At 45.3% G+C, this 288,358-nt stretch overlaps 1 protein-coding gene and 1 long non-coding RNA gene across 5 annotated transcripts; one reads left to right on the top strand and one right to left on the bottom strand.

Annotated features, from left to right (window-relative positions):
* The first annotated feature begins 30,076 nt into the window (after positions 1 to 30,076).
* Positions 30,077 to 68,089, top strand: SDC4 (syndecan 4). The gene is made up of 5 exons (XM_069652207.1): positions 30,077 to 30,424; positions 62,089 to 62,251; positions 64,644 to 64,681; positions 65,625 to 65,817; positions 67,221 to 68,089. Exons 1-5 carry the CDS (start codon positions 30,371 to 30,373, stop codon positions 67,370 to 67,372), a joined length of 600 nt encoding a protein of 199 aa, XP_069508308.1. The 5' UTR covers positions 30,077 to 30,370; the 3' UTR covers positions 67,373 to 68,089.
* Positions 68,090 to 91,271: 23,182 nt separating this feature from the next.
* On the bottom strand, positions 91,272 to 229,123 carry LOC138581119 (uncharacterized). Of its 4 annotated transcripts, XR_011304447.1 has the most exons (4): positions 228,985 to 229,123; positions 228,180 to 228,630; positions 183,156 to 183,238; positions 112,464 to 118,379 (listed from the first exon to the last, which is right to left on the bottom strand). It is a non-coding gene; the product is annotated as an uncharacterized lncRNA (long non-coding RNA). The 4 variants fall into 4 exon arrangements; XR_011304445.1 differs by lacking the exon at positions 112,464 to 118,379 and adding an exon at positions 91,272 to 92,205 and having other exon boundaries at positions 228,180 to 229,123; XR_011304444.1 differs by having other exon boundaries at positions 228,180 to 229,123.
* Positions 229,124 to 288,358: the final 59,235 nt, after the last annotated feature.

Raw genomic sequence — 288,358 nt, 5'->3', positions numbered from 1 at the left:
CTTCCATTAACTGCTCTCTTAAAGAAAGGAGTACATTTTCACAGTAATGATTCTGCTCAAACTGCCTTTCTGGAACTAAAGGAACACTTTACCCGAGCACTGATTCTCAGACTTCCCGACCAAACACACCCATTGTATTTGGAGACTGTTGCATCCAATGCTGCAATCGGAGCTGTACTGAAGCAAAGATTTGAGGATCAGATCGAGGATCCCATTGCCTTCATGTCTAAAACCGTAAAACCCATCTGAACAGAACTATACCGTGTTGAAGAAGAAACTTTTGGCAATTAAGAAAGCCTGTATAGAATGGTGACACCTTTTGCTGGGGTCCAGACATCCTGTTACCATACGCACCGATCACTGCAACTTAAAGGTCCTACAACAACACGAGTGTCAAAACAGCAGGCAAGCTCGAAGGGTATATTTCTTTTCACTTTATGATTTACTATATACCTTCCTACCCGGAGCAGAAAACCACATGGCTGATGTCTTATCCAGAATTGACTCTGATAACGACACTCCCACATCCAAAGATTACCCAAGGCTTCCTTTTTGTTTGAGGTCTCTACCTTTCTTTCACGTGTACCACAAGCCACCCTTCTGAAGGATCAGCTGATACAATAAATCATGAAACAACATAAACTTCAAGAGGAGTATTGGTTACTGTCACGATTCCTGCCCCCAGTCCCCTGGCATATCAGGCTGGAGCCAGGTCACGGCCACCTAGTCGGCCCCTAAGGGCCTCTTCATCTCCCCAGACACCTACTTGGACTCAGACTTGGCGCCTTTGGCACCAAGCTCACACACAGTCCTGAGATCCACTTAGTATTGGACTTGCAATGTATTATGAGGCAATGGACGCCCCCATGTAATTCAGTTCCTTGAACTGGATGAGCTGTCTAGTCTTTTGGGTGTGGCTCAGCCCAGGGATACCTGGGATACTTACAGACTATTTAAACCACACCCGGCCTGAGAAACATGCTTTGCGTTTCTCTGCATCTGCAGCGTGACACTCACCGTGCTCGGATCTCTTGAAGAGGCCCACTTCTTTCTTCAGCGCCAGCGCACCTTCAAGAATAAGAACTTTGTTGCCAATACTCACCTCGAAGAGCATCCAACTTCTGTCCAGCTCTTCCCAGTCTTGCGGATTCCTACGGCAGAGTCATCTCCATCTCGGCACGCCGCGCCCTACCAAAGGGGAGAAGAATAGAAGAAAAGACGTTAGTAAGCATTCTGCAATACTTAGCTCTCTCGAATTTGCAAATAGAGGTTAATCCTTACCTGAACTCCCGTCGATCGGACAACTTCTGCTCCGGAGCATCCCGCCGATCTGAAAAAGGGGAAAAGACACATCAGGTTAGCGCAAAACATTTAAGAGGCGCCGCACATCGCGCTTTCTCACCGCAGCTCATCTCCTCAGCTCGCTTCCATGCTGGGTTACTGCAGCACCTAAAAGGACACAGAAAAGACGAACATTGGTTAGTGCTAAGGAAGCCAATAAGCATCACGCTACGCATTCCTACTTACTTCAGCAGCGCATCACCACCCTCAAGTCCTTCATCACCTAAGGAAAGAAAGACGCAGTATTAAAGGGACTAGAGCCATCAGAACTTTTGTAAGACTCATTCCAATTACCGGTCAGGCTGAAGCCGCAGCAAGCCCCGTCCGCCGGGCCCGTGCCAGTGAAGCAACTAGGCACCCTCCAGCCCGCATCACCCAACGCACCCCTGCATCGAAGGCAGGACGGAGAGCGCCCCACAGTAAAAAAAACAAGGTGAGGAGAGGTCCGGGGGAAGGTTGGGACCCAGGGAAGAAAAGGGGGGCCAGACAAGCAAGACCAATAGGGAATTGACCTCTGATAATACTGTGTTTCAGGCCCAGTGCTTGGTTGAGCAAGTCCAGGGAAGGGTTCGAAGTGGTCGGAAGTATGGACCGGCTGAGTGGCGTCCCTGTGGATATCAGGTGAGCGTTACAGTTACATTATCAAAACTAGGCTCTCTTTCTACCCTCCTCCAAACTTCAGCTGGAAGTCCTAAAGATGTGTCATGATCTCAAATCTGCAGGACACTGGCGTCAGAGTCATTCAGGAAAATCTCAAACAATACTTTTGGTGGCCAAATGTACTAGCGGACGTAGAGAAATGTGTCATAGCCTGTACTGTTTGTCAACGGAGTAAAACTCTGCGAAGACTTCCGTTGGGGTAGTTAACGCAACCTGCTCTGTCTACGCTACCCTGGGAACACATCAGCACAGAATTTATCGTGGATCTTCCTCTTTTGCAAGACCAAAGCACCATAATGGTAACAGTGGAGTCCATGACAAAGATGGCACATTTCATAGCCTTACCTAAGATCCCCACAGCACAAGTCATGGTTAAGGTTTTCCTTCACACCATTTTTCGGCTTCACGGTTTACCATCTACCATTCTTTCAGACAGAGGCCTACAATACACCTCCAATTACTCAAAACACCTATGTAAAATGTTGGGTATACAAAGAGCTTTAACCTCAGGATTTCACCTTGAATCCAATGGTCAGACAGTGTCACGATCCCAGTCAGTGGACATGATCCTCATTCAGGCTTTTAGGCTAGGCAGGGAACATTACATAAACCAGCAGGTCAAAGGTGGGTTTTAGCCTGGCAAACATGGCCTTTACATCATTCTCAGCATACACTTCCATAGACTTTTGTGATGTTTTACAAGAAGTTCCATACACTTAACATGACCGCCGCAAGATCCATTCATAAGTTGCAGAACGTTCTGTTCAAATTGCAGAGGGAGCTATTTAAGCCCCGCCTCCGCTGGAAATCCGCACTTCGCGTCTGATCCGCTGACAGTGGGTAACGCTACCGGCGTTTCTTCTCACAGAACCTGTAAAAGGAGATAATAGAGACCTTCGCTTTAAAGCAATTTACAGAGTTTAATAGTTAATAGAAAAGATTTACCTAACCAAGGTTATCTACGAAGCGATTATTTTCCATCAGAGGTTTTACTCTCAACCGTAGCATCTTCTGTCAGCAGTCTCCACTCGTAGTCGCAGCATCTTCCATCAGCAGTTTTCGTTCGTAGTCGCAGCATCTTCAGTCAGATGTTTCTTCCGCAGCCACTGGATCTTCCAATGGTATTTTTCCTAGGCTTTCCAAAAACCTGCAGACAAAACAAGAGGTATTTAATTAACAATAAACAAACTTAATAGTTAAAAGAAGAAGACGTTTAATAAGCATTAGGTGCCTGAAGGTTCTTTAAGTTTCCATCTCACAGTTGTTTCCGCGCTCACCCTGAAGGCTGCAGTTACTCCGTATAGGCGAACTCACGTTTTAAAAATGTTTTCTCTTTCTGGGTAACTCCGCAACCCTTCTCAGCCATAAGCCCTTTTCCTAAATTCTGAGAACCTGCATAAGAAAGAAAAAAAGAGCAAGTTATTGGAAAGAGAGATCTCTCCAATGCAGGAATATAATTTAAGCCCTAAATGATTACAGTATTTTCACCAGCTATTTACCCCAAGACTCATTCTTAAATGTAAAGACATTTTTTGACAAGAAGCTTTAGAATACAACAGCTATCCAAGTTACCATTGTTTCTTCACCCCAACGCGCCCCTGTAGAAAAGCAGATGGAGAGCTCCACAAAAAATAAACAGAGGTGAGAAGGGAGGGATTAAAGGAGCACACATGTCATGCAGTAGTATTTTAGTTAATAGATATTATATTGTTCTATTGTTGTTTAAACAGAAAGATAATCCAAAAGGTGTCAAGTACCAGGTCCACAGGTTGAGAAGGCATTACGCTCCCGAGCAATCCAGGTAAGCATTACAGACAGAACGCCTAAACCAGTACCTTGAACAATACTTGCAATGTTTTGCTTCTGCTTCCCAAGATAACGGGCCTCCCTACTGTCTTACGCTGCTTATAATAACTCACTTCATACAGCCATTGGGGTTAATCCTCTTTTCTGTTCTCATGGTTTTCATCCAGCTTGTTTCCGTTCGACTTCTCGAACCTCTGACAAGGTACTGTCTATGGACAAACTAATGCTCAAGGTACAAAAAGGTCACACTGATACCCTACAGGTGATACCCTACGGGTTTTGACTGACACTAGGATGGCAAGCAAAAGGAGAGCTGATTTGAGAAGACTTCCTATACCCGATCCCCAGAATGGTTCTCTGGTCTTTCGGCTCGTTACTTATCCAAGCATCTGGTTCCCTCAAAACTGTCTCCCCGCTTTTTTGGACCTTTCAAAATCCTGCAAACTGTAGAGCTGGTTGCCTTCAAACTTAGATTGCCTCCCTCCTGGTCCAGAATTCATCCCGTCTTTCATGTTTCTCAGTTAAAACCATACATCGAAGATCCCTTCAAGAGGCAAAACCAACGAATGCCACCTCCTATCGATACCCAGTCCGAACCCGAGTTTGAAGTTCAAGCAATTTGCGATTCATAATCGCCAGGTCAGTTACAGTACCTTTTGGACTGGAAGGGTGGGGGCATACTGTTAGGACTCATTGTCACAATGGGTTTACCCTATTTCTGGGCTTGGCCTGGTGATTACTCTCCTCCTAGATTTCTCAGTCGGGAGGCGAATGCTTACCAGGGCTTCGTCCTAAATCATTTTCCAGTGGACTCACAACTCGCCAGCTTCAGACCAGGTCAGTCTGTATTCTCAAAGTCTTCACAGAACCCCCCAAAATGTTTTGCTTTTGTTTCAGCATCCTGACCTGACTTTTGCCAGTGAAGCACAGCCCTCAGCTGCACGAAACTTGTCTTTTGCTCATCGTTACGGGGAAACTGACACGTCCTTCAGGCCGTCAGTACTGAGAAACTTTGTTTCTATTAGTCTTTCGACTTTGCTGCCACTTTTGGTAATATTTCAGCATTGGTCAAATTACATTACCGTACAGCGCAACAGGTTCCTTGTGCTTTTTGGCCTTAGTCATTCCACCAAAGATCTTTTGTTGACTGGACAATGTGGCTAGGAGTGGACTGGTGGCAGCAGAAGTTTTTTGTGTGAATGTATAACTTTTTACCAAACCATACCGTGCTGACCGTGTTTGGTTCATGACTGTGGCTAGTATCCATCATGGCCATGCCACAAGATCTTTTATCTACTCCTTTGGCCATTTTGTCCATTGGCCTTCCCCCTGGTCTTTGGGACCCAGAGATTCCTTATTTGGGCATGCAGTTTCAGCTCACGTGTGTGTACCCACGAAGTTGGCTGGGGCAGTCTGGTCCCAATCCACACTACTGGTGCCAGGATGACTGGTTTGCACCAGGGCACGAGAGCCACAGTGGTCCCTAATTGGACCACTGCTGGCGTGCATGAGTCGGGCAGGTCTCCTCATTGGCCGGCTGGGTGAGAGCACTCATCGGACTTGTGAATGTGAGGAGGGGGTCCTGAATGAGGAGCCCATGCAGGAATGTCGTGCATTGAGTTTTGCCTCAAAACTTTAGGGAATCCTAGCTTCCACTGCAAAGCATCTTTTCACTAAATATTGTCATCCCGGTTGTTTTGGGCCACTAGCGAGAAGTGTGTGCCAAATCCCGACAGTTGGGTTCTCCTGCATCACTGCGCGACAGTGATGGTCACTAAAGGTAGTTTTCCCACGTTCCTTCTTCTGCCCTGAGACCAGCTGCATCAGTGTTTTCTGTGTTGGTCAACCAAGATGAGAGATACAGCTCATATTGTAAACTGGATTGACATCTGCACCTGCAGCGCCTGTGCACTTTGAAGCCGAATCAAGGGTGGGAAATCGAACCTCTGGCGACCCTCTCCAGATTTGTTAAGTTTGGACCTAAACTGATATAAGGGTAGCAAATATTGAAACCACTTCCCAGTGGCCCCTTGTTCATCCATTGTATTTTACGCATGGAGTTTCCCTTGTGGTCCTCTCATTGGCTTGGGTAGCCTCTGCTTCCTAAAGTCCCCTGAAAGTTGGGAATAGCTTTGTTCCACGTAGCAGATCCTCCCCTGACTCTGACTCCTTCAGGCTCCTGCCTCTAATTTTGCCAGCTCCTTAGAAGTTGTACTTTGTGACTTTATGCATGACCAAGTGCTTTTACGCACGCATCGAATGGTAAGCACAAGGCTCCATTCATCATAGGGCTTGATTTATAAAGTTAGGGTTATCCATCTCGGAAGACTGTCTATGCTATAACGTTTGCCTGCCCTTTTCCCTTACAGGTTTTGCCGGTGTTTAGCACTTTACCACATTGGACAACAGTGACTGTGTATATTTTACAAAGTGTGTTGTTTGGTTGCTGCTTTTACTGTGCATTTCATTATTCACTTGTGTTCATTCTTGGGCCTAATAAATTGTATATTTTCATATACTACTGTCTAAGGGTAATTCTTGGTGTCTTACTGTGTCTGCTCATGAAAGTCTTCAGATCACTCCCCACAACTCCTGTGACTTATCCTTGACTGCTCTCCAAGCTACCATGAATTGGTCTGGCTATCTTCCAAGAAGTGTTCCTTGTTTCACTAACAAGGGTGGCCTCCTAAACTTCTGTTCACCAGAGCAGAGTTTAGAAATCCATTCTAACAAATACCACTACTCACCACCCCCACATCCTCACTCTTCTTGAACTCTCTGTCAGCTTTGGCACTGTGGATTATGCCTCCCTTCTCCAAACTGCAACAAAAGGAAACCAGTGGGCACCACCTTGTCCGTGGTAATAGGCTTCAATATAGTATCTATAGAGTTTTAGGAAAGTTTCCCTTTATGTGCAATTTTCCCCCCATGTGTGAACCCCCCAAACCTTTTTCTTTTTTTTTTGTTACCTAACCTGACTTTTACCAGTGGAGCACAGCCTTCAGCTGCACTCCTCTGGGCTTTCGCTCATTTGTTATGGGGAAACTGACATGTCCTTCAGGCTATCAGAACTGGGAAACTATGTTTCCATTTCTTGGTAACTTTTAATCTACGTGCCAAGTACCTTACTGTACCCCAGCTATTCCCGAACTCCGAAAGTCCGTCTATCTGCAACGGAAGACCCTCTTCTAGGAATAGGAACTTATTCTTCATCGCCTCAACTCCTTCCTAGGCAGCTACAGCCCCTTGAAGAGAACCCGCATTTTCGTGTACCCATGACCGCTCATTGTTAACGCACAACTGTACTTTGGGCACTATGCTCTTCTCTTCGTAGAGCTGGACTACATAAAATAAGGATTATCGATGAAGGACTACCCAAACTGATATGTGTGTTGATTTAACCCCTTTCTGTTACAGGTCATGGTTATTTTCTCCCCGCATCATCAGTACTAGGCTATTCACAGAATTGTATATATGTTAGATAGTGAATGATCGTGTGTGGTATTGTTTTTTCATAACTGTGGTTTCATTGTGTTTTGATTAGAAAGGCCTATAATAAATGTATTGTTAATATACATCTGTCTAAGAGTAATCTGTGGGGTTTTACTGTGTGTGCTCATTGTAGGCTTCCGATCACTCTCACCGCTCCTGGGATTTAGTCTTAACCACCTGCCAAGCTACCGGTTTGTCAAGAAGGTTCTCCTTTCTCGCTAAACTAGGGTGGCCTCCTAAACCTCTTTCCAGGAAGTCAGAGTTTAGAAATCCTTCTTAACAAATGTGTGTACAGTGGTGGGATAAAATTGGAATTACCCAGTGTTGCACATTGGCGAAATAACCAGGTTGCACTTACACAGAAAACACAGTGACCATAATCTAAATTAACTGTAAATCACCTGTCTCACTTATAACATGGGAGCAATTGCGAACATAACTTTGAGTGCTTCCAAATCAGATACTCTGAGAAAGATCTGTTCTGAAAGAAGCTTGTCAGCCTCTGGAACAAACGCTGCTAGAATTATCCACAAGATCATGGAGTGGCAGGAAAGCCAGATCTCAGCTTGTCCCTCCGATTACAGTGCAGAGGTGCTGGGGCTGATCCCAGTAACAGTGCTGACAGGACTTTTGGCTGCCTTCATCGAAGGGACAGATGATGATCAGGATGATTTAGAGTTCCATGCTTCTTTTGCTGGCTCTGAGGATAGTGCTATGCTGGAATGCAGAAGACAAGAGCTGCTGTTTAAGCAGAAGGATCTTGAATTCCGCATGGCTAAGCTAGAACTGGAAAAAGCAGAGAAACAGGACAGGGATTGCTAGGATACAATCTGCCAATGGCTCCTCAAGAGGATCTGGTAATGGGTCCTGCTCCTCCTCTCATCCAAGGTTCCCAAAGGATCTGCTCAGTATGTATGATGACAATAAGGACATCATAGATTGGTTGACTGCATTTGAGTATGCATGTGAAGTGCAAGAAGTTGTGGAAGCTGAAATAATTGCATGGTTGCTCAGTTGACTACCCCGTTCTGGCTGCACTGCTATTATGGAAATGTCTAAGGCTGATAGAAAAAACTTTGCCAAATTAAAGCAAACCCTGGTCTTAAAGTTTGGGAAGACTCCTGTCCAATACTTAAAAAGATTCAGGGATTACAAAAAGAAAGAGGGTAATACTTGGGTCTCATATGTGACTGAATCCTTGACAAACTTGACTAACTGGGTGGAAGGTTATAAGGTCACCACCTTTGAGGGTATGATTCTTTTTGTCATGCTTGAACATATTTTTGCTTCTTGATCCCCAGAGTTTAAGCAGCACTTGGCTGTTTCTAGGGAGATAGATCCTAAGAAATTAGCCAGTGCAGCAGATTCATAGGTGTCACACAGAGCATCCCATAAGGACAAGCCTGCTCTGGGTAAGCAGGAGGAGGGGAAAAAGCACAAAGATAAGGAGGGTGTGGGATCTGATAAAACTTCCTCCTCTAAGGGCCACAAAAAGCATAACAAGGGTAAGTCGCATGAAAATGTTCAGAGTAGTGAGAACCATCCTCCCAAGCATAATTCTGGTCACAGTAAGCCTCCCTATATCACAAGAGCCAGTGGATCGTGTGTGGCCTGTGGAGCAAGTGACCACGTGAAGGGGGACCCCAGATGCAAGGTCAAAACCTTGGGGGTACACTCACAGAGTCTGGACTTCCCCTCATATGAAGAGGAATACATTATAACAGGGGCATCCGTCTCTACAGAGTCCTTCCCCAGTGCAATAGAATCGGAAGTAGTCTTAGTATCCCTAGGTTCCTGGGAGCCTAGGGTCTCAGAGGCTTATGCAAGTATTCCGGATAATACCAAGCACTACTTTAGGGACAGTGTGCTGATCAATTCAGCAGACACTCCTGCCCTTAGGGATAGTGGGGCCAGCAGCACTGTGGTGGATTCCACATTGGTAAACCAAGAAGAGCTTGACAGAGCTCCCTTGATGCCCGCCAAGTTAGCTGATGGCCCCCCCCTCAAGTTCCCAGTAATGCCTGTATATCTAACTATCAATGGTACAGTAGTAAGGATAACTGTGAGTGTACAGAGGCAAGTCCCTGGAAAGGTTCTGCCGGGAAATTACCTCAGAAACTAAGGTCTTGTGGGGGACACAGCAGAACAACCATGCACAAGGTCACAAACAAAGGCTGCCCTGGCCAAGTCCAAGAAAGAAAACATTCCCAGTAACTCACCTACCACTGAGGTGGGGTAGTTGGCAAAACACCCCGAACCTGGCGGGGAAGAAGTGCTTCCTGAAATATTCATAACCCCCATGACCATCCTGAACTCCAAAGTTTATTGGTTGAAGGTGGTCCTGAGAGGGAAGAGTTTAGTAAGTGCCAGTGTGAGTGCCCTTCTTTATAAAGCTTTAGGTGAACCTCCGGGGAAGCAAAGGATTTATTGGGAAGGTGGGCTCCTGTACAATGAGCCCACAGAGTCTACTGAAGGTAACCATAGGAGGTTAGTAGTCCCCCTTCAGGTAAGACCCTTCCTCCTACAATTGGTGCATGAAGGTCCTCTAGCTGGTTACCTTGGGATCAAGAGAGCCAGGTAGAGGCTATACATGCATTTCTACTGGCCCAAGACGGGGGTCCAGGTGGAAGGCCATTGTAGGAGTTGTGCCACTTGCCAGATTTCTGGTTAAAGTGTTGCAACAATCCGGGTCCCATTGGTGCCACTCCCTGTGGTTGGGGTGCCATTTGAAAGGGTGGGGATTGACATTGTTGGTCCCCTTGACCCTCAGGCATCTTCTGGCAATAGGTTTATCTTGGTGCTGGTTGATCATGTCACCAGATATCCTGAAGCCATCCCATTGAAGACTGTGACTGCCAAGTCAGTTGCAAAATCACTGCTAGGCATTTTTACTAGGGTCAAACAAAGGAAGCTGCTGGACCCCACAGTCCCTCAGAAAAGTGTGGTCCACAGTTGAGTTAAGCCCTACTTCTCTATTGGAAAGGGGAAGTGGCGAAAATAAAAAAAGAACACAGATTCTGGTCTTCAGCGAATCACCAATCTGCAGGAAGTGAAAATATAAGAAAAATAGATTAACAATATTAATATTGTCTCCTAACAACCCACATGCCATCTCCCTTGAACTGATTATTGTACCGGTTATCCTCAGCAAGATGCAGAGAGGACTTGAGAATAGCTTAAGTACTTTGCTCGTAAATAACTGTTCGCAGCTAGGATAGGTTTCCTTGCTTTAGTTATTTCCTGAAATTATCCTGTCTGAATGCTTCTGTAAGCAGCAGATAGTTCCTGAAGAAATCTTGAGGAAAGTTAATCTGAAGTTTTGCAACCTGGACTTGAGTCTTTAAGTTGATGCTTCAAAATGAACTGACAAACTTTATAAGTTAGATGAAACTTTTCTTCCCTTAAGTCTTTAACCTCATTTTTAATAATGTCCAGAGATCAAATAAGGAAGAGAAACATTTATCTAATTGTCCGGGTTCAATGGACTCTGGATGTTCCCTTATTTGTTGAGGAAAACTGAGTTTAAGCACTTTTTCGTTCTTTGCGCATGCGCGCTTGTTGCTTTAACAAACTGTGTGAGATTTAGTATGAAACGCTATCCCGTGACCTTCGCGCATTCGCGCTTAGTTGCTTGTCAGGAAAACGTGGCAGGCAAGGCGAGAGTCAGATTAGTGACTCTGTCACCGTGCGTGCACACTTGGTTACTTGTCTTAACAGCAAGGACAGACAAGGCGCTAGCCAGTTCAGTGACTCCGTCTCACAGATGTGCAATAAACCTGGACAACACACTTTTAATATGACGCTTCCCGCTTGTCCGAACAGAAAGAAAAGTTCCTCACACTTTAGTTGCGATCCGATACTCAAGTCGGGTAATTTAAATTAAATCTGTTGCTGAGTAGAAGCGAACCCAAAACAAACAGAATTTAGCACATGCAATGCAGTTTAAGACTTGTTGGTGCAAGCTTCACTACAATAACTCATTTGCTTCCTTAACATACAGCGTTATACTCCAGAGCGCTGAACATGAATTTTCCTAACTCTAAATACCTAAACTAGTAATAACTTTCAAAACGGTCTCAGAATTTACATGAGTCACTTCAAAATGAACTCATCTCTTGCTTAATTTTCAACAGAATGGCTACGCTCCCACCAATTAACTCTGGATGTCTTGTCCCACGGAGGAAATTCTCACAATTCTTCTTCCTTTGAAACTTGGGGGTTGGATTCAGGTAACCAGGCCTAAATAAACTGGGGAGCACTCAAAACACAGTGAAAGACAGTGTTAGGCAGTTTGGAATGCCAACCATGTCATCAAGAGCCCACAAGAACCAATCAGTCCCCAGTCTCATCCCCTCCATGATGGATTGGTAAGCTCCCATTCTGAATCATGAGTAGTTAAGGACCCAAACATATTGTGCCTATTTTTTCCCAAAAACATTAAAGAAATATTGTATTCTCTGCAGGATAATCCTATAGATCAAAACAAAGATGAAACTAGCTAATTACAAACCTAACCCTGACAGGCAGCAACGTTATGTCTAAGTACATGTAAGCCATGTGGAAAGAGTGTGGGGTCACTTATATGTTTTCCTCAGCCTATCACCCACAAACTAATGGCTTAGTTGAGAGGTTTAATAGAACCCACAAGAGCATGATTGGGGCTCTAGAAGAACCCCAAAGGAGAAAATGGGATCTCCAGTTGCCATGCATATTTTTTGCCTACAGAGAGGTACCTCAGAAGGGTGTTGGTTTGAGCCCCTTTGAACTTCGTTTTGGTCACCCTGTTAGGGGACCACTGGCCATAGTCAAGGAAGGGTTGGAACTCCCTACGCCGCCAATCACTACCAATGTAGTGGACTATGTGTTGGGATTAAGAAAAATAATGATCCTTCTGATGGCTCAGGTCATTGATAAGTTGAAGGCACATCAGGCTCTTTTAAAACGTTGGTATGACCAGAAGGCTTTACTTATTTACTTTACCCTAGACCAAGTCCTGATTATGAATCCTATGAGGCCTAGAGCCCTACAGGACAAATGGTCCGGCCCTTACACAGTTGTGGAGCAACTGGGTGAGTTAAGCTATTTAGTGGACCTAAAGAGACCTGGTCAGGCCCCCAAAGTGTTCCACGTAAATAGGCTGAAAGCTTTCATCCCTAGGGTTGAAATAGCAGCACTGCTGTTGGCATCAGACAGAGAGGAAAGATAATCTGAACCTCTGCCTGACTTGTTCCAAAGGTAGCCCTTCAGATGGCTCCATTGAGGGTGTCTATGTGGCCCCTCACCTGACTCCTACGCAGCAAGAGGAAGAAAGAACTTTGCTTAGGCAGTTCTCGCCCTTGTTCTCTCCGACTCCTGGTTTGACACCTTGGTGCAAACATGAAATTGACACAAGAGACGGTGTACCTACCAAATGGAGGGGTACACAATGTGAGATAAGGTGAGATCTTACATCAAGACGGAGGTCAACAAGATGTTAGATCTTGGGGGGATTGAACCTCTAGTAGTCCATGGTCCAGTCCTATGGTTCTGGTGCCAAAGACAGGTACCTCCAAGCTGATGTTCTGTGTGGATTACAGGGCTCTGAATGCTGTCACCAGGACAGATGCTCCCCCCTTGTCTAGATCTGATGGGCTGGTGGATACTGTGGGTGCCTCCAAGTACCTCAGCACATTTCACCTCACTGCATGGTATTGGCAAATAGCCCTAGCAGAACATGCCAAGGAGAAGACAGCATTCTCAACCCCAGAGGGTCTTTACCAGTTCAGGGTAATGCCTTTTGGATTAAAGAATGCACCTGCTCCTTTTCAAGGCTTGTGAATCATGTCCTAAATGGGTTGGATGAATTCTGCTTAGGATATCCGGAAGATATAGCATTTTTCAGTGCCACCTGGGAAGAACATGTGAAACACCTGGGAATAGTATTGCAGGCCCCTCAGAAGGCCCACTTCACCATAAAGGCCAGCAAGTGCCAGATTGGACAAGGATATATGGTCTACCTTGGGCATGAATTAGGTGGAGGGGGGATTCGGCCTCTACTCAGTGAAGTACAAGCAGTACAAGACTGGCCTACCCCCACTACACAAACTCAGGTGAGGGCCTACTTAGGTCTCACTGGGTACCATCGACATTTGAATGCAGACTATGGCACCATAGCTGCCCTTCTGACTGCTCTCACCACTCTAAAGATACCCAAGAAGGTCTCTTGGTCGGAGGAGTGTGAGAAAGCCTTCAATGGCTTAAAAGGCTTCCTGTGCCAGGCCCCTGTCCTCAAGGCCGCTGACTACAAATGTCCTTTTATTGTGCAGACAGATGCCTCTGACACTGGTATAGGTGCTGTACTATCACAGGGTGGTGAGAAAAGCAAGGAACAACCGGTTGGATTTATTAGTCGCCAGCTTAAGGGCAGAGAGCTCAGATGGTCCACTGTAGGGAAAGAATGTTTCTCTGCCGTGTGGGCCCTAAGGAAGCTGAGGCCCTACCTCTATGGGACCCACTTCATTGTGCAACCTGACCCAAGCCCTTAAGCCCTTAAATTGGCTAATGAATATGATGGGAGAGAATACAAAGTTGCTCAGGTGGTCCATAAGCCTACAAGGGTTTGACTTCACCATTGCACACAGGCCAGGTGTCTAACAATTCCTATGGGTTGTCCAGAATGTTTAGTCGACCTCAACATGAGACTCATCCAGGGGTGGATTAAGTCCCCCTGTCCTTAGGTCTGGGAGGGGCGAGTGTTAGGAAAGATTTCCCTTTATGTGCAATTTTCCCTCCATGTGCGAACCCCCCAAAATGTTTGCTTTTGTTTGGCTTACCTAACCTGACTTTTACCAGTGGAGCACAGCCTTCAGCTGCACTGCTATGGGCGTTCACTCTTTTGTTATAGGGAAACTGACACGTCCTTCAGGCTGTCAGTACTATGAAGGCCAAACACGACTGAAGGCCAAACACGACTATGCTGCCATTTCTTGGTAACTTTTTATCTATGTGTCAAGTACCTTATGTACTGCGCATTGAGGTTGTTTTCTTTTATGGCCCTAGCCACCCTCTAACCCACCCTCTAAGAATGTTTTGGTGTTTGTACAAATGTGCTTAGAACGAACTGGTGGCAGCAGTTTACTTTTAAAGTATTTTTACTTCGTTTTTATAGACCATACCGCGTTTAGCGTGTTTGGCCGAAGACTGTGGCCAGCGCTGAAAATGGCTGTGCCGCTGAGTCTTTTGTTCTGTCTTTTGGCCATTTTGTTGCTTTGCCTTCCCCCAGGTTGAGAGACCCGAGTATTTCTTATTTGGCCATGCAGCCTGCCGCAAAAACCACGTCTTTCGTGGGCTCCTGCATATCAGGCGTGCTAGTGCCCAGGAAGAGGGTTGGGACTGTTTGGTCGCAATCCACAATACTGGTGCCAGTATTTCTGGTAGACATGAATGACTGGAACCACCATGGGTCATGACTGGCCCATGCCTGGCGTGCATGCAAGAGAGCAGATCTTCCGCTATCTGAGATTTGAGTTTTAAGCGGTTCTTGGATAAGAGAAGGGGCTGTGCATCATTCCAGGTCGATCTACTGAGTTTCACACCAAACCTCATAAGGAGCCAATTATCCTTAACAAGAAAGCAGGCTCAAGGATCCGCCGGTGATGTGCTAGGAAGGTTTGGCACCCTGACCCTACTGTTGTCTTGTCGGACCCCTGTTTTGTCATCGAACCAAGAAGGCCTACTGACCCTTGCAAAGAGCCTCTTCGGAAGTGTTCCTGGGCCATCCAGTGAACTGTCCAGCTGGAACCCAGGATATTGTGCAGGAACACCACCGTCCCGAGTTGAGACCCGAGACTTGGGGAATTGCTTGCTTGTGGTCCTGGGCCCTCTCCCACCAAATCTCATTATCCTAGCTCCTCTGGGTTGCGATTCACGAGAGTGCACCCTGCCACAAGCATTTGCGGTCCCTGTGTCGCCCCGCTTTGGTGACCATCGTTGAAAGTGCTGCAGTTCTTACCTACCATGTCGTGAGATGTGCTGCAGTGGAACTATCCTTCTCCTTCTTCCGAGGGCTGAGAAAAACCAAACATCCCATCACAGATGATCATCCTGTACCGCAGCCGCCGAGAGCCGGAGCATCCTGAAACTGCATGGTTAACTTCTACAGGTGAAGTGGGCTAGACTGCCAAAGTTTGGTCCAGACTGTGTCGAGGGTTGGTGAGTACTTTCCTAACTTATCGGTGGCCCCCTGGCACATCCATTCATTTTTACGCATGAGTGTCACTCAAAAGATATTCTCCTTGGCTGGGATAGCCTGCGCGCCCCAGCTATTCCCGAACTCCGAAAGTCACTCTATCTGCAAGGGTAGACCCTCTTCTAGGAATAGGAACGTATTCTTCTTCACCTCTAGCCCCTTCCTGAGCAGCTACAGCCCCTTGAAGAGAACCAGTTTTTTCGCTTACGCACGACTGCACGTTGTTAACACACAACTGTACTTTGAGCGCTAGGATGCTCTATTCATAGGGCTGGACTACATAATTATAGGGATTATTGATGAAGGACAGTCTAAACTGATGTATGTGTTGATGTAACTCCTTTCTGTTACAGGTCATTTTTGTATTTGTATTTATTTTATTTGTAAAGCGATCCTGGCCCTGGGGCAGCTGGGCGCATATGTATCCAGTTACACAGCATAAGAGAAAGATTTTACACCAAGTTACAACATTAAATGTGGACATAGAGTAGCATAGCATAGTAGGTTACATAGGCAAGTGTAAAGAGACAGAGTAATAAACAGTATACTCATTCAATAAAGTATTTAGCAGACGTATGAACACGGAGTATGTTGGAAAATTGCTTCAGAAGTCTCTCTAAGGACGTTAGGCAGACGCTGAGTCCAGGTCCTGAAGCCAGCGTTTCATATTACACTTGAAGAAATGGAAAGAAGGCTCTGATCTGAGGGAGGCAGGGAGCGTGTTCCATAACTTGGACGCAAGGACTAGGAAGCTAGCACCCCCCACCCCCCGAGTTATGCAGTTTAAATCTCAGTATGGCCATTGTGTGAGCTTGGGCCGCTCTATGTGACCTTGAGGACGTATGTGAAGTAAGTAGGTTGGTAAGATAGGCTGGAGCGAGGTTAGCCCTGGCTTTATGTGTGAGAGCAAGCGTTTTAAGTGATATTCTGTGCTCAACCGGAAGCCAGCGCAAGTTACGTCTGGTATCAGAAATATGAGACTTCTTTGGGATGTTGAGGGCTGCCCTGATGGCATTATTTTGAGTTACTCGTAGCTTGTTGATATTTGTGTGACTGGTCCCTAGGTAGAGGGCATTGCAATAATCTATTTTAGACAGATCTAATGTTCTAGCAAGTGTGATGCAGTTGGGTGTAGTGATGAACGGTCTGCAAGCAGTGATTAATTTGCAAGTGTATGCAGATGATGTTACTACCGCGCTGGTTTGTCTAGCGAAGGAAAAGGTGTCATCAAGGTAGATGCCGAGAGATTTAGTGTTGTTACAGACGGTGATGGTGTTACCATCTATCGTGAAGGATTTAAAGGCAGTGTTCAGTTTAGCATGTGTACCTAGGATTAGCAGCTCGGTTTTATCGTCATTTAGACAAAGTCTGTGTTGCGCCATCCAAGCTTGTATCACAGAATAGATTTCATTAAGGGTTTTGCTGTCAGTTGTATAGTCTCCAGTGATGGGAATGAGTATCTGGGTGTCGTCCGCATAATTAGTGTATGTAACACCCAGATAATCAAGGATGTCGAAGAGGGGCTTCGTAAAGATGTTGTAAAGCGTGGGGAAAACACATGAGCCTTGCAGGACCCCACAGGGTACCGGGGAGGGTTCAGCGGAATCAGTAGGAGAGAAGACCCTCATAGTTCTGTTAGCCAAGAAGGAGCTAATCCATGTAGTGGCTGAGTCAGAAAAATGTGCTGCTGATTTCAAATAGTGGCAGAGCGTTTGGTGATTGACCAAATCAAAAGCTGCTGACAGGTCAAGCAGTAGAAGGATGGCTAGTTTGCCATTATCTTTTAGGACTTGGATTTGTGTGGTGAGATCGATCAAGGCAGTTTCCGTGCTGTGTCTTGGTCGGAAACCAGATTGCCTAAGTCCTACTAAGTTGTTAGATTCAAGGTACACCTGAATTTGCAGGTAAGCAGCTCGATCCAATATTTTTAGTAAAAAAGGCACCGTCGTGATGGGCCTGTAGTTAGACGGGTTGGCTGGCCTGTAGTTAGACGGGTTGGCTGGGTCAAGAGTAGGTTTTTTGATTAGAGGGATGACCCAGCGTCTTTTAGGTTATCTGGCACTAGTCCAGTTTTGAATGAGGCGTTGATAAAGTTAGTGAGGAATGGCGCATGGTCACGTGCAGGTGCTTTGATGATAGGAGCAGGGCAGGAATCACCTTGGCAATTAGAAGGCTTGAGTTTCCTAATGATGTTTTCCACTTCCCAGGTTGACAGAGGTGAAAAACGAAATGGTTTACAAGCGAACTCAGGGGAGGAGGTCATAATAGGATTTTGTTTGTAATCCAGATCAGAAAGTAGCAAGAATTTTTTAGCATTAATTTTAGATTGTTGCAAAGCTATTTTATCCAGGAGAGCCTTCTGGATGTTAGTACACCATTGGGCATTTGTGATATATTTGTCAATGGGGGCGATGGGAGATTCCAATTCTTTTAGAATCTTAAACAGTTCTTTTGTATTTGATTCAGCTTGTGAGATACGTTTGTTGTAAGTGTCTTTTTTTAGCAAGTATAATGGCCTCTTTATAGCTGGAAGATGCTAAGGTCAGCTCACTCTTATTAGTTTCCGAGGGACACTTTTTCCAATGTGCTTCTACAGTTCTCTTAGTTTTGCGCAGCTCCCTTAAGTGCAGGGTGAATCAGGAATTTAGGCGACGGTGAGGTTTAGGTTTCCGCAATTTTAAAGGGGCGATGGTATTTAATGCTTTCAGTATGGACTGATTATATATGTCCACGAGGACTGTAGGGTCTGAGGTAGATGTATTGTTGAGGAAGGGAATTATTAAAGGGAGGAGTTTATCAGTAGGGATGTCTTTCTTATTCCTAGTGAAGGTGGCTGGGGCAATGATAGGTGTGGGACATATTGTGGTAGCTTTGATGGAAAAGGTTATTTTATGGTGATCAGACCAGATACACGGTACACTGGATAAAAGATCAATAGTGCAATTAAGGTTAGTGAGCCAGTCAAGAGTTCTTCCTTTGTTGTGTGTGGGCTCGTGAATGATATGAGTGTAACCAAGATCCGACAGCGTATTGGCCAAGTCAAGGGCATTATTATTCTTGGGGTCATTGAATCCTAGGTTAAAGTCCCCAAGTAGGATACTTTGCGAATTGGGTTTGGCATTCGTGGATAAGAGGGACACAATGTCCTCTGGAAATGTGGAAATAGGGCCTGGTGGCCGGTAGATATGATGCACTGTTGCTGTGTGGTTGGGTGATAAGGGTAATTTGATGGATAGAGATTCGGCAGAGGGGATTTGTAGGTCACGAATAACTCTGATGTCTATGGTGTTTTAAAATATGAAGGCAAGGCCACCTCCTTTCGCCTGGCTGGTATTTCTGTCACATCTAATGATAGCATAATTGTTAGGGATGGCTAAGGCCAAGGAAGTGCCAGAGGCAGCATTTAACCAGGTTTCTGTAACCGCAAGAAGGTCAATCTTTTCAGAGGTTATGAAATCGGCAATATCCAAAGCATGGGCTGGGAGAGATCTAGCGTTCACCAAGGCTGCCTTGATGAGAGTGTCGTTTGTGAGGGTTTTCTGTGAAGGTGGGTGAGCTTCAGGCAGAGTGTTAGAGACCAAGCTAATGTCTGCTACATTAGCCCGGTTAGCTAAGTTGTTAAGCTGATGCTCATGTTTGTGTATTTTATGTGGGTGTGGTTGAAGAGTTTTCGTGCGCAGTCTAGTTCCTAATCTTAGATTTCTGACTGAGGTGCTCAGGTGATAGGAACGTAGTGTAGTTTGAACAAGGTTTCTTGTGATATTATTGCAAGATGTTGGTATACTGTTATGTACCTTAGGGTATGAGCACCTCTCAGAATATGCTTGAATTTCCCTTTCACCCGCCTCCTCCTCCTCCTCACCTGAATGTTCGTTTTCGGATGATTTGTCAGAAGGAATGTCTCTTCTCTTTCTCCAAGCTGCAGCAGGCTTTTTATTGGGGAATTTAGGATGGGCTCTTCCGGAGGCCACCCTGCCTGATGCAATTGCTCGGCAGTGGGGACCTCCAGGGAGACCACCCCACAGGCAGGGAAAAGCTTTGCTGAAAAACCCTGTTTATGTAGAACGATGTTGGCAGAATCCGGAGGTTTTAACTGGATTCGGTGACGTAGAAAAGTGGTGGTCTTCTTTATGGAGGACTGCAAGGACCAGCATGCACCGGTGAGATCTTTATCCCGGTAAGGTGTAGAAGAGTAAGGCGATCCAACATAGAGTAGGGAGCTCCGACAGAAAGACGGAGCGAGGAAGGTTCCAGGCACGTCTGAGGGTCCGGAGCGGAACTGCCTTTGCTGCAAGGAATGACCGCGGGAAGTGCGGTAAGTGGATCGGAAACCCGAGAGGTAAAGTGAAACCAAACGGGAAAGGATACGTTCCGAGGAGCGGAACGTAGGGGAGGAAGGGAAACAGAGGAAGGCAGGAGAGGAGGGCAAGGAAGGAAAAGAGCACAAGAGTATGCAGAGTAGAACTTGACAGCGTGTAAACCCGAAAGCAATGAGGGTTGCAACGCGCTGTCGAAAGCTGCCGACGCGCATAAATACATGTCACTAACAGGAAGTGGAAACACTAGAATGCTGTATTTGCTTCTGCCATGAGATAATACGGCTCAACCCTTCCTCCATTGATTCCACAACTTCCATGGTCGGCGGATCATGACAGTATGGCCCCTCTTTAAAGACACCCCTCCCGGTTTTCTGGATTACGCCTATGGAATTGATGTAGGAGTCGAGGTGCCTTGAGGTTTCTTGCAGGCTCCCAGGATCTCTCAGACCAGGGAAATCCCTTCCAAAGGATGAGGTATTGGAGCACCCCGTTTCTGTACCTTGAGTCTAGTATGCGTGATACTTCGTACTCCTTATCTGGTTTCAGTACAAGGAAGTGTCCTTTTGATCCGTCTGTTGTAGGGGTCTGGTCTATATTCCTTCAAAAGGGAGGAATGGAATACAGGATGTATTCTTCTTAGGGACTGTGGTAGAGACAACTTGAATGCCACTGGGTTTATGCACTGATCAATGGAAAAAGGCCCTATGTATCTTGGAGCAAACTTCCCAGGGTGTACCCATCTGGGTAGGTACTTAGTCGATAACCAAACCTTTGTCCCTGCTTGCCACTCCGGATTCGGTCTTCTTTTCTTGTCAGCCCACTTCTTGTACTCTTGACGACTGGAAAGTAGGATTTCCTGGGCTTTCTTGTGACTGTCTTTTAAGGTGTTTAACACCTGATCGATTGTAGGTTGACTAGTGGGCTGAATAGGGGAAAAAGGTAGATGTCTAGGATTGTATCCATAAGTACATTGGAAAGGACTCATTCCAATCGCGGAGTGTGTTGTATTATTGTAGGTGAATTCTGCGATTGGCAAGAGACTGTTCCAATCATCTTGGGCTTGGTTGCAGAAACACCCAAGGTATTGTTCGAGAGTTGCGTTAAGGTGCTCGGTCTGTCCGTTACTCTCCGGGTGAAATCTGGATGACATAGCCCATTGTATTTGCAACTGTTTACAAAGTGAAGACCAGAACTTTGAGGTGAACTGAGATCCTCTGTCGGACACAACTGTGAGTGGTAGACGATGGAGACGTACGATATCCTTTAGAAACACCTCTGTGGTAACTGAAGCAGTGGGGGTACCGGTCAGACAGGAAAAGTGTGCCAGCTTGCTGAAGGAATCCACCACTACCATAATAGCAGTGTGACCTTGGGAGTTGGGCAGTTCCACTATGAAGTCCATTGACAAGTGTTGCCAAGGCCCGGCTGGAGGAGTGTCTTGCTGTAGGAGCCCCAGTGGTTTCGCTGTGCTATATTTACTCCAGGCACATGTAGAGCAGGAGGATACGTAGTCCTTTGTATCTTTGGTCATTGTTGGCCACCAAAAGTGGCGTTTAGTTAGCTCTAATGTGGCATTTTGTCCCTTGTGTCCTGCCGTTGGAAGATCATGACACCAAGACAAAGCTTCTAGTTGAAGTTTCTTAACCGGTAAGTACAGTTGGTCGTCATTGAACCAGTAATTCCCTTTCTTGAGTAAGGCGGGATCCTCGAAAGAAGCCGTTCTTTGTGCCTCTAATACTTCCTGTAGAAAGGAGTTGACCGCTCCTATGAATCTCTTCCCGGACAACATCAGCTCTTGCCCTGTGTACTTCCCTGGTTCTTCTCCTTGACTCCTAGAGAGGGCGTCTGCTAACTGATTCTCTTTTCCAGGTAGATAAGTGAGTTCAAAATCGAATTGAGAAAAGAAGTATGCCCATCTGGCATGACGTGAGTTACGGCATTCCATCTGTTGCAGGACACTGAGGTTTCTATGGTCTGTACGAACTGTGAAGGGATGCCTGGCCCCTTGTAGTAAATGTCTCCACTCTGTGCAAGCTTGCCGGATGGCCAGTAATTCCTTTTCAAGAACTGAATAGTTCTTTTCACTTGAGGTGAGAGTCCTGGAGTAATAGGCAATAGGGTGTTCCAGCAGGTCTTCCTTCCTTTATAAAAGCGCTGCCCCTACAGCCCCATAGGAGGCATCAGTTTCCACTATAAAGGCTAACAATTGGTCAGGTTGCCTCAGGATTGGTGCGGATATGAATGCCTCTTTTAGTTGCCTAAAAGCCTCTTCAGCCTTCTGGTCCCAGTCAAATTTTTTCTCTTTCTTAAGGAGAGTGGTAATGGGCAAAACTATATCTGAGAAATTCGTAATAAATTTACGGTAAAAATTGGCCAGCCCCGGGAATTTCTGAATATCTTTGACGGATTTGGGAGTAGGCCAATTTGTGATGGCTTCAGTTTTGCGTGGATCCATCTCCAGACGTCCTTCGGATAACAAGAAACCCAGATATGGAACGGTTGAGGCTTCAAAAAGGCATTTCTCCGGTTTAGCAAATAGCTGATGTTGACAAAGTCTTTGGAGTACTTCCTTTACATGCTCACGGTGTCTTTCAAGGGTGTCTGAGTATATCAAGATATCATCTAAGTTAACCACCACTGAATTGAAGAGCAGATCAGAAAAGACTTTATCCATAAATCTTTGGAACTGGGCAGGAGCGTTTACAAGCCCGAAGGGCATCACTCGGTACTCATAATGTCCTAGAGGAGTCCGGAACGCCGTTTTCCACTCGTCTCCTTTTTGAATCCGAAGCAGATGGTAAGCCCCTCTGAGGTTGAGTTTAGTGAACCATCTTGCTCCCTGTACAGCCTCCATGATGTCCTTCATAAGGGGCATAGGGTACCGGTCTCTAATCGTCTGACTCTTCAGTCCCCGGAACTCAATGCAGGGTCGGAGCTCGGTTGTTTCCTTTTTGGATATGAAGAACAATGAGGCCCCAGCTGGAGAGACCGATTCTTGGATAAGACCGTTCTTTAGATTGGTGGATAGATATTATCTTAGGGTTTCCTTTTCTGGGAGGGATAAAGGGAACATTCTCCCGAATGGAACTACAGCTCCTGGTATTAGTTCAATCTTGCAGTCTTCCAGTCTATGAGGCGGCAACGGTCGAGGTTGAACATCAGTGAACACATCCTCGAACTCTTGATATGCCTGAGGGATGGTGTTTATGCTGCTTATTTGTACAGCTTCACCGTGATGGGTTTGTTCCTCTTTAGGTCCTAAACATGACTGGAAACAATGTTTAGATCTGAATTCCACCTTGTTGGTCTCCCAGTCTATGTTTGGGTTATGTCTCCTGAGCCAAGGGATCCCTAATATTACAGGAAAGTGGGCCGCACGAATCAAATCAAATATAAGTTCTTCCTGGTGTATATCCATCTTCACCTTGATCTCTAGGGTTTCTTGTGTGATGAGACCTGAAGTTAGAGGCGTGCCATCTACGCCTTCTACAGGAATTGACAGACACTTCTTCCTTCTGGGAATAAGGTGCTTTTTAGCCCACCCGTCGTCCATGAAATTACCTGCCGCGCCACAATCCAACATGGCAAGACACTCCACTTCATGACCTGTTTCCCATTCCAATACCACTCTAAATACCATTAAATGATGAGAGATATCTTGTGGATTGGAGACACAGGGATTTATGGCTGAAACCCCTCCCTTGTCCCTGTTCAGGGTCGGGGTTGCTCGTTTTCCGATCTCCTGGGTGGTACTTCTGGACAATCCCGCAGGAGATGCTTCTCTGAGCCACAATACATGCAGAGATTCAAATCTTTCCTTTGTTTTCTTTCTGCTGGAGTCAAGGGACCTCTTGTCCTTCCTATATGCATAGGTTCATCGGTATGGAGTACTGGTGCGTTCTTTCCTGAAGACACAGGGAGATAAGGAGGTACCGGAGTGAAAGGAAGGGTCTTTCTCTTTTCAGCTCTCCTTTCCGACAACCTGAATTCAATCTGTAGAGCTAACGAGACCAAATCCTGGAAAGTAGTGGGTCTGGCAATTCTAGCCAACTCATCTTTTATATCATCATGGAGCCCTCTCCTGAAAATGGTCTGCTTAGCGGAATAAGGCCATCCTATCTCGAGGGCGATTCTTTGGAAAGTAGATACATAAGTCTGAACATCTGAAGAGCCCTGTCTGGTATCAAGGAGAGTCTCATAGGATGTGTACAACACTTCAGGTCTTTCAAACCTGGCTCGAAAACGTTGCACAAACAATCCGTAATCGTTGAGTACTGGGTCGGCATTAGTAACCAGCGGAGTAGCCCAAGCCAGTGCGTTTCCCGCTAGATTGGAAATGAGGAAACCGACTTTATTCCTGTCGAGCTCGTAAGTCTTTTGCCGGAAAGTGTAATAAATGGTGCAAGAGTCTAGGAACTCCTTTATTCGCTTGGGGTTACCATCGTACTTCCCGCAAGGCAAAGATAATGGAGGTAAGTCTCCTCGACCCTCGTCGCTCCGTTGTACTATTTGCCTTAAGTTGGTATTGTCTGCCTTCAGAGCGGCATTGTCGGTCTTCAATGATTGCACTTCTAGATTGATGCCTTGTATAGCATTGACAAGTTCTTGGTATTGTTCCAAGCTAGCCATCTTAGGGCGTTGCAATCTCTCAGAATATGCTTGAATTTCCCTTTCACCCGCCTCCTCCTCCTCCTCACTTGAATGTTCGTTTTCGGATGATTCGTCAGAAGGAATGTCTCTTCTCTCTCTCCAAGCTGCAGCAGGCTTTTATTTGGGAATTTAGGATGGGCTAATCCGGAGGCCACCCTGCCTGATTCAATTGCTCGGCAGTGGGGTCCTCCAGGGAGACCACCCCACAGGCAGGGAAAAGCTTTGCTGAAAAACCCTGTTTATGTAGAACGATGTTGGCAGAATCCAGAGGTTTTAACTGGATTCGGTGACGTAGAAAAGTGGTGGTCTTCTTTGTGGAGGACTGCAAGGACCAGCATGCACCGGTGAGATCTTTATCCCGGTAAGATGTAGAAGAGTAAGGCGATCCAACATAGATTAGGGAGCTCCGACAGAAAGACGGAGCGAGGAAGGTTCCAGGCACGTCTGAGGGTCCGGAGCGGAACTGCCTTTGCTGCAAGGAATGACCGCGGGAAGCGCGATAAGTGGATCGGAAACCCGAGAGGTAAAGTGAAACCAAACGGGAAAGGATACGTTCCGAGGAGCGGAACGTAGGGGAGGAAGGGAAACAGAGGTAGACAAGAGAGGAGGGCAAGGAAGGAAAAGAGCACAAGAGTATGCAGAGTAGAACTTGACAGCGTGTAAACCCGAAAGCAATGAGGGTTGAAACGCGCTGTCGAAAGCTGCCGACGCGCATAAATACACGTCACTAACAGGAAGTGGAAACACTAGAATGCTGCATTCGCTTCTGCCATGAGATAATACAGCTCAACCCTTCCTCCATTGATTCCACAACTTCCATGGTCGGCGGATCATGACAGCACCATTTTGATGGGGTGACTCAAGAACTCAATCTAAGGTTTCTGCTAGAGGTAGGGCAAGGTTGATTCGGTGTTGTCTGGTAGCAAAGTGAAGTATCCAAAGTGCAGGATCATCCAGATAAGGGTTAGCACAGACCATGGTGTTAATCCAGCAAGTGTGGGTGATGATTACATCAGATGTAATGGAGGATGTATGGTGACCAGTATGTATAAGTCAGACGTAACCAATGTGTCGTGGATGAGTGCAGTAAGTGAAGAAGAGTAATAAGGCACCAGTACATGGTGGTGTGAACTAGGTTATTTTCTCATAGTTATTTTCTCCCCCAATCATCAGTACTAGGCTATTCGCAGAATTGTATATATGTTAGATAGTGAATGATCGTGTGCGGTATTGTTTCTTCAGAACTGTGGTTTAATTGTGTTTTGATTAGAAAGGCCTATAATAAATGTATTGTTAATATACATCTGTCTAAGAGTAATCTATGGAGTTGTACTGTGTGTGCTCATTGTGGGCTTCCAATTACTCTCACCACTCCTGAGAACTAGTCTTGACCGCCTGCCAAGCTACCGTAGATTGGTCTGGGTTGTCCAGAAGGTTCCCCTGTTTCACTAAACTAGGGTGGCCTCCTAAACTTCTGCCCACCTGATCAAAGTTTAGAAATCCATCTCAACAAATAGAGCACTACGAAACATTGCTGATTGCAGCATTGCACCAACCAATTTGTCTTTCCATAAACGACCAAGGATCTCTTCCTTGTTACTGTTTGCTCACTAAATGGTACTCAGATCATGACAATACAATGAAAAGTTGATTTTTAACAATTATTCATCTACATGAAAAAATGTGAAACACAATCAGAATAAGGATTCCTTTATTTATGTGAGAAACATAACATCCGATGAAGAAACAGACTAAACATAGCCAATGCCTTTCGGACACATTTCCTTCATCATGGCAAAGTCTGTTTCTCCAACAGGGCAAAACTAAATCTTCAATGTAGAATAACCTCCGAAAGTGGCTGTGCCATGCGTGATAAATCTTAAAAAGATGTTCTTGCTGGTGAAAAGAAAGAAGCATCTCACCCAACAAGACTTGTTGCTAGATAATTTCAAGACCCAAGTATGATGTAAGTATGATGTTCCAATGGAGTCTCTCAGTTGGTACATCATACTTGGGTCTTGAAAACCAACCAGGTCTTGCATTATGTGAGAATACAGACATTGCCCTGATGTCGGACAAACGTCTGAAATTCATTCGCTATGTTTATTCTGTTTCCTCATTGCATACTATGTTTATCTCATTAAAGAACTGAATCATTACTCTGATTATATTTCAATTTTTCATGTATATGATTAATTGTTCTCAATCAACTTTTCATTGTATTGGCATAGTCTGAGTACCTTTTGGTATGCACACAGTACCAAGAAAGAGAACATTGGTAATGTATGGATAGTCCCTCCTCCAAACTCACCTTTCCTAGGCTTCAAGGACATTGTACTTGACTGGCTGGTTTCCTGTCTCTCAGAGTGCTCCTTATCATCTCATGGAATTCTAACACATCCTCCACCCTCTTTCTAGTGTGTGTCTCACAAGGTAAAGTCCTGGACCCACTCCTCTTCACTGTATATACCTCCTCCCTAGGATAAACTATTTCATCCTTTGGCTTTTCCTAACACCCAATTGCTGATGACACCCAAGATCATCTTCTCTTCCACCCCGTTTACCCTGACATCTTGGAGAACATCACAATCTGCATCTTCGCCATCTCTCTTTGAACTCCTCAAAGATGTAAGTGATAGTCCACCTGGCTTCAATGCCAATCTCACTCCCCCATCCCTGATCACCTTTCCACTGGACCCTCTCACTCCATCACCCAGGACTCACACCCTTGGGCTTCTCTTAAACTAAATTATTTAATTACTGCCATTGCCTCTATATATCAACTTCTAAACATCATGAAGATCTGCAGCACCTTACCGACCACACTGCCAAAACTCTAATCTACACCCTGCTTCTCAGCAAACTCAGTTACTGCTCCATCCTGATCCTATGCCTCTCTCTTTACAGTTTTGCTCTACTAAATAAAGTATTTAACTTTGACACACAGGCTGTCTACAACCTACGGTTATGGATAACCTGTTAAGTCATGCACCAACCCCAATCGTCTCCCCATGTAGGAACTAAACTGGACCTCTAATTAGGCAGAAGAGATTTCCCGTTGTTAAAAAGGTGGGAAGACAGAGTGCGGAAGGATCAAAAAAAGAATAAACAAGCATAGGATTAGCAAATGTACTGCTAACCCCAATAGGATCAGAACAGTGATGCAGATGACGTAAATTACTGGATTTTGGGTAAAAAAAGTGTCAGGAATAGAAAGGCAACAGAACAGGGTCAGAATAACCGACACGCCGGCATGAGGACATAAAACCAAAGAAAACGAAGGGACCTCACGGGTGGCACGAGGACGTGTTTAAAGGTGTAACAGGAGAAATCCAAAGTCTCGGGGGGAACAAATTCCAGTAGGTCTGAAGCAAAGTATATAGTAATAGGAATGACAGGGGAAACAGCAGAAAAGTCCAGAGGAATATTGCTGAGTTAGCACACATGTAGAACAATAGACAAAGGAGCATACAGGCAATCCACGGACACAGCAAGGGTTCAGTATACACCTGGAGCAAGATATACAAGAAGCAGGCAAAGCAGTACAAGGACACAGCAAGGGTTTGGTACACGAAGGAAAGGGGCAAGGACGGAAAAACAAGGAAGGCGAAACAATAGGTAGGACTCGTTGTTGTGTTATTGAGCGCAGCGTCCTCTTCCACTGCACCTTTCTACCTGCAGCTCGTCCTATCCAGCGTAACCTGCGATGCACGTTACGTTTCGTTTGGAAACGTGCTGTGGGTTTGCCATGGTGACAGTTGCCGGAAAGTGTTGTACGGGTGCTCAGAATCCATGCAAGGCATTACTTGTTCCACAGCCATCGCTTAGAGCTGATGAACCTAACCACTTTCACTCAAACTTTTCAGAACGATGCATCTAAGTTATCATTGGAGTACAAAAATGTTATTGTACTTGGAGACTTTAATCTGTGGGCCGAAATAGGATCAGGTCAAACACACAGTGCTCTTCTTCGAGTCTTGAAACAACTGCATTTTACACAACTTGTGGTGGGTCCCACTCATGTTAAAGGCCATACTTTGGACCTCATATTTGCTCCACCAGCTCTAGTAGAGGTGTACCATAAAGCTCTGAAAACAGCCAAATCGTTATTTTTTGAGAACTCAATTCAAGAAGCAGTAAATACTCCCCAAAAATTATTTGACATTGTAAAAAAAACAGACAAAACTGGATAGTAACATGCAGATGGTTACCTCAAAAGTTTTATGTGATGAGCTTTCCACCTTCTTCATTAGTAAAATGGAAGAGATTAGCAGTGGACTGCAGTGAAGGGAAACCCAAACGAGGTTAATAATGCGAGTGTCGAAAGTGGCAACTTAAAGCTGGTACCAGAAGAAAAGGCAGAGGTATGCTTCTCGGATTTCACCCTAACAAACATGGAGGAACTGATTTGATTGTAGCTAGGCTTAAATCGACGTCGCCCCTTGATCCCATCCCCTGAAGCCGTTTAAATCTGCACCTATATATTTTTATAATACATTGGCCACTGCAGTAAATTCATCCCTGAAGTGGGGACTGATCCCCTCTAAACTTAAAGCAGCTTTGGTCATACCACTATTGAAAAAGCCGACCTCTGAGACCTCCACTTTGGCAAATTATCGACCCATTTCATACTTATCTCACTCAAAAACTCAGACAACCATCTCTTGCACAACATGCCGCACGCACTTCACCACACTGCAACAACACATAAGCCGCACCAACAGCACATGCGGACAGACACCGATCCAATACTCGCACCAAAGCTCAGCACCAGGTGTCTACCGAGTTGAAGCTGCCAACAGAACACCACTCCTCTCACTATCCTACTCCCTCTTCACCTTGCTAACCCATCCCACCTTCTCGTTTTCTGATCTGCCAAACCGCCTGGGGACCAACTCCGTTGGGGACGGTGCTCGGTACAAATGCCTTTAACATTTACCCACACATTGGAAGAGCCAGATTCCCATAAAGGCAGGACTTTTTTTCCATGGTACCGCACAACAGTACAAAAGTTTTAAAAACAGTGCAATATGATCAAATTGTGTATTTGCTCAACATCTGACACCAAAGACCATCTAACCTTGACAAGCATTGGTGATAAAACTCTATTTAGACAGACCTAAGAACGATTATCTGAAACAAGGGTGTAAACAAAGTGTCAAAATAATACCACAGCTTATTCTTGGGGGGTGGGGGGCAGGATGGGGCGTGCTACTTAGTTCATCTTTGGGGAACCCGGACCTATCGAGAGACCTTTTGCGGTAGTGGAAACCAGTCATTGGGTATGCAATAAATAGCTGCTTCATTTGTTTCGAAACCACGTTTGCCAGACCAGCAATGTGTTTCAATGGGGTAACAAGTTAAAATGCACTTCACTGGCCTGCGTTTGTTCTGACATAATGGAAGCGATGCTGACTTCCTCTGTGGAGTGCCCCGGAGTCCGAAAACGAAAACGAGACCAGAGAATCTCCCTGCTTGAGTTGTTGTGAGGTGCTTTTTCGGCACTTCCTTTTCCTCAGAACTGGGAAATTCCTATGGGGGAGGAGGAGCAGTATAAAGACCTGCCTGAGAGCGCGGAGGAGGGACTCTACTCTCTATACCAGTAAGCCTGCAGCGTGGGGAGGAGGCGGTGTATAAAGAAGCCACGGGACGGGCCGAGCGGAGACAGCCAGAGACCGTGACAGGGAGCTTCGAATTTTTAACACAGTAGAAGCCGTAGAGTGTTTACGAGCCTTGCAGGAAACTGCCCGTGATACCCTCACGCCGGAGTTTAAAATCCCGCTGTAAAGCGACTGCAGATCCTGAAACCGCAGCCGACCCCTGTTTGGAAAACTACACTTTTCCTCCGCCTATTGGATTGCGCCAGCGTACCGGGATGTGGAGGCTACTGACCTTGTGCGCCCTCTTGGCCGCCGTGGGGGCGGAATCGGTAGGTGAAGGTGACCGGGACGCAGAAGGGGTGATTTAATCTTACTAATTGCTTTAGGGGTGCCCCTGCCCACCCGTGCGCCATCTGTCCATGGCCACGTTCTGAACAAGTCTGGGAGAGTCAACTTCCCGAAGCCCACTCCTGTGGCGGTAGTTCAAGGAAGTATTGAGCAGTACTTTCTTTAGTAGCTGTCTGCCGATTCTTTCCCATAACCTGTGGTATTTGATGCCACCCTATTGTGGCGTTCTCGCCTCTCAAGTTGGGGTAGGTTGGATTGCCTGCTCTTAGGATACTGGGCTTTGAATCCCAACTGTGTGTACTGTTCAGTTGCCCCAATAGATGCCTACGTGCAGTCTTGTCAGCTAATCCATTACTATTGTCGCACTGCTTTTCTAGTGACTTTTTCTATGGATACTTTGTTTTTTTTCTAGTGCCTCGGTGTCTTATTTCATTATGATTGTGGGTGAATTCCTAATGGGCGTTTATTGGCTTGTTGTGACTTATGCACGATGGCGGGAGGTTATCCTTGTCCCGGATCTTCCTTGCTACCCAGCCTGTATTTTGTTACGGTTGTGGACGTCGGTCATGCCCTCGGAATGTTCCAAGCTCTGTCAATGTTTCCTGGTACGTGCGTGGGTCTTGTTTGTGTAGTTTCAGCTTCTTCGTGCCAGGTTCGGATGTTAAGAGTGTGTGAAGTTTCTGTTTGCTCAGGGCCTTGAGCTGGCTGCCATATAATTGCTTGATCTTGGCCGCACCCCTTTTCGGGAACTCGCTTGATAAGCAGTACTTTATAGGCTTGTATATAGCCGGTATATTTTTCTCGAACGTGCACAATGACGGCTATAAACTATCTGTTTGGTTCTGCCATTAATATACTTCCCGGGTACTGTGGTCACGCATTAATAACGGCTGTGCCATAACTATAAATACTAGAATGCAAGGAAAAGGGGGACTACATTAGCCATGCTGTTTCTGTTGTGAGAAGCACCTTGGAGCTTAGATTTAGGGCGCCTAAAGAGACCGCTTGTAATTTGGTGTGAAACAGTGACATTTTGTTTTTGGGGCTATTTCAGAATCTCTCCCGTCATAGAAAGCAAGTAAACAGACATACATGCCAGTTGTATTATACGTTTTAAATATTCTTTAACGTTTAGAATTCGCAGAATGTAGGTTGCCGTCAGCTCAAGGGGCACTAACCCCTCCCCGCCCCCACTTAATGATGGCACTTGCGCAGTAGCCAAAACGTAGGTTGGTTCAAAATGGGTATATTCCTAGTTATGGGGCACACCTAAGAGACTAGAGCATCATGTGTATAAATGTCACAGGATTTAACTTTTTTAAACGTGGGCGAGACGGGGGATTTGATTGGTGATGTTTTCAACGGAGGTGTGAGCTACCTTCCATACACGCTCGGACACAAGAGGAAAGGGGACTTCTACCGCCCCCTTCCATGACGTAATTTCAGATCCCGATCCACGGACGTGAGTCATTGGTGCGTCAGCGCGTTTTGAAACGCACATGTTCACGAATTGCGTCAGCATTCTGCTATGCACGCTTCCATACATGGAACAAGGGGCAAACCGTCTGTGCTCCACTGTTTGAACTACACACGGGGCGTCACTTTACTTTCTCATGGAGATCCACGAATCTTAGGAATCGACCCTGATAATTATTGTATAGTAGATCTGCCAAAGGCTGGATAAAATATCGGTACAACATGGCAGTATTCTTGATATTTTGGGGTAAAGTGACTGGTTATCCCCCCCCTTAAAAGTATACGAGTTCGTGTATCCCATGCCCGTAACAAGATTAATCTACGCTCTAAAATGGCCGCCGGATTTCCCCTTTTTTTTTTGGTTGTTGAATTATGCCTCAGATGTTCTAGTTCACCGTACACCTGACCAAATACGGGCCTGCTTCCGTCTATCGAGTAAACATCACTTCTAACCGTGTGTTTGTGTTTTTTTATTTATTTATTTTTTTTAATTTTTTTTCAGTTGCATTGGAGTACATTGAGGGGGGGGCGTGAGGAAATGGCATACTATAGGGACACAATGCTTGTAGGCGTTTGGTTAGTTACCCACCCAATTGACCAGCCACGCTAATTCCTATGGCCATTCCCACACACTTTCTTCCTGTGAACTAGGTTTTTCAAACCCTCACATCAAACTTTGTGTTTGTCACTGTCGAGTTAATTACTCACACTCACTACTGTTTTTTTGCTTAGCCAGGTTGGCCTTATGCCAATGTTTTGCTGCACCTGGAAGGGAGATTTTCTCACAGAAAGCAGGAAAATGTTTTACCATTCGTTTGGAACTGTTTTATTGGGGGGTTGGTGGTGGGGGGAGGGGGGTTGGGGCGGCTTCAAAAAAATGTCTTGCCTAAAAATTGTGCGATTTGAAATGTGTGACTATGCACGTTCTTCCCTGATGGCAAAGCCAACCGTTTTGGCTTGTATTGAAGTACTAGGCATTTGCCAGACCCTGCTATGCTACCATCGAGTACCACTAAGTCGGTGCCTGGCAAATGCTTTTACCAGGCCTACACAATAGCTAAACTGTTGGTATTACCAATGCTTGTATTTAAACTGTGATCGCACTCGTGAAGGCAGTCCTAACGTTGTTTTACAAAGAAAATATTTCAGGAAAGTCGCACATGTCATAGCGCCACCTAGTTTCCATCACTAGACGCTTACCACTACTTTAGGGTTGGATAAGCAGGGCAATTTAATTCACTGCAAGCCTTTCCCTCCTGAGAATTAATTTGAGACGTTTACTCTTCCAACCATTGAGGGTTGGTGCATTTGGGGTAGGTTTATATTGGATCAACAAACATTTTTATGGTGGTTTTATAAAAGCTTGGACGGATGTGGATCTTTCTTGTCAAATGTAAACTAAGCCATTCTATGGATGATCCCTAATAAGGGTAAAATAGGCCTGAAGTTCTCTGCAACCTTGAGCTGTTTTTCTGCTGTTAAAAAAAAATGCCATGCATAAAATGGCACTGGTCTGTGAGACCATGCGTTTGGTCTAATTTGCCTACCCATTATGTATGGTGGTAAATGCGGCATGTGACATTGCTGAAGTAACTTAGTTTACCTTCATATTTCAGGTGGAGTGCGTGTTTTTTCCTTAAGCCTTTATAAACGCATTATAACTTTGCTGATGTGATCCGTTTATCAACAACCCTAACACCTCCCCCCCTGGAACTATCATCTGGGCACAATACCCGAAAACTGTTTTGCAGGATTCAGAAGTCCTGTTGGGTCATCTTCTGGATTCTGACCTCTATTGAGCTTGGTGGGTCTTGCAGCGCTGTTTCCTCTGGCTTGGAATTGAACGTAGGCACGGGAAAGCTACCGTCGGCCTGGTGAATGGGGCATCCGTAGAGTGGCTGTTTGGGAGTGCAAGAGGTGCCCAGGTTCCACAAGAAGTGGTCTTTGATTGCTCTCCCCAAGGTCTGCACTTGCTGTCACTGTGATTGGCCTCATGTGAGGTCACTCGTTGTGGCCTGCACCAAGTTTGTAATGTGTGGTGCAGGTGACCAATATTTTTGGTGTAGTCTCTCCCTCAGTTCCATGAACATATAGTGTGAAAGGTGGTGAGGCAGCCTACTCTGCAATTACATTGATTGTTGCAGAGCTACCAGGGATAAGCAGAATCGGCGCAACTTTCCTCTGGACTTAATTTCTTCTGGTAACTTTGCTGCATTAAAAGAATCGGCATCTCCGAATGCTCATTTGATCCTGTTCTTACTGCATTGTCTGATGTCTCCCTGTTGGGTTGGGTCAAGGCGCCCATAATCTAGAAGAGTGCCATCTAATGCATTGCCATGATCCAGGTGCTAAAAGAAATCTCCTTTGAGAATTTTAGGCTGAAGTGGCAGTTATTTGGAGAAGGGAGTGGATGGGAGCCCGCAATGAGTTGACTTATCCTGCGGGTGATGTGAGTTGATGGGTTACATTTTCGTGGCCATGGAGTATGCCCCTGTGGTAATTCCCTGGATTTCCCTTGGAGTGCAGTCCTTGAGTCAGACCCCATGCTTGCAAAATGCCCCTACTTGGATGGTTTTGGAAGGCAGAACAGCAACCGGGCACTCGCTTGATAATTGTAGAGGATCCCTTTCAGCCTATCTAATCTCTTGCCTGCGATTGGGGGTTGTGGGTGGCGGGTGCGGGTACCCTCTCCGTACAGCGCAGGGTCCTCTTTGCATTCCCGTCAATTGACCACACAAACTCCAGTGTGAGATTAGCTCATTCGGAGTTTGCTGGCGGCAGATTGCCAGGAGAACAGTACGGCCCCCAGTCATGGCTACCATGCACTGTCATCCCATCTGCATCCTGTTTACGATTCTTCCTATCTTTGCAAGAGGACCTAGGTGACTATTGCTTACCTTTGGATGCTAGATGAGTTTGTCATGGCCGCATTCTGCGTTTCCCCTACCCCCGCCCATTGTGGCTGGCTGTCAGAACTGCTAATGCTGATTCGCAGCAGGGCAGTAGTTGTAAATTGCTTACTCTGCACCCTGTTGTGTTCTGAATCTGGCAGCCGTACCTATAGGGTTGTGCCTGCACCTTGATTTGGTCTTGCAGATCGCATTTTTAAGTGTGTTTTTTTTTTTTTTTTTTTTTTTTTTTTTCTTGGAGGGCATATTTCCTGCATATGCTGTATTTCAGCCCACATTTGTCTTAAGTGGGTCGCAAGCATTACCAAGTGGCTACCAATCAAAGCTCATGTCCTCCGAACAATTGCTTTAGGGTGTAGGTGAGGTGTACCATTTTCTAGAAGCTTAAGTGGTTGTGTGATTTTTAGCATTTCTCAGATGCACATCGCCGTGGGAAGGATGTCTAGAGCACTAGCATTGGAGTCAGGGTTTTCTCCCTTTTTAGGTTTCTTTCCCTTCACTGTGTCGACTGCAGGTGTTGGGTAAGGAGGCTACTGGCAGAGTGATGCCGATTGGCTGACAATTCCTCTGTACACCTTTGACACTTTAACTGCTGCTATCGCTTTGTGTCTGTCATGGAATGTTTGTTCGTGAAGGTTTCTGGCATGTTGGGGAGTTAATCTCTGCCTAACAATGAGACCTTGCCCCGTCATTATCTAGAGCTGCATACTCTTCCTTCTGCAGCTGTTGGCGCTGCTTCTACTGTGCTCAGAATGTGATCAATAGGCTTCGTGGACAGGCGCGCCCTCTGCCACCTCACTCTGGCTTGGTTGCGGACAGTTCCTTGCCAGTTTATACATTTTTTTTTTTTTTTTGCCTTCTCGAGTGGTGATAGTTCCGTTTGCTAGCTCTGGGTCCTGTAGTGGCTTGTTTTTGGCTGCCGTGAATTGGTAGTGTGAAGGCAGCAGTTCTGGCTTTCTCGAACATAGTATGCAGATCGGCGCAATGGACCTAGTCCACCCTATCAACTACTGGTCGTATGGCTGCTTGACAATGCTCATGATGGATTTATCTGATGCCTTTTGCAGAGCAAGATGCACAAATTAGCCTGTGGACTGGCTCCCCTCTCGCAGGGAGGCAGGTGCCTGTTCACTTCTTTGACTTCAACCCTCTGACAGTCATTGGCTTGTTTTAGAAGGCTAGTATAGTTGCCTTTTTGACATCCGCAAGCCCATTATTGAATTTTTAACCCATTTAGTGGTGGGTTCAGTTCACAAATCCACCTGAAAAGCTTGGATCATGGAGTAGAGCTGGATATGCTTTCTTGCAGATGGGAGTGTTCCACGGATTTTAGGGTGGAAGCCTATATAAATAACCACTTGACCATTAGATGTAGTATTTGCATGAAATCCTTGCCTCTCTGCACTGTTGTATCATAACATTGGGGATACCATTAGGTAGTAATAGCTCCAGAAAATGCAGACTCGTATTAAATTAATTCTGCATTGAACCTCAAAACACACAATACAATTCATGTTTGCTTAACTATGTAATTGGCTAGGTTTTTGTGATTTCAACATTTTAAATATATACAGGAGAGATCAAATGGCCAGACCTTAAAGAAATAATGAAAGGTGTATTCTGTCACAATGCAGAAAGCTGCTGTATGGTAATGATTTCCATACAGTTTAGAATGTCACGTACATTTTACACTCTTGCAAAGGAGAAAAGTCATTTTTACTCTCTTAAAATTACATTTACACTCAGTTTAAAAACTGAGTAAAATACTCCCACCTCAAAATCTTATCTGGAGCCAGGTTTTGAGTATTTTGCAGAATGACCAGAGCGACGGGTCGATCCTGAGCTCTGGGAGCATGGCATAATGATTAGAGAAATTGCGAGCTTAGTTCACCTCCTGCCATAGTTTTTCTATTCTACAATGATGGTCCTGACATTGCCCCTTGGTTTTGTGCTGACTTTCCTGTTGGGTTTCGCTGGCCTTGAATACCTCATGGGGGCTCCTTGTCTGTTATGTTTGCCTTCCTCATTGCACTGTCAAGGGATTTGGCTTGTGATCTGATGGGTAGGGTTCCTTAAGTTTCTAACTTGGATTGTTGCCCCTTTTTATGTAGTGAGTTGGTCAGCCATCACCTGGTTTCCTTTCTGCCCTTTTGGAGTCTTTTTGTTCCTTCCTAGTATTGGCACACTCTGCAGTGTGGGGATTTCATCCAGTTTGGATGCAGCAATGTTCTTTAGTAGGTAGAAAGGAGGGGGAACTCCTGTGTCAAGTCAATTCGTTCAAACCAGTGCTTTGTTGCACCCCACCCCCACACTCAAAGAAAATGGGCAAATTGTTTCAGAGAATGCACTATGTATTTTGAGTGACATCCACACACCACTGAGTTGACGTTTACTTGCCTTTTTTGTTTTCAAATTTGAAAACAAAGGATCAATTTTATAGAAATATCTGGCGGGGGGGGGTAGATGGGCAGACTGGGGGACGACAACGTTTTAGCTAGATCAATGATAAACACCTTATCCCACGTCAAGGTTACTGGATATTTCCTTTGCCAGATCACAGCTCCTATTTAGCTAAAACCCTGTTGATGATGGTGGGAGAGTCCAGCAGCAACAGGTGCTCATGGTTTCACACCCAAAGCTGACAAATTCCGACTAGTCCGCCATGTGGTATGGGAGGGGAATCATTTAGGATGGACAGTGAATTGCTGACTTTGAATGGCAGAGACTTAGCTTAAGCTCTTCTCTGTATAGACCACGTTTACACCAGGGATGCAATTTTCAATTTTTCAGCTACTATCCAGTCATAAAGTCCCTCGCCCCCTTAAATTCTACCTACGTACAGGCCACACGATTTCTTACACTCCAAGGGTCAATTATCAGTAGCTAATAGCGAGTGCGAATTTTGGCGCTGGTTTTTGTGCATTAAGCTATTCTGCCTTTTTATCTCTTTTATAGAAAGGGTAAACGTACATTTCTTGAACTTTCTGGGTACTTCATATAGTTCAGAAGAGCCTGTATGTCTTCAGGAGCTAGCTGTTGTTGCAAATATACGGATTTACATGACATTAACTTTGGGGTTTGAAATGTATACAAAAGGAGACCTATACTGGGTTTTTCTGTGATTGTTGCAGCACAGATTGCTGATCATAAACTCAGAAATGGCATGTTCTAAGCTCTGAATGTAGGATGTTTTCTCATTGATAAGAGACTTCTGGTTTTCTCCACAATTGGGAACCATTTTTGCCAATGCTGTTATAAGGCTCAGTTGGCCTTTATTTATTGCTGGCTTACAACAAGGTACACCTTGGTTAACCGTGCTCTGTGAATAATATAAAGTGATGGACGGTAAGTTTTTTAAATTGGAGCCTAAGCACCGACTAGTTGCTCTGGACAGCCCTCCATTCCATCATTAGTTTTGGTTATTGGGCAGTGCCATAAAGATCAGAGAGATGGATGTGGAGAGGGACACACTATACTGCCCATGAGTGGTTGGTGTTTTATTCATCCATTGGCCATGCAAGGCCTTGTACATTCCATCTGCCTACCTTTCCTTGTCCAAAATTTACCCCCTGGGATCTGACTGTTTAAGGAAATATAATAGTTTCAGAAAGGTAATACCTTAATTGCAGGTGTAAACCACCAGTTCCGGTGTATTAAAATTGTCTTAACCAAGGAATCCTTCAGCCAATGAAAATCTGAGCAAATGTCCCCCTGAATCTATTGTGTGCACTATTTTCTTGTAAAAATAAGCATTGTTCAAGCCAACTTTATCGGCTCCTGCATTGAATGAGCATTTTCCAGGCACTGCCATAGTACATGTGCTGGGAAATGGTGGTACTAACACTGTGGCCATTTTATGGTCCGATAGTAGCATTGTGGTGGCAGTAAGTGGAAAATGCCTCTACAAAAGCCAAAACGGACGCCTACTTTCACACTGTCCAAATGTAAACCACCCAAGACTTGTTTCACCTAGTTAGGCTTCATCTGGAGGTCTAGCTTGATGGCCTACGTATAGGTTGGAGGTTGTCCGAGTCTGAATTGGCACAAGGACCAATCCTGCATACTGGTCGTAGAAGGTTATTCTTTTAGTAGAATAACCTGACCATGTGCCTGTACCTATTTATATGCAGACTCAGTGAATCGGTTCTGAGTGTTCCGATCGTGCCCATTGTGCTATTGTTCCAGGTTTTTCCTACTTTGTGCTTACCAGCCAATGTACTCCATAAATATGTTTTGAATGCATGACATTGTGTTGCCTTTTGGAACTTTATCTTTGCACACAGTTGGAAATTAATTATTAACATTAGCTCGATAAGGACTATAACATTGAGTCACAGTTCTTGTTTTGATAATTCCTTGACAAACCCAGTTTTAACATAACAAGGTAGCACGAGTGTAGTGACGCATGTACTCCATTGAGTAACATTGTAACAAGGTTTCTACCCCATCCTCTACCAGGTTGGGTCTGGATGTCCCCAAAGGCCTGCCCCAATCTGGATCTTTGTTCCCCGTCCCAAACCTTTCCCATGTCAGCCTTGTGGCGTCTCTTATGACAAAACAACTCCCTCCCCCCCGCCCCCTGCTTGTTTTCCATATACCCAGGGTGCGAAATTTGCAGTCTCCACTAGCCAGTTGACTCTTGCCCAGCAAAACATGGTGCGTGTTTATTTTTTTTTTTTTCTCCCCTTCACCTAGAAATGGAATTGCTACTATAATCCTTTGTCCTTTCGGGTAGGCAACCTGTGGATCTCCAGATATTTGTGCCTCTATGCACATGTGGATAGTAGGTCAAAGATCCGGGGAGCCAAGGATGCCTGTGCGTTGTTGTTCAAAACTATTTTGCTCTAATTGTGTGGGCCGACCTCCCCACGCCCCCTTCAGACAGGCTTGCACCTGGTCTGCCTTCACCTGTAACTTACTTTTTGTAGCTAGTGTCTGTTTGCAAATTTTCTTTGACCTCTTCATTTAGGAAAGTCCATTGGCTCACTTGGTGGCTTTAATGGAGGTGCTCAATTGGCCTTAATTATGTGTTCCAACTGCCAGCATAGTGGTCTTTCTTCCATTGCCTCTTTAACGTTGTGGAAACCCTACTTCTGCTTGGACTCTGAAGCTCAAGTAGTGGCAGTGCAAGAGAAAATGTATCCTTTGCCATCTTTGATTCTGTGGCTTTTATTTTCTCACAGAATATAGCTCTAGAAGATGAGCCAATACCTTATTTTGCTTATTTAAGAGCTTTCATTGAATGTTTCCACTTCCTCAGTCAAACCACAGCATTACATGTGTACTGGATTTGTAGTTTTGCTCTGAGAAGTATGTATTGTAATCAACCCCCCACACACTGCAATCTTAAAGGGGGGCACACGGGTGGGTTGTGTATAATTTGTAAACTTTTTTGTGTATTCCCTGATCTCCAGTATTACTGCCGCATTGTAAGCTGTAATTGTGACCTTTTTCAAAGGTGTATCTCTGCCTGAGGAAGTGAGACATTCACGAAAGCTCGCAAATGAGCAAAATAAACAACTTGATTAGCCTATAATCTACTAATTTTCTTTCTTTTCAACCCTTGTTTATACGGTACAAGCGAACTATGATATATACTGTTTGACGTATCGGAACGTGGCTATTAATAAACGAGCCGTTCCCACTAACACTTTTTGCATATCACTGTCATGAATTTTGCACATCACGGGAGTAACTTACTGTACAACTGTTTGGCTAAAGTTTGATCTACTTTTACGTTGATTCTTGCACAAGTATTCAATCTTCTTGTCAAACCTGCTTGACCTGCCCAGACAGTACTTATCCGTTGGCACGAGACCAGCGTTTACAGCCCTGTGAATTTATCCTTAATGCTGCTCTCTGGTTCAGGCTTTAGATTCATGTGTGTGAGCTAGAGCAGCATGTAGGAAAAACAAACCAGACCGAAGTATCTGCCAGGTTTAGTACTCGATCATTGTTTGAGATTCCAGCAGCAAAAGACAAAAATAGAACCAGAGCATTGCATGATTGTTGTTTTTTTGGGGGAAAGGGCCAATTGGTCTTACATTGGGGAAAAAAATGAAGTACTATATTTTTCTCGTGCTGCTATATTTGTGTCCGTCTTAGCTATGGTTTTAGATTCTCCCATTGCTTTCTCAGCCATGGGCAAAAGCTATTTATTTTTTATTTTGATACACAGGCTCTACATGGCACATAGGGTGGGACAATAGGACCTATTTGGTCCAGAATGGGACGGGAAGATCTAAAGCTGGTTTTCGCAGCATTGTGAAGGCTTTGCAGAGTTCATGGGTTGTGCAGAGTTCATAGGTTAATGTTATCAGTCATCGGGGTTTTCTTTGAATCTGTAATTCAGTAACAAAAGAATAAGTAATGAAGACCTCACCCTGCCACCCCCTCCAAATCCCAAATACAGTGACTGGCAAAAATGTTGAAAGATGAAAATGGGCGATGTTTGAGTGAACCAGTCACTTTAAAATCAGTATACCCCGCCCTCGGCCACCCCAAGACCGAATTCCTACTTCTGACCAACCAGTGAATACCATGGCATCCAGATCTTGTTTTCTGATCTGAACTTCGAGGGCTTCACACACCAGCTGACCACTCAAGTCCCTTGGTTTCACCATTGAGAAACCACTTTTGCTTGCGGCTCATGGCAACAATGCTTGGTGACAACTTTCTCATGTGGAAAATAGTATTATCCCAGAAAACATTTCAGGTCTCCTATCCAAGGCTTGGTGCTCACGCCAGGGCTCAATATTTAATTTATTTAAAGCGTTTAATGAGCAGGAGCTGAAACCAACTTCTGGGTGTCTGGCATCAACCAGTAGGTAGAAGCAAATACTTTGCATTCCTCAAACTTGCACATGAGATGCAACCTTAATTGTTTTCCCTTATGTATAACCCATAATACTTCAAATGTCTTAGAGGTGTTCTAATGCTTCGTATGTCACATGGCTATGTTTGTATGGCCCCAGCCTAACTTGGGAGCCAAAAGTAGCTGTTGGTGGCAAGCTAACCAGGCTTTCCGGGGCCAGAAGCAGGAGCTAAATGGCTCACAGCTCCCCTCAATTTGGAACCCTGATCATAATGGCAATGACCTTTTGGAAAGCCTTTCCATGAGGACCTAGCACCCCTGGGATGTGGCCATGCTGCACCATGACTCGTCAAAGGTCTGCAAATTCAACCACAGCACACTGACACTCCTCGAACACTGCTCTTGATGATCATATCTTAAGTTCTGCCTCTACAAGAACGTCACCCTGAAGTCCCCAAGCTACCTCACTGAGAAACTCTGCATCTCTGAAGGCCATGACACACTAGAAGTAATTACCTATTTAATCTCTGCCGGTTCAGGAAGGAAAAACAGAACCCCGGTATTCTGTCTACTTGCCCAGGCTCTGGAAACTCCTGCCTGTCCACAACAGACCCGCCTCACTTTTAAGTTTCAAGGAAGAAGCTGACCCTCCTCTTCAGGAATTGGCTCCTCCCTAACAAGTCCACATACCCTGCTCTCCCCACCTAACCTGATACTGGGTGATCAGCGCCCCCTGTTTCCTCCCCTGATTGCAAAATTGCCTGCACCATTGTTGGCTTCCCCCGTCCTGTGTATCCATTTCCCTGTGTCTTCGCTATGACTTATAAAGCGCTCTGTTGCCATCTGAAGCCAGTTGCGTGCTCAAATATCCTTATAATAATCGTAGCTATAAAAATCCCTGAGTAAGATATTACAAAATCCATTTTTTTTTTTTTGTGGGTGTGTTTTTTGGAAGCCGATTAGAATCAATTTCCTTATCCTGAATTTCTAATCCTGGGGAGAGGAAACCATCAGGAGACCAGTAGTGCTCACAGCATGAAGGAGTCATTGGATAATGGCAGAGGGCGGGGGTGGGAAGCTGGGCACTACCGCAACTATTTATGGAGTCTTCATTTGTCTTCAGAGCCACTATATCCAAAACAAGTCTCTGCATAAACCCTGCAGCTGCTCCAGTGTTGTCAATGGCACATTGCTGTGCCAGATGAAATAATATGCCCAGAAGCGGCAGGTGTTTTTATTTTCCCGCTATACCACCCGCTCCTAGGTGCAGCATTCGAATATGGAAATTCTCTTCCTTTTTCAAAGCCCCCTTTTCAGGGTGCAAAATGTACTCTCAACTAGCCACTGACCAGTGATAATGGACTCTTGAGTAGAAAAGTGTTGGTTGTATGTGTGTACAGAACTGACGTGATTGAGTTTTTCTTTATTTTTTAGTTGGGAGTAAAATTAATTTTGGGGAGTAAAAGTCCAGTTCCCAATTGGTGTGGTTATATGCGGGTAAACCTGTTTTAACTGAAATGTGTTCGTAATAATTATTTGCACCTATTTATTCATGCAGATAAAGATACAGGTTTACTACTTCCCATCAAGCATGGGAGAGCCGTTGGGCGGCTTGGAATGTGGGCTTGTACCAGCAGTTCAAACCTGCAATCCTAGCCACCTGATTGGCTGGCTCCCCCGCCAAGGGTGCTGATATGTGGTTACTCCTGTCTGAGCATCACTGTGGCTTGGAGTCTTCTTTGTCCCAGGCAGAAGCCCAGGAGGCGACTCGGAATGCTACCTCTATGCTCCGTATTGTACATCCAAGGGAGTCTCCCTTGTTTGATGATGGGATTTGCTTCCCTCTTTCCCTTCTGTACTCTGTTCCAAGCAGAGGTCCCAGTTAAGTCACTAGTAGGGCAGGTGTGAGACTCCATTGTGCATACAGACTATAAAAATTCCTTAATGCTGGTTTCTGTTCACATGTCAGAAAGGCAGGCTGTCCACGGATACATACACCAGTTCCCCGCAGTGAATGCTGCCCTGCCTCAGGGGAGGGTCTCCGGCCAAGGATCTTGGAGAAACCTTAGAGACTGACCATCTTATTTGCTGCTCGACTCTGCCCTCCTGTGGGTCCATTTATTTAGAAACCCTTTGTTATAGTTGTCCCATCATATCCTACCTGTGGGGGTGAAAAACTCTGCGCTTTCTTGAAGAGCATTAGTGCAGATGCTGGACTAAGGGCATGCCTTTCCAGAGCATTCAAAAAGCTGGTTTGCAGTTATTTTTTGCTTTGTGATGCCTTGGTTGCTCGTTGATGAGGTCTTCAATGTGGGCTGGTAAGGTAACCAAAGAAGGGCGAGTTTGAGTGACAGCGATTGAGATGTTGCATGCTTGACTTATTTGAGGTGGGATTGATTGGAATCAAGGAGAACTGGAAGCAAGTTTCTGGCGACTTAGTGTTTGAACTGTTGATCACAAATTGGATTGGGGGAGCGGGGGGTTGAGAACTTTTTTTTTTTTTTTGTGCTTGAAGGATTCGTTGCTCTGTGGATGTAGGTCACCACTCCCAGAATAGAAGTTAATTGTGGAGAACCAGGGGTGTGTCTGTATAGTGATAATTGAAATGCATATGTGTGGTAGCCACAAGCCACCAACCCGGGTGTAATGGCTCATGCATATGCTTGAGCAACACCAGGATTTTCAAAGGTGGAAGCAGGAGCTAAGTAGCTCTGTGAAGTTGAGCAGGTCTTTTGAGGTTCATGGTGTAAAGCATTCTAGTATCACTATTGCCAGTCTCGTGATCAGGGTTTTTTTTCCTAGTTTGCTGTTGGAGAAGACTAATTTGTATGCTACTTAACGTTGGCATGGCAAGCACTACACTACATTTAAAAAAAAAAAAAAAATCCTCAAACGGATCAATTTGTTTCTCAGAAGAATCACTTGTTGGTTGCAACACTGCTGCCTGGTCACCTGCTTTTGTTATCTGCGAGTAAAGAACCCTGTCTTTTCTCTAGCCCGTTGCTTTCACATGAACTGCAGAAGAGACTGAAGGCCCTGGACCGAGCTTATTTCCTTACTGTTATCAAGAGGAGCATGTTTCATGCAGTGTTCGCTTAGGAAATGTTAAAAAAAAATTAGGTGTAGGATGGGTTTTAGTGCGGACTTTGGGTTGGTGCTTAATAGTCTGCATTTATGCGAAATGCAAGTGCTCGCCCAAGCCTGCTCATGTTGTAGGGGGAAAATCGAGTTAACTGCAAGTCTGTTTGGCAGAGCCCGGAGCAGGATCGGATTGGATGTGAAAAACGAACCACTCCCGTGCAGCGTCACTTAATTCTAAGTTCATGCTCCATTGCGATTCATCACTAATCCATTAACGGAACCTGAACGTGGGCTTGGCACTTTGCTTGCCAGCCAGACACCGAATACATTTGACAAACGTTAAATCTATAGGGTCACATATGCTATTCAATTGACCATATTATGCAATGTTTGGCTTGATGGCGTTACCCCTAGTCGTCCAGGCTGACTTAACTCCTCGAAGAAATGTAAGCACTACATGAGGATATAATGTAATCCTTTAAGACTTCTCATGTTTATGGTCAGCTGAACGCACACTGGCTGTCTGTGTGATCTGCTTCTGACGCTGGAGGGGGAATTCTGTGTATCGCCAGACTCTGCAAATGTGAGCTTCAGGACCACCTTGAGGGAAGGGTTGGCATGGGCATCGGGGGCGTCACAGCGTTCAATCTCTCCACCCACAATCCTTTTGAATTAGCGCATTGTGCATAGCGATTGTGGGTGCCAGCAAGGGATGTTGTATTTTGCTGATGGCATGGTATTTTTAAATGGCTGCGTCTTAATCCAACTGGGCATCCACTGTTTTGGGCGACTGACACCGCTGTGTGCTCTTGTGGATTTGAACGTATGCTTCTTTGGAAATGACACAGCTTACATGGGCATGCCAGTTGCTGTAAACGAGGATAAGCTGTTCCAAGGTGAGATTCGACCAATGGATGCCTGTTTTGAAACTTGACAATGTCTGTATCCTTGGACGTTGGTTCGGTTCCGGGTGTCATTTGTGCCTTTGTCTTTGTTTCATATGATGGGTTAGAGGTTTCGAAGCACGGCCCCGGGGATCAAACCTGTGTTCTGGGTCGTCTTGCTTCCAAGGCGAGCACATTGCTCCTGAGCTGTCCTACGACTTTTTTTTTCCAGAATTTTTTAAATGTTTTTAATATAGGGGAGACTTTGGCGTAATTTCCTTGGGGGACACATCGTGGCGGTTCTACAGTTGCTTTCAAAGGTCTGGTGGGCACAAAGTCAAAGGAAGCAGACCTTCTGAAAGCTGTGAATGTGATACACAACATTACCAGCAGTAGCTCTGATACTCTCTCGTTCCCAGAGTTGGTAGTGAGGTGCTGAAGCCTGGGTCCTCCTCAAGGCTACTCCTTTGTGAACATAACTGCTTTGTGTTGCCTAAGCTTCACTGCAGTGCCTCTGACCCGACCAGTGGGGCAAAACTGTTTCACAATTAAAAAGTTTTCATGTGGGCTGTTCCTCTTTCATGTGCCCTGCTGTGCCTGGACAGGCTTTTCAATGGCTTGAATAAAGCCATGTGAGGTGGTGGAACCATGACTCCTTGCGAGGCACTGACTAATGAGAGAATGGCTCTAACCTTGTTGGGCTCTCTAGTGTGATCTGTTATGGATGAACGGTGGCGAGCGGGTTTAAAATGAAATGTTCTCTATGCCTCCTGCACGTATTTCAGAGTAATGGGGTGTGGTGCGTTCCTTCGTTGTGCTCGCTGGTAAATGAGAATGGGGTTTTTGTCCTTGACCATGCAGGTTTAGCCAGCATAAGTCCTTGCTAACTGTAAATCCGGATTCTCCTCTGTTCCCCCACCTTTGTTCTCCCAATCATTGGTTTAAAGATCTTTCGAAAACATTAAATGCCATGATTTGATAGACTGTAAGAAGTCCACTCTAATGCTTGGTTCAAAGGTGGGTCTAGGTGCCCGGATCCATGTATTCAGTAATCCAGTCACAAAAACAGTAAACTGCCTAGAAGGTCAATGCATTAATTTGCGGGGATCCATTGGGGACTCAATGTTTTGAGAGTTTACAATCCAGGACTGCTTTCAAGAGGCTTATCCCCAGGACTATTATGCTTTCAGAAGTTTGCCTGCAGGCCTCTGTTGCAGAGACAGTTTCTCCCTGGTCCGGGGATGTGAGCAACACACTTTTGTTTTCCGCTCTCCTCCTGTTGTGAATGGGGAGCTGCCCCTTTGCATCGTCCTATTACACCTCCTCTAACCCCACTCTTCTATCCCCACTTTCACCCTTCTCTTGTGTATGGGACACCCCTGTAAATTCACGGGGTCAGTGGCTGTCCTGAAATTCAAACGCCCACCCACATGTTTCATGTTTCAGATATGATTACCTTTTAGGATCTGGTGACAAATGAGTTTGCAAGACCTGAACTATTTAGGTCCTCGTTATAGCCAAGAGGAGCCTAGTTGGTGTTAAACTGAGAGCTACTTATGACTCCCCAGGCAAGTGGCACTATACAAACATACTATGTACTGTGTAGATATTGACACACCTAATGGATATTTATAGCATATTGGATAATATATAATGGACAAGTTAGTTTGCATTTTATGTAGCAATTGGCTTTTCTGTGCTAGTTCCTGGATCCCCAGGTGTAGCTCCTGCCTCACGGGGGGTGGGGTGGGTTGCCAGATACCCAGAAGCTGCGTTTTGCTCCTGTTCAACAAAACCTACTTTCTACCCCTGTGGTCGAAACAGCAAGCTTTGTCACTCTTAGTGTAGAAGCTTCATGGTTTTTTTTTTTTTTTCTTTTGAAGGTTTTTAGTTTGGCGGCCTACTTGAGCTAAGCGCTAGATCACCTAATTGGATGTTTAGTTACCACGCAAGTGCTTGGTGCCATACCACAATTATGGCTAATGTAGATTCGGTGTTAGTGTCCTCCTTTACGGCCACCCAATATCTGGGTTAGTATTTATTTTTGTACAAATAGTTATTTATTTTTTTTCCAGCCCTAAATCTTCAAGCAATGCAAGCCTGAGACCTGCCTAGCCTTACACCTGACATGCAACTGGAGGCCTCTTTGCAGGTCCTAACCTGGTCTTTATTCGTCACTGGCCGTTGGCCAAGTGCACATGTGCTTCTGACATTGAATGCCCACAACGTGCTCATGTGGTTGCTGCAATGCCGAAGACTCCCAGAAGGCAGCGGCAGCAAAGGAAAGCATAGTTGCCCTATAAAAAAGTAGTTGGCGTAGTTTCAGTACACACTTTTCATTCCCAGGCACTTCTTTGCCTGTTTTTGATGTGGAAACTGGTGGATGGACACTGGTAAACTGCCTTTTTAGGCCTTGCCATGCTGAAGTAATGGCAGCAGTCTCCGATTTAGGCTTTCATCCACCATAGGTGGGGGAGGTAACTGTAAATGCATGCTCTTATTCAGCTGCCAGTAAAAGATCTTCCAGTCGGCCTGAGTCTTTGAATCCAGAAATAATGTCTCTGAGTAATCGTGAGGTGGCGACTGACACGTAGGCGATTCAAGCAGCACTGACATGACCACTTCTCTTTAGACGTGTGTGTGTGTGTGTGTGCAGCCGTCGCAGATAAAAGCATTGCCTTTGCCCTAAAAATACTGATTCAGTGCTGTTCTCATGAGCGTCTCTTCCGTTTAGGGAATGGGTACGGTTCCGATGCAGTACTTGTATAATGGAACTGGGGTTAAAAAGTTAGGTCCCAAAACAAATAAATTATTCTTGGAAGTGGTTGCTCTGAGACATTCGGAGTTGTGCCTATCCGCCAATCCCTGCTGCATTATTTTCCCTGCACAGGTTTTGCATTTTCGAGTGCGACTACCAGTTTTAATCTGGCCAATTGGATATGTTTTGTGGCTACATTGATTTAATGCTACTTCATTTTGGGCTGCAGGCTATTGTGCTTGCAAGCCAGTCCACGTAGGTTGCGTGTTAACCCCTCACAGTTTAGGAGGCCTTTGTTTTTCCGAGACAGCCATTTTTGTAGCAGAAGTGTCCTTCTGCCCCTTGCACTAATGTCGGTGTCTGAGCTCTCAAATTGAATACAAGTTTGGGGTGTGCTAGTTGTGTTTGTGTCGAAGCTGTGCTTCTCAGTTGCTTAGGCAACAATTACTTTTGCGTGGGGTGGAGGGGATGTAGGCTCACTCCGAGGTATTAAAATATTGGTGACCACCGATTTCGACAGGGACAAATGCATGCGCTGCGTAAAAAGGACCCACTCCAATGTAACTTTGATTGTTCCCCTTTTTGAGAGGGGTGGGGGAGCTTTCTAAATTTCAGGACTTCTTCTTTTTTTTTTTTTTTTTTTTTAATGACTCCCTCTTCATTATGGATCTCCGAACGAATTCATAGCTACTAATATGTAGTCTGTAGAATAAAGCTTCGCAATAGCTGTTGCGAGATTACTCTGTATTGGGAAAACCTCCCATTTATGGTGCACATGTCTAATTTTGGATGTTGGTTTTTGCCGAGGTCCACCCTATTCTTGGGGTTGAGTAGAACATTGCTTTTTTTTTAGGCCATGCAACTTACCATTCATAGTAAGGTACAACAAATTGATCTGGGCTGTGGATTTTCAGAAAGGGAACTTCACAAGCGTAGTGCAGCTGAATGAACTATGGAGAATGGAGTGACATCTGCTCCTGCTGGCCAGGTGGACATATCGCACAGCGGCAAACTGTAAGTGCTACCTTGCGTGTTGGCTTCTTCTCTAGAAATGCAGGATGCCTTAGCCAGAAACTAACCGAGGTGTCAGAGCTGGCGGTTGTGATGTCCAGGAGGACCTCTTGGCTAGTCCTTTGACATACAACCCATTTGTTTTAAATTTTTAGATGTGTTTGCAGCATTCAATGACCTTGAGTACTTGTGTGCACCCGGTGGCGCCTTTTGCAAATTCACTGAGTGCGCTATAGTTGAGGGGGTGGGGGTCACTTTTGGTGAATATTGATTATGGAATCTTGTAGTGTTTGCCAAAGGGGGTCGGTTTGAGGGGGCCCATCGACTTCCCTTCTGCCTTTTCCCACCTTCCCGCTGTCTGTGTACCCAGGGTCGTCACTTTTTTTTATTTTTTTTGACAGAACCGTGTGGGTTTCTTTTTTACTTTTTACAGTAAAACGTAAACTTTGTGAAACCCTAATTTCATCAAATAGAATTTCTATGAATGAGACCCTCGGCTACACGATGCTCTCGCTTAGTGTTTTGCACGATTATATGTAGAAGTGCCCTCGAGGTTAGCTATCATGCTTGTCCCGGTATATAGCACAAGGTCACTTTCCTTTGCACTCTTTTTGGTCATCTGCCAGTAGAATGAGGTGCTGTCCAGCCCAGGAGCATGAACCTACGGAAGAGGCGGCTCTCAATGGGGCGGGGGCGGCATTAATAACCACTGACCTCATGACGCCATTGCTGCGTGCCTGGAATGTGACCCTTTATGATCTACAGTAATGCTGGCTGGCGTATTTATTCCTTTAGGTGCTGCCCGCAGAAAATGATTCCCTGCCCAAATCTTCACAACTAATTTACTCGCAGCAATGCCCCAAGGTGTTCAGAAACAAATGGCCCTTCTCAACGATTCGGCGCCTAACCGCGAAATTCTGCCGCACATGTAATGCCTGGTTTTTGACGCCCCCCCCCCACACCCTTTATTTAGTTTATGGGCAAAAGGTAGTATCAGATTGACGTATGCGACTTTAGCAGGGCATTGTTCCGGAAACAATCCGCAGGAAACGAGCTATTCATTGCAAAGGGGTTTCTTTCCTGTAACGATCCCTCTTTCCGCTGTCGTTCGTTTTTCGCCCTGAATTTTGAATGGCTGTTTTCTCAAGGATATTATCTTTCGATATTCACACCGCCCTTGGTGGGGTGTGCAGCAGGTACAGTTGCTCTCTGTGTGTGGCCTAAAAAAACAGCGACCACACCCAAGTCAGCTATGCACCGAGACATGCCAGAGTCTCGGTGAGAAGCAACAAGGCACAAAGGAAAGCGCACCTAAGAACCGCCCAGGGAAAATGGAGGTTCAAAAGGGGCTGTTTTTGTTACACGGAGAATGGAAGAGCAGGATACGGCTATAATATGAATGTAACCTGCTGCTCTGCTCTTCTGAATGGGACATGGAAGACAACTTAATGGGGCTTGTCATTTAAATGGTTCACTTGTGTTGTCTAGGTTTTGCACTTGATTGTGTTGACCGAGTGGAGAGCGCAAGGCTTCTTTCTTTTACAGCCCTAGCAGTGTAAATGGCATGGTCCTTTTTGCAGACTTTTCGTGGGTGTTATTCCATGTAAGCAGCGCTCACCCGTCGATCCCAGTGCCCGCCCGTGCAAGTCATTGTGCGCCCATTGGCCAAACACGTTTGAGAGCTATGAAAATGGTGATCCAGGCCTGGTACACTTGTTTCGTTTGGTGCGTCTAGGGTGAAGTAGTAGGATCTGGAATTCGTGCATAGCAAGTCTGCAGTAGAAGACCTGAGTCCCGACAAGTGCCCGTCCTAATTGCATTGTTTGTATGGGAGGCTCCCTCCAATGTCTGGTCCTTCATTACTTATGGGTTACAAATGTGTAGCCATCTGTGCTCAGATCATGCGACCGGGGTCTGCTGAATGAACCTCAGCAACCCCACCCCCCCACAACGCAATGCTTCTATTCACTAGCAATATTAGGACCTGCATTTGGGGGCAGGGTTTTGTAAGGCCTCAAATATACGTTGAGGGCAAGGGTCTACGTCTGGAATTCAAATGCCCCCGAAAAAAAAAGCAGAACTGGACATGGGTCAGCTGTAAAAGGGATGGTACTTCATCTTGCATAGGACTATTGGGCAGATTTCTGTCCTGCCACACAACCAACCAATGGCTTCATGTTCCCAGAGCCTGCTCCAGCCAACGTAAATAATAAATGCTGCTCTGCAATTCATTGGCCACGTTTGTTGGCCCTATGTTCTTGCGGTTGGTACAAATAGTATGCTGGGGGGGGGGGGGGGGGGGTTTGTTGTGTTGCTCATGTCGAGCCACTAGAGGTCCACCCCTCCCTCCCCCAACCCCCTAGGAGTTCACGCTTGTACTTACACTTTGTGCTGGCTTCTTATATGTGCACTCTGGTCCAGCAAGGAGTGAGTTCTTTGATCCTAGGGGTGAGCTTGTGTTTATGCCTGGGAAGGGCAGGTGAGGTATTCCATTTTCAGCTTGAAGAGGTTTGCCATCCAGGTGATGATTGTGGAGAGACCGCTTTTTAGGACGTGGCGGTTGGGATGAATGTCTTTTGTGTATCTGCATACTAGGGGCTGCAAAGGGTCTGTCCAAGGGATTGAAAATCTAGTTTGAAGAGGAGTGGGGATGGGGCAGACCTTTGTGAGACCCTGTACTTGACCGGGGTGAGGTTGGATGATAGGTTATTTATAACGCGCTTAATACCCATAGGTTTTTTTTTAGCGTGGACCCAGGGATCGAACCTGTGTTGCTCCATGTCATCTTGTTTCCAAGGCGAGCACGTTGCCCCCGAGTTATCCACCCGAGGATAAAAAAGGGGATCGGAGGTGGGGGGAGGGGGGGAATGAAGGCAGTGTCCTGTCAGTAAAGAGGTGCACCATTCCAGGGCTGTGCCTATAGTTGAATCCTTTGGGATAGGATGTTTGGGTCGAATGGTGGTGCTGGTGCTGAGGGCTGCAGAGAGTGTGTGTGTGGTGTACTTTGCAATTTTGTGTGTAGCGGTATCAGTGCTGCGGTATCGGTGCTATGTCCAGATCAAGCCAGATTGGAAGGGGCTCAGTCAGTGGTCTTTTGTTGCAGTTGGGTGATCAATTCTGGCAGGATTGGGAGCTCATTTTTGTGGAATATGGGGGGGACGGGAGATGCTCCCTTTGAGCAGCGGTGAGATTAGTGCAGAGGGGATAAACCATGTAAGAGCCATAGGGCATCATTAGAAGTTTGCCGGTCTGAGAACTACAGTACCGGTAAGCTTGCAGTTCCATAGTTCCCGGACCGGCAAACTACGAGTTGTGCGCAGCACCCGCGAGCACGAATGGTGCCGGTGCATGCGGCTTCCCCATACTCATTGAGCAAGTGTGCAGGTTTTGCTCTGGTATTAAAGGCGATGAGGGTGTCTGTGTTAATGGGGGTGGAAGGTGCCTCATGTGTTGGGGTGAGAGATTAGAGGAGACCTTGGCTGATGTGTATCTTTTGAAGTTGCAGTCATTCAAGGGAGAATTCCATACTGCAGTAAATGGTGGTTTTGGAGAAGGATTTGATAATGCTGAATACTGGAGTTCTTGGAGGTTATTGGCGACTTTGGGATTATGTATGGCTGTTTTTGTATTCGTTGTGGAAGTGTGAGTAGTTCTGTTGGTGGGGCATGGGTTCAAGCTTCAGAGCACTTGGTTACCAATGGTATACATTATCCACAATGTGATAGGTGTGCAAAATTTGCACTCGCCACTGTCTAGTGGTGATATTTGACTATTGATAAGTAAGATTGTGTGCTCCTCTGTATGTATAGAATTGAGGTGGCGTGTAACTTCGCTACCTGGGGAAGAAGATCAGAGGTGCCCTGATGGGGCTATTTAACCCATTCTTGTTTCCAAGTGGAGCAAGTTGTGATCCTACCAGATTATGTGAATCTCTGGGAAGTTTTGTGCGACAGGCATTTATTGTATTCTGGTTTTCTCAAACATTTATGAGTAATGCTGGCCTCAAATTGCACTGCCATTTTGGAGTGGGGATTAAGCAAGTGAGGTGTGCTGTAAGTGAAGAACTGAGGAGGGCAGGTGGCTTTTTTTTATGCCATGTTGGCAACTTGGCATGTTTATCAGTGAGTTTTAAAGTCTGGTTGCTCAGGTATACGTAGAATTGGTCACGTCTCTTTTATTTTTCATATATATTTTTAGGTTGATCTAGAAGGTCACTTGCGACACCTATAAGCCTAAACTATTGCAGTAGAGTACAGATGGGGAGGAATGGCATATGAGGCGGGACACTGTTTATAGGTGTTTGATTATGAGCCCACCCATTGAATCCCTATGGCTATGTCTGCCTCTCCCAAACCTCCATGGGAAATCCTTTCAGCTTGCTTAAATCAATCCTTGTCATCAGACTTTGCACTCTTAGTGCATGCCAGGGTTTTTTCAAAGTGGTCTTCTGAGAGTTAATGACTTAATTGAAGTTGTAAAGTTGCTCCAACCTCTTACCGGGACTGCTTTTAGCCAATCCAGTTGCGTGCCTTCACTGAAGTCCTGTTAAAAAGCCCACATTAACCAGGGCTTTACAAGAATTGGCTCTATGGAATGGAAGTTCAGCCTCAATCGTCCCCACCACCATGCTCCTGGCCATTCTTTCACGTGGTGCAAGAGGAGTGGGGCATCTGGCCCCATTACCTACAGCTATGAAAATATTCCTGTATATGTGCATAATAAAATGCAAAAGGGCAGTTGGAAAAAAAAAATGGAAAACCTGGTTTTGGGGGGCACAGTTTGTGTTGGGGGTGAGATGTGTGTTTTTTCTCCGGAGCACATATCTGTTCACAATCATTCATGTGTTGTAAGGAATGGAAAGAGTGAGTTCCGTGCAACCTCGGCAGGGAAGGCAGCTGTGGGGTGCATAGATTATATTGGGGGATCTTTCCTAATGCAACGTTGAAATGGGGATTTGCCATATTTTAGGGTGGTTAGATGGCTTGAGATAAATTCCCAGCATATTAGATGCCCCATTCCAGACTGCCAGCAGGGAAGCTTTAACCCCCCCCAATGAACAATTAACATAAAGCTATTAAGCTTTCTTGCCAAATTGAAAAGGGCGGGGGGGGGCACAGAGTATAGTCCCATTAACTAAATGGCTTGAAGGCCCTCTCTCTATGCATGATTCTTAATCTCGTAGTATTTGATTTCCAGAGTCCGTCAATTCATGATGCATGGACCCAGAATCCCTAGGCTTCTCCAGGTCCTAGTCTTACCCCCATTATCACCGGGTGAGTAACAGCACCAGGCTGGTTGCTTCGAAAATTAGCGTAACTGGTTTCTGGAAGTATTTGTAGTTTTTGGATTGCAGTAGTGGCTGGTGCAGTGGAGTTTCTAGTAAGGGCCAGGCAGGCAGGCACCTTCCATAAAGCACGCCCTCACCCATTATCCTTCCGGGCACTGAGCAACAGGAGGCTAGGCGCTGGGGACGTGCAGCACACCAGTTGCGTTGGTTACCGATTCTAGTCATTTTACTTGCGTTTTGGCTTTATTTCAGTGGCTAGAAGGCTACAGGTAGAGAGACGGGTTTATCCATTTAGAGCAGGCAGACTGGATGCTCCTCAAGAGCTTCTTATATAGAATCGGCTTTACTGTTCTATCTTTATGGCCCATCATTTTGGGCATGCCAAAATATTTCAATTTGATGCTACTGTGTTCTAGTTCCCTCATGCTGTGGTCATGTTATAATCGCATGTTTAGTGCTTCATGCTTGAACCTCCCGCGTTAAGTGCTATAATAACAGTGGACTTCATACCAAATGTAATAGGACTCAATTTATTAACCTTGAAGGGCTGATGGGAGCTGCCAGGATTTGAACGTGCAGGCAGGCACATGTCGGGCAAGTTTAACTTGTTGAATTGTACACTTGGGAGAGGGTGTGGGGGAAAATATGATCAAGGTTTCTTTTTAACTACACGGACACCTGCTCCCTGCATCATTTTTCAATACAAAATATAACCTATTGCATGCATAAGGAGTGTGCCATGGAACTGCTGCTTCTAAGCGGTGTACTGTGATATAGATGTTCAGTAATGTAATCCCCACAGTCCAAGCATTACAAAACGGTGTGGATATGCACGTGTAAGGAGAAATTTAAATGTAAGCATCAATAATTCCATACAAAGGCTCAGAATTATGTCCTAGTCTTAAATCAGTGACTGCTGTGATTCTATTGAACTTCAAACATGCCCCAACAAAATATCTTGTGCAGTTTCTTTGCTTCCTTGAGATATGTACTAATTTAATTAGTGTAGGCTATTGGATGGCACTTGCGCCACCTATACTCTTATGCAATAGTTTCAGATTATGATTAGGGAGAAATGCTTATAAGGGACACAGTGCTTGTAGGTGTCTGGTTATGTGCCCACCCATTTACTGTGAATGGCCATGCTAATCCCTATGGACATTCCCACGCAGTTCCCGCCCCTACAAAAACACTTCCTCCCCCTGGCACTTTTTGCTCACTTTATTCAAGCCTTACCATCAAACTTTGTAATTGAAGTGCCTGCCAGTGTTTTTCCAAATCAGTCTCCTGAGAGTTGACTTAATTGTGGCTGTAAATGAGCTAATGGTGTAATACAAATATCCTACCCTGGTCTGCCTTCAGTCGCTCTACTTGTAAGCACTATGCTTGTCTTTCATGACGTCCTGTTTAAAGCATTTGCAAAGCCAACCGTTTTAGCTTGTAAGTATTGGGCATTTGCCATGCACAGGCACTTGCAAGATACACCATGTTGCACCTGCTACCGTCGATGGCGAGTTAATGCCACCATGGCAGTGCCTGCAAGTGCCTTTCCCATGCCTACACAAAATGCCAATTTGTTGGCTTTTTCAGTGCTTGTGGAAAGCTGATTTTTGTTATGGTTGTATGCTGCAAACTAAAAGCAGTGACCTGCTTAAAAGTTTGAGTGGACAGGTTGTTCTCCACTTTTGGAAAAACCGAACATACTTCTTTGAATTGTAAAAATGCACTTTGGTGGACAAATAAACACAACTTTGCAAGGATTGCTTTAAAAGTGCGTTGTACTGTGCCGTGCTGGATCACTGCTCTTGGAATAGTACAGTACTGGTCTTGGAAACTGCAATATCTAAATCAAATTTTTTTGAGGGCCTGCTGGACAGATGTTTCACCACTGCTGAGCTGTGTGGAGCACTTGAAAGAGAAGACTCTTCCTCAGGACCTACAATAGTCCTGCCTGTGTCTGTCTTTTCAGCAGTGTTTCAATCCTTCATCGGCTTCTCCCTCTGGTCTGCGGCCACGCCGAAAGCACAGAGTAATGAGAATTTGCGGAGAGTTTGGAGTGCGAGAATTGGGTGGGAGATTGATCTTACGACTGGCAGAATGTGTGGTAATGTCTCCTTGTGTTCACTGAATCTGGGTGAGAGGTCTCGACAAATTAAGATTCTGAATCGAGTTTATTGGTGTCCTGATGCCCATGATTGATAATGATGACTGTTGGGGAATGCGTCCAGGAAGTTGGGTCGCTGGAACACATGCTATGGAGTTGTGTGCGTGTCAGATTTTTGGAATGAAGTCTGTGGTGTGTGACAGGGTTTCTGGTGGAGGTTCTGTCCTGGATTTTAGGACGGTAATCCTTGGTGATGATTCTGGGTTGATTGACGTCCGCTCCGCCCTTAAATGATTTTTAGGGCGTTCATTGTGGCCAAAAGATTGCTTCTCAGAGGATGGAAAGGTCGGGTCCCTCATTCCTTTGAGGAATGGATTCAAGAGCTGCACAATCTGTCTAGGACGGAAAAACTGCTTTACAAGTTGAAATGTAAATTGTCTTTGTATGAGAAGATCTGGAATGTGTTTAATGGTTTCTCTTAATTTTTTGTTGTATTGGTAATTTTTTGTGTTATTGGTATTCTCTTTTGTAGCTCTACTTTGTTGACTTGTTTTTCTGTATATATTGTAAATAAGTACAAAAATCAAAAAATAAAGCACAGCTCCGAGCATGTTGCAAGGGCGAGCAACACGCACGGCATGATGCGTCTTGTAGGTAGCGGCCCTGTCTTGGCATGCGAGGACGCTTCTGCTTTCCCAACCTCGAGAGCCCAGCCAAACATTATTGGTAAATTGAAGGTGTAGTTCTGGGTGGAAATGGATGGCCTTGGTGCTTGGAGCATCTGCAGGTCCTGTTAAAAATCCTAGCATCCGTTTTTCTTCAGTGGTCCTTCTGATGCCTGCTAAAAACAGGGGTGATGGCTGGAAGGTTCAGAATTTCTCTTAACCTCTGGCATTGCTCTAGGCAGCCCTCCAGACCATCATTCTTCGCCTGCCAAGCCATTACAGAAGGGGAAAGACCATATGCAAATCAGGCTTGGTCCCACACCAAAAGGGGCAGTCCAGCCCGAACTGCCAGGCCAAATCACTTCAGCACGTGACCACGAGCATCCCCAGACATGTATCCGGAGTCGGTTGGGTACCTATTCTTTTTATTAACTTTATTTATGATTTCATTGTCCAGATACCCTTCAGTTTGTTTACGCACATTTTAGGACCATTGTCTGGTGTACTGGTTCTGTGGATGCGCGAATGTGTGTTGCCAGTCCGTGTGGGGGAGAGGACACCCGACCATGTTGTCTTGCCATTGAAATTGTGCTATGAGCAAGAGTGTTCAGACTGCTGTGGTTTTGCAGGCTAGTTGGCATAGGTTGATTGGCCTCCATGGCTAGTTTGTGTGTTTTGCTGACATCAAAAGGTGAGCAGTTTGTGCCAAACTTCCACCCCCTCCCCTACCCTATGGTAGACCAGGAAATGTATGACGTAACTATTTTCAGTTCTTGGCCGAGTCTCTTGTTGTCCACTGCTTTTCATTTGATGGTTTTGCCCTCTAACGTTGTTGCCTGGTTAACCCGCGCGCGCCCCCGACCCCACTAACACTCCCACTCCCCCACCCCCCCAGAGCTTGGCTCGAAGCAACAGTGCAGTAAATCCATGCTATTCTTAATGCAACCCTTCACATTACAAAAGGTCGCTGCAAAATCCACGCCTGTGGTCCTCAGCAGGGATGCTGTTTAGTTTTCTACTTCCCAGCTGAAGGAATGCTGAGTGGCGGGGGGGGGGCGAACGGACGGGGGGGGGCGAACGGACGCTTGGCATGGCGCTTGCGAACTACTAAACTAGAAATTCTGCACACCCCATCCCTCCCCAAACCTCCAAGCTGGAGACCAGTTTTCATTTGGATCCTTGAAACAAGCTTGTGTTTTTAGTTCCTGATCTGCCACTAGTACGTTCATATTGTGTTTGTGGCCTGCTGCGTTGTGTGCAAGCGTAGTGTGGTCTAACACATGAGGAGGGGTGTGGGGGGGCATACAACCACGGGGAAGCATACAACCACGTTCCAATGCACACGCCTATGTCTATTTTGTCCTGCTCACAAAAGTATCTTTGGTACCACACCAATGGGAAACGTATGTTGTGGTGGAACCATGGTTCACTCTCACAGCTTGTTTAATTATTTTTTTTGTACTTTTGCTACTAACCTCGTCCTGTTTGGTTGGTGTGCAGGCTTCATAGTTTTTCTCTTTGCCATTTAGTGTAACTGCTCTAGTGCTCACATGGTTGTAGTTTGGCCAGTGTTCATTTTCAGTTTTTGGCTATTGAATGGCGCAGACTATTGCATTTGCAGGGAATCGTACCAATATGTCGCCCTCACAATTACGACGGCCTAAAATGGCGATTGTTATTTTGGACCCCCCCTACTAATATATATTGTGCAGGGGTCTTCCCCCCCCCAGGCATATATGTGATGTGAAGGAAGTTTTTAAAAAAAGTCAGCATTTTCGGCCGTCGCAATAATCGTAGATCCCATTGCAGCACAGCTATGGAGATCACCTGAGGGGCAGAACTTTTGGTTTTGGGTGGGCGTCTGGTTGTTTAACCACTGCTTGTATGCATACTAATTCCTTAAGACCCTCCCGTAATCTGAGCTAGCTTCCCAAAGTAACTTGGACTTTGGCCTGTTAAGTTTTCATAGCACCATTATGGTAGCACCTGCAATATCTCTATGCCAAAAACTGGCTGTGCCAGTGTTATGTCACTGTGCTGGTCTCCTCGGATTGTACGGATTCGGCCTGGCTTTTTGGTTTCCCCTCTTTCCTTAGTCACCTCTTGGCCTGTCTTCGGTAGTGGTGACATTAATGCTTGTGTTCAGCAGTTAGGCCTTCCACTATAGGTCTTGTGTGTCTTTCTTTTTGGGCTTTCGGTCATTGTGTGGGTCCTTGCAAACGTCCACCTTTACTGGCACTTGCTGGTAGCTTATTAAGCGTGTGCTTCTTTTGTACTTCGGAATAAGTTCCCCACCATTTGTTTTTTCTACGGTAAATATATTTACCTGTTGTGCCCCACCACAGGCCTTTTACGCACACTTGTATAATGGATGGCACCTTCATGTGACCCACCCAGCACTGCGTTAGAGAAGTCTGCGGGTTGAGGAGCATATGTTGGTCAAAGTGGTAACGGGAACGTTTTTAGCCTTTTCCTGAAATGAGGGAATTGCAGGCAAGTCGGAAATGAGGGCATTCCAGAAGCGTGGGATTGCAACAGAACTATCTTTGCTCGTTCTGGGTTTCTGTGCTCTTGGAATATTCAGCTATAGGGTCACCTTGCTTCTATTGAGGTGAGAGCAGACGTCAATCTGTGACGGGAGCCAAGTGGGGCGGCTGATAAAAGCAACACAGCCAACTCCCTTCCAGGGGCATAGTCTAACCCACTAGCTCTCTGTTAATGTTGATTGGTTGTTTGTCAACCGTGCTGTCTGGGTGAGAAGATGGGGAATAATGGGGTAGGTGTATCTGGGGCATTCCATCAGTCCCGCATCCTGCGGTGAATGCAGCGCACTTAACATTTGACTTAGGATGTAAACGCAATGGCCTGTATGACCACTCAATACAAGACCATTAGCCGGCCACCTCTGCCTGACCTAGGCGCTTTCCGCATTTGCTGGTTTTTAAAATTGCCACCTCAAAAGGAATTGGAGGCTGGTGGCACAAATTGTCCCCAGCCCGTCTGTTTTGTAGTGGTCTGTGATTGTCGCGCAGCCATTAAGGCCTTGGGTAAATCCTGATAGACTCTCGTGCCTTGCACAAATAGGTTTGACAGTACACGACGGTTGCTCAGGTTGCAATCGGTATCAAGAGGCCAGTAACGAAAACACACTGGCCAAAGTCTTCCCTGGGGGTTATCCAAATGTATCTGCAAATCTTTTAAGCATTGGCAAAGCCAATAGTTTTGGCATTCACTGCTGTTCTTTGCATTTCTGGGTGCAAGGAGGAGAATGCAATTTTTCAAAGGAGGATAGAGTAAGGGGCACGGGTGCGCAAGAGGGCGAGAAGGAAGGAGAATAGAGCAAGAAGGGAAACTGTTGAGAGAGGGTGCCATTGAGGAGCAAGAGGAAATGTGACTACGGTTGAGTGAGGGGGTAAGAAATGAGGGTGAGTGGAAGGATGAGCCAGGCTAGAGAGTGACGCGGGGTGAATTGGGGGGGTGGAGGTGGTGGGGAGCATGGAGGTCTGGTGGGAGGGGGTGAAGTGGTAGAGTGGGTGGTGGTGAGGGATAGGGGATTGGGTGAGTGGTTGTGGGTGATGATGGGGGAGGGGGGGTGTGAAGAAAGCAGCCTCGCTGTCAAAGTAGCCCAAACAAAAACCCAGCCAGCACACTTGGTGGGTGCATCTTTGAAGAAAGGCAGCCTCATGATGAGTACAGATTGGCGGTCAAGTAGCCCAATTGTCGCCGGAAAATAGCCTAATTTCAAAACCCTGCACCTCTGGGAAATGGAAAGCCCAACACCTGTCTTGCTTCTTACAAAGCTGCTGATTGGAGCAAATGGAGAACTTCTCATTGGGTAGTACAGTGGAGTTTTTTTTTTTTTAGTGATTTGGCAGTTCCATTTCATTGCTGTTGCTATGCCAACCAGACATTATCCGTTCAGAACCCCCATTCCCTCGCAGTTTGAACCCCCATTCCCTCTCTGTAACAATGGTTTCTGCGATTTTGTTCGCCAAAGACGGTTTAGTATTTGAAATAATTTTACAAGCTACCCTCCCCACTATTCAATTTCTCCCCCTCACCCCAACAACGTTTCCGCTACTGTGTTAAAAACTTAGAGGTCTGAACCATTTCTACAAAAGTGTGTAGTAAAATGCAGCCGCTGCTTAGGATACAAAGGCAATTTGCGTGCTCGTGGTTGGGTTACCATACCCCACGCTCTGCCTGCAATATAGATGGCACCGAGGGCCAACTGAAAATGCCATTGTTATCGCAGGCCGTTTCCTATGTTTGGCCTGTGACTGCTACGAACTTTATCAGAGTGCATTTACTTGGCCAGAAACGTGTTCATTTGATTTAAATTTACTTTTTGGGAGGGTGGGCCGGGCGGATGGAGGGGGCTGTGAGGAGGAGAGTGGGGGGAGGAAGATGACGACTTTTCCACTTCCTTTCAGTGTCCATTAGCCTCTCCTGGGTGGGTGCCCAACTGTTTCTGAACAATAGTCGTGCTGTGGTTTTGATTACGAAGATTTTTGTGTTGATTTCAAATTAAATAAGATGGTCGGTGATTATTCAATATTGGTTGCAAGATGTCGTGATTTCAGATTGTCACTATTTGTGTAAAACCGTTTTCTGGAAACCTTGCCTGAGTTTTGTTGCTCTTGTTTAAATTTTTAGGTAAGGGAGACTGCAATCATGAATTCTGCCGGAGATATATTTTCAGGCGCTCTACCGGATGACGAGGATCTGATCAGCCCAGGAAGTGAGCGGGGCATTGTTGTCGAGGAGTTTGATGGTGAAGACGACATTGAAGACCTGGATTACGCGTCTGGCTCTGGAGGTATGTGCAATGTATTAATGGAAGGTGCAGAAAAACTATTCTGATGGTGTGAAGTATTGTTTCCTGACCCTGGCCTTGCAGTGCTTACTTGTATGGATATCTCAGTCTGCAGTTGCCTAAGGGCCACTAGAACAATCGAAATCCATATTGAGGACATGTGCCCCAGGTCGACCTGCTGCCAAGTTAAGGGCCAGAGTGAAGTCGGGGGGTCCCATAACAAGGGTGGCAGTGCCGTTACAAACTGGGTTGGCCCGCTGCTGAGGGGCATAGCTACATTATCAGCCATCTAGTGCTCTACATGGGTGCTACTGGTGCCTTGTTTGAAAATGGCACTGAGGGAATTACAGATGCTAAGCGGGGAAGGGGGCGCTGGCTTCCCAGGTTGATCGGAACGCAGGCTTGTACCATGCAATAAAGCTGGCTTTCCTAGCATGCACATTGGCCAGAACCTCCTTTAAGGGTACTAATGTCTTTGGTCTGAGCGTTTCCTGCCCAACGTCTAGTTTTAGCTCCATGCAGAACCACCATTTTTCAACAATATTTGGTAAATGCCTCACTGTGAACCACCTTGCAGCTATTACTTGGCCAGTGTGGCCAGGAGTGGTAGTTGCGTGTGAGTATGGGGTTGCTGTTGGTACTCTTGTTCAGAAGTGAATTGCCATAGCATTTTGGTGCTGGACTGCCCATGTGGGTGGCACAAAGACTGATAAGCATGGGTATTTCCCTTCCATTAAGGTAGTGGGCTACAGTGCTCTTGAGCTGCGGGCTCTTGAGTGGGTACCTTCCAAAGAAGGGAGGGGGCACCTATGACTTAATTTTAGCTAGGAGTGTTTGTTTAATCCTCCCCCACTAGTAGTTCTAGTAATAGTAAGAAAGTAATGGGGAATTTTGCTAGCAGCAATTGTAGTACTGGTCTCACTCGAATGCATAGTAGTACCGAGTCCACCAATAATGGCTGCCTGTTGTACAGCTGCTGCCAACACCAGTAGTAGCGGCCATAGGTTTTATGGTTTTATGGGCGCCTCATAAACCATCCATCTTGCCAAGATGAGTTTTACAATCCCACATTGGCATGAGGATTGGGGATCAATCATGTTCTCTAGTCTGTTATTGAAAAGAGCTCCGACATGAGCCAAAAATGGAAAGGAGGGGTTCCTACTACAGATTCTAGGTGGACAGTGGGTAGGCCTGGGAGTATTTGGGGCATTCACTGTTTGTGAGCCCTTGATTTGAAGGAGCGTCAGCATGTCGCTACTTAGCATATCATCCTAAAGTCCTTGTCACTTAGGCCAACTGCTCCTTTTCTCTTTATATTCAGACAAAATAGGAACAAAAGCATGGCTTGAGATACTAATGCACCCAGACAAGATATTCCATTTAGAAAATGCAATACAATACTAAAGACATCAATTTAAAAAAGTTCTATTAATTAACCATTAGTCCAAGGAAGATTCAAAGTCAACCTAGGTCTTTAGAGACTTGTGTTGGCATGTTTCAGAAGCAGACTTTCTCATATCAACAGAATTCACCTCCTAAGCCTTGTCCGTGTAGTCTCCCATTGCTGGTTTTCTTCCTATCCATTTAGTTCACTGTGGATTACACTTTTATTTTTTATTTCGTTCTTGCGGATCTAGTTTAGTGTACGAATTTTGGGCTAAGCCAGGAAACAGCCGAGCTGCCGGCGTCTTGCTCCTAAACATTCTATCCGCATGGAGTGAAGTTTCTGATGCAGAAGGAGCTCACCTTGAAAATGTTCTTGTGTGGTTGTGATGTGAGGAATTGGTGAACTCCCATGTTTCGGGTTGGCCTTGCGTGTCCGAACAGCTTTATCCTCCACTTGTTTATGAACTTGATGTACTGTAAAATCTGCAGAACCGGTTCTGCTCTTGGCACAGAACGTGCTTTGACAGTTTTGATGGCTGTATATGCGCCCCAGTAGAGCGTTCGAGTGCAGGATTTTTTTAGTGTGCGTTTGTTAGGCGCTTATACAACACGAAAATAGTTTCAAAGCGCCCTATTATGCACTGGTTGGCCATTGCAGAACAAAATGGGGGCACCCTGCTTTCTAGAACGTTCCAAAGCAAATGGGTTCAGCTGTTTGTCACAATTGGTAGAGCACCATGTTGGTATTTTCGCCCCATTTAAATATAGCCGATCTAACTTTTCCCTTTCTAAATGTAATTTGTTTATTTGTCAAACAGTGAAAGCAATAAATGTGTGCGTTGCATAAAGTTTCTCCCATAAAGGTGTGTTAATGTTTACTTGATCTCAATCGCCAATGCCAACAGTTAAAATGTAGAGCACATACTCTTATCTGCGCATGCATTGCAGCTATGCTGAACTCTCTGCCTTTTAGAAAACATTTCAAACTTTTTATTTCTTTTTACCACAGAAATTTCCGATACAGATGAAACTACCGAAGTGCCAGAAGTAAGTGTTTCCTCCAAATTTCCAATGCAGCCTCTTTTAAATTCACACAAGTGATGTACTGGCCATGCAGTTTTTTTCAAACCCTTCTTAAGAGAAATCGGCACTCGTTTCCTCCATGCAACCCTTGCCTTCGTGTTTCTGCTTCACTAATCCACCCCATGCACACTTAGGACCCCCATGTTCGACGGCCATGGTTGCACGGTATTCAGTCATTTTATTGTGAACTAAACCGAGTGGTACGTAGCCATGTACACTGACACCGAAAAACGCTGAAAAGATTAACTATATAAAGGGCGGTGGGGGTAAGGGGTTAAAATTGGGTGGTATTAAACGGGTGGAAAGAGTGGTTGGGTGGGGGAGGCCCTGCCCCAAATAAAAAAAATATAATTTAATCAGTGTTTTTCGATGTTTTGTCCGCTCTGTTATGTACCACTCTGTTTTTGTTGTCGGCAAGATCACATATAACCGTTTTACACCTTCCACTTGGGTTCTTGTCAAGTTTTTGAAAGCTGAAGAGGGGGACATGGAACAAAATTGACATTCTGGCTACTCCCATCCCCGCGCACTGTCAAAACAAAGGCATTTCTGCCAGCGTACATGTATGCTGGTCAAAATGCAAATGAGCACCTGCTAAATGCTTGTGGGTTCCCTAGGAGTCCATGTGTATGGCAAGAGGCTTTTACAATTGTTTGTGCTATGAATTTGAGGCATGAACGAAAATACGACCAGACCGGATTTCATACATTGTTTGTACTACGAGGTACAAACCATGAAAATGGCAGAGCACTGACTGCTCGCACAGAAGAGTTAGTGGTTCTCTTTGGATGTTGCGATTCAGCATGAAGAATCGCTTCTTGTTCATTAGTATAACCTACGCTTGTGATTTTTGCATATGCTATCTTACCTTCCAGTATGAGGCAACATTTATTTTATTTCCTTTCAGTCTCCAATTGATAACCATATACCTGATGGGGGACCAGGGAAGACTAACAAGGGGACTGAAGATGAAGAACTGGTGCGCAGCAATGAAGTTGTCCCAGAGAGATCGGCTCCTCGGCCTGCTGCTGACTCAAATGAGATACCCATGGCAATTACCGGACCGGAAAACTTTTTCCAAAGGACTGACGTCGTTATTGGTAAGGGCTACATCGTGAAGGAGGAGGTGGCATCCGAGAATCTCTGCACAGGCTGTCGCACAAAACATTCCGCCAATTTGAAGATGTCCTGCTCCAAACGATGGTTCACATTAAGCAAGGGACACTATTGCTTGTGGGTGCCGCAGTTCTTCCCCGCAACACCTAAAACGAGGTGTAGGTGGCATGGTGCTTCTCTTCTGCAATTACCATTTAGGACTGTCACTCCGGTGGGGGAGTGAGTATGGGCTGTACAGGGCATAACTTTGTATGAACTAATATTGTAGAAGAGATCTCTGGATTTGGGGTAAACCACAAGGATCAGTTAGGCCATTCCTTCTGGGGTAGGACCAAACCTGATTTGCATATGACCTGAATATCAATGGTCTGGAGGGTTTGAATCATGCCAGTGGTGGTTATTCAGAATGGTCTATTCACGCTTCAGATCTGTATCAATTCCCTTAAAGACTGCAATATGATCCTCCCTATGGAATAGGAAACCTAATACAGATAGTGGCTGCACAAAAAGGGCCTTCATTTCAAGCAGAGCATACCTGTAGCTTGTTGGGGAAGTTGGAGGGTCGGTTGGTACAACTTTGTATGTTGTACCATAAGATTTTTTTGTAATTGCAATTGGTGGGAAGGGAAAATGTGCTATGTATCCCAATTGGATCAACCACTTATGCTTGATTTTTTTTTTTAATGTTTGTGAGCCAGATGGGAATTATGTATATGGCGATGGAGGCAGAGAAGGGGTACAGTAGATGGATTGGTCTATAAAATTCCTGTGCTTTATATATAATTCACAGGGAAGATGGCACATTGGGGAACCATCAAGCGGGCAGTATCTTCTGCTTGTTTTGTGACTCTGTTTTAAAAAACTGTGCATTGGCTAGTGAACTGAGACTGTTGGGCTGCATAGTAGGATTAGTGTTACTCTGTAGGGAAACCTTAAAGGGCCTTCAATCTTCACTATTGTCCTGTCTGTTGGCCACCGAGTTGTCAACCCAAAGAAGGAATGCCAGGGTCGCATCACAAGCACTCAAAGATCTGCTGGAGAGGAAGGATTTACCCCATGCAATCTTTAATTGGGGGTCAGCATGTTGCATATTACAGCACTTTGGGCGGCTCTAGAGTAAGTGGGTCGTCTGATAATCGACCAGCGGAGTAAATTTGTCAAACCACCTTGCTGGCAGTGCAGTCGCTAGACTAAACTCTGTCAGCGGGACAGTATAATGAAGGTCTGTGGTGGGGAGTGTGGTTCCGGTAGCTCTCCTGCCATCCAGTGTCTGGTTTGGGGCCCTTGTCTAATAGTAATGTTTGTAACATTCTGAAATCTGGGTTGGGGGATTCTCTTGCAGCGTCCACTGCGCTCATGTCCATTTTTTGTTTTCTTCCCTTTTTAGCTTTGGCTGCGGGTGGTGTCGTTGGACTGCTCTTCGCTGTGTTCCTTGTCCTTCTCCTTTATTTCCGTATGAAGAAAAAGGACGAAGGCACCTACGACCTGGGCAAGAAACCCATCTACAAGAAAGCGCCCACAAATGAGATCTATGCATAAACTTTATTCGTCCCTGGACAGACTTTTTGATGGCACTTGATGCCGAACTCTGGTGTACCTGCAGATGCCTTTCCATATCGCGATATCAGTTATTTTTAAAAAATCCTTCTGTACGACCCGGTTTTGTTTTTACTTTAAGATAAAAATGCCATGTACAGGAGGGTTGGTATTTTAAAACGATTAGACGTCTTGCCAAACTTTTAAGGGCGAGAGGTGCTGGGCAAGAAGAGCATGTAGAGATTACACCCAAGCGACAACTGTACCAGTATGTTGGCCGAACACTCAAGACGCTTAACTTGGTGTAATATTGTTGTGTTCATTTCAGAAAATGGCCCTGTTGAACAGCTTGGTTTGTGGGGCATCCATATAGACTATTAAAAATAATATATATATATATTGGGTTAGTAGCTTCTACACCTTTTTTTATTTTTTACAACACTAAATGTGGAATGTCTTCATTCCGATCTTCCCATCCACCAATGGATGAAATACTTCAGGGAGGGTGGGGGGGGGGGGGTTCATGATGCATTTGATCGTGGCTCTAGGAACTACTGTTTTCTAGGTCATTCACATCTCGAGAGCTGCTCAAAAAGGTACTCTTAAAGTTTTGATGACTATACTTTGTTTAGTGTTAAGCAGAATAAAATAGCATCATGTACATGAAATAATAACGCCTGTAGACATTGTTTCAGAATAAAATTCTACTTTTTTACTTAATTTAACTAGTATTCATGCATATTAGTATGGGCATTATGTTTTTTGTATTTTCTGATCAAAATTCAATGCATGTAAAATTCAGAAATGCTGGTAGGTACAATCTTTTTGCTGCATTTCTCCAGGACTACGGTTTGCGGTACATATTTATAACTGTGTAAAGATGGGTAGGGAGCCGAGTGTTTTTATAATACTTCACAGCGCTCCTTCTCATGTAATTATTTACTTCATATTTGACAAAACTAAGCTATTGTGAAATGTTGATTTTGGAGGCCATTTATTTAGCCGTCTTAAACGTTAGATTTAATATATTCTACACAATTGCAGGATATTTATTTTGCCTTCTTTTTTCACACGTTCTGTTACCTTTACTCCCTAGCTTTGTTGGCCTTCATTTTGACTCCTTTAACGCAAGAGCATCTGTTGGGACGCAGTTTAAAATCCGTACAAGTCTCTGCGCTACTGGTAGAAATAAAGGGATGGTCTTTTAGAGTCTAGGTGCTCATTTTGCTTCATGAGGAAAATGTGCCAGGTGCTGGTTTTCTCAATTCGGGTTATTCCAACAAGGGTCTTTCCATGCTGTGCTACTTCAGTGTCGCAGTATTTGGCTTTATTAAGATCATTTGTTTTTATTCTGATTTCGCGTAGGTTGTTTTTACAGTTCATCAAATGTTGGTGAATTGGATGTTAAGCCTTTTCTGTGTCTCAGTCAATGGTACCCCACGCCCGCCACTCACTATTTCCCCACCAGTGAACTCGAGATGCAACTGGTAGGTGAAGGTGTGTGTGCGCGCCCCATGCGCTACATGTATAGAATTGCTTGGGTCGTTGGCTAGAAGATCTGGATACTCCATAATTATCCTGATGGTGAGGTACAGGTTTGTGGTGGGTGAAATGACTTAGTTCACCTATTGATGGGTTGAAAAAGCACCGGTTTTTAAATTGCACAGATGCTTGGAACCCAAACATTTTTGTATCTTCACTTGACTTTGCTGAAATGTGCAGAAACCTGACGTTCTTCAATGGGGGGGGACTGTTCCAGTTTCTCTAGATTTCGGCCTTTCTTTTTTAAGCGTTTTCCAGTATGGCCTGACCTTCCAGTGCCCCTTGAAATAAATGACTGCTCTTTTCCCTGTGCAGTGATGTCTTTTTAAACTGCTCTTTCGGTTCAGGCTAAGATGGCTATTCTCGGGGGGGGGGGGGGGGGGGGGTGTGCGCGTGTCCCCAAAACATTGGCTAAAAACAAAGCCTCCATTTTGTCTTCCAAGATTTTTCTCTAGTCAAATCAGGCTATGCCTTTCACTTGGCAAGTTCCAAGGCTTCCCATCTTTGCAACTCTGGCTTACTCTGCTAAATTGTCCAGTGTTTTCAGCAGGGCAGAGTAACCACTTATGCTCTGAACAAAAGGGTAGGGCACCTGTCTTGTCTTGCAGGTTGCCGCAGAGGCTTCCAGAAAGCTTTGAGTTCACCCAAACCTGAAGCGGACTCTGAGTACAGATTACAGAGACAGGTTTTCTGCCACATCGAGTCAGAGCGTGGCCACACCCAGCTTACTCATCCGTGCTAGCATCAAAAATAAAAAAATGTATGCACACATAGTGATGTACATGCGCTTTGTCAGATCCCATGGTGCCAGTTTAATGACCCAAAGACACCTGGAAGTAGGCTGATCTGTAATGGCTCATAACATAGAAAATTGTCTCATAAACGCAGTCATGTTCACTTCCAACCGCGTGTAATCCTAATAAGGTTTCTTACTTTGATTATGCAACTTGTACTTTCTTCACAGCCTAGTTCCTTCAACAGTCTGAATTTTCAATGCGCACCTCTGCTGGTGTACTAGTATTGCAGTACTTGCTTACTTGTGTAAAGTAATGGGGTTGGGGATGCTGGCACTGGAGTAGGAATCCGACTGTAGTGGTGTAAATGATCCACTTTCGGCACAGGGTGCTATTGTTTCCAGTGCTCCCTTGTTTGTCGCTGTGTTTGCCTCGCTTGCTCCACGGTGTGGTTAGATCCTGTGTTCTTTTAAATCACACGTTGCACACAGTAGATGGTAAAGTACTACTGTTTTGACGAGACTCAAAAAATATAATAAGGCCCCCGGCTAGAATGGGGCACGCTCCTGCAAAAAATAGTCCAAATCGGAAATAAATTGTGGAACAGCAACACGTTCTTCCAGGATCTCAACGGCAGGTGCTTGCCCGATGTGATGTGGGTGCATGAACCAGCTTGTTGGCTGAGGCTGTACATCTTCTTGAAACGGCCATGCATAAGCTTGATTTACCCAGTCTCCATCTCACACGTGCACCGCTTCTCGATTGCATACATTACTTGAGGTGCAGTATCCAGGTGGTAGCAGAGTTTGCATTTGAACGAAAAAGATGCTGCACTTAAATTATCGTATGCACACACATTCTGGTGTGTAAAGTGCCCAACGACCACCGCAGTAGAACGGTGTACATGCAGCGTGAATAGAAATGTAGTCGACTCGTCTTTTTAAATTAAAATGGCATTACCAGAGGTTTGGTGGGATACCTTGCCCCGCCTTCTCTGAAGTTCCCTCAACCGTGCACTGTCTATTCCCACGCGCCACCCCATTGCGCTGTTCTGCGGTGACTTCACGCCCCTGCAGGCTGGTCACCCCTCAAGTCACTGCAGCCCTCCACCATGTCTCCCTCGCCTGCTTCCTCACTTACCCAAAGCATGGATCCATTTTGCAAAGGGCTCACGTACCCCCCCCATCTCCCCCTCTCCCCAGTCCATGTTTTATTTACATTCCCCAAACTCTTGTTATGATCCATTTGCAGGGACATTTCCTGATCTGCCGGATGCCTGAGGGCGCCAGGGGCCTCCCTCACCCATTCATCAGCCTGTCTCTAAAACGCAAACAAACTAGCAGGAGCTAAATGAGTGGGGGGTGGGGGGGGGGGCTACAAGCCTAGGTGGAACAAATGCATTCCGGGCTGGATTGGCTTGTTTTGTGGGTAGCCTTTGCTCATCTGTGGACCACATCTTGCATGGTTCAGGAATCGCAGTGAGGAGGAAATTCCATGGGGCTTAGCCATTGTCTAGCTACAAAGCCAGGTTGAGGCCCGGCAAGTCTTTCGCGAATTGCAAACCGTTTATTTAGTAGATTTCTGTCCCTGCCCTTGGTCATAATGAAGTAGGATCCACTATTGAGACTGGCATGGGGAGGGGGGAGATGAGATTACTGGATAGGCAAGTTCCCGTTGTGGATGTTGCACACCCTTTCGTTTCGGATAGCAGTTGGTGCCATTTTTGTTGTTGTTGCCTTTGTAGCCTGCAAAGGTATGAAGTTCCACCCTCTCCTCCAAATGAATCTAAGTACATCAGCACATGGTACGCTCTATAGCTCCATGGTGCCGTAGAAATTCGTGTTGACAATTTGCGAAATGTTGCAACATGGGGAAGTGGGCACGACTAGCGATTTGAACGTTGGGTAAAATGATGACCTTGTTGCCAACTTCCCCATTGTGTAGCAGTTACAAGCATTACATGACGAAAGAAGCCAGTTCAAGATTCGCCCGGAAGTTCTCACTGCCAGTATTTTGTGTTTGGCTTTTGGCTAATAATGCATTGGACCCGTGCACTTGCAGCTCGCTTCTTTTGTTGACCTCGATTGATTCTGTCATCACAAGCCCGGTGCTTTCCAGCTAGAGGCTGGTTTTATTTCTGAGTGCCATTTGAAATGTAAATCCACCTTTATGGGCTCACTTCTGGAGGAATGTGTGTGCTGGTCATGGTTTTTAAGGCACAGCGTGGGTGTTTTTCTTGTGCGAACAATGGGGGTGAAATGGCCTAGAGTGCCTTTGTCGCCTGTGAAAGAAGCGGATGGATCGCTTCGCCTAGTGCGCGTCTGTTGCATTGTGGAAACCCTTTGGAGTATTTTTGCAACTTGGAAGGCAAACGCTTTCTTTTCAATGTGATACGATTTCACAGGAAGTTTAAATTTTAGTCTGCCATGATCATACACTACTTTTTTTCCTAAATATAAACACTTTTGCATTTGGAAACCGTGTCCCTTATGTGCTGTCCTAAAATATTTTGCTACAAAAATGACTTTTTTAATGTAAATCTGTAAATACTTTTCGAAACTGCTAGGCAGGTTTTTTGACTGCCTTTTCGAATGTGTAATCTATCGTTTCTGTTCATATATTTGTACCTGTATGTCTGTTATTTCTGTCACTGACTTGATTTGAAATAAACTGGATTTCCCAACATGATCTGCTTATTTGCATTTGTATTTGCTTAACAGTTGTTGGCTAGTTGTAAATTCTTTTTCGGATCCAATGTTGCATTTCCCTGCAAAAGTACTTTTTATTTTTTTAGCAATGCAAAATAATGCTCAAACCGGTTTTGTCCAACATGTAGTTTTTCTTTTCTTCTGGAGTTGTGCTGGTGCCATGCTTGTATTAACTGAACAGTAAGTCGAAGCCTTCACTCACCCTCACCCCTGCATTTTCCCCACGAGAGGAAATGGACTGATTGCAGTGGAAACAGTTTAAGCACATGAGTGTCCCGGTACAGTGACTGGGTGCCCAACATTGAAAACGGATTTCTCAAAATCCTTTTTTGTTTAGGTCCATGTGGCCAAACTTTGACTTCTCTGCCTCGCTGGTTGCTGTGGTCAGTCTTGGCTTGTGGGGATTCTGGGGTGGAGGGGACTGGTCTTCCACAATTAGATTGTTTATGCCCCAACGTTTTCTTCTAGGTTCTTGTATGCCACCGAATACAGTGTATCATTGTCTGATCTTTGTTTCAAAGGCTTGGGGATTGGCCTCTGAGTTTTTCCCCTTCAATGTAGTGTTTCTCTGTAAACACTCCACAGCATGCTGGTTCAATGTGTCATCTGTAGGTGGAGGGAACGCTGGTTTGAGTGCAAGGTATTTGGAGTTGTCCTATTTCACTGGGCTCCCTATTGTCTGAGGTTTGACACGGTGGTCCCTGAATACACCCTGCCACTTGGTTTAGGGGTCTTGTTCTGAAGTTCTCGTCTGGCGTTGGGGTGCCTGTTGTGCTCTGCCTGTTTCACTGCACCTTTCTTGAGTCTTGTCACCCAGGAATCATCTGCTTCCACTGGCTCGGCTGTCTCCTTGGTCTCTTGGATTTACAAATCCTTGGTCTTTGCTTGTAGTCTCTTATCCCGGTTCACCCTCACAGGTTTCCCCTATGGCTCTATTGCCTTACAGTTCTGGAGTTTATTTATTATTTATATAGCGCGCAGGCAGCCGAGGGCCATTGTGGCGCTGTTACTTGTAGAGGCACGTAGTTACAATGGGTACAGTTTGTGCCTTGGGTTACAGTGAGGCAGGATCCTGTGTTCAGCGATAGGAGGTATCATACATCATACATGTTAGTGATGAGAGCTTGAACAAATGGTGTTGGTTAGGTGAACAAGGAAGTTTTCATGGCGTTGCGTTCAGTGAAGGTTCAGCTCGCAGAGGGGTGGGAAGGGTGTTCCAGTGTAAGGCAGCAAGGTAAGGGAAGCTGGCGCCCCATGCTCTAGCTATAGGTACAGAAAGCATATTGGCATATGGTGTCCTAGTGGGTCTCATGGGGCAGACCGGGTGGACTCTCTGGGACAGGTACACTGGGGCCAAGCGGTGAATGCATTTGTGGGTGATACTTAGCGCTTTGAATATGATCCTTTCCTTTATGGGGAGCCAATGGGATGCTTTTCTGGCGGCAGTGATGTGCTCTCTTGGCGATGCCTTGTGCAGCACGCAGGGCGCTGTTCTGGATTACTTGTAACTTCTTGAGGTTTTTGTTGGAGGTCCCTAGGAAAAGAACATTGCACTAGTCTAGCTGCGAGCCAGTTATGGCTCTGGCTATGTTGGTGTATGTGTCTTTTGACAGATAAGGTCTGATTGTGTTGAGGAGTTTAGCATGGTAAGCAGCAGAGGAGGCGATTTGCGTTTACTTTCCTGGTCATGGATAAGTTGGAGTCTAGATAGACGCCTAATGTTTTTACCATGTCTAGTACTGGAATTCTGATTGAGTCAATAGTAAAGTGGCTAAACTGGGCATCCAGTTTCTTGAGGGTGTCAGGGGATCCTACAAGTAGGAGCTCAGTTTTATCAGAGTTAAGACGGAGGCCGTTGATAGCCATCCACATTTGGATTGTGTTACATGCTGTTGAGAGTCGCACAGTCAGTGTCATAGTCGCCTGTTAATGTGAGAAGGATCTGAGTGTCGGTTTAAGAGATGCCTGTGGCGTCAAGGATGAGGCAGAGGGGGCGGGTAAGATGTTGTAGAGGGTGGGGGAGAGGCAGGAGCCTTGGGGCACCCCACATAGCATGATGGTGGGTGATGCAGTGGCTAGGTCAGAGAAGACCTGCATGGTCCTGCCTTGGAGGAAGGAGGTGATCCAGGTGGTGGCTTCTTGGGAGAAGTTGGCTGTGGAGGAGAGGTGGTGGCAGAGGATGTCGTGGTCTACAAGATCAAAAGCAGCAGAGAGATTGAGGAGAAGGAGCAGAACAGGTTTCCCTTGGTCCCTTGCGTCGTCCATTTGGTTTTTGAGGTAGAGTAGGACGGACTTTGTCCCGTGTCTAGGGCGAAAGCCGGATTGTCTCAGTACTAGGAGGTTGTGTTCTTCGAGGAAGTGCTGGACCTGCAGGTAGGCTGCTTCGTCTAGGATCTTGAGGAGGAAGGACTGTGGTGATGGGGCGGTAGTTATTGGGGGAGGTGGGATCAAGTGTGGAGAGGTCGGACCCAGGCTTCCTTGAGGCATGAGGGGACTCTACCTGTGGTGAAGGAGGCATTGACGAAGGCTGTTAAGAATGGAGCCAGGGTGTCTGCGCAGTCTTTGATGGAGGCGGGGCAGGGATCCCCTTTGCATTTGGAGGGTTTTGTTTTTCATGATGTTGATCATGTCTTTTTCCTGGATAGTTTTGAATGAGCGGGTAGGGGTGGGGGGGCTCTGTGGGTGAGGAGAGTGGGGGATTGGAGAGAGGGGTAAGGTGGGTGGGCAGCGTTAGTTTGGTGTTCAAAATTTTGGCTTGGAGAGAGCTAATCTGCTGTTTGGATGCCATCACACCATGCTTTATCTTTGAAGTTTGGCGGGTGGGTGTAGGGGTCTCGAGTTCTCTAAATATGGTGAACATTTCCTTGGTGTTCGATTTCTATCTTCAAATGATTTGGCTTTGACTTTGATGGCTTTCTTATATTCATTTGCGAGGGATTTGAAGATAAGTTTGTCTTTAACATCTTGAGATTTTTGCCATTGCGTTAGTTTGTCTGTGCACAGTTTGAGAAGGTCTTGGGTGTACCACGCATTGGTGCGGCTAGTGGGTTTGGTTTTGCATGGTTAAGTGGGGCGATAGCATTGAGTGCCGCAGTGATGGCAGTATCATAGTTTTTGGCAAGGGTTTCTGGGTTATCGGAGAAGGGCTGTCTGAAGGCAGGTCCCTGTAGGAAGGGTAGGAGTCTTTCTTTGGCGGGCGCTTCTTGTGAGGGCTGGTGGTAAGAGCTGAGTGGGGCGGGGATGCGGTTGTGGTGGGGATGTTAAAGGTGATGGTGTGGTGGTCGGACCACGGGGTGGGGGTATTGCCTGTGACTGAGGGGGCAATTGTGGTGGGCGATCCAGTCTAGTGATCTGCCTAGGGCGTGCGTGGGGCCTGTGATGGTGTTGGTGAATCCTAGAGTGGCTAAGGCTGTGTCAAGTGTTTTGGCAGCAGGGTCTTCGGTGTCATTCAGGCCAAGGTTGATGTCCCCAAGGAGAATGGCTTTGGATGACTTTTAGGTTGTCAGCCAGGAGGTGGGTGAGGGAGGCCTGGAAGTCTCCTAGGGGGCCTGGTGGCCGATAGATGAGGTGTAGGGTGATGGTGCAGTGGTGTGAGATGGTGAGTTTCAATTGAAGGTAGTCACTGTTGGTGTTGATGGTTTTGTCAACCGTTCTGCTGGTGATCGAATCTTTGGCTATGAGAGCGACACCGCCCCTTGTGGTCAGGCGATCTTGTCTAGTGATGGCATAGCCTGGTGGGAGTGCGAGGGACAAAGCGGGGCCTGAGGCTTCGTGTAGCCAGGTCTCGGTGACCATTAGCAGATCTAGATCTAGTGTGATGTTGAGGTCGTGGATGTCTAGGGCATGGACTACACCTCTGGTCCGCGCACCATCACCAACCAGTAACGGGCAATAGTAATCTCCTTTAGGGCAGCCTTTGTCTAACCATATTGAGGCTTCCATCGATCTACACTTGTATCTTTGTCATTCATTTTATCCATTCATCCGCATTCTTTGCATTCTTCTCACAACGCTGTCCTGGAACTGTGTAAATCTATATTATTTGATGTCATGCTAATGACTTTCTTATTCTGGCTTCTTGAGAGTATGTAATCTAGACGGATGGTATGTTCTTCCGATCTGTACTCCTCCCTTATGGGTAACCAGCTCAGCTCCTCATCCAGTGTTGTTCAGGCCCTCGTCCTCCCATTAGTACTGGAGCAGCATCTTGGTCCCTCGAGTCACCAGTGGTGCTGTCTGACATCGACTGTCTGGTTCTACTAGGCTCATCCTGGCCTCTGCTGCACACCGTCCAGCTTCCAGCATGGAGTGTCTCTGCATGACTGGTGGGTTGGCTTTGTCGCATGCTCCTCTTGGTCACTGTAGCCAAGGGGTTGTATTTCAGATCACCTGGTTGGAATAGTAAAGGTATTCACAGGGGATGACTACATCTGTGGCCATCTCTTGCTGCCGTATTTGGGAATGGTTGCATAATTTGCCACACACCCTACAGAATCTGTATATGCCAATCGTACACAATTCTTTACCTTGCTGAGATCAGCAACAACTTGAAGCGGCCAACCAAGTGAGCATTGCAGATTAATATTCTTCTCCCTGTTGGCTTCCTGTACTTTCCACCAGGCTGCTTAGTGGCTTTAGTTGTCTGTCATGTGACTTAGGCTTTAAGGTCTACATTTTGAATGTGACGAGTGTAGGCCTTCAGTAAATGGGACTGACATTCTGTAGCAGAACACCTGAAGGGCGCTTGCCACCATGGAATTCAATATCTTTGCAATTAAAGTTCAAGATTAGTCCCTCCCTTTTTATAGGCCTGTGGCCCCAGACTCGTCTTTCTACACGAGCTGTACCCCAAAATAAGAGGGGCATCCAAAACCGTCCCATTTTGTGTTGAAACATTCACTTCTAACCTTGTACAAGTAGACTTTCCTCAATGCCTTCTGGGAGTGCTGTGGCCAAGGTTTTTCTGCTGCGACCATGACCTAATGATACATTAAATGGTATTGTTAAATCTTCGTTTATTCCTCTTTTAAGGCCTCCTCTGGAAGTGGTGAATGCGATCAACTGAAACCCTGATGCAGGCATAATGTTAAAGCTCTGGGCAGCTGAAGACTTCTTGTGCAGAAATAGTGTCTGTTAGCGAGTTTTTCTAAAGTTCATTCTTGTTTGAACTTTATGAAACTGTCCCCTTGGTATACAGAGCTCCAACTTCTAGTCTGTACCACTCGGGCTTTGGTAGTATGGCAGAACAGCCAGGCTTAAATTGGGAGGGAGATGTGAGTTGAAGGTCCGTACAGAGAACTAGGATACATGGGCCCAAAAAAACACTTTCAAACTTCGTTATATCAAATATTGATTTATTTTATATACACAAGGCAACGATGCATCTTCAGATAGTACTATTTCAAAGCTTATAAACACAATTGAAAACAATACTGTAGTTTAGGTAAGTAAAACGTATGAATGCGATTCAAAGATAGTAAAAACACTGTTATCCATAACTCAAAATATTCTGTTGTAGGATAAACGGCAACAAAATCAGGTTACTACTTTTCAAAACTTTTTTCCCAGGCCTTGAGGCTCTAGCAGTCAATCCCTATCTAGGTATGAGTACATCAAAGTCAGATTGGAGGGAAAGGCACAGGTGTAAGTTCAGAGGATTCTTCAGTTATAGGTAAGTATCAAGCTTCTGTTTGTCAAGAAAGGGTTCAGGGACCTTGGGAAAAGGCTCCCTGTATGCGCACGGGTGTTAGGCCTGGGCGAACACCCAAACACTGCAACCAGTGCAAGGTGAGTCCCACAGTCCCTGAGGAGTGATGAGACCCGTTCTCTTGTTCCTTGGTCGTGGTGGCGAAAGGAGGCACTCGAAGGGATATCGCAGCAGCAGTCGAGAGGGGAATCCAACAAAGTATTTTTCGTACTCCAACGCAGATCTGTGGGTTTGGCTCCTTTTCATAGACACCAATGAACTGTTTTCGTCTGATCGATTCACCTCGCTTGCTTGGTCCTGCACTCTTGTGAGGGGAATCTTGCCTCTAAGTTTCGGGGGATTGGTTTGGGGCAAGACTATGCCTTTCAGAATGGTCACAGGTCCCAAGGTATTTGTGGCTTGCATCCCACAAAGGTCTCTGGTCATCGTGGGATGGCTCAAATTGCTGGTTGATATAGGACTGTGTATGCCCACCAGCACAAGGGAGGAAGTTGTCCTCTTCAGAGCTTCCCTGTCGATACGAAAACTGGGTCGGGACAGGAGCGGTCACTTCAGCAGGCTTCACTGGTTGCTGCAAGGTGCTGCAAGTGTCTCTGGTCGTCTTCGGTTCTTCAGTTTCAGTGGTCGACTTGTCTTGAGACTCTTGATCCTCGCCTTGTATTCAGGAACATAGCCAATCCACATTCAAACTTTAAGGGTGGGGGATTCTCGTTTCAGGATGTTGTCCTAGTTGGTTCGTTCAAGAGCATAAATTCATTTTTCTTTTAATGATATTTGACTTTTAAGGTCTCCAAATTACCAGCATCGTTGGCAACAAGTAAAATTGCGCTCCGATTCAGTGCGCTTTGTGTATAGAGCGATGGCATAGCAATCCACATCCTCTTACTTTTCTATTTATATTTTTTGTAGTTATTTATTTGAATTCTTGTAAAGTGCTACATGCCCGCAGGCCTCAGCACTACAAAGAAAACACTTGCGAACAAAACCTGCATAAATAACAGTACACAGGAGGGAAACCATGTCTGTGCTAAAACGTGTTGACTTGAAGTGGTGGATGGGCATTTGGGCATTGTGTCTGCGCCTTTGCAGCCACCAGGAGGTTTCAGGGTGGTGAGAATTTCCCTCGACAGATTAGGAATAACATCTTGTGCTGTAATCTCCTCCTTTTGCCATTTGCTTCTTTACAAAGGGAACTTCAAAAGTTGCCATGGTCTACACTGCATCCTCATCTTGAAGAGGGAAAATCTGAGTCCCTTCCCTCTCAATGGGACCCCCAACTGGAAGAAGCACACCGGCAAAATAATCGACCATACGAGATTGTCCTCGGTCCCAGCATAGCACACATCTCGAACGGTACCCAGCCACTCGACCATACAACCCTGCTGTGGTACGAACTCTATCCAGCCCAAGCAAAGGCAGCCATTAACGCTCCCACAAAGCCATGCTGCAGGTCGTTGGAGACTACATGACGACATAGCTGCATTAGACGGGAAGAACACGTGCAACCTGCACAGTCGGCACACTCGCACACAAATCCACATGAAGAACATAAGCAAACAGTTCTATGAGCTGGAGGACAGTGGTATGTACATACTGTCTGCACATTTGTATTTTCATTTGCTAAATAATGCAGCCGTTGGTGCAGCCATAACCTATTCTGCACTTTTAGGAGCACAGCATAGACTCCAGCCCACACTACCCCATCCTACGTCTGTACACATGATGCCCCTGCATGTTGCTGTCATTGTTTTGTGCCACGAGCTGTGTGGTCGCAGGAAGGGACTACTGAGCTGGAATAACCAAGACATGACTCCATCTCGGACACTTTAATTTAGATGCTTTCTTGATGTCTTAACGCTATACTTGGAGAACTTGGATTCCAAATGTAATGAAAGACCGACCTCGCCCCAGCAGCAACTGGTGCACAATATGGCCAGAGGTTGAGATTATTTATTTTTCCAGGAGTATGACTTCGCTCCCTTCTCTTTACCTTACCCATACAAAGTTTTACTCCTGGGATTTGCTCATTTTAAAATCTTCACTGATCTATGTGCGGCACAGGACTCTTGGTGTTTTTATACAGGGTACTAGCAAGGAACCCTCTGCTCCGCAGGGCTGCCCAAACATGCTTAGAAGACATGCCATGGTGACCAGGAGGCTGCCCACAGTTCTGACAAAAAGCATACTAAGCCACCGTCACCAATATTGTCTGACCCCAATCCACCTTCTATATTTTGGTGGTCAAAAATGTGGTCACCTGGGGGTGGTAGAGCAATAGAACCAATACTGTGACATGGACTAGGGGTAATCAACATTGATATTAGAGGGGCAAGTAATGATTTTTATTTGACAATGTGTGGACAAATTGTAACTGAATGCTTATGCAGCCCTACTTGTGATTCGGTGTTGGCAACAAACACTTTAGTTGTAAATTAACTTTTGTTCTTAATTTGCCGATTCAGAATTAATGAGATTTTAAGGAACGTATAACAATATTTTGTATTTTCTTTTTGCTTGTTTTGCTTTGATGGAGTCTTCCTCTGGACAAAACGTCTTTTTTTGTATTACATTATTATTTTGAATACAACAATAACACAAAGGCAAGATGTAGTATGCGATATGCATTTAATTAACACAACTCATTTAGTTAGTAGGTCCGACAACAACCATGCCCCATCCGGTTCACAACAAATAACGGAAGTGCATGGAGGAAGAGAGGAGAAAAGGGGGAAAAAATACACAGCATGCATTCTGAAAACAGTAAATATTTGATTTGAATTGGAGTTCTCCTAATAATCTGTAAGTAGTCATGTTAGTCACTAATGCTAGGATTTCCCTGTCTTCAAAGTGTGGTGATTTCTCTGGACATGCATGCTGCTGCAGTGTTCCTGAATTGATCATGTATTGAGCCAAACTGGTGCCTGGTGTTTGGTGAATGTTGCCAATGATGCAACTAACTGCTTCTGTAAGAAAAAGAGCGGCTCAGCTGAGGTGGAGCAGGACACCCCCAATCAGCTCACGCTGTCCTGTGACGGGCTTGGTGATGCCTGAGTTCTGGAGTGCCGGAGTCGAGCAGTGTCTCTCCAGCGGACACTATGAAATGTGCCAGCAGGTGCTATGCAAATGCAAGATAACGTTCGATAACACAATGGTAGGGACCTGGGATTCGTTTTATATGCCTTTTTATTCAACTTAAGTCTTCAAGAAAATCAAATACATTTCATCAATACATTAACATTTCATAAAAAGAAGCCAAGAAGAATAAGCTAGCTGACGGGCACTAGTAAAACTAAAAAAAAAGTTTGGTCATGGAACAAATGATCAATACCTACCATGCTGAACAGTGTTGATGCACTCTAAACATTATACTGTTAGATCAAGAATATCTAGAATTGGTAAACCTACCTGCACATGGTCAGAGTAAAGTAATCGTGCTTTCATGAAACCAATTACTTAAAACGGAATGTATAAATCTGGAAAATTGATTTAAAAACAAACTATTAAACCAGACCATCGATCCCTTAATGTGACCAAAACATAAATAATACATTCTAAGATTAATGCTACTAGAAAGAGGGTATCTGGAATCGTGAAACCATTTACACATCAACCTGGTATACTCATGGTTTCACGCATCTGGTTAATTGCATTAAAAGACCTGAAATTCACATCAGCTGCATCCAGTTTACCTAGAACATTAGGTCTTCAATCTCATTCACCTATGAGGTTTTATGCAACTGATTCCTTCTGATCCAAGCACGATGGATGCATTTGGCCACAACATATCCAACTTGGAATTGTGAGGCCAGATGCAGAATTTGTAGAGCCAGACACATGCATGATCGTGGGCTTTTTCCTCATTTGACATGTACTAACAAACGTTTCCCTTTGGTTGGCAGGTCCTAAGGCGCTCAGATTACAGAACAAAAACTATGAAGGCCTTCCTTCTGCATAACCTGCTGACTTGAGCACCCTCCCACTTCATTCATGCTAGCTTGGTCACAGAAATATGATTCTCCCTGCCTAGTTGCGCATCCAATGGAGTCTTCCTCTGGAAAAAACGTCTTTTTTTGTATTACATTATTATTTTGAATACAACAATAACACAAAGGCAAGATGTAGTATACAATATGCATATTCAGGCCTACATCAGACACCACCTCAATTGCACAGAAAAGCCTAGATGAAGGCTTGATTTAATTTACAAGGTGACATGGGTCTGCACCTAGTTCTTGTCCAGTATGGAGCGCCTTCTCTGTAATGTCCTGAACACACATGCCCATACATCTTCTCCCCATCTGAGCTACTTTCCTCTCCTCTAATGCAAAGCAACCTTCATCAAACCATGTATAGATCTCACTAGGACAGCATCCATCAAATATTTGAACAACCTCTTAGCAGAATTCAATCTATGAGCAACAACTACTAATTTCAAGGAACAACCCTGCAAAAGCCTCCATGAACTCTACATAAAGAGCATCAGCACTGAGCCAACTCGCACCAAAGGAAACCTACCTAACGAGTCTTTGCAACCGTTAGTCATCAAATATTTAATATACTTAACCATGGACTGGATTACCTCCCACACCATCCATCCTACTCCACCAAACAAACCCCAACCACGAACCCACACCAAACCCTCAAAACACTTTCCACTCCCTCCCATAAGCAACCCCATAAAGTCTGACCTGCACGTAGACCATCTAATGCTGGTTGTCCGTAATGTATGTCCACTCATTTATTGTCCCTGGTGGCTATTCCATTTACTCCCTCCGCAACCTGCTCAGAATGTCACCCAAACTTGCCTCCATTGTATGAGGGTCACTGCTTCCTGTCAAATCTGATATCTTATCGATTGCACGTTCTTGTGTGGTCATAAAAGCATTGTTCCTCCCTGTATATAAATACATACAAAATAAAAAAATAAATAGCATACAGTTCAAACCTGTTGGTACCTGTCTAAGCACATTTGGCATGCTAACAAACTGTCAACTGCAACTCGCCTCTGAAGATATGACAGTGAACCAAACCTTCTCCACATTGGTGATCCACAGAAAATACCGACGGCAAACAAGACCTCCGATGAGAGATAAAAAGCAAGTAAAACATAAAGAACCAGAAAACCATGCAACCCTGGAATCTGTCTGCAAAGCGAACAGGAACAATATTACCAATGCAAAAACAGAAAACTTCACGTCATAGCTGCACAAAGCCACCAACAAAGGAAAAACATCATTAATCCTCTACCCAGTCATACCTTGCCACAGTTCTCAGAACGCATGCAATAGGTTTAGCTTCCTTTTGCTCAACATTAACAAGATTACAGAACCCTTTGGTAACAGCAACCACTCCACTAACAAGCCTCTATTTTCTTCTCACAACATACTGGAATGGACAAACTTCAAGACTATTTAAATAGAATGTGTAACATCCTTAATTCTTTCTGAACCACCACAGGTAAACATGACATACAATCCATCCTCGTTATCATAAGAGGGGCAGTCATCCCTGTGGTGCATATTGTCAATGTCTCACCAAGGTATCTACCGTGCACTGCAACACACCTTAGCGTTGATCTCCTCCTTCAACCTTCACTAGACTGAGACAACCTGGCAAACTAACGACCCACCACACAACTGCCCTTCACGGGGAATGTCATCAAAAGAATGGTTGCAACTTTCTTTGAGAATTGCCTGACAAAATCATCTTCAGGACTACCCTTGAGATTTACATCTCAGGTTCAGGGCTGAAATAGCCCCTATTCTAGTCATTGACATATTTTTCAAATCCTCGTCAAATGAAATCCTTAGCCATTAATCCTGTCTATCAGCCGCATTTAACATAATCAACCACAGTACCCAACTCAGCATATTCACTGTTCACATGGGTTTTCACAAATCGGTAATACATGTGCTCTCCTATCATACCAGCTCCTCTAAATGGGCAACAATCTATGCTGTCTAGGTATTGTCATGTGCACCATAACTCAAGGATCCATTTTCTTAGCAATTGTTTTCGATCTCTAGATTACATGGAATCCCCAGGAGTGCCCTTCTCAAAACATTAACATCAAAACTAAACCATATTCTGATACTAATTGATACTTCTAGACTTTCACCATCAATAACATCAAGAGCCCTTCCCTGTACCGATAGATGCCAAGATCTGCTTTAAACTAAACCCAGACAAAAAATAAGTTTCCCCCCCCTCCTTGATACTCAACTAGTAGACCCATGGATATCAGAAATGCAAGTAGATGACTTTGGACCAATCCTCTCGTCTCATGGAAAGTCTTTGAGTTTCAACAATCTCTCATTGAAGGCCCCAATTACCTGGAACTCTTCGATAGCATAGTACCAGCTATTACTCCTTCACAAGGCCAAGTCTCTCTTAACCTCTGGACAAGTTAACAAAGCCCACAAGCACTGTTTCTCCCCCACATTGAAAGTGGCACCACAGTGGCTATGCCGGCCCCTCTGAAAATCACCAGCCACATGGCCACACTGCTTACCATTGGCTAGAAGAAATTCATTAACATCACACAGTTCTTTATATAACTTCACTGGTTTACCAGAAACCCTCAGAATCCTATTACCAGCACCAGTCAGAGAATTCTCTACAGGGTTCAATGTTCTCTTGCCTACAGTAATTACTTTGTGGTACCTTCAGATTTTTTAATCACATTTTCTTTTTCAATTCCCTCTTCGTTACTGTCCCTATGCCAAACCCCTCCCCATCCCCTTTTTGCCCCTTACCCCACAATTCCCTAAATCATTTGATACAAATTTGAAGTAATGACTTTGTGGTAAAGTACCACAACCTAATTATTGTCGGCAAAAGAATGCAGTACCCTCAAGTATCTTTCCACTATAAAATCACTGGCAACTGGAAGCTTTGCTCTCTGCCATTAGTAATGGGACTCCAGTCATAGCTGATGGCTGAAAAGAGGGCACTGATGTCAAAGCTAAAAAAGGAAGGCAAGGAATCTGTCCCGACATCTTTGTAGAAACTGCCAAGAGGAAAATGAACCTGATAGGACAAATATGCTAACCTGCTAGAGATTAACCCTAAATTAAGTTTGGGGTTAGACATAAATTGTATCACGGATCTTGTGGTGCACTTAACTAAGAACATGAACCTGTCTCTGTGCCAAAATGGGTCTACAAGGGTGATACGTGTTGATTTGCGGTGCACTGTGCACTACCACCTGGTTGTCTAGAGGCAGCTCCTGCCTACCAGTCGGTGCTTGATACACAGGGGCTAATTCAAATTCCTGCTCATCCAATCTTATCCTGTCTCAGACCAGAATTTCCCAATTCGGTAGGTCTTGGAACACATCAATCATTGCTCTAAGGTTGCGCGTGCACAATAGATGCGGTAGAGGTTTGTACCTGGGGGACATATGGTGGAGTCAAGCTTCAGAATGAATGCTCTTCACATTTTAATAATTTTTTGAATCAATACAGAAACCATTACAACAATAAATCAATGAAGTTTAACACATGTCTTTTTATTTTTGGTTACTTTTATGTACTATTTTGAGTTTTTTGTTTTTTAAAGGGGGGGGGAATCAACAGCCTCCATCTACAAAGTGAAATCTATTGCTACTTTCTCAGGAGGATAGCTCAGGGATGAGTGCTCGCCTTGGAAGCAAAACGACACAGAGCAGCACAGGTTTGATCTTCGGGTTCGCGCTTAGACCCCTCTGGGTATTAAGTGTTATAAATAACCTGTCATATAAGTTCCTCTTCTACCACTGCACCACCACCACATTCAAATGGGGAGCAGTGGCACTGGAACATATGTCGCGTGCCACAAGCCAGCCTCAGTTGCCCCTGCAGTCCTTTCAGCTAATGATGTTGCAACACACTAGGCAGATTTTGACTGCTTGGCATAGTTTTACTTGTCTGTGCCCTTCAGGACTCCCACACTGGCTTGCACAGACAAAAGAATATTTGCAGCCCAAGCTGGAATATAGCATAATTAGAGGAAGACTGGTGTGGGCAGGCACAATAAAGCACTTTAACTTGTACCTATACACTTTGACCTTAACCTGACCCTTACCTGTCTCCACGGTCCTCGCTCTTCTTGGTTTCCGAGAACGCCCCGGGTGTTCTGCTTTAGGAAAAGGGTAGGTCAGTGTGAGAAAGGGGTAAACGAGGGAAGCACGCAGTCCTTATAGAAAGAAACATGAGGTTACATATGTACAAGGCAACACAAGGATGGGCAGAAAACTATAAAGCTACTGTACGGCAGACTCAGGTGCGCCAGCAGTTTTCCTATTTTATGGAAAAAAGGAAAAGAATACAAACCAAGATTAATATGCACTGATATGGAAGCCTGTGCAGCTGCATAAAAATACCCCAAAAATGTAATCTGTCTATAGAATGCATTTTTATTTTTAAAACCATGTACAAAGTGTCCTTATTTGGCAGGCGGCCTGCCCAAGGCTGGCTGGACATCGCATTTTAACGGGACTGTGGTCTGCAATGCTCCTGTGCCTTGGCTCTGTTACCGTAGATTTCTTTGAATACCGTTTCACCTAATGAGATTTCACCGAAAATGGTAGGGGGAATGGTATCTGTGTAATGCATAAGTGGGGTGTGGGATAAGGGTAGAAGTCAGGGTAGGGAGGGGGTGAGGGGGGCTACAGGGGTTCTCCCCACATAAAGTAGAAAAAGTAAAGTAGATTTTGTTTTTGAGTGAAATCTCCAATAGGTGAAATATAGACATCACATATGTTCCCTATTCTCAACCTCTGGCCATGTGTGCTGTGTGGCCCAGAGCAGCAGTAGAGGAAGCGGCCCCAGAGTCCTAACCCAGGCTACGCAGGGATGGATTGGACCCTCGGCCTGTGGCCCGGCCGAAATCATCCCTGAGGATTGGGGGCTGGTTTCTGGCCTTGTCTGGGCCAGATTAGAAGGGGAAAAAAAATGGAACAAATATTTTTTCTTCACTTTTTTTTTTTCTTCAAAAAACCTCTCATCCTTTTTAGGTCGATTTAAATGAGTACCAACACAGTTTGGGTGATATTGTATGCATATTTGTTCTATAAAAAAAAAAGCTCAAGTGGAAGTGCTATACAATAACATATCATTTGGCCTTTGATGTCTGCTTGGATTCACAGTAATTTAGTTTACTTAGGAACAATGCTGTTTGATGCCACTTCCTGTTTTGTCAAGGGGTGAAAGGTCATGTTTCATCGCTTCCCAGGATGTCACTTTGGGGTGATGTCATCAGATGTCAAGGGTCATGAGGCCACTTTTTGAGGTGAGGGGTGGGCCACTTTTCTTAGGGTGACCGGGCCTATTTCTTGTCCCAGTCCGACCCTGGGGCTACGTGTCTGTCAGTGTCAGCCTGGGAGTGTCCTGATGGCGTGAGAGGCCCTTACACATTTACCTAAACCGGGTTGCGTATGCCAGAGGTGACTCGGTACCAGTGGTGGAACTGTACGAAAAGAAGTAGTGGAACTATGTTCCCTACTGGTGTGCACTGCTCCCCACAAACCCCATTGCCATGCACAGTACAAACCCCAATGTGCCTGCTGTTTAAGGGAACGTCCAGTGCAGTACACTGAAAGTTTTTAAAACGAAACCGTTCCGGAACGCTTTCTTTTTAAAATAAAAGTATAGGAAAGGTAAAACTTAAAAGAAGTAGAGGAGCACCGCTCCCGCCCACTTTGACCACTGCCCGGTACGTGCAGTAAGAGGAGCCACAAAGCAGTGAGTCCTAGTTCGGCAGTGTATGCTAGGATCAGCCCTGAAATTACAGCAGCAGCTCCGAGCGCTGTACATACGCAGTTATTCCCTTGTTCACATCTTAGTTTCCTGGCCTGCCTCACACCGCCTGTCTCTGAACGACTCACAGGATCTTGTGCCAAGGCTACCTCGACCAGTATTTATCCTTTCTTGGAATGACTCGCACTGGGGCTTTCTTGTAATTGTGCCTTAATATCGTTTTGGGAATATCTCTAATCTCTTGACTTCATTATTTTAGGAAAGGTTTGATTTCTTAATGCTATTGCTTTCATTACCCAGAATTTGATTAGTAGAATTTTCCAGCACAAAATGATAATGCCATTTAAAGTATGGGGCAGCTGTGCCGTTTAGTTTTTAAACCAAATGATGCGTGATGTGGCAGAGCAAATATTGAGGAAGAGGTCACTGATGATTAGTTTGTATACCCTTTAGGGGGCAGTGTGCTTGCATTATTACCAATGGACAACAAATACAAAACAAAGTTGATGACAATTTGAACTTTATAAAAACGAAAAGTTTAAACAAATATTCATCATAGGACGTTGGAAAGAGAAATGCCCTAAACAGGTGTGAAAGGGAATATTTTGCAGTAAGTAGGAGAATATATATATCTTTGTGTACTCGGTCTGTGACGGCCACTTTGTAGTATCGGAAGAGCAATTTTTGTTATGCTAATAAGGTAGGCCCCATTCCACGGATTTGCACAAAACATTTGAAAACATATTTATTCCACTCTGAAAAAGTTTGTCATCTTTCATTCACAGGCAGTTGGGGCGGCAGAGTTATAGGTGGGCCCCAAAAATGTCAACTCTCATCCAAACTCACATCGGAGCTCATTTTCATGTGTCCCGCAATTCAGCGCCGGGGACCTGTTCCGTGTACACTTCACGTAAGCTGGTCGCTGCTGCCGAATTTTGGTCATTTGCACGGCTGAGTGCAAAAGGCTGCATACAAGTGTGTAGACCGCCTTTTGCTCTGCCCTTTTGTGCTCTGCCGTGCATATGAAGTACATGCCGTCTGCCATGCACGCATGGCAGGCAGCATTTACAATGGATCCCTATGGACTCTGCCTGCTTTTTGCTGGTGCGAAAAGCTGGCGGGCTCCATTGGGAGTCCCAGAATTTGCACCTGCATGAAAATGCAAGCAGGCGCAAATGTTGGGGTATTGATATGGCTGAGAGGAAGGGATGAATGAAACTTGGACTTCCTCCGCCTCCCTTCCTCTCCACCATACAAATGTTCCATGGATTTTCATGCTGGCCCAAATGCTGGAGATTCCCATGGGAACTGCTTGCTTTATGCACCAGCATAAAGCAGGTGGACTCCAGAGATCCAGCATTTCAACCAATACCTGGCACCTCTCGCCCACTGCATTACCACTTTCTGCTCAAATTTCCAGTGCTACGCTGATGACACTCAACTCATTTTCAGGCTGCCCTCTGTCACCTCCTCTCCCATCTCCGATTGCCTAACTTCCATTCAAGATTGGTGTTCCGCCAATGATCCTTGTCTGAATGCCAGCAAGACGGAGATCCTCCTCATCGGCACACCTTCACCATCCTTTTCCCCCTCACTCTCTGGCCGGCCTCCCTTGGCCCTCCTCCTACCCCCACCTGCGAGGCTAAGAACCTCGGGGTCATCTTTGACTCCACCCTTTCCTTCCCCGCCCACATCTGAGGTCTCAAAGTCCAAATTTTCAACTGCACCTACTCAGAGGTACTCTGCCTTTCCTCTCCTTCCCCCAGAAGCTCATGGTATCCCAAGCTCTAGTTTTCTCTAGCTTTGACTGTTGCAACAGCCTCTTTCTAAATCTACCTGCCTCTACTCTCCACCCTCTGCAACTAATCCAGAACATGACTGCGAGACTTGTCCTTGGCCTCAAGCCCTGGGATCGTATCTCTCCAGCTCTGAAATCTCTCCATTGGCTCCCAGTGGATGCAAGGAGTACATTCAAAACCCTCTGCATTGTCCACAAGGCTTTCTGGGGCCTGGGTCCAAAATACCTTCAGCTATCCCCCCGCAAATACCTCCCCTCTCGAGCTCTTCGCTCCTCTACCTCCAACTTAGGGTCAGCCGTTTTTCAAAGAAACAAGCTGGGGGTAGAGCTGTCTTCGGCTGGGGCCTCCCTCTGGAACAGCCTCCCTGCCACTCTAAAACTTGAGAACCATCTCTGGTTCCGTAAGCACCTCAAGACCATCCTCTTTTCTTCTGCCTTCGCTCCCCCTCTCCCCTGCTGATCTGTTCTCTCTTGGCACTGTGCACCCGGCCACCCTCTGTCCTTTGGGGCCAGGTACCTGCTCCCCCTGCCACCCTCTCGCACTGCCTCTGGGCCACCCCTTGCACTGGGGTTTGTATCTGTACCCATACAGCCCCCCTTTTTCTTCCTGCACTTATCAGACCTACACTGTCTGCTGCCTTAAACCTAGCACTTGCAAATTGCTGGCTGCATTACCACTGTTTGTTGCCTTTATTATTTATTTATTGTTATTTATCTGTTTCTCCTCTGCTTCGCACTTTCCACTTCTCCCTCCTTCCATGTACTTTTCCCCTCCCCCTCTCCCATGCACTTGCGCGTTCTCAATGTCACTGGGCCTAGTAAGATCTATTCCCCTCCCTTGCCTTGTCGCGCTCTGAAACACTTGTGTACAAGCGCGATAGAAATAAAATATCAATCAAATCAATCTGCCGCGCTCACAAAGAAGCCAGGCAGCGTTTTCTCACTTTGCATGGTGCAGGGCAAAAAGCAGCGTTACGCACAAACTGTCTTTTGCCCTGAACATTAGCACTCCGCTGGGCAAACGAACATTTGATGGTGAGGAGCCGCCTATGGACCTGATTCATGGAAGTGTTTTATAATGGCGCAATGCCATAGGAAAATGTTCTGTGAATCAGGCCCTATGTGTACGTCAATGCATGAGTGTTCCACTGCCAAATTACTATTTTGTATAAAATGAACTCCTCAGACTGTTATTTCTTTTAGTTTGACATATTAGCTCACATGGCTTCTACACACATCTATTTCTATTAATGTACACTCAGTGAATGCTTGTTATATATAAAGGCAAAGCCTCTCATCACTAGAACACGGAAGGCGGTAACATGGAGAACTATTGCATGGACGTGTGAGGAGCAGATGTTGGCGAATCCCATAAACAGCCACGTTTACCTTATGCAACTCGGCACTCCCCCCTGAAATACTCTTCTTGAGATTCCTTGCTTCCCTACCTCAACTCCTGGGTGGCCTCCCTCACTACCCCTACTGCCCCCAAAGGCACCGTGGGCTGCCACTGGACCTGCCACCTTCACAGCTGCCGACTGTAATCACCCCATATTTCCCCTAACCTCCCTTGTCAACTCCTGCATCCCAAACCTGATGGCCTCGCAGGCTGCCTGCATGAACATCAGCAGCTGATGGTAGAATGGCACCGCCAAGGGGTGGCACCTGTGCCCCAGCGTCATTTGGCAGGTCGGTGGAAGCTGCTACTTCTGGGGTTGACGGGGTTACCACGGTTCGCTCAAAAGGGAGCAGCAGGTGCCGCCAGAACATATATGTCAGATGTCATTTCCTTGGGAAGCCCCTCTCCTGCAGGGATGGCATGTCCAACCGAGGTGTCCTGTGGTGCAGGAGGATGGGAACACTCCTAAGTGTCCGGCACTGGCACAACGTCCAGCACTTGCAGGTGAAGCTGGATCTAAGGCAGGTAACAGTGTGGCAGGTGGGTAGGTTGGAGGACCGCATGCACTTAGGAGGGTGCTACTCCTGCCCCTCCCCATGCTCGACTTACTCCCCTCCTTCTCCCGCACCTACACACTCCTTCACAGAGGCTTCCTGTGGACCTGTTTCAATTCAGGCACACTGTCAAGAAATGGCTAGGGCTGGCCATGAACCAAGTGAAGAAGGCCAATCCCCAGTACATAGTCCAATGACTACAAAAAGCGCCAAATGGTGCAATTAAACACACCTAAAGATCATTTCAAAATTAATTTATTGGTAGAAAAAGAACCTCAAATTCACCAAAATGTAAGCAATTTGTATTGGTGTGGATTCAACCTAAACACAAAAAATAACTGACACACTTTATCAATGAGGACATATATATCTACCATCAAAATAGCACACCCTAACACACTCACCCAAACCTTTCATACACTTCTATTCATCTGCACACATACCCAACATTTCTGCAGGAAAAACATTTCAGACCAAATGGGTCTGTATATTTACACAAATGATTACTTCCAGTAGCCTGAACCAATTGACAATTTTAGGAATAATGTTCAGGTCCTACTGGTGACACAAACTTCTTGTGACACTATATCATAGATCCAGTATATTTCAAATGTGATCTGTCCATGGTCATGGGCCATTGCATCTCTGGAGCCGAGCCTGAAAGAGACAAGTAAGGGACATATTAGTGAAGCCAGTTTAGCTCCCGGCATTCCACTCCCAGTAATGGTAGCCAAGAGTTCTAGCCATACGGGCAGATCCTTCAGCTCTAGCGCAGTGGAATTAGGTATGCACTCAGTAAATGAATGATTCCCCCCCGGATATACTGGGGAAAGCAACTTTCTGTAACATGAGGTCCAGATCAACTATCGATTATTTGTTGGTAGAAGCAGGAAATGGGCCTCAAGAGAAAGATTTTGAATTTAAATCTAGAACAGAGAGCGACCATGACCCACTGATCTTCACAATATGCACTGACAAAAAATCATTTAGGGAGTGGATCATTTAAATCATTTAGCGATCAGTCGCCGTTCGCAAAGGTACTGAAGTGGGAATTTGTTAATCATGACAGGAAGTCCTCAGATTTGATTTTATAATTTGAGAGAAATGGAATCAAATTTGATAACCTCACATGAAATATTATCTGCACTATTTTATTTGATGCGGTCTGCCACGTGTGCCTTTACAACTTGCAAGACGCTCAATGGTCACAGAGAAAAAAGGAGGCCTGTTTTAACAAAATCTGCAGGCAGTCAAAAAAGATCCTTCTGGTCTTTCAAAAAAAATATGAAAAGGGATAACTCACAGATGGTGAAGGCTGCATACAAGGGCCATCAAGGAGAGGAAAATTCAAAGGATGGTCCTCTTTGGAAATGGCAGCCCTATCGAATAATCCCAAAGAATTCTGACTGGTAATATCGAAGGGCTGAAAAAACCCAGAGGGCAATTTTGTATGCGTCAATGGGGAAGAAAGTTGGCTAGAACACTATTACTTTCACAGTTGCTTGTTTGGTGTTCAGGGCCCTTATGCATCCTCGGGGGCCTAACCTCCCACACTGAATCACCCCCAGCTTCTGTCTATCTTCAGCACTTGCCTCGGCTCACCCTCCACCCTGGAGGTACGCACTTACCTTACATTGCACTTCACCTGTTGCTCACCTATGAGCACCCCAGCACCTATGCCACCCCCATTCTGCACTTGCACGTTCTGAACACTCACATTCCCTACTCAGTTCGCCAACCCCCACCCCCAATGTATTTAATATTTTGTATGTATTTAAACTGTTTCTCATGCCCTTGTCCCCTCCCTGCTGCCATGTGGGCACTTTGAAACAGTATTTACTTCCTGTATAAGAGCCCAACAAGTGGACAAAAAATAAATAAATGCAATTACTACAAGGGCTCCTGGAAATGAGAAGGCTGCAGGTTTATGTATATACAGAGGCGAGCCCAGGGTGGTCCTTAATTCAGTAACAAGTCATGCATGGATGGGATGCAGAATAACTCTTACACCAAATAATCAGACTGACTCAGGAAGTTGGTAAAAGTCTTATCCAACTGTTTTATTATCAATTGTCTAAAACAGGGAGTTACAACGGACATCGACAGACGTTCGCTTGAGCTCTGAAACATTTTATATAAAAAACATCCTTGTATGCAATAACTACGTCAGACATGACATCATACTACGTGGCAAAAAAGAAACCTACGGGGTGTTGTGGTTGGATTAAGGGGAATATCTAAGTATACTTTATATAAGGGATCAGGTTGTGATTGGGTCTCTACAGTCAGGGGAACAAATTATGCCCACCCCTAGTGCAAGTCATCTTCATCAGTTATTAGATACACAGTATATCATTGGCTCTTCAAACTATAAGGCCCTTCATTATAGGGGCTTCTATAATTGGCTGGGGCAATCATGCTCTTCTGGAACATTTGACTCGCTAGCAGCATGTAAGCTAGTACCCAAAGGTGCCAGTGCGTGGCCTTGACCATATTTCCCCACCCAATTAGCTCAACATCGCTCATACCTTCTGCCATTCAAATTGTCTTTGAACCTGGCCTTGCAAAGTATCCTTGCTCCTGAGAATACATGGGAGTGTGAACACATGCTTATCTCAAGTTTGGTGCTGCAGGTCTACCTTCATGTCCACCTTCTATTTTCATCCTTGGCTCACATGACGGGAGACCATATTTCGGCATGTTTTGCAGCATTTAATTGTCTTGAATTACTAAACTTGGCACTCATGGTGTTCTTTCGTTGTACCTCAACAAGGGTTGATTCTGATTCTCACATTCTTTGTTCTTCAAGGATAGATAACCAGTTCTTGGCTGCTCCAACCTTTGATGTCAAGCCAGACAGCCTTCTTGATCCTGCCCCGATCTTCAGCTGCTTTTTTGCTGCGACGCAGCTTTCCGATCCTTCTTTCTCCGTGGGTCTGAGCTTACTAAAATTGTGACTATCGAATGTCCAGATTCTATATAATGGGGGCACCAACTGCAGTCTATTTGCTACGTATAGCTAGCCTTTAAGATTACCTAGTCTACTTGCGTTGCTGCATCTGTACAGTTATAAAATGACTTGCCTTTTCTGCAGTGTTCTTCACACTTGCAACCTTCATTCTGCATATGAAAGTTCACTCAATTCTTTATTTCGTCATCAGATTCCATAAAGTCTATATATCCTCTTCTTCAGCCACTCTTCTCTGTGCGTCACACTTGGTTCTTGTGAAATCACCAACTTCTCTTTTTCTCATCTTCATATTTCTTTGGGGATATCCTCCAAGAGATTATCCTCTCTACGGGGATACACCAGATAGGGTTTTCTCAATAGGTACCTTTTCTCAAAGACTCTTCATGGAATATGCATGATGACTGGTTGTGTGCATGTCGCAATCTCTGGCTTCCAACATATAGGAAGGATGGGGGCGGGACTTCTGCAGAGGCATTCAGCTGCTCCTCTACACAGGGAATTGACAAATCTGGTCCTCCTTTACTTAAGCACACGGCGGTGTGTGACTGTTGTTGACACGGGCCCAGGATGCGGTTTCTGCAGCCTAGGGAACGTGAAAGAAGAGTACCACAGTGTTCAGTGAAATCAACATCACATCTATTCAGGCCGAGAAAGTTCTTTAGATCGGGTGATTAAACCAAGGCAAAGAACATTTTAATATGATTGGAAACCAACTTCTTGTGGCTTTTATAACTTGTGAAAGAGGAAGCTACTAATTGTAAATGCATTTGTGACAGGCTATTGGTTGACGATCTACCCCACCTTTTGGTTGTTTTGCCTAAATTACGCCACTCTACGTAGGAGGTATTTATTTCCTCACTTCAGGAAATGGGGTACTAGTCCAGTCCAAGCAGATCTGGTTTTCATTTTTGTATTGCTGGATAATCAATCTACTTGGATGGCTTATAATGCTATAACCAGCAACCCCGAATCACAAGGGAATAGACATATAGCAGGTGTGACTATTTATATCTGTATTTTAGCTCTACATGTGACTTTGATTTTATTTTTGTATGGAAAAATTGCTTGTTATTTTGAAATGCGCAGTTTTAAAGTATATGAAATATCTACTTATGTAATGAAATGTTGTAATGTATGTATCTTTTATGGAATTGCCCTGATTTCCCAATAAAGGAACAAAAACAAAAAAGAAAAGGAATTCAGCCATTTTTGAGGTCACCGAACAGGCATGTTGATAAAAGATATTAATTGCACACTCCACTACCACAGAGACATAATGACATGTGTATCCTGGTGCAGGTAAAAATGAGTACCATCTGTCTACTTCCGACGCAGAAAGGGACACACATCCTGACACTGTAGGACATGCCACTTATGTCACTTTTCCACGGGTTGATTGGGTCTATGTAGAACACACAAGCAGTGTTGTGCGTCAATCGTGGGCACCCATGCCATTAAGCAACCTCTGAGGCGAGATGCCATTGCCGAGGCTTATAATAGCATTGGCCCTAAAAAAGCTATGTAGCCCATCTGCAGACCCAACAGGGGTATTGCACCCCCAAACGTGAGCTATGCGCGTGAGATGTCATCGGTGCACGGTACATGGCCTTGGATAGGGAACGCAACAAGTCGGTCTACAGGGTGGTTCTGAATCCTCAGATCAGTGGAATAAATGCAGGCAGCAAGCTGCTTGTGACTGTCACTTAGTAGCCCCCTCCCCACTCAGAGCCTTGGTTCTTGTGGGCCTGTTGCCCCAAATGCACACACGAGGGAGGATGGTATGGGCCAGAACTAGATGGATAGGAAGCTGTGACGTATGGCCACCCAGCCTACCCCAGCATGCCATTATGTTTCACTGACCCCAACTACACACATGTTCTCTCTTTCAGGGCCGTGTAATATACTACTGGGACTACAAGGACAGGCTTGATGTGAGAGCACAGATTACATGACATTTAAAGGGCAACCTCTAGGCAACCTGATCTTTGACATGTGGTCAAGTCATTGGACAACTATAACATGACAGTCGTTATGGCCTGAAAAAAGAGGCTGTGACAAGACCCTCCCATTGCATGTGATGTGGAAGCAGAAGTGTCTATCTTCAATCAGCAAAGCATAACCAGCTCTGCATAAGCCCTGGGTACTATGTACCCATGCACCATGACAACACCTTGCACCAAGCACTGATCCAGTGGACGCACAATGTGGATGAGCATAATGAGTTTGAAAGCAATGCAACATGACATGCCACACTGTACATTACTTACCCAGGCATATGCAGGGGTCTCGCCAAGTCATATACCCTCTGGTATTCCTCTGGGCTGATCTTATGGAGAACATGGCGCTCCACATGGCTGATGCAGGCCTCCAATTGCCATGCCATGGTCACTGGGGCTGCACCTAAAGTATCCTGCCTGACTTCAGTGCAGTGATGCACCTGAGGTCATCTCAGTGCTTTTTATCCTCCCTGGCATTATGCTGGAAAAACCCAAGTGCACTGATCTTCCATGCAAACTTCACCCAGGACCTGGTCCATGCGGCCACATCATTGTTGGCTGAACTGCGACTGCAGAGGTGCTCATAATTGCGGAGTACCTCTGGCCCCTGGAATTCCACCTCCTGGTGAGTGAAGTTGGGGTTCTTCGACCCAGGGGCTGGAGATGTGGGAGCATGACCACCAAGTGGTGGGGAAGCTTGGAGGGTGAGGTTGTTAGCTGGTCTCCTCGCCCTTGAACCTCCACTGTCCTACATGTGGGACGGGGATGTTGGGGTGGAGACGCAAGCACTCTGTACCTGTTGGGAGTCATTTTGCACCTCATGGCTCTGGTTCATGCTCCCACTGCTCTTCCTAGTCCTCTGCTTATCCTCCCTACTAGCATCAGACACCTGGGAGTTTGTCCAGGGGGAGGGCTAGTGTCCTTCAGCAGCCTGCACCTAGGCAGTGGTGGTGATTGTTGCTGGATAGCTCTCTCCTGGCATGTCCTCCCTTTGGGGCCTGGTAGTTGTGGATGTAGTGGCCGTCCCCTCAGCAGAAGCCCTGGGTCTTTTTGTTTAATATCTTCCTGGCCTTCTGGGGTGGCCTCTTCTCTTCCTCCTAAGTCCCCCCAGCCTCAACTTTGTCCCTACTGCCTTCCATGACGCTGTTGTAGAAAGTGTGGCGTTTGTGGCTATGGATGTTCCTTGGACTGGCACTCATTTCTGTCTCAGATGGCTGTGCACACCTTGTACATCAATGGCAGAGGTTACGCCATTGCTTGCCACAAGTACTAGCGGGGTTTGATCGCAGCTCCACTTTGCTGATATGTATTTTCTGCAGTCACCCAATTGGATGTAATACTTAAAGTCCCTTGCAAGGGATACACACAAGTCCTGCTTCCATGAAACTGGACTTTTTCTCACATGCATACACCGAGGCAGTCACTTAACAAACAAGAGTCATCATGTTCTCCTTAATCCAACGCAGGTAGCAGTGAGACTTGACTCACGCTTTGGTTTGCACTTTCTCTGCTTCCTTATATTGAAATCTGCGTTCCCCAATATGTGAAAATGCACGTGACAGCAGGACCCAGTGACTCGCAGATTAACCAAACATGAGAACATGTTATCAGCATATGTAATCTGTGAAAGGACAAGGCACTTACTTCGCCATGTGGCAGACCAACAAATACATACAGCATTACTAGTTCTATGAATGTGTCCATGGCTTCGGCAAGGACCATTTACCATGTGTTGTGACTTGAGTGATGTGCGCACAAATTGACTTGCTACATGGAGCATGTTGTCTTTATGTTGACAAATGTCAGACAGACATCTCTTTTCATGGCATACTCTGGGTAGGTTGCACTCTGTTCGAAGGGAACAAGGAAGGGAAACCGGAACACAACAGCGGGCAGCCCACGAAGCGGCAAGGAAAGATGGTGCCAACAGTAACCCAACTCCCTAATCAAAGTGGGAGCTACTGGATGGAAGCTGCTCACCAGCAATCAGTCTGGGAAAGTGAGCCGCGATGAGCACCGGCTACGTACTACCCTCTGCACACTAAATCACGGGCCCCCTCGCCAATCAGGGGATGGGGAGGGACGGAGCGAGGAAGGAAACCGGAAAACACAAGAGCAGGCAGGCCGCAAAGCGGCAAGGAAAGCTGGTGCCAACAGTAAACCAACTTCCTAATCAAAGTGGGAGCTACTGGATGGAAGCTGCTCACCAGCAATCAGTCTGGGAAAGTGAGCCGCGATGAGCACCGGCTACGTACTACCCTCTGCACACTAAATCACGGGCCCCCTCGCCAATCAGGGGATGGGGAGGGACGGAGCGAGGAAGGAAACCGGAAAACACAAGAGCAGGCAGGCCGCAAAGCGGCAAGGAAAGCTGGTGCCAACAGTAAACCAACTTCCTAATCAAAGTGGGAGCTACTGGATGGAAGCTGCTCACCAGCAATCAGTCTGGGAAAGTGAGCCGCGATGAGCACCGGCTACGTACTACCCTCTGCACACAAAATCACGGGCCCCCTCGCCAATCAGGGGATGGGGAGGGACGGAGCGAGGAAGGAAACCGGAAAACACAAGAGCAGGCAGGCCGCAAAGCGGCAAGGAAAGCTGGTGCCAACAGTAAACCAACTTCCTAATCAAAGCAGGAGCTACTGGATGGAAGATGCTCACCAGAAATCAATCTGGAAAAGTGTACTGCTAAACAATTGTTCAACAATAGGAACATTAAGGAAACAACAATATTGGATGATTGTCTAACAGAATTGAAACATTCTTTAAGAAGGTATTAGCTTTTTATGTTTTACTTTAAATATCACACATATACCTAGAGAATGAAGACTATTTAAATAAGGGGTTCTGCTCAACGAGGGCATATTTCCCTCTTATATTGATGCAGGTCTTCCAGTGGGATACACTTGGAATTCTGTATCTTTAATTGAAGACAATTCAAACAATCCAGCATAATATTTCATTAAATATAAATAGAATCATGAGGATTGATACTTTATATGAATTCATATCCATCAGCTTCTCTTGTGTCATTAAACAAAGCAAGTCCTGAAGAAGCTCCCTAATAAAGCCACACAATCCTATGTGGCTGATGAGTGAAACACCTGTAGGCACAGGCATATGACACAGGAGTATCAATGTGTATAAGTATAAGTTTATTTTGGAGAATATTTGACCACAATACATGGGTGATCTGAATATCCTATATAAATGAGATCATGTATTATGAAATCGGGAATTGGGATTTGATGAATTTATGTTGTCATACAAACTTATTGGGTCATCAATATATTGTTTTTTTTATAGTAAAATCATTGATTAACAAACAAGGAATCTCATTCTCTAGTTATTAAGGCGCTCTATAAATAAATCAATCAATCAATTAAGGAACGGAAGGAGGGCCCGTTGTTGTGGACCTGGTGGTATGCAAGACAGTAATGGTGTCCACATAGAATATGTATCGGTGCATTACAGGGTAGATTCAGTATATCAAGGTATTGTTGGTGACACATACAAGTTTTGTGTCAGTGTGTACGCCATGCAACCAATGATAAGCGAAAAGTACTGAAAAAGACTCATAGCATACACAAGTGCAATCAGGATCACCACAGAACCTCTACTGTTGTAGAATGATGCTGTTTCCCTGACAGGTGCTGCACATGTGTTTTCATGACACACATCTGTTTGCCTACAAGTACATGTCTCCCGGGCACCAGCCTGCATGCATAATGTCTGCTACATGAGCACATGTGGTGGTGGTGGCGGCGGCGGCATGCAGCGTAGTCATGACACGCAATGTTCCCTGGGCCATGCTCAATATTCCCTTTGGGGATGTGTGGCTGTCACTCCAACAGTCCTCAGATCAGGGCATGTCTTCATGGCCAGCTGTACTTGCGGCAAGCCTTAGACATGCCTTTTCAAATCAACGGTACTCTAGCCATGGACCACTCAACGGTACTCTAACCATGGACCACTCTAATGTTGGAGAACGGACTGCATGAAAGTCTGTATTATGTGCAGTGAATGAGTGGAATGAGTGCTCTCGGTGCAGCACAGTCCTGAGATCAATTTCATGGTTCTGGTACATGCTTGTGGAAAAGCTCTGGTGGTTGTTACCCACATAGGGGCATATCAGGGCACATGTCTGTATGTAACAGGCAAGTGAGGAGACAAGTGTGGACTATGGTTGTGGGTATGCCAGTGTCATGACATCCGGCCTGCATTCCTTTGAGGAACGGGCAGTTGGCATGTGTGTGCCTTCATTTGGGCCCTTTTGATGTGATTTGTGGGGACACGTGAGTGCAAGCCATGTTTGTTAATGGTTGGACAGTCATGAAGGGATCTCAAAAATGACACCGGGCCGAATGTGGGCGTGCACTCCAATGGGACCCTGCCTATGAGGGGCTGGTGTGGAATGTCACGGGAGGAGTCATCAATTGGCGATGTGAGAGTGGAAGTGTTTGAGGAAAGGTGCCGGGCATGAGGGTGTGGATATGTGGGTGCACTATGATGGGTGCGTGGTGATAGGGGTGAGGCATATGCACGGTTGTACACACAGCAGGTCAACTGATGCACGGCTTTGGGCATGCTGGCTTCAATCAGTGCATGCCTATCAGTGTGGTATACTCTTCACTGTACGGTCATGACAGAGAGGACATGACCAGCTCACCCATTGCTGAAGGAACCCATTCCTGTGGTTCCCTTGAACGATGTTGGCAGTTTCTGTGTGAGTGGAGGTTGTGAAGGGTTTGAGAAACGTCTGTCCCTTGTGCAGGTTCATAGCGATAGTTATGACGGTGAAGGTTCCTACATACAAAAGTTCCGACACAAAAGCACCGAAAAAAAAGTTTCCAATGCATTATTTTTTTTTTAATGGGTGGTTCCCCCCTAACCCCCCCCCCGTTTCCTTTGAAAAACAATATTCTATACGAAACTAAAATAAAACCTAAAACATGAAAAAAATGCATTAGAAACTTTTTAATTCGAAACTTTGTATTCGGAACTTTTGTATGTCAAAACTATTTTTTCGAAAGTATGACTGGAAATCCCTTGTACATAGGCTCTGCTATGCAGCTTTACCGTGCAGATGTCTATGCCAACTTGCTGCCGCCTTGATTGGACAGTTATGGGATGCCATTGAGCGGCTTCTACTTCTTTCATTATGTGCAAGAGAAAGCACCTTAAATGGTCCATGACTTACCTCCCTGGGTTGTAGGCGGTGAATCAGGTGGCTTCTACCTCTATTGGCAGCCTTTCACGTGTGTGGCTTGGGACTTGATGTGCATGCAACATGACATATGTGGACAGGCTGCTTGAACCACAAATTCCATCGTGGCCATTTCTTCCACAGTGGGTTAAGGTAATTGTGCACCTGTCTGCTTAGGCAGTGTGTCTGTGCTGTTGAACCCGTCACTGCTTTCAAAGGCCTTTCTGGTTTCAGAGACAGATTGTGTACTGAAATGGAATGGCACCTTTCCTGTGACCCATGGGTCTGAGCTGTTGGGGCCAGGCTGCCTAATGAGAAAATAATGCTGGGGTGTTCCGCTCGCGTTCCACTGAGCAGTGTAACCGCCTGGATGTCTGGGAAACAACACGAGGGTCCAAACTGTCGGGGCTATGTGGAGCGAGGGAGTTGGGTGGAAAATAGGACAGGGATGTGCCTGTATGAAATGGGAAGGGTGTGAGCCTATTTGTGAGACAGGACACTGGTGGCATAACCTCTCTGATTGCCAAAATGCAGAGGGTGCACCAGGTTTATGGTCCACACAGATATCAAGAAAATGATGGTGTGTGTGCGTGGGCACTCTGGACGTGCATGCAGCTGACTGTTATGCTGTGAGCGATTTGCTGCAGGCGTACAATGGCGTATTGTCTGCACTGAACATGTGCAATTCTCACCAACCTTGGACAGGATCCAATTCCTGTAAAACGGGGTTTCTGGCCCTATCAAAAACGTGCAATGGGCATCTCTCTGTGAGGACATGTAGTGGTAGTGTGTTTGGGTCAGGATGCTAGTGGGGTGTATGCAGTCACAAGTGTAACAAAGCTACTTTGAAAGTGATGAGACGGTTGGCCCTGTAAGGGAGCTGGGAATAACCAGCATAGTGAGTTGGCTACACAACCATTGTTTCTCTGCTGCAGGGGCATAACACAGAGTCGCCTGTTGTGACTTGGAGGCGCCTTTCCATGAAATAAGAATTGCAGGGCTGGAGTGCACTTTTTCCACAGGTTGGCGTGTGTCAGCATTAAAGGCGGAGGTCAAGTTTCAGTGAGGCATCCAATGGGTGGTGGGGAGAGATTACCTGCACAGAAGGTGATGTATGGACATGGTGATGGAGGGAACTGAGGGAGCGGCAGCTGGCATTTGGGATGATGGGTGAAAGGTCACAAGTTGCAAGATAGGAGTTCATTGTAACCGTGTCCTGTGTCCATCCGTACGTAATGTTATTCGGGGATGTGTGGGGTGCAGCACCTCTGTATATTTCTTTGCAGTGTGTTGCCCGTTGTACACCAGCTGAAGCCCTCAGACTCAGTGGTGGATAGGTTTCTAGTTGCTGTAGGTTCCTTTTTTGCACACACACGGGACCATGACCTGTGTGATGTAGTTGTTCTGGTGACTGTGTGCCTTCATGCAGTACATTGTGTCCGTGACCTTTGCATGCAGGCACCAGTTCTTTTGACAGACAGTTGTGGAGGGTGCAGAGATGTGTTGGCTATATAGCTCATGTTTTTTGCATGTCTACAGAGTGTGTATAACTGGACACTGGAGAAGGTGTACAACTGTTTGATAACTATATGTAAGGCTGATATTTTGGATGCCATTCTGACACCCTTCCCCTCTTCATCATGATTATCTTCCCCTTTTCTGTGTAGCCGAGGGTCATCATTTGTTTTTGTGGTAGGCATTCTGAAACAGGAGCATGTATACTGCAGCTGTTACACCCTGACACCCGCTCAGGGCTCCTTCTGCACACTTGTTGCAACATAATAATGGCAGGTCCACCAGGAGATATTTAGCACTTCGCCATGGTCTACGGCATGTTGCAGCGCCGTTTTTGTCTCACTGGCTGCTGCCCTGGAGAAAGCTGCAGTGTCTCACACTGCGAACTGCATCGCCCGTGGTTCCTTGCGCCCGTATGTAGTTCATGGAATACGGACGCGGGAGCCTCATATTTGCATAGCCACCCCTCCTCGTTGATTTATTCAATGGTAGTCCCTGGAACGCTGCTTCTGTTTATAGTTGCTAGTCGGCTTTCTCTTGACTTCCGTGTCAATTCCACTGCTGTTTACCTCACGTGTACCGACCCTTTTGGCCTCACCCGAATTGCCTGATTCTTTATCCTCTGACCCGTGACTGCTGATCTGTGTACCGAACTTCCTGCAAATTCCAACAGTCTGCCTCGGATTACGACTCTGTCATACCTTTGCCTTCCAGTGTACCGAACCTCTGCTAACGCTTAAGGACTGCCCAATCCTGCATACCATTGCCCTCGTGTGTAACGAACCTCTGCGAACGCTTACGGACTGCCTTGACATACTACTCCCCGCGGCTCTCTCTCTCTGGAAGCTCTGCTTACAGAAGCACTTCCTCCACTAGAGCGGTAAGTGAATTCCATACGTCACGTACCTCAGTCTGCTCTGGAACGTTTCTCTTCTGCTGTGCCTTTGGAAACAGAGTCCTCATCTCTACCACTCTTTCCCATCCTGTTTTCTGACTGTGTTGAATCCAATCCATTTCCTGGACTATACCCTTCTTAGTGCACACAGGGACGCTATGCTGGGAAGTGCACCAACCCGTCTCTAATGCGCTCCTCGTGCCGCCCGGGAATAAGTTACCTTACTATCCTTCCTGTTTATTATTTTATACTTTAGTGGTTTCCCATCCTGAATATCCAGTCACCCAAGTTCCTAAACAGTGGTAAGAACCGTGCATTTCCCTCTCATATCATTAAGGTCATCCTTAGGAAGAATAGTGTTTGATATCCTTCTGTGCTCCTAGGTGGTATCCATTGTCTGTTACATCAGGATAGATGGGAAATAATAAAGGTATCATTACTGGTAGTTGTTAGTCAAGGGTAGGAAACACTCATTTCTTTTTCGATACTTCTTGTCCTTTCTTTCAGCTGGGTCTGTGGCGATGCGTTCTCCCCGCTCTTTTATGTGATCGGTCCCTCTGTCCGGTGAGTAACAGCAGGAGCTCACAGTGATGGGAGCAATACGGGCTTACTTGTTGTCAAATATGTGCAGGGTCGATTTGTGTTGAATTCTGGGTTTCCTCCAAGGGCATCAACAATGCAACCCATGGTTTTCCTTCACCCTGCAACTCTTGTCCCCCCACTTCTTGACTTCCTCTACAGTGCGTAACTCCACTCCAAGGGCTTTGATACACTGTGTTGCCTTCTCCCAGAGTGAATCCATCTGGCTGAGGATGGAGTGGCAGCCCTGTGTCTCCATGACAATGTCCTTATGCCTGATGAGAAAGTCTTCAAGGACCTCCATCTCGAGCTTTGTAAAAGTACACTTTTCTCCAGGAGAGTTTTGGAGCATCCTTTGTGCTGCCCATCATGGACTCAGATGTGAATAGACATACCTGTGTGTACTGGCTTATATAGTGCCAATTTGAGGAGGTGGAAGTGTTTGTTGGTAATAGTGATGGATGGGCCTTTTTTGCCTGATCAGACACGTACCATTTTATAGATGTTGAAAATATTGTATTTGGCACATTGACATACAATCAACATGTTGTTTGAGTGCTTCACACATGTGGCTACCTTGTGGACTTGTGACCATGACATTAGCATAATGTGCAGGCGCTTGCACTTTTTGGACATTTATTGCAAGTGTTGTGTACCTAATGACTGCTTGTCATTTTGTTGATAGTATGATGTGTGATGTATGTGAAATATCTGTAGTGTGTTTGTTATTGACAGTTGTTGGTCTGAACCCTCTATGTATGTGACTATATGTATTTTATAATCATGGTGTGAGTAATGCCACCGTTTTGTGGAATTTCCACCACAGAACCTCAGTGAAGGGACAGATCTTTCATATGCTATAGGTGTAACCTCTGCACCATATGTACTGATTTTGGTCACATGAATTAGGCTGTGGATGTGTCATGTAGATCTTGGGTGTGTTAGTGAGTGTGTCCAGATTTTTGGTGGATGTCCCAAGGTGTGTGCTCAAATTGTGTGGGTGTGTCAGAGGGTGTGAGACACACATTTGGGGGGTGTATTCGTGTTGTGCATTTCAATGAACAGCACGCCCCCGAGCCCGAGGTGTAGGTTTAGTGGAAATTACTAAAAAGCTTGCCTGCTTCAGTGTCCGAAGCTACACCTATCAGGCGATGGTGTAAGTGTGGTCTATGAAATATGAAAGTGGTAACATGTATGCGGTGGGATGGATGAAGGAATTGTAGAAGTGAGTAGTAAAAATGTGTGAGTTGGAAAATAGTTTTGAAATGTTATTTTACTTCTGCATTTACTTCCAATGGCCTAATTTCTACCTCTGGAAATTAGACTGGCTGTTTTGTAGTGTATACTTGTACGTTTGTTTTCTTAGTGAATCTGGTGGATGTTTCGCTGGATTTTGTGCAAAGTGTGATTTCTGCGTGATTTCACTGTTTAGCTTCGTGGATATTGACATTTTGATAACTTACACCACATTTAGTCAAACATGTAAATGATGTAAGTTAAGCAAAAGAAAAAGTGCAGATAATGAATGTGTGTGTGTGTGAATATTTGTAACGATTCCTATTGTAATTTCATTGTCAATGAAATGTAAAAAAAATCAATATTGTGTTTTTGATTTATTATTACTGATTCATGCTTAATGGTTTATTTTGTAAACTCTAAACAACAATTGTTAATATTGTTACATTTATTCTATATTATTATATTTTTACTTGTCACCATTTTTTAAATATTTTCAATTCTTATTTTTTGTCACTGTTGTATTTATCTTGAATGGCTTCAATTTTCTTTTATTCGCCTTTAGTGTTATTATTTCTGATCAATAGTAATATTGTCGCTGTGGCATTTTCCATGAATTACTACACTTTTTATATTCACCTAGATTATTATTGTTCTGATCAATATAACTATTTTGTCACTATGATACTTTTGTGAATTATTACACTTGTTTTATTCACAGTGATTATTATTATTATACGTTTCTTGTCACTGTGGTTTTTTTTGAGAGTTACTACAGTTTGGCTTATTCACTGTGATTATTATATATGATGAAAGTAATATTTTTTTCAAAGTTATCCTTTTTGTGATATAATGCCATTTTTTATTCATCTTGATTATTATTTTACGTGATCAGCGTAAAGTTTTGGCCACTGTGGAAATTATTGTTTTTGTAAATGCAATGGCCGCACTTGTGGACTGCAGTGGCGTAGTAAATAATCCCAAGGGAGGACAGCGCCTGCATGGAAAATGGCACAAGATTGCTACATCAAAAGTGAAAAGGAAAAAATCAATCCTGAGAATGTGTCAATGTATGCAAAATTGTAAGCAGTGGACAGTGTACACACACTTGCACACTCATTAATTTGTCAACTTCAGCGTATTGCTCTATCCAGGTCCAGCATCTCAGTCAGATTCACAGGCATATTATGCAATACATTTATAAACAAATGTAATTACAATATGAATAATATATGTTCCATAATGTTTTGCATTTTTCCCACTAAACCTTCAATATAGCAAACAATATAGCAAATGCAAACAAGTGCATGCACAGTCATGCTTACATATTTTATTTATTTTCAATGAAGGTAGACCAAACAATGAATCAATAGATTTCCTTTCTTTGAAAGCTACCCTACCACAACATACCTCAGAAGAGGGAAGATGAAGCAAGCAAGACGGCGCCCACCACCTCCAAATGACAAGCAGCGTGGCTACGTTTGTGATTAATACAAGGGATGCCCCTCTAAAGAAATACAAGTGTGGCAAAGATGAAACAAGACACAAAGTCTAAAGATGCTATGGAGAGGAGTTCACTGAATTAACTGATGGCTATCAAAAACATATTTATTAATTTAGAAAAGCACACAAGCCCATAAGGAAAAACAAAAATCTAAATCATATGTTTAGAAAGGTATACATGCAAATATACATTGACAAATAAAAAAACTATATACACTCAACATAATAACAAAGCACAACATCAATCTGAAAGCAGTTATTTGAGAAAACGCTTTATCACTGGAGGGGACTGCTTCGGAGTCGCTTAGAAAACAATCACTGAGACACTGAGAGGAACTGCATGCTCAACAGGAAAAGAGCAAAAGTGCATTGACTGCTGAAGAGAAAGAAGATGATTCTGTCGAAGGAGCTGTCCAAGCATCTCAGGATGCGATCATGGCATCAAACCCCATACCCCCTGCAATCTCATCTTTGTGGCACTGTGATGCATTCCTGCTGCTTTGTGGCCTTCAATTACGGAACCAGGCACCTCTGCTCTCAATGTCTGCCAGCACTTTTTCACAGTTATTACAATTTCACTTTCATCTCCCAACAGTCACTAATGTTGAGTGATGAAGGTGAAGTTGTAATAGTGAGTAGTGGTGATGTCTTTTTGTAATTTGAGCATGGGTGGTATGAAATGATCCCAAATGCACCACAATGTACAATCCTGTACTCCAATGTGTAACTCTCTATTACTTATGCTGTATCATGTGCTTCCTGAATCAGCATGACTAAAAAGCTCTACAGTGAAGCTGCCTCTATGAGTCATCTCTGGGGGAAACTAAAATATACAACAATTATGTACCCAGGAACACACATTTTTCAACAATTGCAGTGCCTGGTCATCACAGAACACTTATCAATAAATGAAAAAGCACTGATGGAGTCCATGGTGCACACTATTCATGTGACAACAGACATGTAGACCAGTGGACCGGCAAGAGACTATGATTTGTGGCGTCAAATATAGCCCCTGAATCTCAGAAATAAAAGGCCAGGCCAGTGTTTAAAAGTGAAGATGACTGGTGCTACCCATTGGAAAATGCAGACGAGTCCCAAAACACTTCTGTTTCTGATTTAAGGCCTAGGACACGAACAGAAATGGGCCTCTTTCAACTTTACCAAACTGAACAGCTGCTCAAGTGAAGGAAAATGTGCCTGAAAACTTAAAATTGCTAGCTGTGCCCAATACATGGCAAAAGACATATGCGGCTAAAAATGCTGTTTTTGCAAAATATGAAAAGCTAAACTTGCACTCAAAGTGACGGATAGCAGCATGTTACACTGACTTCAATGCAGCACCATACTGTGATCCAGAAATCTAAAGTGTAGCCAAGCACTTTGCATTTGTCACAAATAAAAACACTTACTTGTCAACATTTAAATGACAGGAGGAGAGGCCTACTTCGAGCATTGCGATACTCTATGTTAGAAAGACATTACACACAGACATATTAAAAACTGGATGCAGGGGGGCATGTCCACTGAAAAGGAAACTGTGACCCATGACCTGTTGGTTTGGGCTCTCTAGGAGAAAGATGTCTGGTTTTCAATTTAAAGAGAAAATAAAATACATGGAAATGATGTAGGAGAGATTTCAACTACAGTGAATTGTTGATAACACAGTCAACAGACACAACCTTTAAGGTCAGGTGCTTCATCAAAAGTGTAATTAGTTCTGAACAAAGAGCCTTTGAAATCTGAACTTTTTGGAGCTGGACCTATGAAGAAAAATTTCTGGTTGTCAATTAGTTGCTGATAACATGTCCTGCAGATGTAACCTTGAGGTCAAGCTTCCCATAAAACTGTACATTAAACAATGAACAAGGCCTTTGAAGCCCAACAGAAGTACATGGTAAGATAAACACAGATAAACCAGAGGGCTGGTCACATGGTTTCAGGGAAATGGAAACCTACTCACTGGGGCCATGTTGTTCCCTGCTATTGATTAAACAGGGTATACAGTTTTTCCCAAATAAAAGGAGTATTTTGTGTCTGAGTGAGCCAACCCGGGTTCAAATTAAACAGAAGAAAAAGCCCATTGGGACCCTGTAAAAATGAAATGTATGTGATGTACATAGTTTAAGTTATGTGGAAAAGTATAATTTTTGCCATTTACATACACCTGAGCAATGGGAGAATTGGTCTGGTGGTGGATCGTGAAGATAAGGTCTAAATGGGGAACTGTCCCAATTTGAGCTATTACGGTGCAGCAGAAAACCATGAAAAAATGGTAACTCCACCCAGGAAGCGTGTGCTGACGTCCAATTAGCATCATCTGATTTGCCTTAAAATGTAGCTATTTAAAAATGTATGCACTTATGCAATTCTCTGAAAAATGAGGGCAGTTGCCATGTTGATAGATTTGCAGAGCTGAAAAAATTAACTTCTGTAATTTTGAAATGATATATCATTCTCCTCCCTGAGTTTACTTAATACACCCCTTTCAATTTCTAGTACTATCAGTAGTCAGTGGGCATCTTGGTGGGAGGTGAAGTGAACATGTTAGCCAATCCTGACCGTTGGAATTATGACAAGGTTGCTGTGTCACTAACCCTAGAAAAGGGCAGGTTGGCATCAGAACTAGGCGTTTTGTGAATTATTCTGGGAGAGAGCTGCTGCTGGACTCTTGCTAGGAACAGCTAGCAGGGAGGCCTCAACCATTGTACTGGTGACAGTGGCTGGGATATAGGGACGCTAGCAGTGACCGAAACCAGAGGAGCAAAAGGAGTCTGGGTGCAGGAGGAAGTCCTTGACTGAAAGCCCTTGACCAGGCCAGGGCTGTCCTCAGAGGAGCCCTGACCAAAGCCTCCCATGTAAGTAGATATCCCAAAGCCATCAATTGTCTGGGGAGTCACCTGCCTTTATACCTTTCCATTGGTGGGTCAAGGGGCCAGGGGGGTGAAACTGGATAGGCCCTTAGCACAATCTATTAAATCCATTCAAAGTACATTCCCCATAGAAAACGACCCTCTCTGTTGAAATTGCATTGTGTTGTGTTGTTATGATTTTCATTTTAGTTCCTTTGTTATGAACCTTGCCTTTGAAACAAGCACAAAACGATTTCTTTCATTGAATTCCTTTGCCAAACAGCGCCTTTTTAAATCTGCAGCAAAATGATTTTTCCATTGGGTCCTCACTCCCTGCATCTTGCTTTTCAATCAAAAGTTCATATTAAATTAAGGCCTGGAGGTTGGGGGTTGCTGGGGGAAAAGTATTGTTTCAAAGTAAGTCATTCCTGTGGACCCTGTATTAGATTGTGAATGTTTTCTGTTGGTTGAATTGAAATGAAATCCGTGTAACTTATTGCATGTCTCAAAATGTCACCTGTGTTGTTTTATCTAACCGAGCCATAGTTGTGATTTTGGCTGTTGCCACAGCATTGGTGGCTGATGTTAGTCTGTTTGTCAAATCCTGATGAAATAAATAAATAAACATATATTCTTACTACACACGGGCCTGGGTACTAGTCCATTGGTGACATAAGGTATTTGTTGGAGTTCGGTGCGAGACGCGTTGGAGGCCTCACCAAACTGAACTTGAATGAAAGTGCTTTATTGTGCGTCACCTTGCTTGGGGGGAAAGGCACTCCCTCAGTTGAATGTGACTGCATAATAAACAATGACAGTGTGCAGCAGGGCACAGTGGACTTCTTTTAAGAAATTCCTCACTGCCTGTTCAACCTCCACTACCTCAACTGCCATACCGCAACAACTTTGCCAGCAAGCATTTCTTTGAATGTTTTCCATGGTGAAGATACAATTGCGTGCTTTAATGGAGTGAACAGCAGCCGAGAGCGAGTCAACAGAAGTTCGCCGTGCAGTCAGCATTGTCAAGCAGCAGTTCTTTTCCTTCTCAGAGAAGCACAATACTGCACAGGTCATTAGTTCGACCCATCTCTACTAACGCATTTATTGCGCTGTCTTTTGGAAAAACAGAGCAGGCACCTGCAAGCTTTCACAACTTCAGCCTCTAATGATACCAAGCTTTCTACTAATAAGAAGTTCCATCGACCACACTCTTCAATAAATAAAGATTGGAGTGAGGCCACTGTCATATTCGAAAAGAGAGTAACCCTATGAGGGCTGAAGTACTGATTGAACCCAATGCTGAAAAGTACACGCTAGAAAAATCTGTTTTTTGTTGACACATATATCGTTCACTGAAAGAAGTCCCCTGAAGAATTTCCCTCCAAACGTTCAATAGAAATTGGGAATGAAACATGTCGGGATCAAGTTACTGTGGAATTGATTACACAGTGTAAATAGAGCATTAAAAGCTTTACACGACTAAGTGACATTAAGGAATCCTAAAAATGAATTAACGGATTCAATGCTACACATAAGATTGGTATATTTATCATATATGCTAGTAATGTAGATTGTGTCTTGAGAATTTTGCTATGGTGTATTTATGAATCAGTTTCTCTTTTCTTTCTGACTGATTGACATCTTCTTTTGCTTTTTTTCTTTCTCTTGTTCTTTCACATATATACATTTTCTTCACAAACTTTTCCCTCTATTAACTTTAGAGGTGTTGATTTTTTCTGTAATATGTGATTAAGTATCGATTGATTGTTTTCTTGATTGTTTTCTGATTGTTTTCTTTGTTTTTTATATACAAACATTTACACGCCCAGCCAGAGGGGGCAATTTACAGCAAATTCTATCTCGTAGAGAGATGTTTTGGGTACACAAATTGGACTCTCTTGAGCCTAGAGGTATGAACGAGGAGTATTGCCTGAATGTATTCTTGTGAAAAGAAAAGAAAAAAGCAATAATAATGATGTTAATGTTCCTTGTATAAATTGTCAACTGCCTTCATAATCTCTTTGATCTACTACTGTCACATTCATATAGTGATACACACTTGAGAAATTTCTGGAGTTGTTATTATAATGTATACCTGTCTCCCACTTACTAATGTGGAATGAGGAAAAGACAATCTACAGATAATGTCCTGGACTTTAAACATGGATCTAGCTGAGCCAAGAAATTAATATCGTATGGCACGTATAGGCACTTACAATTGACATTACCATTGGCATAAAACCTACTTGACCACATCACTATAAAATTAGCGTAGTGAGTTTCTCAATTTTTGAGAATAGTAGTACTATGACTACAACTCCTACAAGTTGACCTGGCATTGTTAAGTGGCCGTTTTTTACCTAAGAGTGGGGTGAAAGTCACATTCACTCGAGAGTGGGGCAAATAAAGATACATGAACTGCAGAACCCATTTGAACACTAAACACATCTTGTGTATTATCTAAATTGACACTACAACTCCCAGAAAACACTGGGGCTAGATTTAGCTCATTGACAATAAGGAAACACCTTATTTCAGTCTGGTAATCAGTGTAAAACGACACACACACAGATAAGCAATAGATTTCACAGGGTAATGACTATTAAAACTAAATACACACGGTCAGCATGCATTTGCGCATTATTTTGTGATTAACACTACGACTCCCAGAATGCTAATCCGATCACATGATCTATACAGACATACGACCTTAAGTCACATGACAATAAATAGGGAGAGAGGATCAAAAACAGGCGCGGCTCGGGCAGAGATTGCAGATCTTGTGTTGGAGTGAAGGAACATCACTAATAAGGTATGAAAGAAATGAGAGAGGTTACAACATCTATTAGTGACATGGGAAAAGTTACATACATTGACACAATGTTTTTCGCGTAGGTTACCTTTGAAAAGCTGGGGACGGGACCACGAGGGGCTCAGCACTACAACAAACACTACCAACAGGGCATTGAGGTATTTTTTTTTTAACTTAAGTTAAGGAATCAGATGAAAGCATAATGTGCAACTACATTCTGATAGAAATTATCAAATTATTATTTGTGACAGAACGAAGGCTGATTAGAAGCCACAGATGCCAGCCATTAACAGTGGTCATCTTTGAATTGAGAAACACACAGGATATGAACAAGAAACACAGGTAGGAATACCGTTTCCCACACAGGTTTATATTTATTTAATTCCCCGTTTAAATCACTAGCTAATATACATATTATTGTTATTTACAGCACATCATATTGCTACTTCACTAGATGACGTTTTCACCATTCCACAACAAGAAGGGATGCTTGAAGTTCTAAAGACATAGAGAAAAATGAAAGAAAAATGAAATGGACATACTTTGAATTTATTTGTTGACTGTGAATTAATAACAGGATAAGAAAACATTGTGTCCATACTGAAAAGTTATTGCTCCTGAAGAAGAGAGGCACACTCTCGAAACGCGTAGAGCTCTGAATTAGAAAGGCTTTCCCCTTTTTTCTTGAATTTTTTTGAATTACTGTATATTCTTTTTGAGTGAATTGAACTCGAACATTCTTTATTATCATGTATATGGTACTAAAATACTATCATGCCTTCATAAAGACTTTTTGAAATTTTTATGTATATTGAAACAAATCATTGCATGTTTTTATATGTAATATTTGTACAAAAGAGTGGCTTAATTGATACTTTGCAATACTAAAAATCAACAATAAGTGAACAAAAAAGTATATTTTGTTTGGATCTTGTTATCCAATACCCAGAGGTGTGCAGGGGACGGGAGTTCCCATTGTTAATGGGAACACCATTCTTTTCATTATATACAAAAGGTGTCAGGAAATGGAATTGGGGCAAGCTTCGGCGACCGTACCATAGGAATTAGCTGTGAAAGCTGAAGAAACTACATTTCCCAGTAGGCTGAGGGGGCTGGAGTAGTTCTTCCCTCCTCGCGCCATTCGCCAGCTGGGGATAATTGAGACAGCAGCTGGGGGTAACTGAGACAGCTATTAAACCGTTGGCCGCCCGTGCACTGGTGCTGATAATTGTTGATTAAGCAGCACGGGCGGCCACGACATGTCGGAGCAGCAGGAGAAAATACGGCATGCTGATCTTCTCGTGTACTCATTGAATAAGGAGAAAGCCACAATGCCGTTCAAACTCTCGATTATGAGTAACGAGAACATGGCATTCTGTTTCATGCCACGGCGGAGAGAGCATCCAGTTCACGGCGGCTGACTGCAGCATTTCATGTGTCCGGGTGCGCTTGTGAGCCGCCCGGACACACAGATAAGTGTTTTTCTTCTTATGGTTAAAGGACACGGGAGTATCTGTGATTTATTTAGCGGCCGGCTACATTGAAGCTGGTCTGTTATGTCCACGAGCAACGCTATTGATTTCCCTGGACATTTTTGTTAATATGTATTCCGCTATTTGTTCCGCAGTCCTTTCTTAGGAACTGAAACTCCTTGAAGTACAAGAGCACACTTTTCATTTACGTTCATTCAGTGTGGGCAGAGTTTTGTCACCCTCTCTGTAATGTTCATGTTGCCTGCATACAGAGGGCAGAGTCTTGTCACAGTCTCTGTGAAGTTCATGTGCCTGATCAACTAAGGGCAAGGTTAGTTTCACGTTTCTCTAATGCTTTGCTAGCCCAATGGGCCATGTGTTCACGTTTATTCATCGTGGAAGCAGCTTTCTTGTTTGTGTCATTCCGCTTGCTATTACTGTGGGGTCATGTCATTGTTATTTGTGTCCATCCTTCATGTTTGGTGTAATATGCAAAATCAGGTTTCAGGAGGAGGTTTAGGTATACTATGCATAATTCTGAAATAGGTGTAGGATCAGGAGTAGGTATTCAGATTTCATGGTATTAGTAGGTTGTTATGTGGAACAATTGTGAATTGTATGTTATGTCCCCTTCTTTCCTTTGTCTATCCACCCCCTTTCCCTAATTCCTTCTTCCCCCCATTGGCTGCCACGTGGTTCGCTGTGATATTATATTCAGACGCCCGTGCCAACCACGGTGGGAGGGTCGATTCATTCGGGTTCTGTGGTTCAGGAGAGGGGTGGTCGATCCCCTATTATCCCTTACGGTTTTTGTCAAAAGTTTTTTTTTAAATATTGCATATCTACATAAATTGGTATGTATTTTAGGGTTTTAAAAATGATATGTTGTAATAAAGTAATAATATTTTTTCTAAAGAAAACTTACGAGTGAGGTTTTGAATATTAACGCTCACTAGACGAAACAGCAATTTGGTTGTAATTGGTTTCCTCGATCTGGTTCATCAGTCCTCATGGTGTTTAATTGAGAGGTTTTTAACACCAAGGGAAAAAGTTTAGAGGTAACGGGGGCATGATCCTGTCCTCTGTTTGTGATTCACAAACAAAGAAACAGTCCTTTAAGCGTTTATTGGAAGATACACACAGCAGCATCATCGCAGTAGTCAAAGCCATCTTTTTTTTAGTGCCTGAAACCAAAAGGATTGGCTGTTGGTTTTGTTTCCAGAGACAATTGCAGTAAGATCATGCATGCAATGCCGAATTGGAACTATTACTAGGACCCCTGATTTGCACACTGCTTGGCCAACATAATGGCCAAATGATAAACACATGTGGCTACTTCAGCCGTTCTGTCAAACCCCAAAAGACGCTGAGCAGTATGCTAACTGCACATGGCCCTCCGCAGCTCAGCATCATATGGGCCATCTGATGGAATTCAACCATATAAAGGTTTCAGTGCCCTCCTCAACAGCTTAAAGCTATGAGTTTGTGAATTATCACAAATATGAAGCAGGAGTCTATGACTCCTTGGCTTCGGATTCTCTTGAAATATAACCACAACAATGCATAAAAAACGGGAAAAAAGGGGACAAGGGAAATCGGAAGATTTACATGGTTATTCCTGTTTAAGGCCCTGTCAAGCCTCTCTTCAAAACGATCAATCCTGGCTCTTGCATGGTCCAAACGGTTTTGTACTTCCTAGAACTTACCATATATTCTCTCCCACGGTCCTTGAAGGCTTTGGCGGCAGGCCTGGTTGCAGGTTGGTGCCAGTTTCACTTGAATGGTTAACTGCAGACTGCTGCGTTTTATAAGTTACAGTTCCCATGCCAGTTCCCATGCAAGCTCCCAGCTGCAGCTCCTGGCTTCCATTTAAGAAAAGGAAACCAGTGAATATACTATTCAGGATAAGGTGTATGATATGTTGGCGTTTACAGTTAGTTTGGTGGTGTTACAGAGGGTCTCAAGAACACAAAAAGTCCCAAAGCCAGTTCCAGGATATCTATTTGAATTTTTCAGGAGGGGCTACATAATGTCTGACCGCCCCAATCTCAGCTTGTTGTGAGATGCCTCCACCCTAACCCAGGCTTCCATAATCCCCAAGATGATGGTCACTAGAGATCGGTAACCCCTACTGCCTAGAATCTTCACTAGCTAACAGCAAGGGCCTAAAGGCATGAAGCTATCTCTCTGTCCAGCTATATATATATATATCTCTCTCTCTCTCTCTCTCTCTCTCTCTCTCTCTCTCTCTCTCTCCCCCCCCCCCATCCTGGAATATTCTAGTGGTGCCCTGAAATACTCCTTCCTCCGAATTTTAAGTACGAATGACGGGCTCAATAGTGCCAACATCAGTCATTCTGGTTCAGCGTAACCCACAGTCACTCAATTTCTCTCTTCATTCTTGATCTTACTCCCACTTCCATGCTTTCACACTCCCTCCAATAGTCTCCCCACTCTCACTCTATTGTCCCTCCGATATATATACACTTTATCTCTGCCTCTCTCCTCTATAGTCCCCTTTCTTCACCTCGCTACACATCCCTCTCCCCTCCTATCTACGTATCCTTCTCACCTCTCCATACACCCGTCTCCTCACCTCTCTACACACCTTTCTCCTCACCTGTCTATATGCCTTTCTCTGCACTTCTCTACTGCACGCAACCCACTCTCTATGCCTCTAGACCCTAATCTCACTGCACTCTATCTGCCTATCTCTTCCAACTACCTTCCTCCCTTTCTGCTTCACTCTGCCCTCACCATTACTCCCACTAATGCCTTGCACTCTCTGCAGACCCTCCTACCAGACACTCTCTCCATCACTCTTGCTCTCTCTCTAATCCCCCTACATTTCCCCTCTCTCTATATCTTTTTCTCTCAACCAAGCTCTGGACCATGCTCCCTCTCTCTGCGTTCTCTGGAGTCCCTCGAGTCCTTTCGGAAACATCTAAATATTTTTCTTTTTTTCTCAATCATAATCATTAGAACCGCCTGGGTAGTTGACATCAATTGATACGTATACGAGAATTCTAACTGCTGTTCCAGGGGCTCCCCGATGCAGTTAAGGCTGCCCGGTAAATAGCCACCTGTTCTGCAGATTAACATAATACTTTTACACCCCTATCTCACACTACACTGCATACAGCTGGTACGACTTTTTTCAGAACCAATACCTCACCTTCTATCTCTCTCTCTCTATACTCCAACAGCTTCTGCCACCTCCTTCTCCACCTGGTACACCTCCCCACCCCCTCGCTGGTCTCTTCGTCCATCTCCCAACTGCAACAAAACACCTTCTATTCGCCTCTGTGTTGGCGGGCTTTTATAGTCCAGGCTACCATCTTACAGCACTCTTCTGGGCTTCCATTGGTCCCCTGGTCACATGCTTCCCTTGGCGCCAATATTTGGCTAAGCTTTCCCCAGGGGTGGGGTTAAAACTGATGCAAAGATTAAAAAACCCTGTAAGCTCTCCCCCTTTGCCAGCATGGTTGTGTGAAGTCTCTGATGGTCACTCTTCTTGCTGTGGTTCTGGAAGTGTTTTTTTCTTGTTATTTTCTTCCTGTGCTGGTGAGTGTGGTGTTAAATTCGGTTTGGGGAGAATTTTCGTTGACTCTCCTGTTGCCAGGCAGTCTTTTTTCACTCCCAACTCGTTTTCTTTTGCCCTGCCATTCACCTGGCATACGTTTGGGTTTGGGAGGAAATTCCTTGTGAATTCTATGTCTGTCCTTGATTCCATTCTCTTGGCTCCAATCGGGTTTTCTTGCCTGCTCAAAGGTGCCTTCTGGCAGTTGTTGTCCTGAAATAAACAAGAGAAAAGATTGACCAGAACCAGTACTGGAAGACATTGTGTGACAGTGGGTGGTAGCATTGGTAGGATTCATGGAACGAGAGGGATTTTCTGGGACTAAGAACCCCCAACAGGGTCATGAGCCTAACTCTGTCACGGCAGTCAGTTTGTTTAGAATTTAGACAGAGTTTAGACAGTTAGATTTTAGGGTTTTACAGTTAGAGCTTAGTTTTTACAGTTCAGTTTTTAAAAAATGAGATAAAAGTTAAATGAGACATAGAGGTCACAATAAACTTGCTCTACCTTACCTCGCACCTTGAAACACTTGTGTATAGGCCCGTTATAAATGCCATATCATATCATTACCACCACATTATGAGCCTGCTGCGGGCATGGGTTTCACAGCCTCTCATACCTGCATGCACAAGCTCGTAAGCAGGTGTCTCCCACTGATGACAACCCTGTTTGGGTGTGCATTTTTGACCCCATTTCTCACCTTCATCTTGGGGCCCACCTTCTCCCATAATACCTTCGTTTTTGGCAGAGGGTTAGGGCATCTGGCCCCAGTCCAGCATGAGTGAAATGCAAGGTGGCACGCAGCGAGTTGGACTGCTCATCTCCACCTCTCTGCTTTCTTTTGCTCCTAGGGGGCCATCTTCCAGACCACAAACACACAGTGACAGTCACCAGGAAGAACCAGCAGCCAGGCTCATCCCAAAGTTGCGTGTGTTGTGTGCATGCATGCAATCTGCTTCTACATGTCTTTGGATTTCTGATAAATGCATGGTTAGCCAGTAATGATGTTTGTACATGGGGCTATACATGTTTATTATTTTCCAATGAAAGTACCTTAGCAAGTAATAAACTACACAAGTAGGGTCATGCTTCTCAATACTCAGCACAACAGTAATATTTAGAACTACTTCACGGACATTCATGTGTGCAATTCCTTTGAGCTGCAAACAAAATTTGTTAGAAATTTCAACTGATCAATAAAAACAACTTAGCTGCAGGCATAGTAAGAAAAAACCCGGCAAACTTCAACACTTTGTGTATTCGCGAACAATGACGTCAGCAGATAACACAAGTTTGCACACCCCTAGTAAAACCCCAGTACAGTTAGTGAGATGTTTTCAATTGGTCGAAAAAATGATCCTCACCACTCCTCTTTGTCTGAGTCATGGAACCCTTGCCAGGGAGAATTAGAAGTAGCCTGACAAAACAAGGGATACAAGTGCTACACAACGAATACTAATTATTATTATTTTTTTTTTACATTTATAAAGTGCACAGCAGCCCGAGGGCATCGTGGCGCTGATACAAGCAAACTTACTTAGTTACAAGGAAATAATCAACACGGGGAGGGGAACAGGGGAAACAAAAGAAATAGCCTGACTGTGCTTCGTGGTTACAGTGAACCTGCTAACAGTAGGTAACAGTTAGTGAGGGCAGCGACTAATAGGAAGAATGTAGTAGCAAGGGAGGATGAAGAGGGTCAATGTTGTGCGTGACTGGGGCGGAAGTTTGTTGTGAACCAGTGTAGGATTAGTTGAATAGCATAGTTTTGAGTGCTTTCCGGAAAGACGTGTGTGAGTTCTCTGCCCTGAGGGTGTTGGATAAGGCATTCCATTGCTTGGGAGCAAGGTGAAGGAAGCTGGTGCCCCCTGCTTTGATCCTTTTTATTGTGGGGATGCATAGTTGGTTGGTGTCATGAGCTCTCTTAGGCCTAGAGGATGTGGCTCGGACAAATCTCTCGGACACGTAAGGGGGGGCTGTGAGCGAAAGGCACTTGTGTGTAATGGCTAACGTTTTGAATGTGATCCTTCTTTGTGCATTTGATATAGTGATATATGTGAAAAACCCAACGCAAACAATCCCCAACATTACGAAAGATGCCACTTCCTGTAGGCAGTTTTCGGTTTTTTAAAATTAACCTGACAAAGGCAGTGTTTCTTCCTATAGATACAATTTGTACACATCAGAAGGCACTTCTGGGGGTATTACCCTTAAGGCAGAAAGGGAGATTAGATATCTGGGATAAATCTCACAATGTTTTGGACGTGCTATTCACAGTAAAAATTATACTGTATTTGATACCATTTTTAAAGTCACAGAAAGATGGAGTAAGCTGACAATGTCGCAGATAGCTCGACCAAATGTGATAAAGATTAATGTTCTACCAAGAATCTGCTTTTTTTTTCAAATTTTACCAAATCCGTTACCTACTGGTTTTCTAACGCAGATAAAGGATCGGCTGCTGTAATTTCTATGGGAGAAACATACCAAGGATAGCATATAAGGTTCTTGTACTGCCAAAGGAACAAGGAGGAGTACATTAACCGGATATAAACACGTATTACAGGGCAGCTCAACTTAGAGTCTTGGTGGAACATTTAAACCCACACTCTACTAAACAATCCGGGGTGCAAGAAAATGTGGTGATGGCACCAGTGTCGTTTGGAGTCTGGTCATGGGTTCCTAAGTACAAGATACCCAGGAGAGTCTTTAGACACTCAGTCCTACAAGTTCTTTGGGAAATGTGGAGCGTGAAAGGGAATACAGGATGGGCCTCAATACAGGTTGGGCGGTCCGGAATTAACAGTGGCGGTAATCCCACCGCCACTGTTAATTCCGAATCACCCGGTCCCGAGTCCTGCAGGCGGGAGGTGATCTTCCCCCCAGGTCTGACCTGGCGGGTTGAACACCTCCTGCCTGCAGGCGGACGTGGAAACACTGGCACCATCACAAGATGGTGCCGGTGTTTACACTTCCCCATTCCCATTGAGTCCTATGGGACTGAATGGGAATGGGAATTTACCGAATTCCGCCTCCGGAATTCCCGGGACACCAGGGCTGTAATGCCCTGGTAATTCCGGGAGTCACAGAGGCGGAATGGTAATACGAGTCTGGCGGTAGCCAGGCGGTTTTACCACCACGGTTACCGCCAGACTCGTAATGATGCCCGATGACTCTAAACACGGCGTTGCGTTTAAGTTGTATATGGGCCCTGCCCCATAAATAGACAAGGTGTTATAGATTCAAACAGGTTTCAGCTTTGGTAGGCAGCCAGGTTGGAGAAAGCGGGACAGATGTGGAGTAAAGGGAAATATATAACACAGGTGAGATCACAAGACTTCCTGTAGGTGGAGAACCTTTTGCCATTTATGCACCTAAAATTGAAGAGGGTTCTTACAGATGATACATGGGGAAATATCTTAAAAAAGGGAGTTACCCTTTGAAATGGCATCGATATCCCGTGGCAACGACGGGTATAATAGCTAGTATGTACAAGACTATCTCACTATCAGAACCACAGGAGGATTTAAGGGATTGAAAGCAATGGGAAGAGGACACATGGCATGAAGGAGATGAAGAGCTCCGGAAGCTGATGTGTCGATCAGTAGCAGGAGTGTCAATACCCTCCCAACACCGTTTGCATGCATCAACATTGCTCCACAGATGGCAATTTACACTATACAGGCTCTCTCTGATGTATAATAACGTAAGCGTAAAATGCCGAAGGGGCTGTGGGGAGGCAGAAACTAGTTGGCATATTTGGTAGTCCTGCAGGTATGCCCAGACTTACTGGAAGGTGGTCCTATCGTGGATCCATTAATCGGAAGAGCTAGAAACAACAGTGCATCCGATAATGATCCCCTTCCGCACACGATAGGTGGACATGGAATATCAAATACTGAATCACATTGTTCACTATCTGCTATTGGCAGCCAGACTGAATCTGGCAATGGCATGGAAAAACCCAAGTCTACCCTCCAAAAGGGAGTGGCTGTTTGACAGCAAAAGGAATCTATACCATCGAGTGTTTAACACACCTACCAAGAGAGTCTAAATGTAATATAGAAGAGGAATCGCTTCTGGTTATATCGAACTATTTAGTAAAGATGCTTAGCTTGAGCACATGTGGAGGAAAGGATTGACGTGGAAGTGTAGGAATTATTTTGGAAGTGAAGGGAAGAAATATGGGGGTGAGGATATGGTCATTGGTTGGTCATGAAGGAGTATCTAGGTTGGGGAAGCGAGGGGGGCTGTATATTATGCAATGTGACTACATTTTGGGACATTTTCTCTGGGCAATAATTAACAAAGCAATGGATGTTAGTGAACATATGGATATTGTAAGCGATATGATGATTAATATGTATGTGATGGTTACATTTTGTATGGACTCACTGAAATTTTATGCAAATAAATGTTTAAAAAAAGAAAATGATCCTTTTGACCATACGTCTTACCATTTGCATATGAACATTCCCTAGCAGCTGGGCACACAGATGTTCATGACTTGTTTACTATTGTATATTGAATATTGTGTTTAGGAGACAGGAATGTGCTTAACGAAATTGTACTTCTGTAATACATCCAAATTGTTTGACTTGACTTTAAAGAGGTGGTTATTGCAAGCCCCTGTCAATTGGCAACACATTTTCCTGTCACTTGAGCCGGCAAAAGATAAACATATTTAATCTGTTCAAAATAGTGACTCACGGGACAGTAAACTGATAGAAATACCCCCTAGCAAGGATATTTAGCAATTATTGAGGGAGGTCGAATATTTCTTCTAAGGGACATCGTACATAAACAATCACCTCCTGAGGTGCTTCCTTTACTCAAAGAGCTGAGGGTTGAAAGGTATCTAGCGACACCTTCATGACGTTCATTGTCATATCACATTCTGCCCACCTTGTGACTACTTTCACAAAATCCTACCAATGTCCAACTACTCACAGGCCTGCCATAGTAGTCAATAATCCTTTTAAAAAGTTGCCATGACCAAACTCAATACCCATACACAGTCCAACCACATCCTGGACAAAAGCCAATCTAGCTTCTTTCATTGCCGTGGAACTGAGCTAACACTGATATGTGTTGGAAGACCTAGTCTCAAGTGCCTAAAATGGGTCTTGTAGCATACTTATTCTACAGGACCCCTTCGACACCTTTCCCACAGTGGACTGTAACACTTTCCCCACATCATCTTCAAATTGTGACCACTGTCCCTGATCCCACACTATAATAGTTTCAGCCATTCTTATATGATCACAGCCTGTGCGTGAAACTGAGAGACCTCCTCTGCCCTTCTATCTCTTACAGTCAACCAAAGTGTTTTCCTGTGTCTCCCCTAATATTTAACATCAACATTAAATGCCGAATTAACCTATTCAACCCACATCACCTCTGCTTCGATATAACTTTGTTTTGCTAGCCAGCAAAAACAGTTATGCATTGTTGTCAAGGGCCTTGAGGCCCTTGGATCAGGCATGGCACAGAACCATCGCAAAGTAACTGAGAACAAAGGTGAGATCCAAGTCATAGGCTTAAAACACCCCTAAAAGAAATGTACACCCCTGCTGAGCTCCAACCTTCGTTTTTATGACAGTAGCAATCAAGGCCAAAGCTAGAAACCTGGAAGTGAAGTGAGCCGGTAACCTTATTTGAACTTTCATTTAGGAGCTATGGTCCACTCACCATTCTACCAATGGAATTCATCACCCCCTCGAAGGTGGTTGGTTCCCTGTTAAATCTTATTTTGACTATGCCAACGAATGACTCTATCTCTGCCGACATACCAAGTCAAAAAGTCCATTATTGCCAGCCTGCCTCTTCCTACCTCAGAGAGATACACGTGCACTGAGTGCAAGCCACACTTCTTTGCGTCACCTTTACATATCTGCCTCAGCCGCCATCTAGAGCCAGGAAAAGGTTAAGCAAGTCTATCCCAAATATTTTCTGTGCTTCTGACAAGGGAACCTGTTAAACCCAAAGCCAAGCGGGCAGGCATTAATGCTCTGATTATATACCAGTAATCTTCATTACTCCTAGTCCTACTATTCCTCATCACAGTACTTACCTCATGAGGCCCCTGCCTCCGACACAGGACCTTCTTTTATTTCTTTTACTTCCTATAACTCCTCCCCTTAACCCACGTCACCCAGTTTACATAACCAAGCCAGATCATGGGACCTTCCCCACAGGGAGGTAGAGGACGGTTGTCAGTACTGTGATGAGGAAGAGTGGGACTAGGAGTAATGAAGATTACCAGTAAGTAATCAGAGCATTACCTCCCCTTCCACTCCTCCTTGTCCCAGTAATTACCTCATGAGGCATACCATAGCAGCAACAGGGAAAAAGTCCCAATGAGACACAGAGCCAAAAGAGTGCAGAAAATAACACACCTTTAATTACTCCAAATTCACATCCCCACTGGCAAAACCCCAACCACGAAGGAACCATTCCCCAGGTGGGAGACATTCAGCTGATAGTGGTTGATGAAAGGGCTTTGATCTGTCCAGGTGGCAGCCCTACAAATCTCCTGCAGAGAAACCCCCCTTGCATCGGCCATGGAAGCCACCAAACCCCTGGCGGAACGCCCCTGAATGTGCGCAGGTACAGACAGACCAGCAGCCACATAGGCCATGGAGGCAATAACACGGATCCATCGGCTAATGGAAACCACTAAGGCCTTGCGACCTGCATCAGCAGGACAAAAAGTAATCAGTAGACTATCAGACTGTCGGAAAGGGGCAGTCCTAGCCAAATAGTCCAATACTGCCCACCGTACATCAATGGCATGCCGAGCCACCTCTTCCGGCGTTTGCGAATCCTGAAAAAAGGCTGGGAGAACAGATCATGAGATGTGTGAAACAGAGACACAACTTTAAGTAGGAACTTTGGATCACACCTCAATACCACCAAGTCCGGCAGTACCCTCAGGAAAGGGGGGTGACACAATAGAGCACCAATCTCCCCCAGCCTACGGGCAGAAGTGATAGTGATAAGAAAAGCTCTCTCTATAAGGCTGATGCCCCCATTAGGTTCTCTGGGAATTGTGGTACCACTCTCCGTTTTTCGGTTGAGGAGATAAAAGTTGCAGTAAATTAACAACTCCACAACCGAGCACCAGGCCCAGATGCTATCCCTGCGGATCTCTTTTGTGACGAGGTAGCTTTGTGGGCTCCCCTGCTGACTAACTGCTTTAATGCTTTTATGGAACTTGGGATATATCCAACCTCTTGGCGGCAAGCAATCATCTATCCAATATTTAAAAGGGGTGATCCAGGTAGTGCCCTATCCTATAGAACAATCTCTCTGTTGCTTACCTATTTTAAAATCTTTGGTCGGGCTGTACTGGTCCATTTGGAGCAATGGATCTCCGATTCTGGGGTGTTGGCAGATATCCAGTATGGCTTTCATCTAGGTAGGGGGACCCGAGATCCTGAACCTATATTTGGTGGGTGCCTCATCAATTTTTGTGAGGGGTGAACCACTCTACCTGGCTTTCATGGACCTGAGCACAGCGTTTGACAAAGTGGACAGAGCATTGCTCTGGGCTGTGCTCAGGTCCATGGGCTGTCCGGAGTTAAAGGTGCGCCAGTTGATTGACGGGCATACGTCGGCCTGTGTCAGATTTGGTGATCAGGGACAGTGCACAGCCTTCTTTGAAACCTTTCAGGGTGTCTGACAGGGGTTGTGTGGTGGCTCCAGTGTTATGTTATTCGCCCTTTACATTAATGGAGTGTACCAGGCATTGGTGGACACCAATGCGGATTTCATTAGGGTGGGTGGACTGCCGCTCTCAGTACTTGGCTATGCTGATGATATGGCCCTAATTGCACATACCCCCTTGGCCCTACAACGCTTGGTTGATGCCTACACATTGTTTATGTCCAATCTTAAATTGGTAGTAAACTCCAAGAAGTCAGCAGTGATGGCATGCAGAGGAACGGGAGGCAAACCACTCAAGATGCGTAGAATCTGGAGTGGGGGTGAACTCATTCCAAGGGTGAATACATTTTAATACCTTGGAGTCTCTTTCAACGAAAGATGGCGGGGGTCGGGCCAAATCAAAAACAGAGCCTGAGAATGAGGCAGGCCATTGCGGGTCTGCCTCGCTTTCACAATTGTTGCTCAGGGCAGCCCATTAGGTTAATTCTAGAGGTCTATAGAGCCCAAACCAAAGCCGCGACCAACTATGGGGCTGCACTATGACGTATGGAGAAGGTTGCTCATATAGAATCTATAAAGAACACCTTTTTCAAAAAACTGCTTGGCCTCCCTCAGTCGGCTCCGAATTATGCTACTCACTTGGAGCTTGGATGCTTCCATATTGGGGATGAATGGCAGCTGGCTCCTCTTTCCCATTGGCTGGCGGTATGGTCAAACCCCAGAGCCAAGCTAACGCATACGATTATACGAGCGTTGGCAGTAAGTCAAACCAAACACAAAATTCCTTGGCTTTCATACATTCACAAATGTATTTCTCAGTTAAACGCAGAGAGTCTGTTATGTCCCTAGTCCCTCCTCTCTCCTTGTACTGCAGGCAGTAAGTGTATAGTGAAATCCTTGTGGCCAACAGAGAAACATCTGCGCTGAGGGTGACCGCGAACAGAAGACATATCATTATAACAACTGCAGAGGGTATCCAGCCATACTTACTGCCTTCGGATCGGTGGGCACTGACAGGGCGCGTTTTGACTCCCTTTGGCTTGGGGCAAGAACCAAAAATTGGTCAAATGGTGAACAATCTACAGCCTGTCCATGCTGTGACTGGCCTGAGGAGGACCTATTACACTTCGTAATGTTATGCCCGGCTTACCGGGATCTGAGAAGTAAAACATTACTACCATTGCTAAGAAATGCTGATTTTTCTCAGGCCAGACCTGCTCTATTTTTTTTTATTAGCGGCAGCCACCACTCCTGTGGCTAGGATGCGTTGTCTACTTAAGAAGTGCATAGTACCGACGGAATACATTTGTTGTATCTTGATCATACATTAGTAAAATTGAGAATAAGATGTGATTATTTTGGTACTGGCGGAACTGTGCTTTTTGTAATTTGTATCAACTTTTGTATTTTATGTTTTTCTGGGCCCTTTTTTCAATTTTTTTATTTTATGATGCTTTTATATCAAATTTGGCATCCATTTGTCTTTTAAACGTTATGATGCAATGCATTACTATTGTATATTATATTGTTTGTAATTGTGGTTTATGGATATTTATTTCAGAATAAACTGAATGGACTGACTGATAAGAAAAGCAGTCTTCAGCGTAAGGTGTTTGATGTCAAACTCAGAAATGGGCTCAAAAGGTGGCCCCTGAAGGAACCTTAAGACACGAGGGAGATCCCAAGGGGGAAGCCCTTTATAAGCACAGACGGGAAGAAGAAACACCCCAGAGCAACTTCCCCACCAGCACCATCGGAGTCCCCCAAAAGGAATTTTATGGAGGCCCATTGAGAGCGAAGTGTGGAGATCGCTAGGCCTTTGTCAAAACCCTCCTGGAGCAATTGGAGAATAGCTCAGGGGAGGGATCCCAGACCGCCCAAACCAATCCCGGAAATGGCCCCAATGCCTTCCATACTCCTTCAGAGTAGAAGGTCTACAAGCATTCATGATAGACTCGAGCAAAGGACCTGAAAACCCTTGAGACATCAACCTAGACTGTGCAATAGCCATGCTGCCCATTGAAACCATCGGACCTCAAACCCCAGACCCCATGCAGGGGACAAGGCCACTTCGGAACCAGCCAAGGTTCCTGGGACTTAAGCTCCAACAGAGAAGAGAACCAGCTCCGGCGGGTCTAGAACAGAGCAACCAACAACACAGTTGACCCGGACTCTCTGATGTGCTGAACCACCCGGGGAAGAAGTGGAAGAGGAGAGAACCAGTAAAAGAGATCCTGAGGCCACTGCACAGTGAGGGAGTCCACTCCCCAAATCCCCTCGGCCTGAAACCGGGAGCAGAAGAGGGGACATTCACTGAGGCTGGAGAGGCAAAGAGATATAGAATGGGGGTCCTGAATCTGATACAGATCTCCACAAAGACCCTGGCGGTTGACATAACCCAAGGCCTTTTTTATTGCCCATCAGGACCAAAACTTCCCAGCCTTCCAGAAACACCCTGAAGTACACCAGAGCCCAGAGTATGGCACACAACTCTCTCTAATTGAATGATCGGCTCTCTTCCAGAGCCCAGAACCCCTGGGCCGAGAGGACCCCCAATGTAGCCCCTAACCCCTTCCGCTGGTGTCTGTAGTAAGAGGGGTCACAGGAGGATGGACCAGGGACACCCCTGCCCGGAGATTCAGAACCCCCAACCACCACAGTAGGGAGACCCTCAGAGCGGGAGACACCGGGATCAAAGCCTCGTCAGCTTGAGAGGTCGGGAGCCAGTGGGAGAGTAGATAAGACACCAGAGGACGTAAATGAAGACGCGGCCAAGGAACCAGAAACATGCTAGATGCCATGTGCCCCTGCAACTTGAGCGATAGGTGAGCCGAGACATACTGCCTCCTGAGAATCCTGCCTAGAACAGTCAGCAAGCAATTGACCCTCTCCTGGGACAGAACAACTCTCCCCATCCTGGTGCAAATATGAGCCCCGATGAAAACCAGATCCTGAGAGGGCTCCGTCTGAGACTTCTGCCAGTTCACCAGAAACCCCCAGTCCTGCAATGCCTGGCAGACCAGCTGGAGATGAGTCAAGACTGTCCACCGGAGGACCGCCTTGATCAACCAATCATCCAGGTAGGGAAAAATCTGAACTTCCCTCAGGTGCAGATGCGCCACCAGGGGAGCCGCCAGCTTGGTGAACACTCTGGGGCCTAGCGCAACCCAAATGCGAGTACTCAGAACTGAAAATGCTGGGGTCCCACTGCAAAACGGAAGAACTTCACAGGGGAACTGACAGGGGCGGAGAGACACGTGGTAATATGCATCCAGTTCCCCCCCCTGTAAAACATCCGGAGAATGTTCTGCAAAGTCTCCATTTTAAAATGTTCCTTCTGGACAAAGCAATTCAGAGCCTTGAGATCCAAAATTAGGCGATACTTCCCTGTAGGTTTGGGGACTAGGAACACCCGCGAGTAGAAACCCTGACCCTGAAGCGGGAAAGGAACGGGCATGATAGCCGCCTTCAGCAACAACTCAGAGAGAGAAGTTGCCATAGCAACTTCTTGGGCCGTGATCTGGGTACAACAGTCCGAACCATGCAATCCTGGACAGGGGAGACAGGAAGTTCATTTGATAACCCCTCTGAATAGTGTCCAGAATCCAGGAATCTGAGAGCACCACCTGTCCCATACCGGAAAAAAACAGCTGGAGATGCCCATCCACCGGCCTGTCCAAACCATCAAGACTTCTTTACCAGACCTGCATGTGAAGAGCATGGAGGACCCCGCGCCCCCCCTTGTTCTCCGAAAAGAGTGAGAGGAGGAGCCACTCCCTTGTGTATCCTCTCCTCAAGAAACCCACAGCTGATCCTTCCTGTCCGGCTATCACCCAATTTCCATCACCCCCTTTCTGGGAAAACTCCTGGAAAAGCTGGCCATCTCTCAGCTTAACCTTCATTCAGATTCTGTTGGAAGTCTCGATGACCACCAGTCTGGCTTCAGAGCGACCAGAAGCACGGAAACTGCTGTCCTGAACATCCGTGAAGATCTACTCTCCAACCTGGACTCTAACATTCCCTCTGTCCTCATCTGTTCTCGATCCCTCTTCTGCCTTCGACACGGTCAACCACACCATCCTGCTCAACCGTCTCTGTGATAGCCTGGGTATCACTGATCAGGCTCTGGCCTGGCTGACCTCTTTCCTCTCTGATTGACGCAGCCAGGTCCAACTGGGGTCCGTGCTATCATCTATCTTCCTCTCTACCTGTGGGTTTCCCCAGGCATCTAACCTCTCACCCTGGCTCTTCAACCAATACCTGGCAACTCTCGGCCACTGTATTGCCATTTTCTGCTCAAATTTCCAGTGCTACGCTGATGACACTCAACTTATTTTCGGGCTGTCTTGGCCACCTCCTCTCCCTCTCTCATCTCTGACTGCTTAACTGCCATTCAAGATAGGTGTGCCGCCAATGATCTTTGTCTGAATGCCAGAAAGACTGAGATCCTCCTCATTGGCACACCATGTCCATCCTTTTCCCTCACTCTCTGACCGGCCTCCCGTGGCCCTGCTCCTACCGCTATCTGGGAGGCTAAGAACCTCAGGGTCTCCACACTTCCCTTCTCTGCCCATATCTCTGAGGTCTCTAAAAAGTCAAACTTCCTACTGCACCTCCTCAGAGGTACTCTGCCTTTCCTCTCCTTCCCTGAGAAGCTCACTGTCTCCCAAGCTCTGGTTCTCTCTAGGTTAGACTATTTAAACAGCCTCGTTCTAAATCTACCTGCCTCTACTCTCCGCCCTCTGCAACTTATCCAGAACAGGATTGCAAGACTTGTCCTTGGCCTCAAGCCCTGGGATCGTATCTCTCCAGCTCTGAAATCTCTCCATTGGCTCCCAGTGGATGCAAGGATTAAATTCAAAACCTGCATTGTCCACAAGGCTTTCTAGGGCCTGGGTCCAAAATACCTTCAGCTATCCCTCCACAAATACCTCCCCTCTCTTCGCTCCTCTACCTCTAACTCCCTCCGGGTAGATCTCTATCTTCGGCTGGGGCCTCCCTCTGGAACAGCCTCCCTGCCACTTTAAAACTTTAGGAGAACCATCTCTGGTTCCGGAAGCACCTCAAGACCTTCCTCTTTTCCCAGACTTACCCAGTCTGCTGCCTTAAACACAGCACTTGGCACTTGCTGGCTGCACTACCACTGTTTATTGCATCCTTTAGCTATTTATTTTTTATTTATTATTATTTATCTTCTCTCCTCTGCTCTGCACTTTCCACTCTCCCCCTTCCCTGCACTTTTTCCCTTTTCCCTTTCCCATGCACTTGCGCGTCACTGGGCCTAGTACAATCGTTGTTGTGTTGTGTTCTCCCCTGTTCCCTTCCCTTGCCTAGTCGTGCTCTGAAACACTTGTGTACGAGCACAATATCGTATCATATATCATATCATATCAGGGAAAGACCGTCCAGTCCCTGCCCCCGCACCAGAGGAAGACTTCTTTGTTGAGGTAGACACTTTATGCACCTTATCCTCAAATGAATCACCAAAATGTTTGGACCCATCAAAAGGAGGTTTTAGGGCAGCCGCCTTCTGAGAACCTTCTGTTTTCCAGTCCTGCAGATTCATATGCCCCCGGGCCGACACACCAGCCCCCATGGCCGAGCCACGCACTCCATCAAATGCTAGATCGGACAAAAGTTCAACCTGTCTCTGCATCTCTGATAGCAAAGGGTCACAGTCAGAACCCCGTCCACTGCCTTTTTCAATTTCCTAAAACCACTTAGCCCAGTTTCCGCCATGTAGGAACCGTAGATATTTGCAAAGAGGGCCAGATGTGCACCAGCATGAACCTTCTTCAGGCTGGAATTAGCTCTACGGTCCACCAGGTCCTGGACTGCTGCCTCCTCGGCTGACATAGAGGAGCGACCCACCAGACTGGCGAGGATACCAAATTATTTATCCCCTTGGGAATGGGCCGTTAGACATAGTATCCTTCAATAGCTCACCTCCACTCCGGCAGTGGAGCCCACCCACCTCTGGAATGTACATCAAAGAGCCGATATGCTGTGCCGTAATGCTCGGCCACACCGGCAGGAGAAAAAGGCATTTCAGCATACATATAGCCCTTACCTCCTTACCGCACCCCCGGGCCCTGCAGCACCCGGTCCTTGATGCCTTCACGCCAGCATAGAGCGAGGCAAAAAACTGGGCAAGGCTTCCCGCTCAACCGGGGCCCAAGCCTCGCAGGGGGCCCGGGAGCACGCTGCACCTGAACAAGCCAAAGGCACAGCCACACAGCCCCACCAGGGCGCCAGCAATCGTTGCTCACTGGAGCGTCGCACCAGGAACAGTCCAACCTGCCAGAGGCAGGAAAAATTAAACTGGCTGATGTGGGTTAAGGGGAGGAGTTATAGGGAAGAAAAGAAACAAAAGAAGGTCCTGTGTCAGAGGCAGGGGCGTCATGAGGTAAGTACTGTGACGAGGAAGAGTGGACGTGGAGGTAATGGAAATGTAAAGTGAACATGAGTTTTTTCTTCTTATGAGGGTGTCTTCCAGGCTGTGATGCTCTCACATGTGATGCTCATTGTCTCTGACTTCCTCGAGCATTTGCTGTCCATATGGCCTCTTGCCGAATGCCTCATGATTACCAATTTCGATTTGAAATGCTGCCTCTCATTCAACTATGATCTTGTTTAACCATCTTGTGCCAACCTTACTATGCCAGATGATCACTATAACTTTGGTTATAATGGTCATTGATGCTGTCTGCATCTCTGTAACATTGATGCCTTGTGCACCACGAAGAAGCAACGTTTTGTGATGTATACGTATAATAATGTAATGTTTTTATACAGCGCTTCATGCTGGATGTTTTTGCTTCTAAGCGCTGCTAAAACAACTGTTATTAATACCCAATTGTGGCTCTTGTGGAACGTCGGATGGGAAGCTTTTTCAAAATAGGGAAGACAGTGGCGGGGACGTTTTTTGGCAATAAATGGCGGCGTAACAGCAACGTGTAATACCTTCATGCCTGCTGCGCCCCATTTTCGTGGCGTGCTAAGGAGTATGAGGGCGGCACCTGCATGAGATTTTGCTGCCAGCGTGAAATAGACCCGAAGGATTTCAAGGCAATAGGCCTTGCACTTACAACTGCTAAATAGCGGGCGGTTCCATTGGAATCCATTTTGAAACGCTGCCTGCCGAGGGTAATTTAATGCAGGTTCTGCTTAATTTGTCTGAAAGCAGAGGGTAAAAGTGGTGCAAAGGAGATTTCGACTGGCTTTACTTTTCCGTTTAGACGCCGCTTTGTAGAGTGATGAAAAGTGCACGTCAGGGACCCTGCAGCACGTAAGTCCAAACATTGGCTTGCATGCAGTTACACTTTTATTCAAAATGGCCCCCTGAGTAAATTGACTTAACTTTGTTTAGTTTAATTAAACTGATATTTTTGGGCATGACAGTCGCTGCTGATACCCAAGAAACCTAATCCTGGCAGGGTCAGCGATTGGTACATCATTTTAGCATCCATTTATCGCCAAGCGTATTTCTGATTATTGTTTTCCATCATAGTACAGGAAGCTGTAACTAAGACGAGGTCTCTTTTCACATCTGATCTAAGCAAATGCTTGATAGGAGCAGTGGAAAGTTTTGTACCTGCAGGCCCTGAATCAGCCCATTTGCTCTGGAATGTAAGGCATGCACGAAGATGCAATCTCATGTTGATTATTAAAATGTAAATCACATTAACATGCTTTGAAAATAAGTGCTTTCCACATTAGATCAAATGGAACGATGACGGCGCAGGAAGTAAGCAGTTTCCATGTTGCTGTTTAGCATTTCTCTCTCTAGTCTGAAAAAAGAAGTCATGTGCAATCGAGTTAATCATTATATTTTATGACGCGTGTCTATTCATAGCGCATATCTTCTAATTGAATTTCTGCCTTGACTTTGTATGTGTTTAATTAATAAGTGTCTCAACTAGAAACTCTGCATGGAGCATCATAGTGCATAGATTACAATCAATGGTGCATGTCCACATTTATTTATTTGTATTTTCTTGTTCGATTTTTAGGCCCTTATACAGCAAGGAAAATACTGTTTCAAAGCGCCCCCAGGGCAAAGGGAGGGAACAAGGGAGTGAAACACATTAAAACACAATAATTAAAAGCAGTGAAGGGAAAAAGGACGAACCTACTATGCCTTTTGAGTATTCAGAACGTGCAAGTGCAACAAGGAAGAGGGTAGAGGGGTTAAGTGCAGGAGTGTCTGGGCTCATGGGTGAGCCACAGATGACGTGCGTAGTATGGTGAGCGCTACACGGCCGGAGCTGCGTAAGTGCAAGTGCGAGCCTCCAGGGCGGAGGGTGTGCCAAGGCAAGTGCTGAGGGTAGACAGGAGCTGGGCGATTGGGTGTGGGAGATCAGGGGCCCCGACAATGCATAACTGACCCCGACACCAATCACAGCAACTGTGGGATTAGTAGAGGAAGGAAGAAGGGAAGGAGGTGGTGAAGAGGAAAGTCTTGAGGAGCTTCCGGAATTTAAGAAAGTCCTGCTCAATGCATAGAGGGAGGAGAAGGCTGTTCCATAGGTGGTAGCAAGATGAAGAAAGTGATCGACCTCCTACCATCTGTTTAGCAAAACAGAACCATTTAGGGGACAGAATTAAGAATCAGACACCATATGAAAGGGGTCTGCAAGCTGCAGCTTTACAAATAGGTTGGACTGCAACTCCCATGATTAGTCACCATTGACTATGCTGGCTAGGGTTGAAGGTATTTGAAGTGATATTGAAGGTGAGGATATTGCCCAATAAAGTTCTGAGAGTGTTGGTTGAGACAAAGAAAACATGGCCACTGGCAGTGGAGACATAACTCATTATACAGTTCAGTCCAAGGAGAATTAGAGTAGATGATAGAGATAATGGGGCAATGAGCATGGCATCGAAGATGAGGGCCCTTCCAATCAAAGTAATTGCTCTACGAAGGATTTTGTGAAGATGAGCAAGGCTTCTGTGGCTTGGAGGTCAAGGCGGAGGTCATGCCAAAGGTAGGGCACCATGAAGGAAAAGGAGCTGATCCTTGAGGTGTACCGGGAGGTTTTAGGGATGGGAAGGTAGTGAAGATCTTTGGAAAGCAATGGAGCGCTTTACAAGTAATAGAACGAGTACACAGGGGAAGCAGATTGCAAGGAATCAATACAAAGGAGCATGGATCTACCATTGCAGAGAGAGAGGGGAGTATTTTGTCAGCAAGGGATCTACAAGCAACCAGGGAAGGAAAGTAACCAGGGGTAACATAAGAATACGGTTGTTGAAGAAGTCAGGTTTACCCAATAGTAAGCAACTGAAAAAGCTTCTAGCAAAGTTGAAGGTGAGAAAGATGGCTCTAATGTTACTTTGATAGTGAAGGGCCTAGTGGCAATGAAAATGGCAAAGGTGAACGTTTTAGAACCCATTAACATAACCTAACATCCTACAACATAGGTGGCTTTCGAGGTAAATGGGGTAACACCTTTGCTTAGAAAGTCCACCATAGACCAATTCCTTTCCAACTAACTACCATCCTACTTAGCAATTACCATTACTGAGCAAATTCTCAGAGGTGGTGATGGCCACTCAACTACAGACTTTTACTAAAGCTGCTGCTGGACGGTTAGAGGAAGGAAGTGCAGGCAGACTTTTGGCCCGGGCAAAATACGGATACAGCAGTACTGGCAGCCTTAGATGATGTAAAACTTTGGGCAGATTCTGGTACAAATGGTGCTCTTATCCTCTATGACATGTTTGTGGTTTTTGATATCACCGGCCATAAAATTCTGTTGAGACACCTTCTTAAATTTGGTTTATGTGGAAGAAGCTCCGCTTCAAGGAATGACTGCCATCTAACACCTGAATCCACACACCCTCAACTCCTCGCCCTACCGGAGACTGGGGGATCTTCTCCCTAATGTTTCCTCCACTGGTTGCCTGTAGATCCTTTGCTGCCAATTTACCCACCCTCTGCCTCCCCTTAGATCTCCAAATTCTCTGTTTCTCTGCTCCCCAACCTTGTTCTTTCTCCTATGATTGTAAAGAGCTCTGTTGCTCCCGGAAGCTAGCCTTGCGCTCAATAAACATATCGCTCAATAAACACCCTAATAATAACAATAATAATAATAATGATAATAAAAGGCTTGGATTGGGTAAAATCTTTTTGGCCAATTGGATGCAGGTACTTTCCTTGCCACCATTTCAATCGACAGAGTGGGCCATTACATGTGGAGTTCTGCAGGTTTTATCTGTTAGCCCGCTATTGTACATTCTGTGTACAAAGCCGTTGCCTGATTTGATTTTTGGGTTTGCATTGAACCTCTACATGAATGCTGATGATACACAGTTAATTCTTCATCTAGGAAATACAGAACTCAACCAATGGATCATTTTAAACTATTTGTAGAGCAGGTGCGAGATTGGATGAATGTCTATCGACTCCAGCTCAATGCTCAGGAAATCAAAATACTAATTTGTAAGAATAGCTCTGCCTAACAGGTGGATATCCCAGGCATCTCGGTCAATGCCCAGACTTGGAGTGATAGCTATTGGCCCTAGGTGTTAGGGTCTTGCTGAACCATCCAGTACGGACTACAATTTAGGAGCGTGGCTTGATTCAGATTTCTCTATGAACGATCAGATTAGTATATTAATCAGCAGGTGTTTCTTTAATATATTTTTAAATTTAATTTATAGTGCAATTGGTAAATTAAAACCTTATTCACTTTGTAAAAAAGCAGTAATGTTACACAATGTATACATAACATTGAATTACATATCATCATAACTTGATACAATCCAAATCATTATATTCAAATATTACATTCAGTTACAGTTCATTCAGTTACAGTTCACCAGTAATCTTTTCCCTATACTTTATCTTTCTACTAATAATATAGCTTAAAAGTTTCAATATAAAATACATTCCTTCATTTCATTATTTATTCACCAAGAGACTTAGAATAGCAATTAAGCATCACCTTCATGGTATCCTGACCCAATTTCCTTCAGTCTGATGGTAATTCTCTTCCATAAATAATATGCCGCTCCCACATATACCAGAGTTTCAGCCATATGGATAGTGGACCAGAATTGGTTAGATGTTATCATTCTTGTGTCACATACTAAATCTTTGTAGCCCTTGCAGTACCATTCCTGAAGGCTATTAGAGGTAGTTTAAAAGATGTCTGATCTGATCGTCTCTACCTCCTAATGGCAAAACCTACATACTCTTTCATCTCGAGGAACAGATGTCCGCGTTTCCACATACTCAAGGCATGGCAGAATGTTAAATCGGAGGAGGGTAATGAATCTAGAGAATTCCTTATTGTTAGTTTTTAATAGATAGAGTAGAGGTGTGTTGCCCCTGCAAGCTATATATAGCATATTGTTTCTTTCTTGACAATATAGCCAAATTATTAATTGCATCCCATGCCGTGCCCTTTATTGTTAGTCGCTTATAGGTAGATTTAATTTCACATACCTCCCTCGGTAGGCACAAACCAATGTCATTTAGAAAAGAATGGACAGTAATATGTAAGTCTTTCTTAGGTTACTCAGTTTTTCCGTCTTGTCCATACTCCTACCAATCATACTCATCAGGCTCACTTTGTTTCTTTCCCATACCATGATTTTAATATACAGCTTGCAGCAACATATCTTCCACGATGTCATTAGAGAAGTCAGGCCCAATTCACATCTAATGGCTTCAATTGGTGTGGACCTAGGTAGTCTCAAAACTAGCATCCATAGTTTTCCCTCTATTTTATCCAGACCTGTGATGTATCTGCCCCCCCAAGGTCTCCAGTGCATATAGCGCTCCCGGTACAATACTTTTTTTTATATATCTAGGAAGCCTTCCACAGAGTGGCCCCCCCCTTTTTGTCCATATATTTCCTCATAACATTCCACTTTTTAACCACCTTATCTTCTATGACATTGTTGTAGAAAGTCTTGGGAGGGTTATTCATAATGGGAATTTCCAAATAAGGGTAAATGTCAACTACCTCTTAGATCTCTGTGTCAATCATCCACTTAAAGTCATACTTATCCCTCCTAGATTTGCATCCTCCAAACACCATGATCTTGATTTTGGAGCATTGATGCATAAATGATTATCTTTCGCATATATGTACATGGCATTCAGCATTCTCTGCAACCCTATCAGAGTTTTATCAAGGATAACCGTATCATCTGCATACGACTTACAACTAATGGCAAAGTCCCCAACTTTAGGCGGATAGTTTCTTACTGTTTCTAGTCTTTACCTCATGTCAGCTACATAGAGGTCATATAGGACGGGATATGTGACACATCCTTGTTTCAAACCCATGTTGGTCTTGATAGCAGGAGATATATTTGCCCCCCTTACCCAGCCAAATTGTGACGGTTGTTTCAGAATACATGGCTTTTAAAAAATACAATACTATAGGGCTACCTTCTTAATTCGCTAATTTACTCCAGAGTCTATCCATATCTACACAGCCAAAGGCTCTGGAGTAATCAATGAACACACACATACAAGTTGGTATATTTTCAGCCTATTGTATTCGCGATGACACAGTTCGACATTACAATGTTATCTAGGGTACTATGGCCCTGTTTGAAGCCAGTTTGCTGGGGGCATAATATATTTTTCTCCCCAATCAATTAATTAATGATTTCCAACAAAAAAGAGCAGAATATTTTGCAACTAGTATCAGCCATAGCTAGTAGTTGATAATTGTTGGGGCTAGTTCTTTTTCCCTTTCTAAAAATCGGTACTAATATTGCTTTGCGCCAACTCTCTGGGATAGTGCCACTTTGCAATATAGAGGTAAACAGCTGGAGGAACACATAAGCCAATTTTTCCCAGATTTCGTTTGATAACAATATTTGCTTGCCCATCCGGCCCGGGGCTCTTGATGATTTCATTTTATTTATTATCTTAAGGATATCAACCATATCAAATGGGAATATTATTTTGCTACTATCCCAAAACTTTCTATTTGTCCCACAGGTCTTATGTTCCATGTAGTATAAAAGATGTATATATTTAGACCATCCTTCCAATGTTATAAAATTGACATATTATTTGTTGTCATCTTCAATAAGGTGTTGTCTACGCAAATAATAGAATTTTTTGAATCATTGATTTTTCCAATTGGTGTTATTGATATCATGTTTATGGGCTTTTAGTCAGTTTTTGGCAAGGTTCTTGAGGGCTGGAGGCTGTGGAATCGTTGGAGGAGCCGACTCCATTAAAGATCTCTTCATGCAGCAGCCGCGTTCCCCATGCGCGGTATTCAGCTCCTGGTGACCGACGCGTTGCAACTCATCAGGTTTTCCTTTCAGCTTTGTTTCTATGCTCGCAGGCTAATTTCTCTCAGCGGTGCCCTGCTTTTATTTTTGCTTGCTCTCTGCTTGCTCCTCTCCGCCTGGTTCTTTCTGTTTACGCTTTTCTGAACTTTGGTGTGGATCTCGCCCTGGTTTGTTTTCTGTCCTGTCAAGCTTCCTCTCTCTCTCTCTCTCTCTCTCTCTCTCTCTCTCTCTCTCTCTCTCCCTTTCTGCTTCCCCGCAGGCTCCCAGCTTTCCTCCTCGCTTCCAGTGCCGTCAGCCTTCACTCTCTTACTTCGGATCTGTTCCGGTTTTTCTGTCCTCTCTCCTGCATCTCCTTTCTTCCCTCTCTTGCTAGCTTTCCATGGGCTCTATGCTTACTGCCTCTCCCCGTGCGGTAGTCCATGCTCAATATCTCCGAACTATTCTCCAGTGGTTTACTTCTTTGTTTCTTTGTCTCTTTGTCTCTTCCACCTCCACGCACCGGTCCTTCTAAGGTGCAGAGTCCTGTTTCCCGTACTCCTTGTGTACTCTCCCTTCTAATTTGGATTGTTTTTGGTCCTATTCTAGGGCTATTCTTTGCTTTTGAGTACTCTATGTTCCTTGAATTTCTGGGAACAATATCTTCTGGATCCCGGTTTGCTACAGTTGTGGTATCATCCATCATCCTCTGGATCAGTCTTGCGGTGGACTTTGACTGTGCACGAGCTTAACCATCCTACTATTCTCCTTGGGCTTTTTATGCCGGAAGGCTTTTTCACCATACACTCGGTTGTTCCGGGAGCAAAGTCCCTTGCCTGTCTGATAACGCAGGCACAGTGGATTCTTTCCGTAGCAGACGTTACCTTCTAAAAAAAAAAAGGGCGTTACCAACAAGAAGAAAAAAGAAGATCCCATCGCCAGAACCAAGTTTATCAGCTGAGGAGGAAGAGGGGGATTTTGAAACCGAGTCATCAGCATCTGAGGAAGGTGTAATTGACAGTTTTGAACTTCATCCGTATGGTAGCTATTTTTTGTCACTTAATATCCTCTTTCATCTCCTTATTCTTACTTAATTTGCTTATTTCTTCCTTTACACTTTTTTCTTCTTGTTTATCATACTGTCATACATATTTTTATATTTGTTACCAGTATGTTCAGTGACACTAACTCTGTTATTATTTTTTTGTATCATTCCTAGCCAACCTCTAGTCCATTTAAAGCAATATCCTATCCATCAATGGGCAGCATATTAAACATATTGTCAAATGTAACCACGTTTTTTTTCTCTCCAGGGTATTCTGTTATCCCCTGCTGTACTTCAGATATTTAAAGCATCTCCTAACTGATGGGCTTTTTTTGGGATAAAATTTAGAAAATTTACATTTAAGCACCCTTTGGTCACTTAGGGGGGTGAGTATATGCTCAAAGCGATCCACTTATTTGCACATATCATTACTAACAAACATAACTCACTTTTCCATTTGTCCAGGTCACTTGTTTTCCCCCTAAATTATCTGAGTTCAGGTAAAATAAACCCCAGCTCTGAAACATATTTACCCATCTGATCCCATTGGAAATTTGTAGAGAGGGGTTGTGTCCTGTTCCGTGTTTTCCCAAATCAGAAGGAAGATCTACCTCAAATTCCCCACACAAATCATTCAGGTTTTTCATCATGTCAGTGGCCTCATCACATTAGGCATTAAAATGCCCCACTATCATAATTTCCGATTTAGAAGATTCCATCGTCCAAACTTCAATGGTATCCATTATCACCTTACCCACCGATTCTACATTTAACCCCCCTGGCCGTGAGTACACATTTATCAGCAGTAAATCACTGGTCATGCACACATTTCCTATGATAGCGCATATAACAAAAGGGGAGTAGCCACATTTATTGTACTCTCTGTTTGTAGTTGGGCTTTTGGCACCTATCCATAGTCCCCCCAGCGGTCGTCCATTGCCACTACAAAGTGCAGGTTTCATCAAAATGTTAAAACCATCAATCAAAATTGCACCACTTACCCACGTCTCCTGAAAGGAAAACACATCACAATTCTCCACATTACTTTTCCCATCCTTATGTAGAAAGGAGCAGAACCCTATAGTGGTTCAGGAATTAAATATTGGCTCAGGCCTGTGTCCTTTTCTCACCATTCTTCAAAATAATTCCTATCCGGGATCCACCTATCCATTCTCCTTTTATTTTCGGAAATGTGCTCTTTATTCCCACTATGGTTACTTTCTTTACTCTTTTAAGGAACATTATTCAAACTTTTTTTACAGATTATTATTTTGTAGCCCTTATCCCATAGTGCCTCAATATGTTCGCTAATCAGTTTAACTATACCTGCTGTCCCGAATTGTATGCACTGGAGCTGCGGGACCCTGTGTCGGCATTCTAAAAGCCATGCTCGATTGAGGTAGGGGCTTTCCTCCAAAGTAATTCTCTCTATTGTCTTGATGCACTTTCCTAAAATAGATACCATGTCAACATTATCTTCAGTAACACCCATTAGCTTTTCAATGCATTTCCCAGTATTATTGCACATTGCCAGCCTCTCCATTTCTCCCATGTATATATCCTTTTCTCTGGAAGTAAGAGATTCTATAACGTTATTAATGGGAATGTTCAAATACCTCACTGTCCTCCCCTTACATTCCCTTTTTCCAAATGTTCCACAGTAGATGACATTAGTGAGGCTGCCTCAGCGTCAATTGTCACCTGCTTCCCTTTTAACCATTGCTACATCAGTCTACCATGTTTTTCAGTACTTTTCCTTACTTCATCTTTTCCCTTAGAGGTCGTACTTAATTCAAATGTATTACCCACGGCAACACAAATTATATCCTCTTTAGCTGTCTCAGCCAATGCCATACTATTCCTTTTGACAATATTGATCTTTCTTATTTTTCCAAGTTTTCCCTTACTTTTTGCCCCTTTTTTGTTATTGAGTTTACGGCAGGTACACCTTTTGTCCCCATGTGTATCAGATAATTCATCCTCCGAAATAGTGTCTAAATACTCAACACTCTCAATAGCAGGTCCTACTTCATTTATCTCTAATTCCTTTGTTTGTACTCCATTCACCATTCCACAATCCTTTTCCACCATCGCCATACATAACTCACTCAGGTCGTCTATATACTCCTCCATCATTCCCTAATTTTCTATAACGCAATCTTTAATAATTTCTCTTTTTGTTAGCATATTTTCGGCCATTTTTGTCACTAAAGTTTTTAAGTCTCGCTGCTCATTCATGAGACTAGTGCAAATGCCAAATAAAATGTCCAGTGTTGTTCTAATTGCATCAAGTTTTCCTCCCATATTTAGAGTGGTGTCATGTGCGCTTTTAGGATCGTTCCATGAATAGTCCTCCTCCTCGTTTATGGAGTTCTCTTGGGCCAATTTTTCCAAGTCCGGAGTTCCAGACATGTTTGTTCCGATCACATTATCCATGTTCGCCAATTGCACAGTACCTTTTTCCACTGAAGGTGTACCTAGTGCTGCCGGGATGCCCATTGAATGCTTTCTAAAATCATGGCATAAAATCAGTAAGGAATTATTATCAATCATGGAGCTATTATCAGGTCAAGATGATGTTTCCTCATTTGGTGGCTCTTTTGTGATATCTCTTTTAGTTTAGAAGCTTAGTATTTTAGGTTGCTCCATAATCAACCTTTCATTTATCCAAGCCTTTTTGCTTCCCAGTCCTGTTCCTCTTTGTCCCTTCTGGGAATACTTAACAGATATAGCAGGACTGATAGTTGAGACACTCCTAATCCGCTTTTAACTTTTAAAATTTTGGGAGCATTGTTTTGGGCCCATCCTACCCGAGGTATTATATGGGACTCTCTATAATAGAGGGCAAACATAATAAACAAAGGTAATACAGAGGTGTAATATGGTGGTTTAGAAGGATGAGATTGCAGAATCTATATATCTTATCCTCCCCCCTCCCGGTGAGTAGATCGATACTTAGGCACAACAGGAGCCCAGATAGAGAAAGGCAGCAATGAGGTGTACAAATTAGTGGGCGCTGATGCAATTAGCAGTCCCAACCCACATGGCCAATTAACACCAAAAGAAGATCTAAATACCTTATATTCCTCAATCAGAGAAACAACGGGGTTGGGCCATCCCACTCATCGCGCACCGCAAACAGCAAACAGCACTCGCCTGGAGCACTCTGCTGGATGTGCACATGCAGATGTGCCTGCCCCTAAAATAGTTTGTTCTGGGAAGGGGGCGTGGCCTTTCGTAATCTAGATGGGAAGATAGCAAAATAGTTGCTGTTAGTTCACAATACCGCAATTTATTATCCTATTCTTGAAGTCCTTCGGTGTAGTCCATTCCACAGCAAAGTGTACCTTTAATGTTTTTAAACAAGCATGTAGTTGAAGTTGTTGAAGTTGGGTTTCTCCAGCGGTCCACAAGGGTTCTCACAGTAAAGGGGGCCAGCAAACAGCACTCGCCTGGTGCAATCTGCTGGATGCGTGCCTGCAGAGGCGTGCACCGCCCCTAAAATAGTGTGTTCTGGGAAGGAGGTGTGGCCTCTCGTAATCTTTAATGTTTTTAAACAAGCACGTATTTGAAGTCGTTGAAGTCGAGTTTCTCCATCGGTCCACAAGGGCTCTCAAAGTAAATCGGGCCAGCAAACAGCACTCGCCTGGTGCACTCTGCTGGATTTTTCAACTGAGAACACTTAAAAGATGTCTGGGCTATTCTACCTTCTCAGCTGAGGTGCAGTCAATTTTTTCTTTCAGAGTAAGTCTTCTCAACTATAGTAATGCTATTTACCTTGGTCTGCCTAAAAAGACTTTGACTAAGCACCGGTATTAAAATGCAACCGCAAGTTTTCTGCTTCATCTAAGTCGCTGCGATCGTATTTCACTGGTCCTGCAGGAATTTCGCTAGTTTCCAATATTGAAGAGCATGGAGATTAAGGCCTTGTGCTTAGTGCATAAAGCTTTTTACAAGAAAGGTTCATCCTTAATTAACTTCTGCTCCTGGCAAACAATTAAGATCAACTTCTGTTGGATTGTTGATTGTCCCCAGGTTTAAATATTAAAAATGGGGCCGCCACTCTTTTGGGGTTCACGCATGAAAATTGTGTCTGAACTCTGTGTGGCCTTCAGGAGAGCACAAGGTTGATAGCAAACGATTACACTATCTGAATACTTTCCTATTCCCTAGATAATTTGACCCTTCATTGGATGGGTGTGTCATTTAGATGATTTTTTAAAGATCTTAGCACTATGATGCCTCTGTGGAGGCAAGATGTTGTGCTTAATAAACCCTCTAGCTACTTATCTAATGTATAGGTTATGAATCTGATTTCATTGTCCAAGTCTGACCGTATATTACTCATTCTGGGAGATGGCCGAATGAAGTCAACGAGAAAAGAGATGATAGCCATTATTGTTCTGTGTGTTGCAGACAATTGTGAGTAAAGGATTATTAAGTCAAAGGGGCGGTTGAGCATTGTGTATTGCCTGAAAATTAAGTAAAATCTGAAGAAAGATATCCAATTACATGTAATTGGAAGGGGCTACTTATGATGGCAAAGGAGAAATAAATGTGCTTGTTGTCAGTTAGTAAGGGCAGTCAAAAGATGATCAATCGATCTCAACGGATCTCAACGAGTGAGATGGTGAGACATAGTAAAGATGGAGGTGAAGAACAAAGTCTTTATTCGATTATGTTCACACGCATCAAGGTTGGCATCACTTTGGTCGAACACCATGACAGAAGGTGCAACTGTTCGTTAAGGTGGTGAAAGGAATGTTGGAGGCGGCTGTAACGCTCAACGTTGCAGTGCAGCCTGATGTTCTGATTTGTGAGCAGGTCTTTTCCTCTAATCTTCCAGACTTCTGGGTTCCATCACTGCTGGGTGAAAGCAGCCCCTCCGACGGTGGAAAGTTGCAGCACTCTTCACCGCAGAGTGGGCTGAGTGGTGAGTGGCTCTCTAGATGCTAGGCGGCCTGGCTGAGCACCGGGTTTCCATTCTCCGGCTCCCTTGCCACTACTGTGCCAGTGAAGCTCTTTTGGTGTACGACCGAAGTGTACGATCGCAGGGTGGAAAATCCAGCTTATCAGGTATCTCTTGTGCATACATTTCGTATGCTTCACCTATTCACTTATCGTAAGCCTCATTCCTCTTACTAACGGCCTCTGTTCTTCCATATGAAAATGCCTGCCTTACACAAATCCACCAACTTTGGGATTAGGGCTCTGCTTGCCTCGATGCTTTTAAACCAGGTTCCTGCGCTTCCTGTGCTTTCTATGGCTGGGGCAATGTCACCCACACACAGAAAAGATTGCTCCTCTGAAATATTGGCATCAAGCCTGCGCAGGAGGCAGAGACTCTGTGTCAAGCTAAGTGTACTGCCTTCCGACACCTGTAGTGTCTCTGATTGTGCCACAGTCTTGTCTCCTTCTGCCATCATTGCTGAAACACTGTCATTGACCTCTGAGTCTAGTAATGTCTCCAATAATGTTTCTGCCTTATCTGATGGCATTCTTATGGATAACAAATGCTCTGTAAACTGCTGGGCCTCTATGATGTCCCCTCTCACTGGCACCGCCATTTCAGGTGAAGAAAGAGTTGAAATCAATGCCGATTTCTCTCACTCTGATTTGAACCCTGAGAAATATTCGATGCCCGATTCCTGGAAGCTCTTTCAGGCCGAAATGATCCCCGAGCTGACCAAGTGTACTGATTCTTGTGACTTTAGGGTTTGGCTGGATTCTGTGGAGAAACTTGTTAGGAGACATCATCTGTCCAAATGTGAAAAATACTGTCAAACTGATTTACAAGCTCATTTAATGGCAACAGTGGTTTCAGATAAAGTTGATAGCTCTTGTCAAACAGTTTCATCTTTTGAGCGCTCTGATGAAGCTATTGAGCTGTCTGTGTGCTCGAACTGTTCCGCAAGTCCGTCAGTAAGGAATGCTTAAGTCCCCCGATAGTCATGCTAAGAAATGAGTCAGTACAGCCCCCCAATATTGCACCCCCGAACCATGGCCAAAAGAGCAATGACGCGTTTGCCTGGCATGCCTGAATCCGTTGTCACCACCCCCAAACTGGCCAATCTGCGGAGCCTGCGCTTAAGAAAGTCTTCTATGACATTACCCAAGGATTGTCCGATTGGAGACCTGGTCAATGACCATAGGAATGTTATAATCACTATTTTGAAGAGCCTTGTGAAAGAAAACCAAGAGAAGCGTTACGAAACAAAGTTCTGTCATGGCTCTGCGGGTCTAGGTGTAGTCAGAACGCTAGACCTGAAGTTCCTACGTACAGTAAAATTTGACGGCAGGTGCACCTTTAAGAACAGGGAGTGTGTTTTGGTGGGGTGTGGTACTAGTTATCTTCCTGGGTTTTTAAGTACTTGTAATTATTTGCCAATGGGTTCCTCCAATCTTAGGCTTGTAGTCTGTTACTCACCAAATGCCTTTTGCTTATGGGGACTCCCTTTGATGTCTTAAGTCTGTTCCTTATTCTTTGGTTTATTTTTTGTGTTATGGATGTTTGTAAGTTTTGTTTAGTGTAGCGCTCTGAGGCCTGCAGGTGTGTGGTGCTGTATAATAAATCTAATTAAATAAATAAGGTAAGAGGACAACTAGGAAACTGAGAATTAAGTAAGCCCCATGATCATATTAGTTTTCAGGAGTTTTCTGTGGTCAACACTGTTAAAGGCTGTAGAGAGGTCGAGAAAAATATGAATGAAGGAGAGGTGGCAGTGATAGGCAGATGTGATAAGGCTGCAACACTGGGAGAGAACAGGCTCCTCGGAGTGGAGAGACAATAAGATGTCCTTTTAATGGCAGAAGGATCAGCTAACGGCTTTCTGTGTAGGGGTATGAACACTGCAGTTTTGAAGCAATGGGAAAGATGCCATAATGGACAATAGGTTACATTTGTAAAATAGATGGGTCTAAGTAACAAGGGCTTTGCGGTTTGGAGACTGGGGGATTGCTCCATCTATTTGTCTTGGGAGGATAGCTCACTGGCAACGTGCTCGCCTTGGAAGCAAGACACCACAGAGCAACACAGGTTCAAACCCCGCGTCCGCACTTAGAAACCTCTGAGTATTAAGCGTGTTATAAATAACTTATCATATCATGAGTTGTGAGGGATGCTGGGAAGGTAGAAGTGGCATATGGGTGGGCAAGGCGTTTTGAACTAGGTGATAAGTGAAAAAGAGGATAGGAGAGAGGCATGACCAGATTGTTTGCATGTTCCTGCAGAAGAGGCTTGAAATGTTGTTTGCGCTGGAACGGGTTTTAAGTATGGGGACATCTATTTTGAATCTATCTACTTTTAACTCTACTGTATCGATCATTTTCAGCCCTCTCCGCAACATTTCACATAACCGCTTCTCTTGTTTACATCTGCTGTTTGGTAGGACATGACTGCCTTTAAAAAAGAAGATTAAGGATGATGGAAAGGTAGAGTTTGTTGGTTGTCAAAACGACTGGGTAGTAGGTGTTCCTACATAGGCAGAGGAGCGTATGCATTCCAAACTTCTTGACATGACTTCTAAGTGTAATTTAGAATTGAGTAAAGGGGTGATGGTACAGAGGAGTCGGATGCTGTGTCTATGCCCAGTGAATGCGATCTGAGTAAGGTACGAAGAATTAAGAATGAGTATTGGAGGTGATTTGGTTAATGAGGAATGATGTCGGGTGAGAATATACGCTTGGCGATTGGTCTTAGGCCAACTAGTGTCATTGGAGGAGATCCTGAGGTGTTTATTTGGTGGGTGAACTTAGGAGAATTGAAGATGAGGATGTGTCAAGGGCAGTTTTGAGTATGGTGGCGTCAGGTCAGTGTAGCGGATCCAGGTGAGGTAGTAATGGAGATAGTTATGGGTGGATGTCAAGGAGCCATGTTTGGTTAAGCTCAATTAGGCAATTCTTATCCTGTTATGAGTAGTGAAGCACAAAATTATGGGGCCCGATGCAAGCACTGTTAAGAGGGCCACCCCAAGCACCCCGAAGAAGCACATGCCACGCCACAGATTTCAAGCCCAACTGCAATCTGCATGATGATAATGCTGCTGAAGAGGCACACCAAGCATTTCACTAAGTGTAAGATGTTTTTGAATCAAACTTGACATCTTTCACCTCTTGAAGAAACAAGGGGTCAGTGCCTAGCCCCCAAACATACCAGCTGCTACTGTGCACAGCCAGGAACTTGATTATTATGCACATGACAGTGGTGAAGACAGCTGTTGGTAGCTTGAGCAGCTTGTGAGGATGTATTGGCATTATAGACGATTCAAGGTCAGTAGTAGCAGGTGGGTACTTTTAGGGGGAGGGGAATTAACATCTCCTATGCAGTTGTAAAAGCAACTGAGGCAGCTGCAAGTAAAGTCAGGAGATTTTGAGGTTTGGGGGATAATAATGTTTCAAATGGAGAATTTTACAGTACAAATTCTGAGGAAAAATTGTGTAAAAAGCCATGCAATTTACATTTAGTTCTCAAGGGTAAGACATGAAAAACTCCAGCAGATGCCATTGCTCCAACAGCACACAGGAGCATTTTACATTTTCATGATGCTTGTGTACACAAAGATGCTAGCATTGCACTTGTGAGAAGCGTTCATGCCGCTGCACCCACAATATTTCTCAGCATTGCCACTGTAAATCACTTTCAACAATCAGTGACCAAATTCTATGCCAGTATGGTCACTACTGTAAATTACTTTCATGGGCTGCAGCCAACATCTATGCCAGCATGGTCACCGTAAACCACTTTCATGAAGATGCAGCTACAACCTATGCCACTATGGTCTTAGTAAATTATTTTCCCTGAAGCTTTTGCTACAGTCTATGCTAAGGTTGTCCAAATCCAGGCCTTGAGGTCCAGAAACATGTTGAATTTTCAAGATACCCCTCATTAATATTCATGAGATATATTTGCATAGAATGATTCTAAATGTATGCACATTTTTTCTCTTGACTATTAATGAGGGGTGTCCTGAAAACTCGCCAGGATTTCGGCACTCCACACCCTGGTTGCAGAAGAGTAACTGGCAATCACTTCAATGAAGCTGCAGCCACAGTCTTTGCCAGTGTGGTCATTACTGAAAATCACTTTCATGACACTGTGTCCACAGTCTATGCCAGTATGGTTACTACTGTTAATTACTTTCCTGAATCTGCAGCCACCCTGTAGGTCAGTGCTTTAAGTGGGATATGAAATCATAGCGGCTGTGGAAAGGGTGGTCTGTGGCCTAAACAGGGATCATGTAGCTTAGGCAAGGAATGGGCCACATAACCAAACAATACAACATGAGGCCTTCCAAACATGTATGTTGCATCCCTCAGAAGTGTCTCAGGGAGAGTTTGTCTGCATACTGTAATAAAGCTCCTTCTGATTCAGTTTCTAAATAAATTGCTGTTGGTAAACAAACCACATTCTCCCTCAGTGTATATGCAATTCAACGAGTGTGTAAATCACCTTCACCCTGTAAATGTATGACCCAAGCCTGCTGTGCTTAATAGCTTTTCTTAAGTGTCCGCTTAGAGTTTCAGGTCCCCTGCTGGCTACTTTCTGTGTTCTGATGTGCATGGGCCAATAAACCTGTCCTGTGATACTCTTCCGTTATTAACCTCTTGCCTCCATTGCTTTATCTACAATTTTGCTCAAGTATGAAACCATTAGGTGGGGCTGAGAGTTTGCCCACATTCCCTAGGGAGGCACCAGTCTTCTCAAACTAAAATCTGTAATACTTTAGTTGTGCTTTTGTTAGTCAAAGTTGTTAAATTATCACTGACACGAGTAAGCTTGGTTTCTGCTCTTCGGTATGGGGTAGAGAAAATGCTTGGTCAATAATGAAGTTCAAGGGAGGGTCATGTTATACACCCCGGGCCACCATTGAGCCACCACACATCTAGCCATTCCTGAAATCACCCACAAGAAAGGGGAAGGGGGTCAAATAGCACTGATGAAAACTCCTTGCTTTTTTGCTTAAATTAAAGTGAGCATTTGGGGAATATAAGAATGAGCACACATTTTTATGCCTAACATCTGTGTCAGTAATTCAAGCCTGCACCCTCCTGAGCTCCAACTGTACATTTGCCATCTTTCTCATATTGTTTATCATGACACTTAAACAGTAAAATGACTGCAAACCATGAGTCGTATATACTCATCTGGACAGTGCCTGCCTTTGGAAGTCAGGTATTGTTGTCCTACTAAGCTTCAAATGGCTTCCCTGTGTGTATTTCGTTCTCAGCATGTTAATCACTGCACTACTCAAATGTATAACTGATGCAGTAATTTATACTGCAAATAGTGGTCCATATTCTGCAATTCAACATCAACAGTTAAACATGATGGAGTGGATTCTAGAGCCTCTAAACACAAAATACATGGAAAGAGTGGAGATGATACAGGAGAACAGGCTAGAGACGGAGGAATGTCTAGAGCCTCCCTGGTGACTGTGCAACCCCCTCACCCCCCACCCTCAATCCGGTTTTGGCAGAGACTGTGGTAGAGTTTCCACCATGAGCAACTGTCGGCCAAACTCCTACTGGGACCCACCTGTATCTGGCCAGACCCATTTGTGGAAGCAAGATCAGTGACCTTTGGCCCCTTGGGCCTGACAGGCAGAAGGGATCACCGGAGCAACTCACTTCCTGATAAAACAACAGATGTACAAATCACTAAAGACAAGAACAAAGTCCATGGGACACTTAAAACCCCACTATGATTGACTTTTATTTATATGACTGCCAGGAGGCTGAGGTCAAGTGACAAGAGGGATGGATTGACAGACTATGGTCCTCAAGCTAGTTGGAAATGCTCATCTTTGATTTCATTGGTAGCCCCACATTCCAATGCCCAGTACACCCAAGGAACCTAATAGATCTCTGCTGTAAAAAAATAAACCTTTCTGAACTAACCTATCTGTGTTGCTGCCGGTTGACGTCCCAAATCAGAATATCATGAACACGTAGGTGTATACATGGTTGTATGTGAAGTCCGAAGAAGTCAATGTGCTGCTGCTATTGGACTAGTGTTTCTGTGAGGCATGTCTTCAAGGAAACAGAAACAATGCGGATATGTGAGGAGTCAATGGGGTGTCCAAGTGCATACAAGTTGTCACTTGTGTAGCCGATCACAAGAGGCTATTGGGCAGCTCTATGACTGGTGCACATGTATGGGATTGGGTGCAGTAGTTCTTTCAGTTGAGATAACTGCTTAAAACGTTCCCTCATTTACAGTTTATGTAGATACTCAAGGACTGTGGAAAAGTACACCAGTCCAAGTTTATTTGTTTAATATAAAACTTTAAAACTTATTATTTTAAAAAAAAGAAAAATATCACTTTGCATTTAATTATAATCATCAGACATTGTTCCCCAAACTCTCTTTAACCCCTTCATTTATGACTGTTTAGGGCAAACACAGCTTTAAAAAACATGGAATTTGTTGTATTGAATAAATGAAATGTTTAACTGCAAACCATTTGCATTTATCTGTACGACTGCTCATGTATTCATGCCATGTAAAGGAGCCCCAGCTGCTAACGGTTCTGAACATATGTCAGATCAAAAACATAAATGGCTTCCCTTCCCGAGCCACACACATGCAACAATCACTACGCTCTAAAACGTACATACAACACAATAGAGTCACATACACGCATAGGCATTACGAAGGAATCTTAAGCAAGTACTCAACAAATTCAGACGCACACACGCACCTTTTCGTGATGTAACATACCTTGCTAGTTGCTTTACACGTCCTGCTGCCGTATTGGTGGCCTTGATGTCCGTTTGGTGGGGGCAATGAGAGCTGCAGCTCCCTGGCTGGTTCCTGCTACTCAGGAAACAATCAGGCTCGTTTCAAAACAAATCTTGAAACTAAGTATGCAGTCAATTACGTGGGTCAGTACAGAGCTCGCACTTTTTGTTAAAGCTGATTTTGTTTTTCTTAATTGAAATTTAATTCCTTTTTAATGACAGTTGCGATCTGAGGACCGTCCTCCCCTCCCGGACAAAGGGCCATGGGGGCCCCCACACCTCAGGGGCTGCGGGGAACCCCACTACTCCAGTTCTGTTCTATAATGGCCCAACTTTGGAATATTCCTAGCACATTACTTGTGAAAGACGTTTGTAATCTTTGCTGACATGTGATGCACCCTGCCTCAATACGATACCATTGCAACCTCCACAAGATGGCTGTTGCATATTTTATTTTTCCCCCATTGCCAAAACACCAAAACGCTAATTGGCTTCAAAGCTCCACTATCTCCATGCTCTGGCTCTAGATACAAACCTCACAGCCCATTTGAAAGGGTTTAGCCATACTCAACATGTTGCATGCTGCAGAGTAGACAGTCAATGCTATGCCCAAGATGGCTCCTTGTGGATAGTGTGTGCTTGAGCTTATATACTCTTGTACCCATTTCATAGCTACAGAATTGTTAGTGGTGTGATGAATCTGAAAAACTCATCCCAGAATTAACATAAAAAGAATAGAATTCCCACACCAAACCCCAGAAATATAAGGCAAAATCCTACCACGTCTTATCCATCAAATTCCGATATACAATATGGGTATATGTATTATTGTAAAACAAACATCCCATCTCAAATCACTGAGAAGAAGAAGCTGCAGGCGGTGGAGAAAGGAGTAGGAACTAACATTCAACACCTTAGTCTGTTGTTTATTTTGCTGAAAAATGGCAACCACAAAAGAAACTGTTTTTGAAAGGAGGAAGATGCAGCAGTTGTGGTCGGGATATCAGAGTGGAAAGCAAAGTAAAGAAGAAGTTGTGGAAAAGTAGCAGCCGTGGTCGTGTGAGGAGGAAAAGTGAAGAGAAACAGTGGGTGAGTGTCCTGCGTCAAGGAGAAGAAGGACAAATTTGCTGGGACTCACAATGCATCAGAGAGCAATTTGGGGACCGACGGAGGTTGGAGGATGCCGTACTTCCCATGGCAAGGGGAATTCGGGCATCAGAGGAATTCTGACTAGGGTGGCCAACCGTCCCGTATTTTGCGGGACTTACCCGCATTGATGGGGTTTGTCCCGCGATTTGCAGGCATCCTCTGCAGGACGCCAAAAGTCAAGACTTTAGGGCCTCATCACGAGTTGGGGGGTATCGCCGGCGCTAATAGCGCCGGATCACAGGTTTGGCGGAAGGGTTATTGCCCATTCCCCATTGGGCCCATTCGGGAATTCCTCATTCCCCATTGGGCCCAATGGGAAAAATTCGCGCTATTAGAAAAGCTGGGGGGAAATCCGGCAAGGTCATGATCTGGCGGACCCTTAAATGTGGCGCTAATAGCGCTACCGCCGCATTTAAGGGTTACCGCCAGACTCATGATGAGGCCCCTCTTGACCCCCGGCCTGATCAAAGCCTTTTCTGCCCTGAGCTCACACTTCTGTGTGATAGTTGAAGCTCAGGGCAGAAGAGCAGCTGTCCCAGGGTGTGCAGCATCTTAACATGTTGCTCTGTGTCAACATAGCATTACAATGGCAGCAATTAGACATCAATAGGAACCAGGGGGGGAATATTAGCAGCAACCTCTGTCCCTTCAGAAATGTGAATTGGGAGTCATTAGAAGTGGCAGTGCAGCATGCTGTATTTGAAATAAGACTATGGGCCTCATTACACGGTACCGGTAAATCCCTACCGCCTTACTACGAGGTCCCTTTGCGGGTTGGGGGATTTAACGCCTGCTTTTTGCAGGCGTTAAAATCCAACCCGCTAAGTGACCTCAGAGCTAATTACGGCACCGCAAAATTGCGGTGCCGTAATTAGCGCCTTCCCCATTCCCATAGAGCCCTATGGGGCAGAAATGGGAATGGGGAAGTGCAATGGCGGAAGGGGGATTTACTGCCCCTCCAACCTTGGAATGGGGCGGTAAATCCCCTTTCCGCCAAGGCGGTGCCGGTATTTTACCGGCATGAGCCATGGCGCTAATAGCGCTAATAGCGCCATGGCTCACCGCCTACCGTGTAATGAGGCCCTATGATTTTGAAAGTCAAGTGAGAATGTTTTGTCTCACATTAGTGTGCCTGGTGCTGCTGTGACCTTTCATGCAGGATGGGGAAAATAAAGCTAAAGTCATACTCATTTTGCTCAACATATTTCTATGTTAGTTTATTGTGAGAAGCTCTATACGCAAAGCCTTAATAAATATGTATATCAAGTAAACCTTGAAAGATATGTGGTCAGCTGCTTAAATTGCCGACATCCCATTTTCACTCCCTAACCAAAGTGTGTGATTTTGTGCAAATCATTTAATCTCACAGTGTCTTATTTCACTACCTAACCAAAGTGTGTGATCTGGTGCAAATCATTTAATCTCACAGTTTCTTATCTGGAGTCCCTGTAACTGATTCAGTTAATAGCTTATATCATTATACCATTATGTTATAAACTGTTATAAAAACATTAATCCTCACTCATGGCTTTGATAGCTATAGAGCTGCTATCCATATAATAATAATAATAGTACCATTCGTGCATTTCCCACCTCAAAGGTATTCGACACTCAATTAACTCACGGCAAATTGTTGTAATGTCACTTCCCTTGGTGACTCAATGTAGCAAAGACTGGTGATGCTTTTTGCAGTGCTCTTTCTGTGAAGTCACTTATGTCGTCCACGCGTATACAAATTTGGATGTTTGCATATATTCTGTCCCACAAGGCCTGGACAGAGCTCTAACAGATGAGTGTCCTGCATGTACAATGGTCCTACTGTTTTTTTGTGCTGTGTATATGTTTAAATGTCATCTACCACTAATGTTACTAAAAAAGTGGATCGGGGACAAGGGGCACAAAAAACACCATATGGAACTGTGCGCACTGCAGGCCTCTTCTGATGCGCTACAACGTCTAAAGTGTCCTGCGAAAGCATTCTGTAAAGTTGGCCACCCTAATGCTGATGTTCCCGGGGGAAATTAACATTTACTCATAAGAAGGAGAGACAACCCCTCCCAGGGTTCAATGAACGCACCATGAGAAACGGGGCCGCAGGAGTGGAAAAGGCTCCAGCGTTTGGAAAAGAGGAGTGGCAGCAGGTCTACAATGCTGCAAACAGACTTTCGAGCCTGGTGTGAAGTGCAGCAGGCCACGGAAGACAAGCGGCACGTACACACGGAATATCTTCAGTGGAAAGGCCAGTGACATTATCCCAGGAGAGACGCGAGTTATTAGAAGCCTGCCTAACACAATAGAGAACCTATGGTATTGCACTTGAAAGGGTGTGGGGGGGGGGGGATGATTGGGCGCTGTGAGGTGTTATGAAAATGAGACACCATTTACCTGAAAGGCATATGTAATAATTACCAACGCCCTCTGACCCATCCCATTAAGGCTAAAGAAACGAAATAATTACAGAATCATAAATCACCATATCTATACCAACACTCTGGGCTGAATCTGTGCTGAGCGACAGGCTGGTATAAAAATAAGCAGTTGGTGCAATTGGCAAAAAGGGCTGACCAAGTGCTTTACCCAGTGATTTACCCAGCAGGACAAAACATTGGGCTCTAAAGCCCTACCTTGTGGGAAAAGAACAGGGAAGTGGAGTGCCCCCCTGGTATCGAGGGCTTTGAAGCTCTAACCCGTGGGAAAAGCCCAGGGAAAGGGAGTGTACCCCTGGCATCGAAGGCTCTAAATCCCTACCCCATGGGAAAAGCCCAGGGAAAGGGAGCGTCCCCCTGGCATTGAAGACTCCAAAGCCCTACCCTGTGGGAAAAGACCAGGGAAGGGGAATGTCCCCCTGGCAAATCATATCCACTCCAAGAACAGTAGGCATAGGAACCATCGCGTGGCTGCAGGAAGGAAGACAATTATTTCTTATTCACCCAGGTGATAGTTTTGTAGTGTATTGAGAGTGAGGGTCAGAGTAGGATTTTGGACACAGGTCTGTGGACATTTTCATTTTGGCATCCTGACAAAGACTGGTTCATTATTTAGTTTTGCTGAGGCAGGGAAACTCCTCATAGAGTTCGGGATAATGAGTCCTTCTTCCCAACCTACTTAGTATTTAAATAAAAGGTACTGTGAAGCACACCATTGTGTCCGTCTTTTGTTTCTCTGACATCTCACAGTGTGCAGGATAGGACATTCAATGTTGAAAAAAAGGGAGCATGCTTCTGAGCTGGGTTTGTAAAATCTCTGCTCTACTTTTTGTTGTTTTCTTGTCGTGACCTAAAATGGTCTACAAGAAAAATGAAACAATAATATGAAGTTGTACAAAATATCATAATGAAGGAACAAAGATTTGGCTTCTGAAGACAATTGGAACAGCTAAGTTAGTTAGGTACTAATCTCTGCACCACTGTGGCTTTCACGGCCCGGCAGTGGGGTGGACATGGCTGGTAACGGCCTGCAACCCCAAACGAGCGTCGGCTCGGGGTGTGTACCATTACCGGCTATGTCCCACCCACCACCCCCCCCCCCCATTGGGGCGTGAAAGCCATTCTGAGAAGAAGCCACAGTGAGAACGATAGGAACGCCCTGACCGTGACCCCCTCCCGGGAGAGACCGGAAAGGGGAAAAAAAGCCAAGTGAAGGCAAAAACCCCAGGAAATCACAACGGCAGGTGGGAATCCTGATGGAGGTTGTAGCAGTTGAAATCAACGGAAATCAGCAATACTCTGTAATAGAAAGCGAGGAAGGAATAACAGGCGAGGGTGAGAACAGTTGGTGTGTGTATATTTAGGGTTATCTAACAGGAAACAGGAAGTGTAGGAAATGCAATAACTCCCACAACTAGTAAAACGGAAAAAATGGAAAGCAAAACAGAATGGGTTAATGAACCAAAGAATAAGAAGAAAAATAGAGGGAGAACAGTCCCGAGAAACGGAACCAGAAAGGACGAGGAGGAGTAGAGAGAGGAAAGCTCAGCGGAGCAGAACACAGCGTACAGCAAACCGCGGCAGCAAAAGAAAGCAAAGCTGACCGGAAGGGTTGCAACGTACAGAAGGAAGATAGAGTGTGGCTTAAATAATGCCACGTTCGCTAAACAGAGAAAGACTAGCCCGTCAAGTGGACGTGACGTGAATCACGTGACAGAAATTAGGAAGTGCGTAATCGGAATCGGGGCCACAGACGCCAGTTAGGAATGCGTCGCATGACGGTATGCCCCCTTCCAAGACACAGACCTCCCGGTTTACCAGGATGCAATCGATGAAACTTTCTTAGAAGTATTGGGGCATGAATATGTGCACGAGGTTCCCAAGAGTCCTCCGTATGAGAAAAACCTTTCCAATGGACCAAGTATTCCAGGCGCCCTTTCCGATACCTAGAATCCAACAACTGGGAAACCTCATATTCAGATGAATCAGGGGAGTGAGATGAAATAGGTAAAGATCGAGCCTTGTGAGACTGATCGGCACTCTTAAGAAGTGAAGCATGAAACATCGGGTGGATCCGTCTCAATGCATGTGGTAATTTTAGACGGAATGCCACTGGATTGATTTTCTCAGTGATAAGATAAGGTCCAATGAACCAAGGGGAGAGTTTAGACGGATGAGACCATCTTGGGAGGTATTTAGTGGATAACCACACTTTAGATCCCACTTTCCAATCAGGAACCACCTGCCGGTGTCGATCTGCTTGTTTCTTATAGACTTGTAAACTGTCATTCAGGTTTACCTTTGCTTTTTCTTGGGTATCTTTTAACCTGGACAGTGTTTCAGCAACCGCCGGAAGGTTGAAAGGTCGAGAGAGGAATAATGGCTCGGGGATGAAAACCATATGAGTAGTAGAAAGGAGACATCCCACTTGCTGAATGTCTGGCATTGTTATAGGCGAATTCCGCCGTTGGCAAAAGTTCCACCCAGTTGCCTTGTTCCAAGTCCGTGTAACTGCGTAAGTATTGTTCCAAGGTGGCATTCAAGCGTTCCGTCTGGCCATTTGTGTGGGGATGAAATCCAGACGATAAAGCACGCTGAATGTTAAGAGCAGCACAAAGCGATTTGCAGAATTTAGAGACATATTGACTCCCCCGGTCTGATATTATTTTGTCTGGGAGACCATGGAGTCTAAAAATGTCTTTTATGAAAACCAATGCCATGCTGTCAGTCGTTGGAAGACCTGGTAGCGGAGAAAAATGGGCCATCTTGGTGAGAGAATCAATAGTCACCATTATACATCTGTGTCCCTGTGAGGGTGGTAAATCCACAATGAAATCTGTGGATATATGACTCCACGGGCGATCAGGAATGGTGTCTTGTTGCAACAATCCAAGGGGCCTCGTAGTACTGTTTTTGCTCTGACAACAGATTTTGCAGGTCCTGACATATCGTTTAGCATCCTCAGGCAAACCCTGCCAATAGAAAGTTCTTCTTATCAAGTGTAAAGTACTGGCTCGCCCTCTATGGCCTGCTGTTTTGTGATCATGGCACCAAGACAAGATGTCTTTCTGGAGGGTCTTGGATGGTACCCATAACTTTTTGTCTTTGAAGAACAGACCATCACGTTCAGTCATGCCATGAGGCTCTGGTTGAGAGGAAGCAGCTTCTCTAATCTGTTGAAAAAATGAGGTGATGGTTGCCACTATTCGATTCCTTGGAAACAGTCTTTCAGGGTAGGAAGAGACTGTCTGGGAGGCAAGTGTCTTTCTGGATAGAGCATCAGCCAAGGTATTCTGACTTCCGGGGATGTAAGTAATCTGGAAATCGTATTGTGAAAAAAAATGTGCCCATCTTGCTTGTCTGGAGTTTATGCAATTCATTGACTGTAACACCTGTAAATTTTTGTGATCAGTTCGAATTGTGAAGGGGTGGCAACTCCCTTGTAGAAGATGTCTCCAAACTTTGCAAGCCTTTTTCATAGCTAAGAGTTCTCTTTCAATAACAGAATAATTCCGTTGGCTTGTTGTAAGAGTCTTAGACAAATAGGCTACTGGATGTTTTGTATTGTCGTGTTCCTGTAACAAAACCGCTCCTATCGCTGCAGCTGAAGCATCGTTCTCAAGGATAAAAGGTTTCCTTTGATCTGGCTGACGTAGGATGGGAGCACTACAGAAACATTTCTTCAAGAGTTGAAAACTGTCTTCAGCCTGAGTGTTCCAGAAAAAAGGCATGGCTGACTTCTTAAGTAGACTGGTGATGGGTAGAACGATGTTTGAGAACACTGGTATAAATCGCCTGTAAAAATTTGCCAAGCCCAGGAATCGCTGTATATCTTTAACAGATGAAGGAGCTGGCCATTGTAGAATGGCATCGACCTTCTTTTGGTCCATTTGAATTGAATAAATCCCAAGTAGGGTACAGAAGAAACACCAAATATACACTTCTCCTTTTTGGCTAGTAGTTTATGCCTTTTTAGTCGTTCCAGTACTACTTTGAGATGTATTAGATGTTCTGGCATGGTCTGAGAGAAAACCAGTATGTCGTCAAGGTAAACGACAACCGACACAAATAGCAAATCTGAGAAGATACGGTCGATAAACCTTTGAAAAATCGCTGGAGCATTCACTAGTCCGAAGGGCATCACGTAGTATTCATATTAGCCGAATGGTGTTCTGAACGCAGTCTTCCATTCATCTCTGGAACGTACTCTGAGAAAATGATAAGCGTTACGCAGATCCAACTTTGAGAAAACCGTTGCTCCTTGAACGGATTCTAAGATGTCTGGGATCAGCGGCATGGGGTATCTTTCGTTGAGAGTTACTTTGTTAAGTCCCCTATAATCAATGCATGGTCTGAGGTCTTTGGAATCCCGTTTGGGGATAAAGAACAAAGGAGCACCTGCCGGGGACTCTGAAGGTCTAATGAGACCATTACACAGGTTATCGTCCAAGTATTTCCGTAGTACTTCCTTTTCAGTTTTTGATAACACAAACATCCTGCCAAAGGGTACGAGAGCATTGGGAGCCAGGTCAATGGCGCAATCCTCAGGTCTGTGAGGAGGTAAAGATATGGGAGCAGCTTCTGCAAATACTGATTGGTAATCCTCCAAAACTTTGTCAAGAGAAGTTTACTCCAATGGTCGTTTGAAGAGTGGTGGGATGGATCTTAACCTTCTGATAAGGTGTGTCCTTGAAACAATGTGCTTGACAAAAATTAGAGTTGAAATGCAAACTGTTGGATTTCCAGTCGATGTTGGGATTATGTTGACGTAACCAGGAAATCCCCAAGATCAGAGGAAGATTAGCTGCCCTGATAATGTCGAATGTGATGACTTCTGAATGTTGAAAAATGGTGAGAGGCAGAGGCTCAGTTGTTTGCACAATGAGTCCAGAACTCAATGGTGTACCGTCTACCCACTCAACTTTTTGTCCGTGTCTGCGTTCAACTCGCTTTGCTCCAACTTTGTCCACCCAGAGTGTATCAGCAAAGTTTCCTGCCACACCACAATCTAAAAGTGCCAGAGTCTCCAGTTGATTGCCATGAATGGTAACTTTTACTGTCAATACCATAAGCCGTGAATCTTCTGAGGGATCTGAAGAATCAATTGACATAGTCACATAGGGACTGGAAGATTGCCCTTGATAACCCGTCCCTTTTAGGTACGAGGGTTTGCGTTTTCTGCCGGTTTCGGAGGCAATTCTGTACAATTATGAACTGAATGACGATCCGAAGCACAATAAGCACATAGGCCAAGTTCCCTTCTCCTTTTCCTTTCTTCAGAGGTCAGGGACCGATGATTAGCTCCGATTTGCATGGGTTCGTCACTAAGTTTGAGTGAAGCTGAAGCAGGTGAGGAGGTTCTTGTAAAAGAGGGGCATGTCTTGCGTCTCTCTTGCCGCCTTTCTTGCATCCTGAATTCCATCTGAAGCGCAGTAGTCATCAGATCCGGTAACGAGGCAGGATGAGGAAAATGAGCCTATTCGTCTTTAAGTTCCTCTCTGAGGCCTCGGCGAAATAATATAAATTGAGATTGCTCCGACCAACCAGTCTCCAATGCCAGTTTTCTGAAAGAGGAAATGTAAGACAACACATCTGCTTGACCCTGGCGAATATCTAGCAGGTCTTCCCCTGCTGCCATAGATATTTCTGGTCTCTCGAATGTGCGTTTTACTAGATCCACAAAGGTATCGAAATTTGGAAGAATTGGGTCGGTTCCTGTGACTAGAGGGGTAGCCCAAGCAAGAGCATTCCCTGTCATTTTTGATATTAGAAACCCGACTTTGGCATGATCAGAAGCATAAGTACAGGTTCTAAATGAAAAATACACCCTACAAGCATCAAGAAATTCTTTTAGGGTCTTAGGGGACCCATCGTACTTCCCAGAGGACAAAGACATAGGAGGTAGATCTGTTGTGGGTGGTTTGCGTGCCGACACCATTTGTTTCAAAAGGTTATTTTCAGCTTTCATGTTTTGCATTTCGAGAGAAAGATTTTGCACCGCAGCTATTAACTCTTGCACTTGCTCAGGAGAAGCCATTCTTGATGTTTGGTGGCGTTGCAAACTGTCAACAATCTCAATGTCAATATTCCCACTTCCCTCTTCAACCTCCTCACCTGTTGAATCAGAGTCCTCTTCAATAGACCTGAGAGTTTGATGCGCTCTGTAGTCCTTTTCTTTTTTTCTTTGTGGCGGATATTTCCCACGAGAAGAAGCCACAGTGAGAATGATAGGAACGCCCTGACCGTGACCCCCTCCTGGGAGAGATTGGAAAGGGGAAAAAAGCCAAGTGAAGGCAAAAACCCCAGGAAATCACAACGGCAGGTGGGAATCCTGATGGAGGTTGTAGCAGTTGAAATCAACGGAAATCAGCAATACTCAGTAATAGAAGGCGAGGAAGGAATAACAGGAAACAGGAAGCGTAGGAAATGCAATAACTCCCACAACAAGTAAAATGGAAAAAATGGCAAGCAAAACAGAATGGTTAATGAACCAAAGAAGAGAACGGTCCCGAGAAACGGAACCAGAAAGGACGAGGAGGAGTAGAGAGAGGAAAGCTCAGCAGAGCAGAACACAGCGTACAGCAAACCGCGGCAGCAAAAGAAAGCAAAGCTGACCGGAAGGATTGCAATGCACAGAAGGAAGATAGGGTGTGGCTTAAATAACGCCACGTTCGCTAAACAGAGAAAGACTAGACCGTCAGGTGGACGTGACGTGGATCACGTGACGGAATTAGAAAGTGCGTAATCGGAATCGGGGCCACAGACGCTAGGTAGGAATGCGTCACATGACAAAATTCTGGAAAAGTTTAGGGGTTGTGTTCTGGATGAAAAGGGCAGAATTCTGTCAGAAGTAAACACAGCATCTTACAAAGACAGGGATCGGATGGTTTGGCGCTACAAAAAATATGTTAACTGGACATATAATATTAGAAAAATTGTACATAGATAAATATGCATTTAAGTCAAAAATAGATTTGTGTGCAAAGTGACAAGGGGAGTGTTCTTTCTGTATGCCATAGAAAGGATGCCGAACGACTCATAACTCTGTTCCCCTGTCAGGCGACAAAGAATTTTATAGCCTATCAGGATCCTCAGAGGGTTGGGCATAGAAAGTAAGCCTTCCCACCCACTTTCAAAAGACATAAAAAGAGCCACTGAGACCCAGGTAGAGACACTCACTTCCCACTTCAAACTGATTTCCTGCAAAGCGCTTTGCCAGAAGACTCCAGAACCAGAACTTAGAATCCAGACTTCTAATCCAGAAGACTCCAGAACCAGAACTTAGAATCCAGACTTCAAAACGTTTAGCAGAGAGGCCTAGTCCACAAGCTGAATCCTTCAGAGGCCTCATAATCCAGCAACCTAACCAAACTATTCAACAGCCGGGTGAGCTGTTTGATTCTGGCCTAGAACCCTGTGCCAGAACCCAGAAAGCAGAGCTGTATCCAGACTGTCGTGCAGTACCGATAGAAGACCAGACCCAGACCAGACCGCTGTGCAGTGCCAGAACTTTTGCCAAAACCAGAGACCCAGACAAGATCGCTGTGAGCAGAACCGGTACCAGAGACCGTCCGTGGAAAGTGAAGCCCAAACATGACCAGATCTTGACGGCCTATTTCAAATTTATAGTGTGAGTACCCACAGAACTGTGGATAGTCATCTCTTAGTTTAAAATAATCTAATTCAAACCATTTCCACCTATTTAGAACTGCATAGAAATCGTGTGTCCATTCTGTGATTTCGAACCTGTGAAAGTGTCAATTGCCATTCTGAATCATTATTTTATTTCTGAAAATCTACCTCCACAAAATCGTCCGTATCTTTCTACTCCTTATAGTTTTTCCGTAATCGCGCTTTACACACTCGGAAAAAGTGCTGCGAATTGCAATTTGAATCAAATTTCTCTACCTGTCAAAATCGCTGTCTTTTGCTGGCAACTGCTGAAATCCGTTTTCAACCTGATAATCCTTCATGAATCACTGATAGTGTTGACCTGAACCAATCTTAAGTAGCTATCACCTACCCTGAATCTCCTATAGGGAAGTAAAATCCTTTTTAGCATATTTTCACTTCTTTGCAAATCACATTTAAAGTATTTTTGCCTGTGTTTTAAAATCATCTCTGTTGCGCTAAGCTTGGTAAGGGGGAACTGAATTGGTATTGCATTTGATTGTATTCCTTAAAATTGTGTGCTCTCCTTCCATCTCCTTATATTGCATAGGGGGGGAGTGAATTGTCAAAAAAAAAGTGATTATATTATCTCTTGTGGAAACCATCTCAGTTATTTCTGTGCTGCATTCTGTCACGCTATCCTCTCATTCCGTCCCTATTTCACAAGCATCTAGGACAGGCAACACTCACACTGCATCTAGGACAGGCAACACTCACAATGCCTCAGTTACCCCAGCCATTTTCCCATTTCCTGTCACTCACAGTGGACGGGTGTCACGTGAGCGGGTTTACCCCAAGGGCCACATACGCAGACTCAGGGGTTCCCGTTCCTTCACTGGCATCTGCCATGGCATCTGCAGGAGGGAGCTCGTAGACGCTGGCTGCAGTACACTGCGCGCAAAAAGTCATTTCCACGATCATTGAGATCTAAACAGCGCTCACGTGTCACGCTTGCGGATCACGTGACGTGATCATCCGTCTCACTCGCAGATCATGTGACGCGGAAGCACCCACAACTTAAGCGCTGAACTTCTGCAGTTCCGTGCTTCACAGCTGTTCTTCGGAGGACTCTGTACGGCGTTCGAATACTTTGTGTTTCACGGCTCTTGACTCTTGGACTGCTACACGGATTTGCTTTGATCACGTCCTTTGGCTCTGTTTTGCTGGATCAATTGAACTCGGAACGCTTTTTGGATTGCATCGGATTACCCTGAATGGACTTGGCATTTTTTCCTCTTCACTGCATTATGTTACCAAGTACTTTGGATTCTGGTCCTTTTACTTGTTTCTTCAGTTACAGGAGGGCAGGTTGGGTCTATACCCAGTCTACTGTTCCTCTCCCTATTGCCATCGGGGAAACCAGCTCACATGCCCCTCCCCACGGAAATATCACCCAGTATAGGATTCATGGCCCCATCACCCATCAGCTTAGATAAGCGCTGCTCTTTATCCTGCTTGTTTTCTTGTACTGTACTCATTTGATTGCTATTAAAGGTTTTCCTTTGCAGCTGCCTTGAGGTTCAACATTCCGTGGTTCCGGGCTTCAAGAACTACCCACCTGTGGCCTCAATGATCGCATAGGGAGTAATCTTGTATTCTCTCTCTGTGGTACTTGGGGACGGAGGTATCATACTCTTCACGCCAATCAAGCAACCTGACAGCATTCTTTTCCATCATTGCATTTCCTTGAAACCATAAAAGCATTCTCAGCTACTTTATCCTCTCTATACCAACTCCTAAGTAATTAAAAATGTGTGCTAGTGTAATATTATCCATTGTTGATCACTGTCATGTTCATAAGTGTGCTAGCAAATATTAATTTATTTATAAAAGTGTGATATATATCTTGTTTAATTTTTCAAATAAATCTTTTAATTTGCAAAACCAACCTACTTCTTGGCTCAGTGAGGTCAGGGGGATTCAAAGAGAGGGGCTTTATACAAGAGTTTATCATCCAGATCTATGAACTTGTCATAAAAATATATAAATAAGGGCTCCCCTTGGGCATCCCAGACTAGGAACTGATTTAGTTGGAGTACTGAATTGAAGTCGCTTAACAGAGTGGGGGATCATCCGGGACGTCTGGATTAGATCTACCACTTGTGCAGCTTAATACAGTGTGCTAACTGACAGGATACATAAATCCTGTTGGATCACCACACGGTGTTACACTGTAAAATCACCCCTCAAAAGAAGGACGCTCTAAGGAGACGGTCTGTTTTGCAAAATAAAATACAAACTTCTGTAAATCAGGAAGGAAATCAATTTCCAGAATGCAGACATTGGTAGATATGAATATAGCTAGAGAGCACCTCTTACATATACTGCTTGTGAGAGGTGAATGGTCTGAACAGGACCAGAATGTGTGGCTGCAGGCGATCACACAACAGGTCAATGCGACTGGGTTAGACAGCTGGAAAGATCAGGGTCCCTTACACGTGGCCCTGAGCGAACTATACATGGCCCCTAAGGCCAAAGATTAGCACAACAAAATTGTTAGGATAGCGGCATATTTATATTTATATATGGGAGCCATACAGGACAAATGTGCTGAAGGCCAAGGTCTGGCAAATAGGCAACAGATGGCATTAGAGAAGGCCGAATCTGACCTGGTCTCTTCTGAGCAGAGGCTGCACAGGAGCCAGGGGTCAGAAAATGAGAGAAGACCGTATCTCATTAAAATCAAAGAGGATATGGGTATCCTGCAACAGGAAAAGTCTGACCAGGATACCAGATTTCTGGCCTTGCAGAAGGAGTACCAAGAAGGTTTGGACTCCCTACTGCAGAGCCAGAAAAAGCTGGAGCAACAACTGGACTTCAATAGGGCATGCGCAGAGCAGGTAGTCACCCTGCAAAGCCACCTAGATAGGGAGAAGGCAGAGAGCAACAAACTGATTCTTTTTTTTTTATTTAAAGTGCATTAGCCAAAATGTGACTTTTAACACATTTCATACACAATGTATTAACATGAACAATAAATACAAACATTTGCAATTTCTAGATAAAAAGAAAAGAAAAGAAAAGAGTAAAAGATCTAACCAACAAAAGTTTTTTTTCCTAAAACGAGAAATCAAGTTGTTACTAACTTCAATTCCTTTAAAACTCTACCCACTTCAATTGATAAAGCCATCTCATTACCAGAGGATAGTCTCACCCAGAAATCATCAGTATTCAAATGAGACTCCTCATGAACAAATCTGCCAAAAGAACTGACCCTGATACTCCAAGTCCTGATACACTTAGAAAGTAAATGCTTAGTAGTCTGCACTTCCATAGTTAAGCATCTATCACATGTTGGTGCAGTACCCCCTTCTTTATCCCTTATAGCCAGTAATTCCAGGGTAGGGAGTAGATTTGAAAGACCTGGATACCCAGACAGAATTTGAGGAGGAGCGCCAGAAAGCTGGCGCCTTTCAAAGGCAGAGGGCCGACCTGGCGGCACAGATGCAGGCTCTTAGTCAGGAAAGGGACACCTTAGGCCAGGAAGTCTGCCACTTAAAAAGAAAAATGGAAGAAAATCACCTGGCCCTCCAGGGACCGGGTGACCTCCAAAAAGAGAATCAGAACTTGTTAGAGCACACCAGGATGGTGGAAGATGCTCTGGCAAGAAAGGAGCAGGCCAGTACGGATGGGACTCAGGAGGTAACCCTCCTGCAGCAAAGACTGGCCCAGTACTCCAAGACTAACCAGGAAGCACAGAGAGAGAATGAGGCTCTCTGCCAGGACAATGATAGGCTCCAACAACAGGTAGCCATGCAGGAGAGACTGATAGAGTCTAGTAAGGCCTTGACTGAGGAACTGAAAGCATAGGCTCTTGCATGGCAACAGGGAGCAGGGGCTGATAGAGATGAGGTTCGCTGGGAAAGGGAAACACCTGAGCATAACCTCAGGAGCCCTAGTACCAGAGGCCTTCACCTCTCCCAGTCCCTGGACTCTGCCACCCCCATGTCCCCTGGCACACATGAGCACAGGGCCACAGGGATGGCAGATTACTATCCAGCCAAAATTATGGGGTTCATAGGCCAGTACCACCCAGGAATGGATGGGCGGGCATCCGGGTATGGGCACCTAAGTACAGTGCAATTTAGTGGGGAACCCCAGGAGAGTAGGCCCACTAAGGGCATCCTGAAAACCTCTGCCCAGTTAGGTCAGTGGGGGGGTACCCATCAAATCCTGGCAGCAAGGTGGGATCTGAAGACTCCTCTGAGCGTCACAGGACACAGGAGACCAGGTCGCCACATTCTGCCAGCCATTCCCAGGCTCGCAGAATCCGGGAAAACCTGGAAGATCAGACGGGCACCTCTGGGAGCAGTGCTTCTGAGTCAGAGGATGAATGGACCAGGGTTACCCGAACCAAAAAGGCCAATAAGGCAAAAGAGGGCCTTGCTTAAGGACCCCTTAAAACAGATTAAGGCAATAAGGAGTGTCATCACCCCTTATCACAAGAACGCCAAGTATTCTGTTTGGGAACACTTGGAGCTTTACGAGCAAATGATGGAGACTTTCCATTTGAAGGACAGCAGTAGCTGCATCCAGTACGTAAAATGGACATTCTGCCCAGAATACTCCAGTTTCTTTGCGGGGCTGGAGGACCAAAACCATTCAAGATGGTCCACATATAGGGCGGCCATCTTAAAACATTTTTCCGTTCACAGAAATCCCCAAGAGGCTCGCAAGGCAGCCTACAATTTGCAATGTGGGGAGGATCAAGCCCCACAAGAATTTGTGCAGGAATTGAAGCGTGCCTTTGTGCAGACTACCCAAAGCGTGCGCATGGACAGTAAAGAGTTTGTAAATACTTTTTTCCATGCCTTACCCAAATACATAATGACCCAGCTAGTGAGAAATTTTCATGAGAAAAGGTCACTAGACTGGGTCATTAAACAGGATACTCAGATCTATGAGGTGCAGAAGCTCATAGAAAATAAAAATAACGCCCAGAAAAGCCCCAAATCGACCAGCACCCCTGCTGCTGCCAAGGTGGCAGAGGTAAAGGTTGCCCCCATTTTAGATTTGGAGATGGGGGGCCTAAAAACCTGCCTGCACCGAATAATGCTCAGCCCAGAAGGCCCTTGGGCTAGTCACAGACAGGGAGTCAAGGAGGTAGTCCCACAAATGGGGTCCCTCGCTCCCCTGACTATGTAAGTCCCCGCTACAAGGGAAACCGACCCATCCTGGGGTATGTGTGGACCCCTCCAACCCAAGGGGGGGGATGCAACCAGGCACCCAACCCAGGGAACTTCCCTCCTAACTTCCCACAGGAGGGCAGAAATTCACCAGACCCTGGGCAGAACTTTTTTCCCAGGTATCCACCCAATTTCCAGCCCCAAAATCATCCATCCTTCTTTCCCCAATTCCCTGAGCCCAGACCACCTAATCCTGGAGAGGGGAGTCCAAGGGTGGAGGTGTACCCAAATCTTCCCAACCTGGGGTACTACCAGAGAAGGGATAGCTACCCTTCCCGGGATCAGCCCAGGGGAGAAAATAGAACCCTGTATCAGCCTGAGCGGGTTTCACAGTTAGAGCGCCAGGTCCAAAATATGGCACGGATCTGGGTCACATGCTGAGGGCTCAACAGAACCCTCAGATGAGCATGCCAGCGCAGAATGCCCCAAACTCTGGGCCTAGTGCTCCAGAACAATGACGGGGGGAGCACCCCGATAACCCACCGGTTCCCAGGGAGGAGGCACAAGGGAAGGGGGGTGTAAAGCCTTGGAGGAACCTTCCTTCCCCACTTGTAAACAGCCCCTGGAAACCCAGGAACCGGAAACAAAATCTCCTACCCCTGAAAGTTTGCCACCCAAGGAGCAGAGAGGAGGTAGGAGAAACAAAGGACCGAAACAGACCCAGTTTGTGGAGGAGGCACAGATATTCCAATTTGAGGGAGAGGGATCCTCAGAGGATCCTGGGAAAAGGATCTTCTCCTTCAGAGATGGGGGAACTCCTCCCAAAGAAAGATGGGTCCCAAGGGATTCACATCTCGACTGAGCTAGCGCCGCCCATCATCTCATCCTAGAACCCACCGCATCAAAATCCCCTGGTTCAAACCCATCCTGGTGACTGCCTCCAAAAAGGGGGGGCAGCCCAGAACCGGAACCAGGGGAACCCACAATGGCTCTGATTTCCAGTTGCCAACTTTTTCTTGCAGATTCCCATGACTCTCCAAGAATTCTGCCCAGATCTCTTCTCTCGCAATGTCCAAAACTAAAAAATTAGCCCACCAGTTGTCCAAAAATGTGCATTATCTGTGCTCCCTTGAGGAGAAGGAGGGTAGATACTATGCCCCGGTACAAGTGCAGGGGCAGGGTACAATTCTGGCACTGGTGGACACTGGATGCCAAGCTACTCTTCTGTCCAGAAGGACCTTTGATGAAAGAAATGCAAGAAGGGGGGAGAATTACCAAATTCCTCTCACCTCTCTTCCTGGACAACTTCAGAACTTTGACGGGAAGGAAATTTCCGTCGAGGGGACTGCAGATTAGGACATCAAAATTGGGCGACACAAGGTGAAACACCCGGTCATAGTAGTGACTCCAGAGGGTACCCCTTGTTTACTAGGGAATGGCCTCCTGAAAGGATTGTCACCCCTAATAGATTGCGTAAACAAGGTCTTCTGGACCCAGACTAGCCGACCAATAAAATTAAAACAGAGCGTCAACTATGTTAGTTTAAACGGCACCTGCCACATGGCTGAACAAAAATCTGACCAAGTAGAATTTCACTTCCAGAACAACCAAATTCCAGACATGACAGTAATAGCAGAAGGACAACAGACTGGTGATGGGGGGTCCTCTCTATTTCTGAAAATCAACCTTCATTCCAGTTTAAGGTGGTATTCCACACTGGAAGAAAACACTCTGAAATTCTTTACTAATCCACAATCAGACATTCCCACTCCAATAGTCCAGAAAGATGTGAAATCAGCTCAGAGCCTGGCTGATATTCAGCAAATTGGAGAGAAGTTGTTCATCCCTGTTCAGTTAAATGATGGGAAGGACTCTGTTCTCGCCCGAGTGTGTGTGAACAACGGTAAGAGCTTCATCAGCGAAGCCATGTTCCGCCAACTCCCAAAAGATCCAGCCATTCCAACATTCAAACTGAAAGACAAATGGGAAATGGATCTGGAAACACCCAATTCCAAACATCTCCTGCCAAGCAGGTGTATGCTCAAAATCTCCATTGGCAACAAGAGCATAGTCCATAATTGTTGGGTCGTGCAAGACGTCACTGCCGTGTTTCTTAGGCAGTGATGTTCTCAATCACTTTGCCATTAGTTTGGACCTAATAAACTTCAAAGCTTGGTCCCGATTAGCGGACAATCCCATGGGCTTTGATGATTCAGAAAAAGCATTTAGGTCAGCTCAATTGCTACCTTTTGCAATTGAAATTCAGATTAAAGAGGAAGTCACCATCCCAGAAAGGACCTGACATTTCTCCCTGGAAGTGAAAGTTAAAAGAGGACAAACATTGAAAAACCCTGATGCTTATATTCATCTAAATGCTTCTCTCCAACAGCAAGGGTTGGGGGTAAACCCAACACCATTAGTCAACATAGAACAGGACACCATTCCAATAGAGGTGGATAACAGCGACTTAAAGAGTATTACTCTAGCCACAGGCACCATTATTGGAAAGGCGGTTGATGACCGACATTTTTCCATTGATTCAGGAAATTAATTGTTAAGACCAATCCGCAAGGACTGTTTTGACAGTGACAGGGATGACAATACAACACCAGACAGGATCTTTATCCGGCATGGGGGTAACTTCCTGCCCTTATGGTAAGGAAGATGTGACTTGTGACTTCAGAAGGGATGAGGTGATTTTCCAGGTCCATGAGGGCTGCCTTTCCCACTTGAAGCCTCCAGTTCAAATCAGGACTCTGACCAGGGACTTCACCACCCAGCTAGAGGAGGCTGCTGAGATAGCAAAACCAGAAGTATTTCCAGGCTTCAGGCAGATGGTGGAAGAGAGAGTCAACCTAGCTGATGCCTGTGTGACTCTGGAACAGAAGCAAAAGTTGAAACAAGTTTTCTTGGATTTCCAAGATCTCTTCGTGGTGGACTCATATGACTGTGGTCGCACCGACATCCACACAACAACAATTCCCACGGACCCTGGCATGACTCCAGTGTTTGAGAAGCAATATCGCTTGCCTCTCGCATCCATGGAGTCCCTTACTGAAATATTTAAGAATCTTGAGTCCCGGGGAATATTCCGTCCAGTCCACAGCACCTTCAATAATCCGGTGCTGGGAATATTGAAGCCAAACGGCCAGTGGAGACTCTGCGCCGACCTTAGGGAGCTCAACAAATGGGTCCATACTTCCCGATGGCCTCTTCCCTACATTGACCAAGGGCTGGCCCAGATCCAGGGGTCACAGGTATTCACTTCAATAGACCAATGACCAATGGATACTGGACCGTGCCTGTCAGTAGGGAGGACCAATGCAAAGTGGCTTTTACTTTTGGGGGCCAGCAGTACACATGGACCCGAACTCCATTCGGATACCTCAACTCCGGCAATGAATTCAAAATTTACCTACACAAGGCCATGCCTGACCTGGGTGCAAAGGGTAACCTGGCTTATGTAGATGATATCCTCATCAAATGTTCATCTGTGGAGGAACACATAGCGGAGATCCGTTATGTTCTGACATAGTTGAGGGCCGCCGGAGCAAAACTTTCCTTTCAGAAAGCGCAGTGATGTAGAACCTGTGTTAATTTCTTGGGGCATGAGATTACTCCTCAGGGTCTCTGTCCCTAGGACAAGAAAGTGGAAGCACTTCAGAAACTAAAGGACCCCACAACTCTGTGGGAACTAAGGAGCCTCCTTGGACTGACTAATTATAGCAGAATGTTCATTGAGGGCTATGCAGAGATCACCAGACCCGTGATTCATCTCTTGAAGGGGGGGGTCAAGTGGGAATGGGGTCCAGAACAATCCGAGGCAGTAAGACAGCTCAAAAGAAGACTCTCACAAGCGCCTTGCCTAGCTTACCCTGTCAGAAACAAGGAGTTTTTCTTGGAGACAGGGTTCTCTAATACATGCTTGACTGCAGTATTATATCAAAAGCATGACAAGGTCAATAAAGTAATCTCCTATGCGAGCAAAACTTTATCCTCTGTGGAGGAAAAATTCAACGATTGTTTGAAGGCCTGGCTGACTTGCATGATTGTGCCAGAGAAAACTGTCTCGAGGACGAAAGTCTAAAAATCAAGGACAACATGGAGGCATACCTTAATTCCCCCCACAAAGTCTTTGAAGAAGGCAAGTGTGAGGGAATGCCCACTGTCTATGTGGATGGATGCTCTTACCATGTTGACAACAACGGGGAAAAAGAACTTGTGGCCGGCGTAGGGAATGCATGGGTGAATGAGTCCCCAGAACCCTCCGCTGGGTACAAGATTGGTCCCCGAAGTAGTCAGGTGGCAGAGTTGATGGCTGTGCACCAGGCCGTCCTCACTGCTGTCCAACATCAACTCCACAAACTGGTCATAATCACAGACTCAGATTATGTACGGAACGGGTTCGTGGAGCACCTGGTTAATTGGAAAACCAGAGGCATGTTATGTGCTAAGAACAAACCCTTGAAAGATGGGAACTTAATTCAAAACATTGATGATCTGGTCACCGTGAATGGGATGACCATCTACTGGAAGAAGATCAAGGGTCATTCCAAAGTAGAGGGACCAGAAAAAACTGGAAATGACTTAGCTGATCAGCTGGCCAAAACCGGGGCCATCAAGGGAATCTAATAGAGATTGAGTCCCTGTTGGGGGAAATCCAAGTCACTGCTATCACTAGGTCCCAGACAAATGCTCACAATGATCTTTCAACTGCACGATAGAGTAAGGAGACCCCAGATGCTGATTTGATTACGGCTCAGAAGGGGGATCCAATAATTGGTAAGTTTTACCAACACATTGAGGACCCTGAGAACTTTCCCCTGACGGATACTTATTACATTGGGAAAGAGGACCTTAGAGTGTTGATGAAATGTCCAAAAATGTTCTGAATCCAAGCCGGTTGGTTGGTAAGGAAATCCCAAGCTGGCCATGATCAGTGGGTGGTCCCTACCTCATTCCGAAGCCTGATGTTAAGTCACGCCCATGATGCAGCCACCGCCGGTCATAGGGGGTTTCATACAACACTTGAGATCTTAAGAGAGGTTGCTTACTGGCCACACATGGGGCAGGACCTCGACCAATACTTGAAGGGGTGTCTTGTGTGTGCACAATTTCAGCCAATATCCCTCACACACCGTGCGCCTCTCCAAAAGAGGGGGATGACACTGCCATGGTCAGATTTGCAAGTCCACTTCATAGGCCCCGTGATTCGCTCCTCTAGGGGAAATAAGTACATGTTGACGGTGACATGCTTATTTACTAAATGGGTGGAATGTCTCCCTGCCCCAAACTGAAAGGCAGAAACAGCAGCTGCCCTGATGATCAACCACATCTTTTCGCATTTTGGTCTACCCCAAAGGATTGAGCGAGACAGAGGTAGCCATTTCACCAGCAAAGTGATGACAAAGATGTGGGAGATACTGCGGGTTAAAAGGAAGCTACACATTGCTTACCGGTCAGCCTCTTCTGGTGCAGTAGAATGTTACAACCAAACCATTGTGAGCATATTAAAAAAGTTTGTGGCAGATTCTGGGCCAAGTTGGGATATCCGATTACCTCTGGTCCTAATGGCCATCAGATCTACCCCTTCATCTGCAACTAAAATGTCACAGTTTGAGCTGATGACTGGACGCAAGATGGTGCTTCCCCAGCATTTGCTTTACAGGACCCAAGAGCAAACCTTGATCAATGCCTCCACAACGCATGAGTATGTTGAAAATTTAAGGAAACACCTCCAACATGCTTTTGCCTATGCTCAGCGAAACCTAGAAAGATCAGCCGATAGCATGAAGACTCACTATGATTTGAAGACTACTAGGAAAGAATACCATGTAGGGGACCAGGTTTATCTATACAATTTCCAAAGGAACCAGGCCAAACAGCGGAAATGTCTGCCTACACGGAAGGGACCTTTTGAAATTGTAGACAAGATCTCCCCAGTCGCCTACAAGATCCGCATCCCCAAGGGTAGTTTGGCGGAAGGGGAAGACAAGTGGATCCATATAAATCAGCTAAAGTGTTGCCATCCCAGGCACACTCTGCAGCAACTGGAGGAGTCCTCTGCAATCCCAGAGGGGGCAGCTCCAGAGTAATACAAGTCCCACCCTAAAATATTCCACATATAGCCTATACAATTCTATGACTCTTGAATGCAAATGTCTCCTGATGCATAAAATGTATATGTTCGCCCCACCATTAATAGTAGTGGGGAAATGTCTACAAATGTGTTTCTGCCGCTTTTGTTTTGTCATCCTAGAAGAGATGAAACCATGGAGACTGACCAAGAAGGACGACCCAGGGACCGGGAGAAAAGATCCGAGGGGCCCGAGGTACCGGCCGAAACTCCCATCAGGACCGGCAAGGAGAAGCGATCGATCCACCCGGATGGAGCAAAAGATGCTGAACTGTGCCATCTGCAGAATCGGAAGAAGATGATGCGGACATCCCAGCGCGTGGGTCAAAACATCTTATGCACCCTACTCCCCCTCGACTCGAAATCAAAGTGCAGTCGGGCGGGGGGGCTTGTCAGGTGTATCGACCCACGTTCAAGTTATTATGCTGCAACATTGGTGCTGTGGGCTTAGAGAATCCAAGATGGCCGAAAAGCCCACATTTGCACCAGAATCCAGGAAAACCGCACAGTTTTTGCGCACACCAAAATGGTTGCCTGACCTGACACCCACCAGTGCGAGCGTGATGAGCCAGAAGCGCCATGAGTGAAACGTGGTGCCAAAGGAAAAACAGCAGTGCCTGTTAGCTGAAAAAGCGCTTTGAAATCACATTTGTTTCTCTGAATGCAAGCTCAAAATGCCTATTTCAAACATTGCAAGATATTTAAAAATCTTACTGAATACCAGCAGACGTCTGGTAGAATAAAGTCTTGTGTGCATACCAAATCTGGAAGGATGAAGAGCCTAAAATAATGTTCATAACAAAACTGGCTGAGCTGTGGATGTCAGCAGCTTAAGGGAAATGGGATTTAAAGCCACTAAAATTGAAATGTTTAAATTAAATGAGTGATTTACTTTGGTGTGTCACATAGGTTGCAACTGTTTAAATGTCATAGTTTTGAACTTAGAATTAGCGTTCTAGCTGCATGTGTCAAAATTGTAAGTTTGATTTGAATGAAGAAAAACTGGAACAAAAGTGACATTTGGCTGAAGCCTGGCTTAAAGGGATTGAATTCTGCCCGGCAACTACCCCCGACAGGAGTTGAAACTTGCCCAGCAACTGCATTCACATGCCTGGCCTGTCTTCTCCTGCCCCCACCAAAAGGAGATTACACCTCTCTGATTGAATTAGGGGAGGGGTACCTGAGACTGCAGGAAACAGAACAATGAACTTTCCTTGGCTCAGGCAAATGCTAAATCAGGGGGTCGTTAATGGCTTCCTCTTGGAAGGAAATGGGAGGGGCGCTGCCTCTGTGAGCCAGCTGAGCTTGGAGGAAGTGGACAAACCAGAAATCCCCCATATGCTTTGGGAAACCACACCCCTCTGGTCCAGAGCATAATTTTAGAAAGATGGATAATTCATAGTTCATAATTGTCAAAATTATATCAATAATCTCATGATTCCTGTGATTTTTCTGTGCACATTTTAAGAGGTGTTAGGACTCTGGTATGTTCTGGGGGGTAGTAGCAGAAAATAGGGTATTACTCCAAATGTATTTATGTTAGAAATCTGACACTTCATCATCTGATACCCATATTCCTTGCGCACATTTGTGTAAATTCTTGAAAAGTTTAGAGGTTGTGTTCTGGATGAAAAGGGCAGAATTCTGTCAGAAGTGAACACAGCATCTTACAAAGACATGGAACGGATGGTTTGGCGCTACAGAAAATATGTTAACTGGACATATAATATTAGAAAAATTGTACATAGATAAATATGCATTTAAGTCAAAAATAGATTTGTATGCAAAGTGACAAGGGGAGTGTTCTTTCTGTATGCCATAAAAAGGATGCCCGATGACTCACAACTCTGTTCCCCAGTCAGGCGACAAAGAATTTTATAGCCTATCAGGATCCTCAGAGGGTTGGGCATAGAAAGTCAGCCTTCCCACCCACTTTCAAAAGACATAAAAAGAGCCACTGAGACCCAGGTAGAGACACTCACTTCCCACTTCAAACTGATTTCCTACGAAGTGCTTTGCCAGAAGACTCCAGAACCAGAACTTAGAATCCAGACTTCAAACCAGAAGAATCCAGGACCAGAACTTAGAATCCAGACTTCAGAACTTGTAGCAGAGAGGACTAGTCCACAAGCTGTATCCTTCAGAGGCCTCAGAATCCAGCAACCTAATCAAACTATTCAACAGCCGGGCAAGCTGTTTGATTCTGGCCTAGAACCCTGTCCCAGAACCCAGAAAGCAGAGATGTATCCAGACCGCTGTGCAGTGCCGATAGAAGACCAGACCCAGATCAGACCGATGTGCAGTGCCAGAACTTTTGCCAAAACCAGAGACCCAGACCAGATCGCTGTGAGCAGAACTGCTACCAGAGACCGTCCGTGGCGAGTGAAGCCCAAACATGACCATATCTTGACGGCCTATTTCAAATTTATAGTGTGAGTACCCACAGAACTGTGCATAGTCATCTCTTAGTTTAAAATAATCTAATTCAAACCATTTTCACCTATTTAGAACTGCATAGAAATCATGTGTCTATTCGGTGATTTCGAACCTGTGAAAGTGTCAATTGCCATTCTGAATCATTATTTTATTTCTGAAAATCTACCTCCACAAAATCATCCGTACCTTTCTACTCCTTATAATTTTTCCGTAATCGCACTTTACGCACTCGGAAAAAGTGCTGTGAATTGCAATTTGAATCAAATTTCTCCACCTGTCAAAATCGCTGTCTTTTGCTGGCAACTGCTGAAATCTGTTTTCAACCTGATAATCCCTCATGAATCACGGATAGTGTTGACCTGAACCAATCTTAAGTAGCTATCACCTACCCTGCATCTCCTATAGGGAATTAAAATCCTTTTTAGCATATTTTCACTTCTTTGCAAATCACATTTAAAGTATTTTTGCCTGTGTTTTAAAATCATCTCTGTTGCTCTAAGCTTGGTAGGGGGGAACTGAATTGGTATTGCATTTGATTGTATTCCTTAAAATTGTGTGCTCCCCTTCCATCTGCTTATATTGCATGGGGGAGAGTGAATTGTCAAAAGAAAAAGTGATCATATTATCTCTTGTGAAAACCATCTCAGTTATTTCTGTGCTGCATTCTTTTCCATCATTGCATTTCCTTGAAACCATAAAAGCATTTTCAGCTACTTTATCCTCTCTATACCAACTCCTAAGTAATTAAAAAAGTGTGCTAGTGTAATATTATCCATTGTTGATCACTGTCATATTCATAAGTGTGCTATCAAATATTAATTTATTTATAAATTGTGATATATATCTTGTGTAATTTTTCAAATAAATCTTTTAATTTGCAAAACCAACCTACTTCTTGGCTCAGTGAGGTCAGGGGGATTCAAAGAGAGGGGCGTTATACAAGGGTTTATCATCCAGATCTATAAACTTGTCATAAAAATATATAAATAAGGGCTCCCTTTGGGCATCACAGACTAGGCACTGACTTAGTTGGAGTATTGAATTGAAGTTGCTTAACAGAGGGAATAGTATCATCAGGTCTGTGTTAGGGGGATACTAGAATCCGAGTGGTGGGGGGTGCATTGACTGTAAGGGTAATGGGGATGTTGGTACAAAAGTATAGATGAGGGGTTAAGAGATGCTTGAGGTAGGTGGGCATGGAGGTACTAGGCTTTGTACAGTCAAATCCTGGTGGTCCCTTGCTTAAGGTGTTTTGTGACTCGCTTGGGTGAGTTTCCTGTTTGGTCTGTAGAGTCTGGATAGCTGGCCAAGAGCGAGCCAGTGGTCTGTTCCGGACATCATTCAACGGGTGTGAGGGTTGGCAAACAATCTCTCTACTGAGTTCATTTGTTCCATAGCTTGGAGCAAGTGTGGTGTTGGTATGAGAGCCAAGATCTGCTGGGGATATTACATTTTTTTCCCACCCATGAGCATGCTTCTTCTTTATGTTGTGGAGCCGCCTTGGCTAGCAAAGCTGGGGCCTAGTTCAGATAAAAAATCATGGCCAAGAGCAGAGGAACTGGTGACAGCATGGTGGGCCTGCTCAGGAAATACTAGCTCTGGCAGGAACACCCACCAGCAACCTTTGCTCATTCATCACCACTCAGGGGGCACATCTTTAAAGCCTAACAAATGGCCATTTGGGGTTGGTGCCTGGTCTACTAAACAAATCAGTGGACATGAGGACAAGAACTGCTGGTGCCAGATTGGCTTGTCCATTTGACCTGATGTGGAAGATAAAGGAGTTCTGTGCTTTTATCTAGGTGGAGACAGACACACACACACACACACACACACACACACACACACACACACACACACACACACACACACACACACACACACACACACACACACACACACACACACACACACACACACACACACACACACACACACACACACACACACACACACACACACACACACACACACACACACACACACACACACACACACTCTCTCTCTCTCTCTCTCTCTCTCTCTCTCTCTCTCTCTCTCTCTCTCTCTCTCTCTCTCTCTCTCTCTCTCTCTCTCTCTCTCTCTCTCTCTCTCTCTCTCTCTCTCTCTTATCCTTGTCACTACTTTGTCAAATAGATCCTGTATAGAATTAAATGTGAATTCACGTTACACCCTACACAGTGTATTATGGGGTATTAGATGTACTAGCACCTGGGCCATCTGATAGGGAGCAGCCAATGAGGTGGTCAGGAACACAGGTTTTACTGCAGTCCAGGCAGGCCATCGGATCCTCTCCCCACCACACTGCACTGTTCTCCGCACTAGAGCCTGCATGACCCTCCAACATCACATCTGCTTCCCCTCATCGCTGTACCCACCAGTGACCATCTACCATGCCCCCCACTTCTTGACCCCCACATACCTTGCTGTTTCGTCCCTCAGCAGTCCTTTGTCACTGTTGCTGCTTTTCTATGTACATTGAGACCAACTTTGTCTGCAAAGCCGAATCCCCTTGAAAGCAAGAATGACAAAACCAGGAGTTTTGGCTTTTCCAATTTCCCATTGCATTTTACATGTATAGGTATGAATGCAATAAATATGTGGACACTGCAGCCCCAGTAATTATTTAAAGCTTCGAAAATGTGTGCAAGTTAGTGTTTGAAGATGCATTACAATAGTAATAGACTTATTTCAAAAAATCCTTTCATGGCTGTCTATGATGTGATTTTACTATGTCTTTTGCTATTGACTTTGGCTGTGCATGCACTAATGTTTACTCTATTCTTTGCAACTGTTTAAGACTTAAAGATACAGACCTGTAGAAATACAGGCTAAGGATAAAAAGTAGTATTGCTGCTTTGTGCCAATGGAGATCATGACCTGCTGCCGTGTGCTACTGAATGAGCAGCAAGACATCTGACTGCTAGACCGATGCCCAGCTGTTGCAAGCATGTGAGCTAAGGAGCATGCGCATGAGGATTGATTCTGAGAGAGGGGACATTTGCAAATGCAAACAAGGATCAGTGTCCAAGAGTGTAAGAGTGGCCGAGAGAGAGGACCAGGGTTCTGGAGAAGGGGTGTGTGCAAGGCTGCAAGAGAGACAAGGTATAAGAGTGTTTGAGAGTGAGTGTGAGAGCGAGAGAGTTAGTGAGACAGAGTGTGAACGAGAGAGAGCGAGGAAATGTGGATTACTGGGTGGGTGAAAACAAATAATCAGGCCAGCCCAGGTGACATACTACAAATACACCCTGAGTTGAGAGGTGTGAAGAGTGCAGGGGAGGGTATGGATGGGAAAAGGAAGGGATGTGGGGGGTGCCTTTTGTGAGCAGGTAAAAATTATTCAAGTCGGGCAACACATAGGTTTTTTTGGGAGCATAAAAAAGGAAACTCAAACAAAGAAACATGAGAAAAACACATACAAAGCATATTTATATAATCATTAAAACTGTACATGGGCACAACTTCAATTACCTGCAGCATGAAATTCCTTGAGGTACAGCATATCCTTCCGTTCAGTTTCTCATACATTGCAGTCAGATGATCTTACTATTTCCCAATCATTAAGATGCTAGATATGAAAACGTTGAGATGGTAGCTACTGCAGATGCAATTCTCTTATGTTACTTTGATCTCCACCTTATCATTGCTACTGATGCATCTCTTACCCCCAAGCACCCAGTGTCCATAAAACTGGTTTTAACAGAAGAGTTCCTTTGGACTTAGGACAGAGTAAAGGACCATGTACAATATCTTCCCTTATTTAACTGGTGGGGTGAGATATAGCCCCTGGATGCAAGAAATACAGAGGCCACAGTCAGTTTTGGGGGCTCACCAAAATACAAGGCCAGTGCAGAAATAAGGTTGGGCATAGCGCCTGGTGAACCTAAATCGCAAATGAAAGAAAGTGGGCTCAATTTCAAAATGCAAAGATATGCGAAATGCATTTCATGAAGGGAAAAAAAGACGCGTGACAATGATGTTTGCCAAATCCATGGAGAGCTGCACCCACACATATATCTTCAATTGGACACCAGAATTATGCTCCCAGCGGCTGAAGTGAAATGGAGCATTTTACATGTAAAATAAATAAAAGAATGTCATTTTCGTTTTTTACCTCATCTAGATTAACAATATACTCAGCAAAATGCTTGCCAGACTTTCAAAGTGTGAAAATGGTTTCTGCTTATCACAAACTCAACTGCATGGGCAATTTCAAGATACACACATGTACTTTTGATACTGTGTGCCTCATAGGATGTCATTTAAAATGCAGTTTACAGGCTGTTTGCTGCAGGGTACATGGGCGGTCATTTCTTCAGATGTGAAACTAAACTCCAGGACCTCCCTCTGTTGCCCTGGAGATTCAAGCCTGGTTGTCTTCATCCATCAATGTCCTTCCTTAAAAATACAAGCAGGAATACTTTTGAGATCAGAAATGTGGTGAAGACCAGATAAAGTCAGGTGTGTTCTGCAGCACATGTGACCTCCAGGTCACAAGTCCTATAAAATAAATCCATTAGTGGCCATTAGGCAGCTCTGCTTATGTGTTGTGCCTAAAGAGAAGCCTAAAAAAAGGAGGGGGAGGCAAAGGAGGAGTGAAACTGCACCTTGATTTAAAATGGGAGAAGTGCATTTTATTGCATAAAATAGACTGCGTACATTGCACAACAGTCATTCCAGGCTTTTATTAAAGGTGACAGTCAATCCCTTCTAGCCATGCTTAAACGATTTTGGTGGGATAAACACAACTAAAGTTATTAATGAAAATGTGATTTGGGCCTCCCCGTGATTCCCAGAGATGCGAAAGTTGATAAAAGCATGCCAATAATAATTAATATGATGCCCGTAAAGTGGCATATTTTTCACTGATATAGTTCCTGAATAAATGAAGAAAAACGGTATCTCTGCACAGAAAGGACATGCAGACTCCAGAATAGTCTCATCTGATTTGCTTTCAAATGTATTTCTAAAAATGTATTCATGCATGTAAAGATTTGAAAATTCAGGGTACTTGCCATGTTGAGATATTTTGAGTTCAGAAATATGACCGAGCCCATCTGTGAAAGTGGGATGATGAAGCTCTCGCCTGCCCAGCTAACCCAAATCACTCCCCCAGCCCCTTGTCCTATCAGCACACAGGTGGGAGTGATAATCAACCAATCCCTTTTGTGAGAATCATGACACATTGTAATGTCATTTGCCCTATAAATAAGTCAGTTTTCATGAGAGCTGGACTTCTTCCAATAATTCCAAGAGGCTGCTATAATCTGGCGAACAATATTCCAGCAGAGGGGCCTAAAGCCTGCATTGGAGCCAGGAACCAGGAGACATAGAAGCTGATTGGGACCTCTTGGAGGACTCGGAGGAGACCTTTGACTGACCCCCTAGCTGTCCCAGTGGTGTGCTGAGGTTCCTGATGCCCAGTTCACAACCTCTCCTGTAAATAGAACCACCTCAAAGCCATAGTCTGTGTAGGCCCTGTATTCTTCCAGCATTGTGTTAGTCATCTGCCCATTGAAAATATCCTGTTTGTTTGTGTAAATCCCTAGCATATTTATCAAAGTAAATCAATGAATACCCCTATTGAATTCACAGGATCTGTATTAATGACATTCAGAACCAAAAATCTTTTCCCAGTGTGTTTTGAGCCGGTATAGTCATAAAGATTTGACAAAAGAATTAACCCCAAAACCCTGTCTACACGAGTGGGCGCAGGGTGCAAAATGAAGTTCCCCCTTGATCCCCTTCATTTTAAATCAGAAGTGGGAAGCCAAGTAGTGCCTGTGTATATGCAAGGTGCAAAACAAAATTGCCCCTGTGTGCCCATTGTGCTCTGCAAAACGAGTTTTCCCATTTGCATTTTCTTTCTCACATAGCAGCTGCGATCCTAATTCAAAAAACGATTTTCCCATTGTGCTCTGACCAAAACCCTAAAGCCCAACCTGTTCTTGTTAGGTGTAGCCATACGGTAGCCAAACAAATGTTCACATTACTTTTCTGTCTCCCATATTGTTTCTGTGATTAATACTCAAAATACGGTTTTTCCATTGTGTTCCCACTCTTTGCCACTGGCCTTCCATTCAGAGGAGTCAAGTCAAATTGATGTTTGGAGGGTGAGGGTTGCTGGGAGAAATGTATAACCTTGTTTGAAATCAATGTGTGTGTTGAATTGTTCTCTTCTTGTATCGGTGGGTGGGTGGATGATTTAAAAGGAATTACTTGTGACAGCATATCTCTATTTACGCAAGTTCTTTTTTTCTTGTATTGTCACAACATTGGTAGATGATGTAATCTATTTGTGATATTTGGCTAAATAAATAAATTAATAAATATATTCTTAATACATACCGGCCTGGATCCTAGTCCATTGTGGGACCGTGTATTTGTTGGGGTTGTGTGCGAGACGGGTTGCAGGCATCACCAAACGGAACCTGAAATAAAGCATAGTGATTTGTTTGTGCCACATCCATTGGGGGGAAAGTCCCTCCCTGAGTTGAGTGTGACCGTGAAATAAACCTCGACAAAACACAAAAGAAGTAGTAGTCACTTGATCCAAATTTGCAATGTGCCGTGAATGCTGCCAGAGCCATAGAGTGCAACCTACATTTATATACAGGCTTCTCACATAAGGGGTTCAATCTAAATGAGATATGCCTTTGGTCCAAAGTGCCCAATGGCCAAAGCACTCTTCCTGCAAGCAACTATCCATTCTCAATGGGTGCCCTTCACTATCCACTTGGCCAAGCATTCTGGTAATGGCTTTCACACCTTTCATGCAAGGCAGCATCATGCCACCATGGGAGTGAATTACATCAATCAGGGCTTCCCGATATTTTCTCAAATGAGCAGAGCTACACGTTTTAATCCAATGATTGGTGCCCTAAGTGACATTGCAAATAGAGCTGGGCTCTTAGGGGGCATGGCCTGCAAGTTGGTATGGCCTACCAAGCAGCAGGTGACCCACACCAGGCAGCCCTTTGCAGAGGTCATCACCATCTCCACACCATATGATGTGGATGAGACATCCTATGTGCAAAAGACTTCCAAAGCTGGCACAACATAAATAGTATACCGCACTCTGGACATGTAAAAGAGATTAGTATGTGTATTCTGAGCGGATGCCGACAATTAGTGTCTTGCACCACGTATACGTACAGGTGATGGGTGAGCATTGCCTAGCACTTTGAGAACAGAGATTGTACCACAGGAAGAAAACAGCAAGCCACCAAACTATGTCCTTCCAGGATTGCAGAAAGCCCACACGTAGCATCAATTTGGCCCCACAAGGTCTTGCTGCAGAGTGTGGTATAGTGTGGTCTCTGAGCATATGCAGGTGACGAGTATGACGTACTCTGAGCATGCAATGCTCTGATTACTTACCAGTAATCTTCATTACTCCTAGTTCTACTCTTCCTTGTCACAGTACTTACCTCATTAGGCCCCTGCCTCCGACACAGAACCTTCTTCTATTTCTTTAAATCCCTACAACTCCTACCCCACATCCACATCACTCAGTTTCATATTACCAAGCCGGAGCATGGGAACTTCCCCGCAGGGAGGGTGAGGAGGGTCGTCAGTACTGTGACGAGGAAGAGTAGGACTAGGAGTAATGAAGATTACTGGTAAGTAATCAGAGTATTACCTCCACATCCACTCTTCCTTGTCCCAGTACTTACCTCATGAGGTATACCAAAGCAGCAACGGGGAAAAGGTCCCAATGAGACACAGAGCCAAAAACTGCAGCAGAACACACACCCACAATAACTCTTAATTCACATCCCCACAGACAAAACTCCAACCCCGAAGGAACCAACCCCCGAGCGGGAGAAACTCAACCCATAGCGGTTGATGAAAGTGGTTAGACCAGCCCAGGCGGCAGCCACACAAATCTCTTGCAGAGAAAACCTTCCTTGCATCGGCCCAGGAAGCCGCCAAACCCCTGGTGGGCTGCCCCTGATCGTGCGCAGGCACAGGCAGGCCAGGAGCCACATAGGCCATGGAGATCACAACACGGAACCACCGGAAAATGAAAACCACAGATGCCTTATGCGCAGCCCCAGCCAGACCACAGGCAATCAGAAGACTATCAGATTGGTGGAAAAGAGCAAACCTAGCCAAATACTCCAACACGGCCCGCTGGACATCAATGTTATGCCAAGCCACCTCCTCAGGTGTTTTCGGATCATGAAAGAATTCAGGGAGAACCATATCCTGAGAGGTGTGAAAACCGAGAGCCAACTTTAGGGAGAAACTTCGGACCACACCTTAGCACCACCGAGTCCAGCAGCACCCTCAGGAAAGGAGGGTGACATAAGAGAGCCCCAATCTCCCCAAACCTACGGGCAGAAGTGATGGCAATAAGAAAAGCAGATTTCAATGTAAGATGTTTGATATCAAACTCAGAAATGGGCTCAAAAGGAGGCCCTTGAAGGAACCATAAAACAAGAGGGAGATCTGAAGGGGGAAGCCCTTTATCAGTACAAGGACGGGAACAAAAACCCCAGAGCAACTTCCCCAGCAACACCTCCCCATCCAAGTGACCATCAAAGTCCCCCAAAAGGAATCTAATGGAGACCCACTGAGAGCAAAGCCTGGAAAAACTGCCAGGCCCTTGTCAAAACCCCTCCTGGAGGAATTGAAGGATAGCGGGGAGGCCAGAACGCAGGGCAGGGATCCCAGACCGCCCATACCAGTCTCGGAAATGGCCCCAATGCCTGCTGAACACCTTCAGAGTGGAGGGTCTAAGAGCATCCATCATGGACTCAACTACAGGACATGAGAACCCCTGAGATATCAGCCTAGACTGAGCAACAGCCACAATGCCCATTGCATCTAGCGGACTTCCAACCACAGATCCCTTTGAAGGGGACACGGCCACCTCGGAACCAGCCAAGGTTCCTAGGACCGAAGCTCCAACAGAGAGGGGAACTAACTCTGGCGGGACCCAAATGGAGCTAGCAACAACAGTCACCCTGGACACTCTGATACACCGAACCACCGGGGCAGAAAGGGAATAGGCTTAAAGGCATACAAAAAAACCCAAGGCCACTGTACAGAGAGGGTGTCCACTCCCCAATCTCCACGGCCTGAAAACTCAGAGCAGAAGAGGGGAACTTCTGCTGAGGCCAGGGATGCAAACAGGTCTAGAACAGGGGACTCTAATCTGACACAGTTCACTGCAAAGACCTGGGCCGACAGGACCAGTTCCGCAGAGGAGTGAAACCAGCGTCTGAGAAGATCTGCTTGAACATTGTCCACCCCCCTGATATGTGAGGCCACCAGAGACATCAGATGCGATTCCCCCCAGGTGCCTATCAGTGCTGCCAGAGCATTCAAGGAGCGGCCGGAACCCCTTTTGCGGTTGACATATGCCAAGGCGGTTGTATTGTCCGTTTGGACCAAAAGAGCCCGAGCGTCCAGCAACTCCTCGAAGTACACCAAAGCTCGGAGAATGGCACACAACTCTCGCCAATTGGATGATCGACGGCTCTCCCCAGATCTCACAAACCTTGAGCTGAGAGGACCCCCAATGTAGACCCCCCAACCCATTCTGCTGGCGTCGGTAGTAAGAGAGGCGACAGGAGGAAAGACCATGGACACTTCAGCCTGTAGATTTGGAACCCCTGCCACCATTGCAGGGAGACTCGCAGCGCTGAGGACACTGAAATCAAAAGCTTCGAAAGCTGAGACGTCGGGAGCCAGTGGGAGAGAGTATAAGACAACAGGGGACGTAACTGAAGACGGGCCCAAGGAACTAGAAAACACGCAAGATGCCACGTGCCACGTAACTTCAGCAACAGGCAAACCGAAACATACTGCCTTCTGAGAACCCTGCCCAGAACAGCCAGCAAGCGAAGGACCCTCCCTAGGGACAGGAACACCCCCTCCATCCCGGTGTAAACCAGTGCCCCAATGAAAACTAGATCCTGAGAAGGCTCCAGCGGAGACTTCCGCCAGTTCACTAGCAAACCCCAGTCCTGCAATGCCTGGCAGACTAAAGGGAGATAAAGCAGGATAGCCAGCCGACAGGACTCCTCGACCAACCAATCGTCCAGGTAGGGGAAAAAATCTGCACTCCCTGCAGATGCAAATGCACCACCAGGGGAGTCATCAGCATGGAGAACACTCCGGGAGCCCCATCGCACCCCGGATGGGAGCACTCGGAACCGAAAACGCTGTGATCTCATCCAATCCCCCCTGCACAACATCCAGAGAACGTTCTGCAAAGCCTCCACGTTGAAGTGTTCCGTCCGGACAAGCAGTGCAGGGCCTCGAGACCCATAAGCAGGCGACACATCCTAGAAGGCATAGGGACGAGGAACACCCGCGAGTAGAAAAACTTGACCCCCAACAGGAAGAGGAACGGGCAAGACGGTAACCCACAACAACAATTCGGAGAGAACGGATCCCATGGCCAACTACTTGGTCCGTGAGCTGGGTACCAAAGTCCCAACCATGCAAACCTGGACAAGAGGAGACAGGAACGGCAACTGATACCCCCCTCTGGAAGGAGCCCACTACCCAGGAAGCCGAACCCCACCGGTCCCATACACCTCTGAGAAGATAGAGACGAGGAGCTAGGGAATAACCGCCAGTCACTGCACTTGCACCAGAGGAAAATCACAGGACGTTGAAGCAGGCCTGCGCCGCAATATAACAGCATGCTTGTCAGCCCACAAAAAGATCCGACCAATCAAAAAGGAAGATACAGGACAGCCCAGTAGTCCAGCAGACCATGGCCCCCTCAGCTGACAGAGGAGCCACAAGGCTGGCATCAATGGGCAGAGTACTGACACAAAGCGGAGCAATGCAATCCATCCCGGATAGCAGACACCAAAGGCAACCCCATACCTGGGGAATGCCTATACAGGAAAACTCACTGAAGGGACAGCCCCCCTCCACCGGCACCAGAGGCTCTGAGAATCCCTTTAAGCACAGACATGTGCCACCATCTGCCATATTACTTCCACACGTCTGAGAGGAAGCGTGAAAGCAACACGTCGGCACCGGAGCACCTAGGCCCTTAAAGAAGAGACACTGGGAACCCGCTGCATGGCCGTTACTTCCATGATGCATTAGCAGTTTCTATAATTTCATGCCGGACAAGGGAAAAGAAATTCATCTCCTTCGTCCTTCCCCCGTGCAGTTCAGATGAAGCGGACAGGACAAGGAGCCAGTGTCCATGGCTAGCACAGACCCAAACGCACCATTAACTCGCCACCTGTATACACAGCACATGACTGAGAGGTGGCTTGAACCCTGCATCAATTAGCTGGTACCCCCATGCTCTAAATGGTTCTCAATGCATCGGCCTTGGAAGGATGAAGGGCCGAGTCAGCCCCGCTGAGACTCGAACCCCTGAAGTGTAGACTATGCCAGGCTGCTACCCTTCCGGCTGTAAGATAGTGTTTGCAGACGTGTCCAAATCTGCACTGTTTTCACAGGCTGCAAGCAGAGAATGCAGCTAACATCCTGTGCATCCTGGGCTGTGTATGTCTGAGGAGCGGGTGGCATGTGACATGCCCGTGACAGAACAGAGCCCCCGCACTTTCAAAGACCCTCTGCCGCTGTCACCCCACGACAAGAAGCAGAGAGTCCCCACAACAAAGGGAAGGCTAGCCCATACTGCCAAGTGCTTGCCATAATTTCTTAACGTCCCCACTTCTCAGTCAAAGCGTTTTCAAAGATGCAGCCAATAAAGATGTACACAGCATCAAACAGGAGGCATGTCGTTGCACGGCCCCAATGGCAGGAGAATCAGGGCACAAACTTTTAAACAAAGCCCCTAACTCCTTACCGCATCCCAGGCCTACAACCTCGCAAAACACAACCGGGCGAGGCACCAGCCTCCGTAAGGCACACCAATGAGCTGGCATGAATGGGACACCAAGATGGCCATGCCAGCAGGAGAGGGGAAAAACAGAAAGCACAGAGCCCCCTCCCCTCTCCTTACCTTCCCCCGGGCCGAGCAGGACCCGGGACACAAGGCCCACGCTGCGGTCCGGAGCCCAGCAAAGAACCGTGAGAGGCAATCTCGCTCAACTGGGACCCCAAGCCCCGCAGGGTACCCAGGAGCAGCGCCGCGCTTGAGAGAGCCGAAGGCCCCGCCACACAGCCACCCCCAGGGGGTCAGCAATCGGTTGTCCCCAGTGCCCCGCACTGGAAAGAAAAAGTCCAACCTGCCGGAGGCAGGAAACATTTAACTGAGTGACGTGGATGTGGGTGAGGAGTTATAGGGCTTTAAAGAAATAGAAGAAGGTCCTGTGTTGGAGGCAGGGTCCTCATGAGGTAAGTACTGGGGCGAGGAAGAGTGGACGTGGAGGTAATGATGATTAGTTTCTTGCACCCTGTGACCGTTATTCGTGTTGCTCACTCTAAGAAAGCACTACTGAAACGAAAGAGCAACACAAAGCACTATTTCCTTTCAGAATTGCAAAAAGCTCCAATGCAGTATTATTGTAGGCACAGGTTAGGTTAGCCACAACTAAAACGGCAGCTGTCGACTGGGAACAAAAGAGAGCACTGATGGAAGATAGCTAGTTATCTTGAACAATAAAAACACAGCAGAGCAAATAAAATAACTAAATAACCTCAAAAGGCACCTAGTAAACATTTGATACGAACTAATTTGTGTGCAACAGCAAGTCTGTGCTCAGTCCACAAGCTACAGGGAAACTGGAAGAATGAATGGCAAGCCCTGCGCCTCTGAAAAGCTGGAAGAACTGGGGTCACGTGCGATTAAGCCAGTTCTAGAACACTGCTGCGTCGTGCAGACGTCCAGCTTCAAAATGCTGCATTAAGGGGCTGCTGCTTGGCGTATACAGGTTTGGAGGACTTCACTCCTTAATAGTCAGGAGCACAGAATACATTAACAGGCCCGACTGTGTAATGGTCTTACAAACTGTACGGACAAATGCACATGTGAACATCTGAGCATGACCTCTAGATGTGAAAGATGAAATCCCCCATGCATGATACATGAGATTGTGGCATGTTCGGTATTGTTTAGTATTTTCACATGCTTCACGATATCCAGCTGTTCCGAATTTGGAGCCTTCGGCTCTGCCCAATCGTGTTTCCCATTACACATGTTTTAATGTAAAGGGGTCTATATAAGTGTGTATACATACACATATTTCAACATCGCAAGATAAAACATCCCTACACAATTCCCGACAGAACAGGATGCCTATTTTGTGACCTTTGACTTGAGAAAACAGAGATTGTTTTCCTCGGGTGACACTATTTTTGTAATGTGGGAGAAGCAGGCAAAGTAACCCACATTTTCTGGTTCGCAATTTCACATCGCCTCATAAACTGAGATTTGTGGGCAATGAAGGCTCGCCTGGGGGCGAAACTTGGAAGCCACAAAAAAAAAAGGAATGTGCTTCATGGCTCATTTCAATGTTGTGCTTCTAACACTCAAGCCAGTTTTGTTTGAGTGCAATTTTGTATGTAAATCTGTCAGGGCCTAACTGCAACAGGCATAAAATCAACACAAGCTCACCAGAAAAAGGCAGTGAAATAGAAGGGGGACGTGGGCTGTTGCTGTCAGCACTGATTGCAGGTTGAAATTAGGCACCCATTCTGGGGGGTAGCAGGTTTTCCCGCCCTCTGAAGGCTAACCTACTTCTGTAGAGATATAAGCCTCGAGCCTAACTCATGCATTTCTCTACAGCAGCCGCATTAACATACTGAGCTACCTTGTTGGAATTTAAATGCGCGACTCTCAGATTGCACATGTCTGCCGGAGGAACATGGACATTCTAAGATGGCTTGCCACTTTTACCGCCTTTTTTCACATGGCTTTATGATGCATTGCCATGATAATGAGGTATTGTTAAGATGTCTCCCTGTCCAAAAGAATGGAATGTGCAGTAGACGTTACCCTTATTAATGCACATATAATATTACAAATTCATTATTCATTCAAATTTTAAAAAAAATCACCATCTTTCTTAACACGAGGTGTCACTCCTGTTGGGAGGAACGTCCAATGTCCCAAACGTGAGAGAAAATACAAGCTAATGAAGTCCTTATAACACGAGACCAAGAGAACACAGAGGGGCCAGACACCCAGCCAATATACACAACACATAGGCCTTAGGCAAAGCTAACAAAAGGATAGATACATTTCTGAGAACCTCCCAGAAAGAAACGCAGACAGTAACATACAGTACTCACGCACATACATTAGGAGTATAGCCCATGAGTAATAAGGGCAGATGCCAATAATGTGCAGTAGAGCATTATCTTTAAACACATGTGTAAGCAGGATAAAGGCACAGTGTTCACCCTAAGCAGCAATAGGAGCTTCCATTAGAAACTCTAAAGGTGTTAATCACAAAAGCATAATATAAGCATACACGGATATTCATTAGTTATACAACGTAAAGAGTAGGCTTCAGGGCAAAAGCAGCTTCGCAGGCCATGAAGAATTAATAGGTCTCATATACACATGGATTATTCCACACAGTAAAATACACCCAGTGTAGGTTCATCTGAAGAGAAACACATACAAGGTCAATGGCCTCAGATGACAGGGTGTTAAGCCGCACTGGGATTGATCAGGACTGAGAGATGCAGCTCATTCCCAGGCTTCCAACGGGAAGCAGTGATTCAATTAGATGTTGCAACTTACTGCAGACCACATGAGAACATCATTGGATTACTTTTATAAGCTTTGGGGTGTGGGCCTACCTTATACCCACCACAAACACAAATACACAACTTAATCCCATACACCCTGAACAAGACACACACTCCACAGCAGACCCACAGCACAATCTATTGCCCCACATCCCACAACTCTACACATAACATATACATGTTACAAGCACAGCCACATGTATATGCACTTTAATGGCAGGAAGAACATGCACTCAATCCCTGCAGACCTCGGAACTGCAGCTCAGATGTTTCCTACATGCAGGGATGGTGGGATTTTGAGGGAGAGGGGTAGCAGAAAGCGTTCCGAAATAAAGGGGTGTAGGGTTAATGGCGTCAAAGTTTGAGAGGCAGCCACGGCATGGACCGGAAGGCTAGTAGTACATTTTCAAGTGGAGGCTGGGGACCACGCTTCATGCCACATTGCACAGTAGTATACTGTTGGCTTCTAATGAATTCACCTGTCAAAGTTCAGGCACTCTCACATTAAAGCATTCTCTGTAAATCAGGCGTCATTAATTCAAAGCCTGTGTACATCATGGGCAGGATCACTTCTGGGGTATGGGGTCGTCCTTCCACTCACAGTACGTCATTAGCAGCAGAGCAAGGCAGACTCTGTGCACCGTTACAGTGGGTGTTTTGGCAGTAGATAACATTTGCAAATATATGCTTGCAGGTCTGCCTGCTTCTGTGACATAAGTCTATGAGTGCTCTGCCACAGACAACAGCAGGTTGTGTGAGGACACTGCTGCAAAGTCAGAGTGTAGGGAAAACAAAGGATCTGGGATCACCGCACAGTCCAATCCTTAAAGGCAAACACATTCATCAGGGTTCCTTATTGGCCTAAATGTTGTTAAACAAACCTTCATTGGCAAAGGTGGAGGGGATTAACTGAAATTTACAAATCACACTCTGGCTAATCCATTCTTCAAGCATTGCCAGTTGCTGTGCCAACCAAATATTCTACTTCCAAGCACTGGTTCTTTCTCTTTTCTCTGCAACAATGATTTTGGCACCAAAACATGCACCAAAACAAAACAATGTATGCTCACAGGTTTAATAGCTATTCATACCACAGCGGGTACATTACCCCCAAGGTCCCCTCTTCCTTGCCCAAGTCCTTACATATTTGAAGGATGTGAGTCTGCCCACAGTCCCTTCCTACACCTGCTATCAATTTATCTTTTCCCAATCCTACTTATCCCGCCTCTGAGGGGTATAAAGCCGCTGCAGATGTAGCCAACCTTCTGTTTCATTGCTCATCAGCCTTCCTGGCTGGGGGCATTCTGGGCTGTGTCCCTGTCCTCCTGCAAGAGTGTGCTTCTGTCCTCTCTTCTGGGCTCAGGGGTCCGTGGAACATGTCGGCCATTGCGCTCCCAAGTAGGTTGGGGCCCTAGAGACTGCGAGCTGGGCCAGATGGTTGGGGTCTTGTAAACGTAGCCGCAAGCCTTGGGCATGACCAGCAGCCCGGCGGCACAATGCGATAATGCAGAGGCAGGGAGCAGGGGATAGAGCACCTTTCCTCAGCGAGGGCTCCTTTGTGGCCTCCAATGAGGTAAGCTTCCTGAGGCTACCCGATCATGGAGACCATTTAGGCAGGTAAGTGCAGCGATGGCAGCTCGCCGCTGAGTGTGTGGGTGATAAGAGGCAATATGGGATCATACAAGAGGGTGAAATGCAGGCGTGGGGACTCCTTCCTCTACTTCTTACTCCTCCTCGGAGTCTACCAGGGAGAGGAAAGAACACTCCAAAACAAGGATAAATGCCTTAATTCACAAGACTTTTACAGGAAGAGAGAGAAACACAGACAAGAAAGAGGTCTGGAGAAGGAACCCTCCTTCTTCTTCCAGCTGCTCAGATTGTTCAGCTTCTGCTCAATCCACTGTAGATGCGCAAGGGGAAGTGGAAGTACCTTGAGCAGGAAGCAGTGGAGAAGGTATTGGAGCATATGGCCAACAGGATGAAGTTTGCGGACACTGATCTGATGACCCTCAACTCCAGACCCACAGTGCACCCATATAAATAAAACTGTAAAAAAAGGGGCTAACATTAATAGAGGACTTCAGGGACAAACAGCTTCTTGAGTGGAGAAAGCCAGACCAAATCTCTGCTCCCAGATTTGTATGCAAACTCTACCCACTAAGGGGTGAAATACTGAGGTTTCCAGTGGCACTGGAAACAGACTCCCTTTTATCCAGTCTGACAAGGTGTCCGTCCATGTTCCCTGGTGAAGCAGCGGTACATGACCCAATGGATAAAAATGTAAATTTGATCCACAGGAGGAGCTATTCTGTGGCTCACCTACTAATGTGCGCTGCCACACATTAATTATTTAATTTATTTGGCATTTATAAAGTGCACTAAAACCTCAGGCATCAAGGAGCTGGTTACAATCATTAACACAGCTTAGAGGATAGAGTTAAAATTGTTACTACAGCTTAAGAATACAGGGCACAGTCATGCAGGGTAAGTACAAAGACGCATGTTTGGAGAGGAGGGGTGCATCGATCACCTTTGGGCCTCTTGAGAGAAGAGCAAAGTTTTGAGCTGTTTGCAGAAAGCCCACTAGGATTGTTCCAGTATCATTGATGGTTTTAGGGCGTTCCAATCTTGGCAGTGATTACCGGGAAGCTGGCGCCACCTGCTCTTAGGAGTCGGAATCTTGGGGTGTTCAAGCGATTCTTATTCGATGATCGGATAAGTCTTGTGTCGGAGGTTTTCATGATTTTGGATGCAAGGTATCTTGGATCAGAGTTCGAGATGCATTTGTGGGTTACGGCCAGTGTTTCGAAACAAATGCGCTCTCGGACTGGCAGCCAGTGCACATTTCTTCTTGCTGGTGGAATGGGTTCTATTTTTTGCAATGTTTACAGCTGGCCTTAGGGCATTGTTTTGTATGACTTGGAGCTTGTTCAGATTGCCGGCCGATGTGCCTGTGAAATAGGCATTGCAGTAGTCCAACTTGGAACCTATCAATGTTCTGGCAATAGTGAGGCAGCTTTCTGTGGAGAGGAATGGTCTACAAGCATAGATGAGTTTGTGGTGTAGGCTGCTGAAGAAGCAATGACAGTGACTTGTCTGGATAGTGACACAGTGGAGTCTATGTAAACCCCAAGGGTTTTGACGCTGCTGGAGACCTGGATGGGGATTCTGTCAATGTTGAAAGTTTTATTTGCTGGGTCTAGTTTGTTTAGGAGGCGTAGTGACCCAACCAGGAGCAGCTCCATGTTGTCATCTTTTAGGTAGAGCATATGTGTCGGCATCCATGCTTGGATGGTTTGGTACACAAATCTCAGAAAATCAGAGTTTTTAGGGTAGTCACTGGTGATGGGTAGGAGCAGCTGTGTCATCAGTGTAGTTTGTATAGGAAATTGCCTGAGCGTTAAGAAGGTCAAAGAGCGGTTTGGTGAAAATATTGTACAATGTGGGTGACACACAAGACCCTTCAGGACACTACATGTGACTGGGGTAGGTGGAGCTGAGGCAGATGTGGCTAAGATTCTCATTGTTGTGTTTGATAAGAAAGAGCTAATCCAAGTAGTGGCTGGTGGGGAGATGTGGGCAGAAGAGTGAAGATGCTGGCATAGAATTTGCTGATCCACCAAATCAAAGGCGGCTGAAAGATATAACAATAGGAGGAGTGCTAGTTTGCTGGCATCTTTAGATTCATCAGGCTGATTTTTTAATTCAAGTAGGGCCGTTTCAGTCCCATGACCAGGTCTGAAAACTGACTGATGCAAGACTAGAAGGTTGTGGTTTCCAGGTGCTGTTGGATCTGTAGACAGGCCGCTCTGTCCAGTATTATTAGAAGGAATGATACAATTGTGATTGGGTGGTAATTAGCAGGGATGTCTGGATCAAGTGTAGGATTTTTTAGGAGCAGTAGGACCCAGGCATCTTTTAGGTTGGTTTGGACAGTGCCTGAGTAGAAGGAGGCAATGATGAGGGGAGATATGAATGGTGCTAGTGCTTCAGCACAATCTTTGATAACTGCGGTGGGCAGATGTCCCCTCGACATCTTGAAGACTTATGATTGTGATGACATCCTTTTCAGACACAGGCTTAAACTCAAAAAGGGGAATGTTTGGCTGGTTGTCTTGTAGTTTATGGTCTGGGGGTAATTAGTGGTGGGCAGTTTGTTTTTCTTTAGCTGGATCTTTTCTCGTAACTTGGATATTTTGCTCATTAAGACGTGTTGGAGTTAGCTTTTTCGATTCTAGCATTGTAGTGCTTTTTGCTTGGAGGATAGCATGTTTGAAGGTTTTTGTTGGAGCACTAAATTGGGGTTTGTTTTGCTGGTTGTTTTACTGGTTGAGGTGGTTTCTTCACAAGGTTTCTGCTTTATGCTTTAGTGCATGGAGTATTTTCAAGTCTGGGGTGAAGCAAGTGTTGATGTGGGCAATGGGTTTGCTTTTCAATTAATCATTGAGGCTACTTTGTCAAGGGTGATAGCCAGGGTTTGGTTGTATTTGTCCACCAGGATGGCTGGGTCGCTGATAGGTGTGCGTTTTCTGTTAGTGGTTTCAGGAAAGGCAGAATGGTAGCCGGGGTTTCTTGTTGTTAAGGCGGGCAGCAATGAGGGCTTTGTGTGTTGTGCCTCGGATCTGGGTATCTGGAAGGTAACAATGTTGTGGTACCACGGGCAGGACTCATTAGATGGAATTGTGATGGCACATTTCAGATCAGTAATCCAGCTTTTGTTGTGAGTGGGCATTATGTTGCATTGTGTGAATCCAGCAGTGTCCAGAGCGTTGGCTAGGGAGAGGGCTTTGGAGTCAGTGCTGTCGTTGAAGCCTAAGTTTAGGTCTCCAAGGAGTATAACTTTAGAAGTAGCTTTGGATTTAGCAAAGAGGATAGATGAAATGTCATCCTCAAAGGAGAGCAGAGGGACTGGAGCCAGTAGATTAGGTGGATGGTTGCTGTGCCTGTGTGTGAGAGAGTAAGTTTAACCGTTAGCATTTCCCCTGATTGGATAGTGTGAATGTTGATTTCTCTGATGGTTAGGGAGGCCTCAACTATGATAGCGACTCCACCCTCTCTTCCATCTACTCTATCTTTGTGGAAGATGGAGTATTTTTGGGGAAGCACCAATGAGAGAGCTGGACTTGAGGCTGCATGTAGCCATGTTTCACAAATGGCTAACAGGTCAAGGTGTTGACTAAGATGAGGTCAGCGATGTCGAGTGTGTGGGCTGCCACTAACCTGGCATTGATTAATGCTCCTCTGATGATGTGGGAGTCCGGTGCGTGGTCTTCTGCATGATGGCTGGTTTGGGTGACCTGGACGTGGGTTGAGGTGGGCTTGGCCTTACAGTGTGGGCTCAGCGATGTAGTGGGTGCAGGGTTAGTAAGTGTGTTGTGAGTGCAGCAGACAGAGGTGCAGGCCTCAGTGGTGAGGTGGGGATGGGAGTGGATGTATGAGGTGTAATCATACTACGTACCAGTTTGGACGGTGGTATGTCGGTGCTCAGAGCGTTGATGGGCTTCGATGAATGAGAAACTGGTTGCAGCGTTGTCATGGAGGCGGATTGCTGGCTGTGTCTGTTCGGCATCGACTGCATGGCAGGTGGCTGATCTAGCGAAGCAGTTGGGCATTTGCGCTGGGTGTTATATGAGCCTGACATGGTGGGGGTGCCTGAGGTTTTCACTGCCAGTCGCCCAACAGACGTTTTACGAGTGGAGTTCCTGGTGTGAGCACAGAAGGTTTGTGCAGACTTGCAAAGGTGCCTGGTGGCACCATTGCACGGGAGAGTGAGAATTTGGGAGGCGTGCATAGGAATTCTACTTGCAGGAACCCTAGACAGCAGCTTGGACATTGGTTTAGGCAAAGAAGCTACATGTTTCATTGAGCAAGGTTCCAGGAAGGTGGAACTATTATACTTCTCAGGCCCTGTTCGATGACTTCCAGGAGCACTATGCGAGAGTTGAGGATGGTCAAGAATGCTCAGCATTTTTGGATGCCCTGCAGCATTAGGCAAAGTTCCTGTCAAATCTGGTATATGATGGAGTACATGCATCTGCCATTGCCATGGGGACCACGGTGGCTGCAAGATGACATATTCATGTACCGGAATGGCAAACAGACAATTTGCCACAGACTGCCATTCCAGGGGGACAACATTTTTGGAGAGAATTGGAGGGAGAAGGTTTAGCGTGTGTATAAACAAGAGAAGCATTCTCGCAGGTTCCAGGCACGTCCTCTTTTTATCTGGGCTAGCTAAGGTTTCATGATCCTCGGGCAGGCCCTGCCAAGGGTTTCAGAACAGGATGCCAGAGCGCTTTCTCCACCTAAGACTTCCACTAGTGACTGGAGGAACTTCCTTCCTGCTCTGGTGGAGGGAAGGTTGCCACGGTTCCAGGACACTTGGTCCATCTCCATCAGCGATCTTTGAATGTTGGACATAATATGCAATGTCTATCACATAGAGTTTTCTTCAAGGCCTCCAGAATCAGGGTTGGTGGAAATAGCATGGCCTCGGGATCCAGAGAAAAAGACTTGCCAGAAAGAGGAGCTGGTATTGCTTCTACAGAATAATGCAATTTTTCCTGGTGCCACAAGCCTCCCTGGCATGGGTTGTCACTCCAGGAACATTTTGGTCCGGAAGGCTTATGTGGGGCGGTTCAACTTAGAGCTGAATCTGAAGAATGTCAACTCATTTGTAAGGAACATACTGTTCAAAATTGAGACTTATAAAAAATCTCAGCATGGGATTGATTAGCATCATTGGACCTCAGCGACACTTACCTCCATGTTGAGATCCATCCCTAGCATTTGCAATATCTGAGGTTAGCAGTGGCAGATCTCCACGTCCAATGTGTAGTCCTGCCATTCAGAAAGGAGTTGGCCCTGTTGATCGGTTTCCTTCATGCAGAGGGGCAGAAAGTATATTCTTATCTGAACCCTTATCTGCTGCTTCAGGGGTCCTGGGCCAGCGAGGTAGATGAGATGGTAGACCATTGTATCATCAGTACTCTCCACCCACGGCTTCCTAATCAACTGGAAGGCGTGCTAGCTCTGTCCTTCCCAGGACCTGGTTTACATCGGGCCCACTTTCAGACCGGCCTATGTCGGGTGTTTCTTCTGGAGGACAAGGCTCTCAGGATCAGACAAGAGATGACTTCACTGTGTCAGCAGAAGTAAGCCTTGGCCAGGCATTGGTTGAGAGACCAATGTCTGCGGGCAGCAACGGTCTTCGTAATGCCTTGGGCGAGATAGCATCTTCGCCTTCTCCTATAGCATCTGCACTCCCATTGGCATTCGTCCTCTCTGGAATTCAAGAAGATAATTCCAGTCTCCCCCAAGGTGATGAAGAGCATGTAATGATGACTGCAGAAGGGAGGTGGATTCTGTTGAACTCGCCACTAGCCCGTGGTGATTTACAGCGATGCAAGTGCTCGAGGACGGGGAGACTTTCATGGGACCATGACTATTCAAGGGCAGTGGTCTCCAAATGACTCTCTGCGGTCCTCCAAATGGAGAGAATTGGAAGCTGTACAGAGAGCCCTACAGGAGTTTTCTGGTCAAATTCCGTTCCATCCAGTCCGGATTCTTTCAGACAGCACGACCATGGTGTCTTAGTTGAAGCATCACGGAGAGATGGGATCTGTGGGTCTGGCTAGCGTTTCCCACAGAGTGGGGGCGTGGGTGGAAAAGTGACTTCTATCCCTGGAGGCAGCCCACATCAGGGGGATTCACAACACCTGGCCAGATTCCCTCAGCATGAATTTTCTATAGTTGCAGGAACTGTGTCTCAGTGCATAGGCCTTTTCTCACAAGGTTGCCTGGTTTGGCCTTCTGACATCAAAATGTTTGTCTCCAGTCGGAATCACTGACTACTGCAATTCTGTTCCAGGAATGTGGAGGAGAAGGCATGGGCTGTGGATGCGTTATTGATTCCCTGGTGGCAGAGCTGATGTAGATGTTTCCACTGATCCCTCTGCTCTTCAGGGCATTGAGAAAGATCCAGCACAACAGGGTACAGGTGCCATTGGTAGCCCCTTATTAGGTGCCCAGGGCTTGGTTTCACCTTTTCTCCCTTCCCATCCCCCCTCAAGATCACCATTAAACCATGCGCCACAAAACAACTGGCGTTGGGCAGTTTGGTTCTTGAGAGGGACGGGTTGAAGCATCAGAGCTTGTCTTCCCCAGTTTTACTAGCAGTCCAAGAATCTAAGAAACCTTACATGCAGAAGGCCTACAATATGCATTGGAGTCCTTCTCGGGCTGGTGTCAGCAGAATATCCTTCTCCTGTTGAACTGCGGGTCCTCTGAGGTGGCTAGGTTTTTCCAGGAGGGGTTTCAGCTGGGTCTTTCCGTCTCCTCTCTGAGGGCTCTTGTGTGGATTGTCAGGGCTTCTTCTGTGATGGCCCCTGAGTCTGATCAGGGCATGTTGTTGCATAATTTTTCCTTGAAACGACCTAGGATAAAGTCTCTTTCTTCTACCTGAGATCACGCCATGGCTTTGAGGTGTCTTCAGGCCCTCCATTTGTACCCTTGGCTACCATCCGCATACAATTTCAAACCATGAAGGTGGTCTTCTTAACGGCCATTGTGTCGGCCCGATGATCAGTGAATTGGGGGCTGACTTCTCTACTCCGCCATGCTTTTCAGTCTCGTTTGAGGCCACTGTTTTGAAGTGCGACCCTACGTTCCTCTCTTCCACATTTCATTTATCAGAGTTCATTGTTATTCCATCTCTGCCTGAGGAGATGCCTGCGCATTCATAAGTAACTTCGGGTTGGATGTGAGAGAAGTTCTGTTGCTATATTTCGACAGGACTGCTCCCTTCCAGTTTTCAAATAGTTTGTTTGCGTCTTTCAGGTCAACGCACACAGGTCAGATGGTGTCATCGCTGTCCATCAGCCGATGGATCAGAGGCACCATTGTGTTCGCCTAAGATCAGGTGGGGTTTCCTCTGCCTGGTAGGGTGGTGGGAAGATCTACCAGGGTGATGGCTACTTCCTGGGCTGAAACCAGAGGGGAGTCTTTGATGGACATTTGTAGAGCGACACATGGGCCACATCCAATACCTTTGCCCAGCATTATCGCTTGGCTCTACTGGGACAGGCGGATCAGGGGATTACTTGTGCTGTGTTGCGATATGTCATTCCTTGTTGCATTTGTGTTGTTGGATTTGTAAAATAAAGGTGCACTGGGGTTGCAGTATTCCATCCCCTGCCTGGTTTGTGGCATGGATGGACAATCGCTCTGGCCTTCGGAATACTTCAGATATGTTCGGACTGGTATGAGGAAGAATGGATGTGGGGGCAATGCTCTGAGTACGTACAGGGGATAATAATAATAATTATTATTATTTCTCATTTATATAGCGCTACGAACCCTCAGGTATCTGAGGGCTGCTTATTATTACCCACGGTGTGTGGTGCTCATTCATCGACCTCTGAAGGATGAAAGGCGGAGTTTCGAACCTGCGCTAGCAGGATCTGCACAGATGTCAAAGCGAGCGCTCTACTCGCTGTGCCATTTGACCAGATCTTCATTACACATACTCTCCTCTCACCTCGTCACAGTCCTGACACCCACTTCTCATGCCTGGGGTATCCTTGTACGTGCTCTTGGCTACTGGACAGGAGGTCGGAGCGGCTTTATACCCCTCAGGTGCGGTAAGTAGTATTCAGGAAAAATAAAGTGATAGCAGGTGTGAGAAGAGACTGGGGGTGGACCAACACCCTTCAGATATGTAAGAAATGTGACAGGGAAGAAGAGGAATAGGTGAAATGAAGATTTACTGCTAAGTAATCAGAGCATTACCGTCTGATAATGGCCTAGGGCCTGCAATAATTTGTTAGCGGCTGGCACACCTGCTGCCCCCTTGATATATACTGCTAAATTATAGTGAGTGCGTTTCAACAGCAAGATTTATTGTTAAAGAACATCCCCAGATGTTACCATACCGATACCAAAAGCAGAATTTAGGAAGATCAAAAACTGTGCCCTCCTACTCTCAAGTACCTGGCCATGGTCGATTCCTCAAAACGCAGCATCAATTACGCAGGACGGTGTTTCCAAATGAAGTGGGCTATTTTTGTATCTAGGCATTTCAGAAGTGTTTTTTTATAGTTTCAGTGGTATGAATATCGCTAACATTCTTAAATGTATTGTGTAAAGATGTCCACCAGTTTAAAATCCTTTGCCACAGTTAATGCGTAGTCACAGAGTTAATGCCTAGTCACATTACGGGCTAGTGCGTCACACGGGTTTCCTTCTTACGTGTCCAGTTTGCTTTTCAGCTACAAGATAGTGGTGGGTGGGACGGCCACTATCTGCACACATGGCCATTGTTTTCAGTTCACCTGATGTAACCACATGTGAACTCCTCCCCCTTGCCCTCGAAACCTCTTACACCGTGAATAGGTGTGATAAAAAACCAACGTTCTTGTTGGAGCATGCCTCAGCTGTGTACACGAAACGGATGAGATCTCTCCGGAATCCCATTATAAAAACAATGCCAGGCGAGAAGCGATCACTGACTGGGAAGGCCGGGGGGCGACGCATGCGCGCGAATTCTGCTAATTCTTGACTATCATTATCGGTCAATGACCAGGGCAACAGAGCGATGCGTTACGTGATCGCATGGAACCCACAGCGACGCTCTGTTCCTTGCTCCATGGAAACGTCACAGGGGACGTGCCGTGCATGGTTCGCGCGCGCTTTCATGTGGTGGCTAACGAGGACGAATTCCAGGAGCTAATCCTCCCGGTTGTATGGCATGAAAGAGCCTATTGACTTATCCGCCATTATGATGAATCACGTGTTGTCGACAGGCAAACATAACATATTGTTATCATGTTGGTCACTGGAACAGTTGAACTTTGAACAAAGGTAATGTTTTGTTTTCCTTTGCTTTACACATCTTGAAAGCAAGAAACCACGAAAAGTAAAAGGGAGCAGTTGACAATAAAGCAGGCTTCCAGATGCACATCAAACAAACACACTGCCCTCTGGTGCCCATGTGCTCCCAAGATTTCACATTGACTTCCAACACTGGACCAGGAAGCATCACCCCACCCCCTCTCCCTCGCCACAGTCATTGCAAAGTGAGGAGGATGCCACCTATGGTACAGGCCCATATTGCTTTAATTATTATTATTATCACGGTTCTTCACAGGGCCAGTCCCACATGGAGGTGGGCTGTACAGGGCTTGATTACCCAGAAACTGCCTCTTTGCTTACTGTCTCCTTCTGCACTGCAGTATCCAGTTCCAGCATCTGTGCCCAGCTACCGTACCCACCCTGCATTCCTTGCACATGCTGCTCCGATCGTTTACTGGCACCCTACATCACGCCTCAGACGGCCTGTTAGGGAGAATTCTCAGAAATGTGCTAATTCCCTTCTACCTTAGAGACCCCCAGCTCTTTTGCTGGACTTTAGGACTTTTAATTTCTAACCTGGAGAGAGTGAGCCCTTTTCCTCACCCTCTCATGTATTTTTAATGTGTTTCTTTTGACTTTGGAGTCTGACAAACTCCATAGACATCATCTTTACATTGTGACACCCAGCACCTTCAGTGCAGTGACACAGGGAAGTCTTCTAGATTTCCCAAAAGTTTAAATACCTTCTCTTGGTGAAACTACTGTTTCCAAGAGCAGTAAAGTGAAATTGACTTTACTTACATTTTGTAACTTTCTAGACCCAGCACACACTATCTTACCATAGGGTGCTGTAGGGGTTACTTAGTATCCCCTTTGTCTAGTTTCCCACGTAACATTTTTATGTTACTCTTTCTACAGTTGATGGCTGGTGGCAGTGGTTTACTTGTTACTACCATTCTGTGTTTTTACCGCAGTCTGCGTTTGCAGCTGCAGTAAAGCCCCATGGTGCCCATTTTGTCAAAATGGCCCGGTCTTCTTTTTTCGCCATTTCTTGTTGGAAAAGTCCTTCGTGAGATTTACTCTGCGTGCCAAACCAGGTTTGGTCCCTTTGTTCATTTTGTCTTTGGTGGGATTCACGAGGGAAGCCCGCCTCTGGCTCCAGTATGTCTGGCAGGAGCAGGAAGTGAGGGAGGTGCCCGAAACTGACTGTACTTAGTCCCCTTTGTTACAGGAATGCACCCAAAGGTGATTGGCCGGCTGGCTGTCCGGCAAGGACAGCCACCCTGCTGTATGATTGACAGCTAGGCTGGAATGAATGGGAGAAACCTGCAGAAAAGGTGAGGCTTTTGGCTTGGAAGGCAGCATCGACCACTGGCCGAAGGAATCCAAAGAAGAACTTGGAAGAGACGCCTGCTGCTACTCCTGGACCGTTGGTTTGCCCGGTGAAGCCCTGTTGCTGTGCTGAAGCTCTGAATTCGCCTCGACTAGAGAAGCCCTGCAAGGACGACTTCTCCCCTTGAGTTGGTGAGACCAATCAACTCCAAAGTAAGCCTATCTGGACATCCTCTCACAGCAGCAGCTGTACTTCCACTGCTGCTGTTGGAACCAAAGTGACAGGGAGAGGAACACCAGATTTTGTGCGTTGCTTTGAATTCAAACCCGAGCGCCAGGAAGATTCCTCCGGACTTCCCTGAAGCAGGACTGACTAAGCCTGAGCCACCTGAACAGAGTGGTATCCGAGAACCGCAGTGTTGCTGTTTGCTGTCAGACGCGAGGAGCTGAAACACTGAAGGACCGCTGAATCGAAGTTTGCCCATTGCTGCCGATGACCTTCCCATTGCAGAGCAGGAGTTCCCAGACGTACTCCCTCTTGTCCCGACAACTGAGGCCCAGGAACAACAGGGTCTGCAGAGCTGTACAGGAACAGAAGCCAGCTGGAACCATTTCTTCTAACCAGAGGTACTGTAAAGTCTAAGAGAACTTATCTCTTTTTGTGTAGCCTCGCTTTCTCTCAGTTGAGACATGACTTGGTTACGTTGCAGAGTTGCTATAGCTTTGCCCCTCACAAGCCTCCCAGCTTGTTGCCCTTCAAGTGTTCTATTTTCTACAAACCTTTCTAAAAACATTGTGCACGACTTTTTACCTAGCTGCAAAGAGGATCTTCAGCTCCCCTAGACATTGTGCAATTAACATTGACTGTTCTGGCTCCATGAGTGACTCTTCCTTACCTCTAACGTTGTGCTTTGGCCTTTCTCCCAGGAAAGGGTTAATTTTGTTCTGCATGGGAAGGTTTCAAAAGTACATACCAGTTTGTGAATTATTTGTTAACCTTTGTTTTATTCCTCTCTTCTATCTTTTACACCAAACTCAGTTTTGCTCGAAATGTACCAGTGATAAATCAATGTCCACAGTGTCCTAGCTATTTAAGTCACCTGAGGGTGTAGGAAGTGTCTGTGTGCCATCCCCAGTGGGTATCATCTGATTTAGAGACACAGAGTGTGTTTTGAAGTGTATTATAAGAGTTACATGTATTGCTCCCTTCTGAAGAAGACTTATACAACTGACTGTGAAATAAATTGAAAATTGTTTTATCAAGAAACCTTGAGTATAAGAGTTTATTTGAATAACTGTGAAACTGTGTCACAACATTACTGCTCACATTGACCCCTCTTGAGATAAGCCTGGCTGCTCAGCCACACTACCAACCTGTGTAGTTCAGACTTATACCAAAGGTTGGGTCCCTATTTCCAGGAGGTCAGGGTTGTTGTGTTGCACCCACAGGGTACTGCATACAATCTTGCCAATATTATTTTGTATTAATAGAATTATCAGGTAATTCTGTTTCTGAATGGGAGGTCTGTTAATCTGACCCGCTTACATAATGCCCCATGCCAAAAACATTGCACTCTCACGTGTCTTTACAGTGACAACCTCCCGTAATTTCAAGAAACTGCCCTGCAGATCAAAAGTCAAATGTGCATTCCTGACTGCTGCCGGAACACAAACTTCCAACAGGTAGAGGTGGCCTTTTAATCCACTGAACCTCAGATTCAAAACATAATATTTGTGTACCCGAATCATCAATTTTCGCCTGCCAGGCCATCACAGGGGGAAAACCGCATGCAAATAAGAAAAGAAAAAGGTCTCCTCTGACCCTGTTGCGCTTCAAATAGAAGCTTATTTATTTATTTATTTTGCATTTGTTAGGCACCACAATGCAAAGACGGGGAAGGGAACAGGGGAGTGATACATAATAGTAAAAACAGTAAGTAATCAAACAACAAGGGTCCTACTAGGGCTATGACATTTGGACAAGCAGGTTCAGGGGAGAGGGAAGGGAGGGTGGGGCGGTAGGGCAAGTGCTAGAGTGGGCCCATGAGGGGACGTGCCAGGGCGTACCAGGGGGAGGCCACTGGCTAAGTACAGGAGAGGATGGTGTCCCAGGAGGGTGCACCTCTGACAGGGAAGGGTCCAGAGGGAAGTGCTGAGGATGCTGTTGTTGACAGGGCAAAGAGCCTGGTAACTTGTGAGACTCATTAGGACCAGGCCGCCATTCTCAGCAGCAGTGGGGTTATCAGCAGGGAGGGTGAGAGGGAAGGAGGTGGAGAAAAGAAGAAGTTTTAGTAGTTTCTGGTACTTAAGGAGGTCCGGCTCAAGGGTGAGGGGGGAAGGGAAGCTGTTCCAGAAATAGGCGCCAGCCGAAGACAGAGACCTACCCCCACTTTCTGCTTGTTGAAGTGTTTGATCAGCAGAGAGTTTGAGCTAGAAGAGCGAAGGGCTTGAGCAGGCAGGTATTTGGGCGAGAGAGTTGGAGATAGCAGGGTCCAGGCTCCAGAAAGCCTTGTGGATTATGCAGAGGGTCTTATGGAGTATCAGTAAAAATGACCTCATGTCAGTTATATAGCGCAAATATATTTACAGTCCTAATATCAAAAATAATACACAGAGCCTCTGCAAGGGTGAATACAGCCAACACGTTTTTCAACCCTGTGGGTCTTCTTCTAGGCTCTAAATGCATTTCAGACAACAACATTCCAATTGGAAACATCACCTGAAAAGTGAGTCCCCGGCATTGGACTTCAGCACGAGTTGGGTATTAGCCCTTAAATGTGGCTGTAACGCTATTACCGCTGCATTTAAGAGCTGAACCAATCATGAGTTGGGTGGAATGTTTGGAGGTTTACATCCAGCTTTTTTCTGGAGGTAAAAATCTCCACTTTCCGCCCGTTTTCGGCCATTTTTGGTACTATTACCTCTGGTACTATTACCGTCGGGGGTAATAGCACCAAAAATCCACATAGAGTCCTATGGACTCTTAAAACTACGGTGATTTACAGCCTCACCACTACTCGGGATCCGGCGCAAATTGTGCTGGATGGAGTATCAGTAACACTATTTGCGCTGGCGGCATCCCAGCACAATTACCGCTGGGATACCACCAAGGCTGTGATAGAACCCATAGAGACGAAAGTGAAAATCCAAAGATGGGTCACAAACATTATAGGCAAAAGGTTGTTTTTATAACAACGTACCACCCTTATTGAATATGTATACAATATGCAAAAGGATTTATTGTATATGAGGGCAGGGAAACAAAACAGAAAATAAATGGCTAAAACACAAAGCAATACTCTGGTCCAATTAGAAACACTGATGGTTGGCCTAAAATTGAGAACAGTCTCGTAGAGTGGAAACCACTTTACCCAAAGTAACAATGCCGTCCCGAAGGATTCTTATTGGCAATAATAAGGCAAGACAAAAAACACAATTATCCCTATGTTAAACGGCAAATTAAATCGATATATTGTGTAAATAAAAGTTTGAACCTAAGTATACCTGTTGTTCAACCTGCGACCACTATGTGTGAAGTCATCAGGACTCTGAATACCAATGGCACCTTTTTCACGAGTCATTCCCCTACCGATGCAATCTAAAATCTATGTACACCTACATATCAAAAGTACAACTGTCCGTCTGTCTGTTATTATGCTAACAATTGATATGTTATAGGTATCATCACCAAAATTCAGAGATTAAACTAAAATTATCCTGAATCTCAAAAGTGTGGGTCTCCCATCCTGATTTTTTGTTTGAATTACATAGTGCACATTGGCAAGACATATTCCTTCGCTCGGTATTTTTTATGTTGGCTAACACTGTGGCACATACACCTTTGGTCTATTGCTACCTGCAGCCACTTGTCATGATTGATACTTTCCAGCGAGGTTTTACTTTATTTATTTATTGGTTATTTGTAAAGTGCCTATACAAAAAATGGTGTTTCATGGTGCCACAAGACAAAAGGTGGGGGCAGGGAAGAAAAACCTAATACGGGTCCTACAAGGTCTTGTGTCATTCGGATCACACAACAGCAGTAACAACAAGTGCAGGGGGAAGGGACTGTGGAAGGGAGGATGTGTAGGTCTGCGTAGAATGGAAAATGTTAGAGGAGAGCGCTAGAGAGCCCAGCCAAGATGGCCGCAGGCTGTGAGCTCCCTGCCAGCCCCAAGAAACTCAGACACTCATTCCATTCCATTCGATAAGTTTATTCAGAAAGATTATCCATAAACAAGATTTACAAGATAAAATACAAAAATAAGTGCAAAGTACAATTCTTTTGTTAAAAATCAGGAACTCAAACGTAGAAATATCAAGTAAAAAAGCAGATAAAAAGTGCATGTGTACAGTCTAATTACAAGTAAAAGTAGTATCCACCAGTAGGGTTCTTAAGCGGTCTTAACATTATAAATGTTCTGTCAGTTTGCCAAAGGTGATTTTGGTCCGACGATACCAGGCTTTTCTCAAATAGTCCACAGAACCCCAAGCCACAGGCATCGTGGCAGCTGACAGCAAATAACATAAGGCGGGTCTTGCCTCGGTAATGCCTGCAATGTTGAGCAATGGTAGTATTGTTTTTCTTCTCAAGTCCATGTAAGCTGGGCAGAACAACACAAAAGTTAGTAAATCCTCCTCAGGCCACCGACAGCATGGGCATGCTATAGATTGTTCCTTATGTGACCAGTTTTTTTGTTGTGCGTGCCCGAAGCCAAAAAGAGTTAAAACGGGCTTGCGTCAAGGCCCATCGGTCTGAGGGTTTGTCATTATGGAGCAAATATGGCTGAATGCCTTCTGTAGTTGTTATGACAATATGTCTTCAGTTTGCAGATCAGACACTATCTGGCCCCAATCAACCTGCCACGGTCCATCTAAACACCAAATTAAGCCGAAAGAATCAATCTGGAGCAACACTGTGAAACTACCATCGAGCTAGGTGCCCGGATGAGGTTACAAGGGCAGCACCCGCAAGATCGCTGAAAGCGCATGCAGCGCCACTAGCCCGAAGAGAGAAGACTCAGTGGAGCCGAGACAGCGTGACCTGCGGCTAAGAGCCAAGAAACCTGGGTAGAAGAGAGGTAACCCACACATGCGGGAACCTCCTGGAGAACCCCAGATCAGCTGAGCCACCAACACTTTGGAGGAGCCTCCCGCGGGAGGGTGACCCACACGCGCACACAACCCGGAAGAGTGAAGCGATGGACAACCGGCTCGAGAGCTGACCCGGCAGCGGTAAGGAGAACGTCTGGGAACTGTGGGTGGGGGAGACTCAGCCCACATTGACCACAGTGGTGCCCTCGCCCCCCTTGTCACTTCCCCATGCACAGCCCAATAACACAGGGGAAGGCGCTGACCAGCAGCTCACCACCCGGCATTGGAGTTGCAGACACCAGGAACCCTACCACCGGATTCATTGGGGACAACCCTCCCACCACCCGGATCTAGGAGGGATATTAACTACGGTACAATAAAGCACAGGGAACTGCAAACACCCCAACACTGGATCTCACCCCCGGGTGAGCAACCCCGCACTGAGGGACACAAACAAGGTACACCAAGACACTGACCTGCCCAGCTGTAAGGTGGACAACTGGGTGCCGTGGGCAGGAGAGGCTTCACCACAGCAAGGCCCTTGCCCCCCCCATTACTAATTTGCACATAGTGAAAACAGCACAAGGGACGGCCCCAGCCGGCAGTCCACCGTTGTAGCATCGGAGCTGCGGAAGCTGGGAATCTTACCACTGGAGCCATTGGGCGCGGCCTCCTTCCCCCCCTTCCAAATTCTAAAAAGACATTAACTGCTGCGCAAATATACATAGGGAAGCGTGAAACGCCCTATTGTGGGATCTCAGCAACGGGTGAGCAGCACTACACCAAAGGGCATAAACAAGACACGCCAAGACACTGGCATAAACGATAGGGCAGAGTCCAACCACAACACACCTGTAATACAAGCCCATGGCACTGGCTCACACGCTACACTAACCAATGCTGGGTCCCAGTTTGATAACGAGTAGACCTCGCAGCTGATGCCCAAACGTTTCACTGGAAAGCTCTCTGAACCCTGCACCACACAATCAGACTCACCATTGCAGTGAGGCGGCACGCAGTTCAGACTCAAAGCACAGCCCAAACAAAGTAAAATAACCTACACCAGACCGGGAGTGTCATACTAGTTGCTCAGTACAGCCATGTCAAAATCCCAAAAAGCAGGCAAGCAGCAATTGAAATTGCACTTCAAACAACCAGCCACATCGAAGCAACCACTCTCCCAAGAAGACTCACCGAGGTGTACTACCTCGCCCCCGATGATGCATCCTAGTGGGGTAATCACTGATATTAAGAATATGCTTTGGGCAGGTGCAGGCGAGCATACAATCCTTGGATGGGAAACTGGACACTTTAACCTGCAAGGTCGACTACATGCAAGTACGCCTGGACAAACAAGGGGAATGCCTGGATGAGGTATAGGGCAGAGTGTCCATGGTCGAAGATGAGTCCCCTATCACCACGAGGGACATGGGTCTCGTCCAGAGGACCCTCAAGGAACTGTCGAACAAACAAGATGACCTTGAATCCTGCCCCCGCAGAAATAATCTGAGAATTATTGGGGTGCCCGACGCTGGAGACCAGCACAATATGGAGGAACTGGTGGAAGACCAGCTGACAGAGGCCCTCGCCCGAGAAAGATTCTCATTGTGGAGAGGGCCCATTACATTCCAAGCAGCAAATGGCTGGTCCCAGGCACCCCCGCGAGACACATAATAGCTTGCATACTAAACTATCGAGACAGAGACTGCGCCTTCAAGAGAGCTAGGGAACTGGGACCTATAACATATTAGAGCACACAAATCCGATTTTTCCAGGCTTCTCAGATAAGTGCAAACCTCCAGAAAAACATTCATCGAGGTCAAGAAAAGACTGCGCATGGGCCATCAAGTGTGCCATGTTATTCCCAGCTAAACTAAGAGTGGAACACAACTGCTGAGCACAATTCTTCCAAACCCCAGAAGAGGCAAACAGGTTCCTAGAACTGCTACAGAGAGCACCACGACGTGGGGAGAACAACAGACACAGCGAATACCCTGCTTAAAGAGGAACCACAAATAAGAGATACTACTAGAATGAGAACCGTATCTCAGAATGGGCAGGCTGAACACGGTAGTTAAGGGGACTGTAATGCGAGAGCATTGGTCTGTTGCAAAGGGGAAGGGGGTGGGAAGTAACTTGCAGGTTGGGGTTGCAGGTGGGGGTAGGGGGAGTTGGGAACTGGTTGGGACGTTCGATAGTTGCAATGGTCTCTGATACTACACAAACTGGCTGGTCATGGGAACACAAGACGGAAGCTGGTCCCATTCTGGGAGTGGCAGAAAGGCCCAAGCGGTGTTCGCTGGCACTATCCCCCCTTGTCGCTGGTCACAAGAAAGGAGAGATGTTATCGCTCACAAACTGAGAATAGTTGTGATGTCCAAGAACTTCCTAGAACAGAATGGCGAACTCGCTCAATAGTATAACATGGAATGTCAGGGGCTTGAACTGTCTGTCCAAGAGTCGCAAAGTGGTCTTATACATGCAGAGGCCCCAGGTGGACATAGCGTTTCGGCAAGAGACTCACCTCACCCCTATCAATATTCCTCCTTATACTCTGCATTCTCCAAATGATACACAACCCGGTGGGGTTCCGACTAATTGCTCAGTGCAAAGGTCAGGATGGGAGAGCAGTAATGGTAAGAGGGACAATACAAGGCCAGGTGTACACCCTGATCAACTTTTACAGATCTAATCAAGACTTGGTGGAAACCTTTGTGTGGATCACCAGACAGCTGGAGGCAACTCCTCCTGGGAAATCATATGGGCCGGGGATTTCAACGCAGTAATGAATCCTGACCAGGACAGAACAGGATGGACCCACGGTCCAGTTCAAAGGTTACAAATAAATAACAAGACATGTGCTGGTTGTGGGAGGTGAAAGACATCTGGAGACTAAGACACCATGGCGACAAAAGTATACATTTCACTCCTCGTTACACGGTACAGCCTCCTGACTGGACTACTTCCTGATATCCCACACATTAACTAGTGTGGTAACTGAGGCTACCATACTTGCATGCACACTGTCGGACCATGCACCGGTACTCCTGACCCAGACATTACCTGACAGAATGGTAGGGAGTCCACCCTGGGCGTTTAAGAGTGAAAGCCTAGCAGCTGAGGTGTTCCGGGAAGGACTAGCCACAGTTATTGACAACTTATTTGAGCTAAACATTGGGTCAGTGGGTTCATACACAACCCTATTGTAAAGATTCAAATGTGTAGAAAGAGGAGAGAGCATTTCTAGGTAAGCGGGGATACTCAAACACATTAGACAACGACTAGCGGAAATTGAGGCCCAATTAAAACAATCACAAACAAAGGCAGTGGAATCGGACACAATTCAACACCCAGAGATCTGGAGGCAACTCCAAGAATTTAATCAACTAGCACAGAGAGAAGTGAAGTTACTCTGGGGTAGGACAGCGGCACAACAATATGAAGAAGGCCAGCGCCCTGGCATGCTATTAGCGAGGGCGGTCAAGGTAGAAACACAAAAGGACCAAGTCCTATCCGTTAAAAACAAACATGGGGAAGTTAAACATGGGGATGCTGACATCGTTAGAGAATTCTGCGCCTTTTACAGTCAATTGCATTCATCGCATATTCAAGTATCACAACAAGAGGTGCAGGAATACCGAGACCGAGTGGCGTTATACTGGTGTGCAGAGTAGGAGAGGGGATGGCTTGGCCGACCTCTGACTCTGGAAGAGGTTCTCTCAGCAATTAAGTAATTACCATCTGGGAAAGCCCCGGCCCGGACGGCTAGAGGGCCGAATTCTATAAATGCTATGTCGCTAAACTTGCCCCACACCTGCTAGAGGTATACCACCAGAGCCTGATAGGCAGGCGTTTGCAAGACTCGATGTGAGTCGTGGTGGTACTCTTGAAGCCAGACAAACCGCCAGATGATTGCTCCTCCTAACGCCCAATATCTCTTATGAACTTGGACAACAAAATTCTTTCAAAAATCCTAACGACCAGGCTGGCTCCATTTATGCACAAGTGCATCAAAGCAGACCAATCTGGGATTATCCCTGGTAGATCCACCTCCTACAGGCTCTGCAGGATGTTTGGACTGATGGCGGCTGTTCCGTGTGATGAACCCATATTGGCGGCACTATTGGACACCACAAAGGTGTTCAACTCGGTGGAATTACCCTTCTTGTTCATGGTACTTTGCAGAATTGGTTTGGGGGAGGAATATATTGCCATAGTTTGACTACTGTATACCTCACCTAGTGCTAAAGTCCGGGTGAACGGTCTACTGACACCGGAAACACTCTTGGGAGAGGCACACAACAGGGGTGTCCGCTCTCCCGGTATTACCTAAATTGTTCGAACACAATTGTTCGAATGACCGAATTGACCGAAAGTCAAGGGTCCGAATTGACCTTTGCACAATTGACCGCATATATATAATGGGAGGTTGCGGGGGGTTTCCCCCGCCTATATGTAACAATTGACCTTCACAATTCGGTCAATAGTGAAAAGATCAATTGTAATTCGAACAATTGTAGTTCGAACAATTCGTATACAACCGCTCTCCCCGCTACTATTCGCATTAACAATTGAACCACTAGCGGAGGGGATCAGAGACCGACACATCAATAGGGGGACACAATTATACAAAAACAAGATGGTTATTCCATTATATGCAGATGATATGGTGCTCTACATCAAGGATCCGGTGGACAACTTAGGGCCTGTCCTGTCAGATGTGGTGGCTTTTGGGGACTACTCTGGGCTAAAGATTAATGCCACAAAATTGGTATTATTCCCACTCACAGCAAACACTGCAAGGTGCGCAGATGAGCTTGGATTCCAGTGGCACAATACTCACACCAGATACTTTGGTGTGTATGTATCAAGATCCGTGGAAGAACTGTATAAGCGAAACTCTCGCATGGCACTAGAACAGGCTATGGAGTCAGTGAACAGATGGATGGAATTACCGATTAATTTATACGGGAGAAAATCGTTAGTTAAAATGGTGCTCCTTCAGCGTTTCCTGTATGTATTCCTCAACATGCCGATCATGCCCCCTAGGAAATACTTTCGGGAGATACAATTTGAAATAATAATGCGGTTTATAAGGGCCGGGAAACAAGCATGGGTGTCGTGGGAGAAACTGGTACCAACATTTTTTAGTTTTGGTATCCAGTCATAATATTGCAATACAAAACAACGGGATAAAAAATAGAGTGGACAAAATACCAAAAACTGATTTATCGCAAAACACTTTTTTATTTTGACATGAACTTTATTTCATTAAACTTGATATACCTTTAAAACAGTATTTAATTTTAACTTTTCTTTTTGTAAAGTAATTGTACTAGTCGGCCACTAGGGGGAGTTCATTGTCCACTGAGCAGTCGCGATGCAGTTTAGAAACCGGAAATGGATAGATGCCATTTTCAAACCACTTCACTTGGAAAAAGCCAGATTTCTTGCACTGTGGATTTATGGATAGCTCGAATGCTTTTTGTTCTCCTTTTTTTTACTCTTTTTCTCTTTTGGATGTCACTTTCGGAAAGATTCTTTGCATTCCGTGTACGCTGGAACAATGGACTTTTGTGGTTTTGGGCATTTTGTGTCTCTTTTTCCAGATGGATGACATGTTTGCCGTTTTATTTTTTACTGCGTATTTTCTTTGGATGGAACTTTTTTGATGTGTTTTGTGGCATTTCCTGCCTTCTGGAACTTTGGTCCTTTGCAGATTTTGTTTTTTATTGGGCAAAATTTTATTATTGTAATTTTATTTGGGATGTTTCTATGGATGTCCGAGATACTTTTCATGGGTTTGGATTATAACGGTGGCCTCATGCTTTGGTAAATTTACATTTTACTTTAATTGTCTTACGTATAATCATTTTGTCGTGTTTATTCAAAAATGCATGGCTGTTTCCCAGTGTTTCTGCATCCAAAATTTAGTTTTGTTTTATTAAAGGCAACGCCTTGTAGGTATGTAATTTCGTCTGTTTTCTGTAGCCTTTTTTTCCAGCAGCTGCAATTTCTTTTGAAATTGATTTTGCAACATGCCAGACATCATATTAATGCTATGGCTTGATTCACACTAGCGTTTTATAATGGTGCAATCCCATAGGAAAACGCTCTGTGAATCAGGCCCTATATGTCTGGGAACTGCTCTCGCATGGCCTTGGCTATTGAAATGTGTCTGTCAGTAGCTATCAGGTCTATTTGCATTCCTCTGGATTGCAGAAGTTCATTGGATTTAATGAACCCATATTTTTCAATGGCAACAGAAGATGTACATTCAGAAACTGGTACAACGATTGAACTCGCTATTTTATTGGTTTCCATGTCTTGGAAGTGGTAAGTGCAGTATTTAGTAGAAAACCCTGGCCTGTCACACTGTCCATCACCAGCAAGCCAGAGCCTTTTGCCGGCGACAGCATTGTCCATTGACATCTGCTTGAGCGTCTTTTTCTGGCTAATAAACAACAAGAAATCCTTCTGATATTTGTAGTACTGGGTTTTTTAAAGGAACTTGAGTCCCACGAAGTTAGAAATACATGAAATTGTACCATACGTTGATCCGCTAAACAACAAAGCAGACAAACAAAGTACATTTCCAGCAGGCACTTTTGCAAGTATAGATTGGGTAGGCCATGAAAATGAGTTATGGTGGTGTACACATCTACCCTTGATCTTCAGGTTGGTGCCTTTGACTCCAAAAGTAAGCCTCACCAATGGCTCCCCACAAATCCTCCTACGCAATGTATGATAACATTTACTAATTTTCATAATCTCGATCAGGCAGCAGTTGAATACAATGTATTCTGGTTTTATGGTGGTGAATAGGTCTTCAACACTAGGAAGAGTGAAGTCCACATCACAAGCACAATCGTCAATCAGTAGCGAAGATACATCAGTTATTTCTGTGTGTGATATTTCTGATTTGTCCCCATGTATTAGGGAAACAGGGAAAATTGTCTGTTTCTTAGCATTTTTTTAGAGGGTGTGGATTGTGTGAGCGGTCCTGCAAGCAATTCTGAAACATCTTCTGTGTTGTCTGTTTCTTCTGGTTGACGTGTGCTGTGACAATGATCCAGGGTTACTTTCCATGGGTCACTGCTGACATTCAATTCAAATTTGGGCCACTGGACATCTGCATCACGACACTGAATCTTGCAAGGACTATGCTGAGCCTCAAAATGTAGCTGCTCCCAAGTGACAACGGTTTGGCAAACAACATCATTAGTTTGTGTAGTTGTCTGAGTCTTTATGCTCCTCTTCTTGCTAGGCCTCTAATCGAAGAGAAAAAAAAAATGCCTAATTTATAGCACACATACAGAATATATGAATTACAACATGAAAATGTAATATCAATGAAATAACTGATAACTTATTTTGAAAAAAAACCTTTCTGTTATGTACCCTTGTGTTCCGAATTTTCCTTGAAACAGTCTAATTGGATTTGCCGACCACCACACCAAGCTGAAAAACAGCATTTTGAAATTGTATGGACCTTGAAATGTGCTCTTCCACTTAAAGTATCATATATACATGTATAACAAAATGTCAAAATGGAAACCATTAAAACATTTTAAATATTGCATCACAGTTAAAATGGCTGATAACTGATATTTTACAATATCTCATGTATACATCTTGTCCATGTGTCGCTTCAATTTCAAATGCTTCAGTAGTACAACATTACTTGTACATAACAAATTTAAAGACATTGATTAAATTGTTAAACAATTTAATGTTAAAATCTTTGATCCCACAAAGTACATATTGAGAAAGTTGATTTAATGATTGTCGACCTTACAGTATCAGGTAAACTATGTAAAAAGATACGTTTAATGGTCTGAGTATTGACATAAACCCGAACACTGTGTACATGTAACATTTTAAAAAGACATATTCGGAAACTGTACCTGATAACCTTGAGAGATATTACAGGGAGTTGGTGCAAGGTCATCCTGCAAAACCTCTTGATTCAATTGTGACCACTTTAATGCGTTGTAATGTTATTTTGTTTCACCATTTCCATTTTTCGCTAAGCAGCTAAAGTTTATAAACAAAAACATACACCATTCATATAGTGAAAGTGTCTATGTTATTCAGTGACAAAGTACATTTTTCTGAAGGTTTACTTTCATTCTTGCATGTGTTTCTGCAATAAATATACCAAGGTTGTTGATCTAATGATTTGCAATTTGCTGACAGTATTGCAAATTATCAAAAAATACGTTATCTTAAATATAAAAAGTATATTTTTAATCAATAACTATTAGTATAAATCAATATATTATCACTTCTCATACCTCATTCTCCAGACCGGGTTGCATTAGAAGAATAGTACGTTGTTGAAGTTCCAGGCCCCACCTACATAACAGTAATTGTAATAATAAAGATGTAACATTAAAAAACAAAAATTACATGTAAAAGATGGTTGATATTGATAAAGAAGCCTACAAGCCAGTTTGTATCAAAAGCTAATATTATCCATAACAATAATCAATATGTTTTAAGTTGAACTTGAATAAATACATATTTTGTATTGTCGGGGTGATTTCCCAGGGGGGCCGGCAGAGCCGTCTGCGGACCTCCGGGAGTGCGGAGGCCCCAACTTCTCCTGCATCCCAAAAGGAGTATGAGGCACGCACAAGAGCAAGGTGGATACTGCTGTTTATTATAGTAACGGCAGGGATAACTCTCAGACCGCATGCATCCGGAGGGGCTCTCAGCATTAGTGGGGCTCGCAGGCCCTTTTTACCGTGGTATGACGTGCTACTTGCGTCACCTGGGAAAACTATCCCCAAAACCTATCGCCACTTCGGGTTGGCTCCCCGAGTGGTAGGGTCAGTATGGTTATGTATAGGAAAGAAGGTTATTGGGTGAGGACGGGTCAGGTGGTACGCTTGGGTTGTCCCTAACAATTGCTACACCAAATTTGTTACAAGGGGACACTTGGTGATTGGCTAACTATAATGGCGTCAGTGATGAGCCCCTCGTATTTTGATTGGTTCACCCGCAAGCCCCCAAGCCTGGGACCACCGCCGTTCCCATCGCGCGGTGTACCTGGTACTGGCAACAATGTGCAACTATGTGTCAGTGGTGGACAATGGACAGGTCTGACTATGGGCTAATGTGCATGTCTTTCCCATCGCTGTAGGTGTCCAATTTGTCACTTCGTTGTTGCAGACTGTGTCCCAGACGTGGGACCCCAGCTATTTTCTGTCTCGTAAGCTTGGCATCTTGTCAGTTCAGCTTGGTCACTAGACCGTGGCCGGGACGGAATTATGAGCATTTGATTTGTATTAGCATTTGATTTGTATTTCAGCTCTGAGGAACGTTTAGCATTGGCAGGTGTAACCTTGGCGCGGGGAGCGCAGCATGTAGATGGCAACATCACGGCCTTGGCTGTGGGCTCTCGTTGGGGCTCATTCTGCGTGATCAGCACTTTGCATTTATGTCTGAGAGGATTTTCGTCTGAGAGGCTCCTGCCTGGGGACTCTTGCTTTGCGGCCTATCTTGGCCTAGTTTCTGGGTGGCGGTACATAATCCATAATATGGGGGTCGTGAGGGGCGACAGAGCGTCACAAGCAGCAGTATATATATATATATATATATATATATATATATATATATATATATATATATATATATATATATATATATATATATATGGTGGCGTCTTCATATGGATAAGTAGCGAAAAAGCATCTGCAAGCATATATACACAAGCTCTTCAGGCATCTTGCGTTTCTGTGGTGCTGTAGAAGGCCTATGTGGAAAATAACAACGATGCATGTCTGGGGGTGTGTCGGTCCTCTGGGTCGTAGCACTGAGTATGTTCTTCATGTAGGTTGGTGTGTGAGTGACCAATGTGCATGGTGGCACGTGTGTTCTTGTCTGTCGTCATGGCATCTCTAACGATGATGATGTTTGTGGTTGCTGTCTAATCGAGTTGGTCCATGAGGCTGATGTCGGCTTCACCAGAGGTTCCTGGATGTGGTTTCATTAGTAGGCAGGCTGCCTGGGCGTGTGGGGCGTGGCCACAGTGGATCTTGCCATCTGGTAGGAAGTGAATGAGTCGAACTCCTCTCGCGGGGGGTGCTTGGGTCGTGATGTCCTGGGCCATGGTTTAGATGAGAATGGGCGGAAGGGACTTTCCCATTTTCCCTCTTCAGTATAGTTGCATCTGAAGGAATATTATAAAATCATTTCTTGAAAGGTGAGTGAGGTTGCTGTTGACTCTGCAATAGTGGTTGATTTAGCATCACAGTCCTTTAATTGATGTATATATTCATACCATTGTTCAATAGAAAATAGACATTATTATAATAATTTAGACCACGTCAAAAATGATTTAAAAAGGTTTGTGTGCAAGTTGCTTGGCCTCACCATTAGGGTGTTGGACGTGTCTGTGGTTTCCTCCATGGCAACGGTGTGTAATTCCATCAGTGCAGTCTATGTAAAGAAAGACATTGGGCCTCATTACGACCCTGGCAGTAGGGGGTTAACTGCACCGGTAGAGCTAACCCCCTACCGCCTCATTACGAGGTCTGCTCGTGCGACCCGTTAAGGACGCCTGGTAAAACCAGGCATCCTTAGCGGGTCCCGCGAGCACAGCAGGATGCTAACAACGGGCCTGTCATTAATGGCCCGTTGTTAGCATCCTCCCCATTCCCATTGAGCCCTATGGGGGCTCAAATGGGAATGGGGATGTACTGGGTCCGGGTTCCTTGAATGGGGAAATACCGGGCCCTCCAAGGTCGGAATGGCCCGGTATTTCCCCATTCAAGGAACCCGGACCCGGTACCCAGTACCTGGTATGGGGTTAGCCATGCCGCTAAAAGCGGCATTGCTACCTCCATAATCGGAATGAGGACCATAGTCATTTAAAAAAATGACCTATTTTTAAAGGACACAATGTGAGTTTGTGTTTGGAAAGGGTCCCATTACACTGAACTATTTGAGTATCTCTAAAGTAGGGATACACAAAGTAATCTAAAGTTCAAAAGTTACAAACCACAGTACATCGTGTCACAAAGGAAATTTGTGCAATAAAATATCAATGGAAATATTCCCCAAAAACTGAAAACCGTTCATTATGTTACCTGCCCACAGACTATTTCAATATATTGAGTGGCCATTTATAAGACATATTATACAGGCAAATTTAGAAAATGGTAAAATAAATTAAAAAATTCATTGTACACTACTCACATGGGTCACCGTGTGCTGAGGTTCAATTGCAACTGCATTGGGAAGTAATTTACGAAGGAGTCTGGGGTGAGGCTTTTTAGTGTATTGAGATTGTTCGTACATATCTTCTGAGAAGTGCATGCTGCAGGCGCGGAATTGATTGCCCCTCACTTCATCCAAGACATCTTTGGCTCTGCTTTCAATTTTGGACACTGGAAATCTGCAGCTCAAGAGCCATTTTCCTATTAAATTTTAATCCTTTGGAAATACATGAAGGACTGTACTGCCTTTTAGCATGGCTGTTATTAGTGCAACCCAAAACCATACAAGAAGGCAATGTTGGATTGTCCCTATGATCTGTTAAAGAAATATAAATAAATATTAATATAAAAAAGTATCAAAGTTAGTAAATCAAACATCATATTACTTTGATAATAAAAGAAAATACTTTATAAAAAATGGCACCTAAAGCAAACATGCATTGAAACCATGCACTGCGAAAGATAACATTTGGAAACAATACTCTGTAATGTTATGTGCTAATTACAGAGATAAAAATGCATAGGACGGTTGATAATGGTGTAGACTTTTTGAATAAAATAAAATGAGAAGAGGGTGTACATTGAATATAAAGCAATAGAATGTGGCCTAGCAGGTAATGTTGACACTACACAAAACAATAGTAAAGGTTACCCTGCTCCCAATTTACCTCTCCTACCCCCGCTAGCCGGGACCACACTGTCACCTTTTCCTTCCCAATCCCCCACCCGTTCCACTCCACAATCCCCTCACCATCCCCTCTCTGACCCACTCTTCCTTGCTCCCAATTTACCTCTCCTATCCCGCTAGCTGGGCCCACCCTGTCCCCTTTTCCTTCCCAATCACCCTACCCCTTCCACTCCACAATTCACTCACCATCCCCTCTATGACCCACTCTTCGGTGCGCCCAATTTACCTCTCTATTTTGCTTTTCAGACACGTGTAACAACCTCAGAATGACTCACCCTATTACACGGGCTAAAAGTTCAACTCAGGAAGGCAATAATACACACTTAGACCATCATTTAGAAAATGAATGGCTCTTTACAGGCCCTTTATTCACACGTTACAAGCATACATATAACTGTAAAATACATGCAGATGATTACATATGAATACATGAAACGGGACAAATACGACAAGTATACATCACTGTTAGGGCAGTTGTAGGACAAAGCTTCATCTCAGCCACGACGATACTACCCAGTCGCAAGGAAGGCAGGCAGAGAGATCACGCATCAACTATCGGGTTCTGGAGCAAAGCGTCCTCCCTCTCAGTGAGACTTCAACACCCAGGGTTTCAATTCTCTGTCTCCTCATAGGGATCTTCTCCACTTAAGGGGGACAAATCCCGCCCCTCATAGGTTGCAGACTGCCCCCGGCCGAAGGGCATGGGAGGCAAGAGTGGACAAATCCAGACAGTGGAAACACCCAGCTTGTCACTCGCATTCTTGTTCCCAGCAACCCTTATCAATGCACCTGCTCATCCCTGAATCCCCTCTAGGCTCGTCCTTGACTGAGCAAAACGACAACTACCCTCCATAGTGAGTTCATCTGCTTCACGCTAAAATATTGCAACCGTTGCAGAAATCATGTCTGCCTTCTAACTGAGCTCACAGAAATGTAAACTTTCATTGCGATTTGGAAGTGAATGCCCAAAATGACGGTGCACCGGTGCCATGTTTTAGCCCATTTTTGCACACGCACTGCACTCTCCTACCCTGCTGGCCTGGCCTGCCCTTTCACCTTTCCCTCCCCTATTACCCCATCCTCTCCACTCCACAATCCACTCACCATCCCCTCTCTGACCCACTCTTCCCTGTGCCCGACTTACCTCTCCTACCCCGCTGGCCCGGCCCACCCTGTCCTCTTCAATGTCCACTACTGCGCGGAAGACATTTCCACTGGATTACGTGTGACACCTCCTCTGTGGAGTTCCTAGAGCAGAGCTGCTCTGATCACTACAATGTTGGCTTATGTGCGTGTTTCTGGTTGAAACACCATGTTTCTGCAATAAATACAATACCCAATGTCAATAGAGTGTTGGGTAACTGAAGCACTTTCAGAGGAAAAGTTATTGAGTAATTTGGTGTCATTATGTCATTTGTAATTGGTATTTAAGGCCAAGTTGCACAAGAAAGATCGAAATTGCATGGGTCCTCTAGGAATTATTTTGAAATCTCTCATACATTGTCAGCATGGGGTGTACAGGCATTGTCAGCAGTTAAACTACCACGGTTTAGCTAATGATAAATATGTGAACAGTAATTTTGTAAAATACCTCTGCAATGGCTTTTACTATGACCCCTTTAAGCTAAGGTGACCGGATGACTCCATGTTATCCGGGACACCATACCCGAGTACCAGGCTTTTAGGTCTCCATTGATTGTATTGTGGGAGTTGTACTCTCGCGTCATGTTCATTGAATAAAATAGTCTCCAGAAAAACCAAAGCTAAAGCAAAGCCCAGCAGGGGTGCTGAGTACGCAGGTGCACGGGCAGCCCCGGGAAACGCAATCCGTGCAAAATATCAATAGAATTTCACTGGCACTTCACTTAAATCTAGCTGACAACCCCCTCGACCCCTGCCTCCTGGCAAATTCATAAATGGGCCCCCCTGAACCCGGGCAGTGAAATTGAATGTCCCCAGTGACAATGAGTCTTCTGGTATTATTACTACAAATCCAGATTATCCAGTGCCCATTTATCCTTAAATGTTTAGGTGCGATGCCCAGTTTGAGAATAAAGAACCGTATCAGGAGTAGATGTAGCAATGATTGTAGATCATTATTCCAAATTAGAAATACTTTTTGGAGGTGTGGCTGATTGAACACCAACTCTTAATCTGTTCAAATTATATTGCGGTCAAATTGAGGCCGAACAAGGCCAATCACATACTTTTCCACATTTCTTTTCGGATGGATGAACTATTGTTTGATCCCAGATGTCCTCCTGCAATGATTTAATGGTTCTACGTTGTTTCCACGCAGGCCGATTTCATTGAAGCCCGATTTTCTGGCCTATCTTCCCCTTTCTCCGCCCCATTTCCTGTCCATTTCTGTAGTGGGGGAAACCCCCAATACCCCCGATCCCTCCTCTGCCCATCTTCACTTAGGTCCAGTCCCAGTCATCTGCTCAGTGGGTGACACCCCCGCCACATCCATCGCCTGACCCGCTCTCTCGCTCATGACACAACCCACCATTAACAACAACCAGAGACAGGGAAAATAAGCTCAATGGGACTACATTGGTGCGAGATAGCTCCTGCCCTATAACCAAATATCCTGCCTAATCCTATCCTGCAACCCAACATAAACCACTACCAGTGACCCGGAAATCCTTCCTCGAGATGCATAGTGCTGAGCTTAAGAATAATAAACCTCTGACCGAGCAAACATATCTTACTCTACCCCTAGCTATGAATCTATCTCAGAGTACAGCTACCGCGAAGCAAGAGGATGACCACTATCAGTTCACCCAGATCTAGAATGTAATCCTGTAACAGTGGGCTCACAAGAATAAAAGAACCACTCCAGACACTCACCTCTCCTACCATTAGGCTCACTCTCTACTCCACACCAACGCACAATAGAGTGCAGCTACACCACTCGATCAATTTTGCCTAGCTGCTCACATACGAACAGTACCCCATGAACACCTCAACATCCTGCTAGAAAGTAGCTATACCCCATGAAATAAATTGCCTAGCTGCACACATAAACGTCCTACACAGGCCTAATGCCGCCAGAATGCAGTCTCGGAGACCAACCACCAGACTGCAAACATTCAACTGATCTCAATTATTTATTTATTTATTTATTTATATTTGTAGAGCGCACAACAGCCCAATGGCATCGTGACGCTTGTCACAGTGAGAGAACAGAGCTTAGTTACATGTAAAAACAGACATACGTATTGCACATTTTGTACAAGACAGTTATAGAGGTGAAAGATGAGAAGGGGTGGGAGAGTAGATAGTTGAAGAGTTGTTAGTTGAAGAGGGAGGTTTTCAAGTTTTAACGAAAAGCAGGGAGAGAAGTTTCTGCTCTAAGAGCAGTGGGGAGTGCATTCCAGAGCTTTGGTGCTAAATATGGGAAGCCTATCCCTCCTGCTTTAGCCCTGTTGATGCGTGGAACAGTGAGTTGATTGGTGTAGCATTTTCTGGTGGGCCTGGTTGCGATAGATCTGGATATTGTGTCTGAAAGGTAAGATGGTGCAGTAAGGCTAAGGCATATGTGTGTAGTAGTGAGGATTTTAAAGGTGATGCAGTCTTTGATTGGGAGCCAGTGAACTGTCTGCCTTGCATGTGAGATGTAGTCTCTTCTTGGGATACTTAAATCTGCTCTTAATGAATTGTTTTGGATGATTCGGTGTCTATTTATGTTTTTAATAGAGGTGCCAGCTAGGAGAGTGTTGCAATAGTCAAGCTTAGCACCTATGGTGGCTCTGGCTATTGAGAGACAATTGTCCTTTGTTAGGAAGGGATTTATGGCATTAATGAGTTTGGTGCTTAAGGCGGAGGCAGAGACAATAGCACTGACTTGCTTGTTCATAGACAGTGTGGCATCAATGTGAACCCCAAGTGTCTTGACAGAAGATAGGACTGGGATGATGCAGTTGTCAATGCTGAAGTTGGAATAGAGACAGTCTAGCTTAGCTAGAGTGGACCTTTGGCCAAGAATAAGAATCCCTGCCTTGTCCCCATTGAGGCATAAGCCATTTGTGGCCATCCATGCTTGAATGGTGGAATAGATTTGACGTAACGCAGTTGCGTCTTGGTCATATGTGCCTGTTAGAGGAAGGAGCACCTAGGTATCATCAGCATAGTTTGTGTGTGCGATCCCAAGTGCATCAAGTTTATCAAAAAGGGGCTTGGTAAAGAGATTGTATAGAGTAGGGGCAGTACAGGATCCCTGTGGGACTCTGCAGTGAATGATAGTGGGAGCTGAATTTGCTGTGTTTGAGAAGGCACATCTAATGTTATGATGCAGCTACCATCGGGCAATCGCATCAGCTGCTCACATGCTGAGTGCACCCAAGCACCCTATGCTACCATACTCTCTCGACTGACCTGGACTACGGTCCCCATGGGCGTTCAACCGACAAGGGCTTTGAGATCATAACAATGACATGATATGGCATTTATAACGCGCCTACATACAAGTGTTTCAAGGTATACAGAGCGCTATATAAATGCCAAATAACAATAACATACACACACACAGGTACACCCACACACACACACCAAAACCCCTCCCCAAACCTCCTCCTCCTTACCTGACAGTCATCACCATGTTCAGCCCACTTCTTCTATGCGCGGTAAACGCATGCGCAGTTCCCTGAAAAACTGCCTTGCGACGAAAGCAGCCTTTCAGGGAAATTGCTGAGAGGAAAGTGGGCAGAACAGATTTAATATTGCATTTCAATGAAAAAGCAGCTCACAGTGCTCAAGATAGTCCTTGTATCCTTTTAGCATCAGTCCTCTGGGGAGCACCGTAGTGAGAATCGCTAGTCCTGGCTTTGAAGACAGCAACATATTGTATACTCCCTCCTGAGCCTCTGCGTCGCAGTATTCAAAATGCTTTTGGCTAAAAAAAGCTGGGAGTAGATACAGGTGAGTCTGATGCCATGGGGTCAGTTGGAAACTCTATATTTTCTGCTAGATTGGTGATTGGTGGGAGGGGGAGGAGCAGGTGCGAATCCCGAGGTGTTGATGAGTGCAGGCCGAAATTATCCAATTCCTGTCTGCTGGTCTGTTTCTAGGTGGTTCCTAGTGGTGAAACGTGTGGTAGTATAAGTGACCTGTTTGATTTGCGACCAGCTTAGGTATAATAGTAGAGCAGCTTGCCTAGATGATGAGTTTATGTGCGGTAGTAGTGGGGAAGCGTGTGTAGGGTCATGCAGAGAGCTCTCCACATTTGTGTTGTGGGTCAGTGAGGTAGAGAGTCAGAGGTGTGTAATACTTCCGTGTATGCAGTAAAACCTGTGAAGAAGAGAGGTGAGCGGGCCACTGGGCGGAGGGATTCCTGGCTTTAGGCTTAAGTAGCCCAAGGGGTTCTATGAAATAAGAGAGGACTAACTTCAGATGATGTGTCTGGTTTGGACGGCGCTTGAATGAGACCAGGCTATTTGCATAGGTCTCTGTGCCTCAGCAGTGCTGTTGCCGTCTCGAAGGGCCTGGTTGAGATCAAACTGACTGGGTCCAGGCCTCGGAAGCTCTTGGGTCGTGCCCTCAAGCTCAAGGAAAGGTCTTGGAGTCCTGCTTCGGAGTCAAGATGGTGCTTTATGGTGACCAGATTGGGTCCTGTCCTTGGAGCATGGGTATCAGTGTTGTTTTGTTTATTATGTGGTTTAAATGAGCTTGAAGGAAGTCTCCTGGGTAGGGTGTTCCATAGTGTTGTTGTCAGGAATGAAATGGGGAGCCGTGCTTGGCATTTCGGTTGACGCGTGGGACTGCTACTACAGCAGTATCGTATGAATTACTTTCGCTGGACACAGGGGAACTTGACATCTCTGCATTAGAGGACTGGTCTTGAAAACCTATACAAGCCGCGGACTTCATCAATCTCTTTACACTGAGTGTAGAAACAGCTCAACATTTGATGATATTAAACAGGTTTGCCAAAGGGTTCACGTCATCGGTGACACCACCTTCCCAGTCCTTGACAATCTAGACGAACTGGCCCTTTAGTCCAGCCAAGCCCGCTTTACATTGAACTATTCGGTAGGTTGTTAAATGAAAACCTAGTGCTTGAGACAAGGTGAGTCTTCCTGCGTGGGCTCTACTTTTAGCTCTGGCACTTGACCTTATTTTAAAAAAGTGGTTCGGGTTGCAAAACAGAAATGATCTCACACCCTTTCGAGAAGCAACCAGGAAAGCACCGTGAAAAGTTAGAAAAGTCCCCTACAAGCAGGCCACGTTTGTCAATGGCCCAATGGCCTGTTCTACTATAACAAAAATATCAGGTTTGTCAATTACTAGCTCGACAGAGACCTCGTGTGGTTAAATTTGGAAGAACGTTTGCTTCCTAAAGTTATGATGTTGAGTCCCTTCAACCCTGTGCTTAATGATATTTTAAATGTGTTATTCAGTTATAAAAGGAAATAAAACCACAAGCACAAACATTTTGGGGTAAAGCAGTTCAATACAATGCAAGAAATGAATACAGTGTTTCACTGTTACATGACTTGGGGTCAAGGATGATTAACTGTTCAGACCCACCTGTTTATTTTTAATATATACGTACGTCAGGGCCAGTGGTGGCTGGTGCATTTTTTAATTGGAGGGGTGTAAATATTTGGCACATTTGCAAGTCCCCAATAGTGCACCGGAGCAGTCCCCAACACATTTTCCATGATGCCTTTCCCCACCATATACGCCACTATAAAACACATGTTCATGCTGGCTGTGCCTGTTCATTTCCACGTGCCAGGATTCCCAAATAAGAACATACTCATGTCTGATTTGTGTATAATGCCAGTAATTACATAGATAAAAACATGACCTTGCTGCCTCTACTAAAACATGCCAGTACCCACCCTTAGGATCATACTGCTGTTGGCTTTGCCATTATAAATACTATGCCACAATAAGAACATAGGTTGAAACTCAGTGCTCCAGTACAGGCAAGTCCAGACATGTAGTAACACTTATCATGTTTGCTTCATCATAGATGCCCAGTTAACAATGCCATGCCAAAGTAAGATATTATAGCTATACTGGCTATATCAAGTCGGGCCACATAATAGCACGTGCTATGCTTGCTTTATCATAGATACATGCCATTAAATAATGGCATGCCACAATGAGAAATGACCAGGCTGCCTGCACGAAAAGGCAAGTTTAGCCATGTTATAACACTTATCACGGATGCTATATCAACGTTAAAACAAGTATTGTAAGTGTTTTCACATGACTAGACTGGCATTTTGGTGCAACCAGTCTAGCCATTTCTGACTGTGACAGGACATTTTCTACTGGGCATCTATGATACAGTATCTCCTAAAATCTCTCCTATCCCCACTCCCTTCCCAAATCAGTCTCGTGGGCTGGCACACACCCAACACAAGCAAACACATTTACAACACACATTTACATACATTCACATAGCATTCACACAGACAGCATTCATTTTAAAGAGCATTCACACAGCATTCACTCACTCATCCAAACCCATTCACATTCTGTCAAGCCCCGGGGAATCTTCCCTGTACTCCTCCTCACCTGGGTCTTCGATGGAGCTGTCTTGGGTATCAAACTCCTTCTTCCGGCGTGTCCTTCTCTGCTCCTTTGACTTCTTTTCTTTCTTTTTGTGCAAGTAGGGGCGAGCTCCCTCGGAGGCCACCTTGACAGGTATGGATTCCAAAGCTAAGGGACCCCAGAGGAGCAAGCCCCCAATCAGGGAAATAGCCACGTAGGCACAAAAAACCCTGGATAGTAGCTGGTCTGATGTTAGTAGTAGAAGAGAAGCAACTGGTGGTTTTGAAACAGTCTGCCTTCCCAGCCAATGAGTCTCTTTCCAGGAAGCACACAAAAAATCCGGAAGGGTAATGGAAGAACAATTGCAGATGTCTGCTCAAAGTCTGCAATAGCGAAAGCACAAAGTGGCGGCTCCCGGCAGGATAAGGAAGCAGCCAAAGAAGGTTACGCCGCACACAGATGGCAGAGGGCTTGTCTAGGAAGGAGAAAAAAGGTAAGGACTATAGAAATAAGGAGTTCCGCAAAAGGAAAAAATAGCAGAATATGTAAGGAGAGAGCTCGAGAGTATCCTTAGAGCGGGATAACAACAAAGAGGAAAGACAGATGGGAGATGGAAGAAATACAAGAACCGAAGCGATAACAGGGTAGAACTACGAGCAGTACAAAAGGAAAAGACAGGTGGGTAATGATAGGTGAAAGCCGTATGATAGCAAAGATCCGAGGGAAAGTATATAATAGGAACTAGTAGATACGAAAATGCGGAAGTGACCGACAAGAAAAGTGAACGGAAAAAAGGTTGTTAGAAAGCAAGAATTCCTACAAAATTTACCTGAAAGAGGAATGAACACCCGAGCGTGCAGAAAGACAAAGAGGGAAACGAACGGGAAGTTTGGGATATAACAACAAGTGAAGTAACGAGAAGTATAGCAGGAACGCTGATAAAACAGATACCGGCGGCACTAAACCAAAGATGGATACAATGCAAGGAAGCAACAAACAGAGCACAGTATTATAGGAGCGACGGCCATCTTGAAAAGAACTAGACCTCCAACCTGGAACAATGGGAGGCCATCTAAGGTGTGCTTCCACCTTTGCCAGCACTTCCAAGGGCGGTGCATGACACGTTCACTCACACTTTCATACAGCATTCATTTGAAACAGCATTCACTCGCTCATTCAAACGCACATTCACGCAGCTTTCACTCGCTCATTATACAGCATTATTTCAAACAGCATTCACACTGCATTCACTGGCTCATTTCAAACACGCCTTCACATAGCTTTTGCTCGCTCTTTCACATCAGAGGCGTTGCTAGGGGGGGCTAAGGGGGCTATAGCCCCTGATCTTTTGGTTGCAGCCCCGGATAGAATCTTAGGAGCTACAACCAAAAGGCTAGCTAGCCCCCAGTCCCGACAGTTCCGACATCAGCGTAGCCCCGGGTCTTTTCCAGACCTAGCAACACCCCTGTTTCACATCATTGACTCACTCATTCAATAACAAATTCACTCGCTCATTCACACATGCATTCACCAAACCACCAACACATCGGGCCTCATTCTGGGTTTGGAGCTAACCATGGAGTAATTAGCTCCATGGTTGCCTCCGAAACCGTCCCAAATCCGGCATGGTAAATGGAGTAATTTTCGCTCATTCACACATGCATATATACACACACATCCACAATAAAATACATATACAACATTACATTAATTACATTTTACACTTACCGCAGCCCTGTGTTGGTTGCTGGTGCTCCCTGAGGCCGACTCTGCTACAACGGCCCTCCAGCTCCCCAACTCAAAAACTGGAACCAAGAAGTGCCCCTGAGCACTTTGTGGTTCCTGCAAATGCGAGCAGGAGCCGGAGAACCCTTTTTCCAGTGCCCCATTGAGCCTGAATGTGGGGGCGATGCACGAGCACCCATTCGCACATTCAGACTTGCAGTTCCCCATCCTGCATCCCCAATGGGCCATGCAAGGCTGGGAAAGCAAAACACCCCCAGCCTTCCATAGTGCATCGGACATGCATGCTGGGGAACATAAACTGTCAAAAGGAAACAACATTTCCCATTGACAGTTTAACCCACGGCTCCTCCACAATGTGCAAGGATTTTGATGAGTGGGCGTTGCCTCGCCCATTATGGAAGAGCTGCTCCCAATCAGACCTGTAAAAATTAAAACCACTATGTGAATTGAGAGTCGTCATTTTAACATCCTTCTACTTGCCTGAATGGACCTACAATGGTGGATAGTAGTAGTGCCCCATGCAGGGGAATACGGGACACTTGCGCGACACCTCTAACCATGAACCTTTCATCCTCACCTGCCTTGCTGGTTCCGTCGCCTTTTAACTTGAGTATGTGATTTTGATTGGTTGATACTCTTTTTCTGCTGTCTATCTGTTTTTAGGGTTCTTTTGGTTTCTATCACTCTTTGGGCCTCATTAGGACCCAGGCGCTAATGGGTTAACGGCGCCGTAAAAGGCTACGGCGCCGTTAACCTATTAGCGCCTAATTACGAGGTCCCTTTGCGGGACCCGACCTTAACAGCTGGTTTTACCAGCCGTTATGGACGGGACCCGTTAAGGGACCTTGGAGCTAATAACGGTACTGCAATTTGCGGCACCGTACTTAGCGCCTTCCCCATTCCCATTGAGCCCTATGGGGCAAAAATGGGAATGGGGAAGGGCCATGGAGGAAGGGGGAATTCCCGCCCCACCAACCTTGTAATAGGGTGGTAATTCCCCCTTTCTCCATGGCAGAGTCGGTAAGTTACCGGCATGGACCATGGTGCTATTAGCACCATGGTCCAACGCCTGGGTCGTAATGAGGCCCTTTATCTTGATTGTGTGATTTTATGGTTTGAATGTTTTTATGTTTTAGCGATTTTTTTTTAATATACACATTTTTAGCCTTTTTCTGTATTTTATTGTTATTGTGTTACTTTTCTTACTATTGATGCATCTTGTGTTGTTGGTTTGCTGTAACTTTGTTATAGCGCCCGTAATAAACAAAACTAAACTAAACTAAACTGGTCACTGCTGATAACAGGTGGATATTCAAACTGCCCCTCTGGTGCAATAAAACAAAATTAGGGCCCGATGTAGGGGCAAGAATCAGTAAGGCCACCAAAATGGCAGTGGTGCGCTATGTAAGACCTCTTTAAATTACCTTACTTGATGTTACAGTATAGTTCTCAATATTGCTCCGAAGATGAACAGTATTGGCTTGTGTCCCCAGATATCATGATGGGGGCAATCAATTATAAGCCATCCTTATCATATCTACCAAAAACCATAGAATCCATCCATACTGTGTCAGTCTGAGAGCGCATGCAACCTTGACAGCAAACAGCAGTGACCTCTTAGAGCATTCTCTGTGAAGGGAGTCTATTCAATAGACTATCCCTCTAGAAATGATTTCAAACCACACCGATCCAACCACCTTTCCTCGCCATATTTATGCTCCCTTGTTCTGTGGGTGGATACGTTAAATGCTAACTCCTGATCTGGCCTATTTACGCTGTTCAAACCACCCTCCCATCCCCAGTTTCTACAAAGAAAATTGCCCTAACGCAAGTCTTACATTTCACTCATTTACATAGATAAAAACCTTTTTTTTTTTAGCTTTGGCTATTATGTGGCACTGAGAGAGCTGCCTTTCAGCTGAAACTATTGTCATGTGAAGTGAAGATGGGAGAGAGGAGATGTGAGGAGGGAAATACTGCCTGTAGTTGTTGTTCGTTTATTCACCCAACCATTGACCATCTATGGTAGTCTCTATGGCATTTCCACCCACTACCTGCCTCTCTGCGCCCCAAACACTTTAACCTGGGATCTCTTTGAGTCTACCTTTGTGCTTTTTGGGCAGACTCTGTAACGATTTAAATGCAGCTATAAACCAGCAAAACTAGCTCCTGATGTATGACCGCTATATTAACCAAGTGTTCCTTCAGCCACTTGATTTATGAGCGTTAGAACCCTGGCGGGGGGAGCCAGTGAAAGTCTGCTTTCCATCCCACCTGACGGCCGGCTTCCCCCGCCACCATCTTCCCCCTACCCTCCGTCCCATTATGTATTTGTATTTGTGTCCTTTCCCTCCCCTCACTTACCCTTTTTCTGCGGCGGCAGTAGTGCCCGCCACCGCCGCTCCTTCCTCTCCGCTCCTGCAGGCCGCCATGAAAAGAAAAGAAGGGGCTCTGTATGAAGCCCCGCTTCCCTTTCCATGTTGGCCATCTTGGAAAAGTATTTTCTTTCGTTCAATGGGAAAATGCGCGCGTCCCTTTGAACGAAGGAAAATACCTTTTTTTTTAGCACCCCGGATTACCGCGTTGGTAGCCCGGGCTGCTAATGGCCTTAAGCCCATGTTCCAAGTGCTGAAACGGGGTATGGGCCCAGAGCACTCGTTAATGGCACCCACTTCACTCAGGCCGTTAACTTGGGCTGGTGGGCCATTAACAACCCCCCCCCCCTTCCAGCCCTTGGAATGGGGGCTTAACACCACAGTACGTGAATCCATAAATCCTTGCATTGAATTCCTAATGAAACAAGCATTGGCAAAACCTACAGTCTTGGCTTTTGTGTAGGCATGGGTAGGCCGTTTGCCACACTCCAAACTGGCTCTTGGGGCTTAAATAGAAAGGCTTTATAATGCTACAACCCAATGCTTTTCATTTTATTGAATTTAGAAGGAAAAGGCTGTACATGCATGTACATGGGTGTGGGGTCGGCTACAGTTGTATGCAGGACTATATGCTTAAATTGTAGAGGTGTACTGGCTTTTAGATAATATGCCCAAATTAATATATGCCCACATATTCAGAGTTTCCCTAACTGTACCTTGCATTGTTTACCTACTAGAATGCCCTCTAGTCATAATGATGTAAGCCCCCGTTTACAACTGGCTCCTCAGCCCCCACCACCAGAAGTTGCAGGCATATTTATCTGTATGATGGGTTTTGATTGAGAAAATGGTCAGGTACTCGGCTTTCGGTACTTTCTTTTAAGACTAACTTTTTATTAAAATTGTCCAAATAAAATTAAACATAATTATGATCTAAGTCAAAACAGTATCAAGTAATACCTTGCATCATTAACCAAACATAACAATCTCAAAATGTCCAACAGGTTTTCACAGAGCAATGGACCCCCACATGCCCATGCCAGATATCTATCACATCAGGTCCAATGAGGTGCCCCAGATTGGTAACACCCTCTCCCCATGCGAACGTCTCGGGAGGATAGCTCAGGGGCAACGTGCTCGCCTTGGAAACAAGCTGACACGGAACAACACAGGTTCGATCCATGGGTCCGCGCTTAGAAACCTCTGGGTATTAAGCACGTTATAAATCACCTATCATACCATATAACCATTCTCTGATAGCAAACGTTCAAATGCTGCCGCCTGTAGCATGCGGTCTAACCAATCTTTAAATGGAGTTTTTCCATTGTCTCATAATGATTCTCCTGGCATTAGCCAGAGCCAAATCTTTCCATCATCCTGTTGATGTGAAAGAGCCGATTGTAAGTAGGAAAAGCCCAGAAAAGCCAGGGTCCCTGATATCTCCAGCGGTGTACCTCAGACAGAGGAAATTATACTGAACACCTTCCTCAAGTATCAAGTTGGTATTCAAATAACAGGTTGATGTAAGACGTCACTTGGGGACAACCTCCCTAGCATCAATCAGTCTAAGTGGAGGAGGAGGAGGGAGGGGGGGGGCAGTAGGCCCATGAACTATCTTGTAGGAAGTGAATCCGGTATTGGTGCCTCTCTGGCCTCTTGTCAATCCCTCCAAGATCTCTCCCCAATCCACCTCCATGATCTTGAGGTCTCTTTCCCACCTTGATTTCAGGATTAGCAAAGAGAAGGCGATTTTCTGATGCAGCAACAGGTATGCCATTGAGTCCGACCTTTTTTCTCCAGTGAAATTCTCTACATTTGATTGGTATCGGGAGCCGGGGTTAGCATTTGTGCGGCTTAGACTGGTTTGTAGACATTGCCAGAGTTGCAAATATATCCAGAAATCCTTGCTGTGAAGATTAAACCTTGAAGCGAGACTGTGGCAAAGGATTCAAGGACATCATCTTCATAACATTGTTGTAAGTAGAATGTTTTTTTTGTCTATGTAACAATACTCATTGAGCTAACTGGAGCTTTGTTCTCTTAGGCCAGTGTTAACTCCTGCCCATATCAGCTTAGTATGCTACAGAAGCTTATTTGTCACTGGGGGGAGGCCGGTGTTGGTGGAGGAAGTCTAAAGCGGTGAAAGGTTTCAGAAGATGTCTCCTGTATTGTACCCGTAGGAGCTGTTAGATCTTGTATGCAGAGCCAGCTTGGAAGCCCAGTAATAGAGGCAAGAATCTGGAAGGTTTACTCCCCCTAGGGATCTTGGCTTCAGGAGAGTCTACTCTTGCCCTCCGATCATGGGACGTGGTGTCCAGCTTTAGCTAAACGCTGGAAATACTACTGGGGAGCATCGAGAATGTGCACAGGATTTGGGTTAGGAAACCATTTTGTTAAGGGACATTCTTCCCATCGGTGATAGGAGGAGAGTGGCCCAATTACTAAGATCAGATTCTATTGCTCTGCGTAAGCTGCCCGGACTGAGTTTTAACATAGAGGTCTCAGCCTGTCAAAACCTAGGCCGTCACGTTGCCTCTCCCCCCCGTGCCACCTGGCTCGCTTATGCCACCCGCCCCTCTCCTCCCCACAACCCGGTACAGCTGTAACCCTTATCTGTGCCCCTCTGTCTCCTACCCCAACCCCCTGCTGTATATCTGTTCAGTTGTTACCTCTGCAAGGCGCTCTGTTATGCATCTGTACTGCTGTATACCTCTGTAAAGCGGTCCTTTGTGCATCTGTACTGCGTTCCATTATGCATTTGTACTGCTGTATACCTCTGTAAAGCGGTCCTTTGTGCATTTGTACTGTTGTATACCTCTGTAAAGCGGTCCTTTGTGCATCTGTACTGCATTCCATTATGCATCTGTACTGCTGTATACCTCTGTAAAGCGCTCCATTATGCATCTGTACTGCTGTATACCTCTGTAAAGCGGTCCTTTGTGCATCTGTACTGCGTTCCATTATGCATCTGTACTGCTGTATACCTCTGTAAAGCTTATGCATCTGTACTGCTGTATACCTCTTTAATGCGCTCCTTTGTGCATCTGTACTGTTGTATACCTCTGTAAAGCAGTCCTTTGTGCATCTGTACTGCGTTCCATTATGCATCTGTACTGCTGTATACCTCTTTAAAGCGCTCCTTTGTGCATCTGTACTGCGCTCCATTATGCATCTGTACTGCTGTATACCACTGTAAAGCGCTCCATTATGCATCTGTACTGCTGTATACCTCTGTAAAGCGCTCCATTATGCATCTGTACTGCTGTATACCTCTGTGAAGCGCTCCATTATGCATCTCCACTGATGTATACCTCTGTAAGGCGCTCCATTATGCATCTGTACTGCTGTATACCTCTGTAAAGCGCTCCTTTGTGCATCGTGTCTGGAAACACTTGTGTACAGGCGCGCTATAAATGACTTATATCATATCATATCTGCTCTGTTGCTACCTCTGTAAAGCGCTCCTTTGCTTCTCGAAGGTAGGTCTGCGCTCAATTAATAGCTTAATAATAATAACAGTCTTCTGTGGATATGTTTTGATTTTTTGGGGTGATAGGGGTGATATTTTCAGAATTACATGTCTTGTTATTATGACTTTCATATAGCGCCAAAGAGAATGGAAGCCTGATTTGAAACATGTCAAACACTGATTGAAGCTTTCAGTCTTGGCAGTGCTCGGAGAAGTATCTTCCCCAGATCCAAGGCCTTCTTTCCCGTTGATAAGTTTTCTTCTGGGGTGTTGTTAAGATGAGCATGCCCCCCGCCGTGCCTCCCGTCCCTTAAGGGTCCCCGCTGAAGGTGCTGCATATGCTGTACGAGAGTCCCGGACCTGCTTGATACATTGGCTGTTTAATACATGACCTTTTTTGAATAAACGAGGCGGACGGTGTAATTTGCTGCATGAAAACTCAGGCAGTATGCATGAAAAACCGCTATGACGCCTGCCCTAACAACTGCTATGTTTACAGTGCAACTGATCTTTGCTATTAAACTGTAAATACATTGAATTCTTTATTATCACCAAAGCTAGCACTATTAGTCGTTGCATAAACTCCAGAGGCGGGATTTAAAAAATGCAAAATTGAAAACTCAAGGAAACACTGTCACCAGCTTCCCCTAAGCTCTGGAACTGCATCTCACCCCAAATGAGACCGGTCACCGTTTTCGGATTCTTCGGATTAAAAAACATTCCTTGAGCACTTCTTGCCCACACAGTGCTACTGTATTCTTTTCCCTCCAATCCTTTCACAGTGACCCTTCTTATCCAGGTATTTCTGCGTGATTATAAACTTACCTCAATGTGATCTGTAGGATACATAAAAAGCTAAACTCTCTGCAGCGGGTACCTTACCCCACTCAGCTAGTTTACCAGCTTACTCTGGCTGGCAAAGGGCACACAAAGTGCAAAGGTTAGATCATTTGTGACTGAAGTCAGGAAAAAGGCAGTCTGAGGTTCTCACTTGCAGTCCCCGGGATGGAAAATGTGGTGGGTTAATGGTTAAATATGCTGTGTGCCTTCTCCCAGTGTGATAAGGCTCATGTGTAACCTAATGAGCGCAGGTTCAGCTCAGCCTATCGTGGTCGAAGAAAAGTGTTCAAATCTGGTGGGGAATAAAAGGACTCTTAGAGGATTGTGAGATAAAATGACATCTGTAACATAGTTATCAACCGTTCCCTTATGGATAACTGTATCCAGACCTTGTGTTTTTTTTTTTTATTATTCTTGTTTTTAATCATTTATGATTTTTACAAGATTGTTTATACAAAAGCATCATTTTTACACATTGATTCAGGATATACTATTTTACACAGAATTAGATAAAAAAGATTTTTACAATTTCTTCATGTTAACGAATAAATTCATCAAGTGCCCATTCATGCTATTTAGTTAATCGTCTGCTATCATAGATAAGCAAAGATTATTCACGAAATTTGCAGAGGCAATGAGTAAACTCATATTAGTTGAGTTTAGTAAACAAGACCATATCAAACTAGGATGGACATTAGCAACAGTAGATATATGTTTTTTATACATGTTATTTCTTATTGAACTTAGTGCGGAACATTCAACAATTACATGTTCTAAGGTTTCTTTTTGTAACATATTGTTACAAAATCTGCAAAAGTTATCTGAAACAACAATTTGCCTTCGTTGTGCTAAGATATCTCGTGGAGGCCACAAATTAAAGCGCAATCTCATAATCGCTATACGGATATGTGGTGAGGGCGATTTAATCAAATAATTCGCAACAGTTCCCATTTCTTTGTCTGGGAATATATGGCTGTTAAAGTTTTTATAACCTAAACAAAGATCGCGATTAAGCAGCCAGTCTTGAAGAAAGATCTTTTTCTTAGCTCGTTTAGGATTTTGAATTAAAGTCTCAACATCTGCATCTGCTGTAGCCAGAATTCGATACACATAGGTGGTCCATTTTACAACAAAACAGTGATTTGGTTTATAGTGAAAAATGATTTGCATGCTGGGACTTGAAAACACAGGGATCCCTTATTACTTCAACGAAATCAGGGACGGGACAGCATACAAGATAAAGGGCATTACACGCTACACTCATCAAATCTCTTTGGGAGGTAATCAATAAGTAATTATATTTAGGGCTCAACAAACCATTAGAACAAATATACCAAGCAGAAAAAAAAAATCAGGTGAGACATATTTAGTAAAACATTTTTTTTAGTACAACATAAAGAATTTCCTGATTGAGGAACAGCAACTGTCATTGCTTTAAACATAAATACCGTATATATAATGATGGGCCTAAAAGTCCCAGCCTGCAACATTCTTTTTGTATAATGTATCTTATACCTGATTGACGTTTTTGATAAGAAATCAAAAGTAAATAAATAAAGAAGTGTATCTTATTGTACCAAGAAGTGTATCTTATTGTGCACGTAGTATGTGTGTAGAATATTTTCAGGTGAACACTGTCTCTAACAAGGATGGAGAAGTGGTCTATTGGGGCTCATTATGAGTTCCCTTGTCCAGAAAAAAATGGCAGAAATAATTCTGGTAATTCTGGCACCAGCATTTTTTTCAAACCGGGGAAACACAAGTTTGCCGTCGGGGGCAGTGAACTACCAGCAAGCCTGACCTGCCAGGAGTTCAGGCCTCTACCTGCAAATAAATGCCAGAATCACCGGCACCGATACTACCGGTAATTCCGTCAATCCCATATCATGTCATGGGAATGTACTGTCGTCTCCGCTGCCCGTAATATCCTGTTAATACCGGGAAGTGGGGCAGTGGAAACTGTAAGGGAGTTTTGCCGATATGTGGCCAGAATTACTGGTGGGATACTGGCAAAACTGTAATGAGGGCCTTGTGTGTGTGTGTAGGGGGGCAATGGCATAGAGGAGTGACATGGGGAGTGGCTAGAACATCAAAAAGGGATATTTAGAGTAACAGAATAAAGTACGACGAATACGCCAAATGCAAAGCATGCAAAAAGTCCCCCTGTGTTTCCTGTGACCACCACTTGCTTCCTGGAATCACAGACAACATCTGTTTCATTTTTCAGTTGCAATATGTTTGCTGCGCTACATATTTTTGCATTTCTGATACTGTGAACGTTTTCATCAACCAATATGTTTACAGTAAAAAAATTAGAAGAACAAATGCTAGTACTCATTTCCCTTGATTTGATTTGTTCACGTATAATGCGCCAGAACCCGCCAGAACCCGCCAGAACCCGCCAGAACCCGCAGGCATCAGGCCGCAGAGAAGAAGCAAAAGAAAGGCGATAGAGGAAAAGACAGAAAGGATAGGACGGCAGACAGCAGAATTTAATTCCTCAAAAATGATAGTTTCCAGCTCTATTCTAAACCTCATCAGACTATTTTCCGCGCGCGTGGCTTTTGGAAGGTTATTCCACAACAGAGCGGCTTGAACAGTAAATGACCGGCCCATGCTTCTGGCTCACTTACTCCCGGGCACAGATAGGCACATCATTTAATTTGGTATGTTTTTTTTTGGCTACATTTAAAACCATTTTACACTGAGACATTAATAATACATTAATACAAAATTGAATTAAAATCATGATGTCTAGGAAAAAACAAGCCACAATTTATTATACATAACATTGCATGAATAGTTGAGAAAAAGGACATAATTATCATACATTAAAATATCATGGGCAGCCTTGAGGCCTACAGTCGGAGCCGTTAGGCTTTAGATTGGGCCTGTCATGTTAGCAGGGCGTGATCAGCCACCACAACCTATGGAGCCCAGGACAAGTTTCTTCATCGTCCTCTGTGAGATATAAAAGGCTGGTGCTACAGATGAGAAAGCTTCTTGCCCAGATTGTGGCCCAAAATTGGTTGGAGGTGTGAGAGCAGATTTGGCTGTACACCTTACTATACTCTAGGCCCCACACTGGTTCAGAATGTGGTTGGATGGTCTCTATTTGTTTGCCACACAATCTACATATTCTTTTGCATCTGAGAACACCAGCTCAAGCCCCTGCATTTTCAAAAACAGGGAGGGTCTGCAGACGCATGGCCTTGATGAATCTCACAAATTTTGGGAGGTGCAACTTTGTCAAGTAAGATTTTGGGGTGCCGACTTTAAATGCCTGATTGGAATAGGCCTCAAACCTGCAGAGGCTGGCTAAATCTTCTAAGGATAAACCCATGTCCAGACGGGTACGTTTCAATTCAACCCTACACAGGTAGAGGTCCAACCAAGTCTCAGGAACTCTGTCAAAGCCCATCTCCACCAAACATTGTTTGTCCAACTGGTCCAGATTTCGGAACCATGTACTCTTAGAGAACCTCCCCGCGTGTGTTGTCAGCTGTCCGAGCAGATAGGGGGTCTCTGGGTTATTACAGTACATTTTAGCCCAAAGTTTGTTAGCTGCAGATTTCCAAAACATTGACCGGCAACAGAGACCCAACTCCAACCGAATAGCCTCCACCGGGACACTCCCTGACACCCCAAGTAATGAGCAAAGAATCTTTGCCTCCAACCTGGGGAGCCACCCCACCACCCTTAGCGGAAACACCTCAAGGGTGTATAGAATACTCAGAATGGCCAAGACCCTGTAGGCCATAATCTTGGCCTCGAAAGAGCCCCCTCCCGAAGAGTCAATAACTCATTTGAGGGACACCTATTTAGCCCATGCCCTATGTATTACCCCCATGCCGAATACCTGTGGGGATAAACATGGTCTGATGGGTACTCCAAAGTGTCGGTATTCGGTTACCTGATCCAACTTTACTCCCCCAGCCTCCAAACAAACACTGGTGTGCCATAAGATCCCTTACCGCAGCTCATTATTTTTGTTTTGGCCGCGTTGGGTGCAAGGCCATGTTCTGAAGCAAAAATATGTAGGGCATTAAGGGATTGTTGTAGTCCTAGTGGAGTACGGTCCAAAACTACTGTGTCATTTGCAAATACTAAGTAGGGGAGGTTGATCTTCCCAGATCTAGGAGAATGATTCTTAATTCTGCTCAAAATTGCGGGGAGTTCTGATGTGTATAGACTATATAGTAGGGGACCCAATGGGCACCCCTGTTTCAAACCCTGTGTCATGTTAATCGAGCTCGACAGGACCCCCTCCTGTTATAATCTGATCTTGACCTCTGTGTCACGATAGAGAGACTAAATGAAATAAAGGAGTGATGAGTCCATATCCAACGCTTCCAGCTTTTCCCCAAGGTTCAGCTCTAATTATGCTGTTGAAAGATGCTGAGTAATCAATGAAGCATAGATATAACGGCACTTCAGAACAGCATTTGGTGTCTGAGATGAGGATGAGCAAGACCCATATATAGTGGGTGATCCCACTACCCTTCCTGAAACCTGTCTGTAGGCAACCCAGCAGGCCCCTCTCCCTAACCCAAGCGATGAGAAGCTCCAGCAGGAGACTGGCAAAGAGTATGGAGATGCAATCCAGCATTGCCAGTAGCCTAGAGTTGGAAGAGTTGTTACAAGGACCCATTTTATGGACTGGGATGAGGTTAGAGGATTTCCATGATGGAGGGATGACCCCATCTTCACATACCTGAGTAAATAGGGTAGATAGAAATTGTTCCCACCATTTAGGGGCTCCCTTTAATATCAAGTTGCATATCCCCTCTGGGCCTGTGGCCCTGGAAGACTTAGCCTTCGTGATGAGGGGTACTAAGTCCACCCCCCTAATGTACCTACTTACCAAGGAATCTGCTCACTTATCTCTCCTACTATGGGTGTGCCTTCCCCACCATACAGCTTTGTTGTATGTAGCGTCCACCGGTCCTCTGGGATTCCCACCACTTCCCTGGCACCCACACCCGCTCCGTGGCTCCAGATGAGGTGCCAGAATTATTTGGAGTCGTGGGTCTTTAGCAGGCGATCTATACTTTTCCAGCATGCATTAGATTTAGACACTCTGTGCCCATTGAGTCCATTTTTATAGTTAGTTCTCGCAGTGGAGATAAGATGGGTTTTCATACTCGCCTTAAGAAGATGGTTTCTGTTTATCTTGCGTAATACCCCGTTTAGCTCCCTTTTCCTTTTCAGAATGTCCCAATCAAAGACCCTGCCAGGTCAACCCCTATTCTTGTAGTTAAGGGTATGTCTGAAGTCAGTGGGACAAAACAAGGGGCGAAGATCCCCCAAGTCGCCCTTACAGATTGACAAGATTCTACCATGGTCCAGGCTGTACTGCACTAGAACCTCATTAAAATCTCTATGCTAACCACTGTCCACTGCAGGATATTCCCTGGAATGGTCACAGAAGGATTGTATATTAATCTAGTCACGGGGGGCGAGGCCAAGCGTCACAGCTCATAAGGAGCATCAGGTTATCACTAGCCACAGAATGTTTCATTGAGAGTGTGGCAACATAGGGGGCAAGGGTTAGGGCTGGTAAAAATGAAATCTATATAGCTGGAATTCAGGCCTTTTGACCACGTGGATTGGTTTCACGACTCTGTGGTGCCTAATGTGATAACTCCAACTCAAGGCAGCCGATACATCACCCCCCAGAGGATCATAGACTGTGGCTATCAGGCCAGATGTTTGTTACTTGGACGGACAAGAAGTTTTTGTGTCTTCTATAAGGAGAAAACTCAATAGAATCAAAAATGGCCTTCACTCCTATACAGAGTCCTGCTTTTGGACGCCCCCTCGCCGGGGAGCTTGATAATCGGAAAAAGAGGGAATAGCTGTATAGTTCAAAAGAAGGACATAGCTAGGTAAATGACCTGCCTATAGCCCTGGCTCACTTACTCTTGGGCACAGACAGGCAAATACCATCACTTGATCTGGTAGTTCTTACCGAGTGATGGGCCTTGCCACAATCTTTTAGATTTCCAGGGGCTTGGCCATATATGCATTTATGTACTATTGTCATGGCCTTGAAGCGAATACATGCTTCCACTAGGAGCCAATGCAAGCTCCTTCATCCCTAGGTACATTCTTAACAATGTGTACTGCGTTGTTTTGAAGTATCTGCAGGATCTTTAAGCTGTTTTTACTAGCCCCAGTCATCAAAGCATTACAAAAGTCAATCCTAGGCATTATTAGTGCCCGGACAAGTGTGGTACAATTAGCCACTGAGACATATGGTTTGACAAGTCTCAGGAGCCTGAGAAGATATTGGCCTTTGTTTACAACATTTTCAACGTGAGCGTCTGAACTCAAGGATGATTCAAAGGTGACACCCAGTGTTTTGACCTTGCCAACAACTTTGATTAGATGTTTATCAATGGTAAACTCGTCATATTGACTATTGAGTTTAGCTCTAGCCTAGGATGAGCCAAATGACATGAGCTCAGTCTTAGAGGGATTCAGGCACATCCCATTATTGGTCATCCAGTTTTGTATTGTATGATGGACCTTTTTGATCCACTCAGCATCCTCTGTATATTTGCTGACCAGCTCAAAGACAAGCTGGGTGTTATCTCCATAATTAGTAAAATGCACACCCAGCATGTCCAACAGATCACATAGTAGTCGCCAGTAAACATTGGAGAGGGGGATAAACAAGCACCCTGGGGGACGCCACATTTCAACAGTTCATCAAATCAGCGTGCGTTAACCCACACAATCCTAGAAATTCGACCAAACAGTAAGGATTCAATCCAAGCTATGGCCTCAGTAGAGTAGCTGCCAGCCTTTGTCAGGCCACATAACAATTTGTTATGATCGACAAGGTCAAAGGCTGCTGACAGATCTTCCAGCATCAGCAGCCTCGCCTTGCCATCATCCATAATCTGCAGCATTTCTGTTTGCCTGTTCAATAAGGCACTCTCTGTGCCATAACACGCTCTAAAGCCTGACTGTCTCAGGTGTAAGGCTCCAGATGCTTCTAAGTAGTCCTGGAATTGGGTGGTAGCTAGTTTGTTCAACATTTTTATCTAAACCTGTTTTTTATTTTTGCAGGGGTGTCACAGAGACCTTCTTCAGAGCCTGGGGGATGCAACCATCCCTAAAGCTTGCATTCGTGAGGCGAACGAGGAAAGGAAGGAATAGTTCCTTATTTGCAAGGATAATGTTGGAAGGGAGAACTTCCCCAGTACAGGTAGTAGGTCTCATTCTTCTCATAATGTTGGCCAAAGTCTCTTCCGAGATACTATTAAAGCTAAAAATGGGTTTATCTCTCTGACCCAGCACTTTATCCATTGGATCAGTGGCTGTATGCGCGACTCTGCCTACATTGTCCATAATATGAGATTGAACTAGAGCTATCTTTTGGGCGAATGCCTTTTGAATTTTATTACAATCAAGATTGGAGGAGGTGATCTGATGCAGCATCACCTTAGGTTTTTCAAGGTCAGGTCCCGAAGGATCTGAAAGAGTTTCTTGGAATCATTCTCTGCCTGGGTAATTTGGTTGTCAAAGTAAGTTTCTTTTGCACGCATAATTTCACTTCAATAACACTTTTCCAATGTTTTCATCTTTCCCTATTGGCCGATGATTGATCTTTCAGCCAGGATTGCGATCCGACAAAGCTGCAGTTTACCATTTCTGGTCATTGCTATTTTATCTGACGTGGCAACCCCTTCCTCCATTAACAAATAAAGACGTTTTGGCAAGGCCAACCATTTTTGCTTTTGCATAGGCATTTGGCAAGCACAGTCATAATGACACTATCTGGACACAAGATGTCAAAAGCTGGGAAATGGTGTGCGTACCTGGACATACAACACAAGTGTTTGGCAAACACGTAGCTAAAACCTTTTAACAAGCCACAACGGTTGGCTTTGCCAATGCTTGTTCATGTAAGGCACAGCAGGGACTTGTGCAGTGGCAATATATGAATATATGATACTGTAAAAAATGGAAGCGCCATAGAAGTTCGGTACTGTCTGCCCCTATCCCCAATGGCAGCAAGCCTGACATGTGCTTGTTTTTTCCCTTTCTATAATGTCACAAAAGGCTGAATAATTCTGTTGTAGAAGATTGTCCAGAGCCATTGCCCCAGTTATGATTGTCTTTTCCGTCCACCCCTCTCCAGGGTTTTAAATGGCGATCTACGTGCCCCAGGTAGGACCAAATGCGGCACCAGAGCTTTCTCTGCCTAGAGACCTAAGCTTAACCTCACTGACAGCCTCCAGCGAGGCTGACATATCTAGGGTTGCATGCAGAGCTCAAGTCGAGGGTGCACGCGGGTGGACGGAGGCCATCCACTTTTTTCAGAGCGTGTACTCAGTCACCCCCAACTAAAATGAGAAACATTGAATTTCCTCTTTGTATTTATAAAATGAAGCCGATTGTAGTCGTCAGGCTTGCAGGTTGGACACGTCACGACTGCACTATATAACCTGATAAAAAATAACCAACAACTAAAGATGAAATGTCTCATTTCGGTACTTCAAGTTCCAGGGAAAACATTTGTATTGGTTCTTGGAGTTTAAAACATGCACACCTTTAACATTTTCAAAAACACTATCGGAAGAAAATATCCTCTCTTGGTTTTGTGTGTGTGTTGATTTTATGAAAGTCAAATGCCATTCGTCCTGTGCAATTTGGGTGGTTATGCAAGGCCAATTTAATGAAATGTGCATATTTCACCTTGATATGCTAATTTCTAGCGACATCACATCCCATTGGTAGGTTGATGAGTGCCCCCACTTTTATATTTAGGACTGGACCCCTGGTTGTATGTGGTCCTGTACAGAAGTGTTGTTAGCTAGAAGTTCAGTTCGGACTGTCCCTTTTGTAATTCATGAAGGCTGATTTACTTGTAATTTTGTCTCCTTCTGCAATGACATCGAAAGCAGAATTACCATCCATCACTCTTCAGTGTTGAACATTTGAATGTATTAATGTAATTGTTGCTAGAGAAGTGTTAGGATCACCGACAGTTAGGATCTAAAGACCTACAACAAGGGTTTGGTCACTCTCTGTTTTTTCTGCAGGACTTCATGCATCCATCAACAGCTTCTCACCGATCCACTCCTTCCAGTCACCCTCCATAGCTTGCGAGGAAGTCTATGGGATGGGGAGGAGAGTGTGTGGGAGCTACCATTGTCCCAGCAGAAGAGGTGTTTTAAGAGAGATTCCCTTCTGGTGTTTCCATTAACCTGATTGGTTAATCTGCAGGGTATATGAACTGGTATAGCCTGCAGGTACAATATAGCCCGGAAAATAATTGAAGCCGGATACCTGCGCCCCCCTCCCATTACAGCCCAGAAAACACACTTCCTGCCTGGAAGAAAATGACTGCGTTCTTCATCATCCGCCCGCGTCCCATTCTGGACCTTCGATAGTCTATGTTCTTCCTTGCCGTGTGAGCATGCCAGACAGAAGCTATTGGAAACATGCTTTCCTTTCGGTCTCTGCTTTCATAATGCGCCCGAGTCTCATTCCGCACCAGCAATTGTTTATCTGCTACATTGCTGTGCAACCATACATAACGTTGGCCCGCTCCCTTACGGAAGCAAACGGAACACTTTCTTTTGGACTACATAACAGTGAAAATGCTGCAACGAAAAGCAACACAAACATCTACCTACAAAAGTAAGTAAATATCATAGTGTTGAATGCTAGCAGTACCCACCTGCTAAATGGTATTAAAAAACAGGTGTTTATGGTTTAAATGAATAAGTACTATATTTACATTTGTAACTACTTTGGCCCTACATTTCCCTGCCTGAAAATGAAAACTACCCACACCTGCAGTTACTTTCCCCAATTAAATACTCCACCCACCCACTGCTAATTACCTCCCACAACCCTATAAAAAAAAGCCACAGCCAGGAAAACGCCTGTAGGATAGCAGCTTGTACTTTCTATTCCTACACTGTTTGCCCGATTAATGGAATAAAATTGCGTGGAAAAATGTACGCAAGCGCCCGTTTGTTGATTCATGGAACACATTGCGCGTGGCTTACCCGAAACTTGCGCTGAATCTGCGTGGGTCCAACACGTCACTGCGATACCACGAACGTGAGACGCCCAGCGAAGGCGCATACCATCTAGCGCAGTCACCTAAAAAGGGGCGGAACACGTGGAATGGGGAACAGCAAGCGTAAATGTGAGCGTTACGTGGGAAGTAAAATATTTGCAACGCCCACACGCGCGCAAACAACACGTATTAATGGAATTGAACCCAGCTCTCAGGCATGCAGAAGAAGACGCGCTAATCCGGAAACACATCCGCCACGCGAAATCTGATGTAAGCATCACCAAGCACTAAAAACAATGCATAAAAAGTGCGCGCAAAAGCCAACGTGAGTATACAGCTATGATGAATGTACCATTTTTCACAGCCGTGATCGTGGGACAACGCAGGATGAGGAGGAGGATAGCTAGGGCATGCATTTTTTTTACCCAGGGTCAGCCTTTTTGGGATGCCTGATGACCAGGTCTATGGCAGGTATAGGTTTCCACCTCATATCATATTAGACCTGGTCACGGAGTGGGAAGATGACCTCACATCACCCACCCTGTGCTCCCAAGCACTAAGCCCCTTGGAAAAGGTGCTCAATGTACTGCATTGTTTGGCCACTGGGTGATTTCAGCGGACAACTGCCATAGTCGGGGGCATTTGACAGGCCACACAGTCACGCTGCCTACACCAGGTGTTGACAATCATGACTGCATGCCCTTCGGTCCGCAGGCACATATACATGCCCAGAACACCTGCAGGACTTTTACGGGGTGGTGCACTTCCCTAAAGTGCTTGGTGCCATCCATTGCATCCATGTGGCCCTACGTCCACCTAGGGCCACAGAGCACATCTATCGCAATCGCAAGCACTGGCATTCCATCAATGTGCACGTTGTATGTGATGCCAAGGGAATCATTACCTCTGTATATGCCAACTATCCAGGGTCCACCCATGATAGTTTCATATTCAGAATGTCAACCCTACACCGGGCCCTGGAAGCTGGGAGGCATGGCAACACATAGCTCATTGGTGATTACAAATGGCCCTGCAAATGCATGCATGTCTCACACAGACAAAACCACACCACTGACAACCCATCTCACCTCAACAGGGGACAGTGCCTACCATCTGAGCACCTACATGATGCCAATACGGAACCCCACCACACCGCTACAGGTAAGATACAATGCAGCCCATATTGCAACTAGGGGCATAGTGTAGCGCACATTCAGAGTGCTAAAGTCACGCTTGCCCTCCCTTGACCACTCTGGTGGTGAGCTACTATATGCACCACCAGTAGTGTGCAGGATCATCGTGGCAGCATGTGTCCTGCACAACATTGCAACATGGTGTGGCGTACCGGTGGACATGGTGGTGCCCCCACATCCCCAACCACGTGCACAGTGGCTGCGCATGGGAGGGGAAGGGCACGTGGCGAGGCTGCCCGGACCCAGCTTGTGGCACAATTTGTCACTTAAAATCCAACCACTGTGGAGTGCACACAGTCCTGGCACATTCCAGGTGACACTCGATGATGACAAAGGGACAATCATCTGTCCCAACCTTAACTCCCTGGGAATGTGTCTTGGAAGTGCCACATTGTGGTGCATCCCTTAGTACTAAAAGTATCTCAATCAGATGTGCACAAAAAGTACACATGGGAGATGGACTATGCCACTAACACCATGCCAAAGTACACATCTAAATGCAAACCCTCCCACACTTCACTTCACCTGGTGTACACACCATGCCATGGCATGCAATGTCCAAACTGAGAAATAAATGTCCAACACATAACACCACTGTCACAAAGTGCTCCACAGTCAACGGAACAAATACAGAATGAACTCACTCACACTCATCAATCTAATAATGTACACAGCAACATCAATTGGCCAGTACAACATACCAGAAAAACAGGATCCAAAAGTGAATCTGTCTGACCGTAACCATACATAATAGCACATGTGCCTCAATGTGTCGTGAGTTGCACATGGCCCTTTGTATATTAGTGTCGCACTGCTAACCAAAGGGGGCAGGGAAGCACATACAGCAGGAAAGTTAACAATAATGCCAATACACGAAGATGGAACATGAACAAAGGATGGATCACAATGTACAAACAAAAAGGGATGCTAAACATGCACTGAACAAACAATCATGAATCCCACTTTGGGTGTATATACAGTTCAGACTTGAGACTGCCCACAGATAGAATGGAAGCCCAATGCCACTGTGTAAGTTACCTTTACATGCTGCACTCCTTGCAAGCCCATGGAAAGGGGAAGCAGGAGTGTGATATGTGCCAGGTTCCTAAGGCACAAACAAGGATGGTAGAAACACGAGACAAGCCTGCATGGGTCCAGCTGGCATCTACAGTGGATGCCCTTGGCTGCTGCCACACAAAGCAACACAATGTCACATAAATGCACAATCGACAAAAAATTAGTTTAAAAAACACAAAAATGCCCATGGGGGGCCCACTCAGGAGGGAGGATGTGCAGGGTGCACGTCAACACCCACTTTGTGGATGTAAAAAAAGAATACTCCATGGGTTAATGGGCCGCACGGATCGGGAGAACTGTCGCTGCTGTCGCCTCCCTCTGGTGTTGCATCAGAATGTGGTAGTGGAAAAGGAGGATCACCATTTATAGCCCTTGTCAGATGCTTGTATCTGCAACATAATGGCTCGGAGGCCTCCATGCAACACCTCACGGGATGCACGCAGTTCCTCCGTGATAGTACAAGTCATCATTTGCATCTGCTGTTCAGACCATCTACTGCTGGATGCCTCAAGTGCAGTCAGTGTAATACTGAGGGACCGGGTTAGGCAGAATTGCAGACAGTACCCTCTAGGACCACTACACACAATTAGGACTACAGGTGTTAGCCAAACCAACCTTTAGTATAGGTCTGTACCACACAGTTTTTGGCAGTAAGCTGAGTAGCCAGAATTATCTCAAGAGTGAATGTGAGCAGTACAAGTAGTTACACAGAGGACTTTCAATCATAGTGGTTCAAGTAGACCCTTATATTCAAGGTTTCTTGGTAAAAACACTTAGTAATTTATTACACAATTATTTAGAAAACATTTCACTAGGAGAAGGCAACTTAATATTATATACCAATACACTTCAATAAAAAACTGTAAGCTTTTGAGACAGTTTGAGCTCCCCTGAAATAGGAGCCAAATGGCAGTTCAGTTACTTAGCAGTGAGCAAAAAGGACAAAGGTAAGTAGAATATATCACATATACTCTCTAGGCAGTGCAAATAGTTTCAGTTCACCAGAAGAGTTCAACGCAAGTCAATAGGCAAGGCCAAAGTCAATGGCCTAGTGTTCTGGATAGGAATGAGCAGTTCTGGTATCAAACGGTAACGTCTTTGCAAAGTTCTCAGAAGTAGTTTAGATGAAAAAGGATCATTTGTCGGGGCACAAGTTGATTAGGCCTGCAAGTTGGGAAAGTTTCACGAACTTTCACCGCAAGAGTGGCGTTCTCTCAATCGGGTTGGCACCTTTGTATGATGAAACAAATGTTACTGAAGTCGTGGTTCCTGGCAGGTCCTGCAGATCTCGCTGTTCCTGAGCCTCAGTCGTGGGGACAAGAGTGAGGACGTCGGGGGACTCCTGCACTGCACAGGATCATTGAAGAAAGCAAACAAGATGGAGTCACTTCAGTTCCAGTAGCTGTAGATTCAAGAACACAAAACTGGTGTCCCTCTGCCTGGTTAATCCTAACCAGCCTTGAGAATGGTGTCCAGGTGTCTTATGAGTTGACTGATCCCACCAACTCAAAGGAAGAAGCCGTCCTTGAAGGAGCTTCTCTGTCGAATGGAGTTTGGCAATCCGGACTTGCAGCAGGGCTTCACTGGGCAAACCAACGGTCCAGGAGTTGCAGCAGCCGTCCTCTTCTAGCTCGTCTTCGGGTCTTTCGTTCCAGTGGTCGACTCTGCTTTCCAGTCCAAGAGACTCACCTTTTAAAGTTTTCTCCCTTTCATTCCAGCCTAGCTGTCACTCACCCAGCAGGGTGGCTGTCCTTGCCGGACAGTCAGCCAACCAATCATGCCAGACTGCAGTTGGGTCTCCTAGTAGACTAAGCACCGGGAGTTTCGGGCACCTCTGTCACTTCCTGCCCACCACAGACACTCAGACGTCAGAGGCGGTTTTCAGTCCTGAAGCCCGCCAAAGGCACACGAACAAAGGGACCAAACCTGGTTTGGCACGCAGAGACAAACACTAGAAGGACCTTTCCAAAAAGAAATGGCGAAAAAAGAAGACCAGGACCTGTTTAAACAAAGGGGTTTAAGGTGCCATCTTGAAAAACATGGCTCCCGTGATATTTAGCTACCGTTGTTCGCGGTCGGGAAAAATCATGGTAGTTCGTTGTAAAACCACTGCCACCAGCCTTTTCAATAGGAAAGGGTAGCATTTGACTGCTACATGAGTGTTTAGACACCGGGGATACTAGGTAACCCCTCCAGCACTCCATTGTAAGATGGTGTGTGCTGGGTCTATGAATTTGGAAAGATTAGTAAAGTCAATTTCACTTTACAATCTCTGGGAAACATTAGTTTATCCCAAAGAAGGTATTTAAACCTTTGGGAAGTCTAAAAAAGACATCCATGTGTCACTGCACTGAGTGTGCTGTGTAACACACATGAAACAATGCCTATGGAGTTATTTTAAAACTTAGAAACTCCATAAAACTCCATAGCCACAAAAAATAAATACAGAAAACAGCCAGAATTAAAAAGTACAGTCCCAAAGTTCAGCAAAAGAGCTGGGGGGTCTCTAAGATAGAGATGAATTAGCACATTTTGCGAATCCTCCCTAACAGACCCGACCCTCTGCAGCAATGGATGTGCGCAGAACCCTCAGTTCTGCCCGTTGGCTCCTGTTGCTGGCCACTATGTTCAGCCTGTGTGAGCAGCATGTGGACCGCAATGCCTGCTGCTGGTGCTCCACCTGTCTTGCTGGGGCTATTATGGAATTGGACACCCTAACCATGCCCTGAGCCAACATCTCATATGAAGCAGCCTGTTGTTGTGCAACAGCATACATGGACTGGTCCCACAATGTACCGCCAGCTAACACACGGCCACAGCGTTGGCGGACCCCACGCCTGCCTGGACCAAGGGGTACCTTGACCTTGATGTGATGATGCAGTCTGTGGCTGCAGGACTGCATCCCTCCGTTGATCAGCTGCCCCAAGAACAGGAGTCAATACTGTGGAGCATTACCCTGCAGCCTTAACCACCACAGACGGATGTACCAACACTTGCAGGCTCTGTGAGGGCCCCCCCCTCCAAATGTTTGGGATGAAACAGTACCCACGGTCGATGCACTCACCTGTGACAGCACAGAGGTTTCCATAAACGTTTCACCACCAGACCCAAATGCTTCCTCGGAGGCGCACTCAGACTGAGTCAGGGCCAGGATGGCCTGTACCACCAGTGGATCTTCATGGGTTACCACACCACGTCCTCCACAGGTGGTTGGTTGTGGCTCAGTATCCTGTTCCTCCTCCACCTCCTCCTCTGCATCCAGTGCCTCATCACCTGCACATGGACAAAAAAATACATGACGAGCCATATAAATTACATAGCCCATGCACATAGGCATCACAATGGTATCATGCAACACATCAACCTGCCATGTCACAGACTCCCGCACGTACGCAGTGTCAATGCAAGTGAAGGGTAGCATGAAAGCAGCCATGGACGTGTGTGGAAGGGCTGAATACAACATATAGTGCATGGTGCATAGCACCTGCTACACACATGAGCACCTGACTGGCATAGTTCATACACCAAAATCACAGATGCAAAAACAGATATGCCAGGTAGCATAGCCATGCCTGAACTGTAATACTGCATGAGATGGAACTTGTTGACTACTGTCACAGAGCCATGTACAATGGATGTGATATGACAAGACATGTAAATCACAAACTCAATGCACACACGTGTGACACAGTGCTATGATGCAAGGGTGGTCGAATAGAGTGAAGTCAGACACACCCATCCCATGCGGCCAGGTCACATTGACATCACGCGAGTGAATAGGCATGGTGAAGGTGAGACCTGGTGTTGGAAGTGGGAGTGGACAGTGCAGTACATGGGAATGGCATACCAATTAAATACAACTACATAATCAGCAATCAAAATGCGGCGGGCTGGTGGAAGTGTATGTGCAGACATCAGGTGTCAATTGCTGCTAGAGGGTTGTAGGGATACAGTAAACAGCCACTGAGTGTGGGGGATGGCAGGGAGGCAGTGCATGAGTACAACTGGTGGCTCAGAGGCCTGTGTCAGAGATCAGAGTGTGGGCAGATGACTAGTGCATTCTCTCAGTCATCCAGGACTCCAGCAGGGGAGAGGAGGTAGAGAAAGCACAACACACGATGAAGCATCAGAAGTGCCTCCAGACCCGGAGAAGGTCCACCTCCAGTTCCATTGAGGCAGGGAGGCCGTACCAGAGGGTGGCCCCAGCCAAAGATAGACATTAACCACCAAATAATTGCTATGAGAAGTAACTGACCCTGAGGGAGTAGGAAAGGGATGATCAAAGGCCATGAGAAGGAAGCAAATTGGTAAGATGGAGTTGAAGGAACTGCGGCACCAGGACCCATAAGGCCCGTGGCCAATGCACAGTGATTGGAAATGAAAAGTCGTAGCCACTGGGAACCAGTGCGATCATCATAGTCATAGGGAGATACAATACCTGGCACCAAGACAAAAGGACAATTCCCACAGTCCGGGTCAGGATGAGTTGCAGAGGGAAGTGAGTAGAGGCACAGAAATCTTGGTAGAGGCCATTGCAGTACCCCACCATAGGTATGACCAGTCCTCTGGAGAAAGTAAGGTACTGGGGGAATGAGAGGAAAGGAAGAATACCCCTGAGGAGGTGCAGCTGGCAGGGTAACCTCTCAGAGACGTGCAGAGAGAAGGCGAGTGTGGAGTGCAAGATTGTCACAAGCTATGTTCCATCACAGGTTGTAGCAGAAAGAGGGCCAAGGGAGCCTGGACAGAGTGACATGGAAGGAGTGAGCAGGTGTGGTGATGTGGTTTGTCACAGTGTGCAGCACATTGTGCGTATGGAGTCTGCAGGACAACAAGCATGTGTCAGTCCACCATGACATGGTTCACCCATTGCAGTCATGCAAATGCAGCTAGAACTGCCAGAAAATCATCACACTTCATCCAAGCAACATACACATGTCCTGGACATACACGCATCACCACTCATCAGACATTTCCTCATAAATTGGCAGGTCTCCCATGCCTTGGATCTGCTCCACATCAATCATAGCACCAATGATGTCCTCATGTGAAGTGAGTTCTTCGTCCTCTCGTGGTGACCCACCTCCAGTCACCAGAGTAGAGGTATAGTGGCACCCATCTTATCTTTGGCTCGGCACCAGAGGTCATACCAATGCTTCATTGTGTCAGAAGCTGAGCGCCTCTCATGGCCCAAGGTGTTAATACGATCGGCGACACACTGCAAGTGGGCCATATGCTAGGCAGGCGTATTTGTGTGCTCCCTGCCCGCACAAGCATGTCGTGTTTGTGTTCCTGCACGTAGTCCACGAGGACCTGGAGCTCCTCATCACTAAAGCTCCTCTTCCTCGACATGTGGGTCTCCTGTGCCGTGCCTTGGGACTGAGCCTGTTTGCCTACTGCACGCTTTCCCTTCTTGCAAGGTCGTGCAGACCCCGAGTGGCTGGGACCACTTGGGTGAGTAGGGGCTGGAGCACTGGTGGCCTGGGCTGCAGCATCACACACTGATGGTGTGACAGTAGGTGCCCTTGCAGGTGGCTGTACCTGGGTGCTGGTGCCACGATGCTGCACAGCATGTCACTTACCCTTCGATGCATGGATAGCATCTGCCACTGCGTCTCCGTGGACTGGGGTGAGGAGCAACACAGGCCTGGCTGGGTGAGCAGGAGACTGGGTGGTGAGGTCTGCAGCTGCACCTGCAGCTACCTGACCCTGGCGGGTGTGTACAGCAGTTGACACTTCTTCAACTGGACCCTGGGTGTCGGTGCCAGGATGCTGCACAGCATGTCCCTTTGATGCATGGATAGCATCTGCCCCTGCGTTCGTGGACTGGGGTGGGGAGCAACACAGGCCTGGCTGGGTGACCCGGAGGCTGGGTGGTCAGATCTGCAGCTGCCACTGCTGCTACATGACCCTGGCGGATGTGTACAGCACGTGACAATGCTGCATCTGGACCCTGGGTGCCGGTGCCAGGACACTGCACAGCATGTCCCTTCCCCTTCGATGCACGGATAGCATCTGCCCCTGCGTTTCCGTGGACCGGGGTGGGGAGCAACACAGGCCTGGCTGGGTGACCTGGAGGCTGGGTGGTGAGATCTGCAGCTGCCACTGCTCCTACCTGACCCTGGCGGGTGTGTACAGCAGGTGACAATGCTGCATCTGGACCCTGGGTGCCGGTGCCAGGACACTGCACAGCATGTCCCTTCCCCTTCGATGCACGGATTGCATCTGCCCCAGCGTCTCCGTGGACCGGGGTGGGAGCAACACAGGCCTGGCTGGGTGAGCTGGAGGCTGGGTGGTGGTTGCTGCAGCTGCCCCTGCTGCTTCCTGACCCTGTTGGGTGGGGGGCATAGCTCTCCCTGTACGGGCCCGGACACCTCAGACACCTCGGACACCTCTGCCACCTTTCCACCTCAGGCAACTCTGCCACCTCTGCCACCCCGGCCACCTTGCTTCCCTTCCCACTAGTTGCCCTCCCAGTCATGGCACAGATGGATTGCTGCAATGGGAGGTGCAGCTATCGATTGTCCTGGGCAATTTGAGTGAGGGGGCAGTGTACATGATGTCAAATGTACAAGTGTGCCCCAACAAGGCTCGATGTAACCCCTGGGAAAAGAATAAATGGGCTGTGTAAGGCACAGGCACCACAAATATGAAAAATACGTGTATGTGACCCCTCGGCAGCTCACGTGTAAAGGAAAAACCTAATGCAGTACGCTGTGGCACCCAGCGAAACAAAAAATATGTATGCGAAGGACACGTAAGCTACAGTGATGTTAAATAAGGGATTACGCGACACACAGGGGCACCCCCAGAATGCAAAAGGCATACGCAACTCACCGCCAGCCTCAAAGGTACACGTGCATGTGTGCGAAGGCAATCCCCACCAAAACAAGAGGCTCGCACGCAGTGAAGAGATTGCATGGAAATGAAGTCCACACGTCCGTCTGCTATAACACGGCAAGCGTGTGATGCTCTCCTATGCACTACTTTATCTTCATCCTGAACACCACGCCCAACATTCAGCGCATGTCACATAAGTTACACGCTTAGGGCCTTTCCTCTGATTTCACGCTTATTTGCTGTTTCTGTACGTGTGGAGTCACTCTGTTTCTTGCTAGCCACGCAAGTAACAGGGAAGACCCACGCTCCTGCCTAGCAGCCAATTTACATGCCTCCAAGTGCCCCGAGCTGCCTGCTACGAGCCATCTGCTGCTGCCTGCCCACTGTGTGTGCCTGCTGCCCACATGCCCTGTAATTTTGGTGCCTGCTGCACAGTCATTGCCAGAGCTCCTGTCATTGGACCTGTGACCACATCTTCTGATCTAGAAGACTCCCGACGTGCCAGACCACCGCTCCACAGCCCAGCACCAGTACCATCTTGCCCACCCACACCTGCATCAGGGGTTGCCATGTCTGAAGCAACCTCATGGGAGGCAAGTGGCAACCCGACGGCAGCGACACAGAGGGCTGTCAGCTTCTCAGCCAGGGAAGTTGACATCCTGGTGGAGCAAGTCCTGGTGCATTATGATGCCCTCTTCTACAGACCATCGCAAGTCGGCAAGGAAGGACGTAGGAAGATCTGGGTGGACATTGTGGGTGCCATCAACACGGAGGGGGTGGCACCCCATGACTACATCCATGTCAACAAGAGCTGATAGTACTTCAAAGCCAGGACCCGCACCAAGGCCCAGCGCTTCCCCAAGGCTGGCATGGACTAAAATGGGCGCCGGATCCGGTTGACCACCGACAACAAGCGGCCCCTGGAGCGGTTCTACCCAGCGCTACATGCCCAGGTCAGGGATTTGGAACTCAGTTTGGAGTCGACTGGTAAGTGTCCATGTGTACTTGTCCACCATAGTGCATGTGCATGTTGATGTATGGTTGGAGTGTGCACCTTGGCCTTATGTCTGGTATGTCTCTTATACATATGTCTGTGTGCATGTCCCAGACAGTGCTGCATGTGAGTCCATTCATGCATGTGTGACAACAACGGTGTTTGTGTAGCAATGTGTGATGTGCGGCAACATGTAACCACATGCACATGGTTGATTTCATGTGTCTGGACTTGGCCATGTGAGAGGTGTCACACATGTGTGCTTTTGGCAACATCATGGACATGCATGGTGCATATGTGCATGTGTCTGAAGAGTGAGTGTGTGACTGGCCAATACTCCGGGATGGATGTCACTTGAGCATTAGATTGTGTGATTGACTCATGCTGCCAAATTGACCTCTAGTGCACTCTGACGTGATAGCTCCATGGCCTGCTTCATGACTGTCACCTGATGTGTGTGAATGAGAGGTGTATGTCCCATGGTGCATGTGAGGCGAATGTACAATTTAGAGGTGCTGACAGTGCTTTGTCCAAGGATGTGATTGTTGAGAATGCCAGACATGATTGTGCATGTATGTTAATTGCATTAACCTGTGTGTTGTGGACAGTAATGATGGTTGTGACCTATGACAGTGCCACTTATGTACATTTGCTTTGTGCAAAACAGACATATGGTCAGTACCCTGATGTTTGTGTTCTATGTCTCCCTATGCACAGGGACGATGGAAGAAGAGGGCGGAGAAGGCACTGTGAAGCAAGGCAGCTGGGATGCCTCCACCAGACACAGACGCAAGGCCCAGTCACGTTCCCAGGAAATGTCATCTTCGGGGAGCGAGGGGACTGGTGCCGTGTCCGAGGCAACAGCTGCAGCTGCTGAGGGGAGGTCCAAGAGGGTGAAGTTGGTTGTGGGCTTCTCGGCAGTGGGAGAGACAGGTGAGTTTGCACAGGGGCAATCCGGAAGATGGTGGGGAGGCATCCAGGTTGGCGGAGGGGGAGGAGGAGGCCGCATCAGCCAAGCCCACGGGGCCCAGCAGGGTTGATGACATGGGTGTGACTGGTGCAGTCCAGACTCGGGGGCAGGAGGCAGTACAGGTCGCAGTGGAGGGGCCTGGGACTGATCCTGCCCCTGGGACTGCGACTGCACCAGTATGCACCTGCGGGCATGCCCTGGGCCGGACCCATCCGTAGTTGGCGGATGTTTCCACCCAAACAGAAACACCAATACCTGCGGATGAAGCAATTGCTAGCCAGTATCACGAGGCGTACAGGCACCATCAATGATGATGTGCAGGCTTCCAATCGGGGGCTTGCACGTCATCACGATGAGGTATGGCATCTCCTGAACTGGCTAGCGCATTTGCTGGTCTCAAATTGGGTACGTGGGCTGGCCACTGCTGCAACCCCCTCCTCGTCCTCCTCCTCTGTGCACCAGTCATCCTCCCTGCCGTCTTCCGGCCCAGATGTCACCAGGGCCCCCTGTGTACCTGTCCCAACCCCGGTGGCCAGTCTGGTTGAGATCACATCCCTACCAGAGTCGGGAGTCGAAGTTGGATCAGCAGAGGTGGTCACCACACAGATCCAGCCAATGACAGGAGCTGTGGCAATGGAGGAAGAGCAGACACCAAGGAGCAGTTATTGGTTGACTACGTGTTAGGGCCCCACTCGATTTTTTGGATCACACTTTCTGGTGCTATAGAGAAGCTGGGGCAGAAGTGTTGAAGACAAGAATAAGTTGAGATAAATGGCACACGGACGTGCACAGGACTGAACAGCACCGAGAAAGGAAGAGCCAAGCTGGAGGGTCTCTGCATCAGGAGTTCTCCGGTTACTACAGACCGATCTCGCTCTGGCCACTCTATCTCTTCACATCTCTATCTAAATACATAATTCCCTCCTGCTTTCACTTACCTAAGGCCTCCATTTGCTGAAATTAGCCTTGTGCGAGCTGTACACCTCCATTCCAGGGAATGATCTCCATAATTTTCCCTCTGTTACATTTAACAAATCAATGCACAATGCAAGTTATGTTTTCAAGCATAAGTTAATGCAGGTATGATACTCGTGTTATATGCTTTTTGCATATTCCTAGCAGCTATAAATGCTGCAGCCAGGGCTTTAGGTGGGCCTGGCCAGAGATTCAGGGTTCTGTCTGCCCACTAAAAAACAGCCAAAGGTTCAAGCCCACCGTTGGTGGATTAGTATGCATTTGGACCTCTATGCCTCAAACGCAACAGTAAATATTAATGTTCCTAATAATAAGCAAGCGCACTCTCTCCCAGGTATGATTTCACAAGCGCTACTAAGTTGGACCTGGACGTTTGGCCGTGACCATTTCGGCACGGGATGTTTCGGTGCGCCCTGTTGAACACAGCTGGCAGGGTGCTGGGATATTTTGGCAGCTGGATGTTTGGGTGCAAGTTCATTCTGTTCATTCTCCATCTTTAGTACGGATCTGCCACTTAGTGGTGCTTGTAAAATGCAAGGAATTCTTAAATGTGATGATAACTAAATATTTGATGGTAAACATGTTATTGTGTTTGGTGATTTGTTACAGTTTACAACAGTAAATGGAGAACATGATTTTTAAAATAATTAAAACAAAAGATAGTGTAAAAGCCATTGGATGCATTTTTGGGGTTTATTCTTTTTAGACTCTTTTTCTCCCACTCTTAGGCATGATTTGAGAATGTCCTTTGACTTTGTAATGTGTTTTATGGGCTATGGGGTCTTTTACTCCATAGGGCTTCATGTGGGTTTGGTAAGTGTTTTACACAGCACCGTCGGTGCAGTAACACAGGGGTGTCATAGTGACCTCCAAACATAGACTCCATACCCTGGGACTGACTACTGTCTCCCAGGGCATGTAAAGTCACCATTGACTTTACTAGTCTTAAATTGTGAACAGAGCCAGTACAAACCATCATATTGTGGAAGTACTGGTAGGGGTAATTCTATTGCCCATGGGTTTGTTTTCCAAGGGGGCACTGTCCAGTCCCCCCTTGTCGAGTTTCTCACTGGTGGCAGTGGTTACCACGCGAAATATTCCACCGGAATATTTCCTATGGGATTTTCCCATTCATTTTAAACGCACCACTTTTTTGGTGCAATGTTAAAGATACCGCCGGGTTATTTATTTAATATTTATTCCCCGGTTGGGTCTTTTTGCCAGGACTCGGTTTTAAAATGGCGTTTGCGTTCACCTCTGTATCTCCAACCCAAGTCGAGCCCTTTGTTCCACTTTTGGCGGGCTTCTGCACAGAAGCCTCCAAAAGTGGTGCCACTCTGTCTGGGTCTACAGGATGTGTGGGAGGGGGGAATAGGCACCCTGGACTGAGTTGCCTTGGCAACTCAAGTCGCACTCTTGTGTGATTGGCCCAGTGGTGAGCCGTCCGGCTCACCACTTAGCATGTTTGATTGACAGCTAGGCTGATGAATGGGGGTTTTCTGCATAAAAGCAGGGCTTTGGGGACTGGAATTTCAGAAGTCGCCACAGGACCTAAAGAATCCGAAGAGGGGAGAAGCTGAGCCATCTACAACGACAACACCACCAGTGGAGCCCTGCTGTACGAAACTCACCACTTTCTCTTCCCTTTGAGCTGGTGGGACTACCAGTTTGCCTTTTTCGCCTTCCTGGATCGTCTTGTGGTCGAATGGCCGTGCCAAGCACCCCGGCGGCCGGATAGCCATGCTTCACCACTACCGCAAATAAAAGGGTAGTACCTTTTAACCGGGAAACTCTGTGGCTGGTTTCTTCCCTGGCAGTGCAACGACCTCCAGCTTTCCTCCACGTCGAGATCTTCTCTTCCCCTGGACGAAGCCCCAACTTGCACCCGCTGCCAGGACCAACTGCCCCCTCTGGAGCTTTCTCACCATTTGAGGTACTGGGTCCCGCCTGGTCTCCCTTGCAACAGACTGTCCAAGGTGTCCCGTAAATCCTTGACTCTCTATCCTGGGGTGACCTCGGACCCGTTAACATTACCTTTCTAACTTGATCCAACCTCTTTCTGACTTTCCTGCAAAGACTTTTAGTGCATTTCCACTGTGTGATCTTGGGAACATTCCGCCTTGCTCTCTCCAAGAGTGGCCCTGGCCTATGAAATGTTTGCTCTACAGTAGACCCTGCCTTTCTTGACTTGCTGTGGTTCTTTATAAGTGTTGGTACTGTGCGATTTTCCTATTCTGCCTTTTCTCTTCCTTTTTTAACAATTATTGGAGTGTCATCTATGGTTACGCGCTCACCTCTGTTTTGCTAAATAAGTCGTGTATTAACCTAGACTTGTCAAATAATTAATTAGGGAGGTGTATATATTTCTAGTGACTGTGTTTGAACTTGCTTGACATATTAGTGCCAGTGTATTTAAATAAATAATTATATACTTTTATACCAAAGCTCTGGTCAGTGTTTGCTTGTACTACTGTATATCTAGCCCTATTGTGTATACTCTATATACTGCCTAACTCTTATTGAGAGAAGTCTGACTGCTCAGCCACAGTTGCCAGGTAAATCTGGGTGGTGCAGACTGCTACCAATTGGGTTTACTGCTAACACCTGTAGTCCTAAATTTTTTGCAGTGGTCCCTAAGGGAACTGCACAGGTTTCTGCCTAACACTGGTGTACAGCGGTACCTTAGTGCAACTAACCACAAAGCTTAGCACTAAAATGTTTATTTTCTAACCTGTCAACTATGGAAAGTTATAGTCAAGAGTCCCTTGCTACAAAAACTGCTGATTGTTTAAGAGTTCTCTGTAAGCATAAGAATCTCCTGACTAAAGGCAAGAAAATGGAGCTGTTAGAAAGATTGTTAGCAAACCAAAGTCTGGGTGATGGCTCAGAGGAATCCACTCTCCCAGAGAATGTAGAAAACAGTGATGATATTGATATTGATCAAAGTATTGAAAATCTTGAGGCAGAGTCAGAAGAGGAGGGTGAGGCTGTTGTAACTGTCCCCCATGGGCCTCTGTCTGCTCTACCAGCTGTACCTACTGGGCCTTTACCAGGTCCCACCCTTAGTCCTCAATGTCTTGAACTAGAGAAAATGAAACTTGAATTGGAGTTTAAGAGACTTAATGCTCAAGCAGAACAAAGACACCAAGAACTGATTCAAGAACTAAGGCTCAGAGAAATGGAGCTCAAGCATGAGCTAGAGATGAAGAAATTGTCTGTTGAAAATGCTTCTCTCTCCGGATACTCTAGGGGTACCAGTCCCAAAAGACCCCGGATGCCTAAAGAGCTTGTGGGTATGCATGAGCCTAAGTTGGATGTGTTGGATTGGTTGGCTATGTTTGAGTATAATCATGGGCTCCAGGACATCTCAGGGAAAGAGTTACTTCCCTGGTTGTTCTCTAGGCTCCCCCCTTTTGCATCTGATGTGGTAATGGAATTGTGGGTGGTGGATAAGAAGGATTATGAATGTGTGATGCTAGCTTTGATTGCTAGATTTGGGAAGACCCCTTCCCAGTACCTTAAGAGGTTTAGGACCCTCATAAAGCATGATGGTACCCCTTGGGCTACCTGGGTGAGTGAAAGTTTGAAGAACTTAGAGGGATGGATTAAGGGTTACAGGGTGAACACTTATGAGGGAATGAAGAATCTTGTGATGTTGGAGTCAATTTATGATGCCTGCTCTCCTGAGCTCAGACAGCACTTGGCTGATTCAAAGGAATTAGATTCCAGAAAACTAGCTAAGGCTGCTGACTTGTGGGTTGCCAACAGGGCTACTCACAAGGACTCTGGGACAACTCAGAAAAAGGATGAGGGGAAACAGCCTAAAAAGGACTCCAAAGAGAATTCTAATAATTCCAATCCCAAAGACGGTCCCAAACAAAACAATAAGGGTAAGCCACGAGGGAAACCAAATCAGGCTAGTATACCTTTCTGGTGCCAAACCAGAAGGAGGTCAGAGCAAGCCACCATTCCAAAAAGCATTTGGTAAATGCTATGTTTGTAGCTCACCTGACCATGTGAAAGGGGATCCCAGATGTAAGGGTAAACCTTCAGGGGTCCACACAGTCTCCTTAGCCTTCGCTCCAGAGGAGGAAGTACAGATGGCCAGTGGAAACCTTCTACTACTGGCTGATGATCCCATTGGAGTCTCAGCCAGTGTTTCTTTAGTGCCTCTGGGGTTGTGGGAACAACAGATTTTAGATGTGCATAATTCTATCCCAGATAATACTAAAGAGTATTACAAGGACAGTGTCCAGGTGAATAGTCAGGAGACTCCTGACATTAGGGACACTGAGGCCAGCATAACTGTGGTGGATGAATCATTTTTCAAGGCAGAGGATGTTGCTAAGGCACCCAAATGCCTCACCAAGTTAGCTGGAGGGCCTGTGCAGATGCTCCCCCAATTACCAGTTCTCATCCAGTGCAATAATATGACTGTGAAGATACCTGTCAGTGTACAATGTGAGGTGCCAGGAATGGTTCTGTTGGGAAATGACCTGAAAACCCTTGGAGTGGTGTCACACACCCCCAGACTTCCCAGTAAAAGGTTACAGGAGCTAACCAGACCTGCAAGAGAGAAAACCATGAGAGGTTCTTCTCTGGAGATGATGAAGAAAGATATCACTCCTTCACCACTGGAGCAACTTACTGCAGTCTCAAAATCAACAGAAGCAAAGGGGCAACCCAAGACTTCTAAGAAAAAGCCAGCAGCAAGCACTCCAGTGCTTCCAACAAGGACTTCCCCTAGGTTGTCCATAGTTACACCTGTAACTCCACCTCCAGCTGAGGCTGAGAGGGAGGTACAACCCTGTATGGTTGAACTAGACTCTGAAGAAGAGCTAGTAGAAGGCCAAGAACTTATTGGAGATCTGGATCCTGTTGACCATCCTGAGTTGCAGTATTTACTGGCAGAAGGTGGACACAACAGGGCAGACTTCAGTAAGGGACAAAGAGAATGTCCAACTCTGGAAGGTCTTCGCCATCAGGCAGCTTCTCAGGCTGATGGGCAAGAGCCTGGGAAGTATAGGTTGCACTGGGAAGATGACCTCTTCTATAGTGAACCGACTGAGTTTGCATCTGGAGACTACAAGCGGCTTGTAGTACCTCAAGAAAACAGACAACAGTTCTTGCAACTAGCCCATGAGATTTCTTTGGCTGGTCACTTGAGTTTCAAGAAGACCAGGGAAAGGCTCTCACTCTACTTTTATTGGCCAAAGATGGGGGCTGAGGTAGATAAGTTTTGCAAGAGCTGCCACACCTACCAAACTTCTGGTAAGGTTGGTTCCAAGAATGTGGCACCCTACGTGCCTCTCCCAGTAGTGGGAGTCCCATTTGAGAGGGTAGGGATTGACATTGTTGGTCCCCTTGATCCCCCAACCTCTTCAGGCAACAGGTGTATCCTTGTTGTAGTAGACCATGCTACTAGATACCCTGAGGCAATTCCGATGAGGACTGTTACAGCTCAGGCTGTGGCTAAGGCCCTCCATGGTATTTTTACCAGGGTTGGGTTTCCTAAGGAAGTCATCTCTGACAGAGGGTCACATTTTATGTCCCACTACTGTGGAGTTACTTACAAGTTCTCAACCGCGTACCACCCTCAGACAAACGGGTTTTTAGAAAGGTTCAACAGAACCATGAAGAGCATGATAGGTGCTTTGGAAGATCCCCTTAAAAGAAAGTGGGACCTTCTACTGCCATGCCTTCTCTTTGCTTATAGAGAAGTCCCTCAGGAGGGAGTAGGTTATTCTCCATTTGAACTTCTCTATGGCCATCCAGTCAGAGGTCCATTGGCCCTGATTAAGGAGGGGTTGGAGAGTGCTCCTTCCCCCAAGCCAGTCAGAGTGACTGACTATGTAATAGGTCTCCGGAGGAGAATGTCACACATGATGGCAGAAGCTAGTGATAACCTGAAAGCTGGACAAGCTTTGGTCAAGCATTGGTATGATCAAAAGGCTAACATGGTTGAGTTCAATCAAGACCAGCTAGTTCTAGTTATGATCCCAACAAGGCAGAGGTCCTTGCAAGATAAATGGATGGGACCCTTCAAGGTTGTGGGTAAACTTGGAGAGGTGAACTATCTGGTGGACTTGGGCAATCCCAAGGAAGCTCCCAGAGTCTTCCACACCAACAGACTAAAGGCGTATGTCTCCAGGCCTGGAGTAGGAGCCTTGCTTCTAGCTTCAACAGAAGCGGAATAAGAGTGTGAAGCGCTCCCTGATCTCCTCAGAGGCTTACCCTTGGATGAAAAGATTGAAGGAGTACATCTCTCTTCAAATCTGACACCTGAGCAACAGGAGGAGTGCAAATCTATGTTAAATCAGTTTGCCTCCCTGTTCTCACTTTCACCAGGCTTGACCCCTTGGGGCCAGTATGAAATACTCACTAGTGACTGTCTGCCAGTCAAAAGCAGAGGATACAGAATGTCAGAAAATGTGAGATTCCACATCAAAGGGGAGGCCAGCAAGATGCTTGGCCTCGGGGTAATAGAGCCCTCTACTGGTCCATGGTCTAGCCCAGTTGTGTTAGTACCAAAGGCAGGATCCAAAGAATTGAGATTCTGTGTGGATTATAGAGCTCTTAATGCAGTCACCAAGACTGATGCCCACCCTTTGCCTAGAACAGATGAGTGGGTGGATAGACTTGGTGCAGCCAAATTCCTCAGCACATTTGATCTAACTCAGGCTATTGGCAAATAGCCCTGACACACCATGCCAAGGAGAAAACTGCATTTTCTACCCCAGTTGGCTTATATCAATTTAAGGTTATGCCTTTGGACTGAAAAATGCACCTACAACATTCCAAAGAATGGTAAATAAGGTTCTGGCTGGGATGGAAGGCTTCTGCATGGCATACTTGGATGACATTGCAGTGTTCAGCCACTCCTGGGAAGAGCATGTTAACCACCTAGGACATATTTTGCAGGCTCTTGGGAAGGCCAACCTGACCATAAAGGCAAGCAAATGCCAGATTGGACAGAGTAAGGTGGTCTACCTTGGGCATGAGGTAGGAGGTGGAGAAATAAGGCCTTTGATCAGTAAGAGTGAAGCTGTGCAAAATTGGACAACACTACTACTCAAACCCAGGTGAGAGCCTTCCTAGGCCTCACTGGGTATTACAGGAATTTCATTGAGAACTATGGGACCATAGCTTCTCCACTGAATGTGATCACCTCTCCAAAATTCCCTAAGAAGGTCAGATGGAATGAGGAGTGCAATCAGGCCTTTGGAAACCTGAAGAAAGCTCTTTGCCAAGCACCAGTACTGAGAGCTCCTGACTACCACCAAACTTTCATTGTACAGACAGATGCTTCTAATGTAGGTATAGGTGCAGTCCTTAGCCAACTGGATGGGAAAGGTAGGGAGCACCCCATTTGCTTCATCAGTAGAAAGCTGAAGGATCCTGAGACAAGGTGGGCAACAATTGAAAGATAATGTTTTGCCATTGTGTGTGCACTGAAGAAGTTTAGGCCATACTTGTATGGTTCTACATTTGTCATTCAGACTTACCACCAACCCTTGAGATGGTTGATGCAAATGAAGAGGGAAAACTATTGAGATGGTCAATCTGCCTTCAAGGGTTTGATTTCACCATTGAGCACAGGTCAGGGTGTCACCACCAAAATGCTGATGGTCTCTCTAGGATGTATGTCATCGACTAGAGGTATGAGATTCATCCAGGAGTGGATTAAATCCTCCTGTCCCTTAGTCTGGGGTGGGGGGGGGGGCGAGTGTTAGGGAGAATTCTCTGTAAAGGCTAATTTCCCAAGCCTAGTGAGTCCCCCAGCAGCTTTGCTGGATTTTTGGGGTTTATTTTTTTCTCCTGCTAAGAGTGAGACTATTTTTCTCCCACTCTTAGGCATGATTTGAGAATGTCCTTTGACTTTGTAATGTGTTTTATGGGCTATGGGGTCCTTTACTCCATAGGGCTTCATGTGTTTTTGGTAAGTGTGTTACACAGCACCCTCGGTGCAGTAACACAGGGGTGTCATAGTGACCCCCAAACAAAGATTCCATACCCTGGGACTGACTACTGTCTCCCAGGGCATGTAAAGTCACCATTGACTATACTAGTCTTAAATTGTGAACAGAACCAGTACAAACCATCATATTGTGGAAGTACTGGTAGGGGTAATTCGATTGCCCCTCGGTCTGTTTTGTCGAGTTCTGGCTGGTGGCAGTGGTTACCACACAAAATATTCCACTGGAATATTTCCTATGGGATTTTCCCATTCATTTTAAACGCACCACTTTTTTGGTGCAATGTTAAAGATACCACCGGGTTATTTATTTAATATTTATTCCCCGGTTGGGTCTTTTTGCAAGGGCTTGGTTTTAAAATTGCGTTTGCGTTCGTCTCTGTAACTCCAACTCAAGTCGAGCCCTTTGTTCCACTTTTGGCGGGCTTCTGCACAGAAGCCTCCAAAAGTGGTGCCACTCTGTCTGGGTCTACAGGATGTGTGGGAGGGGGGAATAGGCACCCTGGACTGAGTTGCCTTGGCAACTCAAGTCGCACTCTTGTGTGATTGGCCCAGTGGTGAGCCGTCCTTTACAAGTGTGTTTTCAAATAAATAATGATATACTTTTATACCAAAGCTCTGGTCAGTGTTTGCTTGCACTACTGTATTTCTAGTCCTTTTGTGTATACTCTATATACTGCCTAACATTTCTTGAGAGAAGTCTGACTGCTCAGCCACAGTTGCCAGGTAAATCTGGGTGGTGCAGACTGCTACCAATTGGGTTTACTGCTAACACCTGTAGTCCTAAACTTTTTGCAGTGGTCCCTAAGGGAACTGCAAAGGTTTCTGCCTAACATCCACCTTAGCAGATTGTGCAAAAATGTAATTCTGAAAGGATTTCTAAAGATAATCAAAACACAATTTCATTTGAATCAGTAGGCAAAGTGAACCAGTCTGCTTTAACTAAAAAGATGCAGGAAAATGCAGAAAAGGTTAAAAAAATTACAACAGACAGTTTCTAAAACAGCAGGAATTCATAGTTGTTTAAATCTTTGTTTAAATACAAAAGTAATTTTAAAAATGAATGTTAGTGAATGTTAGTGGAGAAGAAGGCTTAGTCAATGGAGCAATGGGTTTTATAGTTGGTTTTAAAAAACATGCTAACAATTTATTAATTGAATATATAGCAATAAAATAAAGTTTATAATGTTAAAGAAGTGCAAGAAATAAAAAGATTTACTGTGTGCTTTCAACTTTTAAAAGGCATGTATGTAGTACGCAAACAATTTCCAATAACTCCAGCATATGCAGTAACAATACATAAATCTCAAGGTTCAAGTGTAAATACAGCATTGGTAGAAATTGGATCTAAGGTTTTTTACAGATGGAATGAGTCATGTGGCTTTATCTAGCATGTGAACATGCACTGGTTCATTTATCAACGTTATAATATAAAATCATAAGCAACGATTTTGTGTAGTGTTTTTATGTAACAACATGGTTCTGACCAAATATGCATTTCCTAAGGCTTTTGAAGTTTATCGACTGATGAAGTTTTGTATAAGTGACAAATCTGTGTAACTTTTTTGTTTAATTGTAATGCTTTAAGTTGGGGCATTGTATATCCTATAGACATGGGTCTGGTGTCATTCCATTCCAAATTTTGCCCACTTTAATGGTATACTGTCCAAACTTCAATTCCTAAGGTATTTGCAGTCCATTCACTGGAGTTCATTCACTGATGAAGTAGTGTCTAAGTGACGATTTTGAGTCTTGTGTCATTTTGTTCCACATGCATCCAACTGTGTCCAATCTACAATTCCTAAAGCCTTTGAAGTTTATTAACTAACATTAACTGTGACGGTGCCCTCGGGTGTTTGGCCGCCAAAGGCACCAGGGGGGCAGAGTCGCCCAAGTAGTAAATATGGATGTACAAAATAATCACTGCTCTATGTATAAAAGAATACAACACTCTGCTAACCACTTAACCTCAATTGATATACCAATACAAATAAAATCAGTTACATTAAAAAGTAAAACTACACTTTCAAAATTGCTAAAATTAAATACCAAAACAACAAAAACTTGTAAAAAAAAAAGTAAATACTGGTGTAACACAAAGTACTTTTAGAACTGCTAACAGTTCTACAAGTTACCCTCTAGAATTTCGTAATAATTCTAGAGTGAATTGTTATGCTAATTTGATTTTGCATATGCTGTTAAAAGTACAACCTTTGGTTGATCAAACACTCTTACAAGAAACAATACTTTTATCATATATATTCAATAAATAATAACTAACATTACTATCAATTCACAAAACAAGATGTCTCAGAAGTTTGGGCCCTCCTGGAGTTCTATATGTCAGAATGGCTCAGTCCCAATTTTCCATCATTCTAAGGTCGGTAAAGCAAGCAGAAATTATTCAGGAACCCCCCTATTATTTATTTATTTATTTATTTATTTATTTATTTATTTAATCGGTTTTTCCGCCTAATACTGTACCTGAGTTCGGTTTCTAAGCGGGGATCCGGGATTCAAACCTCTGTTGCTTCCAAGACTGCGTTGCCCCTATGCTATCCCCCGTTCATATTAGAGAGACAAGACAATGTACGGCCTTCTCTTTGTCGTCGCTTGACTTCCAGCTTGCTGGCTATGATACACAATATTTTTGCAAACACTTTATTTTCTTAAATGATACTAATCTGTGGCTCCAGCAACGAATGGCATACATTGTGCTCTTTTCTTCTGGAACTGTGTTGTACTCGTGGTCACAAAGTTGCATTTTCAATTCCCCTGAAGGCGTGTGAATGTGATGACAGTAGCCACCCAAACAGCAATAGTACAACAGTCCAAAATAAAAAATTGTCCATTCAAGGTTCTATACACATATGCATACTTTAATTAAACACAACAATATGCACAAAAGCTGACTATAAAATACTAACAAAAGCCCACCGCTCTTATTATTGGTAATAATATTCCAAATGTACTTACATCTGAAATAAATGTTAATAATACAATAGGCATACATTATACATATAGAAATCAGTACATGTCTTGTAATTTTTCAAACATGTATCCTAATTAGAATGTTCAACTGTTACATATTCCTAATGTTACCAAGATCCCATTTAAAGACCTGTTCAGAAACTATCAGTCTGTCTGTACTTTGTATTACGGTTGTGCCACTTATGGGTTATTGGGCAATCACACAATTGATTTAGCCCACCCACTGCTTTGATTCTATCAGGAATATGGAGAATATTTTGATCAAATATTGTTCTCTGCAGTGTCCACACACTACCTTGTAACTATAGTGACCACATCCAGATTCATAGCTAGCTCGAATTACCTTTCCAAGATTGCCACTCTCTTCAGCAGGATCAAGTGCATCATGACCCATAATGCACCGCCCGCTCTCTGGCGGCTCCTTGCTACTTCCGCCTCTTACATTAGGCCACGTCCTCCAACACCTTCAGTTGCCTTGACAACTGGCACACATTCAGACACGGCTACCCGGCTCACTGTTTAGCAGCAAGGTAAGCGCTACATAGGGACTCGCTCCCTCGCACTTCAGTTATGCTTGTACCCGCTCAGCAATACAGGGGCTCGTTTCATACTTAGAATTCCTACATCCTGTATTTCATCCAGATTTCAACACACTGCGTCTCTGATAAGCTTATCCGTATTGTCCCGCACACTGAGCTGGGCTACAATGGCAATGCGCAGTCAACGCTGACACTGCACCAAGCTTGCTCTGCAGGCTCATGTAAATATTCTCTTGCCGCTGTTATTGAATCTACTTAGATTAGGACACCAGAACTCACCCCTGCGCTTACCTACCTGCTGTCCCGCATTTCCAGAAATCAGTCAGAAGGAAGACTTTCGTTCAGATACTTCACGCACCAAGAGTGTCAGAACCAGGACAGCACTGCACGTTTGGCGGTCAGTACGGGCCCAGCCATCTCTTCCTTGCATCCACACCCAGTCTTGTGACTCTCCCTCTCTGGGACGCTTACAGCTTGTATAAGCCGCTTCACCCCCAATTGTAAGGTGAGAACTGACAGATGGGACATACATTTTCTATCAACTATGTGGAGATTCCCAAATAACCCTTCTTTTCTTTTCAAATGTATTTTAATAATGTCTTTGGTGATGGTGCTTCTCTTCTCTTCCCTTGTTTCTTTTTAAGACAATTGGCATCATTACGGGTTTGGCGGTAGCCGTGCCTGTAACAAAGCGGACCCGGTAATTGCCCATTCGCGGGTGCTGGCAATAAGGGACTCCCCATTCCCATTTGGCCCCATAGGAGAGCTTGGATGCACCGGCACCGTTCATAATGGTGCCGGTGCATCCACGAGTTGTGCTAGCGGGTGTTGCACTGCCCGCCAGGTCGGGCCTGGCGGGCAGAGCGAGACCCGCAGGCACAACTTGTAGTATGGCGGTACGGTAGCAATGGTGCCGGTAGCAATACCGATGCCGGTGTTGCCTTACCGCCATACTTATAATGAGGCCCAATGTTTGGTGTAGTACCCTTTAGTCACTCTGGGTTCGAGGGTGTTGGATTTTTTCATACACTTCTACACTGGCTACATCTATCTAACTCTTCAAATAGTACCCCTAATATACTGACTCTTGATACATATTTACAATCTCTTCTTGGTCTTCAGGAGTCGCTGAACTTTGTTTGCCCCTTGGAACCACATATGGCACATAGGAATGTTCTTTGTATATATGACTGTAGTGCTACGTAGAGCCCTGGCTCATGATTAGTTGTACAAAGATAACATTTTAGGTTTCCTTTGAAACTAGTCAGAGAAAAAGGACTGTGATATTGAGACACAATGCGAATCAAGTACAAAGAACCAATCATGACCAAATGTATTATATGTTGTATTGGATTCATATATTAATTTTTTTCATTGATATGTCTGATGATTATTTATTTGGTGATAAGATATGAAAGTGATTTTACTTTGGGTAAAATAAAATACGATACCTGATAAATACAGCTTTCTACAAAAAAGAAAACACATTTACGAGTTGCCTTTGATTTAACAAATCAGTTTAATTTTGGAGTCAGTTTGCCCCCTACAATTATCGGGGTAGTTTCCAGAAGGTTGGCATTAAATGCACCAGTCTCCACCACAAATGAAAAAAACGAAAATAATGTTTTTCTTTGTATTCCAGAAACTTATACATGACAATTATGTACAATATAACCAACCAATTAAACATACAATTCAAGTTACACAACGTTCTAACTACCTCATTCTAATTATATAATAAGATATAGAGTTTATGGTATAAAATTAAATACTTTGATTTTATTTTATTAATATACTTATAGCCATTCGACTTTGTGTATACAAAACATTAAAAACAAGGGAGAACTTTACACAGTACAAATATAAACACATAACATTCATCAAAACATGTGCTTATAAGTAACATAAAATCAGACTAGAATGCACCAATTCATAAAATATCGAAAATCTCTGTATATTTCCAATAAACTTTTACCATAATATATATAAAATTAAGGTCATAAACCTCCATAAATGTAGGCCAGATCATAAGTATATCAGTGCAGTCCACTTGGTTATTATACAATTTGATGAATTTTGCTTTTATAGAGGCAAGACTCACGCACTTTGTGATAATGTGTTCCAGTGATTTCATTGTATTGTCGTCACACAGTCTACACCTACGTTCAGAACGTGGGATTCCAATTTTGCCACCCTTAATATCTAAGACATCACAAACATTGAATTTTAATAAAAGATACTGGGCCTCATTATGATACTGGCGGTAGCCATGCCGGTAAAAATTATTATTTTCCGGCGCCCGTAAATCAGCAATTACTGGGTCATTACAGCCTTGCCGGACCCGGTAATTGCCCATTCGTGGGTGCCGGAAAATATTCTTCCCTTTTCCCATTTGGAATGGTGCCGGTGCATCCGACGAGTTGTGCGGCGGGCAGAAAGGCACCTGTGAGCACATCTCGTAGTTTGTCGGTGCAGTAGTAACGGCGCCGGTAGCTTACCGGCGCCGTTACTACCGGACCAGCATACTTATAATGAGGCCCACTGTCTGATGATACCACTATTGGGAAAAGCAGCTATATATTATATAGGTGCACTATTGCGGTCTTTTCTGTGTTGAATAAACTGGCCACTTTTAATCGTAGTGGATAGCTGTTCAATATGATTATCAAGACTGTGGGGCCTCATCACGAGTTGGGCTGTATTCCCGGCTGTAATACAGCCGACTGTAATAGCCCTAACACCGACCAGTCCGATGGTATTACCACCGGATCACGAGTTGGGCCTTAACGGTAAATCCCCATTCCTGATTGGGTCCATTGGATCCAATGAGGAATTTTCGGCGCTAATTATGCGGGCTAATACAGCTGGCTGTAATACAGCCGAAAACAAGGATTTTCACCTCCAGAAAAAAGCTGGAGGTAAAACAGTCGATTTAGCACCCAACTCGTGATAGGGCCAGCCCTTAAATGCGGCTGTTAATACCGTTACCACCGCATTTAAGGGCTATAGCCCAACTCATGATGAGGCCCTATGGTTAACTTCTGCTATAGCCAGCGTTTTATCGCATGGCTAGGGCTAGCATGGCTAGGGCAAGGTGTTCACAGCCAGCCTGCCATTTGTTGTAGAGAATTAATACTTTACCCAAGGTCCCCAACATGTTATATTTATCCAGACATAAGAAGGCCTGTATATATTATGCCATTATCGTACCATTGTTAAGTGCCCGTAAGTTTACAAAACACATGAATGGTCTAGAAATAAAAACAGACAGGGTCCCGACTAGGCCAAATTCAATTTATAGGAATTCAATAGACAATGCTTGCGTCATTCTGAATAACTTGTGCGAAATGTTCACCTCAAATTTAATTAATTCGGCTCTAAACGCACAACCCCAAATCTCAATACGATAGGTCAGAACAGGCAAGATTCTCGAGGTATGCAACAGCAAGATAGTGTGAACAGAGTAGCCACCATTCTTCCCAATAAAGGCACTTATGGCATTTACCATTAACATGCATTTAACTTTTGTTTCATACCAATGTGTGTTGCAATTTAGAGAGTCATCAACATGTAGGCCTAGATATTTGTAAGATTTTATGCATTCAAATTTGGTACCATCCAATACCCATGTGGTTCTAGGTTTCAGTTTATGTTTACAAGAGAAAACCATGATTTTACTTTTAGTAATATTTACTTTTAAGCCATTATGATATGATATGGCGTGTACAATGCGCCTATCCAAAAGAGTTTCACATTACGCACCTATACACATTATTATTATTATTATTTATTTAATGTGATACAGTTTTAAACAAATGTAAAAAACTTTACACATAAATTAACATCAAATATCTAAAATACACAATAAAATATAGTAAAATACAATACGATTCCGAATCTTAATAAAATCCTTGGTACAATTTCTGGGTAGTTAATTTATAAGGATTTGGGTCAAGTTCTAAAAGAAATGAGAAAACATCTTAATCTGAATCATACTTAAGATACAATATTTCATATTTGCACAACAAAACACAATGTCATTTACTTATCGGGGAAAGACCCCCTTGGGTTTAATTTCATGAGAGCAACTGCTACTCGCCAAACCTGATAAAGTGCTAAATGCAATTTAGGGTTATTTGTGTTAACACATTGCTTCCAAAAGTCTGCTTGACCCATATAGTCTGTATTGTGGACAAATTCGCCCAGGTACTTATTGTATTCTATTCTCATCCTACCACAGCTCGTCAACACGTGTTGAGCCGTCTCAGGTTCAGTAGGAAGGTCACAGATCCTGCAGTATCTTTCTGCTAGGTTTAACCCCCGTACAGGGCCCTGAGTAGATAGAATCGGCAAGTAATTAAGGCGCATTAATAGGATAAACCGCCTCAGATGCTCTGATGGGCACTGATTTAAATAAAGTTGCGCTTTTCCATAGGTGTAAAGTCTAAATAAAATAAAGCTATAACTTTTCAGACTATTAAGGTGTTTAAAATTGTTCTGCCAGTCCCACAGATTAAGGCGATTGCGCATGCTGGTAATCAGGTCTTCGTTTTCCCGGCCCCATTCAGGTGACCAACTGATTTCTTCAGTTAGGGACCGAATCTGATTTTCAAATTTAGCCTGTCTACCAGCCGCACAGTCTTCCCTGATCGTCTGAAATAGTTTGTTTGTTGGTTTGTTGTTGAGCTTAATATGGAATTCCATCCTCTTTCTTATTACCATGGCTCTAAGGGAAAAAATTCCCATCTCAAGCCTAATAATAGCCATGGGAATACATTGCGGAAGGCCGAGGATTTTCCTCCAGAACTTACCCTCTATCAGTTGTAGCCATCCTAAATTCATATTTATCAGTGGGTCTAAGCCATACGTCACCATAGGAGCCAGACATTGAATATATAGCTGACGTGCTGCCCATATTGAAAATCGACATTGCTCTTGTGTGAATTTATAAACTAAAGCTGTAAGTTGAGCAGCTTTTGTTTTGCGCTCCTGGATGCAGGTGAAGTAGTTTCCTTTGTTATCAAATTCTACCCCCAGATATCTATACATGTGTGTGTATTCAATTTCGTTCACTCCCATCCTCATTCTTGGTCTAGCCACTCTGCCAGCCGTGTATAGCAACAACTTGGTCTTACTGTTGTTAATAACTAGTTCATTGCTTTCTGCATAATGCCATAGCTGTTTGGCTGATCTCAGGATACCACTAAAAGTGTGATCCATGATCACCAAGTCGTCTGCATAAGCTAGAAGTGGGCAGTGGTAGGAACCTATCTTAGGGTGACAATTATTAGTCCCTAGGAGACATTTGGGTATATCAGAAATAAACAAATTATACAATGTTGGAGCAGTAACCCACCCTTGCTTTACTCCTCGCCTCTGAGGAATGGGTTTGGTCACCGAACCCAGATTATCCAGCCTAACTTGAACTGTGTTATTTGAGTGTAATAACTCCAAATAGTACAATAGAGGTTCAGGGCAGCCTAGATTCCTCAGTTTGTTCCATAGAAGGGAGCGATTGACCGAGTCGAAGGCCGCCTTAAAATCTATATATAGTGCATATAGAGGGGGGTTAGAACGAGATAACGCCTTGTTTCTCAAAGTATCCATGATAAATATGTTATTGGAAGTGGAAAAGCCTGCTCTAAAGCCACTTTGGAATTGATCAAAGATCCCAGCTTTCTCTACCCATAATAGTAATTCTTTCAGAATAAGTGCTGCAAACAGTTTCCCGGAGCAGTCCAGCATAGATAGGAGCCGGTAGTTCGTAGGGTCGGCCCTGCTACCTTTCTTAAAGACAGGTATGATGATGGCTGCCTGCCATGATGTCGGTATATTACCTTCATGTAGTATTTTATCAAACAGTATTTTCAAGAGGTTTGCCCAAAAGAGGGGGTTACTCCTCAGCACCATATTAGAGAGGCCATTAGGTCCTGGAGCACGTGAGGTGTTTAAAGCCTTAATTCTTATCTGCAAGTCCTCCACAGAAATAGAGAATGGGGGAGTAGGGGGTTTGCTAGCCCTGGGGATGTAAGTCTCACGGCTGCTCCCCGTATTTCTCGTTTCCAAAAAGGAGATCCATTTATCTTCTCCTATAGGATTAACCATGCTAGGTAAAGTTTTCCCCTTCGCCTTCCCCAATATGGACCAAATTTTGCGAGTGTTCTTACTACATAGTGTCCTGACTGTATGTTGCCACCTTTCTAACTTCCTTGTATTTTTGTGTGTTTTTAACCATATTCGGTAAGTGGCCTTCAGCTTTCTTATTTTAAGAGCGATCACCTTGGGATCAGGGCCATTTCTTATATACCTCTTGTCTCTTCTGAGCTTACGTTTCCTATCTCTGATCGCTCGGTCAAATTCGTTAGAGGCCTTGCCCACCATCAGGCCCATTTTACGAGAACCGTGTAGCGCAGAGAACTTACTTATCCACCTTTCTATTTGTTCCGGTGACTTTTGCATAAACATATTTAATTGTTTACTACCCCACTCTTCAGACGCCCTTGTGGCCTTTAGAATATTATTCATTGACCAGGAAATGCGGTTTAGGGAATGGTTAATTACGAGGTCTCCCAAATTTACCAATGCAGCATCCGGGTGGCTGAGTCCCAGTGATAATATCAGTGGGTCGTGATCACTCCATTTGTATTCGCTCACCTTCATATCTTTAACAGTTAATGCGATCTCTACACTAGTATAGATATAATCTAAGGTGCTCATACTGCTCCCATTCTTCCATGTAAATTTACCCGGGCTATCGTTTCTAGTACGACCATTAATTATTTCAAGGTCCCAGCAGTCGAAGAAACCCCTCCAGCACAACCCTTCTATGTCCGTAAAAGCCTGATTCCATACACTGTGACTCGTTAGAAGCTGATTGTTACTAGTGCCACCACCGCTATTGATTCTACAGTTCAAGTCCCCAGCCAAAATAATAAAATCTCTACCGTTGGTTACATTCCAATCACTTAGGAGATTATGCAGGGTATCCTGTATACTTTCTCTGTGTTTTGCGCACGGGGGATTATATATATTAATTAATAATATTTCTTCCCATCTTGCTTTAATCCTGAGGGTCAAAGCAGCAGCACATAGATAGTCACTATCCACTGGGATCATTCTACTTTTCAGCTTATTGGAGATCCCTATCGCTAGACCTCCATATGGTCGTCCACGTATGCCTTTCTTCGCAAGGGTGTGATAAATAATATACCCATCCATGGCTGTCTGCTGTAGCAGCCATGTTTCTTGTAATAGAAAGATGGGGAATTTACTTATCATTGATAGAGAGCCCTTGTTAGTAAGAAAATGCTGATGACCATGTGTGTTCCAGCTTAGGAGGGTTTGATCTCATGATTGTTGTAGGACTAGGGGCAGCGACTCTGCCAGCCATTTCAGAGTGTTTTGGATGTCTGTCATCTGCACGTTCTTTCCCATTTTTTGGGTGGGTATACCATTCTTATTTGTGGCTGCCGTTGGTTCAACACTTGGAAGTGAAGGATCTTCCTTCTCTTTACAAGCGTCTACTTCCATCCCCACCTGTAGTAGACATTGTTTATGTGATCGAATCAATTGAGCAGATGCCAAGACACAACAATGGAGGGCTGACACATTGGGATTGCGTACAGAGAGCGGTTCTACAAAAGAGAAGTCCTCCGAGCGGATTACCCGCAATTGTGGGATCAGATGCAGTTTATTTAAAACCTCCGTTCTTGTCAACCACTTATCCCTCTTCTTTTGATTTAAGTTTTTGATGATGCATATTTTACTTGTATTAGGGATATCGATTTCAATTGTTTCCAGTGGTGAAGGAGGTCCCTTGTTATCCACTTTATGCTGTTCATCTTGGTGCGAGTATATAGTGTCCACTTCAGCTGAGTTAGTTGAAAGGTCAGGATTGGAGTCTTCTATAATCGTGCTGGTGATTTCCTGTGTTACATCCGGGATAATCCAACTTGTTAGGGTTCCCATCCCTTTCTTAGCATTATTCTTGGTTTTTCGCTTCTTATGTTTAGATTTTTTTGTACGTATTGTTGGAACGTTAGTGGCAGGTAAAGGGGAGGCTATTTCCGCCACCAAATTTTTCGAAGCTAGGCGTCTTTGTTGACGTCGCTGTTTTTTTGTCAAAGGTATTACCAAGGCTTTCACTGTAGATTTTTCCAAATTGTCAGGTATCTTCTGTGAGTCCTGTCCCTCATCTCCCTTAGGGCAATGCTGGTTGGGTAGATCTTGCCCCGTAGGAATGAGGGGATTGGAGAGCCCCAGCTGTATTAATGAGTTTGCATGGATCCTCCCGCATAGTTTAGCAGAATTTTCATAGCAAATTGAAGGGAAGCCACTGAGGCTTGCAGATCTAAAATGACTAAATTGTTACAGACTTCAGAGTTTCCATTATCTCCTTTGTCCATATGTTCCGGGTCATCAGAACTTATATAAAGATTTGGGGAAGTTGATAGCCGTTCCTCTGACAGAACTACTGGGGAGATAGGGGAGGGGCGCATGGGGAGAGAGCCCGATAAATTTGATGTTGAATTACCAGGTTGTCTTGGGCTAATGAGTCCCCCAGGCTTTTGCTGCCCCCCCCTGAGCTGTATTTAGAACCTGTGCCTCAATCACAAGTGGACAATCATTGAAGACTGTAGGAGGGTTGTTTAGTGGGGCCATTGATTTTTGAATTGATAGGCATAGATCTAGGAGCGAATTGTTATCAATGTCATTGAAGTTCGTATTATCCAAAGAGATACTGTTGTTATGTAGGACTGGTGGTTGAGGATTACTGGCTTCTGTTCCTAATTTATCCCCAGTGATGGTAGCCTTGGTGTGAATTTTCCCAAACATAGCTGGGATAGTTCCTTTAATCGTTCTACCCTCCTCCTCTGTGGTATTGATATTCTTATTAGCTTTCTGTAAAAGAAGGTCCCTAGGTCCTTCTTGGCCCTTACGCAGGTTGTAGCGAGTTTTGTTCTGCCTGGTTTTGGCCATGGGTTTTGATGGATTTTGGTCACCCTTCTCCAAGTAAGAGGTAGTGATGAGGGAGTAGGTACAATCGTGTAAATATTGTCACGCTTCAGTTGTGTCAGATTCCACCATATATATGCGCAGGAGTACACTGAAGCACTACTTTATGGATTTATAGTATGAATAGCTCACCTTCGCAAGTTCCAAGCTGTAAGTGGCGCCACATCACCAAACAGTCGCAAAACAGTCAGCGCCCTTCACCCCTGTCGGGCTTAACGCCGCAAGGGTGGTAGCCTGAGTCTTTTGGCTGCTCCCGAAGTCACGTGATGGATCACGTGCCGTGCGTGGCTCCGCCCCCTCCAGGAAGCGTATGGTACGGCTGACGGCGGCAAGAGTCGAGGACCGACTCGCAGTGCCGGTCAGTTAGGCAGAGCTCCAGTTAGATAGGATCCAGGGTCTCCAGGTAAAGGCACAATTCTGAGTGATACGAGAACGCGGGAGCGTTCTGCCGCTAGCACACACAAAGCGGGACCACCTGCTTTCCCCACTTTACACATTATGGTGTTCAATATCACCAACAGCATCCATCAGGGATTGCAATGATCAAGCAGTAAGAGATCCTCAGCATAGGTCAACCAACTGAGCCGTTGTGCGCCAACTTTATCTGGACAAGTATTTATGTTACCAAATGCCGTATTCAGATCAGCTAAGTATAAATTAAAAAGGGTGGCTGCAACTATACAGCCCTGCTACACGCCTCTACCAGTGGGTATAGATGCAGACAATTTACCAACGCCATCTAGGCGCACCCTAACACTGATATCAATATGGAGCAGCATAAACATTTTTACTAACCCTGGCAGAGTATTCCAGGCCGCCAATTTTTGCCATAGTCTGTTCCGCATCACAGTATCAGAGGTGGCACTGAAATCTATAAATGCAGAAAATACTGCAGTCTCTTCTCAGCCAGGCATATTCTACAGAGGACATCAAAATAAGAATATTATGAGACATTGATGATTTAATTCTGAAACCTGTGTAATTGGGGCTCAGAATGGCATTGTCATTTATCCATGTGTTCAATTCAGCTAATAGTACCTTTGCAAACGTTTTTGCCAGAATGTCCAGCATGGCCAACATGCAATAGTTAGCTGGGGCATTGATTGCAGGGGCCTTTCTTATAAATGGGTGCAATATGCCTCTCACGCCACATAGCAGGTAGTATACCAGATGTTCCAATGTCGAGAAATAGTAGATATAAGGCATGTGCCGACAATTCAGGGGACATTTTTAGCAATCCATTACATATGCCATCTGGGCCTGCAGCACAAGAAGTGTTTAAATGCTCTATAATTGGAATAATATCGAGAATTGTCGCTTTCTAGTTCCATATAACTAGTGGGAATACCATCTCCTCATCTTCAGGCACCCTAGCTTGCGAGGTGGATTTAATGTGGGCAACCCAGGCCGGCTCGAAGATGCACTTTATTGACAAGTCACTTTTAGTTGCCTCCCTCATTACTTTCCAAATGTCAGTATTATTGCGAGAGGTGGCAAGTGAGGCAATCCGTAGCCATCTCTCCTTTTCGCATCTAGATTTGTGTTCTTTCAACCAACGACAATACTTCCTTTGAGAAATTTTAATGTGATTGTTGATTTTATCAGAGGTATAAATACCCAATGAGGGGAATAAAATAGCCGAGATGCCAGCCCATAATTGTGTTTTGGCTGCCGTGACCCTAGGATCATAATTGGATTGCTTTTTATAAACTTTATTACATCGCTCATACGGACCTTTGTAGAGTCTTTGCTTATTAATTAATATCAGTTCGGTCAAAGCGATGCCTACCCTCCCGAACCTTCTCCTCACCTGAGGATTCTGAAGAGCTGTTACCTGTGTTCTGGTGTTCTCTTGGAGTGAGTTAGATAGTAAAGAAAGAGCTCACCAGTAGTGAAAGCCGCTACGGTCCCACAAACCAAGGAATACAGAAAAGGTACGGAAGTACGACAAACAGAAGAAACGAACGATGGCCTGCTCACCGGGATGAACAAACATGAGCCGGAACCACTGTCGCGACCGTCCACGGGTGCACAACCAGTTGCTGACACCGGTTAAGAAAAGGATAGAAAAAATACAGCAAAGGGCGAAATCAGTAGACAAGAAGCAGGGAAAAAACTCTGGAAAGGCTAGCAAGGGATACTAAGCAGGGGTATAAACTGCGAGAGACACAGCAGCGTCGAACAGTCTGCAAGACGGATACAACGCAATGTTCCGGGGGGCGTGGCACCAAGATAAAACAATGGCGGCCATGTTGGAGGAACACTAGAACACAGAAACACTACCGGGAGAGCGTTCTAATATTTCCACGTCTGCCAGAGCTTCCAGGGACAAAGCCTGACAATTAATTCCTTTACGCAGATGATCAGTGACGAGAATGTTTCTGTTATATTTAAAGGTAAAGTGGTTGAGCGGACAGAACATTGCTTTATAAAGGCAGGTAAAAGTCTGTCAGAGGTATTTTTTCCTTTATGCAAATTATGTGTATTCCTGTGGATACGGTTACCCCCATTATTAACAAATATGTCACCATTTAAATCATAATGTCTAGGCCGAGCAGTTGTCTGTAGGGATTTAAGGAGTACACATAGAGGCAAATGATCACTTTCTTCGCGGGATAAGATTGCCATGTCCTTCACCAATTAAAAGCCTTCGATTAACAAAGACATAGTCAATGGTGGAGGCACTCTTGCCACTAACGTGAGTGTATGCCTTGTGTGCATCGCCCGCACAAAAACCATTTAGGCGAATAAAGCCATGTGCTTCCAGACAAGATGCCCATGCCCTACCTTGTCGGTTAGTCACAGTCTGCCTTAAAGGTGCAGGTTCAGGTGTCACATTGAACTCAATATCACAAACGTCAATATCAGCATTAAATCTCCCATGATTCATACAGGAAAGTTCTCCATGTGTGCATCAAGGATGTGTCTCACAGATAACATGTTACTAGTAGTGGCGATACAGTTGGGTGGATCATAAACATTAACAAGGATAATGGTCGACTGTACATTGTAGATATTTGCAGCTTGAACCATAGATGAAGAACCAGGCATCTCAGATAACAAGAAGGGATGCCTAACCGAGATCAGTAGCCCACCCTTTGGACGGCCGGGATGTCTTTTCGTTGCTAATTTCTGCCAGGAAGTACAGCCATCTAAATGAGTCCTCTCAGTGAGCCACGTTTCCTGAAAAACAATGATCCATAGCGGACCATAGACTGTCTTCACCGAAAAGGTGAGAGAATCCATGTGTGTTCCAGGAGCACACAATGTTAATGTCATCGGGACATCTAAGCGAAGTGGGATTTAAAGACGGATGACATCCATTGCCAATAGCAATTACTAGGATCCAGCCGCCCGCCCTCAGTAGCAACATCACAAATTTCAGAGCTAGAATTAGGGGGATTCAATCGTTGACTAGTTGATACATTGGCGATAAGGTTAGTAGGGCTGCAATCAGGTTGGTGCATAGCCAGCTTACCAGCACTTAATGTTGGAGTATCAATGATGCTAGTGCGAGGCGTACACCTCTTACTTTTCTGATTAGAGGGATCGGTTTACTTGGCCTGAGTTTGGCTGGAGTTATGTTCATTATGTTACAGATATACCAAGTCTACAAAGCTCAGCCTCATACTTGAGGATATAATCCAACGTAGCGTCAGATTTGAGCCATATATTAGAAATGCTGGTTGAAATGTGTTCAACCTGATCAACAATTTTGATATCGTCTGACAAGATGACCCTTAAGGCCGCAACAGAGTGAAAAATACTAAGAACAGTAGATCTGTAAAGAGGGGGGAGATATTCTTTGGTAAACACTGGCTTAAGTTGTAATGCTTTCATATATATACCTGAGGTTACAGTTGAGGTGGTAGTTACAGCATTAGTATGTTGCAAAAGAGATGGAGCCCAAAGATCGGTTTATTCTGCTTGTCCAGGTTGCCCAGATGGAATAATAAGACTAGGGGCCTGTGCAGCACATATAGTCTGAGGGGCCTCACTTCCACATATTAGGAAAGAAACACGCGGAAGAGTGTTTTCGCTAGGGGAAGCAGGAGCACAGCTTCCACCACATTAGTACCAACTATGGCCCTGACATTTGACACTGGCGGAGCAGAGATCACACCATCAGGAGGCATATTTTTGTTGCTAATCACAGTCAATGGTTTGGATAGTATTTCCAGGTACACTATTCACAGGTACAATGCATGAATTCTTACACATTGTTTGATTTTTTGGCAAACATGAATGCCCGAGAGGTGACTTTAGCTTTCCGTTTAGTAGTTTCCTCTTTAGATGGTATGACCACCTTAGCAGCATCAGCAAAGGTAGTGGAACAAGCATCAATATTCAGCGCGTTAGGTGATTTGTTTACGCTACGGACGTGGCCAGATATCTCTGTGTTAGAGCCCTGATCTCTTACAGTTTTCCAGGCACGATTAATGCTCTTATGGAGAAGGAGAGATTGGATACCGAGTTTATTCTCCAATTTATCACATTTGGCAAACATTCAAAGAACATAGACATGTCATTTGAGGTCATGCTCGTCACAATTTCATAGTTCGAACCAGAATCAATCAAGTCACAGTTGGGAAGATCTACCCCTTCAGTCTTAGAACCATCTATGGGAGTCTTTATTTTGTCCTTATAACCAATATGAAAGTTGTCATACACTAATTTCAAAAAAGGTTTGAGGCTCACTGGTCAGTGGATAAGGAGTAGATGTTATGTCCATTAAGTCACCCATATATTTAACCTCAGGGACATCAGTCAGAATATCTTATTCACTACTGATGTCCGAGGGACTAGCAAGCACATCATGGGAAGAGCAATGAATCATTGCAGTGATCACTGCTTTTACTGGCGTCACCACAGGTAACATGATTTCCAAGACATTGGGCCTCATTACGAGGTTCGGGGTAGCTTTGCCGGTAAAACCTGCATCTGGGTCTGGCACATGCAAATGGACAATTACCAGGCTATTCCGGCCCAGCCGGACCCGGTAATTGCCCTTTCGCGCGTGCCGAGCCCAATAAATCCCCATTCCCCTTTGAGCCCCATAGGGCTCAATGGGAATGGGGAGGGTGGTAGCACTGGTACCATTAATAACGGTACTGATGCTACCATCATGTTCTGCTCATGGGTGCCGGTACGCCACCATGTCAGATCTGGTGGTCGGAACGGCACCCGCAAGCAGAACTCGTGGTATAGCGGTACGGTAGCAACGGTGCCGGTAGCGATACTGGCGCCATTGTTGCCTTACCGCCATACTTGTAATGAGGCACATTTTTCTTTCTCGGTTACTTCAGGTTTAGAAGGACTGACATAGGGAGGCTGAGTATCAAGTGCCTTAGTACAATTCCATCAAACCTACCTGGACCTTCCTACCTCGAGACTCACAGCTGGCTGCCGTCTGGACTACCATCCATCATTTTGGTTACAACAGGAGTGTTTTGATTTTACTTTGTTTTAATATTTGAATATTTTTATCTTTGTACATTTCCTGACTGCTGATTAAACACATTACGACCCGAGCGGTAAGTGAATACCGATGCCGGTAAAGGATTACCGGCATCGCTTACCGCTCCGCACGATTAGGAAAGGACAACCCGCTATTAGCGGCACCGTACTTTACAGTGCCACAAATAGCGACATGAGCGCGGGCACGCGACCCCTCCTGCCGGAAATAGCGCCATGGCGCAAACAGGGGAACGTCACGACTCATGCAGACATGCAATTAGCGCCCTAGTGAAGGGCGTAAAGTACCTCACCGCCATGGTGCAAATACCGGCATCGCGGACCACCCGTAAACGGCCATGTGCAGTGTTCTCAACTGCCACAGGTGCACACAATCAGCACAGGTGGAGGCAATACAGACTGGGCAAGCACACAATGAGCACACCCCACCCCTTCCCACACCCAGTCACACTCCACAATGATTCCAATACTACTAGCAATGCTGGGGCTGGAGGACCTGATTGCAGTGGAAGTGCTACAACAACAACAACAGGCAGCACAGAGGAGACACAGGAGGAGAAGGAGGGCAAGGCAGGGCCAGCATGCCCCACCAGTGCAGCCAGTGGCACCACGCAGGCAGCCCCCAATCAAACGCATCAGAGCCAGTCCATTCAACCTAACCGCTGAGCTAATCCACACCCTGTACCGTCTGGACCGGGACACCATCACCACCATTGTAGACATGATACATGATGACATTGTCAGCCTGATTGAAACACGCACCGCCATCCCACCCCTACTGAAGGTAGTGTCTGCGCTCCACTTCCTGGCCACAGGCACCTACCAGCACACAGTGGGGCATATGCATGGCATTTCACAACCATTATTCTCACATACGCTGAACCAAGTGCTTGATGCCCTCCTCAAGCACACAGACGACCACATTTCCTTACCACGGTCTGCCCAGGAGATCTCAAACACCAAAGTAGGTTTCCATTCACTGGCCGGCATCCCTGGTTGCATTGGCGCCATCGACTGCACCCATGTGGAATTTGTACTCCCACATCCCATGGAGCAAGCATACCGCAACCGTAACCTATACCACTCAATCAACGTGCAAATGGTATGTAACTCAAACGGTTCCATGTGATATTTTCGCTGCAAAAATATTGCGATGCAAAAATATTGCCATATTTTTGTGGTGAAAATAACACATGGACCCTGCGGGGGACACCCCCGCAACCCCTGCATCATTTTTTTATGTGCAGGGGACACCCCCGCAACCCTCGCACCTAATATTTACGCCACCAAAAATATTGCCTATGGCCGTTCCCGACGACCATATGTACGGCAATATTTTTGCTGGCGAAAATATTACCTGATACCACTCAAACAGGATCATCACATATTGTTGTGCCCGATTCCCCGGATCAACCCATGATTCAATGGTCCTGCAGAACTCCACGATACCAGGCTACATGGAGCGACATGCAGGGCAGAGATCCTGGCTTCTCGGTGAGTCGCATGTTATGCCCATGGAAATGTGATGTGGGAAGGTGATTGAGGTATAGATGCATACTTCATCTGGCTGAGATGGGGGGGGATGCATACTTTACCTGGCTGAGATGGGGGGGAGATGCATACTTCACCTGGCTGAGATGGGGGGGGGAGATACATTCTTCACCTGGCTGCGAGTGTCAGAGGGAATGGGGCATGCTCATACCCCAAAGCAGCCCAGACTGCACCTGACGCCTGACCACATAATGCAAGATGTAAGCAGCCCTACCATGTAAATGAAGCAGTGTCACAACCATTCCACAGCCGTCTGCATGTGCACTGTACCAAATCAGATTGCATCCCCCTCATCAAAATGCAGGTACAAGCAATGACTATAGCCAATACACAGCACCAAACACCATCAACTGAAAGGACAGTCCCCCATTACTGCGTGCAAAGGAGTCACATGAGGGTCAAATACATCAATACACCACTACACTGACACAGAGGCCCAACTTAATTACACATACATTGTTGCCACATGCAGGTGATGCAGGCTATCCCTTGAAGAGCTGGCTCCTTACCCCAGTCCGGAACCCACAGAACAGGCACGAGGAGGACTATAATCGTGCCCATACACGAACCCGTGTGGTGATTGAGCAGGCATTTGGCCTCTTGAAGGCACGGTTTTGCTGCCTCAGCAGGTCTGGTGGGGCACTCCTGTACCGCCATGAGAAGGTGGCAAGAATCGTCATGGCATGTGTCATGCTACACGATATGTGCATCAGACGGAATGTGCCCCTGCCCCCTGACGCTGAACTGCAACCACCTGACAAGGAGGGTGGGGATGGGGCAGCACCTCAGGGAGGCAGCGATGCACAGGAGGGACGTGACATGCGTCAGACTCTGATCAACCAATGTTTCTAGCACACATGGATGGGGGGTGTTACATGGGGATGGGACTCGGGGCACTGGGTGTGTCAGGGACATGGACACTGTAGACTGTTAACCAATAAAGCCAATAAAGTCCACACATGTGAATTATGAGTAACCAAAATGCGTATTGAAGAAGCATAACTAAGTGAACAAGCCCTCCACCCCACACACCCTCTCCCCCTCCCCCCTCAACTCCCTCACACACCCTTTCCCCCCTCCCCCTCAACTCCCCCACACACCCTCTCCCCCTTCCCCCTTAACTCTCCCACACACCCTCTCCCCCCTCCCCCCTCAACTCCCCCACACACCCTCTCCTCCCTCCCCCCTCAGATCCCCCACACACCCTCTCCCCCTCCCCCCTCAGCTCCCCCACACACCCCATCCCCCCTCCCCCCTCAACTCCCCCACACATGGTGTGCAGTACTGTGCACCGGTGGACCACATGGCACCAGTAGGCAAGGCTGTGCCTACTGGCATCCCCCTCTTCCAGCACCAGGTGCCTCCCTGTCTGATTGGTGTAGGTTCCTGCCAGACCTGCGCACGGGGCTGGTCCTGGTAGAACTAGCAGCTGAAGATGTACTTGGTTGCTCGGATAACTTTGGTGGACGCATGTCCTGCATTGCTGCCACCATCTCAGACAGTACGTGCCGCACTTCGGCCAGTTCTGCACATATGTCCTTAGAGGATGACTCTTTTGCTGACTTCAAGGAAGCAGCACATTCCCGGATATCGTCCCTTACACTCCCACATTCAGTTATGTGCTGCGGCAAGAGGCCAGTGAGCTGCTGCTGGTGCCTTTGAATGTTCTGGATCCCCTCTTGGGTGTTTGGGGCTGTGGTGGATGTTTGAGGGGTTCCCGAAATACGATGTTCCTCGGGCACAGTTGGGGTGGGGCTGGGAGTTGCTGGCCATGAGTTGTCCGGAGACAGCCTGTGCATGCTGGTGTCGGGCAGGCTGCATGGGGACGGGAGTGGGGAATGCAGGGGGCCAGTGGGGGGAGTTGCAATATGCAGCAGATCCCCTTCCTCGTCATCAGAGATTGCTGCTGTGGCAGCTGTTTCGCCAACTGTGCTGCTTGCAGCCGATGCAGTCCCTTCTGCCACCGACACTTGGGTGATGGTGGCTGTTGTGGGCACCATAGTGGGGGAAGTAGAGCACATTGGTGCTGTGGCCTTTGGTGTGGTCTTGGCCTTCCGATGTCGTGCCGGTTGGCCTATGCCCCTTGAAGTGGAGGGGCGGTGTTGTCCCTCCTCGGCCCTGGCCTTCTTCCATGGT

This window comes from Ambystoma mexicanum, chromosome 3p (genome assembly GCF_040938575.1).
Source record: "Ambystoma mexicanum isolate Mex_15411 chromosome 3p, UKY_AmexF1_1, whole genome shotgun sequence".
Classification (NCBI taxonomy): Eukaryota; Metazoa; Chordata; class Amphibia; order Caudata; family Ambystomatidae; genus Ambystoma; species Ambystoma mexicanum.
Note: the sequence above shows the minus strand (reverse complement) of the source record. Positions and strands in the feature narration are given on the sequence as shown.

Bases quoted from the DNA above. Each gene is read 5' to 3' on its own strand.
- SDC4 (XM_069652207.1), top strand. From the start codon at position 30,371: ATGTGGAGGCTACTGACCTTGTGCGCCCTCTTGGCCGCCGTGGGGGCG. The intron at 30,425-62,088 runs GTAGGTGAAGGT...TTAAATTTTTAG, and splicing joins CCGCCGTGGGGGCGGAATCG to GTAAGGGAGACTGCAATCAT. The intron at 62,252-64,643 runs GTATGTGCAATG...TTTTTACCACAG, and splicing joins TTACGCGTCTGGCTCTGGAG to AAATTTCCGATACAGATGAA.